Source organism: Heloderma suspectum, chromosome 4, assembly GCF_057233095.1.
Source record: "Heloderma suspectum isolate Gila_16-S chromosome 4, 16-S_ref, whole genome shotgun sequence".
Lineage (NCBI taxonomy): Eukaryota > Metazoa > Chordata > Lepidosauria > Squamata > Helodermatidae > Heloderma > Heloderma suspectum.
The window spans coordinates 207,810,063-208,098,420 of NC_139461.1; positions in this window are offsets into that span (position 1 = coordinate 207,810,063).

The window sequence follows — 288,358 nt, forward strand, 5'->3', positions numbered from 1 at the left end:
CCCTCTGAGCACTTCTCCAAAACTGAATTTGACCCTTGGGCTGAAAGAGGTTCCACACCCCTCCTCTAAATCTATCTGTTCTGCCTGTCACAGGGCCCACCCTATGCCACTGAATTCTTGAGGTCCCCCTGTTGTAATTAGGCACACCATTTCTCTAGCACTATCCCCACTCCTTATTTGGTGAACACAAGTCCACATCTTTGTCTTTGCTGGCTCGATCACTGTTATTAGGAATAGTCTGTCTGGTGCTAAGGGTGGCACACTATCCACCATTTTCTTTCTGTAATCATGTGTGGTAAAATAAAACCTGTAAACTGAATCTTTATCAGTGCTCTTGAGCTAATTACTTTTCCCGCTTTGGTCTAGCACAGTGCGTAGTCTGTTGTGTGTGCACAAAGCCTCCACAAAAGGACCTATTATTTTAGTGACCTTTGAATACACTGTATAGATGCAAGTTCAAATGCACGTATGAATGAAGATACAGGGAGCAGTTATGGTAGCAACAGAGAGCAGGGCAATGCTGAACATGATCACGTAATGTCATTCACTTCTTTCTTGTTACCATGATTTGTGTGGACTTGGGGCAGCCATGCGTCCCCCATAACTTGTTAGACCCCCAATCTATTCATAAACAGTAAAGTATATTTTATGGTTAACTTAAGCAAATTGAAATTTAGGTTAGTTATTTTTCTGGGGAAAAAACATTTGTTTGTTTTATATACATTTCATAATAATAGTCCCTTATGAACATAAGTATATATTGAACAACTACATGCTCACAAGTCACCATTCAAAATAAAATAAATTTATAATTCTAGAATACAAGAGCCAAAGATACAAGCAGAGGAAGACAAAAACAAACAAACGAGCAACAAATAAAATCATCTGATTCAACCATTTTTAATTACTTATGCCCTGATGAAGCAACTCTGGTGTGCAACATGTGGACTCTGTGCACACATGTGGCTTTAGTAGGGATGGACGGAAGTCCCTTTCCTGATCCCGAAGCTTGCTTCGCGGTGGGGGGGAGGCGCTCCGTCCCTCCCCCCGAAATTCTGGCCGGGGGGGAGGGGCTCTGTCCCTCCCCGCCGAAATTCTGGCCAGGGGGTAGGCGTCCCGTCCCTCCCCGCCGAAATTCTGGCCAGGGGGGAGGCGCCCCGTCCCTCCCCGCCGAAATTCTGGCCAGTGGGGAGGCATCCCGTCCCTCCCCGCCGAAATTCTGGCCAGGAGGGAGGCGCCCCGTCCCTCTGGCCGTGAAACTTCCTCTCCTGCCAGGACGCAAATGGCGGCGGCCGTAGCTGCCGCCGTTTGCGTCCCTGCAGTCAGCCGTGATAGGCTACGTAAATGTTTACGTAGCCTATCACAGCTGACTTAAAAAAAAAAAGCGCGTACGCAAATGGCGGCGCCCATGAGCGCCGCCATTTCCGTTCCTTATTTTGGCACGTGTAGTCTACGTAAACATTTACGTAGACTACGATGAAAATAAGGGGAACGCATGTAAATAAGGGGAACGCAAAATAAGGAATGCAAATGGCAGCGCCCATGGGCGCCGCCATTTGCGTACGTGCTTTTTTTTTCCCCCCGAAGTCAGCTGGGGTAGGCTACGTAAACATTTAATTAGCCTATCACGGTGTTTTTTAAAAATCTAGCCATGATAGGCTACGTAAATCTTTACGTAGCCTATCATGTTTGTTTGTTTGTTTGTTTGTTTTACTTGGAAATGGCAGTGGCGGCAGCCGGTCGGAAGACTGGCCGCCGCAGCCGCCGCCGCCGAACCGCCGCCAAACCGGAGCCGCGGCCGCCAGGGACATTCGAACAAGGTAAGTCCCGTCCCGGGGGGTGGCGGGGTGGTGGTGGACCATTTCTCCACCAATTTTGGGGGGCCGAATGCACTGGCATTCGGCCTCCCCGAGATTCGTGGAGAAATTCTCTGACATCCCTAGGCTATAGCTTATTATGCAGATGGTCCCAGATTCAAACCCTGGCATCTTCAGTTAAAAGAATTGCATACAGAGATCTTTGTGGGAACAAGAATCTGTTCCTTTCCCCCCTACTGTCTGGAAAATCTCTGTGTACAATAGGGATGCATGTTTAAAGCATCTCTTCCACTGACCAGAATAAAACTGATTAGATTGGTTAGGGCTGTGTGCATATGAGTGTTCCCTGACAGTTTGACCATAAAGAATGTCCACATTCCTTGTAGTACCAGCAGGTATGGGTGGACATATCTGTCAATCTCATTCTTGCTGAGATGGACAGATTTTTAAGGTCAAGCTCATTCTGTTCCAAATCCTCATTAAAAAGAATAAGTGCAAACAGAAATTCATTTAAAAAATTTGTGTGCATTTCTCCTAGTGTACACATTCTTGTTTGTATTTTTATATGTACACATTTCCCCCCAAGTACTTTCCATTCTTGTAGTGAAGTTTTATATGCACTTTTCTCTAATATGCACATTTCTGTGCATGCTTTGCCCCCAAAACAAGCTGCATCCCAAAGCTCATAAAAATGCAGATTTCAGTACACGACTCTGTCTTCGCTCACATAGAGGCTTGGGAGGTGCACTTGATAAATCTGTTAAAACATTTTTTTTCTACAGAACAAATTTCTCACCCATCCCTACCAGCAGGGTTTCAAGATGGTACAGAAAATAAAAATAAAATAGAATAGAATAAAATAAAATAAAATAAAACTACTTGTCTCTGGCTTTTGCTTGCCGGTGTTTTATTGCTAAGAGACACATTTTTGTTCTTTTGTGCCTTCAACAGGTTCTAGGAAGCTTCACAAATCAGCAGAGTTGCTCAGAAACACAAGCTCCCTTATTACATATTCAAATGTTATCCACTTAACATTTTGTCTTTTCATCTTGTTGTCCATTTTCTTGAATACTCTATTATGAAGTGTGTGTGTGTTTTCTCCAAGTTTTCTCTTTTCGCCTTGTGGTTTGCCTCCAGACATCAGCAGGTATATAGATGTTTAAAGAGGTATGAAGTGCCAATGCATCCCCCCCTCCACCCCAAAACCAGCCTATGAAGAATCCGGGGAACTTGCTGTGTTTTGTAGACTGCCATTGCCTAACATTCATGCCAGAATAAGTTGGCTTAAGAAACTTGTGGTGAGGGCAATACTCCATTTCAGCAGATGGAGACAAGAACAGGAAGCCAAAAGAAGAGAGCATGTAATTCCAGTGTGACTGCTGAAATAAATGTGTCATTTGAGAGTTTGGAAGTATCTTCTTGTCCTCCTTTATCTTAAGTGTCATAGTTAGTTTATCACATTTAATCTCCCCCCCCCCAATTTATCCTCACAAGAACCCTGTGAGGTAGGTTGTGCTCAGAGAGGGTAACTGGCCCAAAGTCACCCCACTTCATGGTTGAGAGGGTGACTTGAGCATGGATCTCCCCAATCTTAGTCAGGCACTCTAACCATCTCACCACACTAGCTCTCATGCTTCTTAGCAAACTCAGGGTGGCTTACAAGTTTCCTCCTGCACCACAGTCTTATCCCCAGAACTCCGTGAGGAAGGCTGGGCTGAGGTATGATAACTTGCCCAAAGACATCCAGTAAGCTTCATGGTCAAGTTAGGATTTAAACCCAAGACCCCTGAGAATATTGCTGTATGTTTTTGTATTTCATAGCTGAACTGCAAAATTTAGCAAACATATAAGCCATGGCTGCAGAGGGCTCAGGAACTGCAATGGACAGGGCCCTCTGTCCACTTGCCTTTTCCACAGAGTCTTGGCTATTCCCACTTCTTGTTCTTTCTGTTTACAAAGCCCTAAACAACTTGGGACCAGGTTACCTTAGGGATCGCCTTAGGCCTTATGTCCCTGCCTGGTCCTTGCAGTCCTTAGGAGGACTTCTGATGGTGCTGCATGCTCCTGAGGTTCACCTCAGGAGTATCTATAACAGAGCATTTAGTGTTGCAGGACCAACCCTCTGGAACACACGCCCCTTTGACATTAGGCAGGCATCTTCAGTGCTGATCTTCCCACAACTGTTCAAGACCTACCACCTCATGCAGGCTTTCCCTGAGGCATGATCCAGCCAGTGTGGTTATAATCAACCGATGACTATTTTATTGTTATATGTTATGTTTTCATTATTCCTGAAAGCCACTTTGAGACTTCACTAGAAAGTAATATATAAATGGATGTGATAAAAATAGATCAAATAAAATAAGCAATCACCACTGTATTCAATGGGGCTTACTTCCTAGTAAGTGTGGTTAGGATCGCAGCCTTCATGCCAGATTTCTAGAGAAGGGGTTTACTTTTTAAAGAAGAGGATATTAGCACATCTGCTCAAAGCTATGGCATTTATTTATTTATTGAATTTCTTAATCGCCCATTTGGACCGTCACCCGGCCATTTCACAAATGTGTCAAGGGGCCAAATTCAGAGGATTAATTAACAGCCCATACATGTGTTTTATCTCATTTGTATCTCCAAGGAGCTCTGGGAATCAAGCACAGGTTTATTTCATTGTAATATTGTGGAAATCATGTTTAGCAGGTTATATGTAGGGAAGTGTCTTGTTCAGCACCATCCGGTGAAAGGGAGCACCTGGCATCCTTGGGCAGCTGCTGAGGCCCAAATGTCCTGGCAGAGACCACTGCCTACCCTTGCCCATCCCCTCTTAAAAACATATCTGGCCAAGCACCTGTATTGGCCCCAGGAGCGTAGCCAAGTCATTTGTAGTGTAAGAGGGGCCTAGCGATCCAGAATGCTTGCTTAAGTTCATTATTGGTGCAGTTCCCTTGCTAGTAGGCCTCTGAGCACGTGACGATGAGTCAAAGGGCCGATAACAGCCTTCTCAGCACATCCCTTGCTAATGAGGAGAATGTCTTATCACTGATGAGCCTGAGAAGCAGAGTTTGTTTACTTTAAAGCTGCAGGTGGCTGTGCTTGGGGACCAAGTGCTGTTGGTTGATGCTGAGAATGAATGCTACGGGCACGTGCTGCTGAAATGCTGCTTATTGCTAACCTGTAGCGCAGTGGTCCCCAACATTTCTGGTGCCAGGGACCAGTCCAATTTTTCCACGGACTGGGTTTTTTTCCCGCTGGCGGACTTCCGGCCGCTGGGAAGCAAATTCTTTGCAGTAATCGGCTACATGAAGATTTACGTAGCCTATTGTAGAACAGGGACGCAAATGCATCCCGGCGGCTGGAAGTCCGCCAGTGGCTGGAGCCCGCCGGTAGTTCTGTGGACTCACTGCGGAGCAGAGCCGGCCAGGGCTGGTGAGGATTCCTGGGGGGGGGAAGGGATCAATTGCCTCCCCCCCCGCGGACCCCCCATGGACCCAAGGTGAGGGGGTTTCACACACCCCTGCAGCCCGGTTGCTGACAGGCCATGGACCGGTACTGGTCCGGGGCCTGGGAGTTGGAGACCGCTGCTGTAGACTATAAGACCCATTGTAACCAGTGGCTCGGGGTTCAGAGAAGCTGTCTGATCCAAGCATTGGGTACACCTGTGTGCTGTAAGTTACCCAATAAAGTACTCCTTGTAAGCAAACCTTTGAGTCTGATGTGTCACTATCTGGGCCCTTATAACATAAGAGTTCAATGTCCACTGCAGGGACTACTAGGGATGTCAGAGAATTCCACCCGAATTTTAAATGGGATCGAATTCTGACAAATCTGGTTAGCGGAATCTTCCTTGGAACAGGGTGGCCCTGTCGACCTTGACCAGAGCTCACACAGACCCCCCCTTTTTTTTTTACGATTTCACGAAAATCTTGATGAAAATAATGACGAAAAGAAATCCATAAATTGGAAATGGAGGAAAAATGCGAACGGCTTTACCCTTTTTATGAGGCATTTTCCCAAGGCTTTCTTTTGCTGGGGCTGAGTTGCAAAGTCCATGGAAATCCTCCATCTTTTCTGTTTATTGTCTGTGGAAGTGAGGTCCGGTGAGGCCAGATGAGGTAAGGTGAGGTGAGGTGAGGTCCAGTGAGGTCAGGTGAGGTGAGGTGTCAGGTGAGTTGAGGTCATGTCTGGTGAGGTCAGGTGAGGTCAGCCAAGCAGAAGTTACATGGGGAATCCCCACGAAGGGCTTTACCCTCACAGAGACCAACGGCGGGTGCGTGAAAAGGATTTTTCGGCGGTACTTATGAAATTATTTACATAAGTTCGGGGAGCTGAAAAAAATGGGGGAATCTGGGGCACACAGATGGCAAAACGGGGGGGGCCCTTGGCTCTGCAGAATCCTTGCGGAGTGGAGCCGCTCCATGAGGATTTGGGGGGGAGGAATGGATCGCCCCCCCCTGCGGATTCCCCACCAGAATGGATGGTGGGGAATCTGTACATCCCTAGGGAAGAACTAGCACTCTGAATAGTGCTGGGTGGCTGTGCCTAGCTGCTGTTTTAATTTCCCACAATGCCCTCTTAATTTAGCTTTGCTCAAGAGCACTGTGGGGAATATAAATAGCAGCTAGGCCCAGCCACCCAGTGCTACCTGGAGTGCTGTTTCTCCCTGTTGCAGCAGACCGTCAACACCCTCAGGTAAGGCCACCAAGGCCCACTTGGTGGAGGGAGGGCCCTAGCAGAGGGCATCTTACCCAGTGTTCCCTCAAACTCTGCCCAGTGAACTTCATGACTAAACAGGGATTTGAGTACTGGTCTCTCCATTACAAGTCCCAAACACATTCCTGTAGCTTAGTGGTAGAGTATATGCTTTGTATTCATAATGGCTGTGTTTCCACAACAGCGGAAGAAGTTAATGGAGGAGTACCAGAGTTTTTAGAAGGATCGGCTTCACTGTGAGCAGGGTTCCATGAGCAGATTCTCTGGACCAGTAAAAATTGCTTCAGAACATACTTCCTGGTGGGGGTGGGGGTTGGAGTGAACATCATCTGACTGGCAGGTGCTGCTCAACCAATAAGAAAGGTTTCCCCCCCTTCCTCCTTTCCCCTGAAAGTCCAGATGCACCTACATTTCAGGAGCAAGCCTCATTCAGCACAATGGGAGTTACTCTGAGTAGACACACATATGCTTGTGCTGGGAAAGGGCAGGGAAGAACACAAAGATGGAAACCAGCCCCCATTTTAACCCATAGGACCTTATTGACCACAAACAATGGGAGTTACTTCTAAGGAGACAGTAATGGGTTTATTGTGGGAAAGAGAGCAGTAAACACAAAGAGAGAAACCAGCCCCCACTGTAACCCCCAGGATATCTATAACCAAGATGTGAAGAACATACTTCCTAAGTATGGAAGATCATACTTAATCACACTGAAGAAATTGGGCTTTAACATGTGCTGTGTCATCTGAGGGGTCTCTCTCTTATTTCTGTGGTCATTGAGAAGGCGAGCCTCATTCAGCACAACAGGAGGAAACACCCCTTGACTGAGGTCATGGTGGAAGGCACACCCCTGGGGAGGGCTAGTATACCTAAGCTGAATGTGGGGGTTGGGGCACACAGCAACTATACTGGGCAGAACCCGATTAAAGAAAAAGAATTGGACTTTAAGCAGTCTCAGGAAATCCAGTTTTTCCCTGATAAACTCTAGGGTGGCTGCTGGATGGCCACAATGTCATGTATCCCTAACAATCTGAACACGCAGTCAGCTTGGAGTAAATCGCTGGTGGAAACACCCCCGATGTTCAATCCTTGGTATCTCTAGGCAGGGCTAGAAAAGATTCTTGCCTGAAATCCTGGCGAGCTGCTGACAGTCAGTGTTGACAGTACTGGGCTAGATGGACCAATGATCCAACTCAGCATAAGGCAGCTTCCTAGGTTCTTATGTACTACCTAACACTGGCTCCCATTTAGCAACTGGCATAATTTTGCAGAAGCAAAACAAAGCATACCCTCGCACACATTTTTCAAGCAGCAAATCATTTTCTTTAACCTAGCAAAATGCTAGTGTACCTCCATTGTTGCTGAAATGACTTACAGTAGCAGTAAGAGGTGAAAGAGAATTCAGATCCAAGGAGCTTTTCAGGAAATGGGCTACTTGCCCAAATGCATGAGTGGAGTTGATGGTTCAGACCAAGACTGTTGAGGGAGAAAATGTTTAGGTTAAAACAGCCCATGCGTTAAATGTAATTTATGGGCTAAGTCAAATTCCAACATTACTCCACCCATTCCAACATTAACTCCTCTGTAGAGATGCAGACTATGTACAGCTCCTCTGGTCACCAAGGAACAAAATGGCTATATAGAAATGGATTAATTTAACATGCAACAATAAGACCGCAAATTATTTGTGAGTGTGTGTGAAAAAAATTACTGTTTCTAAAAGATGCTTCAAAATGTAGTTTTGGAAAAGCTAAATATTAATTATCTTACTCAACACATGTGTTTCCACCACAGAGCTGATTCATACATACATATGTCACTTGATTTTTCATCACTTGATTACTCAACACCTGAGCTATTTACAGACTACAAAGCCTGGGTGAATGAAAGCATGGGTCGATGAACCAGCCTGCCCACTCCCTAAAATCTATGGGAAAGGTCTTTCTTCATGTCCTGCTGTGCATGGCTGAGGTAGGAGTGGCCGAGATGGAAGACAGGGGCATCTGGTGGCTGCACCCAGATTGAGGAATACCTTTCTCAAACCAATCTGTTTGGCCTCATCTCTAACTGGCTAAACATTTCATGTTCTGGCATGTATTTGTCTCCCCAGGCTGGTGATTTAAGTGGTAGACCCTCATTTTAGACCATTTGTATCTTTCAGGCCTGTTTCCATTTTAATGATGTTGTTTTATTTCTTGTAGGGGATTGCTTTATTTTTAATTGTTGTAAGCTGCCCTGAGCAATGCAAATGTATTGGAAGAGCAGGTTATAAGTTTTCTTAATAAATAAAGTTAAATATACAAAGCAGGGTAACCAACTGTGCAGAGGGAGCTCGGGCGATGTGAATATGTAAACTTTCTTCATTGAGAACCATTGTGTTTGAGGTGACTTCTAGTAGTATCAGTGTTCTTATCTGTGTTGATCATTATGTGATGGCTCATGTACCCCTGTGAATCATCACCTAATATTGTGGTTGGCTGGAGATAAAGATTCATGCATCAACCAATCCATTACTGTGATAAATTCTAGAAGAATTGCTATGTTAGTCTGTTGTAACAAAATCAACAAACCATTCTGGGGCATCTTAAATGCATTATAATTGTGGCATAAGCCTGTGTAGCCTAGAGCCACCATCTTCTTAACATTATAATAGCATAGTCTAGTGAATATCAATGGCTACTAGTCCTCATGGCTATATGCTACCTCCAGTATCAGAGGCAGGATGCCTATGTACACCAGTTGCTAGGAAACATGGGCAGGAGGGTGCTGTTGCACTCATGTCCTGCTTGTGGGTTTCCCATGGGCAGCTGGTTGGCCACTGTGTAAATAGAATACTGGACTAGATGGACCCTTGGTCTGATCCAGCATGGCTGTTCTTAAGAAACAGCCCTAGTTTTCACATGGAGGTCCTGTCATTCTCATCAACATTCTCATCAGCAGCTCCCTCAGATTCTCCATTGAAATGAATGGGGAAGCTCTTATGGGAGAGACAACCCTATTTACAAAGTGGAGCATTGCTGTTCTCAAGGGATCCCAGGAATGGAGGAAACAAAATCCTTTGTGATCATATTCCTCTACTCAAACACATATTTATCAGATTATTAAAGAGCATAGAGTTAAAATATCAAGTGAATAGGGTAATTGTAATGATCAGGTTCTAGAATTAGAGTCAAATATTTGCAGTGCAAAAATGCTACAGGAAAGATAAAAGACTGAGTTTGGAGGATTAGAAAAAAAATTCCTCTGAAGTATTATCTCTTAGAGTTTGGAGGGGAAGAAAGACCTTGCAGGAATGAGGGAGGTGTGCTGGTGGTGGTGGGGGGGAGTACTTTGCTTTTAAAATGAGTTCAGGTACAGACAATGACATAGCCTATAGCTCCCAGTTAGAAAAATAACCGAATGTGATGCATATCTGCATTATCAGCAAATAGAATGCCTTTCTTATCACAGTCTACAGCACAATGCTTTGATCTTTTGCTGCTTTTGTTAGCCACACCACTGTGGTCTTGGTTTAAACAGTTCCACTGTTTTGAAAGTCTTTACTGCTTTGGAAGATCGAGTGTAACCATGCAGAAACACCCATACTGACCCAAGCTTCGATTAATGTGGCAATGGGGCCTAATTATGATTAGTATTTAGCTCAGCTGTGGGCAGCAACAATATTGCAGAAAAAGAAATGTGACTGGAATTCATTTGAATAGACTGACAGTGCAGCACTTGCAAATTAAAATGTAGTTCTCAAAATGCCCAAGGGCTTCAATCAGTGCCTTTGACTAAGGAAGTAATGCCAATCTATGGATATCACTGGGAGCATTGCCACTGATTCTAATAGGGCCAGGATTCCTAGAATTATAGCTTCATCCATATGTCACTGAGGTAGCTCTGAACTTACCCAGTGAAGACTGCATGGGGCTAATTTCATGGAGTTTGTATTCACTAATCCTATATCAAGAAAGAAAGCAGGAAATGCCAGATAGCGACAGCGGTGAAATTAGCTTTCTCTATAGCCAGTATGTGAACTATGGGGGGAAAGGCAGGGGAGGGTGTAATGAAACCCACAAGCACTGCCCCTGATTCCCTTTAGTTTTTGCAAAATTATCACACCTTGTAGCACTCTATAAAAGTAAAAGAAAAAGCAAAGCAAAGGGGCCCAGGTATGTATATATATCGCTGCTATAAAATATAGCCAGTTGTGTCACCCATGATTTCTTATAACCTCCTTTCCTCTCCTTTTCCTTATTCTCAAATAAAACCCTTGAACATGCAAACTGAAGTTGAACTTAGGTAAGGACTGTTATCCCAAAATGTTAATGTGTAAATGAACCTCCAGAATAGGGATGGGTGAGAATTGTGTTTGGTTCGTTTTTTAACAACAACTTTCCGAAATTCTCAAATTTCTTCATAAATGGGACAGAAAGAAACTGGTGGTTTAAACAAATGTGGGGGGAAATGAAACTGGCAGATGTCCATTCATGCAGAGGCTTTGAGCTCTCTTAAAAGTCTGGGCTTGTACCGCTGTGTATTCAGCCATGTTTGTGGTGGTGAAATAGGATTGCCATCTCTCTCTCTCTCTCACTCTCACTCTCACTCTCACTCTCACTCTCACTCTGTCTCTCTCAGCAGGCTCTTAATCTTAAACAGCTACATGGCAGGCAGGTACATGGTCCTCTCTTGCTCAGTTTGTTTTTGATCAGAATTAATCCAAATTTGCAAATTTATTTGTAAAGGGGACAGAAAAGAACTTGGGACATTACAAAAATCAAATGTGGGAGACAGCAATACTGATAGATTTGTCCATCCCTGCCTCAGAGACGCTTCCTTCTACACCTGTACCATTATACAAAGATTATGGTTCTAATAATGTTTCTCTTCATCATGGGTAGCTCACTACTACTGGGCATGTGGACACATTTCAACTCTCATTTTATATGAAAAGAAACACTACAAGTTCTGATGAGAATTTTCAAGAAATTCTGTACAAGAAGAGAAAGGTCATACTCCTCATAAAAAAGAGGTATCAATTAATGGCACTGCACCAAAAGAGACATGTAGTCTTAGAACGTATTTTACACTAAATACTCCAGGGCATTCTTGAAAAGATTCCATGGAAATGTAGCAGATTACTCCATGATAACTAGGAATTGTGACCATAAGTATTCTTCAGCAATTTCCATTAATAAAGTCCGCAGGTGCTTTGGTATAGAGCATGGTTGGACAACTTGTGGCTTTCCAGATATTTTGGCCTGCAACTCCCATTAGCCTTAGTCAGCATTGCCAATGGTGAAGGATCATGGGAATTATAGGCCAAGATTATCTGGACGGCCAAAAGTTGCCCACTCTTGGAACTAGTTTAGTGTAAGAGCACTAGTTCAAATACTACATTTGAAATCCCAGATAACTGTGTGAAGAGTTCTATAACCGAGGATGTAATTTCCACTTCCCTTAGGGACATAAACTTTAGCATGGGTGTTTTTGAGGTGAGGAAAATGAACAAAACTCATTTTGCTCTATTCCTAATTATCTTGTTATTAGCAACAGCTTCCAAGGCTCCCCAGCCTGCCAATACTGCTTTCCTTATACTTAATATGATTCTGCTTTCATTTATGTCTTCCTGGTAGATAGGCACTTCAGTTAAAATGAGTGCTTCCCAAGAGTCAAGATGAAAATATTATATTTATGCATACAAATGTTGAAAGAAGACACATCCTAATCTTTAATTATGAATCACTAAGTATGTGTGTGGGGAAGAGAGAGAAGATAGCCTAACAGTGCAATCCTATAGATTCCTATTCAAGAAGAAATTGTGCCTATACCTGGAATAAGATTGAACTAGGGCCATAAGTTTATTAACTTTTAACAAGGGTTTAGGACTGCAGCCTAAGAATGGGAAAATCAGTGGGTGGAGGTAGGACCACCAATAAATCCTCTACTTCCCCCTTAGGGTGAGCTTATCCCAACTTAAGGCCTGAGAAGCAGCTCCTAGTCTGCTTCCAGCTCTTCCAACCACACTGTGCTGAAGGAGGCATACTGACATCACATCCTCCTGAGTCCCAAAGCTCTGAGTGTGTGATAACAATAAGCCACAGAGGAGTTCTGGTCTTCACAACCTGGATCCCCAAAGCCTTGAGCTGTCTGTTTATGGCAGGCTTCCCCAACTTGGTGCCCTCCAGATGTTTTGGGCTACAACTCCCACCAGCCCCAGCCAGTAGGGCCAGTGGTTGGGGCTGATGGAAGTGGTAGTCCAAAAACATCTGGAGGGTAGCAGGTTGGGGAAGGCTGGTCTATGGCAACTAGTTTCACCTTCTTGGTGTATCTGGGTGCTCACCATCAATTTATTTCTCATTTAACATACTGCTTCATCTTGCCCATTGTAGGCCTTACCTAACAGCAATACACCATTACAACCTCACTCCTTTCACAACAGCATGGAGTAGGCAAAAGAACTGCCACCCTGAAAAACCAAAAATGCACTCTCAGAAGAGAAGGGAAAATCCTGCTTACTTGGCCCTGTGTGACTAGCTAACCTTGCCCAGCGTACAGGGTGACTGGGTGCCAAGACTTGAAGAACTGCCAAGGGAAGGAGAAGACACAATGCTTATATAGCCTCTGCCTGTCTCCATCTCTGATTGGCTGGCGCTGCATGTAGAATACTGTCTGATCCTGCACATACACCCTGCTCCTTGTATGGGCAGGCACAAAGCCATTCACCCTGGTACTCTTTCAGAGAAGGAGAGGTGGTCCTTGGATTTCAGTCTTCACCAAACTTACCCAGGAGTAAGTGAGTACCATTGAACTCAATGAGTTTTACTTCTGAATATACCTGTATTTTGCAATGATAACAAAATAAACTCCTGAAATTTAAATATGAGTGTTTGATTACTTTCAATGTCACAGATCAACTACCCAAGCTAATAAAGATGAACAAAGGTTACATTTGTCAAAGGTAAACCATCCTCCTTAAATCCTTTGTTTCAGGCTACAGTGAAACCTAATCCCAGTTGTGTTTTTGCCTGGCCATATATTTATGTAAGTATTGACCACCTTTATGACAATAGTGCTCTGTTTCATGTGCATGGCTTCTGACTACAAGGCATCTGATTTCTGCTAATTAATCAGCTCATAATCATAGATGCTGTATTCTCCTTCAAAGCCAGATCGAGTTAGTGTTCATTCTTAGTGTTCAGAATGAAACCAAAATAAACGGTGCTAACTGAACACAAGATTTTTTTTCTTTCCTTCCAAACCATCCAGTCTATTTTTGCCCTCTATTTTTTCTTTGGCTTTAAGTTTTTCTCCTGGGCATCTTCCATCATGCCCACACAGGATCTATCAGAGTATAATTTCCAGTTTTCACTTTCCACTTTCTATATTTGTTGCCTGCTTGAAATATTAATATTTATTAAAATAAAATGAAAACCTCTTTGCCAGAATGGTTACCATTCCTCTTTGATCATGCGTTCCTTCATGTTTGCCTTGACTACGGAATAACCTGGTTATGGCTCTTTTTATCAGTTGCAACAAGAGAACCTGAGCTTGTGTTTTGTTAATTTTTCACTCCCAGAGAGGTGGCAATTTCGGCCTTTTTTCAATTACTTACCAGTCAGCCTTAAGTGCCATTTGTGAAGTCATTTTTTATTAAAGAGCTGTGAGAGCAGTGGAAATCTTTCCTAAAAGGCAATCTCTGCCTCTTTCTTCTTATTTCACAAAGAAGAAGAGGAGGAAGAGGAAGAGGAGGAACCCCCCCAAAACTATGTGGCATGTTTCAAATGTATCAAGCCTGGCTTGTAAGGGTAACCTCTTCCCTGATCTCTGTCAGTTCTTGTATTTATGGCTGCGCTCATTGTTCTCTTAATGCATTCACATTTGGAGCAGTTGTTTCCTGCAGTGACAAGTCTCCCATCTTGCCAACATTATTCCGAGGCTATGTTTTTTGGCATGAAATGAGCTTTTTAGTCCAATCTCTCTTTTCCCCCAACGGCAAAGGCAACACACCAAAAGGGATTAGTTCACTTAATAGCTCCCCGCCTCACAGGGCTGTTGTGAGAATTAATTAATGTTTGCAAAGTGCTATTGAGAGCTTGGGTGAGAAAGAAAAGAAAAAAGAACATAAACGCAAAAGCACTGTTATTATTGGTTTCCAGTTTATTACAAGACTTATCAATGGAATGAAAAGGTTTCCTCTAGAATTCCATATAAAACTGGTATGGGCATCCTTGCTGCTCCAAATAAACATTTCATAGACCTTTCATTTAGTAATGGAGAGTTTTGTTTTGCTTTATTTAGTGTCAAACTTTCAAGACTGCCATGTCCATGAAAAGAACTACAGTTAGTAAAATAGCTAGCCTAGAAGTTCTGGGCAACATTAATGGAGAATATTGTCTCTCAAGATGTGAAACCTAACTAATGTTATTTTGTGAACAAAAACTGAACATGTATAATTAATGCCAAGTTTCTCAAAAGTAGATTAGATTAAACTTTCATTTATTGGCCACCTTTCTACAAAAATTGTGTTCAACGCAGCTTACAATATACAAATTAAATCAACATCAAAGATAAATTAAAACACATACACATCAGTGGGTGATATATATGATAAAAATGTACTTCAACCCACATTCAGTGGTTGAGTTTTGAACTGTGGGTTTTTTGTTGAACCATGGGTTAGCATGGTGTCTGAACACAACCAGGGTGACTTGTTAACCTTGCAGTGTGGCTTATTTTCTCGAACAAGCCACCTTGAGAACCCAAGATTTGTTGTTGGGTTGTTCAGGGTAGTTAACAACCTATCCTGGCTGTGTTCAGACAACACAATAACCCACCCTGCAGAAAACGTGCTGCATTCAAATACACACTAACCCACAGTTCAGAAAACAACCCACGGTTCAAAACAGCCCACTCTCAACCACTGAGTGTGGGTTAGCATGTTGTCTGTATAGCCCCAACGAGTGCATGGAGCAGTATCCATTGCTGGCAGTTGACCAGTTCTAAGCATGTTGTACTCGGAGGAATAACCACTAGTGCAACGGGAAAGTAGCACTTGCAAGTGCAACCCAAGAAACTATCTCAAACTCCACTTCTAGAATGGGACAAGTCAGCAAAGCTCCCTTTCATGATTCCTGCTGACTTAGCCAGTTCCAGAAGCAGTAGTTTCAGATAGTTTCCAGTTGCGATAGAAAGTGTTACTTTTCCCTTGTGCTTGTGGTCATTTCTACTAGTGCAGTGACAGTATTGGATACTGCCCTTATTTATTTAAGGGGTTTTTAGACCACCTTATAGTTCCTATAATATAGTACAAAGCCTTCTCAAGTCTACTATAGACATAATACAATAACCACAAATAATAGAATAATACAGCTAAAATATGTCACAGGGTTAAAAGTGCATCACAGAAGATAGAAAAACCAGCCAACAATAACTCTCCTAACATACCTTTAAAATATCTTCAGCCCAGCATAAAAAATAACAGCCGAAAATCTAAGACAGCAGTCTAAAACCAAAGATCTAAAATTTACACTATAAAAGCAATAATCTAAAAATCAGCAGCATTCTTACTATAAACAGCTTGATTAAAAGTTATCTGAACGAAAATGGGTCTTCAAAGCTGTCAACTGGATATCCCTTGGAGGGTGGGCCCGCCATTAAAAAGGTCATCTCTGGTGCCCATCAGTCATTCTGTTCTTAGTGGCAGGCCAGCAAGCTGGGTCTCTGATGTCAATCTTAGGGTGTCAGCAGATTCATATGGGTATCAACAGTCCTTCAAATAATCCACCCTCAAACTTTTAAGGCTTTAAAGTTTGAAACCAACACTTTAAATTGGGCACAGGAACACACCAACGAACAGTGCAACTGGTACAGTATCCGTGTAATACGTTCTGACCACCTAACCCCCATAAGCATCTGGCCATCAACATCCTTCACCAGCTGAAGTTTCTGAGTTTTCTTCAAGGTCAGCCCCACAAAGAGGGCATTTCTGTAGTCTACCCTGCATATAACTAGTGCATAGATAACCGAGGAAAGGTTTGACTTGTCTAAACAGAGTTACATCTTGCATACCAGCCTAAGCAGGTAAAAGGTATTCCTAGTCACTGCTGCTACCTGGGCTTCCACAGACAGTGTCCAGTCTAGGAGGACCTCCAAGCTGTGCATTTGCTTCTTCCCATCCAGTACTGTTATAAACCTCTGTTGAGAATGGCCATCTTCCCTCTTAACACTGAACACAGTGTTAAGGAAAGTTACTTTGTTAAATGCCGTATGCTCCTGTTGACATCATTTATTTGCAGCAGCAAAGATTGTGTGTGTGTGTGTGTGTGGGGGGGAGTTATGACAACTAAGCCACTGCAGGTTATGCATGAGTTGGACCCTTGTGGAACTAACACAGCAATAACACCTTTTATTGCCACACTTCTGATAGGGTTGCCTGATCTCCAGAGGCTTAGAAACTGAGACACAGAGGATTGAGTTTAGGGGTGCTTCCTGATGAATTAGAGGGTGGAGAGCTTGGAGACACCTGTCTGAGACCCTATGGGCCAAAACAGACAATACCTTAAAGACATAGCTAGCATCTACATCTATATTTCATTTTTATTCTAGTGTAAGTGCATGGGAGGGCGATACAGATTGGGACCCTAGTGTGATGGGTGAGAGGGTTTTAACCTCCCACACACACTGTCTCTCCCCCCCCCCCCGGCATACTGTAATTTCTATTGCAAAATAGTGATCCATAAAGTCATGTCTTCTTTGGTCATAAGGAGGGTAAAAAAACACCCCAAAACTTCCAGTCAAACCCTAAGACCTGACAAGTCTAACATCAGATAGACTTATGGATCAAGACACTTGGAGAAACTGATCAACTGTAGGGAATCATGAAGAAAATGGGGGGAGAGAATGCAGTATTATTTGAGCATATAAAATTTCCAATATTCCTGCACTGTTTCTAATTTCTCCTACCCTTTCAGTAAGAGGCATACCATCAAGATAAGTAAAACAAACAACCCCGGGCTACAGATTAAGTCAAATATCAAAATCATTGAAAGCTGACCATGAAAGCTCCCTCATGCTGAACATTTGGGGGTTATCAGGATCAAAAAGCCACTGCAATATTTATCAAAAACATAGCCCACCGTGGTTTAGCCTTCATTAACTTGGTATGTATTTGAATAACTCAACAGAGCTAATGCGATCAGATTCTCTGCAGACATTTTTTTTCTTTTGACTTGTGGGGGGGGGAAACCATTTATCCTCTTGGAGAGATATGTATCAGTTGGTAAATGTTGTGAAAGGGAAAAAATAATATAAGGCTCACACATGTGATTGGGTTCTCTGAATGCAATAAGCTCGACAGGGACACGTTATGCCTTGTACATGAAAAGTCAAGAATGAACTTGTAATTTCAGTAATACAGGCAAAGCTTATTTTATATATAATAGTGCATCCTGCTATGTGCTGGATGATACAATTTTTAAGCTCAGATAAAAAAAGTTAAAAAGAACAAAAGAGAGAGAGAGGGGGTAAGACATGTTGTGATACTTTAGGTCAGTCTTCCCCAAACTGATGCCCTCCAGATGTGTCAGATAACAACTCCCTTCATCTCCAGCCTGCACAACCATTGGACATGGTGGCTGGGAATGATGAGACCTGTAGTCCAACCCATCTGGATGGGGCACCAGGTTGTGGAAGAAGGGTTTCGGTAGTGAGAACAGAACATCCCATTAAGAGGTGACTCCCATTTTTGGAACTTCTTATCCTGGCTGAACAAGAATGGCTTATGTATGGATCCTCACCCCATCATAATTCATATTTTGAATGTTTGCTTGGATCATGATCTGCCTAGGCATGACAGTAACTCATACGGAGTTTGGTTCTGTACTTAGGGCCAGCAGTACTATCTCCTTGATATGTACAAGTACCCTTTCCTCCAAGTCCTGCTGTGGACACCTCTCAAAAAACATTGAGAAGGACAACCTGTGATGGCATAATGACTGCTACACTTTTTTCTTCTTTCTCTCATCTTCTGACAAAATATTTGAGTGGGCACCACTGAAAATCTGTTCTGACAGAGATAATAACAGTAACAATGCATCTTAAAGATAGCCTTCTTCACCCCCATATGAGACAAGTGTTTTGTTTACCCACAATGAATGGCTTGGGTTGATTGGGAGCTGTGTTTCATTTGGTTCTACCTATGCCATAAACAAATCCAGTAATCTAGAGATAATCATTTAAGTTTATTTTGAGTGTCAAGTTAGTTACCTCCTGGTTAAATATGGAACTGCCCCACTCTTCTTTCATGATGTCCTGGAGGTACTCAGTAAACACAAAACAACTGTTTGATTGATTCCAGAAGTTGCTGTAATTTTCTAAGAACAACTGTGGGCTGCTCTATGTTTATCAAGCAAAACATATGTCAAAACATCACAGAGTTGGTCCACAGCAGCACTGCATTAGGAAAACACACTTAATTGGGATGCCTTTGTTATATCTAAAACTGCTCCTTTTATGTTCTTGAAAGAAGAATGCATACTCAGAACTAGCATTTTACAATTCTAGAAACTTGGAAGTGCAGGCACATCATATTTTTACTTTTACATGAAAGGTGACATTTTCAGGATTCTTCAGCAATTTCTAGATTATTTGCCAGATCCTGGATTTACTTGGCCGCTATAGCTGATTCATTCTGCAGTAGTGACCATAGCCACACCTTTCAATGGGCCAAACATGGGCAAGGAATTTTCAGACCATCACAGCCATCCTGTCTACTCCTGTACACAAGACTCACCATTATATAAAGCTCTGCACTGTATCCACTGATGACTCTAATGTTGGTATGGTACCCATGCTATCACAACCCATGTTATCACAACCCCATGACTGAGTGGAAACTGAATGGTATTTTATAGTTATAATCATTCCTTAGAGAGAGGGCTTATTCCACACCACGGGAAGCATTGCCCAGCAACAAGGCAGTGGCAACTTTATACTATTAGAACATAAGAGTATAAGAACAGCCATGCGGCATCAGGCCTATCTATTCTTTATTGTATAATCACTTTTACCTTAATTACAGATCATACCACTGGCTGATTCATTATACCTCAGTGATCATAATACCCAGGTTCAACACTGGATGATCTCCCTGCAGTTCTGATGTGATACATGGGGCAGAAAAGCTCCACTGTGATGCAGATTTTCAATCATGATGAGCTGCTGCATAATGGAGCAACTGGGAAGAGGGACAAGAAAAGCAGCAGCTCTGAAGGGAAGGACTGTGTCACATACTGCCTGTTAACAGTTCTGTAGAGACTGAGGTATCAGCAAGTGCCATGTAGAGGTAAGTAAAGCTAACCTATATTCCTCCTTCTACACATATAGAGATACCCCTCCTCCATTGTACCTGGCACTCTACTTTGTTTGCTGGGGGTAAAGATAGGATGATTCTGAACCATAGAAAGGGATTAGACTAGCTTGACTCTTGGTTCCTTCTGGCTATTTGATTCTACAGTCATTCGATACAATTTCAAACCACAATTCTGAGCAGTAAATGACAGCTCTGTAAAACCAACTGGAAGTCCTCCCTGAAAAGGAGAGGAAAATAAAGAGAGCCATAAATATGGAAAGCCAGGTAACCACTGAGCAGAAATCCAAACTATTCAGGACATCAGCATTTATTCAAGTTTTGAAATAAAGTTCAAGCTCCTCATCTATCCCAGAAAGAGGCCTCAGGGACCACAGTTCCTGACATTGTGAAAACAACAAAAACAACCGAAAAACAACTTGTGGTAATAAGGAGGAGGGCCAAGCACAGGTGGCATATTATCGGAGCTTTCCCCCTATCTGTCTTCCACCATATCCTGTCCTGATAATAGGTTTCCAGGAAGCTTAAGGCTCTTCTGTAGGAGAAGGAAGGGATGCCACATGAAATGAAGAACTTGAAAAGCAAGCGACACGGCAAAACTGCCATCTGCTCCACTTTGGAATGGGAGCATTGCAGAGCTCATCCATGCATTAGTATTGTCATTAAATGCAGTTTCTAGCAATAGCAACACAAAAAATAAGTTAATAAAATTCATAGCTGTAGCTTACTAACATAATGTCCTTCTAGAATAACCAAGCTGTCCCCACTCTTTGAGGTTGTGCGTGGAATAGTAATGCACTTTGCAAAGCAAGGGGAAAGGTTTCAAGGCTATAGCACTGCAGACCAAGGATCAGTTACTACAGGTCAGTTAGAAGATAGCAAAATATTGCCACCAACAACAAACCACCAATCTTTGTGAAACATGTATTTAGGTCTAGGTTAATTCTACTTAACAGCTATGCCCCCTCCCCACCAAAAGCCCCATGAAATGTGATGTGACCCCATTATTTACAGCTGGAGGAGGGTAGAAGGTAGATGTCCAGATGTTTTGGACCTCAACTCCCAGAATTCTTGACCATTGGCCATGCCGCCAAGGTCTTGTGGGAGGTGAAGTTCAAAACATCTGGAGATCTACCTTCTGGCCACCCCTGATTTACCGGACCACATTGACCATCAATCATGTGCTCTTACATTAATAGATGTGTGTGTGTGTGTACACACACACACACACACGAAATTGCATAGAAGATAATGGAGCACCTATGCACCTATGTCATATAATATATGACTGTTCTTGATCATATAATGCTTGCCAGTCAAATCTCTCTCTCTCTCTCTCTCTCTCTTCCTTGTGCATAATTAATACAACTGCTGCATTTGTCCTAAAGTTATCATGGGGCATACTGTGAGCACCACAGTGAGGTTAATTACTTGCATGTAGAAAATGAGGGTGTTAATGGTAGCCACTGTGGTATGAGTAGACCAGTTTAGCAATCCACCTTACGAACAACGGCATGGCAGTACTTATTTTAAGCTGTCAGTCCATACTGATATATCCTTTCTCTAGTCTGGTAATAGCTGCAGTGCCTTTCAAATGCGATATTTACTAGTAGATGGGTCATTTCAGCGTCATTTACATTATTTAATCAGGCAACAACAAACATTGTCAGGATAAGAGCTGATTCCCCCCCCCCCCGCGTCAATTGAAAGAGAGAGTGTGGCTATGAATTTTGAATGGGAGTATTGTTGTTTTGCTGATAAAGAAATATTCTGGGACCAAGCAGGTTGGCCGGAGTTGGACCACAATGCAACACAACAGTCATCATGCCTAAGCCCATTGCAACCAATGAGCTTAAAGGCTCACTGAGTTGTGGTCTTTGTCTGTGGCAAAACCTGATCAACTTTAGCTGGCAGGCTGCAATTTACGGCATTCTTGCACACTGTAAAAGCAAAATTAAATAACAGTTGCAAAGGGAGGCTTTTCCAGTAAGCTCCTGGGTGTCTCTAACCCCTGTGGTACAGGGGTTACAGGATAGAATATTGGTATAAGTGAGGGAAACCTGAATTCCAAATTGCTGTCCAGGCATGAGGTCCTTTAGTTGACTTGGTCAAGTCACTACCTCTCTCCCTGGCCTACCACAGTTTATCTAGTGTGTGTGTGTGTGTGATAGTTATGATAAAGATGTGTATATTGCTTTAGCCTAGGTCTAATTCTGCCTATTGGATTAAAATTAGCAATTAGGTTATCTGGACTGTGAGAAATGTTTGCAAATAAGCATAGCGCTTCATATAATTAATTCAAGTCGATCTGGCACATGGGACGAGTCACTGAAAAATGGAACAATACAGACCAACATGAACGTTAATTTAATGTTAAAGTTCTTTCATACTGCGTAAGTAGCAAGCTAATCCGGGAATTAATGCTTGAATCCTTATTGTCACTGGATATTGGAGGAAAAACGTTTTCCAGCTGCTCACCTCTCTGTTTGTCCCATCCAGTTATCCAATGCCATCTTCAGGTCTTGGGAGACCCTTGGGCAAGATGCTCCCAGTGGGCCCCAGCCCTGAGTTCATCCACCTCCTCTGCTTTGCCACTGCTGATTTGTTTGCCCCTCTCCCTGCACAAACTCTGCATCACCTCCAGAGGGAGCAGGCAAGGAACGAGGAGGCTACTGCACCTTTGCTCGTAGATGACAGGTGAATAGACAGCAACAGCAAGAAGGAAGAGGACCAGGGTCAGGAATTGGCAGTGCACCTGTATTGGCCCCAGGAGCGTAGCCAAGTCATTTGTAGTGTTAGAGGGGCCTAGCGATCCATAATGCTTGCTTAAGTTCATTATTGTTGCAATTCCCTTGTTAGTAAGCCTCTGAGCATGTGATGATGATTCAAAGGGCTGATAGTGTAACCTAGCACATTCCATACTAATGAATGCTAGAAGGCCTTATCAGGCCATGCCTGAAAAGCAGAGTTTGTTTACCTTACATCTACAGGTGGCTGTGCTGAGAACCTAGTGATGTTAGTCCATGCTGAGAATGCATGCTAGGGGGTGCTTGCCGCTGTTATGCTGCCTATTGCTAATATGTATGGTATAAGACCTGTTGTACCCCATGGCTCTGGGTTCAGAGAAGCTGTCTGATCCAACCATTGGGTACACCTGTGTGCTGTAAGTTACCCAATAAAGTCTCCTTGTAAGTACACCTTTGAATCTGATTTATCACTATCTTTGCACCTCTAACCTAAGAGTTCAGCTCCCACAGCTGGGGCAATACAGCACCTCCTACTGAAGCCTGGACCTCAGCAAGTGCCCAACAATGTTGAATCCTTGCACCGGCTGTACTATCATCTCAGAGCCAAAGTAGACATGACGTTGAAGACTTAGCTGCTTGCTCTATATTTTGTTCTATTTTTTACTCTAGTGTAAGTGCAGGGGCCTGATCAGGATCCTAGCATGGGGGTGGGGTGCTTTAACCCTTTCCCCTCCATTGTGGCTCCAATCCAGATCAGGCCTGTGCCTGCAATATATATTGCAAAATAGTGATACGTTAAAGTAAATAGTGATCAAATAAAGTAAGTGGCCCTAAGATTCTACACCTCCCACATGTTTGTTTCTATTGGACCTGTTCATTGCATGTGTGAATTCCAGAAACTGAAGCTATAGCTGTGTGAGGTTTCTCATCAGACAACAGAAGAAGCTGCTGGGCAGGATGGCTCTGGGAAGGTCTGGACTGCATCTCAAGAGGCTGGGAAAACTCCAGCATCTTAAGCCTTTCAGTTTTCTGGAGCTCCTAACTGGGATAAGCCTAGCAAGATCTCGAAGTGCTAGCCTTCTCACAGTTGCTCCTGGCAGCTCCATGGAACTGTTTGTGAAAGCCTATAGAGGGTGCTATTATTCGGCTCTCTCTTCAGCCCTAAAATGCGCTCAGAGGACGCTTTCTCCACACCCAGTCTCCCCCTCCACAACTGATTAGCTGTAGGGGAAAACAAGCGTAGGCAAAGACATATTTCTTTATGTATTTATTTGTTACATTTATCTCCCACCTTTCCTCCAAGGACATAAGGTGGCATACACGATCCTCCTCCTCCTCCTGCTCCTCTCTATTTTCTCCTCACAATAACTCTGTGAGGTAAGTTAGACTGAGAGTCAGTGACTGGCCCAAAGTCACCTAGTGAGCTTCATGTCAGAATGGGGACTAGAACCCAGGTCTCCCAAGTCCTAGTCCAGAACTCTAACCACTACACCACACTGGCTGTCTTTGCCTCTCCTTCCCTTCTGACAATTCCTTGCAGGTTCCCACTTTTAGAAGAACAAGGTGATGGGGGTTATTTCATATGATTTTATGGTATTTTGTGGCAGGAGCCGGGGGGGCTTAATCCAGTGACTGTCAATTCTCTCTCTCTCTCTTTTAATAGAAAAATCCAAAACCACATTGTGGTTTAGTCAAAGCTTTTAAATACATCAAAACATGTCTATACATTCTGTCAGCTACACGGATGAGTCACTAAAATATATTAATATTCTTGGCATTTTCCGGTAAGTGATGTGGCTAATATCTTTATTTTCATCTCTGTTTAGATGGCAGCTTTCCCCTTTGGATGCAAACAATGCCACAGTAAACCAAACAGCATTGCCAGGCATGTTTGAATCAAAAGCCATTCCAAGCATGACGGGTAATGGGTACTTCTGCTGGCATTTTTCTATGCAGATAGCACTAACTAAATTTGAATGTTACGCTGAGGATGATGTGCTCGATGCAGTGTCAGTTCAAGCAAAGTATGGTTTTGAAATAAGGAAATATGAAACCATGGAGAAACAACAGTGAATAGGCCATAGCCTTCTTCAGGTATTTGCCAAAGATGGGTTAAGAGTGGAGGAAGCCAGGGATGCACACTTCAGTCCACCCTGTCTGTTCCAGTGGTGTAGCAGTAAATTTGGCAGTGTAGGAACTCATCAGGGACAGTTTCCATGGCCACACTGCCAAGGAGAGTCCCAAAATGCAGGGAGCTGTATTCATCCATAGGAACAAACCAGTCCTAATGGTTTTAATCTCTATCAGGAGCAGATTTTTTGTGAAAGCTGAAGGGTCTTAATTGCCCATTCAAGACCAAGCCACCACAAAATACTTCACATCACAACAGGGAACAATATATTGTTGTTGGCAAAATCCTGCAGCTACTGTGAGAATGGCAGCTAAGCATAGAGGGAACAGGGAATTCTGAGGGTGTGTGTATGTGTGTGTGGGGGCAAACGACATCAGCATCCCTGCTATTAAAATGGGCTGGTGCTGGGTCCCTGAAAGCCCTTACACCACTGCTCCATTCTCGGTTGCTGTAACTAGGGATGGCTGAACTCACCCACTGTTGCCTTGCGCCCTGTTCAACAGACTCCCGCCATCCTGTTTGGTGCTCCAGGTGAGCCACTGGATGGTCTGTGGGCACCAGGCAAGCAGCTTGTGGAATCCCACTGCCCCGTGAGCTACCATTTTGTGGGAATTGTGGGTAAGCTATATAAGTAAGTTCCAATTGTGTGCAAAATGGTGGCTGTAAATTGCACTATTTATGCAACATGGCAGGCATAGACCATTGCAGGTACGTGCTGAGTTCGTCAAGCTCGGAGGTCCGTGGACTGGCATCCAGGGGACCAAGTGGGTGGATATCTTCTGGACTCCAACCCCCCCCCCCCAATTTCCACAACATCCCTAGCTGTAGCTGAATTTGGCTGAGGCAGTTACAGAGCCCCATGTGACTGGGAGCCCTGATAAACCAGGGTTCACAGTTGCATTGGAGCAGTGTAAGCACATTCAGCTGAATGCCATCATAGCACCCTTTGCAGACCTTCCCTGTCAATATGGGGAGGTCAGGGGTGTGGTTGGATCATGCATCCCCAGCTCCCTCCATGCCTACCGTTAACCCGTCTCTGGTGAACACCTGAAGAGGGCTCATATTTGTCCTCTGTTCAGGTGCACAGGATGCTGCTGTGGGTTCTTTTTCTTTAAAATGGGCCACCTTGAGCAGGGCAGGTGAATGAATGGGAAGAAGCAGATTCAGGTTTGCAATGGACATCTGTATGAATGGTTGGGCCTGCATAATCTCCTCAGTGTCCAGCCCTTGGGCCTCGATAATCCAGTAACCAGGGCAATTCTCCATTAAGCTGTATTTGTATTTCCCCTCCAATCCAAGTTTTTCTGCCCTGGGTTTTCCCACTGGGTTGTAATAATAAATACTTGAATTTTTGGAAGATGTTTGTTGAGTGCTAGTGTTGTCTCATATACATAAGTTACCACACACTTTGACTAGGTTCACAAGACACAAGGTTGGTTGGTTAATAAGCCTTGTTACCTGGTTAGCCACCCCCATGTATGCCCGTCGCTTGCTGCCTGATTTACCCAATTACCCTCATTGGGCATAGACTGTTATGACATCCAAACCTGGTGAGGGTGGATGGCTGGGGTGGTTAACAAATCCAAGGGTCCGGATGCCATGACAAGCCATGCCCAGTGAGGGTAATTAAATAAATCAGCAGCATGCAACCGGCATGTGTGGGGGATAATAAGCCACCATGGCTTATTAATCAGCCTTGTGCCCTGCGAACTGGGCCTTTGTTTCTATTAAGGCCGCCTCTTACTACTGCTCAGCTGTAATGGGCTTGATCCAAATGGAGCAGGCCATTAAGGGACTAACTTACATCCCATTGATTTCAATGGGTCTGCTCTAAGTATGACTAAGTCTGGATCCAACCCTATGTCAATAAGTAAGGAATATGCTACTTTAGACATGGCTCTAAACATTCCCACTCCATTTTTGTTTCCCTTGCCACTTATATAGAACAACCAAACTATATCACCCTTGTTGAAAATAAGGATTTAACAAAAAGGCTTAACTTGCTACCCATTCTGTTTCTTCCAGTGGCATGGATCTTCAAGTATATATAGCTATCTTTCATATATAAATGAAAGATAGAAAGACTGACAACAGAGTATTCAAAAATTTATATTTAAGCGAAATGTTTTGGCTTCCACCTTTATTAGTAGCCATGCTTTTACTGTTACAAGCACAGCTACTGATGAGGGCAGAAGCCAAAACATTTCGCTTAAATGTATTTTTTGAATACTCTGTTGTTAATCCTTCTATCTTTCTTATATATTTTACCTTAAGACTGAATGCATCCACAGTGGATCCAGAGCCTCCTTGTTGTTTTGCTGTTGTGCTGCTTTACACTAACCTCTACACCTGATTTGTAATTTTATACTCTTGAGATTTCATGCACTCATTCTTAAAAAACAACAACATAGGATGAAGAAAAAAGACCTAGTAACTTATTATTCATATTGCTCTGAAAGGGGGATTGGGAAATGAAGCTTTATTTGAGGCCTCTCCTAGAGGCAGTGATGAGAAACAGTGAGCTCACATTCATCTTTCCTAGAGACTAATTACTCCATATCTTTTCTCCACCTCTCTCTCTATATCACAGGACATCAGATTCCCCAGGTCTGTCCTGAAGTTAAACCCATGTGATCTTCAATTTTAGAATAACATCTAAATAATTTTACACTAAAAAAACCCCCAAAAACTTGGAATCATTATTGGAGGGGTTTAATAATGAATTAATAATGCCTTGGTGCCATGTGACATATTTCATCCTACTAGATCCCAACGCACCTGGCAATGTTTTAGTAATTACCTGCATAAGGGCATCCATGAGCTATAGAAAACACTGTTTCCAAGAAGCCCCTATTGCATGGCTGTATATAGCTCAGTAGCTGAAGGATATGATTGTTTTAATAATGGACAACAAAACAAGCCCATAACCAGTAGCTTAAAGGTTTTGTTCAAATTCAGCTTTCCCCAACCTGGTGCCCTCCAGATGTATGGGACTACAACTCCCATCATGACCAGCCAGTGCCATGGGACCAAATTGAAGAAGGTTGTAATTGGTCGGAGGGTTGGATTCCATGTACTAGTAAAAGGATCAAGAAATGCTAATTGAACTCAGTAGGACTTACCTTTGAGTAGAGATGTATAGGATTGCAATGTAAGCAATCTTGCAAGAACAAAGCAGACCCAACACTTGAGCAAATTGTTATTAATTCACTCTACACTGCTCTGTCTAGGGATGTATGGATTCCCCACCATCTGTTCTGGTGGTGAATCTGGGGGGGGGGGAGGCGATCAGTTCCTCCCCCCCCCGGAATACACGCAGAGTGTTTCCACTCTGCGAGGATTCTGCAGAGCTGAGGGCTGCCCCGTTCCACCGTCTGCATGCCCTGGATTCCCCCAGTTTTTTTCGCCTCCCCGAACTTACGTAAATAATTCTGTAAGTACCACCGAAAAATCCTTTCCACGCACCCGCCTCCATGAGCCTCGGGTCATAGGGAAAATGCCTATTTATAAGTCGGTCTCCATAAGCCTCGGGTCATAGGGAAAATGCCTATTTATTTTTGTAAAAAGGGTAATGCCTTTCGCGGGGATTCACCACGTAACTTCCGGGCACCTGACCTCACCGGACCTGTCCTGTCCTGACCTGACCTCACCGGACCGGACCTGACCTGATGTCATCTCACCTGACCTCACCTCCACAGACAATAAACAGAAAAGATGGTGGATTTCCGTGGACTTTGCAACTCAGCCCCAGCAAAAGAAAGCCTTGAGAAAATGCCTCGTAAAAAGGGTAAAGCTGTTCATGTTCTTCTTCCTCCATTTCCGATTTACAAATTTCTTTTTGTAATTATTTTCATAAAAAAGGGTCCACGTGAGCTCCGGTCCAGGTCGACCGGGCCGCTCTGTGCTGAGGAGGATTCTGCAGACCGGATTTGTCAGAGTTTAAAATTCGTGCGGAATTCTCTGACATCCCTAGCTCTGTCTCAGTATGGCAGTGGGAGTTAATGAAATCTTTGGGCTGGCCAAACCCACCTGCATTTGGTGGCTCCTCCCAGCAGACTGGGTGGCTACTGGTGCCCAAGATTCATCTACTATGTTTCCTCCTTCTAATTATATCTTTTGCCATAGTTTGAAAAGTTCAGCATGCGGAGTTAACATTTGCATTTTCTGTGGTCTTTTGCTGCCAAACCATGAACATTCTTGCAATATTTTTACTCTTTGTGTAAACCCCCCAAAAATGCATGTATGAGAATTATGGTTCACACAGCCTTATGACTATGATGTTGATGGTGATGATGATGAATATAGCATTTAAAGCTTTATTAAGCATGTCTTTTTTAAAGCCATAATGCAGTGCAACTGTCAATGAAATAAGTATGCAAAAAAAAACATTTGGGATGTTTTTAATTCAAACAAGTAAGTATTGAAAGAATGGACATGGACATATGTATTAGCTGAATTAGCAGAAGGATTTTCTGTGGCAATTTGCTGTATTGGACTTAAGAAAGAGAAATGAGAGTAGAAATTTTCCTGTAGATTCTGCACATGGCTACCATAATTTGTTACTGGTTTGATAGGATTAATGTAAGAACCGGCTGTGGTTCTCAGGGAAGTAAAATGGGGTTTGTTTGACACCCCTGTGGTATGAAGCTCATAAATGTCTAACAGTGCAGTCTTATACATGTCTACTCAGAAATAAGTCCCTTGACTCCATTGAGGCTTACTCCCAGTTAAATGGGCACAGGGTTACAGCCTAAACTAATCTTTAACTCTGGGAAATTAGTTATTCTTAAGTGTTCAGATCATACCTCATTCACTGTTGGTGCTTGATATTAAGAGAGTGACAAGTTATGTGTGCAAGTGTCTGTGATTGTATTATTATATTACAAATATTTAGTATCTATGGCTTAGTGCATCCTTCACTGACCTAGTGTCCTTATAATGTGTTGGACTATAACAACTCCCATCATTCCCACCCAGCATGGGTAATTGTATTCCAACACATCTGCAGCACACCAGGTTGGTGGGGATCAGCTCCAGAGGATTTCCAGCTCCAAAGCCCTTAAACTTTGCTGAGGGAAACCAGGTAGAAGCAGTTATCCCTGGTTCATCCCAGCTCTAGGCCCCAGACTCATAACAAGAGAGCTGAAATTCCCTAGATTCTTATTGAAGCCTCATAAAAGGAGGGAACACAACACTAGAATTCACCTCTTTGTTCTGTTTCATGCAGTCAGGCAAGGGCTGTTTTTAACGGTCATTATATAGATGAAACCAAGTATTCTTAGCATCAGCAAGCATTTATTTACCCATTGTTGACAATTCTAAGCATCTACGGACTACAATAGCAGCACCACAATATGCACCTAAGAAATATGAGTAATCTGAATGGAACTCATTATATGCAAGTAATCACACTGTCATCTAATTATATCAGAGTGCTTCATAATAGCAGATAAGAAGATCATAACAAGCACAGAAAGATCATAACAAACAGCACAGTGAAACATACACATGACGTAGAAAGACAGCATACACTCTACATAGGAAGACATCAAGACAGTGGAGGTACAAGTATAAAGACATTACCACTAAGAACATGAAGTAAGTAACAGAAAACTGGGAAAAGGGATATGGGATCTGAGTACAGACCTTCAATTTCCCATAACATTCAGGCATGTTGATGCATGTGTACTCATTCTGGGCTGACAGGGGAAGGGAGCTAATGTGTGGGCACTGAACCCAAGATGTAGCACTTTCTGCCCTTAATATATTAGTTTTAATAGCAATTCAGACTGAGGAAATATGCATAATCTTAAACTCCAAAATAGAGACGCTGATAAAGTTCTTCCGATCCAGGCATGGAAACCAACTGGGAACTCCCAAAGCCCTTTTCAAATGTGAGGTTGCTTTTAAAGCACTTAAATTCTTCTCTGACTTGGATCAAAAAATGATAAGAATTCCTGGCCTTCCTGTCAGCTATCACCACCAGCCCCCAAATCCCACCTAGCCAGCCTCCAACCCCAAACACACTTCCTTGTTTCCTTCCTTGATTTGCCAGTAGCAGAGGCAGTGGGAGTAGCAGTGGTGGGCGTGTGGGAAGGGGGGAGGAAAGAGATGTGTCCTTTTCAACTCTCCCCTTCATCACCCTCAACAGAAGCATACGGAGGCACAGAGCCCAGGGGAGCATGGAAGATGTACTTCTTCTGAGCTGCAAACTACATCTTCCATGGTCCTCTGGCTTTTGTGCCTAAGCCTACTGAAGCCCATCAGGGTGATGCAGGAATAGAAAGGGAAGGGGAAACCTCCCTCTGATCCTTGTGTGCTGCTACTGCTAGTTCCACCACATCCATTCCTTGCACAGTAAGTGAGAGTAATGGGGAAGTGTGTTTGTTGGGCGGACTTGCTGGGAGGGTTTTATGGGGGCTGCTGGGGATGTCCGATGGCAGTTTTCCAAGCCCTCAGATTGGCTTGGAAAAATAATCAGAGTTTCCCAATGTTCTTTTTCAGGAAACCACAGATAATTTCCAAATTAATCCAAGGAGAACATAGGACAGCTCACCCATCTCCATTTTAAAGTCTCCCAAAGTCTACAGAGCATCTGAAAAAAAAACAAAAACCTCTGAGTTCAGGTTGAAACATTCCTCTTTATTTTATGCTGATTCTTCTGCATGCCATTACCCACTTTGGAAATCATGGTGTAGAGATGGTTTCTTTTCCATTTGAAAGGGGCTAAATGTAGTCTGATTCATTTTGCAAAGTGACTTATTCAGTGGTACATTTTAAAAAGAAGAAGGAGCATACAGCATCTTCCTCATCTCCCTGATGTTTCAGATGGAAGGCAGTAAAGCATCTCTGAGCACTAGAACCAAATCCCTCTTCCCTGTAATAGATCCCTATTTATTTTTAACAGGATCAATAGTTACGTATTTCCAAGGAACCGAAATTGTAACATGAGAGCGAGGTGAGACTGAAAACACAGAAGCTCTTCTGTCTTCGGGTGGCCTCATCTGCAGGAGTCTGGGACTAAATCCCCCCAACAACTACAGTGCCAGCAACTTCTGCTGGGTCAACCAAAGTGACTCTTTTTCCAGCTAGCAAGGCATATTCTGCATGTAAATCCAGCAATACAATACACTTCTTTGGCTACCCAAGCTCTCCCCAACAATTGATTGAAGCTAATGAAGCTAATCACACAAGAACAGTTCAACGTTTCCCATTCAGCCATCTCAAAAATACTTGAATTTCATAATTGGTCTGCAGTCGAGTACATTCCCCTCTCCAGATCAAAAGTGAGTGAAGTATCCCTCTCTAGTCACTATCCACGAGTGAATAATGAAAGATCTCTAGCAGACGGCTGCTAGATTTGTTGTGAAGGGACTGCACATAAAATGGTTCCTTGAGCCTCAGATTTTTCTCCCTTCCCACTCAATTCCTTTATAATGAACATCAGTGAGTCCCATGCAAAATGCTAATTAGTTGCAAAGGAATGCTACAGCTGAATTTGGCGCCTCATCTCTGCGATTTACTATCATCATCCGTGCTGGAACACCCACAAGACAGGGTGGTGTAATATTGCTGGCAACACCTTACAGGCTTTTCTTCCCTTCAGAAGAGCTGTCCAATTATTCATTCCTGTCTTTGTAAGACACTCCCCCGAGAGAGGTTTCATGTGTGTGACCCTAATTAAAATACTGCTTCTGAACGGAACTGCCAGAAGATGTGCAGGTTTCAATTATGGCATATATTTAGATTAAATACTGAGATTTAGAACTCAAAGGAAACAAAAAGAGAAACCACTTCATCTCTGTTAATGGATGTACCATTGCCCTTATTCAGCACCTTACCTCAGTTCTTCAATGTTAAACATTCTCTAGGATTCATTGCATTTACTGGAAGCATCTATTGAGAAAAGAATGATTTCAAGCAAATGGGAAAAGATACTGGACATGTCTGGGATGACCCACTGAAGTCCAGCGCATAGGGTGTTTCTGGGTAGAGCACACTGGAAGACTAAGGGTCAAGTGGAGTCCTTTACTGGGGTATTTTAGACAAGACACTTCCTTTCAGCCCAATCTTACTCATGGGGCTGTTGTGACAACAAGTGAAATAATCATCATAGAATGTTGTGTGAACGTACGCATGTAGCACACACACATGCTATAGAAATGATACATTTCTTCAAGTCTCCTAATGTTATCAGAACTTAAGGATCAGGCTTCTCTCAGTGAAACAGCAATTGAGACTGACACGATATACTTAAAATGGCATTGTCTAATGTCTAGTTCATTTCAATGTGACTATACCACTTTAGATCTAAGTACATTGTCTCAAGTGTCTTAAAGCTATATAAGGGGGAAAATAACCACCTACAAATGACTTACTGTGTACTAGCACTGTTATTGTGATCTAGAGCTTGAAAATGCTTCTGCCTTATAAATTCTCCTATGTAGCAGGCATTAAGTCCTTTAAAAAAAGAAGTTGCACCTGGCCCTTTTTAAAATTGCCTTTTAAGGCTGAGCCCTCACAAGGCAGCTTCCATCATGTAAATAGAGAAGCCCTCTTCGCATGTTCTTCTGAATGTGTGAGGGCTTAAACTGGGCCTGGGGTTATACACACTGGCCAGACCCCAATGTCCCTGTGTGCACTGGCCCCTCCCGCTCAGTTCCCCAACCTTGCCGTGTTGAATGGCAACATCTACAGGGGAGTTGAACTCTCAGCACAGTCAGAAATCCGAATAAAACAGGGTTCCGTTTCATAGTGACAGTTCTACAGTCATGTAACAGCTTGAGACCTTGCCGCTCCATGTGGCAAGGTTGTGGAAAGGGCAGAGCTAATATGCATGGAGACAAAGGGGGCAGGACCCACATGCCCAGTGCAGCTGCCCTGCACATGTTGAGTCCTCACACGTTAGGAAAATGCCTGTCTAGGGCTCAAATAACAATAAAAACAAAACCACCGTAAAATATCAAAAGCCAATATAAACGCAGCATAAATGACAGCAGTAAGAGTTCACAAAATAGCATCAAAACAACAGCAGCAGTAAGTAGCAATCTCCAACTCAGCACAAATAAAATTATTCAGAACCAGATCAATTAAAAGCAACGAACTTGTCAAGGAAAAGCACTTCAGAATAATTGCATCTCTAATGCACATCTGATGACTTGCAGTAATGGACCCATACCAACCTCTCTTGGAAATGAGTTCCATAAATGTGGGGCCACTGCTGTAAAGGATCTCCCCCTGGGCTTACCAACCTAATTGCTCACACTAAAGCACACATAGTAGGGCCTCCAAAGATGATCATAAAGCATGGGCAGGTGTAGACAGACCTTCAAGGAGCCTGGTCTGAAACTGTTTAGGGCTTCAAGGTCAAAACCAGCACTTTGAATTGGAACCAGAAATGCACCAGCAACCAGTGCAATTGGTACAATATTGGTGTTTCATGCTTCACCTGCTCTATCCTGTCCAATATCCAGGTGGCCGAATTATGCGCCAGTTGAACTTTATGAATGGTGTTTATTATGTAAGTATTACATTTCTATACTGCCCAATAGCTGAAGATCTCTGAGTGGTTCAAAAAACAGTTTAAATACATACAATTCTAGCACATAAAAAAGTAAGTTAAAATACTTTTTTGAGCCAAGAAGTGTGTTGGAACATCAAGGAAGTGTGAAAGCCAGTTTATAACTAAGCTGATGAATAACTAAGGTATGGGTCAGATCAGTTCCTCAAGCATCCCTAAATCTAGTTTGGCATTCCTTAACAGTGGCCGGTCAGAAGTTGCTGAAACAATCATAAGCAGGACATGATGAATGTTGGTATCCAATGTTGCTTTCTCCCAGCATCTGGCAAGCTAATGCACTTCAACATGGTAGTGATGAGACTTAAGATTCCATGCTTGTGTAACTATGTTTACCTGCACACAGGATGAATTGTATGGTTGGGACAGAGGGTAGCTAGCAAGGGTAGCTAATCCATATTTTACAAGCCACACAGTAAGATACATCAGTTCAACCTTGTCCACTTGATACATTGTGCGAAGCTCTTACAATGGGATTACAATCTACAGGCAACACGACGGAAAGGCTTGCCCCATACTGAATGCTTCCATAGCAACATCAGCCAAAATCATTGTGTGTGCTGTTGCACTTCCATATATAGGTGCCAGTCTGTCAGAACCCCTAAGCCCCCTCAGATAAAAAAGGATACCTTGAACGTTCTCCATTCCATTCTCCCGACAGTGGCGTACCCAGCAGCTCTTGGGTGTAGCCCAGATGTTTTGCTGTCAACAGCAGCTGCTGCATGCTAGTGCACAGCAAGTATCCCTTCAAGGAGATGCAACATGACATGTGCTTCAGGTTACGCTGCGTCACATGAGACCACAGCCTGATGAAACTCAAAGCATAAAAATGAACACTTTTGCAGGCTTTTGCAAATTTAAAGGAGCTGGATCTTTTTTCCTCAGAAGAAAGGACACCGTTTTGTGCGCACGCATGTGCATGCACACACACACATCTATATTGCAAGCCGCTGCAGTTAAATGAAAATTAACAGCTGTTTATACAGACCATTATTAGTTAGTTGTATGAACTGAAAAGTAATATTGACTGCACTTAGTCAAGAAACAGGAAAAGAACAATTTTATCATCTTTAGAAATGTCTGGCCATTTCAATCCCAATTAAAAGGCAATGAGACAAATTCATGGAGGATAAGGCTATCAGAGGCTAGCAGTCATGATGGTTATATATTGCCTCCAGCATCAGTGGCAGAATGCCTCAGAATACCAGTTGTTAGGACACAAATGGGATGGTGGTATTGCCTTCAGATGATACTGTGGACTTCCTATGGGCATCTGGTTGGCATCACTGGACATCATATGAGCATCACTGTGGGAATCTGGATTGAGTTTTGGTCTGATTTGGCCCTCTAATGTCCTTTATGTTCACTCCCTCCCAACTTCTGAATCAGATAATAGTGCAGCTGTGTGAAGTAGGCTCAAATAAATAAATTTGTGTTCAAGGGTGGATCTTTGTTCATCTTACTTAAACACATCCAACGTAGGCTGATCTGTGTTCACTGAATGGGCAGTATCCAGTTCTGCTGCTAAGCTTTTGCTTGATCTGTTGTGGGACCCACTGCTTGTGCAACAGCTGCAGAACCCACCGCTCATGCAACAGAAAGCTGGAGGTTCAAAAAGCAACTCCAGAAACAAGTGGAAATGCTTGTTTCTGGATCGAGACAGGTCAGTGGCATGTCCTTCTGCAGTCTCAGCTGACCTGTCCTGTTCTGGAAGCAAGCATTTCTGTTCATTTATGGTTGCTTTTTAAACTGCTAGCTACCTGCTGTGTTAGTAGTGGGTCCTGCTGATGTGTGTGCAGGCTTGAATACTATCCAAGGTATATTCAGAGATGAATCTAAAGAAAGCTTTATTTTATTTTAAGTGAATTTTATGGCTCATGAAATGCCATATGTAAACTGCTTCAAAATTAAAAAACATATTGCGATTTGGTTTGGCTTTTTGCTCCTTGTCTCTCTGCTGATGATAGACCCTTAATCATCCCAACTGTGGATAAAAAGCACAACACTTCCCCTTCTGAGTGATTCTGTTTCTTCACCTTTCACTACTTGCAATCAGTTTATTTCAGTTACCTGCCATCTGCCAGCTTCTCACCTTATTTCTTGGCTACAATGTTAGCATAGCATGAGGTCTGGTATATAAGCCTACTAGTGGTAAGTGGTTGCAAAGTACACTATGTACACCTAAAGCATCGAGAAATCACATTTCCTTTGACACTGAGCAATACTTTTAAACTGAGAGTCATTACAGCTCAAGCCTGACCAGAGGCCATACTTCTTTTTTTAATCACAAAACAAAAGACTGGTTGTGGTTACTTAGTAATGTGTCCAAATCTCCTGCACATGGTCAGAGGCACCATCTTTTCCATGACATGTTCCAGGAACAATACCTGGCATTGGAAAAAGCTCTGGCCTAAATGTTTAATAGCCCAGATTAGGTAACAACAACACAAACTTCTTGTTGTAACATGATTCAGGGTTTAAGAAATGATGAGAATGTGTCCAATGCTAATAAAGAAAAAACGAAACAAAATGAAAAAAAAAGATGACCTAGATATTTTGTTTGTTTAAAGGAAAAGTTGAATCTGTCCCAGTCTAAGCAAGATATAAAGAGATAATGAGAGGAAAGAAGAAAACTGAAAGTTGCCGTTTATACTGCTTCTCTAGCTTAGCCAACAGCAAAACATAATTGGATTTGTTCCATACATGCTCTCTATTTAACATCCACTAAACTGAAAACAATGTTGAAATTTATTGAGTATTCAACACTTTCTGAATCCCACTTTCAGTTTCATAAAAAGACCTCTCAGTTCCAAGTAATTTGTATCAATGATAATAGCAGTATGATGATCTGGTAGATTTACATCCCAGTCTTAAACTCTTTACTTGTGATGTTTATCATCACTGATCATTGTGGATAAAGTAACAAGGATGTTACAAGCTATGAATTCAAATACAAAATATCAAAAACAAATAAACCCACTAACAAACCTTTATGGAATTTCATACTTTTCCAGAAGGATGGTTTTTAGAGAACGTAACCTAGATGAGGAAATTCCAGCTACTCCTCCAGCCTGATCCTATATATGTATACTCAGCAGCAAGTCCCAATGAATTAAAAGAAGCTTACTCCTGAGTAAAATATTCAAGGTATAGCAGACTTAGTTACACTGTACTCAGTGAAGCATAATTCTTAATACACACATTTTAGGATTAGGTTTTTAGGTTAGTTCAGCCTTGCCCAACTTGGTGCTATCCAGAGGTTTTGGATCTCAGTTCCCATCATCCCAAGCCAACATGGTTACTGCTCAGGAATCCTAGGAGCTATAGTCCAAAACATCTGGAGAGCACCAGGGCTAGAACATTGTTAGTGCTTTTTATCAGTACCAAAGTGCACTGGTAACTATTGGGACACATTGCACATTCTATATGCTGCTTTTCTAGCATTGTTGTTGTTGTTGTTCAGTCGTTCAGTCGTGTCCGACTCTTCGTGACCCCATGGACCATAGCACGCCAGGTCTTCCTGTCCTGCGCTCTCTCCCGGAGTGTGCTCAAGTCCATATTCATTGCATCAGTGATGCTATCTAGCCATCTCATCCTCTGCCGTCCCCTTCTCCTTTTGCCTTCAGTCTTTCCCAGCATCAGGGTCTTTTCCAGGAAGTTTTCTCTTCGCATTAGGTGGCCAAAATATTTGAGCTTCAGCTTCAGTATCTGTCCTTCCAGTGAGCACTCAGGGTTGATTTCCTTTAGGATTGACTGATTTGGCCCCCTTGCAGTCCAGGGGACTCGTTAAGAGTCTTCTCTAGCATTATTTTCTGCTTTTTATTCGGTATTATCCATATACTGCAACAGATGTCATTGTCTGTGCTACGAGGCATAAATGCTCAAGAGGGATAGTGTCACCATGATGGGACCATATCGATAGGACATGCAATATAGATCTGGCCTAGGTTGGGGAAAGCTGGGTTAGTTAGCAGGAATAAAAATTAAAAAGCAATAGTCATGTTCATGTAACCCTTTTTCAGACAAAGCATGTACAGCAAATAATTGTGGGGGTGGGGGATGGGGAATCAAAGCATACATCCCAGCCCTGACCTACATATATTAATACTAGACTGTATGAACAATCCTTATGTGCATATAAACTGTATGTCTACATCAGCATGATGAGGGCCCTTGATTTTTGCAGGGTTTCCAACTGGGGCTAGATCTATACTACTGTTGTATAGTGCTATTGAAGTGCACTGATAACTGTTGGGGCACATGACATATTCAGTATACCACTATTATAGTGTTATTTCCTGCTTTTTATTCCACATTATCCAAAATACCACAACAAATGTCATTGTATATCCTATGAGGTATAAATGCACAAGAGGGATATAGTGTTACCACGGGATCATAATGATATGAGACAAGGTGTAGATCTGACCGGAATGTAGGCTTTTTCAAACATGCTAAACATGTTTGGGAAGGGGACAGAGCTAATGAGCATAATCCACGTTCCCTTTTGATCACATGAGCATAGTCCTTTAGTCATTGGGGCTTTCCACTCAGCATAAATTCCATACCACATATTTTCCTCCTAGCACAAATTAAATACATAGGATGACATGATGGGAGTTCTTCAGAAGGCTTTCATAGATTTACTGGCATAATTATTTTCCATATTTTCTTTTGAGTAATATTCACAGTACTTTTTTTTTTTTAAGACAAAATAAGATTTATTTATTTTTTCCTTTACATCTGGGCTCACTTGTGTTGGTGACATCTAGTTGCTACCTGCAGGTGAGATCTATTAGCAACAACTTACAAAAGATATATTGATTTAGTTTTTGAGTGAGATGTGAGATTAGAGACAACTCTCTTGAAAAATATGATTACAAGTCAGGAAAATCTTGTGCATGAAAGTAATGGAAAGTGCCAAGTACAAACTATACATGTGCCATTTCAAAAATTAATTAAAGACATTTTCAATATAAAACCAACAGAATGTAGCTGGGGCAGAGCCAACACACCGAAGAATTCCATAATGGACCCAACATCAGTAGAAGCAAAAAGGGGGTGTTACATGGGTGTTTGGGGGGAAAGATCAGGGGAAGGTCTGGATTCACAGAACCAAAGCCTTCCCATTATCCTGACATACCCCTGGAACTGGGGAAAAAGTATGTCAGCCCTTGAGTAGGTTAAATAATTCTGCCCCTGACCCCCCACAAAGCAAACAGTGGGAAGGAGATCATACAAGTTTTTAAAAAGTCAAAAGATGGGGGGGAAGAAAAATGCTGCTCCTATTTCCTTTCTCCTCTGCTGGCATGAGCTTAGCAGGACTTTAGATGAGGCAGTTCCTCCACCTTCTGATCTCTCTATGAGTCTCTCTACATGAGCGATTTATTGTATGCTTGTGATTGGTTACTCACAGAAGTTTGTGGATCCCTTACACAATGTTGTGAACCTCAAGAATGTCTCCCGCACATTTCTCCCTGTATCCTGTTTTCAAAAAGATCAGACATAAGCTAGTGATAAAAGTTAGTGATGCCATATTGGTGGTGTGAATGCTGGCATAGTGCTATGAACTTGTTGAGAAAGGACTTTCCTCAATTCAAACCATGTGTCTGCCATGTAAATGCTTGAAAACACTTTTCAATCGCAGGCTGTTTGGAGGGAGAAGAGGGTAAAATGCCTCCCTGCAATGAATAGAGACAGATCTGATTCTCCCACCCCACTAAGCTCAGAATCAACATCTTCTGTTGATTCAGAGCCCCCCATTAAGTTCAGTGGGGCTGACTCCCAAGTAAGTGTGCCGAGGGTTGCAGACTTACAGCACAACCAGAAGGAAGTGGTAGCTTTTCTGGGGGTGGTGAGGAAACTGTACAGCACAAGTTAAGTGATGAAAACAAGACCCCCTCCCACTCCTTTGCACACATGCCAGGGAGGGAGGGAGGTGCTCCCTTGATTCAAACCATCTTGTAAAGGAACCTTGTCTGCCTTGTAAAGGAACCCATCATAATCCCACAAAGAAATGAAAGGAGAAAGCCACAGTAAGTATGCAGGGTTTTTGCTTAATGTAGAGACACCCTACATCAGTAGGACTGCAAGTATTTGATGCCTCAAATCCCGACTTCATTGCATCTGTGAAATGACTACCATTGAGTTTTGGGAGGCCATAAGATTTTCACTTCTGAGCGGAAATATTTATTTTCCATGCCAGATATATTCTTTATTTCTCCCCCCGCCTTTCCATTTGTGCTATGCATGTAATGAAAAAGGGAAGTATTTATGAAGTGTGTTACAGCTTCAAAATTGACTGCATTTAAATCTAAAGGAAAGCAGCTGATAATTATCCATTAACAAAACTACCCGAGGCTTGTTTCTTTCACTCATGTGGCACCTTTAAAGCCTTGAAAAACCCTTGTTAGAAATTAAAAGAGCAACAGTGTGAAGATGATAATGGAAACTGATCCAGAATTATAGCGTTCTAATGTTATTTTACTGAGGAGAGCATATTAGGAAAAAATAATCTTATCACACTAATAACACAAACTTTAAAACATGATGGATAATAATTTAGAAATTTAAAATGCTACCATGTGGCATTATAAAGTGTTAGTGCTTGAACTAGATACAAGAAGTTGCTATGAAGTATCCCAGTTAGCTACCTAGCTAACTAACAGCTTCACCTTCAGGGCTTATGCTGGCACGGGAAAAGTGAGAAAGTAGAATCACTCACACATTCACTTTCCACACTTCTGGTATAGTGCCTGAAAGAAAAACATATATATCATAATCTTTAAATAGGCACTAAAAACATCTATGTTTTTTCAGGCCTTTGAGTGCTTCCAGGGGAGGCTTTTATCACACCACCGCCCAGCCTAGAGTTGTGTGCAAACAGCCTCTTAAAATTCTCCACCTTACTTGTGGGCAGAGAAATCTGCGAGACAATTTCACTGAATTTATCCAGAGGGAGGAGAAATTTTCCACAGGTTCTCCCAGGAAGGGGTCACCACTGGTAGGGCTCATAGCACAGCTTCTTTCTTTTTTTCCTGAGGGCTTTGGAGGTTTCCGTGCTGCAACAGCATCAACTGTCTTGGCAGGCTGGCCCCCAGTTTGCATCCACCTCAATGTGCGGGGGGCAGAGTTGTATGTAGCTCCAGGGATGAGGTGGAGTTAGTGCTCAGCCAAAATCTGCCCTCCAATTTCCTGAAAGTTTTGTCCCCCCATGAAAGAGGCTTCCATTATTCTGTCTCATTCAGGATGTTTTATAATGTATTTCTGTGGTGTTTTTGGCACACGCATACACACATAGTTTATTGCTTTTTAGCCAACCAGGCCATCCGCATGGAGAAACAAGCACAATTTTCCATAACATCCAGAGGGAAAACCAGGATGCAAATTGTTAATAAATAGCTAATAAAAACAAATTATTTTTTTTTCAACTCCTAAAACTATATTTGCCGGCATGCTGTTACCATATTTACAGATTTTGTTCTTTTATAACAGTTAGTATCTTTCGCCTCTCCAGGGCTTGGCTGACAAACTTAGCGGTCCTGTATGATATATAATGATGATCTGTTCCAGCTAATAATAATTGGGTTATGCTTACACCAGAGGTATCCTCAGGCACAGCTAACAGAGGTTCAAGGTATTGCTTCCTCAAATCAGTTTACAGTGGGCATTCTGTTAGGAAGTGTATCATATCCTCTTTCTTGGGGCAGCCAGCTGGGCAATCTGCACTCATACCATGATGGGTCTTGTAACGTGCCTTCACCTCCATTAATTGGGGTGAGTTCAGTCTGCACCTAGTCATGAACCATCTCAATTCATGTGAGGTGATAGATATTAGATACGGGGGAATCTTCCCCAGAAAGGTCATGATACTTTTATAGATTTTATTTTTCAGCAGCACCAGCCATTGTTATTTGGATATCCACATCTTGTAATCTCTTTAAGATCTCATCCCTAGCTCTATCATATCCCCTTGCAAGCAAATATGATTGTGAAAAGCCCAACTCAGAGATAGATGTAATTATCTTGTTTGCCCACTATCTCCTTCCCATTGCTTCATATGCTAATAGAACTGGGAGGGGGCAGTTGAAACATTATCTTTAACCAGAAGAAGATGGCAGCTTTTTGGACAAGCATTCCCACTGAGTGACAAGCTGTTTCTAGTCGTACAATGGTCTTAGATGTAGATCTAGGAACCCCAAGTACTCTAGAAAGGAATTTATGCTGCACTGACTCCAGTGAAGCTGTATTTGCAGGGGTTCAGGCAGGTGCCCCATATAATATTTGGGGAAGTAATTTACCCTTATATAGCTCTATTAAAGGGGCCACCATCTTACCACCTTGTCCTGCAGCAAACCGAAGTATACCAATACTTGTTACATTAGTTGTCCAAACTGTTTCCTTCAAATGTTCAGACCAAGATCCTGAACTTTGAAATGTCACTCCTAGGTATTTATATTTGTTAACCTGATCAAGCAGGTGATTATCCAACTGCCATCAGTATTTTTTCCTCCAATTGCCAAAGACTAAAATTTTAGTTTTTTCATAATTGACTTGAAGGTCTTCTCTCATGTAATATGAGCTTAAAGGTCTTAAGAGCCTTCACATCCCCACCTGGGTGCATGATAGGAGGACAGCGTCATCTGCATATAGTAACACTGAAGTTATAGGGACTGCGGTGGCTTAGTGGTTAAGATGCTGAACTGCAGACTGGAAGGTCGGCAGGTCAGCAGTTTGAGACCCGAGTGCCGCATGACAGAGTGAGCTCCCGTCTTCAGTCCCAGCTTCTGCCAACCTAGCAGTTCGAAAGCAAGAAATTGCAAGTAGATAAATAGGTACCGCCCCGGCGGGAAAGGTAACAGCGTTCCGAGCACCTCGGTGTTCAGTCATGCCGGCCACATGACCACGGAAGCGTCTTCCGACAGCGCTGGCTCTTCGGCTTAGAAACGGGGATGAGCACCGCACCCTAGAGTCGGACACGACTGGTTGGGGACACCTTTACCTTTACCTTTTAACACTGAAGTACTCCTGTCCTTTAAAAGAGGTGGGAAGACGTCTGGGCTAGATAAGTAGGGAACTATATCATTAAGATATAGATTGAATAAAAGTGGTGCAAGCAAACATCCCTGGCGCACTCCTTTGTTAATGATAATGGGATCTGAAAGATCACCTGAAGACACTTTCACATGCAAGATAGAGTTCTCATACAGCCCTTGTATTCTCCTAAGCAATTTGTGATCAATATTTAAAATTTTAAGCTTCTGCCAAAGACGGGGTCTAGATATAGAATCAAAGGCTGCTCAAAGGTCTACAAATGCAGCAAAGAGTGAGTGGTAAGGGGGAGATGTATATTTCTCAGCCAAAAATTTTAGTATAAAACAATGGTCTACTGTAGATCTGCCACATCGAAAGCCTGCTTGTTCTTCAGCTAGGAGCTTCTCCCCAGACACCCAGCTTTCCAACTTATTTAAAAGATGTCTTGCATACAACTTGCTTATAACATCCAGTAGGCTTATGGGGTGATAATTCTTAGGGTCTGACCAGTTGCCTTTTTTATAGATAGGCACTACAATAGCCACTGTCCAATCTTGGGGAAATGTCCTAGTTCTGTCAATAAATGTAAATAAGGCTGCTAACATTGGAATCCACCATTGAGGATAATCAATCAAGAAGGCTGGTGGAATGCCACTCCTTCCAGGGGCCTTTCCATGCTTCAACTTCCGTATCAGCATTGCTACTTCCTCACAGGTAACTGGGGGCCAACTAGGTGATTCTAGGTCATCCTCCTGCAGTGGGGGAAGACAAGCCCTCTCATCATAGAAAAGGGAATGAAAATGCTGTTCCCATTCACATGCAGCAGTAGCGGAATCTATGTATGGGGTCCTGGAGTATCTTAAATCTGAGGTCAAATGCCAAGATCTGGATCTATCTTTCCTTTTGAGTGCTAGTGCTAATTCCACTAAGGTGTGTTTGACCTTATCTAATCACAGTTAGCCTCCCAGGCTGCCTGCATGTCCTGATCCATAAAAGCCCTATGGGAGGAATTTCCTCATGGTGTCTTAAACTGGGCTTTAATTGAAGTGTAGGAAGTTGAGGATGCTGCAGGCAGCCAGAGAGAGGATCATACAATGAAAAACAGGACACCTGTGCTCACTCCTCGGCTACCTCCTAAGTAAGGTAAGCCCAAGAAACCCAACCCCAACTCATGAGAATTTTTCCAAAATTTCTTCACTATTGAATTTCTTTTAAAAAGCAATTTCTCTTCTATCAAATTGAATGAGAATGGTCAAAAAAATTGTGGGAGAAATTTTCAGCACAGTACTATCTATCTATTTATTATATTTATTTATATCCCGCCTTTTTCCCAATACTGGGACTCAAGGCAGCCACTAGCTTAACCTCATTCACTGAGTTTTACCGGGGATTCAGATTCTTCCACTCATAACCCTCTTGTGCTTTCCCACCACTGCCTCTGTCTCTTTTTCTTATTGGACTTTTCTACATGAGGCATTTATTGTGTGCTCATTATCCCTGCTCATGGTTGTTTATGAGTTCTTTAGACTACGCTGTGGCTCTCCAGTTTCACTTCTGCGTCTAACCAGCACTTTTGACAATTTTTTTTAGAGCAGGGAAAATGGGGCATTTAATTGTGAAAGTGAAAGAAAGTGTGTTTTCCTCTTCTGTGTTTGTGCTATTCTGCTATACCACAGTGCCACTTAGAGGTTATGTAGTGGAAAAGCAGGAAAGGACATGCTCTTCAGATAGTACTCGTTCAATTCCAAGATGAAATAGAAAGCAGATACAGCAGATTAGCAGCCTTGTGTAGAAAAACTCATTGTTAAGGATGAAAAGATGGAATAGCTGCACAATGCCTTCCAATTGGTAGCACCTCCATTTGGGAGCACCATTTGGGAGATTGTGTGATGGAACTTTCCATTTTGTTTCTAGTTGGGTTTTTTTTGGTAGTCATTTTATGTGGTTTAATTCTGTTGTTGTTGTTGTTGTTGTTGTTGTTAATTGTTGCACACTGCCCTGGAAGGGCTTGCCTTGAAAGTTGACAGATAAATAATGTAAATAAAAAATAAAAAATAATACAATGAAATGAACACCTCCCTGGGTTGAAATGTACAAGATCCACTTGCAGGGACAACTTTTGCCAGCTGTCCCCCACATAGTGCCTGCTGGATGTGTTGGGCTACAACTTCCATCATCCACAGCCAGCATGGCCAATGGTCTTGCTGACTGAGGTTGATGGCAGTTGTAGCCCAACTGTCAGGAGTGCCCTAGTGGCCTCTTTCAGTAGACTCCAATAGCCAACTCAAGACACAGACGAAAGGATTCTTTTCAAGGCTTTAATCCTTTTATAACTTAATGACTCTTTCAGATGCTAATCACCAGCAACTAAGCAAGGAACAGCAGAGTAGCCTATGCTCCGAGTAGGCAGTTGATCCCTGTTTGAAGGAGAATCACTTGAAGACCCTGAACTTATGGGCTAGGGAGAGATCCTCCCTCTTTCCCTTGGGTCCACGGGACGCGGCCGTTGCTTGTGCACCAAACGGGTGCTATGCCTCCTTTCTGCGCCCTCCATCGCTTGTCGCTCCCTGCGTCTGCATTGAGCGTCTAGCAAGCCCCCCTCCCGCACTTTCTCACTGCTAGGATCACTATCTATCTCAGGAATGCCAGCAGGAGGAATCTCTGCCAGCTGCTGTGCCTGTGAGGGATGAGCTGGCTCCTCTCCCATAGATTGCTGATCCTCCTCAGAATCAGAACTGCTCTGGGGTTCTATTGGCTCAGTTTCCACCCTGACACCAACACATCTGGAGGGTATCAGGTTGGGACTGGCTGGTTTATGCTTATATAGAGAAGATGTGCAAGTTTCCCCTTTGGACATGACACTGGAATTGTGTGCCTTGATCATGTTCCCTATTAGGAATCAAAATAACAAATCTAATATAGCTAAGGCTAGATGAACTCATTACCTCATTAAGGGCAACAAAGATGATCAGAGTCTGGAAGCTAAGTCCTCCTACAAGAAAAGATTGAAGGAATTAGGTATGTTTAGCCTTGAGGATGGGGGGGGGGGGTTATGATAGCACTTTTTAAGTACCTAAGGGTTGTCACATGGAAGACGGTCACAACCTGTTCTGTATCATTCAAGATGGCAGGACATGAAATAACAGGGTTAAGTTCTAGGAAGGCACATTTTGGCTGAACATCACGAAAAATTTCCTAACTGTCAGAGCAGTCAGAAAATGGAACCAACTGCTTAGAGAAGTGGTGGCTTCTCCTTCGCTGGAGGTATTCAAGCAAAGATTGGACAGTCATCTTCCAGGGATGCTTTGAACTGGATTCCTGCACTGAGCAGGGGGTTGGACTTGATGGACTAAATGGCCCCTTCCGACTCTATGATTCGATGACCTCAGCAAGCAGGTATTCCCAAACCACTGTTACCAGGTTGGGATAATATGATGGCGGGAGGTCATTTATATGGGAGGACTGATGAGGAACATATTGAATGCTTAACTCTTAGACATTTTCAAAGAAATCTATCTAAACAGAAAGAAATGTATCCAGATGGCGTTTGGAACTTAGCTTGTTAATGCTGTTAGAGATGTACTTAAATATCATTCACAATGATATTGTCATGGGATATGGCATCATGGAGAGACGGCCTCATTTTCCATCTTGTTTGGTGCTGTTAATATCAGCATTGGAGAGGATGGTGCCTCAGAGACTTACAAAAAAATCTGTCCAGAGAATAGTTCCATTAATTAGGACACAAACTCCATAATCACAGCAAAACATGCTTTGAATCTCTTTAAACCAGAGTCCAGAAACTCAGCTTTGGTTTTGAAGGAAATGAGAAGGGAAACAAAGTAAAATACTTTGCATTAGCTCAATTAAGATATATTAGATAGCTTCTGAGCTGAGCGTTCCCATTGGGAACATGGACCAATCTATAATATGCCCAGGCCAACTGTCAAACACGCACTCTTTGGAGGCTCTCGTGTGACCATGTCCTTCCAGAATGAGAAAAACCAAACTTGTGTTGACCAAACCTCAATGTGACTTACTGTACCACTCTGTGAGTTGAGAGATAACTAGTCTAGTGACTCACATCTGCCAATGAGGAAACCCCTGCTCAAATTTCATCTTAAGCCATGAACTCACAAACAGTAGAAGGATAGTAGGAAAGGCAGTGGATATCTATTTCCTAATAGATGGATGGATACCAGTGTGATATGACTGGAATTTTTTATTTGAAGAGTTTCTACCGAAACATAATTGGTTTTGCCAGAGGAGCGCTTAACAGTATTTCCCCCCAAAATGTGATCCTGTGTCCTGCTAATCAGATACTGTGCCTTCTGGATTTATCCTGAAGAAGTCTGCCTAATTCTTAAATGTGCCACTGAAGAAGACTGTAGAGTCGAAACATAATTTGACATTCATTCATGTACATCTGTATTAGATTGCAAATACTTTACCTCATCTGAAAGGTAATAACAGATCTTACATTTGCTTGGTAAAATAAAATCATCAACATTCTATGAAACTTTGGGGTGGATCTAGATTGGCCTTTCCATGAACAAAAGAGCTCCTTAAGGCACTGGGATCCAGTGAAACTCCTTGCTGGAGGAAGAAAGTAGGGAGACAATCTTCTCCAATTCCTCCTTCCTTCTGCAGGCCTTGCATTGCCTGTCATGCTACTCTAAAAAACCCCACAGCCCTCCAGAACTGGAGGCCCAGGGTCTGCAGGGAGAAGGAGGAATCAGCAAAGATTGCCTCCCTGCCCCTTTCCTCCAGCATGAGTGTAACTCCACTAAGTTCTAATCTGGATCTAACCCATTGGGTCTAACATTTTGTATATGGATGAAGAGTTCCTTTAAAAAAACAAATTGGCTTTCAAAGTTATGTTCTGTTGTGGTTCTAGACTGTATAAGGAAACTGACTGCCACATTGGTGGTTCTATATTTGTCATGGGCATGCACATACACAAATGCCTTCCAAAAGCAATGGATACATTTCTCAGTATCACATACCCATGGCTGCATGTTAACAAGCTTCAAACGGAATGAATGAATAAACAAAACTTTCCATCCATGTTGTATGGAATGCTGGTATTTCTAAGGCACAGTAAGGCATTTAGCTGGGTACTCAAGGAATTAAAAGGTAAAGGTAAAGGTGTCCCCAACCAGTCGTGTCTGACTCTAGGGTGCGGTGCTCATCCCCGTTTCTAAGCCGAAGAGCCAGCGCTGTCCAAAGACGCTTCCGTGGTCATGTGGCCGGCATGACTGAACACCGAGGTGCACGGAACGCTGTTACCTTTCCCGCCGAGGCAGTACCTATTTATCTACTTGCAATTTCTTGCTTTCGAACTGCTAGGTTGGCAGGAGCTGGGACTGAAGACAGGAGCTCACTCCGTCACGCAGCACTCGGGTCTCGAACTGCTGACCTGCCGACCTTCCAGTCTGCAGTTCAGCATCTTAACCACTAAGCCACCGCGGCACCTACTCAAGGAATTAGGAGTGCTTGATTAATATAGCCCACTTGTATTTTAACGTGTAGCTCTGAAGTATAACCACTTCACACTCTATATTTTGGGTGTCAGAGTGCATGAAACATCTCTGCCTGGATGTGAATGAGTGCCAGCTGGGAGAGAGTGAATTATTAGCACTGGGCATAGATCCAGTGCTTGACATTTCACTCATTAGAAAGTCTATTGTAATTAATGTAATTGAGATCTATTGGGTGTGCCACTGATGGATATGCCTGTCTCTGGAGTGCTTTGTTGTGTTCCAGGAAACTCATTGGTGAGAAAATGATGTATGCTGTGTATTAGCTACATAGAAACTGATCCTCTAGAGGCAAAGATCTTTTGTTGTTTGGACTCTTCTCACAGCAAATGTAGTGAGTGATAGACGATGGCTTTGGAATGTTCTTGATCAGACAGTATGAAGTAGGTTGTAAAAGCTGCTTCTCACTTCACAATTTTGTACTTTGTTGTGGGATATTTGAACAGAAAATACACGTTAGCCCAATCAAAGCCCTGTGCAGTTCTTGTGTCTGCAATAAGAATAGGGCCAACTGTGGACAGGATGCAGATGAGCACACATGCCCTGCCTCCAAACATCTCCATCTGCCTGGCTGCAATAAAGATCTTTGCACATTGAGTGCAACATTGGAAAAGTGGCTTGTAAGTGTGCTCAAAGCTCCTTGATCAGGAACCCTGATAAGGCAAGGGACAAGCCCTTTGTTCTGAAAATGAACAAAACTTTGTTCCTTGGTGTGATGAACGTCCCCAGTGATAACACCTTTCAGAGCTAATGTGGCTTCTTGAGAGCCAAATACCTCTTGGCCTTGCCCTCTTTCCACCCAAGGACCAAATTCCATTTTGAAGAAGCTCTCAGGGATGGTATTCCAGTGGTGGGCAGGGCTAAAGTCCAAAAGGGTGGGGCCAACAATTAAAACAATACAAAAGATACTAGCACATAGTATTACTGCCAGGAACTAAGTCTTGGAAGAGGCATTTCAATCTTTTAGAATGGGGAGAAAACTGAACAAAAGCTGGGAAACCACCAAGTGATCAGTGGCTGGGGGAAATGGAGTGGGACCAGGGGAAAAGGGCGATAGTGGTCTGTGGAATTAGAGCTGTGCACAAACGGCCTCTCAAAATTCTCCAGCCTATTTGTAGGCAGAGAAACAAGGGGCGGGGATTTCACCAAATTTCTCCTAGGGGAGGAGAAATTCTCCAATAGTTTCTCACAGATAGGGCTCACTATCGGCAGGGGCTGTAGCTTACCTAATCCCTGTGAGGTGGCCGAGGGTGCTGTGTGTGTTTTCTCTCTCTATTTCATGTCTTTCCATTGCTCTGCAGCATCCCAGGCCACCACTTTCTGAACTGAAAAAGCCCCATGGGAGGAATTGCCTCAAGACGTCTTCCTCATGGTGGCTATAACTGAAGTGCGGGAAGCCGAGAAGATACAGGCTGCCACAGAGATCACTGTATGATGACAGGCAGGAAACTCAACTCATGCACACTCCTCAGCCACATCACAAGTAAGCTAAGCATGAGGACCCCAAACCCAACCCATGAGAATTTCTCCAAAATTTCTCCTCCTTTGAATTTCTTCTCGAAAGCAATTTCTTTTCTATCAAATTGCATGAGAATGGTTGAAAAAATGTGGGAGAAATTTTCAGCGCAGCACTATGTGGAATCCCAAATGGCTAATTAGGACCCCAGTCCTGAGGTTTCCCACCCCTCAGCTAGGGAGAACCAGCTCACCACAGAGGCCGACACTTTGATTATAGCACTCCCCAGCTCAATCAGTCCCTCCCTTGCTTGGCTTCTTGTCTTCACAAACATAACTTCTTGCCTTTTCTCCTCTCCCTCTTTCTCCTGCCTGTCTCTCCCATACCCTTGAAATCTCATCCTCTGAAGCTTGTATGAGGCATCCTGCCCCACCTCCTTCTGAAACACAGTAATTGTCTTCAGGTGGAGCAAGAAGTCTAGCAGAGTTTCCACCCACACACAATCTCTCACACTTGGCAAATATTCTACAGGAGGCCTTAGAAACAGAGCTGATATTAAACCCAGGGAGCAGTTCTATTACATGAGTTCCATTCTGAGGTTAGAGCACCAGACGTGTCTTGTATTGAACTTTTTCTTTATCTTTTTAAAAAGTAGACTTTGCTTTAAGTGCCACATAGCTATTAAGCAGTTATGGGGCTGTGGGAAGGCAAGCCTACGTATATGGGAAAGGGATACATACAGACATATGTATTAATTTGTTTTTGTTAATAAATTACATACCATCATATCACAAATGAAACACTTGTCCCTAGAGGCATATAAAGAATGCCTGTGAGAAGAAAAATATTATGGGTAACAAATGAAAAATGGCTTTAATAGAACCGCAGCAGATTAATACTTACACATGGGATATTTTGGTTATAAAATATGTGATACAGTTACAATGTGGTTAGGAAGAGCTGCTAAAGGGTATAATACATGCAGAGACACATGCATATATCACAGAATTCTATGAAAGAGCTGGTAGCAAAAAGGTAGAGCATAAGATAAGGATAGCATGAATGGTAAAAACCAAGGGAATATAAGACACATGGGTAGAAGCATTCAGAGTAATGCTGTGCATAGAATTAAGCTTTGTAAATATGAATGTACTACGTACCTGTGGAAGAATCCAGGGTTACCAGGCCTCTTGCAGTTTGAATGATCAAGCACCTCAGCATACCGCCCTTTCCAGTGACACCCTCAAGGCATCAGGGATGGGCACACTTCACATTATTTTATTTTCAAATCTCAGTATCACTGGGTCAGTCTAGTATGTACAGCTTAAAACAAGTACGCTGTCTGTAGAAGACCTCAGCCTTCTGTGTAGAAGGTTGAGGTGGGACAAGGAACATGGTCTTGATCTCTTCCCCCCACCAGGGAATCTTTGGACACAAATGTAGTCACCTAAACAGGTCTTATGTGTATACTTGGTAGCCTGCTCCCCCCCCCCCTTTGACGTATACTTGTTTGAATAAGGTGTTACACAAATTCTAGCACTGGAAATTTGCCTGCTCCATTCAGGAAGTGCATCTCCTCATGGGGCTCTGTAGGCCAACATGAAGAGCTGATAAAGGGGTATCAGTCCAAGTCATATATAAAGAGATGCAATTGTGTCATATCCTTTTACAGTGATTAAAGTATGGTATCCATTTAATGAAGACTGAATAGTATATACAGGTCAATCCAACTTTCTGCATCTTTCACACTGCTAAGTACCAAATGCCTCTCAATACCAGGATCCAGTCCTGAAGCAGGTTTGGAAATGCTTATTCAATGGATGTTGGTCATGGATGCAGCATATCCACCACTATTCCTTTGGTTTTTGTATTCTGGTTCTTGTTGCAAATAGGTAAATTTACCACAAGAATAAGTAAATACCATATTTACGCACACACAATGGGGAAACTGTGGTACATCAGCCAATGAGACCTCCTTTCACCAATGAAGAAAAACATTGCCATAAAACAACAACAACAACATAATGATAATAACACAATTAAAAGCAGCACAAAGCACAGCATGAACAATTTAAAAAACCTGGGAGATTATATATTTTAAAAGGTCTTTATCTGATGCTGAAAAGAAAATAGCATGGGTACCAGACAAGCCCTCCTCAGGAGAGAGTTCCAAAGATGGTGTGTCATGACCAAAAATGCCCCCCCTTCTTCAGGTGGTGGGGACACCAGGAGAAGAGCATTGGCAAATGACCTCCACACATGGGAAGGTTGATGTGAGGAGCAGGCATTCCACCAGGTTCTTTGGTCTCAAGCTCTTTAGGACTTCGTAGGTAATAAGGTCTAGCATGTTGAAATGAACTCAGAGCCAGAAACAAGGGTTGGTCAGGTCCCTTCTCATTCTGTAGAAATGCCTTCTCCAACAAAAAGGAGAATTTGGGGGAATTTTGTGGGTGGAGGATGAAAGTTACATGACTTTTGGTTATAGGCAAGGTACTTTCCTTTGTGGTTGTCTGAAGGATTTTTCCTCCCTCCCCCTTTTTAAACTTTCCTGCTGGAGGATATTTCCACCTGTATAATGAGAATGTATGTTTTTGTATTTTCATTATGTTTAACACATTTAGGGTGCAATCCTATCAGGATAGGTGGCTGCCTCCGAACTCGGAGGTGACCGCCCATCCAATGCAGGGCCAGAGAAGCGCGGAGGGAATCATCCCCTCTGTGCTTCAGGCACCCTACATTTACAGCTAGACAGCTGATTTTGGCTGTCTAGCCATGGGACCTTGGAGTGCAGGAAGTGGCAGCCGGACGACACATAGGCTGTGTCATACTAGCATTTCCAACTTCCCTGCCCTGACATGCCCCCAGGAATGCCCCATTTTTGCCATTCCACACTCCTCTTCCAAGCACGGAGCACGGGGCTGATCCACGCTGCCTACAAGGCAGTGCGGGAGGGGCTGGAGGTTGATTCTCAGGGAACTGACCTCGGACCTCAGGCTCCAAGATCGGTTTCCAGAAACTGATGTATCCTATGGCCATCTAGCCAGTGACTAGTGGCCATAGGATTGCTCCCTCCACTACTTGTCTATTCAGTATTTATTCTGTGTTGTCTGAGCGCTATTGTTGGTTTCTGAATTTATCTGGTGGTTGTTTGTTGTCTGTTGTTTACTGTTAATTAATATGCATTTTTGTTCTATTTATGTGTGGTTTCTGTAGTGTCCAAGGGCAGCCCCTACATATAACACATTACAGTAGTCATATTTATGACTTTATATATCACGCTGTGGCACAGGATTGCCCCTTCGATGTCACCAGATCAAAAACATTCAGATTGTTTTGCAGGTATCTTCCATTTAAGTTCCTGCAGTTCTCTCTTCTGACCACTAGTAGTGCAGGGAGCCAGTACTCGATCCTCAGGGCTCCCAGTTCAAGCTGGGACAGCCAGTGCCATAAGAATGTAGCACTGGTTTACTCAGCAATGCAACTGTGTAACTTCTTTTCATCTGCAACAGGGCTCTTTCAAAGTTATGTTGAGTTTTCAAAACCATATCCATACTGATATCCTGCCAATGAAAACTTGGCACTAGGGTATGTAACTGAGTATTAATTTGTTATTTTAGTTTTTTGTTCCTCTTAATAATGAGAAAAATAATATTGATTTTGGATGTAATCATGAAAGAATGATGATTAAAAATTACAGAAACGTTTGGTCCCAGCAAGGTCCTCATAATGCTCATGAAATCTTGAACCTGTGCATTTTTATTACCTCACAAATCATTACTGTAAGGCAGTGGTAAATTGCGAAACTGGCACTGTGCCCTGCAGAGCACCAAGTTCAAGCTTCTTTTTGCTTGTAAATTGGAACCCAGGTCTTTACATCACAGGTACACAATTTATGGTGGCAAGGCATGTGCAATAATCTTTTATTTGCCCTCTGCTTTTCCACCTGGCTGGCTTTAAAACTAGGTCATGTAAGGGAAGTTATTTGTCGCATAAAAAATGAATGCACTATGCTGACAAGTAACATACAGTCAACAGATATGAAGACTAGCTGTGTTAGCCGAAAAAGGAGCCAAGGCTACTTCTGAATGGTAGCTCCAGTCCAATGACCCATGCTGCAGTCTGACGCAGGTGATGGCACCAGCAATTTTCTTTGAAGCTCCCAGAGTGCATTGCATTTCAGTTACAGCACTTAGCCCATTGACACTGCAAATTGTGTATGGACAGTGCTCAGACTTTTTTTTTTTTTAATTAACTTTTTTATGTGGGGAAAAAAAATCCTCCCTAGTCTGTTCTAGAATCTGGTCTAGATTTCGGCTAGGTATTGATCATTCACACATTTTCCATTTTCTCTCTTCCCATCCTTCAGGAAATAGGGATGCAATGTTTAGTTGATTGATTTAGGGAGCAATCCTATGGCCACTAGACGCTGTCTAGAGGGCCATAGGATATGCTCATTTCCGGGAACCAACCTCGGAGCCTGTGCTCTGAGGTCAGTTCCTGGAACACCGACCTCCCCCCATGTCCGCGCTGCCTCTGAGGCAGCGCGGAGGAGCCCCATCCTCCGCGCTTGGAAAAGGAGCTCAGAGTGACTGAAAAGGGGTGGGGCTGGGGGCTGTTCCAGGGTGGGGAGAGCGCAGCTGTGCGTACGCCACATGCAATGTGTCGTATGGCAGCTTCCTCTCCCGGTTGGCCCTCTCGTGGCTAGACAGCCGGAAACGGCTGTCTAGTGAAAAATAGCAGGGCAGGAGGGGCGCAAAGGGAATGATCCCCCTGGTGCATCTCCTGTCTTGCTTTGGATAGGTGGTTGCTCCAAGTTTGGAGGCGGCTGCCTATCTTGATAGGATTGTGCCCTAATTTACTTACTCCCTTAATGAATTTGACAGACAGAAGACTCCCATGTCATAGGTTCACTGAAGACTTTTCTTCTGAATACCCCAATTCTGTTCCCAACAGTACAGGCTATTTATCTAAGTCAACTAGGCATCAATGTCAGTTGGGTTAGCGATCATCAACATGTTATCTTCCCTGGATTCAGGCTCCATTTGTTTGCTGTAATCCAGCTCATTCCATACTGTTGTATCCATCCATGCAGTAATGGCCAAACAAGATATGATGGCAGGAGTCATGGGGGTTGGACTTGAAGGTCCCCTTACATCCCTACTATTCTTTGACTCTGTGTGGAACAGGTCCCTTGATGGCTTTTGTCTTTACTTTAATGAAGCTCTGGGGACGTTATCAGAGCGACAGGGGAGGTGGTGCTTTATCCTTTGCCTATAGAAGGCAGGCAGGCTTCCATTTGAAGGGCTGCCAGAGTACTGTCTTGTGAAGTCATCCTCTTTTTGAAGGGCTGCCCAGTCCACTGCACTTTGAAGACAAAGGACCATAAGAACTTTTGCCCATCAACAGTTAGTACCTGAACAGCAGGCTGAGCAGGTAGGCGCACAGGTCACCTGGATGTATGATAAATTCATTTCAGTTTGTTTTTGATCAGGATTTTACCCAGTTGCACCTTTCGGATGAAACATGGATTAAGCACAACCTGCGGCAGAAATCTGTACATTTCTGAGCTTGCAGTGTGAGCTGTGGACCGAAAAAAAATGTGTTTGACAGCACACGTACATTTGAACAATGCTTATGAAAAAAATGTGTACTTTTGAAAAATGAGCACAAATATGCTTTACGCGATGGGAGAAGAACGTGTACATTTCAAAAATGTGCACAACTGATATGGACATTTGGGAAAATATGCATTAAGATACAGATGGATTTTCATGTAAAAAGAAAAAAGCCAGGCTTTCAATCCGATATGAACTCAAGTCAGAATGAGCTTTGAGATGGAGTTTGGAGATCTTCAGAAAGCTCAGTTTTGCTGATTCATACATTCCTAATGGTGAGATGCACTGTATTTCTATTTAAATTATAATAATAATTTCTAAATTTGTATCTAGACATATAAATTAGCATATTCAAATTTTATGCAAATTACTGTCCCTTTTGGTCCACTTTTTTTTGGTGATCCATATCCTCTGTTCCGGCAATTCATATGTGGCCACCTTACCTTTTCCTGAGAGTCACCTGCCTTGTCACATGTGGGGGGAAAGATACCAGCTGCATGTATCTTTTTCTGCTCCTATGGGGACAACAGCAGTTTTGTGTGTGTGTGATATTGATTAGAAAAACAGCCCATGGAGAAAGGTTTAAGCACTGCTTCCGAATTTGATTTGTCTAATCAAACTCAGAGCCTACCACAGTGGTATTAAAGACAAAAACAAAGAAACTCAGGGTATCTTCTAAGTTCTACACCATATTGAGTTTGGCTTGGGGGTGGGCTGAAATTTGTCAGGAAAAAATTATCTGATACACGTTCTTCATGTGTGTGGGCTTTTCCAGAGGTATTGGAGAATTTCAGCCCCCCCCCCCAATATTTGGCAACCCTCCCCCCACCCGCAACATTTCACTGTTAATGAATTCGGTGGAGAATTTCAGGAACAACTGTGGATCCAGTTTTACAATAGTTTAATATTTCTTTAATATTGTTGTAGGATGCAATGTTCTTCACTGCTATTCCTTCCAGTCCTCTTCCCTTATAGCCTATTGCTTCCTTAATCTAACTATATAACAATATAGGTCCATTCAGTATTAACTGAGCCAAAATTTTGCAGAGGATAATGTTCTGAGGATTTTCCAACTGTTTAGGAACGCACCACAAAATTAACCTTCCCCATTTTGCCACCCGCAGATAGGATAGAAAATTTTAGGAAGTTGTTTTCACACAGCACCTTCAGGGCTGGCCCTACCATTAGGCAGAGTGAGGCAGCCACCTCAGGTGGCAGATGCTGGGGTTGGGAGGTAGTAGCAACATGCTGGAGGACACAGGTGTGTCAGGTTGTCCTGTGGTCCCTAACCTAGCCTATAGCCTTGTGCTTTCAGGTGCAGTGAAAGACACTGTACCGCTGCCAGTGTTGAAGTAAGATACCATGATTTCTAAAATATCACAGTTTTGATTTCTGTAGAGGATGTAGTGTGTCCAGTCTAGCAGGGTTAATATGTTCCTTTCCATGAGGATTGCTTTGAGAATGGGAGATAGTTCATTTTTTTAGCCTTGTCATGTGTTATAGTTCCTTATAAAACAACGCTCCAAATCTATCAGCGAATATTACATTCATGGTGGTTTATAACTTTTCTCATACAGCAGTATTTCTTAACCAACATATGGTTGCAGATAGTCATTTTTGAAATATAAGTGGTTTCTATACATACAATAATTTCAAAAAAAGATGTAGGAACATTTTGAAATTCTACAGTTCAATCAAACCATCCCATGTATTACTTTCCATACATATATCTTGTGCCTCTGTATCAGCAAAAATGATGGTGTTACCCAGAAGTGGAATTTTAGTGTTGGAATTTCAATCAAATGCACAGATAAAATGTCTTTTGATCTGAATACATCCATCATAAAAACAGAGTTTCTGCTCTGTTGTTTTACTTAGAATTCTGTAAAGCAATCCTATAAAGACAGAGAGAAGAATAAAATGTCTTCCTCCAAGAACTGAAGATGCACTTGCAAACAAAACGTGTCTCCTGTCAAGTAGGATCTGCTGGGCAGGTAGTGCAATCTGGAAACCAGCATTTCACTGTAAGAGTTGGGAGATAATGCTCCTAACCCATTGCATCATATATACTGATTTCCAAGGAGAGGCACATGGCCTCCTCCTTCCAACATAGCTCATGGATACTTTCCCCTAGACTGGGGAAACAAATGCGCATATTTGTGTATGTGCGAAAATGCACATTTTTGCAAAAATGCACATTTTCATGCATAAGCAAATATGTGCATTTTGCGATTGCCATTTTATTTTTCAAAAAATGGTGACCACAAGACTTGACAAGGCCGCTGGGTCTTGTTGAGCATGGGAAGGGCTTGAAGGCAGTCTGGGGAGTGGCAAGCAGGGGCAGATGCTGGGCGGGTGCCTGGAGAACCCAGATGGGGGTAGGTTCGCACATCTCTAATTATCTTTTGTAAGCTTCCTTGAGAGAGAGAGAGCTTTGTTCTGAAAGGCCACAAATAAGCACTTTAAATAAATGAATAATAAGGGTAGGGAGGCAATTTCTGCCAATTTCCCCTTCTCCCTACAGCTCCCTGCATCGCATACCACAATGTTCCAGAGCATGCCCCAACCCTCAAGAGGAGGACACAAGATCCTGTAGAGGTAACAGGGAATTGGTGAATGTCACATGCACCCCTGCATCGGTGGGGGCATCCCTAAAGCAGAGCTCCACATACAGGACCACAGGTTCCAAGACAAAGGGGGTTTCTTTCCTGCCAGTGAGTAAATGTAGTCTGATACCCAAGGTGAACTGCACCATATTTGACTGAATTACATGATGGGAAAGGATTTAGGGCTTCTTTCCGCATCTATGCTATATTGTGTCATTCTTTAATGTAAGATTGGAGATCTTTTACCTTTCTTCAAACAACACACAATTCACTGCTTCTTCAAGCAATGTATACTTCACTTATGGTGTAAGTAATTCTGATCACCACTAGCATAGCTAGGTTTAAACTGGTTCTGTATTGATCCCCCACCTGCCCTTTCACAACCACTTCATTACCCTGCAAAAGAGGTAGTCCTTTTTCTGCCTCTTTCACAGGGATGTTGAGAATTTTGGATTTCCACAATTTTGGGTGCAATTACTTTTCATCCCTCCCCCAAATGAAAAGTCGAAAATAAATTGGTCAAAAAATGCAGTACAGTACTAGTTCAAACAAGGGGTGATTTTGTGCGAAGTTACAGCAATCTGAGGTCATTCGTGACAGATGACATTGTCACCAATCTGCTGCCAACCAGCAGCTTCCCTCTTGAAAAGCTGCATTGTCTAAAACTCCTTTTACTCCAACTTTTTTACTGAATGTGGCTCCCTGGCAGTTTTGCCACAGTGTGCCATGTTCCCCCACATTAAATCCTGGGTGTGCCTCTGTGACATGGCAGTTATGTGGTCAAGGGGGTGGGACACCGCATTCCCTCTTGTTTCACCAGTACATGTAGTTTTTCCCATATCCCTCCCTTCTGTCCATGTTTACTCATAAGTAAGAAATAAATCTCACTCCCCCACAGTGAATCTTTAACGTATTCCAATGCTGGATGAGACTCTCTGTAAAGCAACCCCCTTCTGTGCATGTTTATTCATAAGTAAGAAATGAATCTCACTCTCCCGCAGTGAATCTTTAACAGATCTCAGTGCATATGGAGCCACAGTAAATCGCTAAAGCATTACAGCATTTAAAGGGTTAAAGGCTAACTCTAGTAACTCATCCTAAAGTGCTCTTTTGCTTCTCCATGAAATTGCTATCTTGATGCTGTGCTTCTTTGATGTTCTGTTGTTATGTAAAATCGCAGTAGCGAACATTCAAGATCACGGGAGCTTCTCATTGCATGTGAGCAGAGAGAAGGAGAAAGGGAGTAGAAAGGGGTATGTGTGGAAGCAATAATTCTGCAGCAGAGTGCTGGAATGGGACAAAATTGGGGGGATGAGCTGTTTTCATGGGAAGCCTTCAAATGCTGCACTTCAGAATTGGGTATTTTTGCTTCTCAAGGAAAAGTGCGCACATTGGGGAAAAGGGGGAGGGGAGATAATGTAGTCACAGGAGGGAGCCTTCAGAATTGTGAATTAGTTGCTCTCCATTCATAATAATGTAGTAGCAGGGTGGAGCCTGGGTGAGGGGGGGGAGGGCAAACAATCCTCTCTCATTGGTTGATCAGCCCCTGCCAGTCTGATGACATTCAGGTCTGCTCCCCCACCCCCCTCAGAAGTATGTTCCTTTCAAGCACTGCATGACCCCTGAAAACTGGATTTTAAAGCTACTGTACACTTGGCTTTTCTGGCTTCGTGTGTTCCTGACAGACTAAAGCCAATTCCATGAAAATCTGGGTAATCCTTCAATGCGCTTCTCATTCCATTGTTGTGAAGATACCGCCAAGGATACGAGAATTATGTCAATGACAAGTCTATCGATGACCACAATAATGTTTACCATAATGATACATACACCATGATCAGAAGCAGTGTACGTATACATGCTGTGAACCAATTTTGGATTGATCTGTCAAGTCTATGTGATACCATGATTCTTTGAATCTTCCTTTTATGATTCTTTAAATCTCCAGAAACTCCTCTATAAGTGTAGAAATGACTTGGGCACATTATGCTGGAGATGCAAGAGGCTATTATGAACAACACTCACTGACTGTATAGCTAGGACTATAGTTAGATAATGTAGTTGCACTAAAATGGGCTTATGGTATGCTAACACTATTTATTATTTTATGCCTATCTCGGTGGCAAATGTTGTCAAGTGTAATATCCACTGATGACAGTTAAGCATCTGCAGATTCCAAACATTTTATTCTAGGGACACACCAATTGTCTCTAATGAGGAATCACTGCAAGTCATACAAACCAGGAGTTACCTTCTGTTATTGCTGACCAAAGCAATCTTTCAAGCCTCATTGTTCTTAACATCCTTTGACAGCAACAAGGCAACCCATATGCAAGATTCCTTCAGACCACTGGTGGAACAGCAAATCAACAATTGGGAACCAATGACTTACAAAAGTGAATGTAAAGTGAATACTACTATCTCATATTCCTGCTTTTGTTCTGTATCACATCAAGATTTCCATGATCCCACATATGAAATCTTTTTCACTCTATGACCACATTGCACTCAAGGAATAAAGTTCCCAATTTCCATTGTTACTCCTGCTGAATCAGAATGTATTAAAGTGAGGGTTGTCAGTCCACATACCATAGTTAGACTTCCTGCAGTAATATGTTAGACTTCCTGCAAAAATAACTTGATACATGGATCCTTTTTATAACATGAATAATTTTCTTCTGGCACTGGTGAGGAAACATCTCCATATGATTTGGGAAAACCACATGTCATGCCATGCTAGAATTGCAGTGGCATGAGGAAAGTCACCATGTGGACCACAATGTCATGAGGATATGATAACTTGTCTCCTTTGTGTAGCAACAAATACATAAAAGGAGCTGTAAGAAAGCACAGCCATTTTTACCAAGAAGGGAGGACCCCACAGATAGACTACCCCCAAAAGTAATACCAGATCATGTCAATTAGTCAAATCACAGAGTCAGTCCACATGATCACTGGGCCACTGTGGCACTATATTGAATGGAATTGTGGGAACATGACCTGGCACTTTGTAGTCTGATTCAGTCAAGATATGACTTGGGTGAGAGGTAAAAAAGCAAAAAGAAAAAGAAAAAAAGAAAGTACCTCACTTGGAAACTGCTCACACCACCTGAACCCAGTGGGAAATATATCCAAGTCCTAAAGGATCTGGAGGAAAGATTTAAAATTTATTTCAGGCTTTATATATTCTTAATTTTGTTTACACAACTCCTTGAATTAAAAAGAAGTAAACTCAAATGATTCATGTTCCTTATAATGCATTTCATTACTGAGAAATGACTGCATATCTGGGCTGGCTACAGCTCTAAGAAACTTCACACAAAACTGTAACTTTTCAGAGTTAACCTTGGCAGCCATTTTGGCAGCCTCCTTCTTTGAGCAACCTTTGGTCCCATAACATTTGTATATATTGGATTTTAATTCAATTTAACAAACTGAATTCACCCCTGATTAATTCTTTTCAAGTTAATAGGATTGCACCTGCTTATACAAAGTCTGAAATCAACTAAGTAAAATTATTTCAAATATTATCATAGAATAAGCCTTGAAAATGTGAGCCTAGAAAGGTGATATCAGTTAGTTGGCTTCTTTGAAGTATAGTGGAAGTCATAGCCATTAAAATACACATATTTTCAATGCTTCTTCTGTTTTGTAGATGTAATAATTAATTTTTCAGCCAAAACTCATTGACTCATTAAAATGTTAAGGAGTATTGGGATCTCCCCCCCCCCCTTGTTAAGGAGGCAAGTCTATTTTAAGAATTATTAATTGCTTACCAAAAAATTGACATAGAAAAAAGTACATATGTTATGATAGAATAAAGATTTTTGTACCTTGGAACCAGGTGGTACCACCTTGGAAAACGTGCTAACACTAATGGAAATCTCCCTCCCTCAGCTGTCACCTGGCACCAACCATTCCATCGGACTGCAACAGAGGGAGAAGCAAGACTACTCCCTCAGCTCTGCTGACAGATCGGCTCCATTGGTTCCATTCAAGTGTCACCTGGCAGCAGCCATTCTATTAGACTGAAGCAGAAGGAGAGATGGGAAGTAGAGCCATTCCACTGGCTCTGCTGACCAGCTGGCTCCTCCTGTCCCTGAACTGTTTTCATCCCAGCTGGCCATTCTAAGAACTACTATTTACATTGAAGGACGAGTGCCTGAGTTGCTTTTCTCCTCTCCTCTCCTCTCCTCTCCTCTCCTCTCCTCTCCTCTCCTCTCCCTTTCCCTATTACCTTTTGTGTCATGTCATTTAGATTGTAAGCCTGTGGGAAGGGGCATTATTATTATTACTATTATTATTATTATTATTATTATTATTATTATCCATATGTAAGCTGCCTTAGAGCCTTTTTGTCTGAAGAGCAGGGGTTTATTCTGGTTGTACTTTTATATTGTAGTTTTAAGCTTTCATATCTTATATTGTTTTATATTGTACTTTATGGTTTTAATTTTTGTGAACCACCCAGACAGCTTCAGCTACTGGGAAGTATAGAAATGAAATAAATAATATACAGAGAGAGCAAGAGAGAGAATGGCTGGCAGCTCTAAAAGATCTGAATGGGCTTAGATTTTTGTCGGCTTCAGCTTTATATTCTTCTGTAAGTTTTGAACAATCTTTTGTTTTGTTTTGTTTCAAAAAAAGTCTATTACTGTGTTTTGGCTGATTATGTGTGACTTTTTGACTGTTTCTGTTCGGTGCTTTAAAAACAATTGCCATGGTGTGAAAAAAAGATGACGTGCCTGTTATTACCACCTTTATCTGTCCCTCATGCTAAGGTAGGGGAGGGCAACCTCCAGCCTGTGGGCCCAATCTGGCCTGCACTGGGGCCCAGTAACTATGAGGGTTGAGCACTGTGTCCTGCCTCCTGCACCACTTAGCCAGGGCTTGTAGGAGCTGGCTCCTGCAAGTCCTGGCCAAGTCCCTTCCATACCGCTTGTGCCCCAACTGGGATGCAAGCACTGTGGGAAGGGGCAGTCTGACTTGGCTGGGGCTTGCAGGAATTGGTTTCTGCAAGACCTGGCTGAGCTGGACTCCTTCTTCCTGCCCTGATTGCACCCTGATCAGGACATAAACAGAGGAGGAAGGTCCCATTCAACTCAGCTGGTACTTGCAGAAGCTGGCTCCTGCAAACACGAGCTGATTTGCTTTCCATGACTCTCTGTGCACGGGGGGGGGGGGGTGCGCCACGGCACCAGTGATATCATCCAGCCCACTGGGCTTTGTCTCTGGGCTTGTTCTAAGGAGCAATCTGGTCTCTGGACCCGAAGTGGTTGCCCCCACTGCTTTAAGGGGACCAAAAAAAGGAAAAGACCATACATGACATCCCAGAGTATATTGTGCATTCCAGTGCATACAAGAAGTGATTTCTCATTCATTTTATTGGCCTGTGGGTGGGTGGCTCATATGTACAGCTGCCCCACCCATTACTTCTCATTTTATGAACTTGGATTATGTGATATATAGTTACTATCCTTTTTGTCCTTTTCATACATCTGATATAGCAGGCCACTGCTAGAAAAGTTAATTCCATGGTTAGTCTCAAAAGGCACAGCCAAGAGGCAGTGTGAGTTTCCCTATCCATAGCTTTCCCATAAGAGCGAAGCCATAAACTGCCTACCTAGCAGGAGTCAAGAACCATGAACCTAGAGTGAAGCTAGGAATCAGAACTGGGGTTAGGACCAGGAATAAAGCCAAGGGTCTATGGCCAGCCTGGCTGGCTGCAGTCACTCCAATATCTGGGAATCCACTGATCAAAGTCAGTAGATGGTAGTTCACACCAAGGCAAAATTGTGTACTGTGGGGCCCCTGTTTTAGTCCTGGTAGTTACTAACAACCCAACTGTTACAGGGTCTGCACTAGTGCTGGTAAAAAGCTCATTCATAAAGAGACGAAGACGATTGCAAAATTCTATGCTTTCCTCTTCAATTTGTGTAAAGAGGGAAGGACGCATGGCTTCAGCTGAGTTACTTTCCAGTTAGTCCTTTAACCAACAGAGCTGTGTTGCCAAGCACAATATCAAATAACAACCAAGAAGTTAATGCAGAGTCCAGGGCAACGTTTACTGGCACATGGCTCTGAAACAGTTCCACAAAACAATATAGATAACCCATGGGACTTAGCAGCAGCCCAAATGAAAACATTGGCAAACTCACCATTCTTTACAACTAAAAATATAGAAGATCACTTTTTTCCTTTTCAATCCAGCACTGTGTATCTCTTCACCCACCCAGTGAGAGACTTCAGTACACAGAAAGAATAGTCTGGTTTTCCCAAAGCTGTGAGTTTCAGGATGGTAGCCACTTCTGGACACCAATGTTGGGCCCACCAGGTGGATTGCCAAGGCTTTCTCTTGGCCTGACCTGACTCAGCACCTTCCTCTCTCCACACCACCCCACATTGCTGGGATAAAGTGGTCTTATCCTTTCGGCACATAGCTGTGGATGATTTCTTCCCATTTGACATTTGCTGGCAGCTGCAGCTGTTTATTAATGAACTCAGCTTTTTGCCTTCTGCCTAAGTAAGATCCCAAGAGTGTCTTACAGACATTTTCCCCAGTAGATCGGGTAAGTTGCCAGAACTGGGTTAAAGGGGAAGAAGGAGCTGGTGCTTCTTCCCCACCAATAAACTCCTCCCCAATAATAAACTCAAGAATCAACACTATTCATGTTTTTCGTTCAGATCTAAGGGTAAAAGCCAGAGATGTCTACACAGTGGGCTGTCCTTGTTTTTACAGTTTATCTGCAGCTTCCCCATCAGAATTCCAATCTGCAAGCCATCAACACTCTTCCAATTTTAGCTTTAATAAAGTGGTAATGTAGACAAGTCCTTTGATTGCAGGTTGCATATGCATTCTGAAGCTAGAACTGAATTTGCAACTGCACATCTGAAAAGTAGGATGAGTTTTCTTTGAAATTTCTTTGATAAATATTCAAATGGTTTCATCCCCACTGAATCCAGGAGGGTCTATCAGTTGGCCTATCCCACAAAATGATAGTACTGAATTATACAGAAATGATTTAATTATTTCGAGTCAGCTACTTGTAAAGGTAATGAAAAATATGGCATAAATAAATGAGATTCTCTGAAGAAACAAGGGTATTAAAAGAGAGAATATAATCAAAACTTGAGTTAGAGTCTAAGAAATGAAAAGATGAAGATGTATATATTTCAGAGATGAATTTCAAATCCTTTCGCCAGAAAATGTATGGCTTAAAATACATGTTATCCAGGATGCTGTGAACATTAAGAAGATTTAAAATAGTTCTTCAGGGAAAATGACATAAGATTATTTGGAAGAAGGCTGGGAAGACGTGACCCTATCTAATTCAGTTTTCCTTGAAAGCATGATTAAATGTATACGGCAGATTATATTACCAGATAACCCTATGGCCACTGGAAGTACATGTGGAATACCAAGTGGACAATGAAACTGAGCAGTCATCCTAAACAGTCTACTTATCATCACAGATGTGTCTCCTCAGTTGTAAGGGCCATTTTAATGGTATATGGTATATAGTTATAGCAAGGTTTCCAAACCACCTAAATATATTGGGAAAAGAAACATAATAGACCTTAATAATGGATGGAAAGACATTTTGCAGACTTGGGTGGAGTGGGGGAATCAATTTTTGAAAAGAAAATATTGCATGATTATATGGATTTATTTTATTGTCCAAGTCCCAAAGCCTTGACAAAATACATGTAAAATAATAAATAATAAATTAGACAATAAAAGAATTGTATGTGTGTACAAGACATGATTTGATTGTGTAGGATTCAATTCTAAATACATACCACATTTAAAAGTAATAATGGTAGCAGGTTTTCCAAGTAATAGTGTCAGCAAGAAGTGCTATTTCCTTCCTTCTCAATATTAGATTCTATAGGAGCTTCTTTCAAATTAAATTTAGCCCTCATGAGCTTGAGTGTGTGCAGTTATACACAAGATTAGTAGCTAGAATTTGCAGGAAGTGGGCATTTTGAAACCAATTTAATTACATCAGGGAACTAAACAGGATTGCCACCTTTCTTTTGGCCTTATTGCCATGGCTACTGAAAATTACACAGAAGATTCAAGTGGAAGATACTGCTTCTCGGCACAGGGAAAACAACCCTGGATATTGCAAGCATCAGTGCAATTGTATGCTGATGATATTCTGCCATACATTTTAGAAGCAGGGCAGATTGGACAAAAAGTACTGCCCATGGTTAAAAGGTTTACTTACTTACTGTGATTGTCCCTTAGCAGCCAAACTAGATATTTTCCCTGTTCCAAATCCAAGAAATATTGCAGTACCTTCTAAGTTTGAAAGTTTCCAATGGCCCTATTCAGACTGTTGAAGCTCCTCCATGTAGACTGAGCCCATAGACAAAGTAATGTTTGATCTAGCCATGTTCATTAATGCAGACATCACTTCCTGGCAGTGATTCACACAACCACTGTTTAACTACCTCTTCTGTGCAAGTAGCTGCTAGGAAGCAATGCCTATATTGGTGGACATGCATGGATATATGACCTAGGGATGGGGTGAACAAGTGATTTTTGCAATTGCCCAGATTCTCTGAATACCACCTTGAAGCTCGGCTTCCCAAGCAAACCCAAATGTGCACCCCCCATAAAGCATGAAAACGTGCATTTTTGGCATAAATGCCCTACCCGGCGCCAGCTTGTCTGGCTGAAAGGGGGGGGCATTGCGGGCGGGCAGGATGATAAGACGTATGGGCCTCTGATTGGTGCACCCCAGTCGCACCACCATTCGGGGAGGAGCAGGCCGAGTTGTCTTAAACTCGACCCCCTCCTTATCTCAGCTCTTTGGCGCGACGCAAGTAAAGACACGACGAGGGACTTTGGCCTGCTGGAGAACGGCTTCGTCCTCGTTCCAGCCGCCTGGACCCAATGTGCTTCTGCACACCAAAATCTTCGCTTTACAGCTATTGACTTGCTGCTGGCTGTCGGGAGAGCCAACGTTGCTGCCTCCGGGGCAGTTATTGGTGATATCGTTCCAACTCCCTCCCTCCCTCGCCGGCTCCTTTCCCCTGCCTGTCTGTTCATTCTCCTTGCTCTCCTGCCCGCTCGCCCGCCCGCCCGCTCAACCCGCCTGTTTGCTCAATTGCCCGCCCGCCCGCTCGCTCGCTCGCCCGCCTGCCTGACCGGTCCGCCAGCCACCGGGCCGGCTCACGGCCCGCCTGCCAGCCGGCCTGTCTACCTGGCTGCCGGCCTTGCTGGTCTCTCCCTCGCCTTGCCGGCCTCCCGCCGGTGCCGCCTCGGCCTGAGGTGTTGTCCCGGTGGGAGGCGCCGGTGGGCGGGTGTGCGTGGTGCTGGTGTTTGCCAATGGCAGCGCTTCAAGCGGCGGTCTGCCTGCCCCCCCACTCGTCAGCCGAGTCTGCCTGTTGGGAGGGGCGCCTGGCTGCTGAGCCGAGTAGGAGCGTGTATATCACAGCCCTGATTGGTCGCCTCCCAAGGGCTTGGGACGTCTCCCCCCCACCCCCCAAAATTAAAATAAATAAATAAATAAAAATTAATTACTTAAATCACGATTATTAAATATTTAATTAATAAAATTGAGTAACAGCGGCGGCTGCCTGTTTGGCGCCTCCTGAGACAGGGTGCCCTCGGCTGAGGGCGCCCGTGCTCAAACACAGCTCCATCACCTTGGGCCCCTGGCTGTGCCTCTTGAAATCTGATTTTCTATCTAAACGGTAGTGCAGCGCTCCCATCTTCATCCCCAGGCCTCTCTGTCTTGCTCTGGAACTCGTACCTGCAGATCTTAAGACTGCGGGGTGGTTGCCTATTGTCTGGGGTGCCCAGCGGCTTTCTTAACTCTTTGATAGCAACTAGGTTAATTCATCTCCTGCAGCATGCCTCCCAAGAAGGGCCAGGGTGGTAAGAAAGGGAAGGGGAGGGCCCCCCCTCCCCAAAAGATTGCTGCCAAGGCCTGATTCTGACTCTGATGAGGACGCAGACCCGGTACTGGCATCAATTCTTTCTCGTTTGGAAGCTGCTGAGCGTTCCTTGGGGATCCCTCCTCCTTCCCGGTCCAGGCACAAAAAATCCTCAGTGGTCCAGCACAAGCGAACGCGACAACAGACCCAACGCTCGTTGCTCCTTTCTATTTCAGATCGCCTGGACGCTATTGAGGCATCCACCTCCTCTTCCTCAGCTCTTCCAGAAGGCTCACCACCTTCAGCGGAGCTCCTCCCTTCTGCTGCCTCATCTTCCCTGGGCGCACAAGCAACAACCTCGGTTTTTCCAGCTGGAGATCAGAGCATGTCCACGATTGGTACAGGTGAGACCACTTTGGCACCTCAATTTGCCTGGCCGGGTATGGGGCAAATCAACCCCTTGGGTTGGGTGCCGTGGGTTACCTTTCAAGGCGGCCCAGTCCCCCCTCGTACACTTCCTTCAGTTATTTCAGGCCCCGCAGCTAGTACTCCTCAGCACGTTGCCTCGGCCTCAACTCCTAGTTCAGCTGCTTCATCAGCCAGCCCTCACAGTTCTTTGGGGCCTGGCGCTTCATTCCCCTTACTACTACCGGCAGGAGACGCCACTGCGCCTGCCCCGCCATTAGTCCAGCCTCATCAGCTTAACGTCGCCTCCGCCAGTGTTTGGCAGGGGCCCGCTGGTTCGGTTAGTGACCCCCTAGCTTCCCTACCTCCTTCCCTGCTAGCCCCACAGTTGTCCTCGATTGACCCATGTGCCAACCTAAGTCGTGGATCTATGCCCACTGGTGCGACGTCCTCCCCTATTGGTTTTCACTTAACCATTGCTACTAGAGAAAAGATATTGTGGGGTGAATTTATCGATGTCTTTGTCCTGCTCTTTCGTGAGCCCGAACCCAGCAACAAAGATAGGACCCATGACCGGGATCTTGAGCGGAGCAAAGCTCTCAAGGTGCCTTGCACCTGGGCGAACTGGTTGCCAGGCTTTTTAATTTACGCTGGCATCCTCCAGCAGAGGTTCCCTGAGAGGGCTTGGGTTCTCACCAAGTACCTCGACATACTATTCAGGGCTTACTCCGAATATGAGGGGAGCGCATGGCTGGCTTACGACGAGGCCTTCCGAAGGAGGGCCGCCATCGACCCCTCCATGCGCTGGGATCTGAAGGACCAGGACCTTTGGCTCCAATTCATGACCCCTTCTAGGCCAGGCTTCGGCGACAGGTCCAACAGCAGCCATATCCTGACCAAGCTGTCGCCCGCAATAGCCACCAAGACTATTGCGGGTCCAGGGGTTCAACACCGCTGGCTGTGCTGGGAGTTCAACTCCAAAGGTTCCTGCTCCCATAACCCATGCCACTTCCGGCACGAGTGCTCCCTTTGTGGCGGTCAACACTCCTGCTCCTCTTGCTCGAGAGCCAGAGGTTGGAGAGGTCCCCCAAAGGATGGCCGGGGTGGCAGAAAACAGGGCGGTGGGCATCCTCCCCCTCCCAAAGGGCCCCAGCCCAATTAAGATTGTTCCACTCCTTCAACTTCTAGGTTGTTACCCAAATCGGCGGGCAGCGATCTACTTGGAACGCGGCTTTACATTGGGTTTCGGGATTCCCTTTACGGGCCTGCGCAGGCCGTATTTGACCAGTAACCACTGGTCTGTTCTTAGCATGTGGCGCCTGGTGCAAGATAAGATTAACAAAGAAGTTCAGTCAGGTCGAGTCATCGGCCCCTTTTCTTCGCCCCCGCTACCCAACCTGAGGATTTCCCCTTTGGGAATTATACCCAAGAAATCACCCGGTGAGTTCAGGTTAATTCATGAACTCTCTTTCCCCAAGGGCCAGTCGGTTAATGATGAAATTCCAGATTACCTATGTTCCATGCGTTATACATCCTTTGATGCTGCAGTAGCCATGATAAGAGCTCTGGGCCGCGGGGCATTGATGGGCAAGTGTGATATCAAATCCGCTTTTCGCATTTTGCCTATCAATCCTCTGGATTTTGATTTGCTGGGATTTTCCTTCCAGAACAAATTTTACATCGACCGCGCCCTCCCTATGGGATGCTCCATCTCTTGCGCCATGTTTGAGACATTTAGTTCCTTTCTGGAATGGGCCATACAGGACAAGACGGGCTGCAGCGATGTGGTCCATTATTTGGATGACTTCCTGTTTGCTGGACCTGGGGACGGCAGTCAATGCTCTGACCTGATTAGGGCATTCATATCCCTTTCCTCAGACTTGGGTGTCCCATTGGCACATGAGAAGACAGAGGGCCCAACTGTTACTTTGACGTTCTTGGGGATCGAGCTTGATACCTGCGCACAGTGTTCTCGTCTCCCCCACGATGAATTGGTGATACTTAAAAATAAGCTCCAGTCCATCTTGCACCTTTGTAAAGTCTCCCTTAGAGAACTACAGGAAATCGTTGGCCATCTGAACTTCGCTTGTAGAGTGGTTGCCCCCGGCCACGCATTCCTGCGACGGCTCTGCTGGGCAATGTGGGGTATTCAACTCCCACATCATCGCACCAGAGTCACCTCTGCTATGTGCATGGACCTGCGGGTATGGCTTAAATTCCTGAGGGACTTTAATGGCATCTCCTTTTGGAGACGCGAATTACTTCTACGAGCCGACATGCAGATCCATTCGGACGCGGCTGGCACCTTTGGGTTTGGGCTAATTTGGCGAGACTGGTGGTGCCTGGGCCAGTGGCCGGAGACCTGGGCCACCGGCGGTATCAATCGGGACCTCACCTTTCTGGAATTCTTCCCCATTTACGTGGCTGTACATATTTGGGCAGACTTGATGGCCAACTCTGTCGCCCTTTTTTGGTGCGACAACTTGGCAGTAGTGCATGTCATTAATACATTATCCTCTAGAAACCAAAGGGTCATGGATTTAGTTAGAGCATTTACCCTCCAATGCCTACGCCACAACATATGGTTCTGCGCCCGCCACGTGCCGGGTCTGGGGAACCTTGTAGCCGATGCTTTGTCACGAAACCAGATCGACAGGTTCCGTGTGTTGGCTCCGTGGGCCCGTCCGCTGCCAGACTCCATACCAGACAAACTGTGGGAGATTGGCGCTCTCAAGTCTAACACGCGATCCTGAATTCTATAGCCCCCAGCACTAGAGCTGCCTATGAGAGAGCAGGTAGGGAGTTTGGCACCTTCAGGTGCGGGCTTCAGTTGCAGGATGTGTGGCCCTTACCTGTGGACCACTTGTTACAATTTTGCGTACATCTGCATAACAAGGGACTATCTGCTAGGACCATTTCGGGGAAGCTCGCCTCTTTGGCCTTTTGGGCCAAAGTGCGAGGGGTAGAGGACTCCACCTCAGATTTCTGAATTAGGAGAGCTGTGCAAGGCTGGGCACAGATGTTTCCTGCCCTGCCAGACTCCAGGCACCCTTTGTTGCCAGTTATTCTCACAGGGCTTCAGGCATTGTGGCCCTCCCTTTGCTCTTCTCCATACGAAGCATCCCTCTTTCACGCTGCAGCTTTAACAGCCTTTTTCTGGGCCCTCAGGATTTCAGAACTGGTCTGGGCCTCCAAATCTGACACCTCCAGGAGGGCCTTGAGGTATTCAGATATCCAGATCCAGCTTAGCCTGATTCACCTCCATATTCAACATTCAAAAACCAATCAGGCAGGCAAGGGAGCATTGGTTACCCTTAACCAGGCCCAGGCCGACGAGTTATGCCCGGTCAGGGCCTTGCGGGCTTTCATTGAGCACCGCGGGGCAAGTGAGGGTCCCCTATTTTGCCTTGTGGATGGTTCACCACTGACAAAGTTCCAATTTTGGGCAGTCACTAACGTAGCCTTGACCACACTGGGTCTGGGGCATTACCGTTTTGGGACTCACTCATTTCGTATAGGGGCGGCCTCTACGGCAGCTGCCATAGGTTTTTCATCCAAGCAAGTGAAAGCGGTAGGGAGATGGCGCTCCAGGGCCTTCCACTCTTACATTCGCAAGTTGCCTGATGCTTCTTGATGATTCTCTTCGCCTTCCCCAATGTTTTATTTAGATGGGATTCGACCGACGCCGGTACGGGTGCTCATTTGTGGGCACAGTATGGTTTTGGGGAAAGTAGTGCATTTGTGGGCACAGTATGGTTTGGGGGAAAGTAGTGCATTGGGAAGGCACATTCCCCCGCCCCCCATTGACCTTTTAAAATAGGGTTGGCTGCCATCATTTCTACTAACAATCGCCTCAACATCATTTTTACCCTTCTAATTACTCCATCTTTTTTCTGGAATGATAACATGGGTGATCCCAGACATTCAGGGATCATGTAGAGAACTAGATGATGTCACAGTACATAGCCAATCGGATACAGGCTGAGGATCAAACTAACCATTTTTTAAATCACACATTGCAGAGTAATATGTGATTGGTTTCTTTACTTCAGAGTAAGCATGCACAGAACTGATTCAGATTGGGACTATGGTGCTCTGGGATGTGACATTTCACCATGGTGAAGTTCCATTTCTCCATGAGGGGGGAAGGGGGTTAAAAAAAAAAGAAGTACCTCAATTGGTACCAATTGAAGCATTTTTTTCTTTTTTTAACTCCCCGCCCCATGCGGAGATGGAATTTCAGGATAAAAACAAATGGGGGGGGGAGCTTAAATACCTCCTTCCTGGAGTACCATGTTCCCAATCTGAATCAGGGCTATGCATGCTTACTCTGAAGTAAAAACCTTTAGTTTGGCCCTGAGTCAGCTGAGAGTGAGGGCATTGATTCTTGGATGTTACATGGGCAAAACCAGCCAATGTGGAAATCATCTAGTCACCCTAAGTGTTTCTCTAAAATTGAATTTGGCCCTTGGGCTGAAAGAGGTTCCTCAGCAATGATCTAGTGAATGGGATGATATCATAGCCAATCAGATTTCGTTATATCCTAACAACACTTAATGCAAGCAGAACAAATTCAGAGTGAGGGCTATGAAAAATACCTCCAACCCCTTTCAAAGCAATGACTGAAAAATAACCAAAACACAGACACTTTAATAATGCCATTTTATTTTATTTTTTTACAAAAAGTGTCGCCTTTTGGCTGAGATCCAAGAAGAGTTATTACATCTTTAATAACGGAAGCATCCATTTTGACTGGCTAGCAAGACACATTAGAATTATTGTAACATGGGATAGAAAGTTATGCTTTCATATTCTTTCATAGCATATTTGTACTCTGTGAACTTCGTTTTATTAATTACATTTGCACCTGCAGAGGCACAGTTTCAAATGTTTTCTTGGATCATTGCTAATATTATCTTGTGAAATGATGCAGGTCTGCACGTTTTGTGCTACCCTGTTCCAATTATAATATACACAATACCTTAGCAATTGACATGAAGAAGGGCATAATGTTACCACACAGAGAGTCACTCTTCAGCAAGTAAGCAAATATACGTAGATAGATATAGATGAATCCTGCTCCCTATTTTCAGGATTTTTTCCCCTCTCCCTGCAAAAGAAGCATTGTTTTTTCTGATTCTTATGCGGGGTGGGTGGGGTGGGGAGAATTTTGAACAGTTTTCTCCTTAGGAAGGGGATAGTTTCCACATACCTTTTTAAGTTTAGAGGGTGGATGAGGGATCTTCTATTTATCTATTTTTTAAATTTAGAAATGACACATTCACTTGCAGCAGTACAAGACTCTTTACATACAACCAGGGAGCACTTCTTGGACTCCCATGAGACCATGGGATGTTGCCCTCTCTCACAGGCATTCCGGAAGAGCTCCCAGGCTGCAGAAGCCTCCCTGCAAAGAGTCTTAGGCTGCTGCAGGAAAGAAGAAATGGGACTTTTAGAGCTTTAGAAAAACTCTCATCTTGCTTGCAGCAGGACCTCTTTGCAGAGAGGCTTGCAACCAAGCAGAAATTCCGGAACGCCTCTCTGCAGAAAGCTCAGGAGAAAACTATTTCAGATTCTCCCCTTCCCTGTGTAAGAGGCAGAAAAAACTAGGGATGTCAGAGAATTCCACCACAGATCTCGGTGAGGCTGAATGCCAGTGCATTCGGCTCCCTGAAATCTGTGGCAGAACGGCCTGCCACCCCCCTGCCCCCCTGCGGATCCCCTCCAGGATGAGACTTACCTGGGGCGGATCTTCCGGGTGGCAGCGGATGCAGCGGATGCAGCGGCGGCTGTGGCGGCTGCTGCTGTGGCAGCTGGTCTTCTGACCGGCTGCCGCCGCCGCCATTTGTCTTGTAAAAAAAAACAAAAACAAAAAAACGACACGATAGACTATGTAAAGATTTACGTAGCCTATCATGGCTGGGTTAAAAAAACAACAAAAAAAGACGTGATAGGCTATGTAAAGATTTAGGTAGCCTATCACGGCTGGGTTAAAACAAACAAAAACAAACTGCATACACAAATGGCGGCGGCTATGGCCGCCGCCATTTGCGTTCCTTATTTTTGGCCGTCTTAGTCTATGTAAATATTTATGTAGACTATGATGCTGAAAATAAAGGGGAACGCAAATAGCGTAGTGGGCACTATTTGCGCCCCTTTTTGATTCGCCGTTTTAGAATGGTGAAACTCAAAAAGGGACACAAATAGCACCCACTACGCTATTTGCGTTCCCCTTTATTTTTGGCGTCATAGTCTACGTAAATATTTACGTAGACTAAGATGGCCAAAAATAAGGAACGCAAATGGCGGCGGCTGTAGCCGCCGCCATTTGCGTATGCATTTCCCCCCCCCCCAGAGCCCCCCGTGCCTGGAAATCTGGCTGCGGACAGCTCTGGGCTGGGCTGGGCCTGCCGGCTGCTCCGTGGAGCTGCCGCGGAGCACAGCCGGCCGTGGAGGATTCCGGGGGGAGGGACAGAACGCCTCCCCCCCACCATCAACATAATCCGCGGAAAGGTAAGTGACTTTCGTACATCCCTAGAAAAAACAATGCCTCTTTTTCAGGGAGAGAAAACAAGCCCTAAAATAGGAGGCAGGGCTTGGTACAGCATGAGAGAGAGAGAGAGAGAGAGAGGGAGAGAGAGGTTGGAGGTTCTGTATCCACTGTGGATGCAGTCAGTCTTAAGGTTAAATGTATAAGAAAGATCTTACATTTCATATGTATATGTATATGTGTATATGTACACACACACACACACACACACTTACTTACTTGCTGAATAGTGAATTTCTGCATGGTAACATTATAGCCTTCTTCATGTCAATTGCTAAGGTATTATGTACAGAATACTTTCTGCAGCCCAGGAGGTCCTCCTCAATGTCTATGAGAGAGGGTGAGTTCACATGGTCTCACGGGAGTTCAGGAAGAGTTGCTGGGCTGGAGAAGCCTCTCTATAAAGACTCCCAAACTGCTGCAAGTGCAGGGAGGCATTTTGAAAGTAATAAAAAATAGAAAGAAGATCCCTGAGCCACTACCTACACTGAAAAAAGGTAAGTGGAAATCCTGTCCTCCTCTGCAAAGAGAACATTATTCAAAATTCTCACCCTCCCCAGCCTCTTTTGCCAGAGTTTTTATTCTGCTGCATGCCCCCATGAACTGCTGAAAATGGAAGAGTTGAAATATTTGAGACAGCATGTATGTGTGTGTGTGCACGTGCGTCCATGCGCGCGTGTGTGAAAAACATTATGCAAATTAATTTTTCACGTAGAGCTGCAGTCCGAAAGGTCTACTTAGTAGAAAATGAGGATCAATATTTCTGAGAAAAGGCAAATTGAATCACAGCACTTCTTCAATTTTTAATGGCCCTAATGTTGGAGATAAATAACAAAATTATTTCAGATTGTTTATTGTTGAATTTTCTAATTTTTATGCTCTGTACATTTTTAAACCATTTTTTGCTGACATGAGAATATGTTACAGATACAAAGCAAAAGTAATATGTGTAACAATTCTTTTAACCATCCATTTATCTAACAATTCAGAATGACAGATGCTCCATTGTGCTAATTGTGCCCTGAATTTATATTGGTGCTAGCATCTTCTGTTGCCATACAGATGTCTGGCATGACATACACTTTAATATTCTAATGTAACATTATGCAGGAAAAGGGATTATTGGAAGAACTTAAGTATCACAAGGAATGGGCTAATACTGTAGGATTGGCTAAGGAATTAAGATGCTTGCCTGAAAACTACATATATGACTATAAACTGCAGGGAAATTAATGATACACCTTTTCTGTTACGATGTGATTGATCAGGGACAGGTTCCAAGTTGAAAAGATGGGCGATTACTCCAGAGTGTCAGGTTTTTACTCAACTTATATCATTACTAGTATGATCACACATATCACTACGGGTCTTGAAAACTACCACTGGTGGCAGTAGCTTACTCTGCTGATGGACAAGTACTTTCTGGATAGAGTTGGCATTTCGACAGTAGTTCTTAATCAGCTCCCTGGTTTTCAGATCAGCTGAAATCCTTGAAGACTCTTGGTAGAGAACAGGACGCAATTATAGGCTGGTACGTAGCCTTTTCTTTTAGGAATGTCAATTGGGCTGGCAGTAGCAGAGCAGGATTATACTTTCCTTGGTGAAACATCCTACCTCAACTCATGCCATCTTGCTCTTGGCTTGGATATGGATTGAGATCATTCTAGTGCAGGAGGGGGCAGAACCTCTTTAAGCCCGAGGGCTGAATTCCATTTCAGAGGAGCTCTTGGGGGCCATACTCCAGATGTGGGCTAGGCCTAAGGCAAAAGGGCCTTAGGCCTAGCATATTTTAGCTCAAAGGTCTTACCACCAGCAACTAAGCCTTAGGAGAGGCATCTCAACCTTTTAGAATGGGAGAAAAATTGCACAAAAATCAAGAAACCATGATATGATTGGTGGTTGGGGGAAGGGGGAGTGGCCTTCTAGGGAAACCGAGAGGGCCAGATTGGAACACTGGACCTGATCTTCTAGTGGAACTGATGCATAACCATAATCTCAATATCAACAAGGTTCACTCCTCTCCTTCATTGCTTCTAGATTTCTCAATGGTTTCTAGATCACCCAAACTTATTACATAATTGAGAAACAAGTTGCTATAATAAGGGTTGTTTCTGTTTATTTCCGAAGGGATGTATATTCTATTCCATTCTATAGGAATTACTGTGTGATATCTGTATATTTTCGTCCATGGAGCATATAGCAGTTTTGGGGGTCGTGGATTTAAATCAAGACAATGGCCCATGTGTGTGTGTGTGTGTGTGTGTGTGTGTATGGTAATCCTTACATCCCCAGCCAGTTTGGCATGAAGATTAGGCACGGTCAGGCACCTGCCACGGGCCCACACGCCAGCAGAGGACTACTGACAAGAGCCCCTTAGAGTTGCTCCTCTTCACCATTGCAACTTGCTTGTTCACCTGCCTCTCACTCTGGCAGGTGAACAAGTCAATGGTGATGGTGAGAAGGAGGAGCAGGAGATGCCACTGTCTACTTGCTCCATGGCTCTCTCTACTGTCCAGCAAGCAGTAGCAATAATGAGAAAGAGAATGAGGAGCAATAGAAGCTGGTGATCAAGGTGGTGAAAAAGGACTCACTGAGGGAGGGGGCTTATTGGTGGTGTCTTGCACCAGGGCCCTCAAAAGCCTAAAGCCAGCACTGTCCTGCCCACCCCCCCATACAGTTGTTTACATCTCAAAATCCCCCCTCCTCATAGAACCATAGAACAGAATCATAGAATAGTAGGGTTGGAAGGGGCCTACAAGGCCATTGAGTCCAACCCCCTGCTCAATGCAGGAATCCAAGTCAGAGCATCCCTGACAGATGGCTGTCCAGCCTTGTCTTGAATGCCTCAGTGTGGGAGAGCCCACCACCTCCCTAGGTAATGGGTTCCATTGTCGTTGTGCTCTAACAGTCAGGAGGTTTTTCCTGAAGTTCAGCTGGAATCTGGCTTCCTGTAACTTGGGACCATTATTCCATGTCCTGAATTCTGGGATGATTGAGAAGAGATCCCGGCCTTCCTCTCTGGTGACAACCTTTCAAGTACTTGAAGAGCGCTATCATATCTCCCCTCGGTCTTCTCTTCTCAAGGCTAATCATGCCCAGTTCTTGCAGTCTCTCTTCATAGGGCTTTGTTTCCAGTCCCCTGATCATCTTTGTTGCTGTCCTCTGAACCCTCTCCAGTTTGTCTGCATCCTTCTTAAAGTGTGGTGCCCAGAACTGGAAACAGTACTACAGATGAGGCCTAACCAGTGCGAGTAGAGGGGAACTAGTACTTCATGTGATTTGGAAGCTATACTTCTATTAATGCAGCCCAAAATAGCATTTTCCTTTTTTGCAGCCACATCACATTGTTGGCTCTTATTCAGCTTGTGATCTACAAGAATTCCAAGATCCTTCTCGCTTGTAGTGCTGATGAGCCACGTATCCCCCATCTTGTAACTGTGTATTTGGTTTCTTTTTCCTAGGTGCAGAACTTGGCATTTATCCCTATTAAATTTCATTCTGTTGTTTTCTGCTCAGCACTCCAGTCTATCAAGATCACTTTGAATTTTGTTTCTGTCTTCCAAAGTATTAGCTATCCCACTCAATTTTGTGTCAACTGCAAATTTGATCAGCATTCCCTGCACCTCCTCCTCCTCCAAGTCATTAATAAAAATGTTGAAGAGCACTGGGCCCAGGACTGAGCCCTGCGGTATCCCGCTCATTACCTCTCCCCAGTTTGAGAAGATCCCATTGATAAGCACTCTGTGAGTCCGATCCTGTAGCCAACTGTGGATCCACCTATTAGTTGTTTCATCGAGCCCACTTTTACCTAGTTTGCTCAACAGGATATTGTGGGGCACTTTGCCAAAGCTTCGCTGAAGTCGAGGTATATTACATCCACAGCATTCCCACAGTCTGCAAGGGAGATTACTTGATCAAAAAATGAGATCAGATTCATCTGGCAGGATTTGTTCTTGACAAATCCATGTTGGCTTTGAGTAATCACTGCATTGTTTTCCAGGTGCTTACAGATGGATTGCTTTATCATCTGTTCCAGAATTTTCCCAGGGATTGATGTCAGTCTGACTGGTCTGCAGTTGGTTCCTCCTTTTTGCCTTTTTTGAAGATGGGGACAACATCAGCCCTCCTCCAATCATCTGGTACTTCACCTGTCCTCCATGATTTCTCAAAGATAATAGACAGTGGTTCTGAGAGTTCTTCTGCCAGTTCATTACTTTAGGATGCAGTTCATCTGGCCCTGGAGATTTGAACTCATTAAAAGTAATTAGGTGTTCCATGACCATATGCTTATCAATCTCAAGCTGCAATCCTACCCCTTCAGCCTGTACTTCACATTTGCCAGGGGGGTCATAGACCCTCTTTTGGGAGAAGACTGAGCCAAAGTAGGAATTGAGGACTTCTGCCTTTTCCTTGTCATCTGTTATCATTTTGCCATCCTTATTTAATAGCTGAACCACCATTTATTTCCTCTGTCTTTTACTATGTATGTATCTGATGAAAGCCTTTTTGTTGCTTTTAGCATCCCTCGCTAACCTCAGCTCATTCTCAGCTTTAGTCTTCCAATCCTGACACCATCCCTGCAATGCTGTGCTACCTGCCTGTACTCTTCCTTTGTAGCTTGGCCTTTCTTCCACTTCGTATATGTGTCCTTTTTTGTTTTCAGGTCATCTCTAAACTTTATGTGAAGCAACATTGGCTTCTTCTGTTGTCTTCTGGCTTTTTTTTTCTTGTTGGAATTGTTTGTAATTGTGCCTTGAGAATTTCCTTTTTTAAAAACTCCCATCCATCTTGGACTCCTTTTCTCATTAGAGTCACTTGCCATGGGACCTTACTTTTCATTGTTCTGAGTTTTTTAAAATCGGCTTTCCTAAAATCCAGGGTACATATTTGGCTACACTTGGCTTTTGCTTCTTTTAGAACCAAGAACTCAAGTATAACATGTGGGGGTTAAAAAAAAAAAGGGAGAGAGAAAGTTCTACTGACACCAATTGGGTTTTTTTGTTTTGTTTAAACCGCCGTGTGTGTGTGTGTGTGTGTGTGTGTGTAATTTTGAGGAACATACTACTGGGTGAAAAAGTTATTTACTTCCCCTTTCACTGTGATGTGGTTCCTGATCACACACACACCTCCTCTAGAGTAAAAAGGAAGATAAGGCTGAGCTACATGCAACATAATTATAGTAGTGTGTAGATTGTTCCTGAGAGAGTTGGTGAGGTTGTGCAGGAATTAGAATATTGGATTAGGACCTAGACACCCTAGATTCATTCCAGTTTCCACTCATCATGTAGCTCAGGGGGTAATCTTGGGTCAGTCACTAACTTTCAGCCTAACATACCTTATAGGATTGTTCTGAGAATAAATTGGTGGTGGGGAATGAATGCCACCCTGAAAACTTGGAGGAAGGAAGGTGGAATGAAAATGTAATTAATAACTAAATAGGAGGCACTGTTACAGCACAACAGATCACAGGGTTGCCCCTCCCCCATTAACTGTTGAACAAAATGTCTCAAAACCTGTTTAAATTTTACATTTGATTATTGGGAGGGAACAACGTTTTTAACAACAGCACATTTTCCATTCATTATTTCCAAATTATCTTCTAAATATTTTTTACATCCTTGCTTAATAGCTTGCATGTTAGGGGAAATTAATTCAATCAAATGCTTATTGATTGATTACCACATGGCTTATCCACCAACGTGGAGGTGATGCCAAGCAATGGATCTGATGTTCTTTTGAAACAGTTGCTTGTTTGGGCAAAATTATGATGCCTTATTGATGCAGACACTTCTCCGGCACATTGCACATTATCATCCACAAACTGACATTTGCCTGTCTGTAAACCCACTAGAGCACTCTACAAAACTGTTTAATCATCAGCCTCCAATCTGGAGTGTATGGATAATAAAGAGGTTCAGCTCATTCCAAGTTATGCATATTCTACAGATGGATTGTTTCGATTATTCTTTTTCCATCCACAAACAGCAGTTAACAGTTTATATTGAATCAGGCAGAAACCAAGTCTGCACAGGAAGAGCAGCAGCAGATAAATAAGGGTGCTTTCTTCCTTACCTCTCTTTCATATGTTTGTATGCAATCGGAATCAAATATTTGAGACAAACTTCAAATGGAAGCACCGCGTTTCATGTTTTGTGCCTCATGCCTAGTCTAGGTATTTCAGCACCAGTAGTAATGATTGTATGGCTGTTTGCCCCACCCTCCAATCCTGTAATTACACAAAGTGACATGATCCTACTCATTTCATTCCAAAAGATATCACAAACATTTCTACGCCTTTCATCACTCTTTAGAGAATCTGAGGAGGAAAGAAACAACAACAGTACCCATCTACCATCTCTGTGTAACATGAACTGAGAAAGCTAGAGAAAGGAATTAAGTTTTACAAGAAGGAGAAGAGAAGGAGTAGGAGGGGGAGACAGGATAAATTCAGAAAAAGTACAGGAGCTAATGAAACTAGCAAGGAAATCTGCTACACAAGACTGATACCAGTCTTTTGACTTTAGGACTAAAAGTTCAGACATAAAGTTCAAACTGCATGCATAGGTGAGAGAGCATTATTACTCTGTTACTATTACGTATGTTACATCCACTTTACCCCAACAGAGCGTCAGACTAGACATGGCACTGTGTCATTTCATGCAGTATGTCATTTCACATTATGTCCAAATAAGGCTTATTGTTACACACAAAATCTACAATTGCTGTGTAACTCATTCCATGTCCAGGCCAAATCTCTTCCTCTTAGAACTTTTCTACATGAGGTATTGATTGTGCACTCATCATTCCCCGCTCATGGCTGTTTATGGGTTCTTTAGATGGCATTGTGACCATCCAGTTTTGTTTCTGTTTGTAAACAGCACTTTCAGCGAGTTTTTTTAGAGCAGGGAAAATGGGGTATTATTTCTGATGGTGAAAGAGAACCATGTTTTCTCTATTCCACTATACCACACTGCTACGTAGAGTTTATATAATGGAAAAGCAGGAAAGGAAGTGCTCCTCGTGTAGTGCTTGGATCTCAGTTCTGCAAGGAAACTGAACGTAGATACAATGGATTAACAGCCTCATGTAGAAAAGCCCTTACTTCCTGTTCCCTGTGCTGTTAGACTATAGATAAAAATGTACATTGGTTTAAAGACCTAGCTAGCAGCTACATCTTCTGTTTTATTTTTACTCTAGAGTAGGTGCAAGGGCCCTGATCTGGATCAGGACACTAGTGTGGGGAGTAGGGAGGTCTTTAACCCTTCCCTGCAATGATGGAGCTGATCTGGATTGGGGCCCCCCACATCTGCAATGACTATTGCAAATTAATGATCCATTTGCTTTATGGATCTTCCAGCAAGTAGTGCTTCAATTTTTTGTGTATATGGGCACAGCAGTCTAAGAACACAACACAGTGTGAGCTCACTGTGTTTAGATATAAAACTGTGCCAATCACATAGAATGAGGCAGGGACCAAATTTAATAGCAAAAAGGGCAGTTTACCTCAGCAGAGCTTCTCTCTTCAAGTGCTTATTTCCTCAGTTGGAATACTGGGAGTTACCTTGGCTACTGGTTAGTTGTGTGGGGATGGCCTTGTACTCTTCACGTTCTCACCTTTGTTGTTAAAATTGGGCACCATCCCACTCTTTCTATAAGACTGAGATAATTCTGTCTTTAAAGAGGGAGTGCTTCAAACTCATTAAAACCAGTATCTCTTGTATAAAATTATCCCATAAAGTGCTGCATCAAAAACCTCTCAGTGTTTCTAATGTGTTCTCATTTTCTGGGGATTCTAACACAGCAAATTCAAAGAATAAACCTGAAACCTAGCCCAGTTGGCTTATGTTAAATCATCTCCTTATGCCAAGACATTTGCAGACATTTCACAGTGCTATGGTACATGTATTATACTGCAAGGCAACTTCGCAATGCTGTGACTCAATGAGAAAAGATAAAGTAAGAAACATTTTATTATTGGCTTTACATTTCTATGATTCTGTCACTCTAGACCCTTAGTTAATTGCAGGTTTCCCCCCACCCCTTTCCTTGTACATACATGAGAGATATTCTGCAGTTCTGCAGTGTAATAATTTTTCATCTTCATTTTGGTGTAGCAGAGAACCAGCCAAGAATAACAACTGCCTATTTAACATGTCCAGCTCTTACTTGAACTGGAATGTAATATCTGTTTTGCAAAGGATGGTGACAACATCTTTATTAAAAGTGAAGACCCATTCAACACAAAGGGTCATGGACAACAGCAATAAGTCAACTCACTAACCCATTCCTTTTATTATCAGCTATCAACACTGAGCAAGGAAGGCTCACTCGTGGGAAATATGCTCATTTCGACTCATGAGAGCTGTGCCATGTACAGAGGGGGAAAAAAAAGCTTTTTATAACCCAAAGCCCAAAGAAAATTTATGTCCATGTTTGCTTGTTTTTAAATGACAGACATTAACCATTGCTTTAAAAATGAGACCAAGAAAGCTGCCATTTCTGTAATGTTAAGGCAGAATGGTCCATGTCAGGGATACTTCTCAGCAGTGCATTAGAAACTAGTCCATCAGTGTATGTTACATTGATCGTTGCATTAATATTTTAATCAGATTTACTCTCTTGTGTATTCTAAGCAATAGCTATACTGTACAGCAGTGCAAAAGAGCATGAGCATAATGTAAAATATAATAACAACAATATTAATTAACACTGAAGATATTGATACTGAAGAATTGGTCCGAGATGAAGCAAGACATTTCTCAAAGCACTGATTGGGGTCTGAGTCAAAGCTGGAGGGTCAGCTCACACCTCTAGTTTTTACTAATCAGCAGAATGCCTGCAGTGTAGGCATCTATCGCATCGCCTTCAAGTCACCCTAAACTGCATCTCCACTAAATGCAGCACCACTAGGGCCCCCTGCAGCAACAACATCAGTGAACGGGCTGGTCGAAATGGAAGGAGGCGCTCTCTCAGATAGCCAGGCTCCCAAGCTGTCCAGGGCTGTATACACCAGTGACAAAACCTTAAACTCAGCATTGTAGCAAATAGGCAGCCAGTGCAATTCTTTCAGTAATTCTGGTGTTATATGTGCATGGCAGGATGATCCACTAAGCATCCTAACTGCTGCACCTTCCAAACTGACTGCAAGAGCAGCCCTACATAGCGTGCATTGTGGTAATCCAATCTGGAGGTCAGTAATGCATGCGTTACTAGGGCTGTGCACCACTTTGGCTTGAAGCCCAAGCTCTGAGTCAAAGCGTGGCACTTCGGGCCACTCTGGGCTGCCTCTGAGGTGAAGCAGAGGGCCCCCAAAGCGGCCTGAAGTGAAACGGGTCACTCTGAAGCACTTTGCTGCCTGTCAGGGTGGACACTGAGCCCATAGAATCCCAGAGTAGTTCTGATTCTGAGGAAGAGCAGTCGCTCCTGGGAGAGGAGCACACTCCTCTTTCCCAGGACCAACAGCTGACGGAGATTCCTCCCACCAGCATTCCTAGTTTAGTTAGCAGTCCAGGGAGTGACCAAGCACAGATAGCAGACTTGGTGGATGCGCGTCGCAGATGCAGAGAGCGGCGCCAGATGGAGGGCGCAGAAAGGAGGCGTAATGCCAGGTTGGTGCACAAACAACGGCTGCACCCAGAGGATCCAAGGGAAAAGGGGAGGGACTCTCCCTAGTCCTTAAGTTCAGGGGTCCACCAGTAATTCCCTTGCAAACGGGGACGAACTGTTCCAACTTAGGGCATAGGTACTGTGCTGCTCAGATCTAGTTGCAATCAGTATAGTTGTTAAGTTGTAAAAGAAGAATAAAGCTTTGAAAGGAATTCCTTTGTCTGTGTCTGGACTTGGCTACTGGATTAGACTGAGAGAGGCCTCCAAGGAGCCCTTGACACTGCCACAACACTATTACTGCTGCTGCCCAGCCCCCAGCTCCTTACCTGGCTCCTTTGGACACACGCAGACAGCCATCTTGTTGTTGACAGCTCCCCCATAGAACAAGGTAAGAAGCTGGGGGCTGGGTGGTGTGTTGGGGGGAGCAAAGGCCGAAGTGAATCGGGGGGGGGGGATCAGCCTGAGCCAAATCAGGCCTGCCTCAGAAGCCTCGAAGTGGTCTCCCAGTTGGATCCGGGGGTTCATGCACAGCCCTATGAGTTACTAGGGCCAAGCAGTCTCCATCCAGGAAGGGGCATAGCTTCCCTTTAAGGTGACTGCAACCACATGAAGAACAGGGAAACTACCCAGCTCCCAAACCTGAGAACTGCTCACCCACCAGGTATCCATTTTAGGCCCTCATCCAGGCCACCACAGCATCCAGACATAGGTTCAGGACCTGCATTCAGATGTGACAGTGAAATACAGGATATCATCAATACATTGATGGCACCATGCTCTAACTCCCTTAATGACCTCCCCCAACAGATTAATATAGACTTTTGGCTTATTTCTTAGCCCAATTTTATTTGTGTCTGTGTGTACTTGTGTGTGTGTGGGAGCTCAGGAGATGATAAGGGAGGCACCTTGTTACCCCCATCCCCAAAGCAGTTTTCTTAAAGGGCTGCGGTGGCTTAGTGGTTAAGACGCTGAACTGCAGACCGGAAGGTCGGCAGGACAGCAGTTCGACGTTGGGCTTATTTCTTAGGCCAATTTTCTTTGTGTCTGTGTGTACTTGTGTGTGTGTGTGTGTGTGTGTGTGTGTGTGTAGCTCAGGAGATGATAAGGGAGGCACCTTGTTACCCTCATCCCCAAAGCAGTTTTCTTACCCTCCATTTTTACTTATCTTTGTCTCAAGAAGGTATGGTGGTAGCATCACTGAGGAGAGAGCAGGAGATGAGGATTTTCTCTCTCCTTCCCCATTCTTCTCCATTGCCAGAACACTGGGCTATAAACTCTGAGGGACACTGTTCTGGAAGCCTGAACACACTGCATGGTGTGTAAGGGTGAAGAGAGGGAAGGAAAAAGAGAGAGAGAAATCTTCATTCCCACCATGGTATCACCAGCAGTGCACCATCCTTAATTAAAAGTGCATTGCTTTGGGGATGAGGTGAGGAATTCTTCTAGAGTTCAGATATTGATGTGAGATGGAGTTAGTGTGTGTGTGTGTGAAAGAGAGAGAGAGAGAGAGAGATCTTAAAAGCCTGCTTCTTCTTTGAGATGGGCTTCTAAGAGCCCTTGCGGGTGGACTTTTGAGAGTCCAGCTCGGTTAATTCCCATGGCAACCCTAATTACGGGTCTGGTAATTAAGTTTGCCTTTAGAATAAAATCAGTGTATCAAACATGTTATGGAAAATCGTGGAACTTCTTAAATAAATTATATGATGTTGTAATGAACACCCGACACTGCTTTATACTGAATCAGAAGCTGTTACCAAAGACCCTTTTCAGTCAAGGATGGAACTAGTACCTTCTGCATTTGTTCTGCTCCTGAGCTATGTTCCCTTATAATGCTATATGCAGAGAGCTTTTTGGCAGAAACCAGAACTATGGATTAATCAGTCCCAAATTATCTTACTTCTAATTTATTGCGAAAATTTAAGCATCTTAGGTTGTAATCCTATGCATGTTCAGACAAAAAAAAAATGGCTGGCTGGAGGGATGCTGGGAGTTGTAGGACATTTTTCTGTCTAAACATGCATAGGATTGCACCCTCAGATACTGTTTTGCAGCATGACATAAGTAACAGGAAAAGAAAGGAACAAAATTTATGTAGGATCTTAATTTTCTTTTTGCACTTTTATGAAGGAATGACAATGTTGTCCATTGCTTATTTTTGTACAGTAACAACAATTTAACAATGGCTATTGGCTTAGCATTGTAAGTAAATGTAGATAAACTATGGAATTTGTACCACAAAATGTGGTGGTAACAGCCACCAACTTAGATTGGTTTAGAAGGTGGTTAGACAAATTCATGGAGGAGAAGGCTATCAATGGCTACTAGTGACAATGGCTATATATCATCACCCATTCCGCATATCCTCCAGTTGCTGGGGAACAACAGCAAGAGAGGAGTATTGCCCGCATTTCCATCTTGTGGGTTTCCCATGAGCATCAGGTTGGCCTCTGTAAGAAACAGGATGCTGGACTAGAGAGCCCTTTGGTCTGATCCAGCAGGGCTATTCTTATGTATTTAGTTTGGCACTGTCAGGAATGATTCTGAGCATGTGGAGATAGTTAGCAGTTTAGACTCAGAATGGAACAGGCAGAACTGGGGGAGGTTTCCTCCCTAGTGAGCTCCGACATGGATAGGTGTTCTTCTCAGGAACTTGGCTCACAGTTGGTTTGACCTGAGGGCCACCCCTTTCCTCCCCCATGAGAACCCAGGTCTCAGAGGAGAAGGAGAGTGTGGGGTGTGACCTGAAGGATGCTAGAGTCCGGTGCAGAGTGAAGCAGGAAATGTTAGAGGTGGAGCTCAGACATTACACCTGGTTGGCTATGCGTGATAGCCTATGTACGAGGGCACAACTTTAAGGGAGGGGCATCCCCCCCAAGTTATTCTGGCCAGTAAGTTCTTGTTCAAACTTCTAGCAACGTCTCTGATTCCCACTTGGCTCCTCTATTGATATTTGTAATTGTGTGGAGTAGCTGTTTTCCTTTGTAGCCTGAGAGTCTCTAAGGATTTGCATTTGTAAAGAGCCTCGTAGCTAACTAATAAAGTAGTGATCCTAAAGCCTGGTGCATTGGAGTGTGTGATTGTGAATGGAGAGGATCGAGGAACTTGACAGGCACTATAAGATGAACACTGCTTATAAATAAACCCCAATGAACCCAGTCTAGGGATGTACGAAATTGCCCTTACCTGTCTCCACCGGGTTCCGCTGGGGGGGGGGAGGTGCTCTGTCCCTCCCCCCGGAATCCTGGCCAGCCATCTCCACTCCGCGGGGATTCCGCGGAGCTGCCAGCCAGCTCCGCCAGCAGCCGGACATCCGGCCGCTGGCTAGCAGGGATGCAAATGGCGGGGGCAGTAGCCACCGTCATTTGTGTCCCTGCAGTCAGCTGTGATAGGCTATGTAAATGTTTACGTAGCCTATCACAGCTGAGTGGGAAAAAAACCCCCTGCTATTTGCGTTCCCCTTATTTTTGCTGTAGCCTACATAAATGTTTACGTAGACTACACGTGCCAAAATAAGGAACGCAAATGGCGGCGCCCATGGGCACCGCCATTTGCATACATGCAGTTTTTTTTCTCCCCACTCAGCCGTGATAGGCTATGTAAACATTTACGTAGCCTATCATGGTGTTTTTTAAAAATCTAGCTGTGATAGGCTACATAAATCTTTACATAGCCTATCACTTTTTTTTTTTTTTTACTTGGAAATGGCGGCAGCGGCAGCCGGTCAGAAGACCAGCTGCCGCCGCTGCCGCACCGCCGCTGCACTGCCGCCAGAGCTGCCGCCGCCTGGGACATTTGCACAAGGTAAGTCCCGTCCCAGGGGGGGTGGGGGGGCAGACCGTTTCTCCACCAATTTCAGGGGGCTGAATGCGCTGGCATTCGGCCTCCCCAAGATTCGTGGAGAAATTCTCTGACATTCCTACTTCCAACCAAGTAAATATGCACAGGATTGCACTATTAGTGTTCCAGTCAGACAAGTGGTAATGCACATATATTCCCCAATCCTGCATGGGAGATTTGCTGCCAAACTGATACATGTCACCAGGACCATGCTGGTCTGGGCCTCATGGAACAGGCTGGATCAGATGTGTTTTTTGGATGCGTATGAAGATTTACAGCCACTTCTGAAACCTCCAGTTATTATGGATGACTGTTGTGATGTGGCCCTCAGGCTGTTGTGTTTTGAACCACTTCTGGGTCATCCAGTGCAATTTTTCTGTTCTGATTTTCCTTCTGTTTAGGTAAATCACAGAATGGGGTGCTGATCTTGGTTGCATATTGGGGATTCACCACAGGATGCATTAAGTATGATAATCGTCTTTTTAAAAAGCCATTTTACCTGCTCTCTGTTTATAAATCTACATAAAATATATAAAGAGCCATAAGCAGGTGCTGTTTGGAGTCCTAGAACATTAGTTCCTATACAAGAATAGCAAGCTTAAAATTGTCTTGCTCTGTAGGAACAGAAATGCCTTTATACTACTGGAAATAAAATACATCAACATTTGAACTGTATTCACATTTCTAAGAGATCCTGCTGGAACAGTATGTATTAGCTCTTTAAAACTTTACCAGTTGGTTACATCAAGTACAGGAAATTGTTAGAAATGTCATGGGAGGTCATCTGAACCTTATGATTTAGAAGAACCACCTCAAAATGGGAGATGAGTCTCACAAGCCCTGAACTTTCTTACCCTGCTTGTATCAAAATCTGAGCAGTTGGGAAAGGAAATCCTGCACAGATGTACACACAGACTGCTTCTGAGAAACAGACCATGTATGGTTCTCTGTAGGATCGAAGCTTGCTAGACATTATACTGAGATTGTGTGTGTGCGCACACATGTAGCAGTAGGTAAAATCCCTCATATATATATTTTAATGCATATGGTATAATGTAGCTTTTAAATCAGCACTTGCATAAGTTTTGCATCAGGGGTACAAAATACAAACACCTTTTCTATTTCTGCATATTTTAAAATAAGGTTTCTAGCATTGAAGCAATAAAATTAAGATAATAATTTCATGCTGGGCTGGAAGTACTTTAAACACATTTATCATGAATGTGTGTATGTGTGAGAGAGAAACACATTCATATTCTAAACTAATAATTAAAGTGCCTGCATCTTCTGCAGCAGCTCATTATATAAAACAAAGACAAGTAAGTGAAACATGTCCTCCCATTCTTTCTTTTTAAATGGACTTAAAGAACAGGACTCTCTCAGGACTTAGAGAACAGTCCTGAGAGAGAGTCCCAGGGATCATAGGACTGTTCAGAGACATCCGCCCCCCGCGACCTATGTAGATACTGCTACAACCTCAGGAGGGGGGCTCTGAGTTCTGATCTCCCACCCTCGCCCCTTCACAGGCACAATGGAAAGAACCACACAGGCTGCTTTGCAAGGTCGCAAATGTGGCCTCAGAGAGAGGGAAAAGGAGTCATTCCAGTGGGCAGGGAGGGGAGGAGAGGAGAGGCCAGGATGTGAGAAATCCTATTGCCTCTCCAGCCCTGGCCAAGCCCCTGCCTGTGCATCTTCTGTACTTAGACTCATAAGCCCATCTAGAGGAAAAAAAAAAAACATTTTAAAGGAGGATGGAGATGTGGAAATTGCTTCTGATGCTTATCCTGCCCTGTTGGCAGAAGCCTGGCAGGTTGCTGGATACATGACAGCCTCCGAGATCAGAAGCTTCCTTCTAAGGGGAATTGATGAATTGTGGATGAATGCCATTAAACAACAGTCTAGTGCATGGATTTCAAGAGGAAAATGATTTTTTAAATGAACAAAGCCTACCATAAATATATAATTGCATGTCCATTTGTAGTTTAAAAGAGGGTTGATTATAGCTTGGAAAGAAGATTGAACATTAGATCCCGGGCAGGAACAGTTATTATCATTGCAAATTACTTTAACTATTAAACTGAAAATAATTCAGAAATATCATTAGCAGCCAAATCACTTAAAAAAAAAAAAACTTGGATTCTTTCCTCTTTGTTTAATTTAAACCTAATATCTGTTTATTTCCCATATAAGCAAAAAATGCTGATAAATAATTCTAGCACATGCCTAAACATCTCCCTTCACAGCTAACTCCTAATTTGATCTCTGGAGACCTTTTGTGATAGCTGAATATTTCCATTCATTTCAAGAGTACCTACATCACCATATATTTCTAATCTCATGTTGCTTGGTAATGCTGCTAGATGAGGTCCTCAGCAGATCATTAAACTTGTTCAATAAGAATGTTACAAATCACAAGAGATTCATCATTGTGAGTAAAACAAATGAAGGGTTATTTTTACCAGGAAAATGTAATAGGCTAGCTTCATTTTCTAGGACATTTTCTCTGATTATTTAACATAGTATATTTCCAAGAAAGTCCAATACACAGAGATAGTAACATTTCAGCACACCAATATAGACCACTTCCATAAATGTTCTGTCTGATATATTTACTCAGAGAGTTCTTTAGAATCTTCTGCATTGACCTCAATGGAAGTGGAAGCTCCATTTATGCAAAGGAACACATCCATAGGATTGTTCCTTCCACTGAATAATAATAATAATAATAATTTTATATCCCACTGTTCTAGAAAAGGTATTATTACCAGAACTGTGTTTCAATCTAACAGGTACCCAAATATGCATCTGTACATTTGTACATGATCAACAAGAAAATGCAAGGGTCTTGGGCAGAAGTCTATTGTGCACACTGGGGAAATTAGCTCAAGAATACTGGCAAAGCTTAAGGATAAAGAATACATGTTCTTATTTTACCACAAATATTGACAGAAATATATATATATATATATATATATATTAAAGCACACCACCTCTAGACTTGGACTGGCATGCTATTCCATTATAATTACTAAAAGGAGAGACAGAACAACAAATACAGAGGTGCCAAATAAGGACCCGGGAGGCTTATAGGGTAATACACCTATAAGCCTCTACACCTCATGCCAGATCAATACAATTTCATCATGGTGACGTTATATCCCTCTTGTGCATTTCTACCTCGTAGTGCACATGATGACATCTGTTGTGGTATTTTGGATAATGTGGAATAACGCTAGAGAAATGGTATACAGAATATGTAACATGCCCCAACCATTATCAGTGCACTTCAATACCAATAAAACGCACTAGTGTCGTTCTAGCCCAGTGGGGCAGGATTTGGAGGCCTAAATGCAATGGAAAAAACTGAGGTTTCAGTGGCACAGGATTGGCCAGGACAGGGAAAGTGTGGACAACTATGATAGAGGGATATAAGGAGAAAGAAAGAACGAAAAATAGAGTCAGAGGGGGTAAATTTACCTGTTTTATAGGAAGCGGAAGGCAAAAGGTTTCATGTCCTGGTTGCTCGTGATCACTTAGAAATTCACAGAGGGCTCTGGCTGCCCTTTCCTCAACAGGTCTCTGTTCACAGACTCACTATAGGGTATCCATCCCAGTTTCATTAATAACAGGATGAATCATGTTATCAACAAACATAAAGAAATGCTTTAGGCCAGGGGTGGGGAACCTCAGGCACAAATCCAGCCCTCTGTGGTTCCTGAGAGGGCCACACTACCTTTCTGTGACCCCATCCCCTTTCCCTCAACCAGCAATCATTTGGTGGCTTCTCAGCATTTGTGCAGTTTTCCCCTACCCTAAAAGGTTGAGATGCCTGTCCCAAGGCTTACTTACTAGCAGGAAGAGCTTCAGCTACAATATATTGGTTTGGTTTGTATTCTGGGCCCCACCCCTTTGCCTTTGGCCCTGCCCAGCACTGGAATGTGGCCCCCGAGAGCTTCTCTGAAATGGAATTCAGCCCTAGAGTTGAAAGAAGTTCCCACCCCTGCTTTAGGCAATAATAGGGGATGATGGCAGGCTAAGCAATTACTAGAACCCCTGAGCTCTGCACAGTGAGGAACATGGGTACAAAAACAGAACTGGAGATGTAGGGCAGTGATGCAGTAACTCTCCTGAGATCCTGGCTAACCCAACGAAAATAACAAGCATGTAAAAGAGGCCAAGGGATAAGAAATAGGGAGGGAAGCCAGCTAGGAGGTGGGTGCCTCCGGCTTGAACCCCATGAAGCCTCGACAAAATATCTCTTGCTCTTAGCTTGGCCACAGGCAAGTGCTGCCTTTACATTAAAGTAAAAACAGTCCTCCTCTTGTGGATCCTTTCCACTTTTACAGCAGGCTCCCAGACAGTGACCATGTGATTGCTGAGAAGGGAAGCTTTTAATTTTTAAGGTTCCATAGAACTCAATGACCCTGATGCTGGGAAAGACTGAAGGCAAAAGGAGAAGGGGACGGCAGAGGATGAGATGGCTAGATAGCATCACGGATGCAATGAATATGAACTTGAGCACACTCCGGGAGAGAGCGCAGGACAGGAAGGCCTGGCGTGCTATGGTCTATGGGGTCACGAAGAGTCGGACACGACTGAACGACTGAACAACAACAAGAACTCAATGAAACAGCACCATGATTAAAGGCAGCCACTGGCATGATCACATCACTCCGGTCCTGAAGGAGTTGCATGGGTTACTAGCTGTTTTCCAGGCCAAATTCAAGGTGTTGGTTTTGACCTTAAAAACCCTATATGGTTCCGGCCCAGCCTATCTCAAGGACCACCTCCAGCAACACCAGATAGGCAGGTCAACAAGATCAGCCTCGGATGGCCTTCTCTCTGTTCTATCAGCCAGGACAGCTAGGCTGCTGAGGGTAAGGGAGAGGGCCTTCTCTGTGGTGGCCCCCACTCTGTGGAACTCCCTCTCTAGGGAACTCCACCATGCCCCCTCTTTAATGAGCTTCCGACACGCACTGAAAACTTGGTTATTCAGGCAGTCATTTGGGGTGGGTTAGGGTATTTTTAAGGTGATGGACTTGACCTTGGGGGAGCTGGGGGTGGCAACGGCTGACAGGAAGCTCTGGTGTGGGCTGGTCCATGAAGTCATGAAGAGTCAGAAGCGACTGAACGAATAAACAACAACAAAAAGGGTATTTTTAAATAATGTTTTAATGCATAATTTTACTGTTTTAAATTGTACTGTTGTACGTCACCCAGAGTGGCCGGGTGACTGGCCAGATGGGCGATTAAGAAATGAAAGAAAGAAAGAAAGAAAGAAAGAAAGAAAGAAAGAAAGAAAGAAAGAAATCTAGTGGCTGTTTTAATAGCATAACAATTGGACTTAAACAGTTCATTATTTCTGGATCTTTTTGAGATGGATTAACCAGGAAATACCTCTGGATGTGCCCTGGAGGTTGACAATGTCAGGAAAAGGACCTGCAAACTTCCGTGAGTGAGCAATCTCAATAGCAGGATAAAAGCTCCATGTGAAGGAGCCCAAGGTGAATCACTGAGTTTAATGTGCACGCATGCTTAGCTCTTTTCTTGCATACACTTAACCCTTTTCTTTCTTTCTGTGGGGTGCCAAACATATTCGGAAAGGCAAATATATGTTTTGAATATGGGGGTTTTTTTGGCCTGAAGCAAAGAAAGCAGGCTTCTACCAGATCAGATCATTGGTCCCATCTAGCTCAATGTTGTCTACATCAGCCTTTCCCTACTTGGTTCCCTCCAGATATTTTGGATTACATAGCTAGGGCTGACTGGGGATGAACAAGGCTGGTCTATACTGGTTGGCCATGGCTCTCTGGGATTTCAGACAGGAGTCTGTCTCAGCCCTACCTGAAGAGGGACTGAACATGGGACTTTCTGCATTCAAATCATGTGCCCTTTCTCTACCACTGCAGCTCTACTTTGAACAGCTTGAGGTAAGTTAGAACAGAGGAGGGGAAGACAGAGAAAGGGGTAAGCACATCACCATTGCTTCTAGGAAAAACCATTTTTGAGCTTTTGGTTAATGTGCATTTATGTACTTCATGTAGTTAGGCTCCAAGATTCATGGATCAACATCAGTTTAAGCAATCTTTCTTCTTAGTACAAGATAACATGTATATGGCAGATACTTATGGATGTGGACATGGTTATGCCTAAATAATCTGGTATTAGATTTTAATTAAATCCAGTGTCACCACACCTAATCAATCAACATGCTCAATTCAGTTGCCAGATCCAACATGGGTGAGTAACTGTTGAAAGAGACTTTTTGATGACCTGTTCACAGATATTTGAAGTTTTATAGCTCGTGCTCTCTCTCTCTCTCTCTCTCTCTCTTGCTTACAAGCAGTTTACAATCTGAAGGAAACTCACAGGGTCAAAGCTGTATCAGCTGTAAGGCCCCATTCACAGAACCAGTTCTGGCCTATTTTCTATGATTTAGAAAACAACAATGTGTTGTTACATGCACACAAGAATTTACCTTATGAAAATTCAGGGTCAAGATCAAAAACTCATGAATCATTGTGTGAAATGGGACTTTTATCTACCAATGTAAAAATGTTATGACATTCAATAAAATATTTGAGACCAGCAGGATTCAATGGACAACAGATTCAAGACTTGATGGCTGCCTTTTGTTTTTATGTTAGCCTATATTGCAGACTATCATTTGATGACTTCACAATCTATCGATATCAGCTGTCCTAACCAACCCCAAGCTGGGCACTTCACACAATTCTTCATTCCAGGCAGCCTGCAAATCCTAAAGAACTTTAAGAATGGTGAATATGGAAGTGGTTATTAGCAAAGATGGATTCAAAGGTGATGCTATTAATAGTCTGCTACCATCTCAAAAGATAAGCTGCTGGAAAATACATTCAGTGAGTTTCTGAATTTCCCAGCGAATGGGCAATGCAGCATTTGGGCTATTTTTAGACCCAGCTTAGCTAGTCTTTTTTATATGTATACAGTTATATATAGCAAACAGGAAAATCAATTGAATAATTCATGTGCCGTTTATAAAGTGCTCAACCATTTTATATAAACATATGTATGAATAAAACCAAGCTGAATACTTTATAAAAATATGAATAATTCAAATTAATTTTGCCATTGTTTGCTAAACAGTACATTCAGTGAATAATATGGAAACGGCTTATGCGTGCGTGCAATTAAATTGAAATAAGCAGGTATCCATGCACCCTCTGCCTCCAAATGCAAATGTAAGCACAGGGCTTCAGCATCTGAATTCTCAAGTTTAATTGAAATCCTGATTCTAGACAGAATTTCAACCCAGTCCTAATAATGTACATTTTATTGAATACATCAGTTCTTTTGCCAGACGAAGTTGCCAGGTGGTGGTTGCCATGAATGAGGACTGTATTATTTACCATTATTTTCAAGATTTCCCAGCATCTTTCTTTCTTTCTTTCTTTCTTTCTTTCTTTCTTTCTTTCTTTCTTTCTTTCTTAAAAATCCCAACCTTGGAATCAACAAAGTTATTTTGTGTAACCTCCCTTTTGTGTCCCATAAATGATCCAGAGGAATTTCCTAATTTTTGTTAGACTTTTCCAGGAAGTGTGAAGTAGTCACTCTATCTTTCCTGGTTCTACCTATTTATTTGGCACTTGAATGTTAGTTCAAATTAACCTTCATTTCCATGAACCATTGGAAACCCTTTTAGCTTTAAGCTGTCGTGATTGCCTTCACAACACCTCCTTTCTGCCCATGTGTGAAGTGACTGGTTCACATCACTTAAACTTTGGACTTTGTCAGATCAATTCCTGTTGTCCCTGGGTGCTCTCCCTGGTCCTGTAATAAATCAGCTGTCTGTTACTGGTTGCTGGTTGCAAGCAAGACTTTTTAAGACTCTATTTTTCAAACTTTCTGCTGCTGGTTGTCCTCTGCAGACTGTGCATGCCACCCTTACCAACTGTTCCTATTAGCTCATAAATATGTTCCAGTATATTCAACAGAACCTACCCTCTAGAATGTATGCATTGCATTGCAGCTTTAGGTTCAGAATCAACAACGAACTGTAGCTAGGGATGTATTTATTTTAATGTAAAGTTTATTGGATTTCCTTTTAACAATAACACCCCCTACCCCAACCATGCCCTGCATCCCCAACTATCCCACCCACTTCCCTACCACATACTCATCATAGTAATTAACCCACTAATCCACATATGATAACCCCACAGAAACACAGTACATGACTCAGGAGTGAGAAAGAAGGAGAAGAAAAAGGTTTCATTCTTGGAACTTAAAGGTCAAGGGTGTGTGTCAAGATGAGATCCAAAGTTACATGTGATAACAGGATGTAACAAATATAGTGGTACAATATTGTGACTCAAGCAGCACAAGAAACAAAGCTCAAATATGTGGGTATTTCTTAGAGGCGTCTCTCCTATAAATGCATCTTTTCTTTCACTCCGAAGTCTAGGAGCTCCTCTGTCCAGTTTTTAACATGAGGCGGAGTCATGGCCTTCCAGTCCAGAAGATAATTCATTTGGCTTTCACAGCATCCACCTAAACCCAGCTTTGCCCATTAGCAGAGGTATAAGTCCCAGGATTAAATTAAAAACTGTGAAGTTAAAAGCAGAGTCTAATAAAGTTCATGGATTGGATCCAGACTTAGTCATGTTTAGACCTAAGTCAGTCATGACTAGCAAGTCCCATTGATTTTGATGGGTCTACTCTAAGCCTGTCTAAGCCTGGATCCAAACTAATATGTTTCATTACTTCACTCCAGAACAATTGATTTATCAGACAGGATCATAACATGTGTGATTGGGTTGCTTCTTCTGAGCATTTCCACCATCTGAGGTTATCCAAAATCCCCAGTGATAAAACCGTCTGGGTCCAGTGCATTTGTAGAATGAGTCCAGTGCACATTGTGTTGTATATGTTCCAATCTTAAATCAATGCTGTACTAGAAGGAGAAAACTGGGGTGTCCTCTTCTTCCCTGACCTGTGCAGCAGCACAAAATCTCCAGTGAGCTAGGGCCCAGTATCTCAATAGTATATAGAGTTTGAAGTTCTGTTGGATTTAGCTTGAGGATCTGTTGGATTAGCTTGAAATGGCTTGAGGATTTCCAAACTGAGGGAGTGGGGTTTTTTTTCTGAATCTGCTCCCATTTCCAAAATCCTTCTCCAGGTCTAGCTCTAAATATAATTTGGTGGCACTATTGCATGCACATGTGTGTCTGTTTATGTGCAATAAATTTGGGGGGCAATTTTTGCTGGCCAGCGTATGAACATTTTGGTCTTTCTTTACATTTGGTAGAGCCCTTTTTTTTCTTTGTTAAAAGAAGTACAAGAGTCAAGATAATGGAAGATAGCTGGAATGAGTGGTAGTCTAAGCCTGTAACGATATATGTGAATGTTATTTCTAAGCAACACTTACTGAGCTGCCAACCTCACCTTTTTCTTTGTGAACTAATTAGCTGTGTTCTTTCTGGTTTGTTTTTAATGTAAAGAGTAATTATCTGAAATTGCTTTGCAGCGATTTTGTCCTTTGCATAGTCGTTATCATGTGCAATTGAAACTGAAACTGGCTAGTTAAGCTTTAGTTCATACTCACCATTCTTTCTTTTAATTTAAAGTGAACCCTGAAAACTACCATGATGAAGGCTTATGGACTGAGATTCCCTGTAGTCAGAACTGGCAGTTTTGCTGAGCTCTGGATACCAGGTACATACAGATCCTTGGAGTTTATTGTATCTTTTAAAATTTATTATTACATTGCCTATACCAGTGTCTGCCAAATGAGATTCTTAGACACAAAGCTGGGCACCTAATAACATTTGTCTTGGAGGTGGAAATGCAGAAGCTGCTAATTAGGCTGTTTGCATCCACTGTGCATAGGTTCCAAATCTTGCAGTTGGAAAACTGTACATTTTGCCTTTATGCCAAATTGGACTCCATATGAGCATCTAATTAATGTCAAACAGCCTAGTAAAGCAAGATGTGATTAAATCTGGTCTTCTTTTCAAGCAAAGTTTAAGTAGGGCTACAGTAACCAATGCAACACACTTCAACTAAAGTGAGAAATGACCTCTAGTCCAGACCAGAGCTGTAAGACTGAAGGAGTAGGAATGAGAGAGGAAGGGAAGATTAGGCTAGGTTACAGATGAAAACATTACAATTGCTTGCAAGGATGGAATAAGGAAGCTATCACCAATCTGGAGAGAACAGCATTGGCAGGTGGTTTTATTAGTCACTGCCTACCCTGTATGTAGCGTATGATAATGCTTAAGAGAATGAGGGATAAACTCCTGGGTAGTCTCCTGGGCTGGATCTACACTTACTGCCTTTTCCCGCTTCCAATGAAGTTTCACCACCTGCCTTTCACACTACGCAGTAGCCACCTCGAATTGGAACTGGAATTTCCCACTTCCGTGCTCCCACTTTCAATACCCTAATATCCTGGTATTTCCCCTTAATATGCTCTAATTTTCTGCCTTCGCTACCATATCTAGTCATAGTCCCCTCCCCTGCCTGTCCATATGCAGTGGTGTTTGTATTTCCCTCCTGTCCAATCACAGCTCTCGATGGCCCCATGTCTTCTTCCGGCTAACGATCACATAGCTTCCTCAGCAGCCCCTGTTTCCTCAGCACCAAAAAGGGGCTGGATGTGTGCGCGCTTGTCTGATCTCGGAAGCTAAGCAGGGTTGGTCCCGGTCAGTGCTTGGATGGGAGACTGCCTGGGAATCAGGCTTCCTGCACTGAGTAGGGGGTTGTTCTATCCCTTCAAATGAGATTAAGTTTTACCCCCTCCTATCCCGCACTCTGGATGTTTGTTTTTTTTTAAAAATCAGGCATTATCCTCGCAGAATCGGGGCTTCTCTGCTGTGTTTTTTTTTTCTAATTCAGGCATGATCTTCAAAGATTCGAAAACGTGAAGCTTCACAACTTCGAAGCTTCGAAGATCATGCCTCAATTAGAAAAAAAAAACATCACAGAGAAGCCCCGATTCTGCGAGGATAACGCCTGAATTTTTTAAAAAACATCCTAAGCGGGGGATAGGAGGGGGTAAAACTTAGTCTCATTTGAGGGGATACAACAACCCCTTGCTCAATGCAGGAAGCCTGATTCCCAGGCGGTTGCCCATCCAACTACTGACTGGGGCCAACCCCACTTAGCATCCGAGATCAGACAAGCGCGTGCAGGAAAACAGCAGGAAAATAGCACAGCGCTTGAGTGTGAACCGAGCTTGTGCATTCGATGAAGCACTGCAATGGGGAAAATGGGTGGGTGTGAATAATCACGTTTTAATGCAAGAGCGTTTAACCCAACGGGACACCAAATTCATTGCAATGGTGGGCACAATGTAGATCGGCCCCTGGTTCAGGTCTCAGCCTCACTGGGTAGTCATAATCATGCTTCTCTCTCTCTCCATCTTAGCCCTCCACCAGTAATAAGGAGACAATAATACTACCCTATCTTACAGAGGTTTAAGGTTTTCTAAAATAACTGTATGTGAAGTGAACATTAAACTAAAGTGAACATAAATACTAAGAGGTAATAGTATCTAAAAGGTTAGTCAAGCCCTAACAGGAAAGAAGCTAAACATGTTTATGTCCTGAACATAATGACCAAACCTGTTATTTTACCTTTGCTTTCCATTCAATCCATGGCATCTCCAGGTAGGGCTGGGAAAGTCCACTGTCGGAAAACTTAGAAAGCTGCTGCCAGGCAGCACGATCAATACTGACCAATGATCTGAGTCGGTATTAGAGCTGTGTGCAGATGGCCTCTCAAAATTCTCCACCCTATTTGTGGGCAGAGAAATTTGGGAGATAATTTCACCAAATTTCTGCAGGGGAAGGAGAAATTCTCAACAGTTTCTCACAGGTACGGCTCCCCATTGGCAGGGCTTGTAGCACAGCTTCTTTCTTTTTTGGTAAGGGCTTTTGGTTTTTTTGTGCTGCAACAGCATCAACTGTGTTGGCAGGCTGGCCTCCATTTTTCATCCACCACAATGCAGGTGTGTGTGTATGTGTGTGTGGGGCAGTGTTGTGTCAAGCTCCAGGGATGAGGTGGAGTTAGTGCTTTGCCAAAATCTGTCCTCCAATTTCCAGAAAGTTTTCTTCCCCCCTGAAAGAGACTTCCATTGTTCTGCCTCATTCTCAGGACAGTCTGTAATTTATTTATGCTGAATTTCTTTTGGTGGTGGTTTTGAGCTTACCTCATCACAGCTGGCCTTCCGGGCTGCCTGCACTTCCTGATCTGAAGAAGCCCTATGGGAGGAATTACCTCATGGTGCCGTAATTGTGCTTCAGTTGAAGTGTAGGGAGCTGAGGAGGCTACAGCCTGCCAGAGAGATGATGGTACAATGAAAGACAGGACACTTGTGATCATTTCTTGGCCTCTTGCTAAGTAAGGTAAGCGGAGGAAACTCAAACCCAGCCCTTGAGAATTTCTCTGAAATTTCTTCAGTACTGAATTTCTTTTTGAAAGTAATTTCTCTTCTATCAAATTGAATGAGAATGGTAAAAAAATGTAGGAGAAATTTTTGGCACAGCACTACTCCACATATTATAACACAACTTCCTACAGTTCCACTTACATGATATTTCTTCTCATAACATTATACATATCAATTTGTATACTAAAAACGCCTAGAACCCAGATTTTGAAATCTGATTTCTAAAGGATGGCTGTGTAATACAACAAATAACTTACAATATGTATGATAATAAAGCGTAAGAGGAGGAAGCCACCTCCATCCTGAGACTGCCACCAGAGACCCATTGCCAGCCTTGCACAGTTGCTGTTCCTAGGGACTTCTGACTTAACTCTATATTTCTTTATGGTGTCTAGAGGCACAATATTTTAAAAGGCCACTACATGAAAACAAATGTGGTGGCTCCCATCGATATATGATGGCTAAGGAGAAGGAAGCCAATGGTGAATTGCATGTGGAAGCAATCAGGATGGGAACGAGGAAGTAGTGGAGTAAAAGGAAGAGGCAAAGGCCCAGCAGGCCAGTGGGACAGGTTTGGTTACTCTGTTCTAGGCATTGGCCTATTGTGAATTAGAATTTAATTCCAAATGTATTATATACCAGAAGTAGCATATATGTGATATGTATGTAGGCAGGTGCTTCCTGCTTCAGTCTAAATGGAGACAGAGGATGGGATTGCTCACCTGTTCCTGGGGAAAAAGGATTTGATAGTAGGTTAGGGGGGCTGCCACACAAATGCAATCACCAGTGGTGGGGAAAATGAGAGCCAGACAAGATGGTGGAGTGAAATCAGTTTGGGGAGGATGTCTGTATAAGAGGCACTTCTTCCTGCAGGAAGGGGTAGGAGGCACCAGAGATGGAGTCTGTTGGATGTAGGAAGGAACATGTCCTAAATTAGTTTATATAAATAGACCAGAGAGGGGACCACTTATATTGCTTGCTTTCTGTTACCTCTGCTATATTTCTGTTTTCATTGTCAAAGGAGAGCTAGAGAAATTGAACTAGTAAAAGTTACAGTAAACATCAGGGTGCTCTCAGTTGCCTCAGAGAGTGAGTGTTGAAGCAAGGGCCTCTGAGACAGCCTCAATCCAACAATGATGCGCTTCAATGAAACCCCTAGGGAAAATAAGGCAAACAAGCAACACTGAGAAAGGTATTATGTATGACAGACTTAAACAACTTGTGCCTCACCAAACCATGAGCTCTTGTATTATGGCTTGCCAGGTGCCCTGTTTTGTAGTCCCAGGCAGGCAGAGGAAGCAGGAAGTTTATCAAGCCTCTGGTAAGCCAAGATATATGGCTGATAGGATGCTTTACTGCAGGGGTGGGCAGAAAGTAGACCTCCAGATGTCTTAGACTTCAACTACCAGAATTTCTGACCATTGGCCATGCTGACAGGAGCTTCTGGGAACTGAGGTCCAAAACATCTGGAGATCAACTTTTTGCCCACCCCTGGTTTAAGGGGTCAGACTGAAGCAGCATTGATATATATTGAATATTATGGGGAAAGTCTTCTATCAGAGGTTTTAAATAATAATCTGGAAAGGCAAACATAGGATAGATGACTTTGATGCAGGGAGTTTCACTAAATAGCCTCTATTCAGTGACATGCTTTTGTATTTTTCAGAGTTTAAGCATGCATATAAATATATCTTCTGATCTCATCTGACACAGAAGTTTGTGCCTTTGTTTTTTGTTTTCTGTTTAGAAGTGATTCTTGTTTGCCCAAAGAATAAATAACATGAGTGAGACATTATTTTATTGGAGAAACTTTTGGTGAAAAAAACAGCATGCGTCCTGCAAAGCCATTCTTACTGTGCTTTCATATCCCTGGCCTTCACCATTGTTGTCATGTTGCACAGTAACACCCTGGGCTATTTAATTTTGTACCTCACCTGATAGCTTTCACATTCAAGTCACGTGTGTGTTGTGCGCTGATGTGATATCATGATTTCAGTGATACAGAGCATGGAAATGTCATTGCACAGCACAACTTTTGAAAAGAGTCAAAATTTCAATGAATCCACATGGTTCCAAATATTGAGATAAAACACATCAAACTGTTGAGTGAAATTTTGCCTAGCTTTATGAACTTCTGTAGCAGGTTCTTAGGAACAGCAGAGGACTTTCACCTCAAAACAGTTTGCCTAACTGTACTATGCTCACCTCCACATCATTCCCCAAAGGAAAGCATACGAAATATATCTGGCAGAGAACAAGGCACAGAAACCAGTATCATGTGAGTGGAAGTTCACTTGCACAGTGGGACTTTCTCCCTCTTGCTTCCCACTGCACCCCCCGTGAGCCCTGAAATTCTGCTCGGTGGGATTCCCCAACCCTTTGGTGCAGATGTTGAGAGGATCAGATTTTGAGAGCATTGGATTTCACCCATGGATTTTTAACCATGCTTAACAAATGATCAATTTGGACATCACATCAAACTATGGTTAAGTAAGCTTAGCTTTCATCTGGCATGAAGTCTGAATGGACAGATCTTGGTTTGCCATCAACTGGCAGATTAGAAATATTGGTGTTGTGCTCACTGTGATTTGATATCATGCTGGAATTGACAAACCACAGTTATGGTCCTTGCTGGGAGATAACTGCATCTAGAGATGGCAGTGCTGAAAAGATGGAAAGTTAAAATGGACAAGCATCCCTAAAAGATGGTTTGCCCAATTGTTTCTCGAAGCTTAACTCACAGTTTGGCTTTTAAACTATGGTTTGTGAAAACCACAGTATCTTTTTCTGAAATAAGCCTCTCAGCTGGATGTGCTAAAGATATATTATAGTCATAGGGTTGTATCTAGTGTTAGTCTAAAAAGTTCCATTCATTTCAGTAGGTTTTTTCTAAGCAGGCTAACATTGGATATAACTCATAGACATTTTATTTGTATATCACTTTCCTGTATATATTGCACTCAAAGCGGTTCACAACAAAAGCATGATCAAAACAACAACACATCATCCAAAAATATCCATATAAGACAATTCAAAACAGTTTCATCATAACAAAGATGTACATCTTTGTTTGTATTGATGTACAATAACATCAATATCAAAACTAACGTATCAAAAAAATCACAATTCATGCATTATTCAGTTACCAGGAATAGGGATGTACGAAAGTCACTTACCTTTTCGAAGGGCGACATTTGCGGTGGGGGGGAGGCGCTCCGTCCCTCCCCCCGAAATTCTGGCCGGGGGGGAGGTGCTCCGTCCCTCCCCCCTGAAATTCTGGCTGGGGGGGGAGGTACTCCGTCCCCCCCCCCGAATCCTGGCCGGCCGGCTCCGCAAATAGCGGCAGCCATAGCCGCCGCCATTTGCGTCCCTGCAGTCAGCCGTGATAGGCTACATAAATGTTTACGTAGCCTATCATGGCTGATTTAAAAGAAAAAAACACCACGCGTACGCAAATGGCGGCACCCATGGGCGCTGCCACTTGCGTTCCTTATTTTGGCACGTCTTAGTCTACGTAAACGTAAAATAAGGGGAACGTAAATAGTGTAGCGTCTACGCTATTTGCATTCCCCTTATTTTCGCCGTCTTAGTCTACGTAAATGTTTATGTAGACTAAGATGTGCCAAAATAAGGAACACAAATGGCGGCGCCCATTAGCGCCGCCATTTGTGTACGCGCGGTTTTTTTTTCCCTTTTAAATCAGCCATGATAGGCTACGTAAACATTTACGTAGCCTATCATGGTGTTTTTTAAAAATCTAGGCGTGATAGGCTACGTAAATCTTTACGTAGCCTATCACATTTTTTTTTTTACTGGAAATGGCGGCGGCGGCAGCTGGTCAGAAGACTGGCCGCCGGAACCGCCGCTGCCGCACCGCTGCCACACCGCCATCGCACCGCCGCTGAACCGCCGCTGGAGCCGCCGCCGCCGCCAGGAAGATTCGCCGAAGGTAAGTCCCGTCCCGGGGGGGGGTGGCAGACCGTTCCACCACCAATTTCGGGGGGCCGAATGCGCTGGCATTCGGCCTCCCCGAGATTCGTGGCAAAATTCTCTGACATCCCTAAGTCTAGGAAGCAGAAAATGAAACTGTATCTGGCCTACGTGGTCTCAGTTTCAGCAAGTAGCTCTTTTCAAGAGATCCGAAGGCAGACAAGCCAGTCCTGTGTCCCACTATTGGCAGTAATATCCTCTTGCCCAGGTGATAAGCAGCAGATAGAAAAACTCTCATCTTTGGTGATGATGGTCAAAGCACTAGCAGAATGAAGTCTCCTCTCACCTAAGGAAGCTCTCTCAAATCCTGGTTTCAAATCTTGGTTAAGAGAAAACAATGGTTAAGGATGGCATGAGAAATGTGAGCTGCAGAGGCATGTGTGTGTGGAATCATGCAATGCCATGGCGCCAAAGCCTTTGATTTTTTTAAAACAGGTGTTGGTTTTGTTTGTTTGTTTTCTTTTAAAGTTGGGTTTTGTTTTGTTTTCAGGCTGTATTTTTATCTTTCTTTTGGTACTGTGTTGATTTTGTGTAAGCCATCTTGTGTACTTTTGTAGAAAGGTGAGGATAAATTCAACAATGAATACTACTTCTACTAATACACCAGTGTTAGTCTTTTAGGTGCCTGAAAAATCCTTGTTGTTTTTGCTGTAGCTCAGATGAATACAGCTCCTCCCCTCCCGGCCCAGAAAGCAATAGCAATAGTAATTGTTGTAATTATTTACTATTTTGAAGCACTGCAGAGGGAGGGAGGGTCAGTCCCAGATGTTAGCAGGAAGAAGGTGAACTCCCTTGTTGAGATATGAACTATCTATTTAGTTCGAAGTTAAACAATACAACTATTTATTTACTTTTGCTAATGAACTTTTGTTTGGTGTTTGAGCTTCTTTAATTAATTGCAATTTCTGCCTTACATTTCTGTTTAAAGACTTTTAGAGATTAGAAATTTTGCATTATGAAACAATAGAGATAGGCCCAAGAAATAGCTCTAAACCTGGCTGTATGCCAACATACTGTACCACCAGTATGAGGACAACTAGAATGGGAGGTTTGGCTTTCAAATTAAGAGCAATAATTAGCTTATTGGTTCTCTCATTAATATTGGTCAGCTTTGCGGACTAGCTGTTGGCCTTTTGAGCTTTTGGCAGCAATTAGTCGCTCTATAAGTTGAATTCATTTGTGGCAGTGCTAAGGGTTTTGTTAGAACTGTCTGAAGATAACAGTGATAAGTCACCAAGGACTCTAGAATACTTAATAGACTTCCCTGCAACCTGAAATCTATGCTAAAGTTCATATCATTTTTGTTCATTACACAAGATAAGAAAATCAAATATATAATCAAACTCCAAGTCCCTCATGAGTCATAATACATGTTCTTACTCAACCCCTTTAATTCTGCAGCTACACGTTTCATACCACTCAGTTATAAACAGGGCTTTTTGTATTCCACATTTCCATGAGAATGTAGAAAAACCACAGAATATGTTACTCACCACAGAATTCATATTCCGAAGAATCTCAGCTTTATAGACCTTTTCTTTTTTTATTTCAGGATGTAGCAAATATTTATATTTCTGCAATGCCTAGACACATTGTATTATGTACCAAAAGATGGTTATGGATTGGGGATTAAATTCAGAACAAATAGTGTTTATGTTTTAGGGGAAATATATACATTTAAGTTTAGTTTTTGTTTTGTCTTGGAAAGTATATTGCTTGCGAAAGATAACCAGATCCATGCTTAGTGCCTTTGAGGACCAAAACAGGCTTTATTGTAAATCTGTATGTAGCAGCTACATCTCCCACACTCCCATTTTTACTCTAGAGTAGCCAAGCAGCCCCTTGATCTGGACCTTAAAAGTCCTGATACTCCCTAAGATAGGGTTCTGATCTGGATTGAGGCTCCTGCACTTACTCTAGAGTAAAAATGGGGGGAAAAGACATAGCTGCTAGATACAGATTTAATGTAAGTCTGTTTTGGTCCTAAGGTCATGCTCTCAAAACATATTAGGTTATGGTTAGACAAGAAGATCGTGGTAGTAGTTCTGGTTCTCCAAGATAATCACACAATATAGTCAGATGTGGCTAGTTGTACCATGGCTTTTATTCTTTTATCTGATGTCACACCTTCGAGGTTGTGTGGGGATTCATATAAGGATAGAAACATTCTCAGTGACTAGTACATTACCAGTAGATTAAAAGACTCTGAAAAGTTGCCATCAGTATGGTGAGGCATCATTGAAACAGAATGGGTTATGTTCACTTTACTTTGCATTAAATGTGTCTTCAGGATGCACCCTTAAGCAGCAATCCTACGCACATTTACCTGGGAATAAACACCACCTGTGGGACTTACTTCTATGTAAACATGTATAACTTTGTGCTGTTAAATTTTGTCATTTGACCATTGGAAGTAGCAAAGTAGAAAACACCATCAACTGATCAAATATGACCAATGTCAAAAGTGGAATAAGCACTGATAAATATTTCATCTGTTTAAATTTGTGAAGAGTCTTGGACATTGTCTTTGATTACATTAAGATTAGACATTTTTCACAAATATTCAGAGATAAGTGTGATGAATGGCTTCTTTCAGCAGCACTCTCCTTAACTGAATGTTCAGCTTAAAGGTGATCAACCTGACAAAAAGAAAGTGTGTGGCACAATTTCAATTCATTCATTGTGTGGTACTCCTGTTGTTTGTTTCCATTATTCTAATAGAAGTATTAGCCAAAACTTGAAAATAAACATATGCTTATGTTATGTTCTGTATTATGATTATGATTTAGTTTTAGTTTTATTTTATTCTGTCTGGATGTGTTATTCTATTGGGACATGTCATTTGTCCATTTTGATACCATGCTGCTCTTTTCATATTTCAGTACGGGAGGATAGCTGGACCATGCAGAGAAGTGCACTTTGTGGACCAGCATTTTCAGGTCAGGCTTCCCCAACTTGGGTGGCCTCCAGATCTTTTGGGCTACAGCTCCCATCAGCCCCAGACAGGGATGCTGGAAGTTGTAGTCCAAAACATCTGGAGGGTACCAGGTTGGGGAAGGCTGCGCTAGATTTTCATAATCACAGTGACACTTTGTGGATGGAAACTGCAGCATGGAATGCCAGACTTCTCATCCAGCAGCTGGAGAGCAATTGCCTAGAGACCATCTGATTATGTGCACTAGCCGTTCCAGCAGCTTCGCACAAACATGCAGCCTCGGTTTGGTCCATGCACCTAATCACATGAGGAAAATAAACCTGATTTGCTTGTGTAAACTGGATCTCAGAGTTACTGACTTTACATTTACAGGACATAGCATCATGTTACAAGCAAAGAATATCTTTTACTAAATTATCTTTTACCAAAGATTTTAGAGGATCAGTGAATTAGGGATGTTATTCCCCCGCCCCACTTCAGCACACTATAGCAGGTTGACTGACTTAAAACTTAAATTAAAGCATGATTTCATATGACAGATGCTTAAGATCATTTGCAACTGTATCCTAAACGCATCTTCACTTGGAAGTAAGTCCTTCTGTGTCACCTGGGCTTACTCCTAGGCCACTGAGTGTAGGATTAGTGCATTAGGCCACATGGGTTACATCCAAGGATGCTTCCAGTTCTCAGCTGCTCACTTAAAAAAAGAAGAAAAAATACTGAAGTACCCATCTTCCATCCTTCCTATGTTTGGCTGAATGTAAACTTGGCCTGGTTTGGGATGTGGTCCATTACGTATTAAAAATGAGGAAACTAAATTGATTTCAACACTAAAGAGTGTAGCCTTGCCAGAAATAGTAAAAGCAAAAGGCTTGCTGGGTACATATCTAGGTTCAGTTTTGGCAGTGGGAAGGCCAGAGGGTAGCCATTAAAAATGAATGGTAACTTGAGGGTATTTTAATAACAGCTGCTTCTGTTTTCTTCCTTACAGCAGTTTTAGTTTCCACTTCTGTACTTTCTTCTTGATGACATGGCTATTATTTTATAGCAGTTTCAAGCAGTTAATTAATGAACTGCACACAAGTGACATGACACCACCTTGCCCAATTATCTCTGGCATCTATTTTTATGGTATGAAGCGCTGCCGCTTTGTGAATTGCCTCGATTCACAAATTGGCTCTGGAAATAGTTATTTTAACAGCCAAAACAGTGCTATGGCAGGGCTTTAGGGGTGACGTGCTGCAAATGCAAATTACTTCCCTTGACTCCAGGAAATTCACCAAAGTGCTTTGAGCTGTTTCATGACAATCTCCCTTTGCTCTATTCAAGTGAACGCTTCTCTTCATCTTCTGTGGAACCTTGAGAATTGTCATAATAAGTGATGGCTGTGATAATGATCATCGCCAAACATGTCCTGAGTGTGGAGAAACATAAAGTACAAGAGGGGGGTGGGGGGGAAAGGAAGCCTATTTCACAGAATAACTAGCAAAATAACTATGTTTAATACACATGTAACCCAACGTGATTCTAATCTTAGAACTTGATATATCCATTGCTTTGAATGATTGCAAGAGTGATGGAAACTTAGAGTTAGTAACAGCAATGACTTGTTCATCATAGCCCTCTTTAGTTGAAAATATGGACTTGTACTGTACAAGGGTTTCCAAACAATGGGTTTCTTTCTCTAAATGGTAGATAGTATTATCAATCTTTTTTCATTTCTTCTTCTTTGCTTATAATAAGTAACCAGAAATAATCTCAAAAACATTCTAAAGACTAATGCTTCTGGTATGGCACCAAAATTTCCAGGACAGTATTGCAATAGGAATATAACCACACGATCCTCCCTCACACATTGAAAGCACGTGTGAGGAGGTTGGAGGGTCACCCAGGGGGTGTTTCCATGACAACGGAAGGAGAAGTGAATGGAGGAGTACTGGATTTTTTAAAAAATGAATCAGCTTTGCTACGCTTTGGTCCATGCAGGATTCCATGAGTAGGTTCTCTGCACCAGTAAAAATTGCTTCACAGAACATATTTCCGGGTGGGGGTGGGGGTTGGTGTGGACATCACTTGAATGGTGGGGGCTGCTCAACCAGTAAGAGAGGCTTCCCCCCTTCCCCCTGAAAGTCCAGATGCACATGCATTTCAGGAGCAAGCCTCATTGAGCAGAATGGGAGTTAATTCCGATTGGACACACATATGCTTGTGCTGAGAAAGACAGGGGCTGGGGAGAACACAGAGATTGGAAACCAGACCTCTTTCTAACCTGATGCTGCTCAGGATCTCTATAATGATGGTGTGAAGTAGTTAATTCCTAAGGCAATAAATCAAACAGTGGAGAATCAGAGCCTCAAGATCACACTTTACAGCATTTAGGGAATTTGTGCTTTAAACTGTGCCATTTCAATTGAGGGAGATCTCTGTAAATTCTGATGTGGGCATTCAGGGGACAAGCCTCATTGAGCACAATGGGAGTTATTTCTGAGTAGACACTAAGTGGTTTGTGCAGGGATGGGAAGCACACAGGAAACACCCCTTCCCTGGGGGCAGGATAAAATGCACACCCCTGGGCAGGGCTAGCATACCCAAGGTCAATGCAGGGATTGGGGCACACTATGCCAGGGAGAACCAGACTTAAGGAAAAGAATTCGACTTTAAGCAGTCTCAGGAAATCCAGTTTTTACCTGATAAGCTCTGGGGTGGCTGCTGGATGGCCACAATGTCACGTATCTTCAGCGACCTCCAAATGCAGCCAGCTCAGAGTAAATTGCTCATGGAGACCCCCCCCCGGTCACTCCATGGGAATTTTAGCCCAAACACATCTTGAGGGCCACAAGTTGCCCACTTCTGATTTAGGTAGACCAGTAAGCTATTTTCTTTTCTTTTACTGCACATTGTTTCTGCTTTTCTTTTCCCGCTACTTTATATTCTTCTTTAATAAACTTGATTAATTTGGAAACCTGGGGTTGACTAGATTCCTGTGTTGGTTTGGGTCTGTTAGGCCCAAGGGACCATTAGATTCTGCAGGTTCTAGAGCAGCCATGATGGATTACAATGAATGCCTGCTATGGAAAAATTGATGTCTGTGTAAAGTAGTGCTGTGCCAAAATTTTTGTGTCTTCCATTTTCTGTGGTCTGTTGGTTGTAAATAAAGATAGAAAGAGAGAGATTGAGATGGAGAGATTTCTGCATCTCATGGGGTGGTGAGTGGGGGAGATACAAAAACTTTGGCCAAAGAGGCTGGGGAGGTGAGAATTTTGTGTAACTTTCTCCTTGGGAAAAAGGACAGGATTTCCACTTAGCTTTTTAAGTGTAGGTGGTGGCTGAGGAACTTCTTTTTACTTTTTAAAACTTTTTCACTTTACCCCCCCCCTGCAGCTGCCCAGAATTATTTAGAGAGAAACTTCTCCAGCCCCCCGCTCTTTCTGAACTCTCATGAGACCACATGACCGCACCCTCTTCATTAGACATTCAGGAAGCACTCCCGGGCTGCAGATGCTCTGAAAAGCAAGAACCAATGGGGCTTTTAGAGCTTCAGAAACATTCTCTTCTTGCTTGCAGCAAGAAGAGTTTTTTTCCCCCCTAAAGATCCAAAAATCCCATTTGTTCTTGTTTGCAACAACCCGGGACTCTTTGCAAAGCTTCTGCAACCTGGGAATTCTTCCTGAATGCCTATTGGAGAGGATGAGGTCACATGGTCTCATGGGAGTTCAAGAACTGCTGCTGTGTTGGAGAAGACTGTCTGTAAAAAGTCTCATGCTGGGGGCATTTTTCAAGGAAATAAAATAGAAAGAAGATCCTTCAGCCACCTCACAAACTTAAAAAGGTATGTGGAAACCCTGTCCCCCTCCCCAAGCAGAAAATTCTCTGAAATTCTTCCCCTCCCTGTGAAAGACGCAGGAAAAACAATGCCTCTTTGGAAGGGAGAGAGAAAAAAATCCCAAAAATAAGGGGCAGAATTTGGCACAGCACTAGTGTAAATTCACAGAAAATGCAGGATCCTAAAAACATTATGGAATGTCTGGAAGAATGTATGTATGTGCTGATGTGTCATACGTCCAACTGACCTGTGCAAAAATCTGCAGAAAAGCAGGATCCTAGTTACACTTCCCATATGCTTTGCATATGTTTATGCAAGTGAGGGAATTGTTGTAAAAGATGGGGAGTGGGGAGGGGAATCTGTTCCTGTCTCTGATCTATACAAAAAAGTTGTTCTGGGCACATACAATAGTTATTTCTTCTGCTACTACTTCACCTATCTTCTCTGGGATACTTTTGGAGACAATTGAAACCTTTGCCTCACTTCACTGACTGGCTCTGATGGAGTGGGAATGATCTATACCTACTGAGCTGGATTGGTAGATATGAATTCAGAAGGATAATCTAATAATAGCCAGTTTCTAGGGTGGAGGTAAATGTAGATCTAGGATTACTATTCTAATTGCTTTCATGGCTTTGTTAATTACATTTCCATACTGTTCTTATGCTATTCTTAAACCATTTCTATTGTTTTATTGGTTTGTTGATTGCTTTTTTATGACCTTCTCTGAGCATGTATAATATTTTTTAAGGACTAACGTTGCTGTGTCTGTCTTTGAGTTAATGATATTATTTTCTATATGATGATAATATCATTTTTAGGCATTCTGTGTCAATAAACCAATTGATTTTTTTCCCATTAAACTCTTGGGTCTGTGGTTTTTACACTGTTTATGCTTTACCCCTGAAACACTGGGTTGCACAAGTGCAAATTCTAACTCAGGTTAGATCACTGAATTAACATCCTCTATTGCCAAAAGGTTAAAGTTATTTATAGAAAAAGATGAACATTCAAAATTTCAAAGCTAAATGGTTAAATCCGAGCAAATACTCCAATTCAGGTGTTTTACTGTATGAATGGTGACATTAATATCGAGGGAAGCCTGGTTTCTTTTACTGAGCACATATTTACCTTCTTGACATTCAGCAACATTTTTGGGTGAACCTTATTTCACAGGGGACAAAAATGTACAGTAGGATGAGCAAAATGAAAAAGAAAGAACAGAAGTAAATTTGGAAGACAGGATAAAATGTAATGTGTATGTCCTTAAATTCTCTTCTAAATTTCATCCCACACGGCTAAGGATGTGCGAACCCATCCCTGTCTGGGTTCTCTGGATGCGCGCCCAACCCGTGTCCCCACTTGCCAGTCCTCAGGCCATGCTCAAGCCCCTCCCACACTTGGAGAGTGGCCCGCACTCACCCTGGCAGCCTCATCGAGCTCCATGGTATGCATGAATATGCACATTTGTGGAAAGGCACACATTTGCACATGCGTCAATATGTGCATTTGTGAAAAAGCACATTTTCACGCATGCTCAAATATGTGCATTCTCAAACATGTGCATTTGCAAAAATGTGCATTTTCATGCATATGCAAATATGCACATTTTTGCGATTGACATTTTATTTTTCAAAAAATTGCGACCTCAGACCTTGATGAGGGTACTGGGGTGAGTGTGGGCCACTTGCTGAGCATGGGCAGGGGGCGAGTAGGGGCAGGGGCTTGGCAAGCAGGGCTCAGGGGTGTGGGATCAGGTCCCTGTGCCATCCCTACACATGGCAGCCTGTTGACTTTGACACTGTTAAATGGAAGTATCACACCAGATTTCCAATCATTTTGAAGAATAGTTGCTAATACCAGAAGAGCATGCATCCATATATACTATTCTTGCTCCTCCTTTCATAGTCCCTAAATATGATGGCTTGGATTGTAATATACTTAAGTTTATTTAAGGAAGGAAGGAAAGCTTCTCATTCCCATCTCTCCATGCAACCACATGTGCCCCGCACAAGGCTGTCTGGGAACTAAGGGAGACATAAATAATAATGTGGGATGAGGTGAAGAGGGAGACAGAAAACATTCCTTCTGTGAAGCCCCTAGTGCAGGGGTATTGAACTTCTTTCAGCCTGAGGGTCAAATTCTGTCTTGGAGAACCTCTCAGCATCTGCATTCTAGTGATGGGTGGGGCCAAAGGCAGAAAGGGCAAAGCCAATGGCAAAAGGGGCAGGGCCGACATGCCAAAAAATAGTAACATTTTAGATTAAAGTTTCTACTGCCAGTAAGAAAGCCCTCAAGAGAGACATTTCAGTCTTCTAGAAGGGGGGGAGGACTGCACAAAAGCCAGGAAACCACGAAATGATCAGTGGTGGAGAAAAGGGGATGTAGCTCTCTGGGAAAACCTAGAGGGCCAGATTCCCCCCCCCCAATCTGAAATTTACAGTCCTGCCCAATTTCAAGCAATTCTCACTTCCACAATTCTCTGCACCTCACTCTCCGTTGTTCAGGAGGCCCCTTTACCTTCCAGAGACTCGTGGGGTAGGGGTCCACAGGTGGCTACAGACAGAGGAGGGAGTGGGAAACTGAAGGACAGGTGGCTACAGACAGAGGAGGGAGTGGGAAACTGAAGGAATTTCCTTTGGTTAACTTACCTTAGGATCCTGGCCATTATATGGGCAATGTTTACACATGGCGTCAAGGTTCTCCTTATGACCTGGACCCCCTGAGCAACTCCTTAAGGATCTCTTGCCTTTAAGAGTCTCACCTTCCATCTTTTACCCTTCTCCTTTCCAATAGTGTGGGGTTTAGGCTGTAGATGTGGGGTAACTGACACTCCAGACACTTGGGGTTTTAACCACAACGGTTTACTGGTAAATTAAAGCAAGCAAGTCACAACCAAAGGTATTTACCCAATAGAGCTGAGTGATACAAAAGGCATTAAAAGAAAATAAAAGTTGCAAAATGCAAGTTCCTTTACCCTAGCTGGACTTAGACTTCTCCAGGCTGTTTCTTCCTGCTCCCTCTTCAGGATCTGGTCTCCCTGGCTCTGATCTTGCTGGCTCTCTCACTCCCTTTATATACCCTACTCCCACAAAACCAAAAGTACTGCTTCAAACCTGAAGAAAGGAACCGTAACTGGAGAAATGAAACTGAAACTTAACCAGGAAAATGAAACTACTCCTCTCAGGGATACCCCTTCCCAACAGAAAAACCCAAGCCTCTAAAGCCTGACCTTTTATCCCTTTGCCTCTGTAGGTCTCAAACTTTCACACATAGGGATGGCAGAGAATTTCTCCACGAATCTCAGGGAGGCCGAATGCCAACGCATTCGGCCCCCCGAAATTGGCGGTGAAATTCTCCGCACCCCCCCAGGATGGGACTTACCTCATGCGAATGTCCCTCTTGGCGGTGGGTCCCGGCGGCGTTTTGGCAGTGTTTCGGCAGGGGCGGGGGCGGGGGCGGCGGCCGGTCTTCTGACCGGCTGCCACCGCCGCCATTACAAAGTAAATGTAAAAAAACAACAACACACACACGTGATAGGCTACGTAACGATTTACGTAGCCTATCATGGCTACATTTCCAAAGTCAGCCGTGATAGGCTACGTAAATCGTTATGTAGCCTATCACGGGTGACTTTGAAAAAAAAAAGCGCGTACGGAAATGGCGGCGCCCATGGGCGCCACCATTTGCGTTCCTTATTTGGGCCCAGGTAGTCTACGTAACGATTTACGTAGACTACGGCAAAAATAAGGGCAACGCTATTTGCGTTGCCCTTATTTTCGCCGTAATCTACGTAAATCTTTATGTAGACTACCTGGGCCCAAATAAGGAATGCAAATGGCGGTGCTCATGGGCACCGCCATTTGCATACGCGCTTTGTTTTTTTTTCAAAGTCACCCGTGATAGGCTACGTAATGATTTACATAGCCTATCACGGCTGACTTTGGAAATCTAGTCGTGATAGGCTACGTAAATCATTACGTAGCCTATCACGTGTGTGTGTGGTTTTTTTACATTTACTTTTTTATTTCGCGGCCGGGGAGACGGGGCGCTCCTCCCCGGCCTGAATTTCGGCGGCGAGGGATGGGGCGCCTCCCCCCCGGCCTGAATTTCGGCTGGGCGGGGCGGGGCGCCTTCCCCCCTGGCTTGAACTTCGGGGGGAGAACTGAAGCGCTTCCCTCCCACCACGAAGCAAGCTGCGGGACCAGGTATGGGACTTTCGTCCATCCTTATCATCGTTTTGAAAAAGTAACTTAATGGAAAAAGGAGCTTGTATGAAATACAAGTTTACATTTTCTATTGCTTCATTTGAATGTATCTGTTGGTATTACTAATGTGTAAGTAAATAACTGGATAGTAACGTATGGCTGTGAGAGCTGGACTATAAGGAAGGCTGAGTGCCGAAGAATCGATGCTTTCGAACTGTGGTGCTGGAGAAGACTCTTACGAGTCCCCTGGACTGCAAGGAGGTCCAATCAGTCCATCCTAAAGGAAATCAACCCTGAGTGCTCATTGGAAGGACACATACTGAAGCTGAAGCTCAAATATTTTGGCCACCTAATGCGAAGAGAAAACTCACTGGAAAAGACCCTGATGTTGGGAAAGACTGAAGGCAAAAGGAGAAGGGGACGGCAGAGGATGAGATGGCTAGATAGCATCACTGATGCAATGAATATGGACTTGAGCACGCTCTGGGAGAGAGTGCAGGACAGGAAGGCCTGGCGTGCTATGGTCCATGGGGTCATGAAGAGTCGGACACGACTGAATGACTGAACAACAACAATAAATAACTGGAAGATGTAAGCAAAGGGACTGTCTCTATAATACTACAAGCTTTCATTTCTATCTGTCTAGCTGCATTGGCAGAGAAGGTGAGAAATAGTCTGTTTTCTGAAAAGATTCAGTAAGTATATGTATACTTACTCGAAATCCAGCTCTTCAAAACCTTGAAAGATGTAAAAAGTCACTGTTTCAAACTACTCAAGTTCATCCACTGAACTGCTTAGATAAGATCAACCGGATAAAAACTGTGATATTTGTCATTTCTAATTCTAGTAATTAAGTGCTGTTCTAATTCTACTTGAGATGGCCTCGGTGGGATTATATAAATGGTATAATGATGGAAACAAAGACAAAGAAAGGATCGGAACAGTTAGAAAAAGGCAGGATGCTGAAAAATTCATGAGAGGCAGTTGCCTTTAAGAGGTTAGCTATTGCCAAAAATAATAATATTGCACAGTGTCGCCAGAGGATCTCTCTCTCTCTCTCTCTCTCTCTGTTTCCAAAAAGGATTTAGTATAATGCCTGGATACTGTTTTGCAGTCATATGTTGACAGTGATTGACACAAAATTAAGATCTACTAGGGAGGCTCTCCTGTCTTACCTGCAAACATTTCAGGTGTAATTAGGGATGTACGAAAGTTCCGTCATGGATCTCGGGGAGGCCGAATGCCAGCACATTCGGCCCCCTGAAATCGGTGGCGGAACGGCCCGCCACCCCCCTGCCACCCCCCCGGGACGGGACTTACCTGGGGCGGATCTTCCTGGCGGCAGCGGCGGCTCCGGCGGCAGTTTGGCAGCAGCGCCTGCGGTGGCTGGTCTTCCAACCGGCTGCCGCCACCGCCATTTCCAGTTTTTTTTTTTTAAACGTAATAGGCTACGTAAAGATTTACGTAGCCTATCACGGCTAGATTTTAAAAAAACAAACACGTGTACGCAAATGGCGGCGCCCATGGCCGCTGCCATTTGCTTTCCTTATTTTGGCACGTCTTAGTCTACGTAAACATTTACGTAGACTAAGATGGCAAAAATAAGGGGAACGCAAATAGCATAGATGCGACGCTATTTGCGTTCCCCTTATTTTTGCCGTCTTAGTCTATGTAAATGTTTACGTAGACTAAGACGTGCCAAAATAAGGAACTCAAATGGCGGCGCCCATGGGCGCCGCCATTTGCATATGCGCGTTTTTGTTTTTGTTTTAATCAGCTGTGATAGGCTATGTAAAGATTTATGTAGCCTATCACGGCTGACTGCAGGGACGCAAACGGCAGCAGCTACGGCCACCGCCATTTGCGTCCCTGCTAGCCAGTGGCCGGATGTCTGGCTGCTGGCAGAGCCGGCCGGCAGCTCTGCAGAATCGCTGCGGAGCACAGCTGGCTGGCCAGGATTACAGGGGAGGAGGAACGGAGTGCCTCCCCCCCGACGAGGATTCCGGGGGGAGGGACAGAACGCCTCCCCCCGCACCATCAGCATAATCCCCGAAAGATAAGTAATTTTCGTACATCCCTAGTAGGGATGGGGGAGAATTTCTCCCCGAAACTTCAGGGGGCCGAGTGGCAACACATTCAGTCCTCCGAAGGTTCAGGGAGAAATTCTCCGCCCCCCGCCCCCCTGCCCCCCCGGGATGGGACTTACCTTTTACGAATGTCACTCCTGGCGGGGGGTCCCGGCGGCGGTTCGGCAGGTCTTCGTCAGGGGCGGGGGCGGCAGCCGGTCTTTTGACCAGCTGCTGCCGCCGCCATTACAAGAAAAGTAAAAAAAAACCAAAACGCTCCTGTGATAGGCTACATAACGATTAACGTAGCCTATCACGGCTAGATTTGCAAAGTCAGCCGTGATAGGCTACGTTAATCATCACGTAGCTACGTAAATCTTTACGTAGACTACAGCGACCAAATAAGGAACGCGAATGGCGGCTCCCTATGGGGGCCGCCATTTGCGTACGCGCTTTTTTTTTTAAAGTCACCCATGATAGGCTACGTGACGATTAACGTAGCCTATCACGGCTGACTTTGCAGATCTAGCCATGATAGGCTATGTAAATCGTTACGTAGCCTATCACGGGGCTTTTTTTTTTTTTTTTTTTACTTTTCTTTTGAAGTTCGCGGCCGGGGAGACGGGGTGCTTCTCCCCGGCCTGAATTTCGGCTGGGCGAGGCAGGAAGTCTCCCCCCCAGCCTGAATTTCGGCCAGACGAGGCCGGAAGACACCCCCCCCTTGCATGAACTTCGGGGGGAGAAGCGAAGCGCCTCCACCCCACCGTGAAAAAAGCTGCGGGACAAGGTAAGTCCCTTTCGCACATCCCTAAATTCCCTAGGTGTAATTGGCTAGGATGTGTGCATTTCAAAATAGTTGTAAGCTGCCTTTGTCAGTGGATATTTTACACAGACAGGTATGGGACAAACATTTCAATAACAAACAAAATCATGGCTTTGAGAAAATTATTCAGAAATAGGGTCTGATCTGCAATACCAGTGTTTTGCCAGTTTCTGTTTGGTTGAGTTTGGTTCATAACACAGGCAAAAAAGTGACATGAAGAAAGCATGGGGCGCAGACCACTTCATGGATCACTGCCTTGTGGTGAAGGGGCTTGCGTAACTCAGTGAAGCCATAAGCTATGCCATGCAGGGACACCCAAGATGGACAGGTCATGGCGGAGAGTTCTGACAAAATGTGGTCCACTGGAGAAGGAAATGGCAACCCACTCCAGTATTCTGGCCAAGAAAATCCCATGGACTTTTCACAAGGCTAAAAGATATGATGCTGGAAGATGAGCCCCTCAGGTCAGAAGGTGTCCAATATGCTACTGGGGAAGAACAGAGGGAATTTCCAAGTAGCGCCAGAAAGAGTGAAGCGGCTGGGCCAAAGCCGAAAGGACATTCAGCTGTTGATGTGTCTGGTGGTGAAAAGAAAGTCCGATGCTGTAAAGAACAATATTGTTTAGGAACCTGGAATGTAAGATCAATGAATCAAGGTAAGCTGGAGGTGGTCAAACATGAGATGGCAAGATTGAATTTCGACATCTTGGGAATCAGTGAACTAAAATGGACAGGCATGGGCAAATTTAATTCAGGTGACCATTATATCTACTACTGTGGGCAAGAATCCCTTAGAAGAACTGGAGTAGCACCCATAGTCAACAAAAGGGTGGGAAAAGCAGTACTGGGGTACAATCGCAAAAACAATAGAATGATGTCAGTACAAATCCAAGGCAAACCATTCAACAGCACAGTAATTCAAGTCTATGCCCCAACCACGGAGGCCGAAGAAGCTGAGGTTGATCAGTTCTATGAAGACCTACAACACCTTCTAGAACTAACACCAAAAAAAGATGTCTTCTTCATCATAGGGGATTGGAATGCTAAAGTAGGAAGTCAAGAAATCACCGGGATAACAGGCAAGCATGGCCTTGGTGTACAAAATGAAGCAGGACAAAGGCTAATAGAGTTTTGCCAAGAGAACACGCTGATCATAGCAAACACTCTTTTCCAACAGCACAAAAGGCAACTCTACACATGGACATCACCAGATGGTCAAAATCAAAATCAGATTGATTATGTCCTTTGCAGCCAAAGATGGAGAAGCTCTATACAGTCAGTCAAAACAAGACCTGGAGCTGACTGTGGCTCAGATCATGAGCTGGTTCTTGCAAAATTTCGGCTTAAATTGAAGAATGTAGGGAAAAGCACTAAACCATTCAGGTATGACCTCAATCATATCCCTTATGAATATACAGTGGAGGTGAGGAATAGATTTAAGGGATTAGACCTGATAGACAGAGTGCCTGAGGAACTATGGATGGAGGTCTGTAACATTGTTCAGGAGGCAGCAACTCTATCCATCCCAAAGAAAAAGAAATGCAAGAAAGCCAAGTGGCTGTCTGATGAGGCTTTACAAGTAGCTGAGGAAAGGAGGGAAGCGAAAAGCAAGGGAGAAAGGGGAAGATATATCCAACTGAATGCAGAGTTCCCGAGAATAGCAAGGAGAGACAAGAAGGCCTTCTTAAATGAACAATGCAAAGAAATCGAGGAAAACAACAGAATGGGAAACACTAGAGATCTTTTCAAGAAAATCGGAGATATCAAGAGAACGTTTTGTGCAAAGATGGGCATGATAAAGGACAAAGAAGGCAGGGACCTAACAGAAGCAGATGAGATTAAGAAGAGGTGGAAAGAATACACAGACAAATTATACAGGAAAGATCTTAATGTCCCTGATGGCCATGATAGTGTGGTCACTGAACTTCAGCCCGACATCTTCAAGAGTGAAGTCAAGTGGGTCTTAGGAAGCATTAGTAACAACAAAACTAGCAGAGATGACAGTATTCCAGCGGAGCTATTTAAAATCCTAAAAGATGATGCTGTTAAAGTGCTGCACTCAATACGCCAACAAATTTGGAACACTCAACAGTGGCCACAGGACTGGAAAAGGTCAGTTTACATTCCAGTTCCAAAGAAGGGAAATGTCAAAGAGTGTTCAAACTACTGCACAATTGCACTCATTTCACATGCCAGCAAGGTGATGCTCAAAATCCTACAAGCTAGGCTTCAGCAGCATGTGAACCGAGAACTACTGGAAGTACAAGCAGGGTTTCGAAGAGGCAAAGGAACTAGAGATCAAATCGCCAACATTCGCTGGATCATGGAGAAAGCAGAAAAACGTCTATTTCTGCTTCATTGACTATGCTAAAGCCTTTGATTATGTGGATCACAACAAACTGTGGCAAATTCTTAAAGAGATGGGAGTACTAGACCACTTACCTGTCTCCTGAGAAACCTGTATGAGGGTCAAGAAGCAACAGTAAGAACCGGACATGGAACAACCGATTGGTTCAAAATTGGGAAAGGAGTACGACAAGGCTGTATATTGTCGCCCTGCTTATTTAATGTATATACAGAGTACATCATGAGAAAAGCCGGGTTGGATAAATCACAGGTTGGAATTAAGATTGCTAGGAGAATTATCAACAACCTCCGATATGCAGACAATACCACCCTAATGGCAGAAAGCGAAGAGGATCTAATGAGCCTCTTGTTGAGGGTGAAAGTGGAGAGTGCAAAAGCTGGTTTGAAACTCAACATTAAAAAAACTAAGATCATGGCATCTGGCCCCATCCCTTCCTGGCATATAAAAGGGGAAGAAATGGAAGCAGTGACAGATTTTACTTTCTTGGGCTCCAAGATCAGTGCAGATGGTGACTGTAGCCATGAAATTAAAAGACGCTTGCTCCTTGGGAGGAAAACTATGGCAAACCTAGACAGCATAGTAAGAAGCAGAGACATCACCTTGCCGACAAAGCTATAGTTTTCCCATTAGTAATGTATGGCTGTGAGAGCTGGACTATAAGGAAGGTTGATTGCCGAAGAATTGATGCTTTCGAACTGTGTTGCTGGAGAAGACTCTTACAAGTTCCCTGGACTGCAAGGAGGTCAAATCAGTCAATCCTAAAGGAAATCAACCCTGAGTGCTCATTGGAAGGACCCATACTGAAGCTGAAGCTCAAATATTTTGGTCACCTAATGCGAAGAGAAAACTCGCTGGAAAAGACCCTGATGCTGGGAAAGACTGAAGGCAAAAGGAGAAGGGGACGGCAGAGGATGAGATGGCTCGATAGCATCACCAGTGCAATTAATATGAACCTGAGCACACTCCAGGAGAGAGCGGAGGATAGGAAGGCCTGGCATGCCTTATAGTCCATGGGGTCACGAAGAGTCGGACACGACTTAATGACTGAACAACAAGGGGTGCAGAGCATCAGCCCCAGGGGCTAAATCCAGCCCAACTCGGCGAGCAGCTCATGGCCTCATTGAGCTCCGCATTTGGAATTTTTTGAAAAATAAAATGGTGATTCCAAAAATGGGCTTATTTGCAAAAATGCGCATTTTGTGAATGCGCATATTTGTGTATGTTTGGAAATGTGCATTTTTGCGGATACGCAAAATGTGTAGGGGTGTGTGAAATACTTACCCTGTTCCGGTGGGGGAGGCGATCCGTCCCTCCCCGCAGAATCCTCCCTGGTTGGCTCTGCTCCATGGCAAGGCTGCAGAGCTGCCGGCCAGAGCTGGCTGCAGCCAGACATCTGGCTGCTTCCAGGCTGCGGCCGCAAATAGCAGCCGCTACACTGGCCGCCATTTGTATCCCTGCCTTTTGCCATGATAGACTACGTAGATACTTACATAGCCTATCACAACTTGCCACAACTGGCAGCGACTGGAAGATGATCCAGAGCTGCCACCGGAGCCGCCACAGCCAGCTGGGTCCGTTCTGGGAGGGATTTCAGGGGGTGGGGGGGTAGTCCGTTCCGCCACAGACTCCGGGGGGGGCGAATTCTAAAGAATCCGGCCTCACTGGTGTCCGTGGCGGAATTCTCCAACATCCCTAAAAAGGTGCATTCATAAAATGCACATTTTTGCAGATGGGTGTATTTTTGCGATCGCCATTTTATTTTTCAAAAAATGGTGACTGCGGAGCTCAATGAGACTGCCGGGGTGAGTGCAGGCCACTTGCCGAGTGTGGGAGGGACTCAAGAGCAGTCCAGGCACTGGCAAGTGGGAGCAGGGGCTGGGCAGGCGCCTGGAGAACCCAGATGGGGGTGGGTTCGCATATCCCTAATCCAGCCCTGTGAGGTTCCACAGATGGCCACATCCCTTCCCTTAGCGCCACCTCCTTTACCCAAACCCCCAATTGTTCAGTAGTTTCCTGGCTCCCCCCATGCCCCCCGCATTCAAAACAGTCGAAATAGGGATGAATGTATTCCCCATCATCCAGTCTGGTGGGGAATCCGCAGGTGGGGGGAGGTCATCCGTTCCTCCCCCTGGAATCTGCACGGAGCAGTTCCACTCAGTGACGATTCCACAGAGCTGTGGGCCATCCCATTCCGCCATCCGCATGCCCCAGATTCCCCCTTTTTCCCCCAGCTCCCCGAACTTACATAAATAATTCCGTAAGTACCACTGAAAAATCCTTTTTGCGCACCTGCCATCAGTCTCTGTAAGAGTAAAGCCCTTCGTGGGGATTTCCCACGTAACTTCCGGTCACCTGACCTCACCTGACCTGACCTGACCTGTCCTCACCTCACCTCACCTGACCTCACCTCACCTGACCTCACCAGAGCTGTCCTGGCCTCACCTCCACAGACAATAAACAGAAAAGATGGAAGATTTCCATGGATTTCGCGACTCAGCCCCATTGAAAGAAAGCCTCGGGAAAATGCCTCATAAAAAGGGTAAAGCCGTTCACGTTCTTCTTCCTCCATTTCCAATTTACGGATTTCTTTTCATTATTATTTTAGTAAAATCCGCTGTTCAGCAGACAAAAAAAAATGGGTCCGCGTGAGCTCCGGTCTGTGTCAACTGGGCCGCCCCGTTCCGAGGAGGATTCCACAGACCGGATTTGTCAGAATTCGATCCCATTGAAAATTCAGGCAGAATTCTCTGGCATCCCTAGATTGAAATCCCTCTCCTCAAACTTCAGCACTAAGAGCTTTAAGCTAAAATATGCTGGTATTTTTGGTAACTTTGGCCCTGCCCCTTTACCTCTTCGCTCTGGCCCTTTGCCTTTAGCCCCACTCTCCACTGCAATGTGGCCTCCAAGACCTTCTCTAAAATGGAATTTAGCCCTTGGGCTCAAAAAAGTTGTATATCCCTGTCACAAAGTGTATCATCTTAAAAGCAGTATTGTTTTACATTTGATTAATATTGAAGCAAGCAAAGCTTCAATCTCTCTCCAGTCCCAACACAAGCACTGAGTCATGACAATTCCCAGGCATACCTGGAAGCTGGATAATGCATGGCCCAGTGGCCTTGTATCATCTACAAATGCTGCTCAAAAAGGCCAGGGCAGTTTCAACAAATCTTGTCCTGGAGGCACAATTGCATGGGACTCCTCCTGCAACTAAGAATGAGTCTGGCCAGTAAGTGCTAACCATGTCTTCCAGTGCTAAACCATTTCTCCTGGCACAGGAGGGGAGTGTTTGCATCAGTGTAGGGAAGTTGTGCACCATATCTTTACCCTGTGCATGCATGCATGCATGCATATATATATATATATATATATATTTGCAAAAAGCCATTTTCATGTCATCTATCACTCTGTTGCAGGAGAACCCATGCACAAATGGGACAGCCACCCATGAATGGTGGCTGTCCCATCCATATCAACTTTTGTAAACTACCCAAAGAGCTTTGTCTATGGGGCAGTATAGAAATGTTCATCATCATCATCATCTACAGAAGAAGCAGATTCATAGTCACATTCCTGTGCAGATTTTATGCCTCCTTCAAAATTACTTAGTGGTAAAATGAACTTTCCTTTTGCCCAAATTCATTGCTTTGAATTTGGGAAGCGGCATTTCAGCAATGTCAAGGGCAGAATGGGACAGAATTCACTTAAGGTTCTGGAACGCTTACCTTGCTTCACTTCTCCTCCCCGCTTCCCCTCCAGGCTACCATCTATATTTGGTCATTAGGGCTGGACAAATCTATCAATTCAGTTTCTCATTTTTCCAGTCTTTAATTCGGTTTGTCCCAAATATTGAGATTTTTTTTTAATGTTCGCATGAAAATTCAGAAACATTTTTGTGCACATTCCTCCTAATACATGCATTTTTGTATGCATTTTGCCTAATATACACATTTTTGCAAGCGGTTTTCTTAATATCGTGCATTTTAAACATTATTTCCCCTAACACAGGAATTTTTGAGTATATTTTTAGACTGGAGAACTCCATTGCAAAATCGGGAGAAGTGTAAATTTTGAAGGAGAACAGAGCCTTAGTTTGCATAGTGGTTTGAAAGTGCAAATTAGATAAGATCAGATTGAATGAATTATTCCTCCATCCCTGATTACTATTTATGTTGCCAAAATATCACAGAGAACAATGCTACACTATGAGGTAAGCGTCATTCTGAGGGAAGTCTGGGAAATAAAATGGATGGACACCAGTGGGGCAGTTCTGCTGCAAAGAAAAAAGAAAACTGCTGCAGGGTAACCAGACCCAAATCATGAAGCAAATTTCATCTAAATCTCTGACATCACGTTGATTCATTAGAGAACTTTTGGTTCTGTGCTAAGATGAATGGAGGAATGTTACATCTTCTACAAGTTAATTTCTTTATTTTCCTATCTTTTCTGTGGCATTTTAAACATAACTAGACTTAAGTCTAACATCAAGGGTGTATATTTTGTTATGAAGCCAAGGAATATAGATAAAAGTGTGTTGCATTGTGCATTACTACCAGAAAACTGAGATGACTTGTCCTAACAATATGTTGTTAGGAATGAGAATGTCTTGGATGAGAGATATAAATGACCAAAATTTCAGAGAAAATGGATGAAAGATAACTGAGCCACATAGCTTAAAATTTGGAGGTAGAAGTATTTTTTTTCCTGGTTGTTTCTCACCATTTCTTCTTGAATGAGGAAACATCATTTAAATGTATCTGCCTGGAGGTGTATGTGTTTTCAGAAATTCAGCAGTGCTGTTGTAATGTGCCTTTCATTTAGTTTTTCAAAACTTGCTCTTTACTTTACTATGATGTTTTCTAGTTCTCCTCATGCTATTCAGTGGAGAGAGATGGTACTTATTATTATACATCACAGATGCATAGTTGTAGCTGCCACTAAGGACAGCACCCACTGTGTTCTCATCTAAGTCACCCTGGCATTGCTGAAGTCCTGTGACCTCTTCCCAGTGCTCCTGAACTCCATAATTCCATCTATGCTTTTTAGTATCTACATAACTAACATAACTACATAACTACATAAACCACTGGGAGAAATTATCCAGAGGTTTGGGCTGAGATGATACACTGATGACACACAACTCTACCTCTCGTTGTCTAATCCTAAGGATGTGGTGAATACCCTGAATCAATGTTTGGAGTCTGTTCTGCTCTGGGTGGGAGCAAACAAGCTGAAACTTAATCTAGACAAGGTGGAGATGCTGTTGGGCAGGGGCAATGTTGATCTAAATACTGGTATAGCACTTGCCCTTGGTGGGGTTGCACTCCCCTTGAAGGGAAGAGTGTACTGTCTGAGTATCTTCCTGGATCCAGAACAATTATTTCTTTATTTTCCAAATTTATATTTTGCTTAGCATAAAAAATTACAAAGCGGTGTACAGCAGGAAACACAATAATCCATAAAATGATATAAAAGGCCAATATATAATGCACATTGATCAAAAAGTATGGAGCTTGAATCATACTTCAAGGAAAGCCTGTCTGAAAAAATAGGTCTTAAGCAAGACAAGTGTCTAAAGGTCAATGCTGTAGGTGCTTGTCTGTTGTTAGTAGGGAGGGGATTCACAGAACAGGTGTTACAACACTAAATACCCTATATCCCAGGTAACCACAGAGTAGACAGAGGGAGCCCCTGATGACCACAGTGACTGGGCAGGGGCATACAAGGCAAGGCAGTCTCTGGGGTATCCAGGTTTCATGTTGTTTAAGGCTTTGTATGTCAACAACAAAACCTTGAATTTGGCCTAGCAGTATATTGGTAGCCAGTGCAGTTGCTTCATCGAAAAACTGTTCCACTCAACAGCGTGGCAAATGCATGGCCATATCACTGCATCCTTAGGGTAGCAGCACTACCTGCTCCCACAGTGATGCATTCATCACACCCTAGACACACACACCCTGCCCCAGTCATACCACTTGGACCAATTTAATTAGGCAGGAAGGACACAGATCGGGAGGACACATGGTTGGTTACTGCAAACTATAGTTACTGCAAACTGTATTTGGATGCTCAAGTGACATTCGTGGCAAGGAGTGCCTTTTGTGAACTTTGGATGGCTCTCAGCTGCTTGGGAAAGCCTCAGTAACACCTCGAGAAAGCCTCAGTAACATGTACCTTTGTTACATACAGACAAGAGCATTGCAAAGCTCTGAATGTGGGGCTGCTTTAAAGATGGTTCAGAAACTGCAACTGTATAAAAGCAGTGGCAAAAATGTTGGTTGGTGCTGGCTGATCAGATCACATTATGCCTAACTTATTTCTATTACACTGGTTGCCTGTTGGTTTATCAGTCCAATCTGAACTGTGGTTTTGACTCTTAAGGTTTTTAATTGCCTGAGGATTTGACCCATATGAACCCACTTAAACCCTTTGGTTGGTTATAGAGGACCTGCTCTTCGGCCTACCTTTGTTGGTTACATGGTTGTGAGTTCCAAGGTCTTCTCAGTGGTGAGATTTCCTCCCTGGGGAAATCTGGTAGGCTCCTTCTTTACCTGTGTTTAGGTGAACTGTTTTTGTTCAAACAGATGTTTGGACTTCACCAATTTTTGTCTTGCCTTATTGTTCATTTTTCATGTTGCTAGGGTACAATAGCCTATACCAGGTCAGATTATTTTTCAAACTAGCCCAATATAGTGGCAAATAGTGGTGACAAAAGATGAAGTTCTCAGCCTTATTGACAAACCGAAAGTTAATGAATCTCCAGGCTCAGATGGTATCCATCCTAGAGTTCTTAAAGTACTAAATACTTTAATAAGTATTTGGAATAAGAGGAGTGGTTCTCTGCTTAAAGAACAGAAAGCAGAGAGTAGGAATAAATGGTAAATTCTCTCAATGGACGGATGTAAACAGTAGGGTCCGACATTAGTATTGGGACTAATGCTTTTCAACTTGTTCATAAATGATCTGGAATTAGGAGTGAGCAGTGAGGTGGCCAAGTTTGCTGATGAGACCAAATTATTTTGGGTGGTTGAAACAAAAAGGGACTGTGAAGAGCTTCAAAAAGTTCTCTCCAAACTGAGAGAATGGACATGTGGTTCAATGTAATGGCAAATGTTCAACGTAATGGCAAATAGCAAATATGGTTCAACGTGAGCAAGTGTAAAGTAATGCATGTTGGAGTGAAACATCCCAGCTTCATGTACATGCTGATGGGAACTGAGCTAGTGGTGGCTGACTAAGAAATAGATCTTGAGGTTGTGGTGGATGGCTTGATAAAAATGTCGATCCAGTGTGCAGCTGCCATGAAAAAGACAAAGGTGATGTTACACTTATATCCTGCTTGTGGGTTTCCCACCGACAGCTGGTTGGCCACTGTGTGGACAGAATGCTGGTAGAGATGTCAGAGAAATCCTCCACAGACCCCAATGAGGCTGGATTCAATAGAATCCAGCCCCCCGAAGTCTGTGGAGGATCGGATCTCCTACCTCTGCCTCCCCAGAGAAGTCCTTGCTGGCGGATCCTGCCTGCTGCTGGCTCTGAAGCCCCAGCGATATGGCCACCATTGCCGTATCACTTGGTGGACTGATGAACTGCGGATGCAAATGGCATTTGCGTCCCTGCTCTTTGACATGATAGGCTATGTAAATCTTTACATAGCCTATTGCGTGAAGGAACAGGGACACAAATGGCGTATTTGCATCCCTGTTCCTTGGCGCGATAGGCTACCATGTCAAAGAGCAGGGATGCAAATGGCGTAAATCTTTACGTAGCCTATCATGTCAAAGAGCAAGGACGCAAATGGTGTCCACTATGCCGGACGCCATTTGCGTCTGCAGTTCGTTAGTCCAGCCAGCGATACAGCAATGGCGGCCATATCGCTGGGGCGTCGGAGCTGGCTGGCAGCTCTGCAGAATTGCTGCAGAGCAGAGCTGGCCAGCGAGGATTCTGGGGGGAGGGATGGATTGCCTCCCCCCTGCGGACACCCCCCCCACCGGAACGGCAGGTGAGTAATTTGTACATCCCTAAATGCTGGACTAGATGAACCTTGGTTTGACCCAGCATGTCTCCTCTTATGTTCTTAATAGTATCTATTTATATTGTTTGGTAGCAGCTCTCTGAAACAAAGTGTGGGCACATGGAGTCTACGTTATAAGCAAGTACAATATGTGAGAATGTAGAAAGTTTTACGGCCTAAAAAGCAAAGAAGCTAAGGCAAGAGCTTTCACTTATAGTGTGTGCGTGTGTGTGTGTGTTTGGAGCATAGGCGAATTTTTAAGTCTAAACTCTTCTTTGAAACAAACAACTATGTAAAATCCTAGAATTTCCAACATGTGCCTAGATGTTACATTCCTAGAAGCACACAGATCTAGTTTAAAAAGAATAAACCTATGCTGTGAGCTTCTGTGAACATTCAGAAATTATGGAGCAAACACTGGGCTTGTAATTGCATTTTAATTGAGCAATACCCAGCATAAAAGATAGCTGCATATGGACTGTCAACCTGAATAATCTTCCCAGGTTCTTCTTTTAATTTTACTCCTTTTATTGTTACTGTTACAGTTTCAGGAAATTTCCCCACAGCTGTTTTTATTTTGCAAAAATCATTCATCCCAAGAGCATGTCTGTAGCTGTAAGCAGTCTACAATAAATCCTGATGATCATTAAACACATGTAGTTAAGGACTGTTGTGTATCCATACATGTTTCATTTTCTTGGCTGCCCCCCCCCGTTTCATTTTTCAGTGTATCTGCTTATTAGTGCTATATATCAACTGTTAACACAAAAGCATGATAAAGAACTCAACACATGGCATGTTCACCCCCACCCCCACTCTGCTGTTTGTTGTTCTTGCACAAACTTAGCAATGCTCCATGAAACTAACCTTCAGTTATCACCCCACCATGAAACTAAGCTTCACATCAGTGGACCCTATACCAGGCTGTCAGGCATAAGGCATGGGGACCTTTATCTCCCTTTACATTTCCCAGTGTGGCCTGCAGTACCTCTGCCATGTTCCATACAACTGTCTTCAGGCCTGGGAACCTAATGTCCCTGGCACTAACCTGATCACCTCAGAAAGTATGATTATCCTCTTTTATGCAGAGTTCAGAAATGTCCTCCATTGCCCTTTCCCATGGAGTTAATGTGCTGCCACTGGATGGCAATACAAAGTGGGGATCACCTTTGACAAGAGTCCTCAGGTTAGAGGTGTTGAGCTACTTTCACCCTGAGGGCCAAATTCATAAGAACCTAAGAAGAGCCATGCCGGATCAGGTCAAGGGTCCATCTAGTCCAGACCAGCATTCCATTCACACAGTGGACAACCAGCTGTTGACCAGGAACCCACAAGCAGGGCATGAGTGCAACAGCACCCTCCCACCCTGTTCCCCAGCAACTGGTGTACATAGGCTCGCTGCCTCTGGTACTGGAGGTCGTACATAGCTATCAAGTCTAGTAGCCCTTGATAGCCTTCTCCTCCAGGGATTTGCGCAGCCCCCTTTTAAAGCCATCCAAATTGGTGGCCATCACTACATCCTGTGGAAGCGAGTTCCATAGCTTGACTATGCGTTGTGTGAAGAAGCCCTTCCTTTTATCTGTCCTGAATCTCCCATCAATCAGCTTCATGGGATGACCTCAGGTTCTAGTATTTTAAGAGAGGCTCTTGGGGGCCACATTCCAGGAGTGGGTGGGGCTGAAGACAAAATGGGATAGGGCTCAAAATATCAGTATATTGTAGCTTAAAGCTCTTACTGACAGTAACTAACCCTCAGGAAAGGCATTTCACCTTTTTAGAAGGGGGAAAAACTGCACAAAAGCGGAGAAGCCACCAAATGAAGAGTAGTCAGGGAAAAGGGGTGTGTGACCAGGGAAGGGGCATGACCATCTGGGGAGAGTCAAATTGTGTTGTGGTCTAGCTCCAGCATTGCAGTAGGCCCTATAGTTTAAAGTCAGAATCTGATCAGAACTGGTCTGGGAGGATTTGGATCTGTTCAGTCTGTGGAATATCAGAATCAATGTGAACTTATCTCTGCTGGTGTTCTCAGAGGAAAGCAGGCTACTCCTGTCCAGCTGTGAGCTTTGACCTTGGTGGGGAAGGACTATGCCAGGAATCTTCTGAGTCCCCTGCCCTGTATTTGGAAACCCTTGTCTTGGATTGCCTGCAATGAATTACAGGAATCTTCTGAGTCCCTTGCCCTGTATTCTGAGCCATTAGCCATACAGATTGCAATGGGGAAACTAAATTGTCTGGATCTCTCTGACACAGTTATAGTTATTAGCTTTTGACTGTTCTGGAATTACTTACAGAGCCTAGAGCTAATTGTCACCAGCTATATGATTTCTTAAGAATGTAACTATTAAGCTTTTACCATGGCATTTGCTACAATAAAAGTTTATCGCTGATTTGGGGTGGTCAGAATGCCAGAGTGTGTGCTTGAACGATCAGGACCATGACAGATTGAGACCTAAGTGGGCCAGTTCTGGGCCACAGGCCGGAGTTCTGCACCCCTCCCTTAGGTGCAGGTGTGTGACTCACATTGTCTGTATGGGGCATTTCTACAGTAGGGATGTCTTCAGAGTCTGAGAGCGGGGTGTAGTCTGGTGGACTCCATTTGCCGAGCCATCGTACTCATTGTACCCCACTTGCCAAGCCACCGCACGGTCCACGAATGCGCAGTGGCCACCCAACCCTTCAGCGAGCCACCATTTCATGAAAAAATGGTGGCTCAGTGTTTTCCATAAAAATAATGTTACATAAATGGTGGCTGTAAAGGGGCCATTTTCATAACATTACAGGTGTAAATGGCTCATTTACGCCTGTAATGTTGTGTAAATGGTCTCTTTATGGCGGTCATTTATGCAACATTACTTTTACAGAAAACTCCAAGCCATCATTTTTTTGCAAAATGGTGGCTTGTTGGGGGATCAGCGGCCATGTGCTGCTTGCTGAGTGCCCATGGACCACTAGGCAGCACAGGCCCTGGCATGAGCAGGGTCAAGCAGCTGGCAGGAAAACAATGAGCGGCATGCAGGCCGTGTAGTGGTAAGTCTGTCCACCCCTATTCCAGACTCATCCATTATCCTCTCCTCTTCAGACTAGGGATGGATGAACTCATACCAGTCTGCCTCGTGTGCTTTTCACCACACCCTTACTGGCTGCCCACCCCTGTTCATCACATGAGCCACTGGATGGTAGGGATGTCAGAGAATTCCACCATGGATCTCGGTGAGGCTGAATTAGGGATGGGGGAGAATTTCTCCCCGAAACTTCGGGGGGCCGAGTGCCAACGTGTTTGGCCCCCCGAAGTAGTTTGGGGGAGAAATTCTCCACACCCCCCCTGGGACGGGACTTACCTTTCCCGAATGTCCCTCCCGGCGGCAGGCCATCAGGTCTTCGACAGGGGCAGAGGTGGCAGCCGGTCTTTTGACCGGCTGCCGCCGCCACCATTCCAATAAAAGTAAAAATAAAAGAAAAACGCCCCCGTGATAGGCTATGTGACGATTAACGTAGCCTATCACGGCTAGATTTGCAAAGTCAGCCATGATAGGCTACGTAAATCATCACGTAGCCTATCACGGGTGACTTAAAAAAAAAAAAGCACGTACGGCTAATAGCGGCCCCCATAGGGAGCCGCCATTCGCGTTCCTTATTTGGTCGCTGTAGTCTACGTAAAGATTTACGTAGACTACAGCGACCAAATAAGGAACGTGAATGGCGGCTCCCTATGGGGGCTGCCATTTGCGTACGCACTTTTTTTTTTTTTTTAAGTCACCAGTGATAGGCTACGTGATGGTACTTTGCAAATCTAGCCATGATAGGCTACGTTAATCGTCACGTAGCCTATCATGGGGGCGTTTTTTATTTTTTTTAACTTTTTATTTCGCGGGCGAGGCGAGGCGCCTCCTCCCCGGCCTGAATTTCGGCCGGGCGAGGCGGGAAGCCTCCCCCCCCAGCCTGAACTTCGGGGGGAGCAGCGAAGCGCCTCCCCCCCACCGCGAAGCAAGCTGCGAGACCAGGTAAGTGGCTTTCGTGCACCCCTAGGCTGAATGCCAGTGCATTCGGCCCCCCGAAATCTGTGGTGGAACGGCCTGCCCCCCGCCTCCCCCGTGGATCCCCCCCGGGACAAGACTCACCTGGGGCAGATCTTCCGAGCGGCAGCGGCTGCGGCGGCTGGTCTTCCGACCGGCTGCCGCCGCTGCCATTTCCACTCTTGTTGTTGTAAAAAAAAAGAAAGAAAAAAAGACGTGATAGGCTACGTAAAGATTTATGTAGCCTATCATGGCTAGGTTTTTTTAAAAAAACACACACAAGGTGATAGGCTACGTAAATCTTTATGTAGCCTATCATGGCTGGGTGGGTTAAAAAAAAATGTGTATGCAAATGGCGGCAGCTATGGCCGCCGCCATTTGCGTTCCTTATTTTTGCCCTCTTAATCTATGTAAATATTTACGTAGACTATGACAGCGAAAATAAAGGGGAACACAAATAGCGTAGCAGGCGCTATTTGCGTCCCTTTTTGATTCCCCATTTTAGCCTACGTAAATATTTATGTAGGCTAAAACGGGGAATCAAAAAGGGACGCAAATAGCGCCCACTACGCTATTTGCATTCCCCTTTATTTTCGCTGTCGTAGTCTACGTAAATATTTACATAGATTAAGAGGGCAAAAATAAGGAATGTAAATGGCGGCGGCCGTAGCCACCGCCATTTGCTTATGCGGTTCCGCCCCCCCGAGCCCTCCATGGCCGGAAATCCGGCTGCAGACGGCTCTGGCCTGGCTGGGGCTTGCTGGCTGCTCCGTGGAGCTGCCGCAGAGCACAACCGGCTGTGGAAGATTCCGGGGGGAGGAACAGAGCGCCTCTCCCCCGTCCAGGATTCCGGGGGGAGGGACGGAACACCTCCCCCCATCATAAACATAATCCGCGAACAGGTAAGTGAGCTTTGTACATCCCTACTGGATGGTCCACGAGCACCCAGTGAGTGGCATGCAGCCACCCATTCCTTCAGCGAGCCACCATGTTGCGTAAAACTGGCAGCTCGTTCTTTTACATAAAGGGCCTTTTATGCAAATGGCAGCTGTAAAGCAGGCAATTATGCAAGATTACAGGTAAAAATGGCCCAGTCACACCTCTAATCTTGCGTAAATGGCTGCTTTACACCTGCCATTTGTGTAAAAGGCCCTTTTCTAGGGATGTATGAAAGTGACTTAACTTTTGCAGATTATATTGATGGTGGCGGGGGAGGCGTTCCGTCCCTCCCCCTGGAATCCTGGCTGTGGGGGAGGCGCTCCGTTCCTCCCCCCAGAATCCTCGAACGGCCAGCTGTGCTCCACAGCAGCTCTGTGGAGCAGCCAGCCCGGCCAGAGCCGTCTGCAGCCGGATTTCTGGCCGCGGAGGGCTCTGGGTAAAAAAACAAACAAACCACGTACGCAAATGGCGGCAGCTACGGCCGCTGCCATTTGCGTTCCTTCTTTTTGGCCATCTTAATCTACGTAAATATTTACGTAGACTATGACAGCGAAAATAAAGGGGAACGCAAATAGCGTAGCGGGCGCTATTTGCATCCCTGTTTGATTCCCCGTTTTAGCCTATGTAAATCTTTACCAGATTTACGCGTCTTTTTTTTTTTTACCCACCCAGCCGTGATAGGCTACATAAAGATTTACGTAGCCTACCACGTTTTTTTTTTTTTTAAACCTAGCCATGATAGGCTACGTAAATCTTTACGTAAGTCTGTTTTTTTATATACAAGGCAAGCCTGGAAATGGCGGTGGCTGCAGCTGGTCGGAAGATCTGCTGCCACCGCAGCTGCCGCCGAAGCTGCCACCGGAGCCGCCGCCAGAGCCACCGCCGCCCAGAAGATCCGCCCTAGGTGAGTCTTGTCCCGGGGGGGATACGCGGGGGGCGGGGGGGTGGCAGGCCGTTCTGCCATGGAGTTCGGGGGGCCGAATGCACTGGCATTCAGCCTCACCGAGATCCGTGGCGGAATTCTCTGACATCCCTACCCTTTACATAAAAGAACAAGCTGCCAGTTTTAAGGAAAATAGTGGCTTGGCAGACCAGCAAGGACCGCCATGCTCCCTCGACTCAGTGCTCACCAAGTCTGGCAAGCATGGTGGTCCGTGGACTGGAGTCCAGGAGGCTAAGTGGGGAGAGGAGTCCTCCAGACCCCACCCCCCTCTTGGACTCCCACAACATCCCTACTTCAGACCAATAGCCTTACTCAAGTGTTTAGGCATGTGGGGATGTTATTTAAATACATACATATTCCATCTTTCTTTGAAGGAGCTGAAAGCACTCTACATAGCCCTCCCACATTCTTTTTTATTTCTCATAACAACCCTGCAAGGTAGGTCTGGCATTACTATAGTGACTGGCCTAGGGTTACCCCAGTAAGCTTCATGCTGAGTGGGGATTTGAACCTCCAGTCCTAATTCAGTACTTTAACATCTACACCGCACAAAGATTTATTTTATTTTATTCTTTTTTCTGCTAAATGCAAAGAAATAAAGCCATAAAAGTACAGGTCATTTACAAACTGTCATCGATATGAAAATAATTATGTGTTTTTTGGCTCTACATTGATGGTAGTTTGATAAGCTGGAACAAAGATTTACTTACTAAGCTAAAAGTACCAATCAATATACATTTGGATTGGAACCATGAAGAGTAGATATTTCCTCTGGATGGACAATTTCTACTCCCCACCCCTCCAGGAAAAGAACACTTTTGGAGGCAGACTCATACTGTGGAATTCTTGGGCAATGATGTCTGTAGGCTAGGGCTTAGTGTCACTTGCAAGTTCAGCACTTTCTCCATTCCATTTAAATTAGCAGAGTCAAGCAGTGTGGAGTTTAAAGTAGCTCAGCATAGTGCATTGGATTGGAGCAGAGTAGAGTGTGGAATGGATGATGGTGGCCAGTGTGCAAGTGTCCTGTTCCATGGCATCAACCTTACAAGGAGACATGAGGGTGGTGGCTGAAGTGGTTCTGGAGTACAGCATGTGCAGAACCCCAGACAGAACTGCAGGTGCTGAATATGAGGGAGCTCATATTCAGGACCATGGAGAGCAACCCTACAGCTAGGTAAGAGAAGATACCCCAGTATTGATTTAAAGCAACTGGCAGGGTCTTATAAGCAGGCCAGGGACATCCTTCTGGAAGCTCCACCTCCTCAAGTACTGTGCCTGATGTTGTAAAGGGCCAGTGCCCTTTCCCACAGTCAATGGGCTTCTTCTGGGTGTTGAGGGTCTAGGGAGTGAGGAACTGGTTGGGGAGTGCTCCCAAGGACATCTCTGCTTACTGGAGGAACCTGAGCCCCACTCCTTGGAGTTAGAGGGCAGCAGTGCCTTCTGGTGATTGAGAGGACAGGATGCAGGATCTAAGATAGGGGACTCCACTAGGGATGTTGCAGAAATCAACAGTAGATTAGAATGAGATCAGATACACAGAAATCCAATCTGTGGATTCTGCAGTGGACCAGCTTTTTCCAAGTTGTGTGGATTCCATGGACTTTCAGACCCTTTAAAAAACTTGGGGGGGGGGATTCACGAATGCCTATGCAAATGAACAAAAGTCTCACACAAAAAGTCTGGCTCCATCAATGAGCAGACAAATGAAAGACACCTAATAATCCACGTTACACAGATGGAATGGATTTAACAAAATTCCTACATCCCTAGACTTCCGAGAGTTTGGAAACTGGCTCTGACACCTCCTTGGAGCCAGTGCCATTAGCAACCTCACATTCAGAGGGCTCTCATTCCTGGGCCACGAAAGAAGGAGACTTAGATTACAGAAGCCTTCTTCAGGCGGTCAGTCTGAACAAGTGAAGGTGCAAGCAGAAATGCACAGGGCCAGCCCTTTCCCCTTGACAACAATGTGTAGGCTGGCCATGCTTCCTGGCTGTCACAGGATTGGCTCAGTTGAAGGGGGGCACTTCTGGGATTGACCAGGATTCTGGAAACCCTGTATACATAGGAAGCAACTCCCTTCAGACTGAGCAGATCATTCATTGGTTGGGGCCGTGGCCAGTACTAACATTGTTCTGCCTTGGGACAGAGAAGCTGGTATTAGTGCTGGTGAAGGAATTAGGGGGAGAAGACATGGAATGGTGGTACCTTGGGATTAGATGAGGACAATTATTAGAAGTTAAATATTTGTCTGACTTCTGCCCCCATTAAAATGATGATTGGTGAATTTTTCCATGTATGTACTGCTAGGCATCTGCTGCACGGGTTTTCTGTCCATTCAACTCATCTGAGCTATATTAATGGTTGTCTCTAGCATACCAGCAAACTGAACATTGGTATGTCATTTTTGCTCACTCAGTTGCTTAGCGGTTACTGCTTTCTCCTGCTCCTCGTCTGGCAGGGGGGAAAAAGTGCCCTGAAACTAGGTCCCAGGGATGGCACCACTTCCTTCTCAAGGCTTAAATTAGATGTGACAACATGTTTCTTTGCATTTAACCTGCAGATTTTAAAAATGTAAATCACATCAGCAGGGAAGGTTGTATTATTATTGGGATCACAGCAGGGAATTTAACTCTTTCCCTCAACAAGGAATTTCTCCCCAAAGCAAATATCAGGTTCAGAAAGGAGATTTTCCTCAGGATCACAGCAGGGGAGGAAAGGGTTACATTCCTCCTCCATGCCTGCAGCAATCCAGTAATTATCAACACCCTGCCCCCAGCTGATGCTATTTTCATTTTTAAAAACTAAGTTAAATCCAAAGATGCATTTAATATCAGGTTGTGTTTGGCCCTCAGGCTCCATGTTCTAGGGTGCTTTGCTTTCCAGATGGTGAAGAGGAGAAGCAGGGAGAGGCAGAAATGGCCTATAAAGGGAGAGGGAGATAGAGAGAGTTGACATGCTTTTATATTATGTTTGTCTTCAGCTCATGCCACCTTCATTCCTGGCAGGCTTCCCCAATTGTTCGATTTTAGCTGCTAACACCCAGATATATATTACTTCTGTATTCCTTTCTGTATCACTCTGATAATTATAGGTTTTATTCCTTTGCACCTGCAACCCCCAGAGTAAAGAGACAAGACACAAGCTTTTTGATGCCTGCCGTCAGTCTCCGTAAGGGTAAAGTCCTTCGCAGGGATTCCCCATGTAACTTCCAGTCACCTGACCTCACCGGACCTGACCGGACCTCACCTCACCAGACCTCACCTCCACAGACAATAAACAGAAAAGATGGAGGATTTCTGTGGACTTCGCGACTCAGCCCCAGCAAAAGAAAGCCTTGGGTCACAGGGAAAATGCCTCATAAAAAGGGTAAATCCGTTCGCATTCTTCTTCCTCTATTTCTGATTTATGGATTTATTTTCATGATTATTTTCGTAAAATCCACTGTTCGGTGGACAAAAAAAAAGGGGTCTGCGTGAGCTCCGGTCTGGGTCGACCGGGCCACCCTGTTCCGACGAGGATTCCATGGATCGGATTTGTCAGAATTCGATCCCATTTAAAATTTGGGTGGAATTCTCTGACATCCCTAATCACCACTCCACAAGCCTCATGACTTTGCATGGGTAAGTCAGATCCTGTTCCTGTCCCTCACAGCCTTGAAAAGGGCAGGTCTGAGGAAGCCTTCCTCTATCCTAACAGATGCTTCAAGGGCTCACTGAATAGCTAATTTAGATGCTCTTCTCCTAAACTAGGGGTGCAGAATCTCAGGTCTGGGGGCTAAATCCAGCCCCCTGGGGTTTCCCACATGGCCCCCTTTCCCCTCCCACCAATCATTTGGTAGTTTCCCAGATTTTGTGCTGTTTTTCCCCATTCTAGAAAGTAGAAATGCCTCTCCTAAGGCTCCCTTACTGGCAGTAAGAGTTTTAAGCTAGAAGATGCTGGCATTTTTGGGATTTTGGCCCTGCCCCTTTTTGTCTTCATCCCCTCCCACCACTGGAATGCCCCCCTCCCTCAGCTTCTCCAAAATGGAATTTGGCCTTCGGGCTGAAAGAAGTTCCACAGCCCTGCCCTAAACTCTTACTGCACCTGCCAATCTGTCCTATGCTGATATATGCCCTGTAAGCAGCCTCACTATCAGATCAATGTGGCATAAACCACACAGTCTGCCAGCCTGTCAGTGTTCTACTTATGACCTGAACCTCCTGAGAAGCAACTTAAGGATCTCTGGCCTCCTTAAGAGTCCCACCTCCCTTCTGTTACCTGCCCTTTTCCAATAGCATGGGGTTTGGCTGTAGATGTGGGGTGAATGACACTCCAGACACAGGGTTTAACCACAGTAGTTTACTGGTAAATTAAAGCAAGCAAATCACAATGGAAGGTATTTACACAATAGAGGTGAGTGATACAAAAAGGCCTTAAGAGAGAGAAAAAAGCTGCAAAACACAAGTTCCTTTATCCTAGCTTCACTTAGACTTGTCCAGGCTGCTTCTACCTGCTCCCTTTTCAGGCTCTGGTCTGCCCAACTCTGCTTTTGCTGGCTCACTCTATATACCCTCCTCCCTCAAAACTGAAAGTACTGTTTCAAACCTGAAGAAATAAAATTTAACTGGGGAAATGAAACTGAAACCTAACTGGGGAAATGAAACTACCCCTCACAGCGATACCCGCTTCCAAAAGAAGAACCTCCAGGCCTCTAGGCCTGACCTTTTTCCTTCCTCTGTAGGCCTCAGACCTTTGCACAGCCACACAGCCAATCTGGAACAGCAGGGTAAAAAAAAGTCCTATGCAGGTCCAAAACCCAGCCACCCATAATACCCACACTATAACCTGGATGGGTGGGCCAGTGCCAAGAGGAGAGGAGGCACCAGGTTTTGAACTATGCCTCTCCTAGGGATGCCGGAGAATTCCGCCACGTATTTCAGTGAGGCCAAATGCACTGGCATTTGGCCCCCTGAAATCCTTGATGGAATGGCCTCCCACCCCCCACCCCCCACGAATTCCCCCCCAGGACAAAGCTTACCTGGGGCAGATGTTGTGGTGGCAGCGGCTGGTCTTTCGACCGGCTGCTGTGGCCACCATTTGCATCTGCTGTTTGCTGTGATAGGCTACATAAGTATATGTAGCCTATCACAGCAAGCAAAACAAACAAACAAACAAACAAAAACAGCGTACGCAAATGGCGGCGGCTACGGCGGCCGCCATTTGCGTTCCCTATTTTTAGCCATTTTAGCCTATGTAAATATTTACGTAGGCTATTACGGCAAAAAAAAAAAAGGGGGGGGAACGCAAATAGCATAGTGGGCGCTATTTGCGTTCCTTTTTTTTTGCCGTAATAGCTTACGTAAATATTTACGTAGGCTAAAACGGCAAAAAATAGGGAATGCAAATGGCGGCCACCGTAGTCGCCGCCATTTGCGTACGCTGTTGTTGTTTTTTTTGCCTGCCATGATAGGCTACATAAATACTTATATAGCCTATCATGGCAGCCTGGCTGGACACAAATGGCGGCCGCTATGGCAGCAGCCATTTGCATCCGCAGCAGCCATTTGCATCCGCAGCAGCCAGTTCGCGGCCAGAACTCCGGCTCCAGACGGCCCTGGGTGGCTGCTCCATGGAGCCGCTGTGGAGCAGAGCCAGCCGGGCAGGATCTGGGGGGGGGAGGACTGGATCGCCTCCCCCCCGTTGAGGATTCCGGGGGGAGGGACAGAGCACCTCCCCCCCACCGCAAATCACATCTGCGAAAAGGTAGGTGACTTTCGTACATCCCTAGCCTCTCCACCCCTCCACCTGATATGTCAGCTTTTGCAGCTGACTTTCTATCTCATTTCTCCAGGTGTTGGGTGCAAAAAGCATCCACCTGCCCTTGAATGAAACTGTGGGCAGGGAAATTACCAGCATTTTTGTAGGTCCATGACTGGCATATCTACATTACCAACTTACTTCAGTTCAAATGGCATGCCTTACTCCAGAGAATAATAGAAGCTATAGTTTTTGGTGAGATGCTTGCATTGTCTCTTAGAAATCCTCAGCCCCACTTCAGAGAACTAATATTCCCAGGAGTCCCTGGGAAGAGGAAATAATGGTTACACCAACTTAATTCTGTAATAGCCATATGCCCAAAGGGATTGTTCATATAGACATTTTATTGCACAATAAGTATGCCTTGTTCCTTGTCTCCCCCGCCCCCCGCCCTGCCATACAATCCTCATATCTTCCCTAAAGGCTGCACTTCTGTTGCAGATATACCAGATTTTTCAAGAACTCAGAGTTGTTGTTTTTTTAATGCTGGTAAAATGAAATTCTTCTTCCAGATGGCAAATTAATTGCAGTTATGATTGTTTGTGGGGATGTGTTGCATGTCATCGAACTGTGTGTGTGTGTGTGAGAGAGAGAAAGAGAGAGAGAAAGAGAGACAGACAGACAGACAGACAGACAGAGAATTTTCTCATCCCTGTGTGCCACACCATTAAAAACAAGAGGGCGGCTCTAGGATCTGTGAAGTTCCCACTGTGGTATCACCTGACAAGCATGTAGAAGACTCAGATAATGTGGAAATGGAATCATAATGTATTTCCGAATGTTCATGCACAAACTGGCTGGAACTCATTTTATATTGGGATACGTAATGACCACTTACAATGTTACTTATCGGTTCTTATGTTTTCAAATCATATGTGGGGTTGTGGCTGCATCTTTGTGCCACATCTTTGCATAAATTGTGCAAGGTTTGTTTCAGACTCACATCTGGCAAAGCTTCCAGAATTTTTTTTCAGCTATCCACACATTTTGGTTTAGCCATCATTTGATATTTCATTTTGGGGGGCATGTTTGTTCTTACAGAATTCTATTATTCCTTCTAATGAAATTCCCTTCAGTAGATGGGATAGTTCTGCGCATGCATTCTTCACATTCACAACATGTCTATTGCCACTGAAGTGAATGGAGAAGTTCACTTATGCAAGAGCTTTGTGATTCCTGCACATCTGAATTTGTGCAGGAATCTAGACTGGTGAGCATGAGATCAATAGCTCTATTTGGATGAGATTCATCCAATATTGAGCACCTTGAAGTCCCATTTCATTGTGAGAGGTAAGCACATTCTTAACTCTCTCTCGCTTAAGTTCAGTGGAACTGAAGTTGCTTAACTTTCACTGGATTGTGCTTTACATTTCTAACTGATCATATGGGTACAGATATGGATAAAAAATAATAAGCCTAGTAGAGATTCAAATATATGATATGCTATTTTGACTGTTGTATGGGAAGAGGAGCTACTTTACAGGTGGAGCTTTATTTATTGTTTATTAACACTGTTGAAGAGAAAAGCTGCTTTCTAAACTGCACCATGGCTTATCTATTTGGCAGAAAGAGGTGCTCCAGCAAAAGCAAAACATCAAGTGTGCAATGGGTTGTCCCCCATACAAACCTATCATATCATTAGATCTCAGAAGATCATTAGATCTTCTTGCACACTTTGCCTAAACCCTGCAAAAGTTGAAGGTTACAAATGATGGTAAACAACAGTGAATGACAATTATCCTCTTCTGCCATCCTAAACTCAACAGAAACAGGATGGGTGGACTGCGCCTCTTTTCCTAGCATAGTGCTGATTTTTTGTTAGTATCCAAAGGCGAAACTCCCATATATACTGATTATTTTATATTAGTTGGAAGAAATTCAGGTTGCTTCCCTGGTGTTCAGTACCTATTTATTCCCCTGGCTGCTGCTATTTCCCCCATACACTCTACCCTGGTCTCTGCATTCTCAGCGGGAGGCCTTGCTCACCACACTGAGGCCTACTGATGTTCATTTGGCCATGGTGCAGAGGAGGGCTTTCTCTATTGTGGCACCCACCATGTGGAATAATCTCCCCACTGAGATCAGGCGGGCTTCTATTGTGGACTGTTTCTGCCAACAACACATTTGTTTGCCAAGGCATTCTTGACTGCCAGCATTGCCAGCCACCCCTGGTTACTTTACTGAGATGTTAGCATTTTATTTCTGTTTTCTTGATTAGTTTAATGGTATTTTATCATGATTTTATCTTGTGAACTGCTTGGATATATCTATCTATCTATCTATCTATCTCCAAATAAATAAGTGCCTCAGTGTCCTCCTTTTTCTTCTCCTCTTTCTCTCCCCCCACCTCTCATTTTCAGCTTCATTGCCATCACCGCTCTTCAGTCTTTGATTTTGTTGATTTTCCCACAGATGGCCATAAAATGATGAGAGTTGTGACTGCCAATCAGGTGAAATGGTAGTGAGGGCAAATGTGCCCAGAGTCAGCGAGGAAGAAGAGGAACAGGAAGAAGAAGAAGAATGGCATCAGGAACAGCGGCAACTGGAAGACAACAACAGTGCTCCTGACAGCATAAAAACAATCCACCTTCTTATCAGAGCAATCATCCCCTCCTCCCCTGGAATTAGTTTGGCTGCATCAAATATACTATTTTTGAAGCTAGTATTACAGATTGATAAATTTTCCAGAAATTGGAAGTTTTGGAAATGAAGACCCCCAGGTTGATAGGCCATTGCATACAGAACCCACATTGCCTCTGAAATTCACCTCAGCATGTAACAGTTAAGTGCCAGTCCTCTCATCTGTCAATTTCTTTCCTAGCATCCAACAAAATACGAAACCCACAAAGGATGCCAACAAGCAAAACACAATGGGGTAAGCAAGAGAGGTGTTTTATACCACAAAAATGAACCGTTCCAATGTGTTTTCAACCATGTGTAGGTCCTTCTTCAAAGAAATCTTCACAACAATGTACACAATTTATATTATAGACTTTAAACATGTCCCTTTGTTTATTTTTAATTTTTTTAAATATATGCATAGCCGGTAAATATGTATGGTCCAATAGCAGAAGAGACTGGAGTTTAAAGACCAAATTATTGAATTTGGTAACACTGAGTAAGTTTGGTTATTCCTTAGATACATTAACTTTGAGCTTCTCTTTCATCATATATTTTTTAGGTTTTATAAACAATTCCATCACTACTGTTGTAATTACGTTTGATATACAAATTTTTAAAATACAGGCACACGTTTAAAGGCAAATTCTCTCCCCACTTTTCACAAATGTAGAACTTGTGGGGAAGTGGAGGGGAAATGGCAGCCAAAGTTAGTGCCAGCACCTTTTCAAAGCTCCTATGCTGCTGATTAGAACTCTGGGAAGTGTAGCCTGTTATTTTACTTTACTCATTTAGCAGGAACAATAAACAAGTATGATTCCCAGAGAATAATAACAATAAACGATGATTTCCATATCCCCATGGAGGATTTAAGTATGCATGGTATACCTTTCCCCCATCCCCAAACTCCAACCCTTGGTAAGTTTGGGAAACTGGGGAGCAGGGGAAATGGCAGACAAGGTAGCTAGCAACAGTAAAGGACCTTTCTAGGCTAGGTCTGAGCCTTGGAGAATTCTGAGATGGAAAAAAATAAACCTTGTATAGTCTCCAAAAAGGGTTGAAAGTAAGGATGTATGAAATGACTCACCTGTTTCATTTCGTGACATCCGCGGTGGGGGGGAGGCGCTCCGTCCCTCCCCCCGGAATCCTTGCTGGCTGGCTCTGTTTCGTGGCAACTCCGCGGAGCCGCTGGCCAGCCGGGGCTACCCATAGCGACATCCGGACGCTGCTGGGCTGTGGAGGGATGCAAATGGTGGCCGACGTAGCCGCTGCCATTTGCGTCCCTTTTTTTCTGCTGTGATAGGCTACGTAAATATTTACGTAGCCTATCATGTCCTCTGCAGGGACACAAATGGCGTCCCTGCATTAGCCGTGATAGGCTACGTAAGTATTTACATAGCCTATCATGGCAAAAATTGCATCTGCGGCCGCCATTCGCAAAGCAGCGCGAACAGCACCAGGTAGGTGCTCCGTTTCGCGTGACTTGTGCAGGGTGGTGGGGCGGGGGGGTTCATTCCGCCACGGATTTTGGGGGGCCAAATGCACTGGCATTCGACTTCACTGAGATCCGTGGCGGAATTCTCTGCTATCCCTAGTTGAAAGGCCCAGCCCATTCTGAATCAAGATGGACAGATTTTACTAATCTCTAGCAAATACTGGAATTAGTGAATACATATTAGAAGGGCTCCTGTTCAGGGTTACAGTTACTGTTATCCATAATATTCCATTCCCCTCTTGGGTTTCCAGAGTCCCCCCCCATTACAGAAATTTAGCATTCTGTGGCCCTTGAAAATGCTTAGTCCTTATAGGGGTTTTTCCCCATATTTTTTTGTTCCCTTTGTCCCCCTCCCATTATATTTTTCTACTACCTTGGGGTTCTCCTTGGGGTTTTCCTGAGCATGCTCATCTCTCTCTCTCTCTCTCTCTCTGTCTTATTTCTCAGTGGCCCCATTTGGCTACAGTCCTGTTGGCACTCATCAGCTGAGCTAACTATTAGAAGGAGTGATTCATCGCACTCCTATAACAGAATGAGAAGACATTCTAACATTTATTACAATCCTAAAACTCGTCAAACTTTTTTAATTTTATTTTTCATTTCTGCTGAGGCAAGTCAGTCATAACTATACTGCAAGTGGGCGGAGGGTGAGGGGAGAAAGAAAAGATGAGCCTTTTCTTCTTTGACAACATTTATTGTGCAGTAATTTGTTCTAAGACAATAGGGGAGATGCTAATTCTAGAGAGGCATATTAATCTGTAGGTCAAACAATAACAAAATATTGAAAAAGTGTCTTAATGATTTTTTTACCTTGCGGTTGAAAGGCTTTGCAATTCCATGGAGGATCCTGGTGATCCCATAAAGCAAGAGAATAAAGTAAAGTGGTTTATTAAATGCCACCAAGGTACTGAAATTGAATTTGCTTTATATCATGCACAAGTGTGGATGGGGTTGATTATTTACAACATGTTCATTTTAAAAAGGTCCCTGTTCTGATGTTCCACATTTTGCTTTTCCTCCCACATTTCCCCTTCCCCCTCAATTGGATGTGCATTACAGCTGCAGCTCCCTGGGCAGCTGTGTTAGCTATTACCATCCATTCACAACTCTTACTCTGTTGTAAGTGCTTTTTAATTAAAACCAGAAGCATAATGCCGTTGAGTTGAATGAAAAGTAAGGACACACTGCATGCCTGTTAGGTAACATTCCATAGGTTCAAGTGCTAGGTATCTCTGAAATATATCACTTTATCTCTCACTGAGAGAAAATGCATGTGGGTACTAATGTTTGAAACCTCTTCTGCCTTCCTTGATTTATCAAAGCCCTTCCAGCTCACGTCTCTTCAAGATGTGGAGCCAAGGAAAAGCTTTTCCCAAGCTGGATGCATTTCTAGGGATGTCAGAGAAATCTGCAGTGGAACTAAACGAGTTCAGATTTTCATGAATCTGACCCATGGATTCTGCAGTAGATCGGCTTTTCCCCTTGTCGGGCAGATTCTACAGACTTATGGATCATTCTTCCAACTTTCCCAAATTTTGCACAAATTTTGTCATAGAAAACCAAACCAACCAACCAACCAAACAAACAAAAACAGCTAAAAAAATGTGCATTCTCTCCATAGGGCAAAATATGAAAATGCATATTTGGGGGGAACGTGTGCATGTTCATGTGTGCAGATTTGCACAAATGTGAATTTGTGCAGATTTGGAAAAGGAAAAAATCAGATTCCAGTGATGAGTGGATGACAGAACAAAAGGTGCGCAACAATCTGCAAAACACAGACAGAACAGACTTTACACAGTACTTACACCCCTATAGTATTTCACAGTGATGGATATTTGAGAGAGATGCTACTGTCATGGGGAGCTTTATATATGTTAATACTCATTCAGTGCTGTGTCTGTATTCTAATGTAGCATAACTGTACTAGGAACACAGGGAGAAGGCTTATACCAGGTGGTACCATTCATCCACCTAGCTCAATATTGTCTGATTGGCAGCAGCAGTTTCAAAGTTTCAACAGCCCTACCTGGAGAAGTCAAGGATACAATGCTATTATTAGCAACTACAACATTATTGCTGATGTATCTGTTTTAGTCCAGGGAGAAGTAGGGACGGAAGAAGCTGCCTTGTACTGCGTCAGACTCATTGGTCCTAGCTCAGTATGATCTAAAGTAAACCAACCTTCCCCAACCGAATTCCTTCCAGTTGTTTTGAACTACAACTCCCAGGATTCCTGACCATTGGCCATGTTGTCTGGGGCTCTTGGGAATTGATGTCCAAAACATTTGGTGGGCACCAGGTTGGGGAATGTTGGTCTATTCTGATTGGCAGCAGTTCTTGAGAGTTTTCATATTTGCAAAGTGAAGATGGGGCAAAGAGATGGAAGTCTGCTGCTTTCAATGATGGCCACACCTCACTATAATGTAGTACCAGGTGGAGCAGGGGTGAAGAACCTGTGACCCTCCACACATTGTCAGACTAAACTTCCCATCATATCTCACCATTGGGCATGTTGGCTGGGGCTGATGGGAACTGGAGTCTAAACACACCAGGAGGACCATAGGAACCCCACCCCTGAGCTAGAGTTTCCTTTGCACACATTACTGTGAAACTATGTGGCTTCCTTTTTCCTTGCCTCTAAAGTCAAGGCTGGTGACCCAGAAAAAAAAGATGCCTCCATACGTATCTTATTAATAACCCCCAAAGTGCTCCATTACCCCTGGGAGAAAATGTGTTGTGTTAACCTTTTAAAAATGTAACCTTACAGGCCTCTTAGAGAAGTGTTGACATTTTCAAAATTATTTACAAAGGTGAGGTTTTCTTCTAATTGACTTGTACCTTTTAAAAATTAATTAAGCAATGATAGTTTAATGAAATGCAACATCTGGCAGCTTAGGTATGCCCAATATTGTTGTTGACACTTAATGGGTAGTGTGTTTTGTGCAAAGGATTTTTCAACAACCACAATAAAAGAATCGAATTCACTGCAAGTTTAGACTAAAAGTGGATAGAATCATAGAATAGTAGGGTTGGAAAGGGCCTACAAGACCATCGAGTCCAACCTCCTGCTCAATGCAGGAATCCAAGTCAGACCATTCCTGACAGATGGCTGTCCAGCCTCATCTTGAATACCTCCAGTGTGGGAGAGCCCACTACCTCCTTAGGTAATTGGTTCCATTGTCGTATTGCTCTAACAGTCCGGTAGTTTTTCCTGATGTTCAGACGGAGTCTGGCTTCCTGTAACTTGAGCCCATTATTCCATGTCCTGCACTCTGGGATGATCGAGAAGAGATCCTGGCCTTTCCCTCTGTGACAACCTTTCAAGTACTTGAACAGCGCTATCATATCTCCCCTCAGTCTTCTCTTCTCAAGGCTAAACATGCCCAGTTCTTTCAGTCTCACATCATAGAGCTTTGTTTCCAATCCCCTGATTATCTTTGTTGCCCTCCTCTGAACCCTCTCCAGTTTGTCTGCATCCTTCTTAAAGTGTGGTGCCAAGAACTGGACACAGTACTCCAGATGAGGCCTAACCAGTGCTGAGTAGGAACTAGTTGTTGTTGTTGTTCAGTCGTTCAGTCGTGTCCGACTCTTCGTGACCCCATGGACCATAGCACGCCAGGCCTTCCTGTCCTGCGCTCTCTCCCGGAGTATGCTCAAGTTCATATTCATTGCATCGGTGATGCTATCTAGCCATCTCATCCTCTGCCATCCCCTTCTCCTTTTGTCTTCAGTCTTTCCCAGCATCAGGGTCTTTTCCAGAGAGTTTTCTCTTCGCATTAGGTGGCCAAAGTATTTGAGCTTCAGCTTCAGTATCTGTCCTTCCAATGAGCACTCAGGGTTGATTTCCTTTAGGATTGACTGACTGGACCTCCTTGCAGTCCAGGGGACTAGTAAGAGTCTTCTCCAGCACCACAGTTCGAAAGCATCAATTCTTCGGCGCTCAGCCTTCCTAATAGTCCAGCTCTCACAGCCATACATTACTACTGGGAAAACCATAGCTTTGATTAGACGGACCTTTGTCGGCAAGGTGATGTCTCTGATTCTTACTATGCTGTCTAGGTTTGCCATAGCTTTCCTCCCAAGGAGCAAGCGTCTTTTAATTTCATCGCTACAGTCACCGTCTGCGGTGATCTTGGAGCCCAAGAAAATAAAATCCGTCACTGCTTCCATTTCTTCCCCTTCTATACGCCAGGAAGTGATGGGGCCAGATGCCATGATCTTAGTTTTTTTAATGTTGAGTTTCAAACCAGCTTTTGCACTCTCCTCTTTCACCCTTAACAAGCGACTCTTTAGATCTTCTTTGCTTTCTGCCATTAGGGTGGTGTCATCTGCATATCGGAGGTTGTTGATAATTCTCCTGGCAATCTTAATTCCGACCTGTGATTCATCCAACCCGGCGTTTCTCATGATGTACTCTGCATATAAATTAAATAAGCAGGGTGACAATATGCAGCCTTGTCGTACTCCTTTCCCAATTTTGAACCAATCGGTTGTTCCATGTCTGGTTCTTACTGTTGCTTCTTGACCCTCGTACAGGTTTCTCAGGAGACAGGTAAGTGGTCTGGTACTCCCATCTCTTTAAGAATTTGCCACAGTTTGTTGTGATCCACACAACCAAAGGCTTTAGTGTAGTCAATGAAGCAGAAATAGATGTTTTTCCGGAATTCTCTTGCTTTCTCCATGATCCAGCGAACATTGGCGATTTGATCTCTAGTTCCTCTGCCTCTTCGAAACCCAGCTTGTACTTCCGGTAGTTCTCAGTTTGCATACTGCTGAAGCCTAGCTTGTAGGATTTTGAGCATCACCTTGCTGGCATGTGAAATGACCGCAATTGTGCGGTAGTTTGAACACTCTTTGGCGTTGCCCTTCTTTGGAATTGGAATGTAAACTGACCTTTTCCAGACTTGCGGCCACTGTTGAGTGTTCCAAATTTGTTGGCGTATAGAGTGCAGCACTTTAACAGCATCATCTTTTAGGATTGTAAATAGCTCAGCTGGAAGACTGTCATCTCCGCTAGCTTTGTTGTTACTAATGCTTCCTAAGGCCCACTTGACTTCACTCTCGAGGATGTCCGGCTCAAGTTCAGTGACCGCACTATCATGGCTATCAGGGACATTCAGATCTTTCCTGTATAGTTCTTCTGTGTATTCTTTCCACCTCTTCTTAATCTCATCTGCTTCTGTGAGGTCCCTGCCTTCTTTGTCCTTTATCATGCCCGTCTTTGCACAAAACTTTCCCTTGAGATCTCCGATTTTCTCGAAGAGATCTCTAGTCTTTCCCATTCTGTTGTTTTCCTCGATTTCTTTGCATTGTTCATTTAAGAAGGCCTTCTTGTCTCTCCTTGCTATTCTCGGGAACTCTGCATTCAGTTGGATATATCTTCCCCTTTCTCCCTTGCTTTTCGCTTCCCTTCTTTCCTCAGCTTCTTGTAAAAGCCGCCTCAGACAGCCACTTGGCTTTCTTGCATTTCTTTTTCTTTGGGATGGATGGAGGTGCTGCCTCCTGAACAATGTTACGGACCTCCGTCCATAGTTCCTCAGGCACTCTTGTCTATCAGGTCTAATCCCTGAAATCTATTCCTCACCTCCACTGTATATTCATAAGGGATATGATTTAGGTCATACCTGAATGGTTTAGTGCTTTTCCCTACATTCTTCAATTTAAGCCGAAATTTTGCAACAAGAAGCTCATGATCTGAGCCACAGTCAGCTCCAGGTCTTGTTTTGACTGACTGTATAGAGCTTCTCCATCTTTGGCTGCAAAGGACATAATCAATCTGATTTCGATATTGACCATCTGGTGATGTCCATGTGTAGAGTCGCCTCTTGTGCTGTTGGAAAAGAGTGTTTGCTATGATCAGCATGTTCTCTTGGCAAAACTCTATTAGCTTTTGTCCTGCTTCATTTTGTACACCAAGGCCATGCTTGCCTGTTATCCCAGTGATTTCTTGACTTCCTGCTTTAGCATTCCAATCCCCTATGATGAAGAGGACATCTTTTTTTGGTGTTAGTTCTAGAAGGTGTTGTAGGTCTTCAGAGAACTGATCAACCTCAGCTTCTTCAGCATCAGTGGTTGGGGCATAGACTTGAATTACTGTGCTGTTGAATGGTTTGCCTTGGATTCGTACTGAGATCATTCTAGTGTTTTTGAGATTGTACCCCAGTACTGCTTTTCCCACCCTTTTTTTGACTATGAGTGCTACTCCATTTCTTCTAAGGGATTCTTGCCCACAATAGTAGATATGATGGTCACCTGATTTAAATTCGCCCATGCCTGTCCATTTTAGTTCACTGATTCCCAAGATGTCGATGTTCAATCAACTAGTACTTCCCAGGATATGGAAGCTATGCTTCTATCAATGCAGCCCAAAATAGCATTTGCCTTTTTTACAGCCACATCACATTGTTGGCTCTTATTCAGCTTGTGATCTATAAGAATTCCAAGATCCTTCTCGCTTGTAGTGCTGTTGAGCCATGTATCCCCCATCTTGTAACTGTGCATTTGGTTTCTTTTTGCTAGGTGCAGAACTTGGCATTTATCCCTATTAAATTTCATTCTGTTGTTTTCTGCCCAATGCTACAGTCTATTGAGATCACTTTGAATTTTGTTTCTGTCTTCTGAAGTATTAGCTATCCTGCCCAATTTTGTGTCATCTGCAAATTTGATCCGCATTCCCTGCACCTCTTCCTCCAAGTCATTAATAAAAATGTTGAAGAGCACTGGGCCCAGGACTGAGCCCTGCGGTACCCTGCTCATTACCTTTCCCCAGATTGAGAAGATCCCATTGATAAGCACTCTTTGAGTCCGATTCTGTAGCCAACTGTGGTCCACGTCCACCTGATGGCTGTTTCATCGAGCCCACTTTTAGCTAGTTTGCTCATTAGGATATCATGGGGCACTTTGTCGAAAGCAGTGCTGAAGTCGAGGTATATGATGTCTGCAGCATTCCCACAGTTCACAAGGGAGGTTACTTGATCAAAAAATGAGATCAGATTCATCTGGCAGGATTTGTTCTTGACAAATCCATGTTGGCTTCGAGTAATCACTGCATTGTTTTCCAGGTGCTTACAGATGGATTGCTATATAATCTGCTCCAGAATGTTCCCAGGGATTGATGTCAGACTGACTGGTCTGTAGTTCCCAGGTTCCTCCTAGTTTTTACCCTTTTTGAACATAGGGACAACACTAGCCCTCCTCCAGTCGTCTGGCACTTCACCTGTCCTCCATGAATTCTCAAAGATAATAGACAGTGGTTCTGAGAGTTCTTCTGCCAGTTCCTTTATTACTCTAGGATGCAGTTCATCTGGCCCTGGAGATTTGAACTCATTCGAAGTAAATAGGTGTTCCTTGACCCTATGCCTATCGATCCCAAGCTGCAATCCTGCCCCTTCAGCCTGTACTTCGCCTTTGCCAGGGGGGTCATAGACCCTCTTTTGGGAGAAGACTGAGCCAAAGTAGGAATTGAGCACTTCTGCCTTTTCTTTGTCATCTGTTATCATTTTGCCATCCTTATTTAATAGCTGAACCACCATTTCTTTCCTCTGTCTTTTACTATGCATGTAGCTGAAGAAAGCTTTTTTGTTGCTTTTATCATCCCTCCCTAACCTCAGCTCATTCTCAGCTTTAGCCTTCCTGACACCATCCCTGCAATTCTGTGCTACCTGCCTGTACTCTTCCTTTGTTGCTTGGCCTTCCTTCCACTTCCTATATGTGCATTTTTGTTTTTGTTTTCAGGTCATCCCTAAGCTTTTTGTAAAGCCACACTGGTTTCCTCTGTTGTCTTCCACCTTTTTTTCTTGTTGGAATTGTTTGTAATTGTGCCTTTAGAATTTCCTTTTTTAAAAACTCCCACCCCATCTTGGACTCCTTTTCTCGTTAGAGTCACTTGCCATGGGACCTTACTTATCATTGTTCTGAATTTATTAAAATTGGCTTTCCTAAAATCCAGGGTACAATTTTGGCTACACTCGGCTCTTGCTCCCCTTAGAACCAAGAACTCAAGTATAACATGGTCGCTTTCCCCCAGAGTTCCTGTAACTGCTGCTTTATTCACTAAGTAATCTCTGCTGGATCAAGTCAAGGATAGCCAATCCTCTAGTTCCTACCTCTATGTCCTGTAAGGGGAAGTTATCTGCTACACAAGTTAGGAATATCCTAGAGGGGCCATGTTTTGCAGAATTTGTCTCCCAACAAATATCAGGGAAATTGAAGTCCCCCATTACTTCCTTGAAACATTGGCTATTTGCTTTTCAAAAGTTTCATCCTTGTCTTCTCCTTGATTGGGTGGCCGGTAGTAGACTCTGACCACCAGGTTCCTTTTATTCTTTGCTCCATTTATTTTGATCCAGATGCTCTCGATGAGGCTACCAAGCTCATCCTCCTGGATTTCTGTACAGAAATACGTATTTTTCACATATAGTGCAGCCCCACCTCCCTTTCTGTTCCTCCTGTTCTTTTTGAACAAGTTAAAATTGCTGTATTCCAGTCATGAGAGTCATCCCACCAAGTCTCAACACCTATCAAGTCATAATTTCCCTCCTGTATTAAGAATTCAAGTTCGTTCTGTTTCCCATACTCTGGGCATTAGTATATAGACATCAAAGACCATGTGCTTCATAGTCTGGCTTTCTTCTACATATTTCTGAAGACTATTATTGGGTACTATTAGAGCTGTTCTCTCCGTTGTGGTGCATGAGCCTTTATCCATTGTTACCCCCAACTTTACATCTGCCTTCCCTGTAGGATTCAGCTTAAAGCCCTCCTGATGAAGTTCTTCATGCTGTGGCCAAACACATTCTTCCCAGTCTTTGTGAAGTGCAACCCATCCCTTTCCAACAGCCTGTCTTCCAGGAAGTATAGCCTGTGGTCCCAGAATCCAAATCTCTCGCGCTGGCACCACCTTCATAGCCAGTCATTCACCCGGAGCATTTTTCTTTCCCTTTCTGTCCCTCTTCTAAGTACTGGAAGGATGGATGAGAAAACTATCTGGGCCCCAAAGTTCTTGAGTTTCCTTCCCAAAGCTTCGAAGTCTGACGTGATTTCTTCGTAGCTCTGCTTGGCGGTATCATTTGTTCCCACATGGATGAGAAGAAAGGGATACCTGTCAGTGGACAGGCAACCCTTCAGTCACATCTCTGATCCATCCTCCTGGGAGACAACATGCCTGGCGAGTCTACGGGTCTTTGCAACATGCTTGGGTTTTGATCCCACGCGGCAAGGAGTCTCCCACTATTACTACTCATCTCTTCTTGTTGTAGGCCTGGGTTTCATTGCCTCTGCTTGTCTGACCTTCAGCCTCTTGCTCATGTCAAACTCCAAGCCAGAGAAGAATGCCAGACTTCTCCCAGCCTGTCCTCACAAGCTGTCAGCCTCCAAAACAAATTCCCCTTTCCCTTGACTTACCTGTCAGGTGTGCTGGCACAAACAGCAGTAGAAGCATGTATAGAGGGGAGAGGCTTTTTCCTCCCTTCTCTCCTTTTCCATGCCCCTGACATGCTGGACCCCAGGGCAAGGCAAAGCTCAGATGACTATGAGAGAATGATGTATGTTATGGCCTCCTAGGCTTTTCACCCCAGCACACTTCCCATCAGGAAAATAAAGAGGGAAGAAAGACAGGGGGGGAAATACCTTTTGTCCAGTCTATTCCCCATGGTCCTGGCACTGCTAAAGCTCCCAGAGAGGCCCAACACCAAGGAGCCACCTATGGCAAGAAACCTCGGGGAGCCTGGCCTTCCGGGGAGAGGACCATGGCTCCATCCCCACAGGAGGAGGGGAGTTCCACCTCAGAGGGAGAGATTGGGCAACCACCTAGCCCTGACAACATCATTGCTTCAAGACGTAGGCCTGTAATGAACTACAGCTGAGCCCTGGGAGAGGTTCAGGGAGCTCTGGCAATATGAGCCTGCACTATCTGTCTAGCCATTGCTGGGAACAATGTTTTCTACCAGCTCCAGTGCCTTGTACTGCTGACCTTGGACTGTAATTGAATCTTTGTGTTACTGACCTTGGACTGTGTATTGTATCTGACTGCTTATCTGTGTTTTGACCTTGGCTGCCCTTCAGAACTCTCTTTTGGAACTCTCATATGGGTGTGAGTCAGGATAAGCTTCTGGATGGAAATCAGAGAATTTCAGCAAGCTCCAGTTTTACAGATTTTCACATCCCTACTTCATGTACAGTGGGAAAAGATCACCCACAGTGTTATCTGATATCACACCTGCCCACCTCCTTCACCCCCAAGGGGACAAGTTGGTAGGTAGTCGAAAGTTATATATCCAGGCCTTAAGCAGCTGTCATTATGTAAGCGACGGGAGTAGGTCTCTTGCCAATGAACAGTTTATATGATCTATACCTCTGTTTTAGAGAAATTGCCATTGCCTCCTGAACAGCGCTGATTCCAGTAGGCCCTCCAAATTCATGTAAACGGGGCCAAGATATCTCTCTATACATAAATGTGTTAACATTTAATGGAATAGCATTGCATGGTAAAGGTTTTCTCTTTTATGACACATGCATATGTGTTTCTGAGAAGCAATGGCCCAACAGTGCCTTCTTAAAATGAAAGATTGCCCATTCATATAATTACAAGCAACAGAAGATCTGGTGGTGCCTCTGTGTGTGTGTGTGTGTGTGTGTGTGTATGTGTGTGTGTGGCTAAATTTCATTGAACTTGTGGAAGAAAATGTAGAAAAACTAATAATTTTTATTGCATCGAGAGAGAAGGGCCATGGTCTCAGTGCATATGTCAGTCATTTATTTTCTTTTTCATTGGTTTAGCTGCAGAGAACTAATAATTAAATGCCTAAACTCTGATGGACAATCCCCTTTAGGCTTTTTTTTTTTTTTTTAAGAAATTGATAATAAGTATTGCCATCCTCCTGTTGAATATCATTCTGTATTGCTTCATAAAACAACAAAGAGTTGCTTCAGTGTGATTTTCCAAGGAGATGCTCTACAAGTCCAGCACCTTAGATCAATGGCTTCTTAAAAGAGAAAGATTTAGAAGCATGACTAGAAAATAACACTTTAGATTATTAAGGCTTCTTGTGACAATATTAATATCCTATATCACATACTTATATACTCACTCTCATGCCTCTGATACAATATGAGGTCTTATTGGAGTAAATATTTAACTTGCCCAAATGGAAGGATCAGCTGACTTCAAGAACACGGAAAAATCCAGCCAAAGTTAGACATGCCTGGTTCACATCACTTGCAGTGCAACCCTATGCCTGTCTACTCAGAAATAAATCCCATTGAACTCAATGAGACTTACTCCCGGGTAAGTGTACATAAGGTTCTAACATTGTATTCTCAATGTTTGGTTATTCAGAACTGAATGTTCTAATAAGCGTTTTGGTGTCTTTGACCCTATTTCCTTCCATTTTGTAGGGTTGTGTCATCAGCTAGAAAAGCTGGGGAAAGAACATAAAATTTAGACACTGGGAAGGAGCGCTGGAGCTAATCCCAACATCCCTGCAAGGTAAGACTGACCAAACATGACCTCAAGCCCCAAAATGTACCCAGTAACTCCCTCTCCTGCCAAGAGGTACTACATTTAGCACAGAGGCTGAACAAAAAGGATCACACCAACTCAGAGTTGGATAACTCTTTATTATAGGGAAAGGGATAGAGGGGAGAATTAGAGGTCGTAGGTTGTACAGAGGATTACAAAGCTGAAAACTTGCAAGGAAAACCAAAGCATGCACAGAGAGCCTTTATACCACACCCCCAAGCAAAATAACCAAACTGGCTAGCTTATCTTTTCACATACTTAGGTAGGGGCCTCCCAGGATTGCATCTAGCTGACAGCAGGTCCAACACCACCATGACAAAGGGAGACACCATCTCCCTTGACCTCCTTTTAAGGCCCAGCCCCACCAACTCAGGGCAGATTTCTGATAGCCAATCACCATCTCAGCCCCCAAAGGGACCACCCTCATCCAGAAGAGATAGGATCTTCTTACCAGACCCAGCTGTTACCTATTTCCCAATTAGCAGGGACTGAGCATGGCCTTGAGCAACAGGGCCAAGGAGCTGGCAGAGAACACACTATTCCAGGTGGATGCCTAGGACATGAAACCCAGGCCTGGTCTCATGATGGGAAAGAGGCCATTGTTCTTGACAGATACTAAAATAAATTATTTGTTTTAAATATTTATTTAAAATTAAGCATTATTTAAGAATACCCAAATGTTCACAAACAACCTCAACAACCATAGTAACTGTACTATTCATAGGCTCACAAATTATAAAGAAATGTTTAAATTCAAAAAACTCTAAACAAAAAACTCTAAACAAAAAACACACACACAGCATCAGCTGCAACACCAACAACACCATGATTTTACATAGTCATCAAATTTGAATTTGTACATTTGAATTTGTACATTTGTACATTTTCCAAGATGGTTCTATATCTGACAGTGGTTTAAACAGTATGGCTTTCTGGTTATAGCTGGCTATAGTGATCACATGTCCTCAATACTAACATAACTGTATTGGCTTCCATTTTGTTTCCAGGCACAATTCAAAGTGATGCTGCTAAATATTAAGTCCTAAATGATCTGGGACCCTGGTATCTGAAAGACCATATTCTCTCACAGAAACCTACTTGCCACATAAGATAATATTTAGATTTTCTAGATGCCCCCACCTTCAGAATTAAGGTGGGTGGATATACCACACAGAGTCTTTTCTGTGGTGGAACCCAACTTTAACATGATCTAACTTGTGCTGTTCACCTGGTACTATCTTAGGCTTGGATAAAAATTCATGCAAATGGAAGTTTGCTTTCACGATGGGACTTCTGCTTATGCAGGGGGGCTTCAGAGCAGATTTGGGGTGTGCAGAGGGAGGAGAACTCCCTTGTGTCAGTGGTTTCCCTTCTGCTGGTGGACAAACACCATTGGATCCAACCCATAGTCATTAATATCATTTAGATGCCAAGAGAAGTTTGGCCTATTCACCTGACATTTTAAGGATTTATTGACCAATTCAATAGTTTTATTATGCACTGCTGGGCTTTATAAAATGGCACTGCTGTTTTATTTTTCAACACTTATAGTTTTGATATTTTATTTTTTATGATAGTTATTTTTTTATTATAAGCTGCCTTGAGAACTTTTAATAGTGGAAGACTGGGTTAGAAACATTTCAAATAAAACAATTAGTGCTGTGCCGAAAATTTTGATTCTTCCATTTGGGGCATTTTATGGGGCATTGGGGGTGAAATGAAAACTCCTGTGAAAGAGTTTTGCAAGAGGTGAGAATTCTGAATAACCTCCCCCTTGAGGGGGAGGAGGACAGGATTTCTGCTTAACTTTTTAAGTGTAGGCAGTGGCTGAGGAGTCTTCTTTCTATTTTTAAGTTTAAAAATACCCCCTGCACTTTGAGTGGCCTAGGACTCTATAGAGAAGCTTCTCTAGCCCGGAAGCTCTTTCTCAACTCCCATTAGACCATGTGACCTCACCCTCTCCTGTAGGCATTCAGGAAGCACTTCTGGGCTTGAGAAGCTTTTCTGCAAAGCAAGATTAAATAGGGTTATTAGACCTATAGAAAAGCTCTGTTCTTCCTTGCAACAACACAGAGCAAGCAAGATAAAAGTTTTTCTAAAGCTCCAAAAGACCCATTTGTTCTTATTTGCCCAGGATTCTTTGCAAAGAAGCTTCTGCAAGCCAGAAGCTCTTCCTGAATGTCTACTGGAGATGGAAAGGTCACATGGTCTCATAGAAGTTCAAGAAGTGCTGCAGAGCTGGAGAACCCTGTCTGGAAAGAGTCTTACATTGAGGGCATTTTTCAAGTTAAAAAAAGAGAAAGACGATCCTTCAGCCACCTCTCAAACTTAAGGATGGTGGAGAATTCCGCCACGGATTTCAGTGAGGCTGAATGCACTGGCATTCGGCCCCCCGAAATCTGTGGTGGAATGGCCTCCCCCCCACCCCCCCATGGATTCCCCCCAGGATGAAGCTTACCTGGGGTGGATGTTCTGGCGGCAGCTCCGGCGGCGGCTTCGGCAGCAGCTGGTCTTTCGACCGCTGCCGCGGCCGCCATTTGCATCTGCAGCAGCCAGTCTGCGGCTGGAACTCCGGCTGTGGACGGCCCTGGCCGGCTGCTCCGCGGAGCTGCCGCGGAGCGGAACCAGCCGGGCAGGATTCTGGGAGGGAGGATTGGATCACCTCCCCCCCGTCGAGGATTCTGGGGGGAGGGACGGAGTGCCTCCCCCACACTGCGAATCAATCCACGAAAAGGTAAGTGACTTTCGTACATCCCTACCCAAACTTAAAAAGGTATGCAAAAACTCAGTCCCCGTTCCCAAGGCAAAAATTATTCAGGATTCTCTCCTTCCTTGCAAAAGAGGCAGAAAAAACAATGCCTCTTCCACAGGGAGAAAAAAAAAAATCCTGAAAAGAAGGGGCAGTATTTGAAACTAAAAAAAAGGTTATCTACAATCCTGAAAAGTGCATTCTTTATCTCAACAGTTTTGCAAGGCTTTTAAAAACCACCTATAACCCCAACTATTCAAGAACCTCTTTCTAGGAAAATACATTGTAATGACTCAAATGATGCAGTTTTTAAAGTGTAATGGATCCTCTCCTCATCTCCATCTGTCTCTTTGCCTCTCTCTCTCCCTCCCTCTCCCCTCTCCCTCCCTCTCTCTCATGCGCACGTGCACACCCCCACCCATCAAAATCAATTATTTTATACAAGCTCTGTGTGAGAAAAATCTGAACAAATTCTATTTATATCCCATGAAAGGATGGCATCATGCTCCAAAATATACTAACATAAAATTCTCATTTCTAGGATTTAAGCAGAGTGTACAACCGGCTGTCCAACACTCTTGGCTCCCATTTGTTTAAAACACTTTTGAGCTTTGGGAGATACGTGTGCGGGTGGGTAGGTGGGTGCGTGTGTGTGTGTGTGTGTGTGTGTGTGTAATCCTTCTAATTCTAATGGAATACTTCTACTTCCATTAGCTTCCCTCTGATAAATTGTCATTCATACCACAAGCAATCTTTTCCTTTAAGTCAACCAGTGCATCCTCATGGGTGCTTGTTGCTAATGGAGACAGAAATACCATTCTAGCCAGGATTTAGCACATTTTGCCCAGAGATCCATCAAATGCACTATTTTCTCAGCAAATATAGAATTGTGACTCTCTCTTTTTTCGCGCAACTCTTGACACATCATCACTCATAATGGGACTTGGCTTCCAGGGAACATGAGCATACTCATGTGCAGAGAACGGTGGTGCCTTGTTTACAAATCAATAAACAGATACTATTTATAACTTTCAAGAAGCAAAAACCCAAATAGAATCATGTGAGCAAAAGTGCTGTTGTTGATTCTCTGCACACCAGTTGTGCTTCTTGTGGCTTCAGAGCCTGGCACTGAAACAATGTTTCTTCTCCCCTTGCAGCCAATAAATATGGACAGGAGCGTGCACGTGCGCGTGCATGCACACACACACACTTATAAGTAAGGGCATTTGCTTAAAAGCAAAATATTTTGAACAGAAATGTGCATGCTCAAGAAGAACAGATATGTCATTTATATTTATTAATTTATTTAAAACATTTCTTGCCCCACCCTTGAGGTTTATATCCCATGGTGGCTTACAAACCAAGATTAAAAACAATTACACATCTGAAATGATAAAACCATTACTAAAAACTGCAGGTAAGAGAAAATAATAGTGATTACTAAAAGATCTAGCAATATTATTTGTATATAATGCTTCTACATTGTTTCTGTGGTTGTAATTGCTGCCTCTTATTATGCTACTGTGATATTGATGTAAGTAGTTTACTGTGGACAACCCTGAAATCTGAATTTGATGAAAGGCAGTATAAAAATGTTTTAAATAAATAACACAGACAGACAATTTTTAAAGCCAGGGTGAATAAAAGAAGTTTTCGTCACTAGCCAAGCCTCCCTGGAAAAGCTGTCCAGAGATGGGACACCACAACAGAGAAAGACCTTTCCCCATTCACTTCCTGCCAGATCTCTGAAGCTATATAGAGCAGGGGTGGGCATCACACAGGCTGTGGACTACATGCTCCCCCAGGCCTTTTTTGCACCCCCTCCCCAAGAATGTGCAAATCAGCAAAACTCAAGCTCATCAAAGTTCTCCCATTAAAACAAACAAACAAACAAAAAACATCACCCGAAAATGTGCATGAAAATGTGCATTTTGTGGGGGATTTGTGCATTTGGGGGGGATTTGTGCATTTGCACAAGTACAAATTCATGCAAATTCAGGAAACTGTATAACCCCCACTTCCATCAATGAGTAGATGATGGAACGGAAGGTACCTGGCAATCCATGAAACGCAGGTGGAACAGAAATTACAAAATCTGTACATCCTTAGGAGTCTTAGACCACATGGTAGGATCCCAGATTGTGGCTCCTCACTGCATCATCTTTTCCACAGTTTTGTCTTATATGGTGCAGGGCTCTCTGTAATCTCTCCCCCCAGCCCACAAGAGGAAAAGAAATAAAGAAACAGAGCAAGAATCTGCATGAGCAGACTAGAGATAGGTGAAATTTTTGTCTGTTTTCTGGTAAGGATTTACCAAAAAATGTGCAAATTTTATCATAAACAGGATGGAAAGAACTTGAAACTAAAACATTCATCCAACCAGGCAGGGGTTTTTGAGTGCTTAACTCTTCAAAGTCTGGCTTTGGCTCCCTCTTTATTCAGCCATATTTGTGGTGCTGAATTGGGATTGCCACCCCCACCCCCTTCTTTAAGGATCCTCTGCTTTAACAGCTACATGGCAGGCAGATATAATATGGTCCTGTCCATGCTGGGATTAGCTGTACCTATTGAACTTAGCCAATTCAGAGGGGTGAGAATTTTGTGTGGTTCGATTTTGATAAAAACGTACCCAAATGCACACATTTCTTCATAAATGAAATGGGAAACCCCACCCCACCCCACCCCAACTACAAACACTTGAGATTTTAAAAATTTGAGTATGGGAGAAAGTGAAATGGACAGATTTGTCCATCCCTAGACCAGAGATTCATGTGGAAAATCTAGTTCACACAGTACTTTATGAGCTTTTCTACATGAGGCATTTATTGTGTGCTTATCATTCCTGTCCCACAGTTATGGGTTCTTTAGGGGCATTTCTACACCAGCCTAAAATCCTGCATTTAAAACAGGGCTTTCCGCTTCCATTTTAAATGCAGGATCACAACTGACTCCCTTTTTCATGTGCTTCCTTTTCCCTTCCCCTTTTCCCCTCCACCCCCATCTGAGTCTTCCATTTTCTGTCATTGATCACACACCTCTTCTTGCTGCTTTAACTCTTTTCACGGAGGAAACTGAAGCGGAACACAATGGGGTAATTTGATAAGTCATTATCTGCGATCTATTTAAAAATGGAACAAGGGGCATTTAGTGCAGGAGGGTCATGGCAGGGTCACAGATTCAGGTAAAGAGCCCGCAAACTTCCATGAAGGAGCAATCTCAATCACAGGATAAAAGCCTGGTGTGAAGGAGCCCTAGATGATGTCATGACTAGGGTTGCTGGAGAAATTCAAGATGGACTAAAATGACCTCAGATTTCTAAGAATCTGACCTGCAGAATCTACTGCGGACCGGCCTCCTCAGGCCATGTGGAGTCCATGGACTTTCAGATCTCTCTCTTTTTTCCTTTTCTGAAATTTATGCAAATATATTAATAGGAAAATAGTAGGGATGTCAGAGAATTCCGCCACGGATCTCGATGAGGCCGAATGCCAGTGCATTCAGCCCCCTGAAATCCGTGGCAGAACAGCCTGCCCCCCGCCCCCCTGCGGATCCCCCCCGGGACGAGACTTACCTGGGGCGGATGTTCTGGGCAGCGGCGGCTCTGGTGGCAGCTCTGGCGGCGGCTCTGGCGGCTCCAGCGGCTGGTCTTCCGACCGGCTGCTGCCGCTGCCATTTGCAGTCTGGTCGTTTGTTTTTTTTTTTTGTTTTTTTTTTACAGAGACGTGATAGGCTACGTAAAGACTTATGTAGCCTATTATGTCCCGGTAAAAAAAACCCAACAACAACGGCGTACGCAAATGGCGGTGGCTACAGCTGCCGCCATTTGCGTTCCTTATTTTTCGTCGTCTTAGTCTACGTAAATATTTACGAAGACTATTACAGTGAAAAGAAAGGGGAACGCAAATAATGTAGTGGGCGCCGCGCTATTTGCGTCCCTTTTTGATTCGCCGTTTTAGCCTACGTAAATATTATGTAGGCTAAAACGGCGAATCAAAAAGGGACGCAAATAGCTCCCACTACGCTATTTGTGTTCCCCTTTATTTTTGCCGTAATAGTCTATGTAAATATTTAGGCAGACTAAGACGACGAAAAATAAGGAACAAAAAATAAGGAATGCAAATGGTGGCGGCCATAGCCGCTGTCATTTACGTACGCCTTTTTTTTTTTTTACCCAGCAACCACCGTGGCTGGAAATCTGGCTGCAGATGGCCCTGGCCTGGCCGGCTGCTCTGCGGAGCCGCCGTGGAGCAGAGCCGGCCATTGAGGATTCTGGGGGTGAGGACCGGATCGCCTCCCCTCCGTCAAGGATTCCGGGGGGAGGGATGGAGCGCCTCCCCCCTTCCAGCGGATGCCGCCACCGGAACCAGGTAAGGGATTCGTACATCCCTAGAAAACAGACATGTTTCTACTGATACTTGTAAATATACATGGGGAAAAGCTGAATGGAATGGGAGACAATACACTAAATGTTATGTACCTATTTAACATAAATAGGGATGGCGGAGAATTCCGCCATGGATTCCGGTGAGGCCGGATTCTGTAGAATCCGCCCCCCTGGAATCTGTGGCAGAACGGCCTCCTGTCCTGCCGCCCCCCCACGGAATCCCCTGGGACAGCACTTACCTGGGGTGGATGTGGCGGATTCAGTGGTGGCAGCAACGGCTCTGGCGGCGGCAGGTGCGGTGGAGGCGGGTGCGGCGGTGGCAGGTGCGGCAGCGGGTGTGGCAGCGGGTGCAGCGGCTGGTCTCCTGGCTGGCCACGGCTGGGTGCAGCGTACGCAAATGGCGGCAGCTACGGCGGCTGCCATTTGCGTTCGCTATTTTTAGCCATTCTAGCCTACGTAAATATTTATGTAGGCTGGAACGGTGAAAAATAATGGAACGCAAATAGCGTCCACTACGCCATTTGCTTTCTCCTTTTTTTCGCCGTTCTAGCCTACATAAATATTTACGTAGGCTAGAACGGTGAAAAATAGCGAATGCAAATGGCGGCCGCCGTAGCTGCCGCCATTTGCGTATGCTGCGTGGTTTTTTTGGGGGGGTTAGTTGTGATAGGCTATGTAAATTTTTACGTAGCCTATCATGGCTGCCTGGCTGGATGCAAATGGCGGCCACTATGGCAGCTGCCATTTGCGTCCACACCAGCCAGTCCGCGGCCAGAAATCTGGCTGCGGACAGCCCTGGCTGCCTGGCCGGCTGCTCTGCTGAGCCGCCGCAGAGCAGAACCGGCCATTGAGGATTCTGGGGGGGAGGACCGGATCTCCTTCCCCCCCCCATCGAGGATTCTTGGGGGAGGGATGGAGCACCTCCCCCCCCACGAACACAATTCGCAAAAAGGTAAGTGACTTTCGTACATCCTTGAACATAAATTATGTAAATTGTGGTGAATTCTCTTATGGAATTATTTGTCTATTTTTCCACATAATTAAAAAAATTGAATCTGTGGATGGGCGTCAGAACAAATGACACTGCACAATCCACAAAACACAAATGGGATGGATTTCACAAAATCTGGACATCCCTAGTTGTGACCCTCCAGTTTCACTTCTGTTTTTAAATATCACTTTCCCAGTTGTTGTTGTTGTTGTTGTTGTTTTTAGAGCAGGGAAAATGGAGTATTATTTCTGAAAGCAAAAGAAAATGTATTTTCCCACTTGTATAATTGCATTATTCTGGTATAGCACAATACCACCTAGAGGTTATGAAGCAGAAAAGCAAGAAAGGAAAAGCTCTTTATGCATTGCTCAGAGATCAATTTTGTGACAAAACCAAAAGTAGAGATGGTGGATTATCAGACTGATGTAGAAAAGCTTTATATGCATATCGGAGAAGGAGAAATCTTGCCCCTGCTTCCATCATGCTTTGTTCACATTGCCCCCACCTGAATATAGGAGCCAGATCCTTGTTTTAAATATGAAAGAGTACATATTTGCAAAGCGTAAGTCACTGATGGATGGACTCACCTGCACCCAGCTTTGTTGGGCACTTGCCAGGCTGCCACACCACCTGCCTCTGCTTGTAGTGCCATGCAAGCTTCTGAATGGCCCGGTGAGTGCCCAATGAAGCTACGGGGCTGTCTGCCTTCAAACCGCTATTATGCACAATAATGGTGGCTCGGGCAGGCTCTTCCCAGAAGGTAATGCATGCTCCCGCCTCCTTGCAAAGAGGGGAGAGCACACGGTCTGGAGGATGACTCCTGCCTTCATTGCCAATCAAGACTTCACATGGTCCTTCCTTGCAAGGAGCCCGTGAAGGCTTGAGTCAGGCTGCAGATTCAGGAGTCACCTGCCAATTGTGCTCTCTCCCCATGCAAGGAGGAGACAGCAAGTGGTTGGTGCACAGCAAATGGGTCTCTGGGGATCACTACTGTGTGCACAATTGCAGCTTGCCCTCTTCCCGGAAGAGGCTGAGCCACCATTTTGCACCCAATGGCAGCAGCTCACAACAAGGGCAGGCTGCTCCCGGATGCTCACTGAGCCCCGGGGTGCTTGTCGACTGGATCCATCAGTGCGTGCCTAGGGATGTTGGAGAAATCTTCCACAGACCCCAATGAGGCCGGATTCTATTGAATCCCCCCCCCGAAGTCTGTGGAGGATCGGATCTCCTACCTTGTTTTCCAGAGCAAAGTCCTCGCCAGCGGATCCTCCCCACCATGGCCGTATCGCTGGACTGTGGATGCAAATGGTGTCCGCTACACCATTTGTGTCCCTGCTCTTTAACTGAAATCTTTATGTAGCCTATCACGGTAAAGTGCAGGATGCAAATGGTGTCTGCTATGCCAGACACCATTTGCGGACGAAGACCAGCCGCAGCTGGAAGTCTGGCAGTGGCCGGTCCCGGCCGGCGGCTCCACGGACTTGCCGCGGAGCAGAGCTGGCCAGGGAGGATTCCGGGGGGAGGACCGGATTGCCTCCCTCCCTGAGGACTTTGTAGTGGACCCAGGTAAGTGGGGTTCATGCACCCCTATCAGTGCCCCTTGGCTCAGCAAGCAGCAGTCTGGGGGGCAGATGAGGAGGAGTCTCTTGGACTCCTGGACCCTGCTGAGCATTCGTGACATCCCTACTGATGAAATCCATTTGGCAGTATAAAGACTACATCAAGATGTATGCTTTTACGTAGAACAATGACAAAAGAGGACAGTAAAAATTGTCTGTGTCTCATCTTCTATTGTTCTCTTTACCCATAACATACATGACAATATCATTAGTAAAGTTCTTTTTTTCCTTTTAATATTTTTATTGTTGTTCTGCGAATACAATCATCCTAACCTTTCCCCTGCCATACAATACATATTACAATACATATTATATAGATCAGTCAATAAGACATCCCTTCTCTGAATCACTTGCATAAATTATGTACACTTTCACAATCACTCATATATGCATTATGTGTTCCTTGTGCATAATCCAAAGTTACCAATAAACAATTATCTCTTCTTTATACATCTGCAAATTTCATAAATAACTAAGGGTGCAATCCTATGGGGATAGGCGGCCGCCTCCGAAGTTGGAGGCAACTGCCTATCCAATGCAGAGCAGGAGAAGCACGGAGGGGATCATTCCCTCCGTGCTTCTCCTGCCCTGCATTTGCAGCTAGACAGCCGATTTCGACTGTCTAGCCATGGGAAGGCGGAGCAGGGGAGGAGGCTGCCGGACAATGCATAGGATGTGTTGTACCAGCATTTCCACCTTCCCTGCCCTGGAATGCCCCCAGAACGCCCATTTGGGTCGCTCCAAGCTCCTCTTTGGAGTGCAGAGCACGGGGCTGTCCATGAGGCAGCGCAGAAGGGGGAGAAGGTCAGTTCCTGGAAACCCACATATCCTATGGCCATCTAGCCACTGACTAGTGGCCATAGGATTGCTCTCTAAATCAAGTTATGAAAAACCAAATTGAATATTTGGATATGTTGCTTTACATCTACAAAATTCATAAAGAATGCCCCCCTTTTCCCAAGTGTACCCCTCTTTGTCTTTTTTCTGCAATTCTAATATAATGTGTTATTTTTGCCATAATAGCAAAATTCCATGTTTTCTCCAACCACTCCTCCCTAGAAGGTGTTATTTGTCCTCTCCGCTCCTTTGCATAGAATATCCTTGCTGCAGCCAACATAAAAGCTGTTGCATTCACCCAAATTTCTTATTACAGCTGATTCACAAATTGAGCTTTAAGGATATTTCCTCAAACACACACACACACACACACACACACCTTTTTGAATTATAGGTTCTGAACATCCGTGTCTTCCCAACAAAATCTGACAGTTAGGGAGCTACAGTTTCTCTGTAGTTGCAGAGAAAACAATGCTAACTCACGCCAAGAATCAATTAAGCCAAGGAGACAGTTCCATCTCTGTGTTTCCTGAGAAGAGAACAGGTGTTTAATAATTTACATAAATTATGCAAAATCTAGAGCATTTACAGTAACTAAACACTTAGGAACAGACATGAATTGGGAGGTATGTCGCTGATGATGTTCTGCATTACAGTGGCGCCTGCTACCATTTCCACAGTTATGAGTCTGTCGGGCTTTCCATTATGCGCCTTATTTTTTCATTGAGAATTATAATTCAGTCATAATTGAATTTTCTGTTTTGCATCTGATGAGCCAGGTTCATTGGCCACAACTTGCTTTTTAAACAATGACAATGTCAAGAAGAAGAAATTTAGGTTTCAGGAGGCAACTGGCTCAATTGCTCTACAGTCCTGCACAACACAACGCACCAGGGCGGTGGTTATCACGCGTCGCTTCGATTGAAAAATGCTGCATTCATATGGGAAAAACACTTTTGGTGCTTTATGCAATTTGCCCCATTCTTCAAAGAGTTGTCAGTGTTTGGCTATTTAAATCCTGGGGATTCTCACATCTCATAAATGAAGGACTATGGGTTTTTTTGAACATTCAAGAAAATGAAGGGGAATTATAAGACAGGGAAGCCCCACTGCCCACCTCTGGAAATCTTATTCAGCTACTCTGCCAGACATCAGTCATACACTTTAATTATAGCAATTCCCCAACTGCCAGTCCTTATGCAGCCAAAATGGCACTACTCGCATACAAAAGAGAGGCATCAGCATGCTTGGGTAAAGCCCGAGCTTTGAAGAAGCACAAAATCCTGAACAGAATCACACTAAACATTCTGTTGCATGTTCTACTTATACACTTTAAAGCAGAGGTAAGCAACTACTGGCCCTCCAGATTTTTTGGCCTACAACTCCCATGATCCTTCGCTGTTGGTTATGTTGGCTAATTCTGATGGAAGCTGTAGGCTAAAACATCTGGAGGGCCACAGGTTGCTCACCTCTGCTTACAGTCAGGGAGGCCATTTCCAGAGCAGAGTTCTCTGGAAGGTGTCCTCTATTTTAAATGCTATATAACCCATGTTCAGTTTAAAGGTAGACCCATAAGGGAGAGCAGAGACCTTGAAGTTTCCTATCAGTAGTTATCACCCGGAGAGCCAATTGAGCAAGGCACTCAGGTCACAGGACTTTTCTACATGAGGCTGTGCTCACAGTCTCCTCTACTATGGTGCTTGTTCAGTCGTTAAGTTGTGTCCAACTCTTCGTGACCCCATGGACCATAGCATGCCAGGCCTTCCTGTCCTCCACTCTCTCCTGGAGTGTGCTCAAGTCCATATTCATTGCATTGGTGATGCTATCTAGCCATCTCATCCTCTGCCATCCTCTTCTCCTTTTGCCTTCAGTCTTTCCCAGAATCAGGGTCTTCTCCAGTGACTTTTCTCTTCGCATTAGGTGGCCAAAATATTTGAGCTTCAGTTTCAGTATCTGTCCTTCCAATGAGCACTCAGGGTTGATTTCCTTTAGGATGGACTGATTTGACCTCCTTGCAGTCCAGGGGACTCGTAAGAGTCTTCACCAGCACCACAGTATGAAAGCATCAATTCTTCGGCGCTCAGCCTTCCTTATAGTCCAGCTCTCACAGCCATACGTTGCTACTGGGAAAACCATAGTTTGATGATACGAACCTTTGTCGGCAAGGTGATGTCTCTGCTTCTTACTATGCTGTCTAGGTTGGCCATAGCTTTCCTCCCAAGGAGCAAGCATCTTTTAATTTCATGGCTACAGTCACCGTCTGCGGTGATCTTGGAGCCCAAGAAAACAAAATCCGTCACTGCTTCCATTTCTTCCCCTTCTATATGCCAGGAAGTGATGGGGCCAGATGCCATGATCTTAGTTTTTTTAATGTTGAGTTTCAAACCAGCTTTTGCACTCTCCTCTTTTACCCTCAACAAGAGGCTCTTTAGATCCTCTTCACTTTCTGCCATTAGGGTGGTATCATCTGCGTATCTGAGGTTGTTGATAATTCTCCCAGCAATCTTAATTCCGACCTTGATTCATCCAACCCGGCATTTCTCATGATGTACTCTGCATATATATTAAATAAGCAGGGTGACAATATACAGCCTTGTTGCACTCCTTTCCCAATTTTGAACCAATCGGTTGTTCCATGTCTGGTTCTTACTGTTGCTTCTTGACCCTCATACAGGTTTCTCAGGAGACAGGTAAGGTGGTCTGGTACTCCCATCTCTTTCAGAATTTGCCACAGTTGTGATCCACACAATCAAAGGCTTTAGTGTAATCAATGAAGCAGAAATAGACAGTTTTCTGCTTTCTCCATGATCCAGCGAATGTTGGTGATTTGATCTCTAGTTCCTCTGCCTCTTCGAAACCTAGCTTGTACTTCCGGTAGTTCTTGGTTTACATACTGCTGAAGCCTAGCTTGTAGGATTTTGAGCATCACCTTGCTGGTATGTGAAATGAGCGCAATTGTATGGTAGTTTGAACACTCTTTGGCGTTGCCCTTCTTTGGAATGGAATGTAAACTGACCTTTTCCAGTCTTGTGGCCACTGTTGAGTGTTCCAAATTTGTTGGCATATTGAGTTAGGGATGTCAGAGAATTCTGCCACCGATTCCATCATGGAATGTACGAATCCCTTACCTGGCTCTGTGCCAGGGCATCCTCAGTGGAGGGGAGGCACTCTGTCCCAGCCCCTGGAATCCTCCCCTCCCTACAGTTTTTGCTGACTGTATAGAACTTCTCCATCTTTGGCTGCCAAGTACATAATCAGTCTGATTTCGATATTGACCATCTCACTGGAATCCATGGCGGAATGGCCTCCCGCCCCCTGCCATCCTGCAGAATCCCCCTGGTACGGAACGTACCTGGGGCGGATGCGGTGGCAGCTCCGGCTGGTCTCCTGGCCGGCTGCGGCCAGGCTGTTGCAGCTGCCATTTGCGTTCTTGCAGCTGTGATAGGCTACGTAAATACTTACATAGCCTATCATGGCTGCTTGCAAGGACGCAAATGGCGGCCACTACGACAGCCGCCATTTGCAGCCACAGCAGCCTAGCCAAAGCCAGAACTCCGGCTGTGGCCGGCCCTGGCCGGTGGCTCCGCAGAGCCAGCTGGGGAGGATTCCAGGGGGAGGGACAGAGAGCCTGCCCCCCACTGTGGATGCCCCAGCACGGAGCCAGGTAAGGGATTCGTACATCCCGGTATTGAGTGCAGCACTTTAACAGCATCATCTTTTAGGATTTTAAATAGCTCAGCTGGAAGACTGTCATCTCCGCTAGCTTAGTTGTTACTAATGCTTCCTAAGGCCCATTTGACTTCACTCTCTAGGATGTCTGGCTTAAGTTCAGTGACCGCACTATCATGGCTATCAGGGACATTCAGATCTTTCCTTTATAGTTCTTCTGTGTATTCTTTCCATCTCTTCTTAATCTCATCTGCTTCTGTTAGGTCCCTGCCTTCTTTGTCCTTTATCATGCCCGTCTTTGCACAAAACGATCCCTTGAGATCTCCGATTTTCTTGAAAAGATCTCTACTCTTTCCCATTCTATTGTTTTCCTCGATTTCTTTGCATTGCTCGTTTAAGAAGGCCTTCTTGTTTCTCCTTGCTATTCTCTGGAAATCTGCATTCTGCTGGATATATCTTCCCCTTTCTCCTTTGCTTTTTGCTTCCCTTCTTTCCTCAGCTACTTGTAAAGCCTCATCAGACAGCCACTTTGCTTTCTTGCATTTCTTTTTCTTTGGGATGGATTGAGTTTTTGCCTTCTGAACTATGTTACGGACCTCCGTCCATAGTTCCTCAGGCACTCTGTCTATCAAGTCTAATCCCTTAAATCTATTCCTCACCTCCACTGTATATTCATAAGGGATATGATTTAGGTCATATCTGAACGGCTTAGTGGTTTTCCCTACGTTCTTCAATTTAAGCCGAAATTTTGCAAGAACCAGCTCATGATCTGAGCCACAGTCAGCTCCAGGTAGGGGTGGACAAAAGTCACTTACCTGTCGTCGAAGGCCGTTCGCGGTGGGGGGGAGGCGCTTCGCTGCTCCCCCCGCGAAGTTCAGGCCGGGGGGGGAGGCTTCCCGCCTCGCCCGGCCGAAATTCAGGCCGGGGGGGAGGCTTCCCGCCTCGCCTGGCCGAAATTCAGGCCGGGGAGGAGGCGCCTCGCCTCGCCCGGCCGCGAACGCGAAAGTAAATAAAAAAACTTCCCCTGATAGGCTACGCGACGATTCACGTAGCCTATCACAGCTAGATCTGCAAAGTCAGCCGTGATAGGCTACGTGAATCGTCTCGTAGCCTATCACGGGTGACTTAAAAAAAAAAAAAAAAAGCGCGTACGCGAATGGCGGCCCCCATAGGGAGCCGCCATTCGCGTTCCTTATTTAGTCGCTGTAGTCTACGTAAATGTTTACGTAGGCTACGGCGAAAATAAGGAACGGGAATGGCGGCTTCCTATGGGGGCCGCCATTATCCGTACAAACTTTTTTTTTTTAAAGTCACCCGTGATAGGCTACGTGACGATTCACGTAGCCTATCACGGCTGACTTTGCAAATCTAGCCGTGATAGGCTACATGAATCGTCACATAGCCTATCAGGGGAAGGTTTGTTTTTTCTTTCTTTCATTGCAATGGTGGCGGCGGCAGCCGGTCAAAAGACCGGCTGCCGCTCCCGCCTCGCTCTAACATCCGCCGAACCGCCGGCCGGACCAGCCACTGGGAGGGACATTCGGTGAAGGTAAGTCCCGTCCCGTGGGGGTGCGGGGTGCGGGGGGTGCGGAGGATTTCTCCCTGAAACTTGTTCGGGGGGCCGAACACGTTGGCGCTCGGCCCCCCGAAGTTTCGGGGAGAAATTGTCCGCCATCCCTAGCTTCAGGTCTTTTTTTGACTGACTGTATAGAGCTTCTCCATCTTTGGCTGCAAAGGACATAATCAATCTGATTTCGATATTGACCATCTGGTGATGTCCATGTGTAGAGTCGCCTCTTGTGCTGTTGGAAAAGAGTGTTTGCTATGATCAGCGTGTTCTCTTGGCAAAACTCTATTAGCCTTTGTCCTGCTTCATTTTGTACACCAAGGCCATGCTTGCCTGTTATCCCGGTGATTTCTTGACTTTCTACTTTGGCATTCCAATCCCCTATGATGAAGAGGACATCTTTTTTTGGTGTTAGTTCTAGAAGGTGTTGTAGGTCTTCATAGAACCGATCAACCTCAGCTTCTTCGGCCTCCGTGGTTGGGGCATAGACTTGAATTACTGTGATGTTGAGTGGTTTGCCTTGGATTCGTACTGAGATCATTCTATCGTTTTTGAGATTGTACCCCAGTACTGCTTTTCCCACCCTTTTGTTGACTATGAGTGCTACTCCATTTCTTCTAAGGGATTCTTGCCCACAGTAGTAGATATTATTGTATTTCTATTTAAATTATAGGAATTATTCCCAAATATGCATCTTTACATATAAATTAGCATATGCAAATTATATCTTTCATCCTTTGTTTTAGGGATATATTTCCTCCTTTTTGCCCAAGGCCACCCTATTTAAAGCCTACCTGTACAATCAGAAGGTGTAGAATCTCATTATAGTATAGACTTGACTGGTTGCGCTTGGCAGGCCTCACACAGTTACCTCCTCAACTTAGGAAGATTCACAATGCCAGTATTTGAGAATTTGTTATCTAGGATAGGGATGTACGGAAGTCACTTACCTGAACCCGAAAGTTGATTCGCGGTGGGGGAAAGGCGCTCCGTCCCTCCCCCCTGAAATTCTGGCCAGGGGGAGGCACCCCGTCCTTCCCGCCGTGAATCCTGTCCTGCCGGGACGCAAACGGCGGTGGCCGTAGTCGCCGCTGTTTGCGTCCCTGCAGTCAGCCGTGATAGGCTACGTAAATGTTTACGTAGCCTATCATGGCTGAGTGGAAAAAAAAACCCCCACGTGTACGCAAATGGCGGTGCCCATGGGCGCCGCCATTTGCTTTCCTTATTTTGGCACGTGTAGTCTACGTAAACATTTACATAGACTACAGCGAAAATAAGGGGAACGCTATTTGTGTTCCCCTTATTTTCGCCATAGTCTACGTAAATGTTTACGTAGACTACACATGCCAAAATAAGGAATGCAAATGGCGGCGCCCATGGGCGCCGCCATTTGCATATGCGCATTGTTTTTTTTTCTCACTCAGCCGTGATAGGCTATGTAAACATTTACGTAGCCTATCACGGTGTTATTTAAAAATCTAGCTGTGATAGGCTACGTAAATCTTTACGTAGCCTATCACGTTTTTTGTGTTTTTTTTAACTTGGAAATGGCGGCGGCGGCAGCCGGTCGGAATACCTGCTGCCGTCGCACCGCCGCCGGAGCCTCCGCCGCCGCCGCCAGGGTCATTCGCACAAGGTAAGTCCCGTCCCGGGGGGGCCAGAGGGGCAGACCGTTTCTCCACCAATTTCGGGGGGCCGAATGCACTGGCATTTAGCCTCCCCGAGATTTGTGGAGAAATTCTCTGACATCCCTAGATCAGACGGAGGTTCAGCTGAATGTTGGTTACCTCAGCAATTCTGTGCAAACTGTTTATTAGATATATCGGCTGTCGCCCAACATGCCAAGGAAAGTCTGCGAGGCCCACAGGCCTGAGTAGCTAAAGCTACATTCAGTGGGATATATGAAGGACATTTACTCTCATCTAAACAAACCTGAAAAGGCCAATGATAATATTAAGAGAGTGGAGAAATGTTTCTTAAAAAAAAATTAAAAATCTTTCCAATCATAATAGAATGTGTATATAAGGAGGAAAGCAGATAATCTCCACAGGTCCTAATGGCATTCTAATGGAGATTTCCTTGATTCCCCTGCAGCATGTTGCTGACTTGGCAAAAGCCTAATTGCAGGCCCTCCAGGCAAATGGTACATTTTAGCTTTCTCTACTACAGATATATGAGCATGTATAATTCAGTTTTCCCACCCAAGATTTTAAAAAGGGGCAGCAATAAATATCATATGAATACCAACAGCAGAAAAGAAATCTCTAGCTGCAACTGATGACATTCAATGAATGTATCCTAAGCTCCAATTCTGATATAGAGAAATTCACTACATCTTCAAATAAGTGCTATATAACAACAGTATTTGTTGTTATATAACAACAACTCATCCAAAGTACTTATAAGCGATAAATATTGAGAAAATGTGTGTTGCTTCACATTGTTGAATCACACAGGCAAAATGGATCTGATAGATAATGTAAACCAAGGGCGCAAAACCTCTTTCACCCCAAGGACTGCATGCCATTTCAGAGAAGCTGTCCTGGGATCAGTTTTAATGGTGGGCAGGGCCGAAGGCAAAAATGGGCGGGGCAAAAAATACCACCATATTTTAGCTTAAAGCGCTTACTGCCAGTAATGAAGCCTTATGAGCAGCATTTCAGTTGTGGGGAGGGGGAAGCTGTATGAAAGCCAGGGAATCACCAAATGATTGGTGGTTGGGGGAAAAGGGGCATGTCCACTAGGCTCCCAGGTCTGAGATTTTGCACCCCTGTACTAAATCTGTATCAAGGGCTTATTTGTAAAACCTAAACTATGGTACCTGTATATTGCTATAATGTAAGCGATAATACCTATATTCTACCCTCCCTCATTCATTCATTTCTATATTTGTCATACTCCTGAATATAATAAAATCCCTCAGTGACTCACATTAAGCATTAAAACCACATTAAAAAGCCAACATTAAATCACTTCCAAATACAACAAAAACAACACAAGGTGCAGTAAAATGGAGCAGAGTAACTGATTTACTCAGCCCAGGGAAAGCCTGGGTGAACAAGTGTGTTTTCAGGAGGTGTTTAAAAGATGTCACATTTTCTGTTTCCAGATTGCACAAGGGAGGGTTTTCCAGAGGGTGGGTGCCACCATTGAGAAGGCCTGCTGTTGGGGTATTGCATGGCAACATTTCGGAATGGCCAGCAAGGCCTCCTCTGATGATCAAAGTTCCCCTAAGTATGAATAAGGGAAGGCAGTCTGCTCATGAGGCAAACAGAAGTTTCAAGGGAGATTTGAAGTGGGGAACGTGCATGGGCAGAAAGGATTAACCTGCATTTCCCAGCACTGTAGTCCCAATCTGAATTGATCACATACCTACCACATGGGTGCTTTGAAGGGAGGGGAAAAAAAACCCTGGAGGATATCCGATTCATGGATCTCCCAGAATCATGTTGCATTTGGCCATATGACTGCCAATCCATTATGCAGCCTCTTAATAGGAAAATGATTCTTCAACTCCATCTTCTTTGTGGTAAGCTTTCAAATAGACAGAAACTGTTATAAATTTATCCCTTAATCTTGTTCTCTTTAGGCCAGGGGTGAGAAACCTGTGGCCCTCCAGCTGCTTTTTGGACTATAACTCCTTTCATAGCCATGGTAGCGGGGCTGATGAGAGTTGAAGTCCAATAGCATCTGGATGGCTACAGGTTCTCTATCCTGGTTTAAACTAACAGTTCATGAAGGTGTGCCTCAGGGAGTTGTGATAATTTTACGTTCATCTCTGATCCCTTCCTGTGTGTGCCTTGATTGGTCCAGATGTTCTAGATACAGATGCCCCCTCCTCAGTCAACACCCCGTCCAGGAGTTCACCTGCTCATGTATATGGCAAAAGTGGGGAGAGGGACATTTGTGTGCATCTAAGCTCCACCCCCAATGACCCTGTGCATGCAACTTCTGGTCTGCAAAGGGCTTTGTAAATGCATTCAGCTGAACAAGTTTACAGAGTCCCTGTGATTGTGCAACCTGCCTTATCAGGCATAAGGCTTTAGTGTCCAGGAGTATATATGCTCTGTCCTTAATATTGATGATCAATGCTGAGAATCAGCAGGATGACCAGATCCAAAATAGATAAGAAGGCTACTGCACTTTCCCTTGTAGAATTTGGTAGTGACCCTTAATAGGTATGAACCAGAGAGGTAAATTATCCTTGAAACTGAATTTCTTTCTTTTTCTTTTTTAAACTATCCTTTGCTCACAAAAGCCAAAAGCATGGATGACTGAACAGCAGCAGTCCTTTCATGTCTTGGGGGTAAGAGATTGTTAGATCTATCCACCATGAGTTTGCCTATTCCACTTTTAAATTACTGCCCATTACCACATCTTAGGACAATGAATCCAGTAGATTCATTTGCTACAAAATCTAGAAGGGAAAGTACATTGGCACATTAATTATGAATTCTGTGGGGAAAAAATATTCCTTTTGTACTTTTCTTGCATTTACTGCAAATTAATGTTCTGTGTTGTAGCATTATGAAGGGGGGAGGGATCTCTCTATCTAGTTTCTCCACATCATTCACAATTTTATAAAATTCTATCATGCCTTCTTTTTTAGGGTTTCTTTTTTTGCCTGACTGTCTTCAGTAGCACTTCAACTGAAACCAAAACAAATATTTAAGAGCTTGCTATAATTTTTCTCTCAAGTGATTATTCTGCCAATAGAAGAATCAGTGAAACTTGAAAGCATGTTTACCATGTGTGGGTGTTGTTGTTGTTGTTGTTGTTTTACACTATTGCTTTTGAAATATTATTTTATCTCTAGACCTATTAGCATGACAAACATATATGGAGATATGAAAGTGTGGATAGCAAGAGAAGGACTGTGTCTGTTGGCCCTGCCTTTGACCTGCACATGTTGATGCAAAACATCATCTCTACACAGCTCACATGGGTGCTGAGATCTCAAATGTGTGTGCAGCACCTACATGCATACAAGTTGTGTGTGTGTGTGTGTGTGTGTGTGCGCATGCACACATGCAGGTTTTGTTCAGAGCATCATATCAACATGCAAAGATTGATGGTGAGGCCATTGGTTGAGCTCCCCCTTCCATGCGTTCATGTCTCCACATAAGTCACATGAACAGGATTCTGTCAGAAAAACCCTGGACACATTGCTGAGCTTTATAAGTCTACACTGCATTCCCCACCTTCTCAGGAGCTCTGAACAGGCATGATGAGATGTTGTCATTATAGAGCCCAGGAACGTAACTGTAACGAGACCCCTGCAGACTATATGGCTAAAGATGATATTGAAGCTTTTCCCCAAAAAAGGAATCAATTAATGGCATACGAAGAAAGACATAAAAGTAAAAAGGGTAATAAAAGCACCCTGTATATATTAAATAAATATATAGTCTCAAAATAATACCGTTTAGGAGAACAGTATTGGATGACTTGGTCTGTCCTTTTGATGATATAATGCCAAACCTGGAAAGCATTTTTGTCTGCCCTTGTAAACCATAAATCATGCAGTTACATCAAACATAGAGCATTAGGGAACTACAGAACTCATCTTTCACATGAGTAATAACCTAGGCTAACTACGGCTTTCTCTTCACTTCCTTAGTGCATGTGTTTCTGATACTTAGGGCCACCACGGAATGAGGAGAGGAAAAAGCAAAGGGCCTGACAATACATGGAACTAAGGACTATGTGCTATGTAGACAGTCTAGCATCCTTGGAAGATAGTGGATAAGGAGTAAACTGGATCTAGGATTAGGGATGGAGAAAAATTTTGTTAAATTGAGACTTTGATACACTTACCAAATTTGCACTGCCTGAATCAATATGTGAACTGGAGTACAGTTGTCCTTTGGTATTCATACTTCTCCAGATCTTGTGATACTATTCTCCAAACAAAAATCCATAAATTAGGAGAAAGTGTGTACAAAACTATGTACATTAGTGAAAGAAACATACAAAAAGGGGAAACTTTGGAAAAATGTGTATATTACAAAAAAGTGCATACAAAAATGCATATATTAACAGTAATACGTACAAAAATGCACATGGATTCCCATGCAACTTTAAAAAAATCAAATCAAATCAAAAACTGATGCAGAAATGGGACAGAATGGATTGAAGGTTGGAAAAATGAGAAACGGAGATAAACCAAAATTGACACAAGTACCCATCCTTATCTAGGATAGAGCATCAGGAATGGAAAAATGGGTAGCAGTTGCTCAAGGGACTGGAAGTCATGCCAGAAACATACTGAGAGACAAGGAATGGAAGGTCAGTAAAGGAGCCCAGCAGGGTCACAAATGCTTCACATATATTGGCCCAATTCAGATGTCACAATCTCAATCTGAGAAACCATGGTTTATTGGACACTTGGACAGGGAATGACATCTGCATCCCTCCTCTTACACAGCTGGCTTCCTGGTCCAAACTAAGAAACTGTAGTTTTGGGGCTCCTGCCAAACCAAGATATGAAGCAAGGAGGGAGCACTTCACCGATGGTCTCCCAATTTTGATGCCATAGGAAATTGCATTTTAAGAAATGAAGGTATCTACACTGAAGCTGAACTTACAAGGTTTCGAGGGAAGGGGAGGGGTGAGGAGGCCATCTTCAGAAGATAGGAAGCTGCTTTATACAGGGTCAGACCATTGGGCCTTTAGCTTGGTATTGTCTACACCGATTTGAAGTGGTTCTCCATGTTTCCCAGCCCTACCTAGAGTTGCCAGGGATTGAACCTGTTACCATTTGCACATGACTCATTCCTAGTCCATGGTTGATCATAGTTTATTGGACTAAGATTATGATGTTTGAACCAGACCCTTATTTCAGTAATTAGATTTACTGCAAACTCTTGGGATCAAAAATTCTGATATCTAGTTGGGGCTCAGAGTTTTGGTGAGTCTAAACAGGGGAGAAGCCCAGCCTGTAATCTTGCATAAATGGCCACTTTACGGATGCCATTTGGGTAAAAGGCTCTTTATGTAATACATTGAGCCACCATTTTTATGAAAAATGGCAGCTCATTGCTGGATTGGGTGCCCATTCGCCAGGTGTCTGCGGACCACCCAACAGCTCATCCATGGAGCTGAACAGGGGCAGGTAAGTGGCAGCGGTATGCAAACTGGAGTCCGGGAGGCTGAGCCGGGGGGGGGGGGAGGATCCGCCAGACGCCACCTCCCTCTCAGACTCCTGCAGCATCCTTAATTATAGTGATATCCCACAGTTCATTACAATTTTATGAAGGGGGTAACAATTTTAAAATATAGATCAAGTTTGGTAACCCAGAATGCATTCATTATGCAATATGTGAAAATGAACTGATTTCATATCTTGCAAAGGTGTCATATACAATTATCAGATTATTGAATATGTTTAATATATATCATTTAATATCTGTCTTATTTTATGCCTTTATTTAATTTTTATAAACAGCTTTTTGGTCAATGGCCCCCAAGGCAAAACAAACAAACAAACAAACCTGTCTCTGCCGTTTTGTTTTTGTTTCTAATCAGTTGGCAACCCTAGCAGTAATCCTTCGGATAACCCTGCATTATTATGCCCATATGACAGACAGGATGGCCAAACTGAAGTACAATGATTTGCTTAGGTCTGCTCAGTCAAATGATGTCAGAACTGAGATCTGATTTGCAGCTCATAATTCAACCTTGTAATCACTACATCTGAGTTTTCAAAGCCATCTCCCCGGTCTGGCAATTTTGTGGAGGCTTCTGGGGTGGAGGGTTCTTCATGTGAAACTGTGAGGGTATAGTATTTGAACAAAAGTTCCTAGGCCACATGAATTACAGTCTGAGTACAAGCAGCACACCAATTTGCACCTCCCAGAAATGAACACAGACCTGAACATAATCTGTGGTCGAGAGTCTGTACATTTCTGAGGTTGTGATGTGATTTGTGTGACAAAAGAAATGCATCTGAAAAATGTGTAGACTTGTACAACCTGCACAATAAAATGTGTACATTTGAAAAATGTGTACAAATACACTTTAGTCAATGGAAGGAAAATGTATACATTTAAAAATGTGCACAATTGATGTGTACATTTGGGAAAATGAGCACAAAAATACACATGGATGTTGGTGTGAAAAGAAAAGAAAAAAGCTTATAATCCAAACACAAGTTGAAATGTGCTTCAAGGTGGAAATTGGAGAACCTCGCCAAGCTGATTCATGCATCTCTAACTAGCACAGAGAGGGAAGGTCTAAATCACATGAAATCTTCTTTCTTTGAGATTGTATTTCTTTTCCTACAAAAACAAAATCTAAAGTCATGCTGGCTGCAGAATGCTGGGAGTTGCACGGCTTTTTCCATCCAAACATGCATAGGATTGTGCCCTTATTCATCCATCTCCATTTCACGGAGATGTAGTAATGATGGGACATCTGTAATGCTTTGTCATTCACATTGCTTTTTGTGTTGCATATATGACAAAAAAGAATTATGATGAATGGCATGCCTAAGAGAGAGCCAAGTCTAAAGCAATATTTTGACTAATTCATGTTAATGTGTTGCTTTGATCACTTCTCTGTACTCCTGTTGAGAGAAGTAACATAAAATTGACATGCCAGATGTCGCATTGGGCTGTCCTCTACTTAAAAAACACAAAAAACCAAAAATCCCCCTTTAACATTGCACGTTCACATAATCTGCTTCCCACATGTGAGCCATTGGGGACAGCCAATGCATAGTGTGTTGCTCTGTAACGACAGGAGACATACTGCCGACATGACCAGCCATACCATTGAAGGATTTATAAGAATGTCTACTCCATTATATTTCAGCGCTACAGCCAACAAAGTCCAGGTGAACTTTATGTAACAACACATACACTACTAGCTCTTTAATTCCCTCCCCGCAGAACTGTTCTCTATCAAATTTCATTTCAGCGGGAGCTACAATGTGGAGAGATTATGGTGTCAAACTCTCCGCTTCAGTTGGGAAACTGCACACAGGTTTGGGAGCATGCACCATAAAGTTCCTGAAAATAACGTCAGATACGATCAGGGATTTACAATAAAGTAGAATTTAGTTTTGTATGTCTCTTAGATTCCAGATAATGGCTCAAATCAACAGACTCACTACCGAGCAAGTTGCAGAGAACTGCATTCATGTAATACTGGTTATATTTTGTTTGTCATGTCACTAGCATCTGGAGGCCTAGAAAGAGGAGGTATCAACAGTTACTTTTTGCCACCTTTCCTGCCCAAGAGTTCATAATCCAAAAGTATTCTAGTAATTTAGAATAGGCTAAAGCTAAACTGACTACTGTAGTATCTTCATTATCTGAATCTTGTTTTTCTGAATCCTTTGTCTTCCCCTGCTAGTTTCATGTCATTGTAAAAGCTTCTAAAATTGGATACACTAAAAAAAAGTTTTCCTATGGGTGGTAGGTGTGCAGCACTCAAAAGCTGGTGGTGTAATGGCTAAGAGATGTGAATATTTGGTTCAGATATGACATCTCTGTGAATTCACTAGATTTGCAAAGGACTCAGCTCCCCCAATTGTGCAATATGGGGATGGTAATAATAAACTTGACTGACATTACAAGACTGTTGTAAGCATTCCTGAGCTTATCGTACATGTTCTGTGAAACACTTACAAGGTAGGGGCATAGTTTCAGTGCTAAAACAAACACTTTGCATGTATAAAGTTGAAGGTTCAGTCTCAGCATTTCTAGTTAAAAAGGACCGAACCTAGCAGAGTTGAGAAAAAACTCCACTTGAGGCCTTGCAGAAACACTGTTCAAACTACACATTATATTAATTATATAGCTGAGGATAATATGTTTTTGTACTCTAGAGTAAGTGCATACAGCCCCAATTCTGACTGGGATCACTGCACACTGGGAGGGAAAGATTAACCCCCACCCCTAAATCCCACCTCCCATGGGGAGGTTAAAAAAAGAAAAAAGAAAACCCTGTCTCCACTGGTGTCAATCGATAGGGTTTTAAAAAATCTCCCTGCAGGCAGGTAGGGGGATTTGGGGGAAAATATGGTGGGGTGGGAGGTTTCATCCTCCCCTGCTGGTGCATAGTAGTTGTGTCTGAACTGGGGCCAGGCACACTTACTCTAGAGTAAAAAAGAAAAAGAAAAAAAGATCTTCTGCTACAAGTTACCCAATTAGCGTAACATGTAGTTTGACCCTATGTTCCAAATTTGGGCATCTTTCCTCCACAGACTAAAGCAAGGCTTTCAGTCTGCATGGGGACATTTGTGCAAAACCAAACTGAGAAACCTGTGCAAATCAAATTTGAGCACATGTCTGGCAATTTGAAAACATTTTCGGTGGGCACGTTGCTTGCATTCATGATCGCATTTGGGTCTTCGAATGGGGCACGCTCAAGTGTTTTGCAAGCAAAATTGAAATTCTCATACATTTCTAGCTAGTAATGGCCCAAGACATTTTGCCGCCCGATGCGAAGGACAAGATGGCAGCCCTTTCCCATTCCATGTACAGTTGGAGTGGCAGTTGAATCTTACATCAGCACTGGTGATCTGCCTGCCTGCCTGCCTGCCTGCCTGCCTGCCTGCCTGCAGCATTTGTATATCACATTATATCAGATTCCAGAGTGGTGAGCATAAGAAGTAAAAAAGTAAAAAGATTAAAAGAATTAAAACACTATTATTACAATTGTTCTTTTAGAAATAGAATACAAATAAAAACTGTGGCTGGTTAGTTAAGGAATGCTTCCTGGAAAAGAGCTGTTTACAGGAGGCGCCAAAAGCAGCAGTGTTGGCATATGCCCGACTTCTGAAGGCAGGGGATTCCAAAGGAAGGGGGACACCACACTGAAGGCTCTTTTCCTGGTGGACTCCAGCTGGGCCATAGGTCCATGTGGAACCACCAGGGACATGCCCTTTGATGACCTAAGTGACTGGGCAGGTTGGTAAAGAAGAAGGCGCTCTCTCAGGTATCTGGATCCCAAGTTGTTTAAGGCTTTGTACACTAGAACCAAAACCGTAAACATGGCCTGGTAGTGAATAGGTAGCCAGTGCAGTTCCCTAAGCAAAAAAACTTGTATGCTGAAAAGGGGCAGCTCCTGACAGGACAGTGATGGGATAGTGTCTGCCACAGCTGAGACAGCAAGCTCAATAGTGGGCCCAGGACAGATTGTGTGGCATATGGAGCTCTGTCCTCCAACACAGGAGAGCAGCCAGGAAGTTCAGGAGGAACAGCCATGAGGTTGTCACCACTGCCCCCGCAGCATCTGCCACCTAAGGTGATCATGCTACTCTGCCTAATGGTAGGGCTGGCCTTGTGCCAAGCACAGAGAGGGATATCACTTCACCATTTTAGTTGTCAAGGCTCAAAGCAGTATTTGCACCATAGCAACAAAAGCAACCCCTTCATGGATCACTGCCTTGTTGTGGCGAAGGGGCTTGCGTAACTCAGTGAAGCCATAAGCTATGCCATGCAGGGCCACCCAAGACGGACAGGTCATGGCAGAGAGTTCTGACAAAATGTGGTCCACTGGAGAAGGAAATGGCAACCCACTCCAGTATTCTTGCCAAGAAAACCCCATGGAACGTATCACAAGGCTAAAAGAGATGACGCCGGAAGATGAGCCCCTCAGGTCGGAAGGTGTCCAATATGCTACTGGGGAAGAGCAGAGGGTATTTCCAAGTAGCACCAGAAAGAGTGAAGCGGCTGGGCCAAACCCGAAAGGACACTCAGCTGTGGATGTGTCTGGTGGTGAAAAGAAAATCCGATGCTGTAAAGAACAATATTGTTTAGGAACCTGGAATGTCAGATCAATGAATCAAGGTAAGCTGGAGGTGGTCAAACATGAGATGGCAAGATTGAACATCGACATCTTGGGAATCAGCGAACTAAAATGGACAGGCATGGGCGAATTTAATTCAGGTGACCATCATATCTACTATTGTGGGCAAGAATCCCTTAGAAGAAATGGAGTAGCACTCATAGTCAACAAAAGGGTGGGAAAAGCAGTACTGGGGTACAATCTTAAAAATGATAGAATGATCTCAGTACGAATCCAAGGCAAACCATTCAACAGCACAGTAATTCAAGTCTATGCCCCAACCACTGAGGCCGAAGAAGCTGAGGTTGATCGGTTCTATGAAGACCTACAACACCTTCTAGAACTAACACCAAAAAAAGATGTCCTCTTCATCATAGGGGATTGGAATGCTAAAGTAGGAAGTCAAGAAATCACCGGGATAACAGGCAGGCATGGCCTTGGTGTACAAAATGAAGCAGGACAAAAGCTAATAGAGTTTTGCCAAGAGAACATGCTGATCATAGCAAACACTCTTTTCCAACAGCACAAGAGGCGACTCTACACATGGACATCACCAGATGGTCAATATCGAAATCAGATTGATTATATCCTTTGCAGCCAAAGATGGAGAAGCTCCATACAGTCAGTAAAAACAAGACCTGGAGCTGACTGTGGCTCAGATCATGAGCTGCTTCTTGCAAAATTTCAGCTTAAATTGAAGAACGTCGGGAAAACCACTAAACAGTTCAGGTATGACCTAAATCATATCCCTGATGAATATACAGTGGAGGTGAGGAATAGATTTAAGGGATTAGACCTGATACACAGAGTGCCTGAGGAACTATGGATGGAGGTCTGTAACATTGTTCAGGAGGCAGCAACTCTATCCATCCCAAAGAAAAAGAAATGCAAGAAAGCCAAGTGGCTGTCTGATGAGGCTTTACAAGTAGCTGTGGAAAGGAGGAAAGCGAAAAGCAAGGGAGAAAGGGGAAGATATACCCAACTGAATGCAGAGTTCCAGAGAATAGCAAGGAGAGACAAGAAGGCCTTCTTAAATGAACAATGCAAAGAAATCGAGGAAAACAACAGAATGGGAAAGACTAGAGATCTCTTCAAGAAGATTGGAGATCTCAAGGGAACGTTTTGTGCAAAGACGGGCATGATAAAGGACAAAGAAGGCAGGGACCTAACAGAAGCAGATGAGATTAAGAAGAGGTGGCAAGAATACACAGAAGAACTATACAGGAAAGATCTGAATGTCCCTGATAGCCATGATAGTGCGGTCACTGAACTTGAGCCGGACATCCTCGAGAGTGAAGTCAAGTGGGCCTTAGGAAGCATTAGTAACAACAAAGCTAGCGGAGATGACAGTATTCCAGCCGAGCTATTTAAAATCCTAAAAGATGATGCTGTTAAAGTGCTGCATTCAATATGCCAACAAATCTGGAACACTCAACAGTGGCCACAAGACTGGAAAAGGTCAGTTTACATTCCAATTCCAAAGAAGGGCAACGCCAAAGAGTGTTCAAACTACCGCACAATTGTGCTCATTTCACATGCCAGCAAGGTGATGCTCAAAATCCTACAAGCTAGGCTTCAGCAGTATGCGAACCGAGAACTACCGGAAGTACAAGCTGGGTTTAGAAGAGGCAGAGGAACTAGAGATCAAATCGCCAACATTCGCTGCATCATGGAGAAAGCAAGAGAATTCCAGAAAAACGTCTATTTCTGCTTCATTGACTACGCTAAAGCCTTTGATTGTGTGGATCACAACAAACTGTGGCAAATTCTTAAAGTGATGGGAGTACCAGACCACCTTACCTGTCTCCTGAGAAACCTGTACGAGGGTCAAGAAGCAACAGTAAGAACCAGACATGGAACAACCAAGTGGTTCAAAATTGGGAAAGGAGTACGACAAGGCTGCATATTGTCACCCTGCTTATTTAACTTATATGCAGAGTACATCATGAGAAATGCCGGGTTGGATGAATCAAGGTCGGAATTAAGATTGCTGGGAGAATTATCAACAACCTCCAATATGCAGACGATACCACCCTAATGGCAGAAAGCGAAGAGGATCTCAAGAGCCTCTTGTTGAGGGTGAAAGAGGAGAGTGCAAAAGCTGGTTTGAAACTCAACATTAAAAAAACTAAGATCATGGCATCTGGCCCCATCACTTCCTGGCATATAGAAGGGGAAGAAATGGAAGCAGTGACAGATTTTACTTTCTTGGGCTCCAAGATCACCGCAGACGGTGACTGTAGCCATGAAATTAAAAGACGCTTGCTCCTTGGGAGGAAAGCTATGGCCAACCTAGACAGCATAGTAAGAAGCAGAGACATCACCTTGCCGACAAAGGTCCGTCTAATCAAAGCTATGGTTTTCCCAGTAGTAATGTATGGCTGTGAGAGCTGGACTATAAGGAAGGCTGAGCGCCGAAGAATTGATGCTTTCGAACTGTGGTGTTGGAGAAGACTCTTACGAGTCCCCTGGACTGCAAGGAGGTCCAATCAGTCCATCCTAAAGGAAATCAACCCTGAGTGCTCATTGGAAGGACAGATAATGAAGCTGAAGCTCCAATATTTTGGCCACCTAATGCGAAGAGAAAACTCCCTGGAAAAGACCCTGATGCTGGGAAAGACTGAAGGCAAAAGGAAAAGGGGATGGCAGAGGATGAGATGGCTAGATAGCATCACCGATGCAATGAATATGAACTTGAGCATGCTCCGGGAGAGAGCGCAGGACAGGAAGGCCTGGCGTGCTATGGTCCATGGGGTCACGAAGAGTCGGACACGACTGAACGACTGAACAACAACAACAACAACAACAAAAGCAAGTGTATAGGTCAGGCTTCCAAAAGGTGGTTTGATTACAGCATTTTGTAACCTTCTGAAGCAATCTCATTTTGAGATAAAAATTTCTCAGGCTTGCTTCTTTCCCCAAAGGTGAATTGCTTGGGAAAGTTTATATAAAGAACTTTTTTTCTATTGTTGAAAAATGTCTAAAACTGGAAGGAGAGAGAGAAAGGTAGGTTTCTCCAGCTACTGCCTTTGTAATTTATGTCGTAAGCTCTTTTGGAGGAGGATTTGGGTTTATGCTTAGCATATCTCACTGCTCTAGAGTGCACTGTGCAGTCCCAACACTATATAAATAATAATAATAGTTTAGTTTTCCACAGGCTTTCCTCCCCCACCTTAAAATTTGATGACTTGGCAGCAGGGACGTATTAAATGTCATTCTTGTTGTGGGCTAGCGTCTTTTGGGAAGTGTTAAAAGTTCATTTGCAACAGCCTAGTTAATATGCATTTGGAATGAATGGTTCCCATGAGCCAAGCATCAGTTATCCAGTGTTAATCATGACTTCCCCATTTATCTGTGCTTCTGAACATTTTGTAAGCATTCCCCCATACCCCAGCAGCCATTTCAGTAAATGAGGCTGTATGTTACATGTCTGGCATCTATCAAGCTGATCAGTTTTAAAGTCGCTTTAATTTGTCCCAGTGATGAGCCATTCTGTCTAAGGAGGCTAAGCAAATGCTTAACAACAGTCACATATTCATTGCTGCATAATGGCATCCTATCGTAAAAAAGTATTATGGGCCCCCACATCTTATATGTGTAACTATTCTTTTTATTATGGTAGTGTTCATACACAAAGGGAGATAACTTTCCTGTGGTCTGTTAATTTCACACCTGATATAAGCCAAGGCATGTGAAAGCCAAGGATAGGGGCTCTGGATAGGGGCGAATGCTCCTTCCTTGTTCTCCTCGGCCTCTCAGCGGCTTTTGATACAGTTGACCACGGTATCCTCCTGGACCGTCTGGAGGGGTTGGGCATTGGAGACACCATATTGTGGTGGTTCCGGTCCTTCCTCTCCTGCAGGTACCAGAGGGTAGCACTGGGAGAGGAGGTTTCGGACCTGTGGCCACTCACTTGTGGGGTGCCACAAGGTGCCATCCTCTCCCTGATGCTATTTAACATCTATGTGAAGCCTCTGGGGGCTATCAGGAGGTTTGGGGTGTGGTGTCATCAATATGCAGATGACACGCAGCTCTATCTCCCATTCAAATCTTCACCAAGGTTGGCCGTAGAATCCCTGTCCAAATGTCTGTAGATTGTGAATGGCTGGATGGGGAGGAATAAGCTGAAGCTGAACCCTGACAAGACTGAGGTACTTTTGGTGGGTTACAAGAGGAGGTTGAGGGATGTTGACCCGGTGTTGAATGGGGTATGACTACCCTTGAAAGACCAGGTCTGCGGCCTGGGGGTCATTTTAGACTCCCATCTGTCCATGGAGGCTCAGGTGTCAGCTGTGAGCTGGACTGTACCAACTCCATCTGATATGGCGGCTGCACCCCTACCTTCCCGACCATCTGCTCCCATTGGTAGTACATGCCCTGGCCTGGTCTCCTCTCGTCTAGACTACTGTAATGCGCTGTACGTGGGGTTACCCTTGAAGATGGTTCGGAAGTTGCAGCTGGTGCAGAACGCGGCAGCTCACCTGATTAAAGGCAGCCGCTGGCGAGAACACATCACTCCAGTGCTGAAGGAGTTGCACTGGTTACCAGTTGTTTTCCAGGCCAAATTCAAGGTGTTGGTTTTGTCCTTTAAATCTCTATGGTTCCGGCCCAGCCTATCTCAAGGAGTGCCTCCAGCAACACCAGACAGGTCGCTTAACAAGATCAGCCTCGGATGGCCTTCTCTCTGTCCCATCAGCCAGGACAGCTAGAGTGGTGCAGACGAGGGAGAGGGCCTTCTCTGTGGTGACCCGCACTCTGTGGAACTCCCTCCCTAGGCAACTCCGCCATGCCCCCTCTTTAATGAGCTTCCTCCACGCATAGAAAACGTGGTTGTTCAGGCAGGCATTTGGGGTGGGTTAGGGTATTTTTAGAAATCTGATGTTTTTAATGTAGAATTTTATTGTTTTAAACTGTTTCTATTATTGTACATCACCCAGAGTGGCTGGGTGACCAGCCAGATGGGTGATCAATAAAGGAAATAAATAAATAAATAAATGTTTTATGAATAGGCAACTAGCCTCCACTAGAGTGGCCACATGAATCACCATGAAGAAGACATGCATCATCCCAAGAAAGGATAAAAGAGGATGGTGATTTGCATAAAATACGCAAAGATAGATGATAGATAGATAGATAGATAGATAGATAGAAGCAAATTTAGAAAATGTTATTATAATTTAAATAGAAACACACTATATCTCACCATAGAAGGCTGTGACCAGGCTGTATGTTCAGCCTGCAGTTCAGGCACTAAAGTGTTGATGGGCAATAGCTCTTATGCTTCTTTAGACTGGGCAGTCCTTTAAACAGCAGACACATTCAAAAACAGGACAGACACCTTAAGTACGGTATTCCTAAGAACATAAGAAGAGCCATGCTGGATCAGACCAAGGTCCATCTAGCCCAGCATTCTGTTCACACACTGGTCGACCAGTTGACGATGGGAGACCCACAAGCAGGGCATGAGTGCAACAGTACCTTCCCACCCCTGTTCCCCAGCAACTGATGTACATAGGCTTACTGCCTCTGATTACTGGAGGTAGCATAGAGGCAACAAGACTAGGAGCCATTGATACCTTTTTCCTCCAGGAATTTGTCCAACCGCCTATTTATTTATTTATTTATTGCATTTATACACCACCTTTTTTCCTCTTGCAAGGAACCCAAGGTGGCTTACATTATCCTCCTCCTCTCCATTTTATCCTCACAACAACCCTGTGAGGTGGGTTGGGCAGAGAGTCTGTGACTGGCCCAAAGTCACCCAGTGGGCTTCCATGGCTGAGTGGGGGCTAGAACCCGGATCTCCTGGCTCCTAGTCCAACACTCTTTCCAAGTTGGTGGCCATCACTACATCCTGTGGTGGCGAATTCCATAGTTTAACCATGCACTGCGTGAAGAAGCCCTTCTGTTTATCTGTCCTGAATCTCCCACCAATCAGCTTCATGGGATGACCCCGGGGCCTAGTATTATGAGAAAGGGGAAAAAATGTCAAAAACTTCAAAAACAGGAAGTTCTTCTCTGGCAGCTCTTCAAATAGAGGACTGTCCTCTGTAAAAGAGGTCACAGGGCCACCCTAGGACTCCACAAATAGGGGCCAAACTACTTTTGGCCATGTGATAAAGAAATAGCCAGGGAAGGAATTACGATTATGCAATTTATGAAAGCACACAGTTTCCATTAAGATTGCCAGATCTTCATCCAGAATCTGTGACAGTAGCTTTACATTCTCTGAGACAGTGGAAGATGATGCAGCTACTTTTGTCCATTCATTTATTCTGCTTTCTCTGAGACAGAATTAGAAGCCTGCTTGCTGGGCCAAGCAGGAGAGGAGGTGAGATGAAGGGACCAATGGGAATCTCAGCTGTTGCAGAGTCTCTAGCCAGCCTGGAGCATTTAAAGTACAGGGCCCAGCCTGTAAGTTGTTGCAACCCATTATCTTTTTACTGAAGTACTATCATGAAGAGGATACCCAGGACCAGGAGCCGTTGAGAAAAATGTGGAGCTGTAAGGAAAACAACAACAACATGCTCATATTCCCTCTATCCCTCCTCACCTCTCACACAAATTTCTTGTGAAGAATGTGATGGATACCAAATCTCTTCTCACTCTCCTCCCCAACCCAATCTTGCTGATTAAAAGAGACTGGCAGTGAAAGAAAGCATTATCAGATGCCCCCTATTTTATCTATTCCATTTTGGTGCCTTTAAAGTGGCATACTATGCCAAAATCAGCTGGGGAAGCTGATTTAGTGATGAAAAAGCTTCATTGGTTGATTTGTCTGTTATGCTGCTGTGCAGAACTTCTGCCCATCAAAATAAATGGCAAACCTAATTCCAAAGTGTCCTTTTATATCTCTAAAATTTAGAAGGGAGCTGGAAAACCTGTAGCCCTTCAGAGGTTGTTGGAATGTAACATCTTTCATAGTTAGCTGTTCTGGCTATGGCTAATGGGAGCTGCACCAACAAGCTCTGGAGGACCACAGGTTGCCCAGCTCTGATTTAGAAGATAAGGAGAAACAGAATAAGAACTGGACTGTAGGAATTCTCCCTGCCTCATACGAGACCTAATATTTAAGCCCTATTCAGCCTTTCTGTACCTGAACAGAGCAAACATGTGAGGAGATGGAGTACTGCTGCTCTGCCTTGTTCTTCATGCATTTCCATCACCCTGTACTCATGGAGGCAAATTGTCCAAAGTGGAAAGCTTCCTGTATTCATAGAGACTCTCCACATGAGCCAGAATGCTTAAAAATCCATGTTCTGGCTCAAAGCTGCCTCCAGTATCAGAGGCAGTATACCTATGTATCCCAGTTGCTGGGGAACATAAGTAGGAGGGTGATGTTGCACTCGTGTCCTGCTTGTGGGTTCCTGGTTGACAGCTGTTTGGCCACTGTGTGAACAGAATGCTGGACTAGATGGACCCTTGGTCTCTGATCCAGCAGGGCTTGTCTTATGTTCTTATGTTTTCCTCTTCAGACTGTCACCTTCCAATGGTCTTATAGGCCTCCTCCAACCCTACTATTCTATGATTCTATGAGTATAGGGTGATGGAAATGTGTGAGGAGAGGGAAGGTGGGGCTGGAGTACTCCTAATCCTTATGTGTTTGCACCATTCAGGTACAGAACACCTGAATAGGGCTTTTGCCTACTGGTTAATCCAGCCCATGCAATATTAGAGCTACATTTCATGTAAGTGGCCACTGTCTTTGTGTAATCATCAGTACAACACCCATCCATCAAAGTTGGATGTAATGTAAGTCATGTAAGCTAGCATGTAACAGTCATGTCAGCTAGCATAACTGCACAACTCCTGTGTTTCAAATCAAGAACATGGATGTATATTTTAATTAATGGCATTTTCTTCACTGAAGCTTTATTTTTACCAAAGTGAATTTCTCCTTTTACATTATGGCTTGAAATCAAAGTAGTTTTTCATATATTTTATACTCTGCAATACACTTTTCTATTTCCAAGACAACAATTGAGCATTGGCTCCCCCCACCCCAAAGCTGCACCTGGCATGCCTTGGTCTCCTCTGCCTCCTGCTACCACCTGACCAAAATGTTTTTCTTGGTGATTGAAACACCTGCCTCCCCTTGCAACTATTTCTGTAGTGCCTAGAAGTAATTAGTTACAAATAATTGCTAGGTAAGAAAGGTTCTATTAACAAGAGTCATATTACTCATTACTTTGAATCCCTTATGGCTATGTTGTATTTTTGTTTGTGTTTCTACCTATGGTTTGTCAACTGCATTTTGCATCTTTGAAGGAATTCTGGCAAGCACCTTTGTTTGTTAACTGCCATGGCAGACTCAGGGCTAAACTACATTCTATGTTAAACATGTAGTGTTCAGCTGATCCTTACCATTTTGTTGATTTTTGTGTAAGTGTGCAGGGGCCTGATCCAGACTGGGACCACCATCCAGAGGTAGGGAAGATGTAAACCTACAGCCACATTTTCCCTTCCCCAAATTCACCCCCCGCATACACACTGTGGGGACTTAAACAACAAAAACAAAACTCCATTGGTGCGAACAGATTCCCTTCTGGTTTTTTTTGTCTCTGTGGTGGAATGTTTCTTTGTTGGATGGGTGGGTGGGGGGAGTGGCTGGGTGGGAAGGTTAAACTTCCCCTACCCATACTGGTGGTCTCAATCTGGATTAGGCCCCTGTGCACTTGCACTAAGGTAAACAAACTGGCAAGAACCAGCTTCATGCTACATATTTAATGTAGGTGGTGGCAGTGACAAGGAGTACGTTTACACTATTATGTTTGGTTCACCAAGTTCCTTGGTGAACAAACCCTTCCAGAGTCAGTCTGACTGGGCAACAGTTATCCATGCCTTGGTCAAATCACATTGAGACTACTGCAAATGCACTCTACATTGGGCTACCTCTGAAGAGTGTGCAGAAGCTTCAACTGGTGCAAAATGTAGCAGCTAGATATCAGGACCTTAGTATGTCTGTCTTTCATTGGTTGCACTGGTTGCCATTTACTTTCTGGGTTCAATTCAAGGTGTTAGTCTTAACCTTTAAAGCCCTAAATGGCTCGGGACCTGGCTATATAACGGACTACCTGTCTCATTATGAACCAACCTTTTTACTAAGATCAGGAGGCACCTTCTTGAGGACAGTAGTGCCTGCAGAGACCCATTTGTCAGCCCCCCGTGAAAGGGTGTTCTCCTGTGTTGATCCCATTGCAGGTGCATAGGGGGGAGAAATGACAAGATGACACCAATAGAGTTGTGATAAAACTGGGCCACATTTATCGAGCCACGGAACCCAAGTGGGTGAGGAGGGTCGGCCTCAGAGGTAAGCCGTATCTCCCAACTCGGGGCCATGAAACCCGGAGCCGAAAGCCTCGGGCCTTACCAGTCACCTGAAACGGTGACCACGAATGCTCACCTGTCTTCTCCCCCAGTGGAGTGTCCTCCCAGAACCGCCAGTACAGCTATGTGACCGGATGAGAATAGCAATCAGATGATACCAATCAGCCTACATTACTCCCTATCCCACCTGCAGTATGAAGTAGGCAAAAAACCCATTGCCCGGCCAATCTGGCTAAGAGCAAAAATTCCTACTTGGCCCCCAATCGGGCAACCAGTACAACCCACACTGCATGTTAGGCAGGAGGGAGGGAGCCAGAAAACCCAGAATGAAAGAGGAGAGGGGGCGGTGCGGCCTAAATATCGGCAGGCTCACCCCCGCCCCACTGGGACATTGAGAGAGAGGGCCAATGGCTCATCCCACCGTTCCCCCCGGCAACACCCCCCCCTGTGGCCAGGCAAGCCGGACGCGGGGTGAGGGGACATGCGGGTGCATAGGGGGGAGAAATGACGAGATGACACCAATAGAGTTGGGATAAAACTGGGCCACATTTTTTGACATATTACAATCTGCCAAGGAAGCACCAGCGGGCACATAGAAACAAGTAATCATGACAGGTATCGAGTGAGGCATTCGTCGTCTGAGGCATGGCGTCCACCGTAGCCTAGGCATGGCGGAGAATTCCGCCACGGATCTCGGTGAGGCCAAATGCCAGCGCATTCAGCCCCCCAAAATCCATGGTGGAATGAAGCCCCCCGCCCCCCCACCCCGTGAAATGGGCCTGGAATGGAGCCTACCTTTGTCGGCCATTCCGGTGCTCCTCGAATGGCAGCCGCATCTGCAGCTGCCATTCGCGTCTTTCGAATGGCCGTGATAGGCTACGTAAATACTTACGTAGCCTATCACGGCTAACACAGGGACGTCATTTGCATCCCTGCAGAGGCTGTGATAGGCTGCGTAAATATTTACGTAGCCTATCATGGCTAAAGCGGAAACGCAAATGGCATAGGGGACGCCATTTGCGCCCCTGCTTTAGCTGTGATAGGCTACGTAAATATTTACGTAGCCTATCACGGGCCAACGTAGGGACGCAAATGGCGTAAATATTTACGTAGGCTAAAACGGCGAATAAAAAAGGAACGCAAATAGCACCCACTATGATATTTGCGTTCCCCTTTTTTTCCCGCCATAATAGTCTGCGTAAATATTTACGTAGACTAAAATGGCGAAAAATAAGGAACGCAATGGCGGCCGCCATAGGTGCCGCCATTTGCATATGCTTTTTTTTTTTTTTTTTACCCAGACATGATAGGCTATGTAAAGACTTATGTAGCCTATCACGGGTCCCTGGCTGGACACAAATGTAGGCCGCTACAGCGGCCGCCATTTGCGTCCACACCAGCCAGTCCGCAGCCGGAAATCTGGTTGCGGATGGCCCTGGCCTGGCCGGCTGCTCTGCGGAGCCACCGCGGAGCAGAGCCGGTCATCAAGGATTCCGGGGGGGAGGACCGGATCGCCTCCCCCCTGTCAAGGATTCCAGGGGGAGGGACGGAGCGCCTCCCCCCCTCCAGCAGACACCGCCACCAGAACAAGGTAAGGGATTCATACATCCCTACCAACCACTGAACGGTGGCATACCAGCTAAGCCCGAGCTGGGATCCGCGGCTTGAGGAGGCACTCCGACCAGCACCGAAAACCATGCTGCGCCCACAGACGAGCATCTGCACTGGTTCACACACACTTCAGCCATCTAACAAAGCACTTTCCTCCCGTTAAGTTGAGGAAGCAAGCTGGACCGCTGATCGTTATCAGCGCATGACCTGAGAAAGGTCCTTGCTTTTCCTGCCCACAGGTTGTTCCTTCCTAGATGCAGCACCGGAACCTACGGGGGAACATGCACCAACCCATAATGGAATGGAGTGGGAAGAAGGTGCTCTCGCTACAAGCTGCGTCTGTCCATCTGCGAACACGTGCGCACTGGAACAGGCTGCTCAGGGAGCTGCCACCTGACCTGTATGCGCTGCAACCAGCTCGTAACACCATGCTGTGTCCGGACATGAGCACACATGCGCACGAGTTGCTGTCCAATCCATTGGTCTAAAGGAAGAAATAACTGTAAAGACAAGAGATGCCGAGCAGTAGAGTCCACACTTTAGGAATGGAAACAAGACCATAACTGTAAACTACCGCAAGAGCTACAACTGCTGCAGCTGAATGAGAGAGCAACACCCCAGGGCTCCCTATCAACCCAGGTATGGAAGGCCCTTGTCATGTGAGTCATGAAATGCAGTGTGGCTTACACTACTTAAATACACAACACTCAGTGAGAGCCTCTTAGCATGGTCTCTGGAATATCTGACATCTGGGTATCAGAGGAAACGTTGGCACTGGCGTTCAACCTGCCGTTTGTATGCCTCGTGAGAAAACAGGTGTTGTGCAGGGGGTGTTGCAAATTCAATACTACTACCTGATCCGTAAGGATCGGATTGTGGGAGGACTGTGTTTTACTGACCTGAATGGAGGCCTGCCCTTCACACACAGGGAATTTAAGAATGGACATAATGCCTTGAATCAGCCTGCATAGGCAATACTGTGTATAACAGAATTTCGAAAAACAGGAACTCATGAGATCATAGGGCAGCCCTTGGGCATGGCACTATGCATCAGATGATCCTATACATTGACCCTAACAGGGTACTGTTTCTTACCTCCCTTGTTACTGCACAGTTGTAACCTTAATAAATTTAACCAGTTGGCTGAATTGGCAAAACTCCTGCCACTGACTGTGTGGAGTAAGAAGCAGATGCCGCCTGTCCCTCAAGACCATGTCCTTGGAGCAAATGCTAAAGCCGCTGCCCCACAATATGAACGAAGAACAACCCTTACAATAAATCCAGTGAGGTGGGTTAGGCAGAGGACCAGGGATTGGCCTAAAGTCACACAGTGAGCTTTACGGCCGAGTGGGAACTAGAACACATATCTCCAAGTCAGAACCCCAAACCCACATAGCTACCAGTCTCCCCGCATGGGGTTAGCAACGGCTCTACCGGGGCGTGAGTCAAGATTTTCGTCGCGCCCTACCCTGGGAAGCTGGGTATCGAGGCTCAGACCAGGTTTAACAACAAGGGGGCTCTGCAAGATGCTCAAAGGCCAGACTCTGAAACTTAAGCAAGGCGTGGGGCCTGCCCCCCTTTCCCCCTCCCCTTTTCCAGTTCTTTTCTTCTCATTGGACCCCTACCGCATTCACAATGGACAAAGGGGGGGCAAACACAATCCCTTAGTCTTTTTACACCGTATTAATCTAACCCAATTTAAGGTAAGTCAGCTGGGAAGAAACAAACGGGGGGGGTGGTGGTGTCACAGTGCAGCCTAGTGACCTGAAACGCTTACAAATCCAAGAGGAAAATAATTAAGTATGTGTATATATGTATGTGATTCTCCCATACAATTAGAGACCAGGCCTGACCCTCCTTAGCTTTGGCAGAGCGGAAGACTCATGCTCCTTCAGACCATGCCCTTAGAGCAAATGTTAAAGCTGCTGCCCCACAAAATGAATGAGGAACAACCCCTTACAACAACCCGATGAAGAAAGTTAGGGAGAGGGGCGAGGGATTGGCCCAAAGTCACCCAGTGAACTCCATGGCCTATTGGGGACTAGAACCCATACCTCTCAGTCCCAATACCATGCTCTAATCACTGCAACAAGCTGGCACTCAAAGGTGCCCAGGAGGTATGTAAACAATAGAGCCTCAAACCCACAGGGCTACTGCACAGGGGTCAGCAATGGCTCTACCAGGGTGTCCCACCAGATTCTTGACACGCCCTACCCGGGTAAGCTGGGGATTGAGCCACAGACATTCTTTAACAAAACAGGGGCTCTATGAAGTGCTCAAAGACTCCCTGTCTGTAATTTAAGCAAGGCGGGGGGGCTTCCACAGGATGCTAGGTAAGAAAGGGGGTGTCCTGATTTCGGGAAGCAGACAGTCTTACCCCTTGATGCAAAAGCACCTCTTCTTCCTGCGGTACACCCAGGGAATGCAGGGCCCCGAAGGGCCGGACAGCCCCCGCCCCCCGGAGAGACTACCGTCCAGGATTGCACTGCTCCCGCAGGCCCTTTCAGCTAAACCTTGGGCCAGATGGCCCAAGAAGGGTCGAAGATGCATGTTGCCATGTCTGCGGCAATTCCTTCAAGCTGCCCGGCCGCTGGGCCAGCTAAATATGTTGCTGCAGGCGTGGCAAAAACTCAGGCCATCCCCTGCCCTGAAGAAAAAAAAAAACGGCGTAGGAGACACGATTGTGTCCCTGCCGGCAGCCGCCACATGCCCTGCTGGATAGGGCAGGCGGCCTAGCCACCAATAGCAGGCCAACCACTTTGGCCTCCTCCACTCCTCTCCCGCGAGTGCCAAGGCCCGAGGGAGAAGAAAGGTGTCGTTTCTGCCGCCGCTCCACTGGAATCCCCTCCTCAAGGGGCTGCGCGCTGCTGGGGAAAGATGGCAGCCTACCTGCATCCCAGCAGGCTGGCCATAGCCGCCTCATCCGCCGCTTAGGCCGAGGCCCGGGGGAGAAGGGACGCGCCATTCACGGCGCCGCCACCTTGCTCCCCCACCCGCAAATGCCGAGGCCCGTGGGAGAAGAAGTGTGCCATTTACAGCGCCGCAGCCTCATCCACCCCTACCCCGCGAAGGCCCAGGGGAGAAGGAGCAAGCTTGTGCCACGAGGGGGGCGAACTGCCGCCGCTGCGCCGCCAAACGAGCCAGAAAACCCGGAATGGAAGAGGAGAGGGGGCGGCGTGGCCTAAATATTGGCCGGCTAACCCCCCGCCCCACCAGGACGTCGAGAGCAAGGGCCAATGGCCTTTGACCTCGTCCCGCCCTTCCCCCCCACAACACCCCCCCCCCCGCGGCCAGGCAAGCCAGACGCGGGGTACGGGGACATCTGTGCAAAGCACTCTCTCAAGAATTATGATTGTCCCCTACCACTCTGTTGGCTTTTAGAAAGGTTATAAAGACACATCTTTCCAATTTAGACTTTTAAATTATGTAGTTGTTTTAATGTTTTAATATTTCACTGTTTAAGATTTAAGGGTCTTTTAAAAATTGTGTTAGAATCATAGAATCATAGAATAGTAGGGTTGGAAGGGGCCTACAAGGCCATCGAGTCCAACCCCCTGCTCAGTGCAGGAATCCAATTCAGATTTTATTTTTTATTTTTTTACATTGCCTTGATGGTGGGCTTTTGTGTTGTTGTTTTAGCAAAGAGGTGGTATATAAATGTTAATAATAAATTAAAAAAATATGCTATAGCCCTGTCCAAGCATTCCTGTCCAAGTGAGAGGTGGACAGGGAGAGATGGGTTGGATCCACTGGCTTTGCCCTGTTCGTCATGCAGTCATGTGTATGTTGCCTACAAGGGTGCAAACAATCCCTACCCTAGAAAATCAAAGTGTGGGAGCCTATGTGTGTTGACTTTGCATACATGGAGTCCATGGATACATGGAGGTCAGGAGGGCCAGTGGTTGTGACCCCAATCCATATGCTCATTTTTAATGCCTGAACTTGACTTCTGGCTCATAGCATACCACATGCGTACAACTGGTTCCCTGCCATCTCCTGCATTACAAGAAGGGAAGATAAAGATCTTTGCCTGAGGTCACAGAAAGCTGCTGCCCTTGGGAGCTGGGAGTACTAGGCTCGATGGATCCAATGAATAGACATGGGATGGGGAGAAATTTGTTTGGTTCACATAGAATAGAATCATAGAATAGTAGGGTTGGAAGGGGCCTCTAAGACCATCAAGTCCAACTCCCTGCTCAATGCAGGAATCTACACATTTTAATGTGAGCTTAACTAATTTCACACATTTGAATCAATATGCAAAGCAAAACTCAGTTATCAGTCCAAGTTCACTCGTCTCTGAATTTTGCATGGAGTTATTAATTTTTAAATTTTTTTGCACAGAAATATGCATATATTCATGACAATATTGGTCAAAATTGCATTATATTAGGGAAATGGCTTGCAAAAATGTGCATTTCAGGCAAAATGGCATTTTTATTTTTATTTTAAAAGCAGTTATTAGGAGAAATGGACAAACTGAATTTCAGGTTGGGAAAATTCTCAAAGTCTGAGATGAACTGAATTTAAGACTGGAAAAATGAGAAACTGAGAGAAACTGACACTGACAAATTTGTCCAGGGTTGGTATCAAAGGTAGGAATGATCAGGCACCTCCCAAGGGCCCACACCCTGGCAGGGACTCACGGACAAAAGCCCCCCGGACTTGCTTCAACTCCACCATTTGATGCCCAGACAAATGGTGGTTTCCCTCTTGCTCTGGCCCAGACAATGATAGTGGTGCAAAGGAGGAGCAGTAGATGCCACTGCCTGGTTGCTTACTGACTCTCTGCCTGTCAAGCAAGCAAGTGGTGGTAATGATGAAAAAATGGAGAAGGAAGAGGAGGGGGCTCATTCAGGGCGTCTTGGCCAAGGACCCTAAAAATCCTGGAGCAGGCGCTAGATTTGCCCGTCCCACGGTCTGACTGAGTATAAGGCAGTTTCATAGATTCAGCTATGGGAGTAGGGATTTGAAAGGAGGCTTTGTTAAGTGACAGAATAATGAAGAATGGATGACAAGAGGCTGCTTAATATAGGTGTTTTAACCTCTGATGTAATGAAGGAGGGGGAACATTTTGATATTTTGCTGCGGGAGCTAAACCGCTTAATCCTAGGTTTGTAATTTACAACTTGTTGATAAATGTGTGTGTGTGTGTATGTGTGTGTGTGTGCATGTGTGTGTGCACGCGCGCCAGTACTCAGGGCGAATCTGTTTCACTCCCTTGCCCAAACTTTAATGATCTTGTTAAGTTGCCAAGCACATTCTCCCATTGACTTCCTCAGGGAAAAAAGTCAGGCTGTTCAGACACACAGCAGTTCACAGCACGGGGCCCAATATGCAATGTTTGACTTCGCCACATTGACTCACGGGAAGGGGTGAATGCATTATGTATATTTGTCTCGAGATCTTAGCCTCTGCATAAGCCTCTCTTTGCAAGCATACTCTACAATAGGAGATTTTGGGGGGATTCAATTACTTGTAATACATATTACATTCCCTCTTGTTACAACACCTGCTAATAACAGAGAAATGGTTTTGCTCTCAAGAACAGTGATACATTTGGGGTGGCAGGTATGTTTGTTTATGAGGTGTAGCCCTCAGTTTGTGTGACATTGTTCCATAAGTGTTATGTCTGTCTTTATTAGCTGTGAAGGCTTAGTCAGTAGTAATATTTTCACAGCATTATGATTAATCCACCGGAAACAGCCACTGAGATTTTCCAGTGCTCAATGCTTAATGCTATAAGGGGCTCAACAAGTCTGAACATTCAGGAAGGACTGTTATTGAACTCTTCAGTTTATAAATATATCTTCATCTTAAAGCAAGAATTTAAACATTTAAGCAGAAAATTCAATTTGCCAAGCTGAATCACTGGCAAGTTTCCTATCAATGTTGCCTTTAATCCATTATCTGGAACCATAGGTTGACACTTAATCATGGTTCAACTTTTTCATAGCAATTACTTGTTGCTATTAAAAACAATTTGCAGTGTTGTGACAGTGGCACAGCTAACTTTGTTGCTTAATTAATTCAAGCGTTAATCCATAAGGTGCTATAACTGTGTGAGCCACACTGAAACAATGTGGGAACTGTTTCAGTGGAAATTGGGATGGGATGGGGAACAATAGGAACCGTGCAAAAGATGTGTTCCTCATTGATTCAAACAGGCATTAATCAGTGCTTAATATCTCAGGAAGAAGTTCTAGAGAAGGTGCATATGAAGCCTTCTTTCCAGATATGGGAGTTCCATAGTGCAGTTGTTCAATACTGAAGGAAATCTACCTTGCATAGGTCCCCTCTTATTACTTGTTCCAGAATATAGACCAGGCATTATAGTTTCCAGGACTGGGCCATGGCTTAGATTAAGCCATGAGTGTTCCCAGCATGTTCTGTAGTAGGTTTTTGAATGGGTTTTAAATGGAAAATATAGAATGGATTAGGACAAGGACTAACTGGAAATTAAGTATAGAACCCTGTGAAAAGATTGCATAGTTGAATTTTTCTTGCTTGGAGGCTATGGTCTACTTTTTTCTTACAGTCTGTGTGCAACTCAAGATTCAGAAGTTGTAATCTTTGTTATGTTATTTCATGTTATATATATTTTGAATATGGTAAGTGGTCTATAAATCTATTAAATAAATGTTTCATATGGCATGAGAGCCTGTGCCCTTTCCTTCCTTCCTTCCTTCCTTCCTTCCTTCCTTCCTTCCTTCCTTCTCTTTCTAAAATTTGGTGTATACACTGTAGTCAGCTTCCTGCAGTGTATACAGTTATAGCACAGCCCTACAAATATCTACTGAAATGTGAGTCCAGTTGAGTTCAGTGGGGCTTACTTCTGGGCAAATGGGAATAGGATTACAGTCTTAATGTACATGCAAATGGATGAGAACAGTGTATTGGCATACGCTATTTGCATACCATGCAAAGTTGCCCTAAACTCCTTTTCTGATCCTGCCTGTTGGATCCAGGTTCCTGTTTGAGCCCTTGATTTTTGCTTGGCCTATGTTTTTGGAAACCTGGTTTTGTTTGTTCCCAGTCTGGTTATAAATTTAATTTCCAGGTGTACTCTTTCGATCCCAGAGGAAGCTCTAGACCTGAATCTAAATAAAAACCTTTTGATGATTTTTGGCTTGTAATGTCTATTTGCTGCTGTTGTTCTTATGGGAGCGAACTCAACCAGTCTTTTGTTGATAGTTCAGCATCACATGCAATCCATGTTTCTCTGTCTTATAGACATAGCTAATTCCCTTTCTGTAATCTGTTTTTAGAATTAAGAACTCAGAATTAACAGGAAACAGTTAAAAAAAAATAGTATGGTCAACAGAATTGGGTTAACTGGACCATAGAACATTATAAAAAAAGAAGTTTGAACAGAGGGTTCAAAATCATTAGATTTGGTGCCATTAGATTTGGTGTAACTACCTTTCTTAAACTAATCTATGCCATGACTGACAAGAGTTATTCCCTACAAACAATACTTTCTGAAATAAACAAAAATGTTATATGATTTGCTTTATAAGGAATACCAGCAATAGGAATAAAACTTTACTTGATGAAAATAGGGAAAAATCCACTGCTATTTTAGTGCTTTTTTGATTTACAGAATGCTGGTGTCTAATCTAGGTACCAATAATTCTCTAAAAAAAATCCATCTGGTCTATAGGACGTGGGTCTCTGCATCCCCCTTTCTCATTCTCTTTTTGTTTTTTCACTTAAACTGTTGACCTTCCTTCCACCAATCGTTTGCTATGTCCAGTTTTTTTTTTAATTGCAAGAGAACTATAACCTCACTGTTTTCTGATTACCTGAAACTGAGATCATGGTTGGTACCTAATAAATCTTCGTTCTCGGTGCCAGTATTGTGTGGCCATGTGGTGACTATGAAAATGTTAGTCAAAACATATAAAAGATAAAAATGTACAGACCTTTCAACAAGAAAAAGCTTTGACTTGTTACTGCTTTCTGATGCCATACAATCCAAGTCTGGATTCAAACTACAAGCACCTATGTGGTGGATTTGTTAAACCCAACCATACTGGGGATGGCTGTACATGGGGACCATTCATACAGAACCCAGAATTTTCAACATGGTGCTAGAAACCATCCCTTCTGTAGGTATGAGTCAGTGGTGAAGATTTCTAATGGTGATCTACTATACATGACAAACTAGCTAGCTCATATCAATGCATAAGTCTTTATTAATGGTTTGAGTTTTTATCACTACTGGATTCATAAGTTGAGAAGGCTGAAGGCAGTGGAGACTGATTGAGAGAGATTAATATTTTATTAATTTGTTCCACACTGCATCTTGCTTATTGGAGATGTTTCCCCATTGACATCTACCTTTCTTAGATGTCAATGTTTTCTTGCAGCTACCTACCTGCCCTATATTTTGGGTTATCCACCTGAGTTGTTTGTGTTTTGTTTTTGGTTTATTTATTTAGTTGGTCCATTGTGCTCCCCCCCCCTTTGCATTAACTGTACTTCTGGTACATGCATCCTGAATATGCATTCAAGACATGCACCTTGATTAAAACTCAATAAATACAATTTTTTAAAAAACTAGCTCTTCAGGTGGAGCAGACTCCATGCAGTAAGTTTTCAATCATCTACAGTGAGCTTGCTTAGTTCTGTAAAGCTATCACAAATGGCTTGGGGCTAGGATAGCTGAAAGACTGCCTCATCCCATATGAACCTGCCCATAAGACCTTCTTCAGATGCCCTTCTGAATGTCCCACCACCAAGAGAGGTTAACCTGGTGGGAATATCGGATAGAGCCTTCTTTGCGGCAGCACCCCAGCTGCAAAACTCTCTTAAGGAAGTTAAGCTGTCCTTGTTCTTTGTTCAGTTTTAAGTAGGCTATTAACACCTTTTTGTTCCGTATGGCTTTTTAGTATTTTAAAACTCTTAGCCCTGCGCTCTGTTTTTCAGATTGTCTCGTGTTCTCAATTTCTGCTGTTGGTGCTATTTTAAAGTTTTCACATTGTTTTAATTGAATTTTTTTAAAAAAAATGTTGCATGTTTAATTGTATGTCACCTTGGGGGCCTTATTTGGGCTGAAATATGACTCAGATGTATAAAAATAAAAAGCATCTGTTTTGTGTTGTTGTTCTAGACACACAAATAAGTATAGATGCCCCATTCCACAGATAGTTAGTTGTACTTAAATCCAAGTGAGTTAATCTCAACCAATTTACATGCTATTAATTTCAATAAGACTTAAGTGAAGCAAAGCAAACTCTTTTTGGATCAGGACTAGAGAAAAAGACATAAGGGAATGAAAAGCACATGGATGAACATTTAGCTGGAAAGTCAAAGAAAGCACAGGAGAATGTGAGAAGGTAGAACCAGTGGGAGGAAAAGAGAATGAGTTATCACAGAAAACAGGAAAGCAGAAGACTTTAAAATAGATTAAGTAGATGCCCAGTATATTCCTCTGAGATGTTATGCTGGCACATAATTTTTCAGGTTGGAAAACACAGTGCTACTGCTGGTACGGCACAGATCATGGGCATGGAATGGCAAATCCACCCACCCAAGATAAGTGTTTCTGCAGACATCACTGCAGACAAAAGACCAAGCTGAAGCACAAGCAGAACTAATGATTATTTGATATTATACTGGCAAGGAATATTCGCAGGAGAACCATATTTATACAATGAACAACCAACTGTTACTGGCTAGTGTGTTACAGTACACTCCGTTCAGCTGGAAAAAAGGAAAACTAAGACAGTCTGAGGAAAAACCTCGATTGCATGTAAGGGTGGTTCTTCATGCCAGGCCCTGGACCCAAATACAGCAGACTCAGGTTTCATCATGAATACATGAAACATCTTAATTGATCATTTTGTACTAGTCAATCATCCAAGGACTAAACAGAGATGTCTTCAATTGTCCTTTTGTTGCTATCTGATACATAATGATGTGTTTATTGTAACAGCCTACAGAACATATAATTAGAAAATTAGCTTTTCTGTTCATTATAATTGAATTATAATAATCATTATAATGACAAAGAGACATTTTTGTTGTCCTGCATATGAGAGTATTTTCTAGCATTTCTCTCTCTCCTATGCTGTCTCCTTGTCCCAAGTAGTTCCTGGCTCAATTTAGACCTAATGGTGCCTGCTTGATCACCAAACTCTGGATTTGGTGATGAGGACTCCCCTGTGGGCTATCCCTTTATGTGCTAATTGCCTACTTCCTCCTCTGATTTTTCTCTGCCTATAGCGTGTAATGATGGGCAAGGTATAGTTAGAACTATGAGCAGGAATTACCGCCAAACCATGGGTTTCAAATCCATTCTTAGAACTTGGTTGTGAAGCAGTTCCTGGTTAAGGCTAATTGCCTGAGATGTCATGGTTAACTGACAAAGCCAGGAAATAGGGCGGAGTGGGGAATCAGTGCATAAAAAGAGAAGAAGGAGGTGAAAATGTGTGAGTCTGCAGTGTTATGTCTGAACTGAGCCTGCACTATCTTGTTCATTAGTAATTAGAGCCTGTGTGGTGTAGTGGTTAAAGTGTTCATTATGGGCTGGGGCAATGCATGTTACAATTTCTGCTATTTATGACGCTTTTTGGGTGACCATAAGCCAATAACTCTCTGTCAGCCCACCTTGCCTCACAGGGTTGTTGTGAGGCTAAAACAGGAGAAGAACATGCATGTCTCCCTAAGCTCCTTGGAGAAGTTTGGAATAATAATGTAATAAACATAAACATCTAATGATTATAGTTAATATTAATTACCGAAATGCCACATTCCATACTTCGGAACAAATATGCACGTGATTTCAAATTAAATCGGGGAACTCCAACTGCTGCGAATAGGATAGAGAATGTGTCATAGCCTGTAATTTGATAATATGTTTTCTAGCTACAAAATGCACCACTGAGATTATTTTTCTGGTGCCTTTCCAGAGCCAAACAAGCTCAAACTGATCTCCTGATGCATACAACAAAGGGGACCAAGCATGTCTCCATCTAGTAACCCTGTCTAAAAATCTTGGATTTGCAACCAAAGCTTGGCAATAAATGTTCAGGACCACATACAATGGGAAACCACCCACGTGTGCTGTGACATTTATTATACGTGGGAGAATATGCAACCCCTGCTTGAACCCAGCTGAATGGTAACAAAGACTTTGTGCAATAATGTGAGTCGAGTTTCTCTGGGATCAGTCCACAGAGAGATAAAGCCAAAGCCAGAAAAACATCTCTTGCATAAAATCCCTGCAATATTGCAGTTCACATCTCCTTTTACCCATTTCTGTCTGGGTCTTGCCACGAGAAAATTAATGTAGAGAACTTACACACCAATGTTCCCAACAGATACATAGATATGGATATATTTAATTAAGAATCTATGCTGGCAAATGTAAAATAGGATTCTATTCCAATATTTTAAAAATACTATTTGAACTTTAACTGAGAAATTATTGCAATCCCAGGCAAGCAGGAAAAAGCAGCTGGCATATTATCTCCCTAGCATGCTGCTAATACATGGCTGGGTGGTTGTGTTTGGTTTGGCAGGTCACACATTTTTGTAGGACTGGATTAGACCTGAAAGGTCACGATACACAGAGGTCTCCTTATTTAATTGTGTCAACATGTAAGAAGAAGCTCAGAGATTGGTTGATGTATTTTTCACAAACCAACCGCACCACACTTCCAACATTACAATTGTTCCCCTGCATTATATGTTGCCCATAGTTTGCTTCCAATGAAAACAGCTTTCAGGGGCAAGCTCTTCATTCCATGTTCTCAGGAATATGAGCTGCCCCACCTGACCCCTGCCTTCCAGCTAGAGAACATGCATGCACAAAAGCAGGCTCCATGCACTTGTCCCTAGCTGGATAGGGAATCATATGTCCATAGTCTGCTGTCAGACACAAGCTGAACTTGCAGTAATCAGCTGTTGAGAAGAGGTGGTGGGATGATGGGTTTAGCCTCCTCCTCGCTGCTGCTTCTCCCTGCCAAACAGCTGATCAAAGATTGCAGCGTATTCGGCAGGCTTTGTATCTTTAATAATGAAAACACTCCCCATCTCTTTTTCTTTATGTGTAACCTTATTTTCTTAATGACCAATTTGTAGCCTTAACAGATTGTAACACTGGCTCTGGAAACCATCTGAGGGTCACTTCGGAGCTGATTTAATGAAGTATAAAACTACCTAAAAATGTACTTATGAGTAATCCTATTCTCATATAAACAATCCCACTTAGTTCTCTTCATTTGTTTAAACTAGAAGGCCAGATTGGAGTCTGCAAAATATCATTTCTTAAATTTATCCATGTAATTCTAACATGTCAAAATGAAATGAAATGAAGATGATATAAAAACAATGGAGTTGGAAGCCACTATTTCCTAACTACCCTCTCCTCTTTTAATACCACTGTAAGAAATTACAGTAGCACTCTATCAGTTCATAGCACTTAACTGAGAAATTTCAGACCAAGCACAAATTTAAAAGGGACAATTCATCCTCACCATCATTTGTGTGCTATTAAGTTTATGGGAGAAAACAGAATTGACCCCAACTTATAATAACACAGATCTGTGTTGCTGGGAACATGCAACTTAGATATGTTATTTACACAGCGCTACAAAATCAAATGAGTTTACAGAATTTGGAACTCCCCACAAACATCTGTATATATGTGCAATGATATTGTCCTGAAACCTTCATGACTACTTCTTGGCCTATTCTCAGTCCTGGCTGTAACTCTATAAACAGCATTTACAAAGTAGTGGTGATATCATTTTATATTGAACAATGTAATGTATTTTCCCCAGACACTGACATCATATTGCTTTTCTTCACATCCTCATACTATTTTATAGTGTTTTGATGAGTTATTGCTGAGGTCCTGGCATCTATAATGTTTTAAGTAAAGTGATGATTGTAGAAGGCAACAGACCAGCAGTGGTATTAATATGAAGAGAACTGCCACTTGGGAGAAAGGCTAAATAGGCATGTCTCACCAGCCATGTGCTTATGGACCATGGCATAAGACCATGAACATAGGACTTCAGCTTCTTGGCTTAATTTTGCCTTCCTCTCTCTGCTGCTACTTCTTCAGTTTGCTGTTTCTACTAATGCCACTTCAGTTACCACAATACCCCACAATCAACCCTGAAGGAAACAGGACTTTCATCCGTTCTCTTTCAGCCTTACACACAATCTTAAGAGCCTCTGATCTATGGAAGGGTTCAGAACAGGATAGGCAGGAATAGACTTCAAGCTACCATCTTGAATTACTGCTCACTCCCCAACAGATACATACACATGGCTCTCCAGCCTACTTTCTCATGGGGGACTTGTGCTTGGGTTCTAGTTGCTGCACATGCCACACGAAGGCTTCTTTGAAAAGCTGCTGTCAGGTTATTTCAGAGAAGAAGCCAGGACAAAATGGATGCCTAACAGAACAACAACTTTATTGCCCAGAACAATCTAGAACAGCGACAAAGCTAACTGCCTCAGTTTGGATACAGTGCCACCTATAGTTAGAATAGAAATATAACAGTTAATAGGTTGTCAGCCATCATATGTAAGAGTATGGTTTAAAGTGGCCTATCCATGGAAGCCCATAATATGTGTGTTAGTACAAATCCCCTTACCTGCTGTCCGCAGGGGGCCCGCTGGGGGGGGGGGGAGGCGATCCGTTCCTCCTCTCTGGAATCCATCCAGGCTGGCTCCGCATTGAACCTGCGGAGCCGACCACCAGCTCTGCAGGGCTGGAGAAAGTCGATATGGCCGGCAGCCATTGCCGTGTTGTATCTCTGTCTAAGTCAGTCCCCTGGATGCAAATGGCATAGTGGGCACCATTTGCGGCCGTAAAGTTGGTTGATTAGCCTAAATGCAGCCATTTACGGCTGCATTTAGGCTAATCGATCAGCTTTACAGCTGCAAATGGTGTGCGCTATGCCATTTGTGTCCCTGTTCATGTGATAGGCTACGCAAAGATTTGCGTAGCCTATCACATCCAAAAACAGGGACGCAAATGGCGTAGCGGATGCCATTTGCGGCTGTGAAGCTGGTTGATTAGCCTAAATGCAGCCATAAATGGCTGCATTATGGCTAATCAACCAGCTTTATGGCTGCAAATGGCGCCCACTACGCCATTTGCGTCCGGGGGACTGACTTAGACAGAGATATGGTACGGCAATGGCTGCCAGCCATATCAACTTTCTCCAGCCCTGTGGAGAAGCCCTGGCGGCCGGTTCTGCAGGTTCAACGTGGACAGGGATCCAACCCGGACGGGTCCTGCGGGGAGGCGGAGGTGAGTGGTCCGTTCCGCCACGGACTCCGGGGGGCTGGATTCTAAAGAATTGGAGTCCGTGGTGGAATTCTCCGCCATCACTAGGTGGTGTGACTGGGAACTCTACAAGGCTCCAGACAATGGTCTGGGGCTGTTCATTTCCTGTTATTACCCAACTTCAGTCTGTGAATATATATGACTTTGCAAAACCAGTGAAAAAAGATAATGAACTTTAAACATGGATTCAGTGTGGCATGACTTTCACAAGAGAGGTGTCTGTTGTAAGATATGATTGAGAAGCTCTTTTTTAATTCAAAAAACATTTTTGGTTCAGTGTCATATTTTAATACAAATAGGAAAAAACAACAACCCTATCTTGTAGGCACAGGCTCTCCTATAAGGATAGTCTAAACAACTTACAGCAACAGCAGATGGAGGAAAAAGATATTTTCTCCCATGGTTCACTGAGAAAATGTCCTGCTTTAAGTGAAACAGTGATCATACTTATTGGACAAATGTGGTACCAAGAATTTTCAACTGACTTAAATTATTCCCATAAACCGAGTGTGTAGTTCTGCAGTTGCAATCTAGTTATTAGTGCCAGACCTCTTCATCATTTAAACACTCTTCCTCATTAACACATTTAAATTATATTCTCCCTCTGCTGAGAACCAGAGGTCATCACAGGTCAAATCTCACAGCAATAACCACTAAGTAAGTAACCAGTGAGACTTATAGTAACCTTATTGGCTATGAGTCCAGAGACAGAAAGGAAGCGGAAGTGAACATGAGATCTGGATTTATTCAATTCTGCTGCTTACTACAGCTTTTCTACTGGTGCTTTTTCCAATCTTTTACCAAAATACAATAGTTACCTAAGTGAAGTATTTTTAATCAACATTTAAACTTCGGATTGTTTATTTCCTTGCCCCATCCAGCTTCATTTTTTCTCTCCAGCTCTGCCATAGTGAGGTTATTAAAATCTGCCCCCCCCGCCACAGCTTGCTATTTCAAGAACAACAAAATCATTAGCAAGTTTTCATAACAAGAACGTGCTTTGTGCTCCTGTCATTACTGCTGATGATGTATGAAGCAATTGCAATGTACTTTAAATGCCAACGGCAAAAATCATCTCCGCTGGATCTCCTCCCACCCCATACACAGGCTCGACTACTGTAATTTTCTCTGAACAGGTCCCCCCCATGGCCAAATGTAACACCTTCTGATTGTGCAATATTGTACTGGTTGCTTTGTCACAAAGCCTTACAGCAGAATATCTCACTTGTGTAGCTAAATTTATTTTGGCTTTGGCTTGGGAGTTTTGCAGATTTCATAATTTTTATACACCGGCTGCATGGTTGCATCTGTCTTTGAGACAGGAGAGAAAGTGAAGTTTTCTTACCATGAATTCCTGTTCTCTCCTGTTCCATTCTCCAGAAGGGAATCCACATCATCAGGATAGCATCTCCCTCTGGTTGGCAGGTGGGGTCCAATCCAGATGATCCCCTCCAGGAGGACGGGCTACCCTATCCTCCCAGGCCAAAACTGGAAAAGCCAAGGTATTCCCCTAAGAACTTTAAACTTGGAACCAATTCACATTAAGATTAAACAATAAAAGGCAAACAATATGAGGAAGAATTAACCCAGGAAACTCTAACTACCTCCTCAGAAGTAGGACCTTCTTAGGGCAAAATCCCTAAGAGAGGAACACAAAGAACTGCCGGAGGAAGAGTGATGGGAGAAATGCTCTCCAGAAGAGACTGAGAAGAGAACCAGAATTCATGGTAAGAAAACTTCCCTTTCTCCTGTATCTTCTGGAAAGCATTCCAGATCATTGGGTTGTAAAAGAGCAGTCCCAAGAAAGGACAGGCCTGCAGTGATCACACAGCTATTCTACCAGAAACATCTGCAGCAAAGGCTGCATCTAGCAAAGGCTGCATCCACAGAAGAAAGACATGGATCTTATAGGGCCTGGAAAATGTAGGCAGGGAAGTCCGCATGGCAGCCCTGCCTGTCCCTTCCATAGAAGCCTTAGTCCAAAAAGCTACCATATCAGCAGCATGTCTAAGAGAATGTGCCATAATCGCTGGAGGAGGTGACTTTCCCAGGGACTGGTAGGCCAAGGCAATGCTGACCCTCAGCCATCTGGAATTAGTGGAGAGAGACATTTTCTTCCCTAGAGAAGTCACTTGACAAAACACAAACAAGACATCAGTCTTCCTAATGTTAGCTGTCCTATCCAAATAGAATCTAAGAGCTGTCCAAATGTTTAATTTATGCCAAGCCTTTTCCTGTGGATGGACAGGCTTAGGGCAGAAGGAAGGCAACCCAGTCTCTAGGGACCTATGGAATACTGAACTGACCTTCAGTAGAAAGGCTAGAAAAGCCTATCTAAAAAGCCTTTCAGTAGAAAGCCTATCATGGCAAAAAAAAAAAAGGGAATGCAAATGGCGGCCACTGTAGCCGCTGCCATTTGCATTCGCTGTTTTTTGTTTGCCGTGATAGTCTACGTAAATATTTACATAGCCTATGATGGCAAAATTCAGGGATGCAAATGGTGGCGGCTATGGCAGCCGCCATTTGCGTCCCTGTGCAGGCTGCCCAGCGGCCGGATGTCCAGCTGCAGGCAGCCCTGGCTGGCGGCTCCACAGAATCTCCATGGAGCGGAGCCGGCCGGAGAGAATTTCGGGGGGAGGGACAGAGCGCTTCTCCCCCACTACGAATGTCACCCTTTGAAAAGGTAAGTGACTTTCGTACATCCCTATAGGCCATGTAAATATTTACGTAGCCTATCATGGCCTACGCAGGGACGCAAATGGTGTCCCTGAGTAAGCCTTGATAGGCTATGTAAATATTTACGTAGCCTATCATGGCAAAAATGGGGAAGCGAATGGCGGCCGCAGATGCAGACGCCATTTGCAAAGCAGCACGAACGGCACCAGGTAAGTGCTCTGTTTCGCGTGCCTTTCGCGGGGTGGTGGGGTGAGGGGCTTCGTTCTGCCACAGATTTCGGGGGGCCGAATGCACTGGCATTTGGCCTCACTGAGATCCGTGGCAGAATTCTCTGACATCCCTAGTCATCAAGGGCTTCAAAACCAATTGAGGTTCCAGGAAGGGAAGCTATGGATAGCAGGAAGATTTAATAATATTTCCTCTGTAAGGAATTGTTTTCTGTGAGCATGTTGAGCAAGAGAGCCCTTCCCTTCACAACCCAAAATGCTGTTCAATGTTCACTTGATGTTTGAGGGTACTAGTAAAAGGCTCTTGTTGAGTCCAGTCTATAAGAACACAAGAATACCCAAGATGTCCTTCCTCCTGAGAATACAATCTGTGCTGTGTCACCATGAAAGGTAAGCTCTCCAGGTGTTATCGTATGCTATATTTGTGAAAGCCTTGCAAGAAGATAACAGAGTTTTTACTAGGACCTCTTCAGAGTACTCCAGCTGTTGAAGCCATTGCCCTCAGCTGCCAGGCTGTCAACCAGAATAGCTCTGGCTGTGGATGCACCAGAGAAGCCTGATTCAACAGGTCCTTGAATCACAGTAGAACCCTGAACCTCTGATTTAAGAGCATGAGCAGGTCTGGAAATAATGGGCATTGAAGCCAATGAGGATCCACCAGAACTAACTCCACCCACAGATTCTGAACTTGCTGAAGGTTCAGGGATCAGGAGAAGGGCAGGAATGCCTAAGGAAGGCCTGCCAGCCATGGGCAGAGAAGAATGTCTGTGTCCATTGTCCCATGACAAGGATGTCTTGATATGATCACTGTGACATGAGTGTTTTCTACAGTGGCAAAGAGTTCTACGACTGGAGTCGGGAGGTTGGAGGCATCCGTCCAGGGGGTCAGGTCTGCTGAGCTCTTAGCGGCTGTGCTAAAAGTTGTGCAGAGTTGTGCAGAGCGGCTGGTGGGCAATAGCGGTGGCAGTGGCAGGAAGGGGAGGAGCTGTGGCATTGCCCTTCCTGCTGCTGCACTGCAGCTATGCACAAGTCTCTCTTTCTCTCTGCTGGGGCTTGGAAGGGAGAATGAGAGACTTGTGCACAGGGAGCAACTGCAGCAGCAGCTGTGTGCAAGTCTGCTGTTCTCACTGCTGGGGCCTGACAAGGAAAATGAAAGACTTGTGCACAGTGGCCAGTGGAAATAGCATCCAGTGAGCATCAGCAGTGGCAGGGAGGGAAGGAGCTACGGGGTCGCCCTTCCTGCTGCCACCCTGCTGCTGCTGTGTCCAACTCTCCTGCTCTTCCTGCTGGACACCAGCAGGGGCAGTGGGAGAGTTGCCCACAGCAGCAGCAATCTGTGCATTCCAGCGGGGAGCCTGCAGCTTGGCTCGTGAACACAAGCCGGAGAAATCCGTCGAGCCCCAAGAGGGCCAGATTTCCCTGCGCCAGGCACCCCTAGACTGGAGATCTGGAGCATTGGGAACCTGCAGTTTTCCGTGCCTTTTTCATTTTCCTCTTCTTTTTCTTGGCAGCTGGGTGCACTGAAGAGAGGAAAGAGCTGGTCTGCAGCTGTCTGCTATCTTCATTTCCTAAGAATGTCTCCAAGCTCCACATGTGACCCAGAGGCATTAATGGGAAATGAAGGTGGCAGCAGCTGGAGGCCCTCACTTGACTCTGAAGCAATCCCAGCTGCCTGCCACAGCAAGTTAAAAAGTGCTGAAAATGGACACATGGACCATTTTTTCCCTCCAAGCTGTGGCATGGCATATCATATATTTCTTTCAAATTTTGGTGAAAACTGCTAATGTACTTTGTTCAAGCTTGTCAAGGAGGCATTTCTTTCATAGGATTGGTAAAGTTATGAGCAGCGGTTCAGAAGTTATGAAGGGTTTCTGTCTAATTATGGCAGCAACTGCTGACAAAGTCCTGTCATGCATGCTCAGAATGCTGCCAGTACTCCAATGTTTTTGGAGGGATTCTGTGTCAAAATCTACTGTATTTTATGCTCAATGCCTATTCTTTTAGTTATGGAATGTGACCTCACAAGGTCAGACTAAATATTACCACACCGATTGGGAACCTAGCATGGGTGTGGGGATGATAAGGGGGACTTTAACCCTTTTCCCCCTAGTGTGGTCCCAATCTGGATCAAGCCCCCTGATACCTCCATTTCAGATTGCCCAAAATGCATCCAATTGCAGTGTAAATTGCAGACATAGTGCAAAGTATTAAAGCTCCCACTCTAGGATCCTGATCCATATTAGTCCCATGCACATATATTTGAATAAAAATGTGAAAAAAGATCTAGCTAAATCTTTAAAGTTTGATCCTCAGTGAATCTGGGGGAGAGGATAGAATGCAGATAAGGGAAGCAGATGTATCAGGGCCTCACACCACCTTTCTAAAAGCAGAAATGCAGCAGAAATGTCTCCTATCTCAGATCTTCCTTTCCACATGGTATGTAAAGGAAAGGTGGGGATCAGGGCTCACATTCTGATGTTTTGAAGGCAGAAATCCAGTGTGAGGACTCCAGTCCCTCTTGTCCCTTTCTGTGTGATGGGAAAAGGATGTGCTAGGATCATGTCCAATGCTAGGGGTATTCACACATTGCAATGAACGTACATTCACACTCTATGTACACTTATAGGGATGGTTGTGAGAATCCAGCTCTATTCAGTCATTCCCATGTGTAAGCCCTATGCAGAAGGATGGGGAGCAGGTAGGGGTATTTTAACCCTTTGACCCCTGCTGCGGACCCAGTTAGGCCAGCATGGATTTTGTTCTGTCTGTGTTTCAGGGATTATCAGGCATCTTTAATTCCATTGTCCACTCATTAATGGAATCAGATTTTGTTTTAGGGATGTACGAGAATTTCATTCCTGTTTTCAAATGTGCATTAGTGCAAGTGCATATTTGCGCTAATGCACATTTGTGCAAATCCTCCCCCCAAAGTTAAAAAACCTAGTCCATAAATCTGCAGAATCCACATGACTTGGAAAGAGCTGGACCACTGTGGAATCTGCGGTCCATATTCATAGAAATCCAAATTCATTTGAATCCATTGCAGAATTCTCCAGCATCCCTAGTTCCAGGCTGGATCTGTTCCCATGCCTCCAATTTACATTGTCAAAAAGGTATCCAGTTGTAAATTGCAGGCAAAGGGTTAAAGCCCCCTCCCCTCTCCATTTTTTTGTGTCCTGATCCATATCAGTTGCCCTGTGCTTACTTTTGATTTAAAAAGAACAATGCTAGAATCCTGTACAGGTATATCTAGAAGTAAACCTTCTAAACATAGAGCTATCTTATCTATGCATTTTTACACATGTATTCAGCACACACACACACACACACGTGTGTTTGTGTGTGTCTGTATGAGTGTTTCAATGTCGGGCATCTTTGCTGGTCCCAGGCAGTCCATCCCTCCCATCTAGATTTTGGTCTGGAAGACCAAGGAAAAGTATGGGCGCATGGATGGTGAGTTATAAGCAAACACAATTTGTGATATACACAACATCATTACTGAACCTGAGGCATGTATGTTAAGGCATCAGCCTTAGCTTCCAGTTTCCTGGAATTGTGAAGCTTACGTCAACATGAAGTAACCTTAACTCGGATCTTAAACTGGCAGGTGTTCTTTAATCATTGAATGTTAATGTTATTTATGTGGAGTACTGTGTTTTGTATAGGTTGTTAGTTGCTCTGGGCTCTTGTGAGTAAGAGTGGGATATAAATAAAATAAATGTACTCACATTTATGTGCACTTTCCCCTAATATTTTTATTTTTGTATGCATTTTTTTTATCAAAGGGCTGGATGTGCCCAATCTCATTGGATCTTGGAAATTAAGCAGGGTCAACCCTGGTTAGTACTTCGATGGGAGACCACCTGGGAATCAGGCTTCCTGCATTGAGCAGGGGGTTGGACTTGATGGTCTTGTAGGCCCCTTCCAACCCTATGATTCTATGAAATCCATTGGAAATTTTGGCAAAGTATGAATTTTATAGCTGAATTTTGGTTTGTATATTGGTTCAAAAGTGAGAAATTCTGTAAGGTTGCATTAAAATGTGAACTGAATGCACCCCCCCCCCCATCCCTACAACTGGAACCAGTCCTGTTATTGAATTAAACAAATCTTCTATTGATAACCTGTATTCTGTTCAAAATCAATCATTATCAAGATTCAATTCCAAGGCATCTTTTATTTGGAGTCATGTGTCCTCACATAAAGTTAGGCTTGGACTACCCCATTTAATACAGATATGTCTGATTTAGAAAGACATGGGATGTGTGAGTGGTGCCTTGGTCCAGAATGTGGGGTTTGCCAAATATTTTAAATACATATGTGTCCAAAGTTTCAAAGTTATCTGATTGCTGTTGAAACAGCACAGGTTAGTAATTAATAGGCACTTCCAACATAGGTGTAATTACCTCTGATTTATACTGCTGTGAGAAGGTACAATAATTAGGGCTGACAGAGTGAAATTCCAAAAATAAGTGACACAATTGAGTTGTGCAATAAAGATGGCATGATCTGACACAAGGAACATCTGTTACGTTTGATAGATTAATGGACATTCCTTTAAAATAAGAAATGCTCTTGAAAGTATGGGAATCAGGCAACCTTTAAGTGTAATAAAACTTTGTGTTCAGACCTGCTCTCAAAGGGAATTCACTCATGGTTTAAGTTTCTTTGCATTTATTTAGCAAATACTCATGCCATGTAGTATATTAAGTTATGCAGCTCAGTTTTGTAGTCTAAGTATAAGGTTCGTCTGGGGACATGAGCTCTAGAACAAACCTTATTTAGTTCCATGAAGTTTGCTTTAGAACATCTGAAGCTTCAAAATACTCAGGCATTTGTCATTGTTGGTAATTGGCATGATCATATTCCAATGCAAAGAAAACAGATTTTGTGTATATCTATAACAAAAAGTACTTGAAGTTATTTTTTATTCAATTTATATTTTATTATTTATTCAATTTATAACCTGCCTATATACAAAATACTCTAGGCAGAGTACAAAGTTAAAAATAATTTAACAAGAAACCCAACAATAAAAACAATGCAGCACAGAAACAGTATATAACAATCAACAAAGAGGAACAAGAGTTCTAAAAAGGGAAGGCCTGCTGGAATAATAGAATCTTTAATTCCCACTTAAAAATATTTGAAGAGGTCAGCAGGTGCATTTCAACCAGCAGGTCATTCTAGAACTGAGGGGTGGCAAAGGAAAAGGCCCTCTTGTGTGTGGCTGCCAGTCTCACATTAGGCAGCCGCAGCAGAGAGCCCTCAGAGGACCTTAGGTGGCAGACTGGGACGTAGGGGAGAAGGCGCTCCCTAAGGTATCTTGGACTTAGGCCATGAAAGGCCTTAAAGGTAAGAATCAGCACTTTATCTTTTGATTTACAAAATAATATTATTTTGTACATCAAATGCCTTTCTCTCTCTCTCTCTCTCTCTCTCTCTCTCTCTCTGTGTGTGTGTGTGTTTTAACTTTCTTGATATTCCTGCCAGTGTAGTATACTGTGGTTTTACACATCGGGTTTAACGCTACAGCTTACTGGATTTGATCATGGCTCCCCTGTCATTTTAATCTTTAAAAAACATTGGCAAAGTAGATACAGTAGTATATTATGAAGTCTAGTTTTATATTCTGTAGCCAATCCTCTTTTCTTAAGTTATCTCTGAGCTTCAAAAAGTTGAACAGATACATATCAAAACTTGAAAAAAGGATATTATTTTGGTGGTGTTTGTGATTTGTAATGTCCAGCTTAGGACATGATAAACAAGAGAATTCTGCCCCTCCAAACTGATCCAGCCACAAGGCACACTCTAATTTTCAACAGAGATGTTAAATATCTCTTCTTCTTCATCAAAGCATCACTGTGGCAGCTTCCAGCAAAGGCTGGAATGTGGGCACTCATCCAGAAACAAAAAGAGGATGTTGGAATCGAGTCACTGTTGCACTTCCTGGGCCTTGACAATGTCAGGGCCAGGATACGAGTGATTTTTTATCGAAGAGGATCTAAAGAGCCTCTTGGTGAGGGTGAAAGAGAAGAGTGCAAAAGCTGGTTTGAAACTCAACATTAAGAAAACTAAGATCATGGCATCTGGCCCTATCACTTCCTGGCATATAGAAGGGGAAGAAATGGAAGCAGTGACAGATTTTACTTTCTTGGGCTCCAAGATCACCACAGACGGTGACTGTAGCCATGAAATTAAAAGACGCTTGCTCCTTGGGAGGAATGCTATGGCAAACCTAGACAGCCTAGTAAGAAGCAGAGACATCACCTTGCCGACAAAGGTCCGTCTAATCAAAGCTATGGTTTTCCCAGTAGTAATGTATGGCTGTGAGAGCTGGACTATAAGGAAGGCTGAGCGCCGAAGAATTGATGCTTTCGAACTGTGGTGCTGGAGAAGACTCTTACGAGTTCCCTGGACTGCAAGGAGGTCAAATCAGTCCATCCTAAAGGAAATCAACCCTGAGTGCTCATTGGAAGGACAGATACTGAAGCTGAAGCTGAAATATTTTGGCCACCTAATGCGAAGAGAAAACTCCCTGGAAAAGACCCTGATGCTGGGAAAGACTGAAGGCAAAAGGAGAAGGGGACGGCAGAGGATGAGATGGCTAGATAGCATCACTGATGCAATGAATATGAACTTGAGCACGCTCCGGGAGAGAGCGCAAGACAGGAAGGCCTGGCGTGCTATGGTCCATGGGGTCACGAAGAGTCGGACATGACTGAACGACTGAACAACAACAACAACAATGATATTTGATGTCTCTTAAATGAGGAGCTGCTAGTGATATATTTGTAAGACTTTTAACTCAAGCACAGGGAATGTGGAGGACTGCTTGATGATAAGTGGAAAGAAAGCATTTGATCTGAACAGCTTAATGCAATGGGAAACCACAACTTCTTAAGCTGCCATTATAATTTAAATTAAGAGGAAGCCTGGTTTATGCTTCACATTATTACCCCATAGAGTGTAGCCTGTTTTTTATATCTCTTGAGCCATGTTAACAGTGGAGCATGATAATGTAATGTATACAAGCTGGAGCCACATAAGGAAGCTCCCCCCCTCAACAGTTCATGAAAATACATGGCTGAAAATAGGATGCTAATCTAGACATTATAACATATAGCTGAATCTCAGTTTGTACAACCAGAAGCTGAAAAAAAAATCTGTCTGCCCACATATCTTGCTTTTTCCACATATCTTGCTTTTTTCCATGTAGTAAGCCCTTCTGCATTGAACAAATGAATTGTGTTTTGCTTTATCTTATTAAAATGTCACCCCATAGATACTGTTTTTTTTCCTGTGACTTGTGCACAACAGATGCCCCATTACTCTAGCTTTGTGTGATAATACTATCTGTTCATAACTAACAACAGTACATAGTGACTCTGGTTGAGAACAGATCACAGCAAGAAGCACGGTTTCCAGGTTCCAAGTCCTTTGCAAAAATCTCAACGGAAAAAGTGTTACCAATTTCCAGTAATTTTAGTATTGAAAACACATGCAAAACAGAAGAGCATTAGTAAGAATGTTAGGAAGTTTTCAAAGTTTGACACCAGTTAGGAAACCATGGGGCCCTCACAATATGTACGCGTTTACCTTAGGCAAGTGTGAAGGAATAATTCCACTCATTCATTCAGAGATATCACTCTCCAGTTGAGTTCATACAATCATTTTTTTCACCACAATGAATGATCAGTTTAACAAATCTTCAGTGTTAACTAGACCTGTGTGCAAATAGCCTATCAAAATTCTGCACCCTATTTGTGGGCAGAGAAATTGGGGGACAATTTCACCAAATTTCTCTAGGGGAGGAGAAATTCTCAACAGTTTCTCACAGGTAGGGCTGTGTTTCCACCAGCGATTTACTCCAGCCTGGTTGTGCATTCAGGTCTCTGTGTTTCCATGACATCGTGGCCATTCAGCACCAGCCCTGCATTTTGATGCAGAAAAAATACTTCTTCTGAGACTAGTTATAGTCTGACTTTTCCAGCTTGCTTGGGCTCCATTACTGACCTGTTTCACAACCTGTATCATAGTCCTGCCCATGGGGCATGTAGCCCGGACTTTGTGGGTGTCTTGCTCTGACCTCAGTGACCCAACCCTTTCCCTCCTTGTTTTCCAGAAATTTCATCGCCATTTTGGAGCAGGATGCCGACGGACCAACTTTTAAAACAACATTGAAAATAAGCACCAGAACACAGCCCATGACCCCAGTCAAGGGGTGTTTTCTCCCATTGTGCTTGCCCTCTCAGTGACCACTAGGGATGGCGTAGAATTTCTCCCCGAAACTTCGGGGGGCTGAGCACCAACGTGTTCGGCCCCCCAAAGAAGTTTCGAGGAGAAATTCTCTGCCCCCCCCCCCCAGGACGGGACTTACCTTTCCCGAATGTCCCTCCCGGCAGCGGGTCCCAGCGGTGGTTCGTCGGGTCTTCGTCAGGGGCGGGAGCGGCAGCCGGTCTTTCGACTGGCTGCCGCCGCCGCCATTCCAATAAAAGAAAAAAAAAACCAAACGCCCCCGTGATAGGCTACGTGACGATTAACGTAGCCTATCACGGCTAGATTTGCAAAGTCAGCCGTGATAGGCTACGTAAATCGTCACGTAGCCTATCATGGGTGACTTAAAAAAAAAAAAAAGCGCGTACAGCTAATGGCGGCCCCCATAGGGAGCCGCCATTCACGTTCCTTATTTGGTCGCTGTAGTCTACGTAAAGATTACGTAGACTACGGCGAAAATAAGGGCAACGCTATTTTCGTTGCCCTTATTTTCGCCGTAGTCTACGTAAAGATTTACGTAGACTACAGCGACCAAATAAGGAACGCGAATGGCGGCTCCCTATGGGGGCCGCCATTTGCGTACGTGCTTTTTTTTTTTTTAAGTCACCCGTGATAGGCTACGTGATGATTTACGTAGCCTATCATGGCTGACTTTGCAGATCTAGCCGTGATAGGCTACGTTAATCGTCACGTAGCCTATCACGGGGGCGTTTTTTTAAAAAAACTTTTTATTTCGCGGCCGGGCGAGGCGAGGCGCCTCCTCCCCGGCCTGAATTTCGGCCGGGCGAGGTGGGAAGCCTCCCCTCTGGCCTGAATTTCGGCCGGGCGAGGCGGGAAGCCTCCCCCCCCGGCCTGAACTTCACGGGGAGAGCAGCGAAGCGCCTCCCCCCCACCGCGAAAAGCTGCGAGACCAGGTAAGTGGCTTTCAAGCATTCCTAGTGACCACACAGAAATAACAGAGAAGACCCTCAGTTGACATGGCACATATCAAAGCCCAATTCCTTAAATGTGATTAAGCATGATCTTGAGGCTCTGGGCCATTTCCTTAGGACTAGGGATGTACAAATCCCTTACCTGGCTCCGCGCCGGGGCATCCGTGGTGGGGGGCAGGCACCCCGTCCCTCCCCCCGGAATTCTCCCTGGCTGGCTCCGCTCCGCGGCGGCTCCGTGGAGCCGCTGGCTGGGGCCAGCTGCAGCTGGAGTTCCAGCCGCGGCCGGGCTCTGCGGCCGCAAATGGCAGCCGTTGTAGCGGCCGCCATTTGTGTCCTTGCAAGCAGCCATGATAGAGTAGGCCATTTGCGCCCATGCTCTTTGCCGTGATAGGCTACGTAAGTATTTATGTAGCTTATCACAGTAAAGGCAGCCACGTAAATGGCGGCCACTACTCCATTTGCGTGGCTGCCTTTACCGTGATAGGCTATGTAAATATTTATGTAGCCTATCACGGCAAAGAGCAGGGGCACAAATAGCGTAGCGGCCGCCCCAGGTAAGTTCTGTCCCGGGGGGATTTCGCAGGGTGGCAGGGGGCCGTTCCGCCACGGATTCCAGGGGGCTGGATTCTAAAGAATCTGGCCTTATTGGAATCCGTGGCAGAATTCTCTGACATCCCTACTTAGGACATAACTCCTTCACAGCTTCCATATAGAGATCCTGTGCATTAAAATGGGGGCTGGTTTCCATCTCTTTCCCACAAGAAACCCATTAGTGCCTCCTCAGAAGTAACTCCCATTGCAGTCGATGAGGCTTGCCTTTGAATGCCCACATCAGAATTTACAGAGATTCCCCCTCAATTGAAATGGCACACTTTTAAGCCCGATTCCTTAAGTGCGATTAAACGACCAAGCAGGATAATGAGCCTGCGATGAATTGCCTTAGGAAGAAAGTACTTCACAGATTCATTATAGATATCCTGCAGCTTACAATGGGGGGTGGTTTCTGTCTTTGTGTTTACTGCTGTCTTGACCCCCACAAACCCATTTCTGTCTCATCAGAAGTAACTCTCCTTGTGGTCAATGAAGTCCTCTTGATTAAAATGGGGGCTGGTTTCCCTCTTTGTGTCCCCCCCTTTCCCAGCACAAGCATATGTGCATCTACTCAGAAGTAACTCCCATTGTGCTCAATGAGGCTTGGTCCTGAAATACAGGTGCACCAGGACTTTCAGGGGAAAAGAGAAAGGGGGAGGGAAAGAAGGGAAGCCTCTCTTCACAGCAAAGCTGATATCCTTCCTAATAGCTTACGTAAATATTTACATAGACTAAAATGGTGAGAAAAAAAGGAACGCAAATGGCACCCACTACGCTATTTGCGTTCCCCTTTTTTTCACCGTAATAGCCTACGTAAATATTTACATAATAGCCTATGTAAATACCCCATGTACAGCCGTAGCTGCCGCCATTTGCGTACGCTGTTTTTTTTTTTTTGGCTTGCTGTGATAGGCTACATAAGTATTTAATACTTACATAGCCTGTCACTAAATACTTACATAGCCTATCATGGCTATGATGAGGAAATGAATGGCGGCTGCAGGGCGGCCGCCATTCGCAAGTCAGCGTGGATGGCAGCAGGTAAGTGCTCCGTTTCACACGCCTTTCATGGGGGGGAGGCTTTGTTCTGCCATGGATTTTGGGGGGCTGAATGCACTGGCATTTGGCCTCACCGAGATCTGTGGCAGAATTCTCTGACATCCCTATCAGCCATCAAGAAAATAATTCAGTTAGAGCTCAGTGGAAACAGCACAGAGCCCCGGGCTACTGTGATGATAAGCCGGGTCTTCAAGGACTATGGAAACAGGAAAAGGAGAAGATGCGACTGGGGAAACATTGTAACAAAGTTGCAAACAAAGTGAAGCCAATAGCATGGAAACACACCCAGGGCTCACCATTGGCAGGGTCTGTAGCTCTGGGTAGGTTCCAAGGTGCCCCACCGCTGGCGGTGAGCACTGCTGGTTCCTGGTGTGTGAGCAGCCATCCTCAATGGTGGCAATATAGCACTTCTTCAGGCAAGGCCCAAATTGACTGGAAACAAATGTTTTTGGAAGGTGCCACCTGAGATATTGGGTTTCATGCAAACTGTGTGCTCTACCACATAGCTATAGGCTCTCCCCTGTTTAATCTAAAATGTGTTATCAAATACAGCTTCACTAATGATAGTGATGTAGAAGGAATGAGACTTCCTTTCAGTAGGAAGAGAGTGCTCAGGTCTCTGGTTTGCCTCTTCTGGCATCTTCAGACAAGTACCAGTTGTTGTAGGTCCTTATGGCTGTTACCCAACTCATGAAGACAGGATCCAGACCCAGACAGTCTATTCTTCTGTGTTTCTCTGCATAGTTGTTAGTAGTAAGTAGAGCTACTCATGAACAGAAAATTGTGCATTTTTGCTTTTCTATCTTCAGGAAAATGCTTAGTGTATGGATTTCTTCCTTGGCTTCAGCAGCCCTACAAGAGACATGGTGAATAGTGGAGCAGCTGCTTTCTTTAAGCTGATCCCATCACAAATTCCCAAAGTAAAATAAAATGTTGGAGAAATTTATAATAGGGAATGAAACTATCTTCAAAATTTAAACTATGGGAAGTTTTATTTCTACAAGGTTATTTGCAAATGTTTAAATTTAAGTACAGTACTTAGAGTCTGTAGGAGTGGATACGTTTGTGACATTTGTCAGGCAGCATTCAAGAGAAAAGAACTCATTAAGTACCACAACAAATTTTTTGACAGTGTGGTACTGTGAGAGGAGATAAAAATATATCCTGGAATGTAAGAATCTCATGTAAAAAGAAAGCCATTTTAGGGCATATCTTCTTGCTGATGGTATCCCCAAGGTTTAGTCTATTGTAAGTACAGATGATCATCATGGCCTGCTCTGCAGTAATCCATGAATGATTCTTCATGGATTATTTATTTATTTATTTATTTAATTTATGAATCACCCATCTGGCTGGTCACCCAGCCACTCTGGGACGATGTACAATAATAGAAACAGTTTAAAACAATAAAATTCTACATTAAAAACATCATATTTCTAAAATACCTTAACCCACCCCAAATGCCTGCCTGAACAACCACATTTTTAATGCATGGCAGAAGCTCATTAAAGAGGGGGCATGGCAGAGTTCCCTAGGGAGGGAGTTCCACAGAGTGGCGGCCACCACAGAGAAGGCCCTCTCCCTCGTCCTCACCAGCCTAGCTGTCCTGGCTGATGGGACAGAGAGAAGGCCATCCGAGGCTGATCTTGTTAAGCAGCTTGTCTGGTGTTGCTGGAGGTGCTCCTTAAGATAGGCTGGGCCAGAACCATATAGGGTTTTAAATGTCAAAACCAACACCTTGAATTTGGCCTGGAAAACAACTGGTAACCAGTGCAACTCCTTCAGCACTGGAGTGATGTGATCTCGCCGGCGGCTGCCTTTAATCAGGCGAGCCACCACGTTCTGTACCAGCTGCAGCTGCCGAACCGTCTTCAAGGGTAACCCCACGTAGAGCGCATTACAGTAGTCTAAACGAGAGGAGACCAGGGCATGTACTACCGATCGGAGCAGATGGTTGTGAAGAAGGAAGGGGTGCAGCCGCTGTATCCGTTGGAGTTGGTGCAGCGCTGTCCAGCTCACAGCTGACATATGAGCCTCCATGGACAGATGGGAGTCTAAAAATGACCCCCAGGCTGCGGACCTGGTCTTTCAAGGGTAGCCGTACCCCATTCAACACCAGGTCAACATCCCTCAACCTCCTCTTGTCTCCCACCAAAAGTACCTTGGTCTTGTCAGAGTTCAGCTTATTCATCCCTATCCAACCACTCACCGTCTCCAGACATTTGGACAGGGATTCTACGGTGAACCTTGGTGAAGATTTGAATGAGAGGTAGAGCTGCGTGTTGTCCACATATTGATGACACCACACCCCAAACCTCCTGATGATAGCCCTCAGTGGCTTCACATAGATGTTAAATAGCATCGGGGAGAGGATGGAACCCTGTGGGACCCCACAAGTGAGCAGCCATGGGTCCAAAACCTCCTCTCCCAGTGCTACCCTCTGGTACCTGCCAGAGAGGAAGGATCAGAACCAGCATAATACGGTGTCTCCAATACCCAACCCCTCCAAGCAGTCCAGGAGGATACCATGGTCAACGGTATCAAAAGCTGCTGAGAGGTCAAGGAGAACAAGTAAGGAGCATTCGCCCCTATCCAGAGCCATAAAGTTTGCAGTAATGACAGCCAAATCACACATTACTTGTAATACGTATATGCAGCTACATTTCTTCTTTTTCTTTACTCAAAAATAGTAAAGGAGGGGGCTCAATCTGAATCAGGACCTCGTGTGGGGGGTACAGGGATTAAACCCTTTGACTTCTTCTGCAGTCCCAATCCAGACTGAGGTCCCTGCAACAAATAAAGGTTTCAATTTGCTTCAATTTGGGCTCTGTTCCTGTGTAAATTGAAGATGCAGGGTGTTCAATCCAGTCTGAGACCACTGGGTTAGGGTGGGGTGGGGACAAAGGATCATATCTCCCTACTCCCATGCTAGGGTCCCAATCCAGATCAGTTTCCCCATGCTTACTTTTATTAAAAGTAACATCTAGTTTGGATGTCAGACATGACTGTGAACAAATTAATCTGATGTTAACTGAGGCAGATCAGTGAGGCAGATCATCCAGCCCATTACTATTGTTGTTGTTGTTATTAGTTGTTGTTGTTATTATTATTCAAGTTATAGACTGCATAACCATATCTAAAAAGACATCTTGAAACAGTTAACAACATTAAAAAGTACGGTCTAAACTAAGTGGCAGCAACGATCCAACATCTGAGGTAGAGGCTTTCCCTACTCTACTCTACCCTACCTACTCTCCTCTGTTATGCCTTTGTTTGGGACAGAGGGTGACACAGAACGCCTCAGCCTGAGAGTGTTTGGGGAGGGGCCTGCCCACGTGCTGGGCCCCTCCCCAAACACTCTCAGGCTGAGGCGTTCGGTGTCTTCCTCCATCCCAAATGGAGGCACAACACCTTCCTACCAAAGATCCTTTTAAACTGGATATGCTGGCAATTGAACTTGGACATTCTGCATGTAAAACATGTGCTCTTCCACTGATCTATCACCCTCCCTTATGGCATCTGAAGGAGGATCACTATTTCCTGGGAGGTTTTTCCATCCAACCCAATTTTTGTAAGTGTTCAGACAAGGAAGTAACGGGTGAATTGTCTATGTTTTCTTCTTGCTCTTGCTGTGGAGATTGATGATAATAAGTGCCAGTGGCAGTGGGACAAATTCCTTTGTGGACCTTAAGCATTTGGTAACCCAGGCGCTCCTGTTCCTTCCTTCTGGCGGATGAAGGTGATGCAAGGCAAGAGGGATGCCCTTGTTGAAACAGAAGGTTCTGAAATTCAATGAGATTATGGGATCAGCAACAGGCTCTGTTGTGGGTAAATTGAAGGCACAGCAAGCACCAAAAGGAATAAATTGTGCAAGTGGCATGGCCAACAAACTGCAGACAAAGGTGAAGAATGCAAGCAATCTGATGGAGGCAAGGTTACAGGCATTGGCAGTTTCACAGGGACAGAAACAAAGTGGTTGAACCAATCAGCAGTTTGATGAACGCTATCTCCTTGTGACCCTGCATAGCTTTGAGCAGAATTATCTCTGATGCTAGACTTGGGAAGGCAGGGGTCGAGAGATGTTCCTATCTTTCCATAACTATCGGAAGGTATCATTAATATCTTGATTCAAGTGACTAGATGAAAACATTAAATATATTTGCCATTGGTGAAAAGCACCTATGAAAACTTAACAGTTTTTTGAGTTAGGCTTGGTGGATTAAACATTAAGAGCCCCTGCTCTGAAGCCTGCAGAAGTGGCCACTGGAAGAAAGAGGAAACTGGGTTGATGAACCATTGGTCTGTGTCTTCTAAGCTACTTTTATCTTCTGTTAAATAAAACGTTAAAATAGATGACAAATGTTTGGATCACATAAAAGCTGAAAGCACAAAGTGAGACACTTACTTTGTACTTCAAATGAAATTAATGGCAACACAAACAAGAGGAAAATACCCAAAGGTGTTGTAAGAGATTATTTTTATTCTTAAGAATGACCTGATGCATTTCGAGCTCTCTCAACTCTTTTTTTTTTCCCCAAGCGCATTTTCTTTTTGCAACTCCTTCAAAAGAGGGTGGGTTTTTCTTCTTTTCAATAACTTTCTATCTCTCTCTACCAACGAAATTAATGGACCTTGCATTCAAGTAAATGTATTTAACATTGGGGTGCTACATTCCTAAGGCATATGTTTGCCATGTCGAAGATGATGTTTAGATGTCTATTTTTTCCATTGAAAATCAATAGCCATTAGGAATCATATATATCATTTTTGGCCTTTGACAGAATATTTCCTTAGGCTGTTTTAGAAATTCCATGGACTAGGTTTAGTGATAAGTAACTGTGCAACATTTTGGGCAGCTGCGTTACTGGGTTGTTGTTTTTTTTCTCATTTAGACCTTGTTATATAATAATGTAGCTTTATGAAAAAATACAAAAAACTGTGAGGTCAGTGGAATTGTGTTCTCTTGATTCACACATGTACTTTTAAAAGTTTGAATACAGCATTTCTATAATAATGCCCTACCCTGCATCTGGCTTGCCTGGACGTGGGGCAAGGGGGCATTGCAGGTGACTGGGGAAGGAAGAGATATGGGAGACTACCATTGGCAGTCCAATGTGGTGCCACTGGGGTTGGGAGGGGCTTGAGAGGCATTCTTAGCTCTCTGGGCCACTCCTTACTGGCTCTTTGAAGCATGGCTCCATCCCTCCCTTTATGCAGTGTGGGTTCTGCTGGTCACCGTTTTGGGGGCTGAGTAGGGATTTTTGGCTCACAGTCTGATTGGCTGGGGCTGTGGGTCTTTTTGCCTACTTCACACTTTAAGTGAGGAGGGTGTGTCTACTAGGTGAATTTGGCTTTATTTGATGGTCAGGTTATTTGGTCACATTTTCTCCAGGTAAGCTGCTAGGGACAGGCAGTGCTGATGAGAACAGGGATGGTGAGCATTCAGAGGCACTGTTTTGGTGACAGGTGATGCTTGAGGCCTCCTGCTCTGGGTTTTGTGGCCCCAGTGGGGGGGTAAGGGTTACCTGTGAGGCCAACTCACCTCACCCACCCGGTGTTTTGTGACCCAGGAGGGGGTGACAGGGGAATGCCTACCTCCCCCCAAAGGGGTAGTCCTCGGGGTGGCAATTTCTTAGATGCCACTCAGCAGGCTTTGAATGTTTCACCCATTACAGTGCCTAGCTAGTGGCTGGCACAGATTAGTTGCCTGTCCAGGTTTTTTTCCCCTTTGCAGGTTGATCAATAAACGTGGCCCAATTTGATACCAATCACTTGTGTCTCATCTCTTTATTTTCCACCCTTTACACCCGCAAAATGAAAACACGTTTACAAAAGAACAAAAAAGAAGAAAGAAAGAGAAAGAAAGAAAGGGAAAGAAAGAGGCATTTAGATCCTGATGCCATGTATGTAGTCCTCCCTCTTCTTGTAAATGCACATTACAAGCACATTGTCAATGTAGTTAACATTTTTTAATCTGTTTTGTCTGTTCAGTATTTACAGTTGAGCCTGTGGCTCTAAATAATCTCCTAGGTTTCAGACAGCCTGCAGATTCCTTTCCTTTTAGAGTAGGTGGTTTTGCACTGAGATGAGACTTTGCTATACCTTGGAGTCTTTGGTTCAAATGCATTACTCTTTGTTCAGTTAATGAGGTCAAAACACCTCCATCAGTAATAAAATAATTCTCTTGTGTACCATGCCTCTGAGACAATGCACCATCTATGATGAAGTCAAAGAGAATGATAATTATAGCACTGATTATCACTAACCATACAGCTGAGAAAATGTGAGCTAAAATTTAAACACTAGAAATGCTGTCAAGATGTAGGTCATGCTGTTGATATGCAACAATTAGACAAAGGCTTCTAAATAACGTATCTTTTAATTGAGCCCCAGTACCCACAATGCAGGCTTTGCTGATTTAATAGCAGGTAACACGTGGCCCCTATTCCCTGGGCTTGGCCTGTAAGCAATAGAAATGGGTAAACTATTGGTTCTGTAACATTTTCATTTCAGTTAAGGGGAAGTTGTGTGGGAGCTTCAAATGTTCCTACCTTGCCTTTTAGTACTAGGAGCAGGAGCAAAAACATTGATTCTGTAATAGCACGAACGATCTATAATGGGATAACTCCATAGTGACATCATTTCAGGTATAAAAAAATCTGCACAAAGAAAAGCTAAATTCTGCACCTTACAGCAATTAATCAAGTGTGTGCATACATATATATTTGAATCTGCTTCAAATGGTCAATAGTTGAAGTAAAGCCTCCTCAACCTCTTGAGGGTTTCTAGCATTTCCCACATGCCTTAAGCTTATCTTTGCAGCCATAGGCAAATATGACAGAAGTTTTTGCCATAGGCAAATATGACGGAAATTTTTGCCATAGGCAAATATGACGGAAGTTTTTGCCATAGGCAAATATGACGGAAATCTTTCTTGGAATCACAGCAAGACATGGTACCTCGACTAGCATGAAACTCTTGCAGAAACCAAAGGTCCGGTTTTGCAACATCCGAAATAGAATTGATAGCCACTTTTACCAAGGCTAATCTAGCATTTCACAGAGCCAGAATGGAATCCACTTTTCTCCCAAGACCACACACATTGTGAACTTGTTGGGAAAACCTATGCATTTAATCTGGCTGACAGCTAAATGGGTTAAAAGTGCATTTAATCAACTTAAATAGCTTCCATTAATCGGGAAGTCCCACACTGAATAACTAGAGTTCCAAGGGGAATGTATAACCTGTATACTTCCCCCCGCCCCTAGAATTTCTCACCTAGATGCTATTTTTGTTTGTTGTTTTTAAGCACTGAAGCAACTGGTAAATAAAATGAGGTTGGAAAATTTGGAAAAATACATAACATTAGGGATCTCTTTGTTTGACACCATTGCAAAATGAGTTTTGTACTTGATCTCACTGAAAATGTATGTCTAGGTGTATTGTGTGCTCATTTTGGGATAGCATTATCTGCTGAATACAAGAGTTCACAGAGACCTCATGGGTCAACTTTGGTCCTGCATCAGAATAATTTATATCTCTAGTATTTTAGTTTTTCAGTTTCTGTTGTTTTAAATCTGTTACTGTATTTTAAATATTTGTACTTCTGCTAGGTTTTATGTGGTTATTTTTATTTTATACTGTAGTTTTAAACTTTTAAAATTTTATATTGGATTTTATCATGTTGTATTTTATGGTTTTAATTGTTGTGAACCACCCAGAGAGCTTCAACTTTTGGGTGGTATAGAAATGTAATAAATAAATAAAATAATTATTAAGTGGTGCCTGTTACGGACCAGCATAGCAATGCCTTGTTCTGTGGGTGGAATGGAAAATAGACAAAATAGAGCCCACACTGTTTTGCACCCTTTCTTTTCTGTCACCTTTTTTGATGCCATCAGATGCAAATCTTTTGCTCTCTGTCTGCTTCCACTAACCCAGCCTTAAAACTCTCTAGGCCTCCATTATCTACGTTAGGTAGTGTGGGGTTGGGTGTTAGATGCATACGCGTTTTTGTTTTTTTTTACCCAGAGCCCTCTGTGGCCGGAAATCCAGCTGCGGATGGCCCTGGCCTGGGCCTGGCTGGCTGCTCCACGGAGCACAGTCCCCTACACCATTTGCATTCCCGCTTTAGCTGTCATAGGCTACGTAAGGATTTCCGGCCGCAGAGGGCTCTGGGTAAAACAAAAACAAAAACGCATATGCAAATGGTGGCGGCTACAACGGAGAGAGGCTGGCTGGGCCACTGAGCTGGCTGCTGCTGGGCCACCGCCGAGGCCGTCTGGCCTCTGAGAAGCTGCCAGGCCGCTGCCAAGGCCACCCACAAGGCCAGCGAGCTGCTGGGGGTGCCAAGAGCCGCTGCCGGGCCGCCGGAGGCACCGCTGCGCTGCCCCTGCCAGGGCCACTACTGGGCCACTGGAGATGCCGCTGGGCCACCGAAGATGCCGTCGCCGCCGCTGGGCCACAGGCGCTGGGAGCCACCGCCACCACCGAGGCTGCCATCGAGTTGGTGGGGCCGCCGCTGAGGCTGCTGCTGGCGTGTGCTGCGAGGCGCTGGTAGCTCCGCAGCCATCAGCAGTGTCAGAAGAGACTGAGGGGAGAAGGGCACGGGATGGAGACAAAGGCCCCTCCAGCCCCTCTTTCCCCAAATGGCGGGAAGGACTGCCCAATAGCAGTCTGAGTCATCTTCTTCCCACCCACCCGCAACGTCCCCCCCCACAGCCAGGCAAGCCAGATGTGGGGTTAGGGCATAACTATTAACCTTTTGGCTGAAACTGACTCTCTCTCTCTCTCTCTCTCACAGACACACACACATGCACGCATGCACACACGCACGCACAAGATGTAATCCTATAAAAGCAAACTAAATACAAACATGGAGGACAGTTCCATTCCTTCACAGCATCTATCAAGCTTTTTCTTGAAAACATCCAAGAAATGCATCATTTCTATAATTGTGCATTCTATTACTTCCTACTCAGCTGGTGATATCATGCCGCTCTAGTTTTGGGGGATATCCTCTAAAATATAGTGTACTCCTATATTTGAGTGTATGCCCCACTCAAGGACAGCCAATGCTTTATGTTGATGGCAGTGGTGGGCTAGCCACATGAACTAGGACAGCCCCATTGATGATGTATGTCATGGCCACATCTGCCAATATCTGCAATGGAAAGTGTTCCCTATATTTGGCCAGCATGGGAAAAGTCTCTTAACAAGTTCTGACATACAATTTCTCCATGTGAGGGGGAAATTGGTGGGGAAATGTTTCTGGCAGGGGTATGGGGGGGCATGATTGCAGCGTGTGCCAGCAGTGGAGGGGACTAGTCCTCATGGACCCACAATCCCCCTCACACAGTCTTTCAATGTGTGGGGTAGTCATGTGAACTTGTGGACATTGTGTTTCCTGTTCCAATCAAGACACATGCAAGGCGTGATTAGGGAGAACAGGATATTTTAAGACTCTTGATCTAAAATGATTTATAATCAGGGTACCTCATGCCCTAGTTCAATCAAGCCAAACACTGGGAGTAATCAGTGAGAAGGTGGCACCATGTTGAAGAATAATTGGTCTAAAGAACTTTAGGGTCAGTGGAGAAATTCAGTTGACTTCCTGGCATTATAGACCAAGACTGTGGTGATGAAAACATCTGGACAATTTCTCTGCAGTTCACTTTGGCTCCCTTGTACTGTCTTCTAGGTTTGAATAGTTTTTGTGTTTTATACTTGCTAGTATTTAATTCATTTCTATGAAAGCAAATTCTTAAAAGCTGGTAGCATAATAGCAATAAGAAGAGCACCGAGCTGTTTTACAAGCCAATAATCTGGCACTCTTATTGAAATACTCTAAGCAGCCATCAGCCTTATAGTTTATCCACCCGGGAACCAAATTATTGCCTCATAAAACAGCTCGGCACTTCTATTATGGCTTAAATATAATTGTATTTAAAGACCTTGTTGGTTCCATTTAGGAAAAATTAGCTTTTATCTTATTAAATAAAAAGGAGCTCCTAATAACTTTAATGATTTTATATGAATTAATGTGATGTTTAGAACTTCATGTGGAAATATCCTCAAGCATGGCAACCCAAAAAAGGCATGAATTGTCTTTCAAAATTATTTTTCAATTGCCAGAGTAACTTCACCAAACCCTATGTATGAAAACAAAGATATTTGGCCCTGAGCCAGCAGCTTAGATGCATGCACAGAGTTCACAGGTTTGGAGGCTTCCGTGTTCTCTCATATGAGACATCCACCTTAATTGAAGAAAAAGTGAACATCTGTCATAGTCAGGGCTTTGGGATGATATGGACACAATGCACTGGAATTTCACCTGTGTAAGTCCTGTTCTTTTTAGATATATGCATTCTTTCAGTTCAGAATCCCTTAGAAGAAATGGAGTCGCACTCATAGTCAACAAAAGGGTGGGAAAAAGCAGTACTGGGGTACAATCTTAAAAACAATAGAATGATCTCAGTACGAATCCAAGGCAAACCATTCAACATCACAGTAATTCAAGTCTATGCTCCAACCACTAAGGCCGAAGAAGCTGAGGTTGATCGGTTCTATGAAGACCTACAACACCTTCTAGAACTAACACCAAAAAAAGATGTCCTCTTCATCATAGAGGATTGGAATGCTAAAGTAGGAAGTCAAGAAATCACCGGGATAACAGACAAGCATGGTCTTGGTGTACAAAATGAAGCAGGACAAAGGCTAATAGAGTTTTGCCAAGAGAACACGCTGATCATAGCAAACACTATTTTCCAACAGCACAAGAGGCGACTCTATACATGGACATCACCAGATGAACAATATTGAAATCAGATTGATTATGTCCTTTGCAGCCAAAGATGGAGAAGCTCTATACAGTCAGTAAAAACAAGACCTGGAGCTGACTGTGGCTCAGATCATGAGCTGGTTCTTGCAAAATTTTGGCTTAAATGGAAGAATGTAGGGAAAACCACTAAACCATTCAGGTATGACCTAAATCATATCCCTTATGAATATACAGTGGAGGTGAGGAATAGATTTAAGGGATTAGACCTCATAGACAGAGTGCCTGAGGAACTATGGATGGAGGTCCGTAACATTGTTCAGGAGGCAGCAACTCAATCCATTCTGAAGAAAAAGAAATGCAAGAAAGCAAAGTGGCTGTGTGATGAGGCTTTACAAGTAGCTGAGGAAAGAAGGGAAGCGAAAAGTAAGGGAGAAAGGGGAAGATATATCCAACTGAATGCAGAGTTCCAGAGAATAGCAAGGAGAGACAAGAAGGCCTTCTTAAATGAACAATGCAAAGAAATCGAGGGAAACAACAGAATGGGAAAGACTAGAGATCTCTTCAAGAAAATCGGAGATCTCAAGGGATCGTTTTGTGCAAAGATGGGCATGATAAAGGACAAAGAAGGCAGGGACCTAACAGAAGCAGATGAGATTAAGAAGGGGTGAAAAGAATACACAGATGAACTATAAGGAAAGATCTGAATGTCCCTGATAGCCATGATAGTGCGGTCACTGAACTTGAGCTGGACATCCTCGAGAGTGAAGTCAAGTGGGCCTTAGGAAGCATTAGTAACAACAAAGCTAGCGGAGATGACAGTCTTCCAGCTGAGTTATTTAAAATCCTAAAAGATGATGCTGTTAAAGTGCTGCACTCAATATGCCAACAAATTTGGAACACTCAACAGTGGCCACAAGACTGGAAAAGGTCAGTTTACATTCGAATTCCAAAGACAGGCAACGCCAAAGAGTGTTCAAACTACAGTACAATTGCGCTCATTTGCTAGGGATGTACGAAAGTCACTTACCTGTGACGAAATTTGATTCGCGGTGGGGGGGAGGCGCTCCGTCCCTCCCCCCAAAATTCTGGCTGGGGGAGAGGCACCCCGTCCCTCCCCCCAAAATTCTGGCCGGGGGGGAGGCGCCCCGTCCATCCCGCCGTGAATCCTGTCCTGCCGGGACTGCAAATGGAGGCGGCCGTAGCCGCCGCTGTTTGCATCCCTGCACTCAGCCATGATAGGCTACGTAAATGTTTACATAGCCTATCACGGCTGAGTGAAAAAAACCAACAACTGCGCGTACGCAAATGGCGGCGCCCATGGGCGCCACCATTTGCGTTCCTTATTTTGGCATGTCTAGTCTACGTAAACATTTACGTAGACTACTGCGAAAATAAGGGGAACGCAAATAGCATAGACGCTACATTATTTGCGTTCCCCTTATTTTCGCCGTAGTCTACATAAATGTTTACGTAGACTAGATGTGCCAAAATAAGGAATGCAAATGGCAGCGCCCATGGGCGCGGCCATTTGTGTAAGCGCATCTCCCTCCCCCCCACTCAGCCGTGATAGGCTACGTAAACATTTACGTAGCCTATCAAGGTATTTTTTTAAAATCTAGCCATGATAGGCTACGTAAATCTTTACGTAGCCTATCACTTTTTTTTTTTTTAACTTGGAAATGGCGGCGGCGGCAGCCGGTCGGAAGACCGGCTGCCGCAGCCGCCACCGCTGAACCGCCGCCACAGCCAATGCCGCCAGAGAGATTCGCCAAGGTAAGTCCCATCCCGGGGGGGGGCGGGGGGGCAGACCGTTTCGCCACCAATTTCTGTGGCGAAATTCTCTGACATCCCTACCACATGCCAGCAAGGTTATGCTCAAAATCCTACAAGCTAGGCTTCAGCAGTATGCGAACTGAGAACTACCAGAAGTACAAGCTGGGTTTCGAAGAGGCAGAGGAACTAGAGATCAAATCGCCAACTTTCACTGGATCATGGAGAAAGCAAGAGAATTCCAGAAAAATTTCTATTTCTGCTTCATTGACTACACTAAAGCCTTTGATTGTATGGATCACACCAAACTGTGGCAAATTCTGAAAGAGATGGGGGTACCAGACCACCTTACCTGTCTCCTGAGAAACCTGTACGAGGGTCAAGAAGCAACAGTAAGAACCAGACATGGAACAAGCAATTGGTTCAAAATTGGGAAAGGAGTATGACAAGGCTGCATATTGTTGCCCTGCTTATTTAATTTATATGCAGAGGACATCATAAGAAATGCCGGGTTGGATGAATCACAGGTCGGAATTAAGATTGCTGGGAGAATTATCAACAACCTCAGATATGCAGATGATACCACCCTAATGTTCAGAAAGCAAAGAGGATCTAAAGAGCCTCTTGTTGAGGGTGAACGAGGAGAGTGCAAAAGCTGGTTTGAAACTCAACATTAAAAAAATGAAGATCATGGCATCTGGCCCCATCACTTCCTGGCATATGGAAGGGGAAGAAATGGAAGCAGTGACAGATTGTATTTTCTTGGGCTCCAAGATCACCGCAGACGGTGACTGTAGCCATGAAATTAAAAGATGCTTGCTCCTTGGGAGGAAAGCTATGGCCAACCTAGACAGCATAGTAAGAAGCAGAGACATCACCTTGCCGACAAAGGTCCGTCTAATCAAAGCTATGGTTTTCCCAGTAGTAATGTATGGCTGTGATAGCTGGACTATAAGGAAGGCTGAGCACCGAAGAATTGATGCTTTCAAACTGTGGTGCTGGAGAAGACTCTTAGGAGTCCCCTGGACTGCAAGGAGGTCAAATCAGTCCATCCTAAAGGAAATCAACCCTGAGTGCTCATTGGAAGGACAGATACTGAAGCTGAAGCTGAAATATTTTGGCCACCTAATGTGAAGAGAAAACTCTCTGGAAAAGACCCTGATGCTGGGAAAGAGTGAAGGCAAAAGGAGAAGGGGATGGCAGAGGATGAGATGGCTAGATAGCATCACTGATGCAATGAATATGGACTTGAGCACGCTCTGGGATAGAGCGCAGGACAGGAAGGCCTGGTATGCTATGGTCCATGGGGTCACGAAGAGTCAGACACGACTGAACGACTGATCAACAACATTCTTTCAGTTCACTCTTTTGTATGCCAATAAAAAAGGGTTTTGTTTAACTGTGGGAAGTAGATTGTGTCCATTCTTATCTATTATATGTCTATCTATCTAGTCCTATTCAGGCTTTCTCAAACTGTATACGCTAAACATATGTGTTTGCGGGGGGCATGCTAGCCCTGTCCTTCTCATTTCCATCATTTCATTTACCAGATCTGGCTCTGTATCATATATTGTGGTCTGTGCACCCCCGAGCCTGTTTCCATACATTGAGTCTCTAGCTTGGTGGGAATTATTGATGGCTCTGCATGTATAAAGTTGGCTTCCATGACTACTGCATCATGAAAAATGCATCCTTATATGATAGATATATGATAACATTCATTCCATTGAAAACTACCATATTTTTATACTACTGCGTTTTATGTTACCATTTTGAGGATACATGAATAATAACTCTTATAATGTTCAGAGTTTATTTTCATGCTTTTCTGCCTCAGAAAGTCTCTAGTTACTACAGTCTCTGATAGTTAAAATTTTCTGGGTAGTTTTTAATACAAAAAATTAAAAAAAATAAACGTGGCAAAATCTAACAAATAATTGATTTTTAAAAAACTAAGCACAGTTTTCCTCAGAACTGGCATCCTGTTTGTTTGCTACACTTGGGTGAAGTTGAAATGCTCTTCAGGGAACATTTTTCTTGTGATGAAGCAAAATAAAATTTTATGTTCCTTATGAATTCCAGCCTGAACTAAGAAATAAGGTACTGTCTGCTTTTCTCAGCTGTTATAGTAGCCTACGCAACACTAGTTTTAGACGTATACATATAAATTGAATTCTCACCTTTGACCATTTTATGGCTAAAAACTGCTGAATAAAACTGGTGATCTCTGATGACCCTGTTGTGAAATTGCAGACATTACAACAATATGACCACTTCATAAAACAAATTTATTTTTTTTAGTCTGAGACTGGTAACCTTTTGTTCATTTCTGTTCTGTAATGTCAAATTTCTAACTTCTTCCTTTTAAAAAAATCTATGAGTTCTCTGTCATTTAGAACAAATAAATGTGGGCTGCAGCAAAGCACACAATTCTAAGGAGCCATCGACTCAGAATTATTATTTCACAATTTTATTTCAGCCATCTGCACTGTATGCATTTTAACTGAAGAAGAGCAATAATATTTATTCATTTTTAAACCAAAAATGCTAATCACTTTAAGGAAAGTCTTTGGCTTTTGATTCTACCTGTATTCCAGCTATGTAGAAGTTCTGCTTTATAGGAGGCTGTATAGGAAACAGGAAAGATGAAAAGCACAATCAGTACAAATTTTATTGGAATTTCCTTCATGTCATTTATTATATTTCTATACTGCCCCATAGCTGAAGCTCTCTGGGCGGTTCACAAAAACTACATGTAAACATGCACAGAATTGCACTACATAACATGTCATGTTAAAAGGACAGTCTATGAGTGGAGCACACTAGTAACAGACTGGAGGAAGAAAAGCACACTAACAGCCACATTAGGGACAGTATTTTGACATCCAGTAAGGATAACCCATTGTTACATAAACACAAGATTCATATCTAATTTGGCAGAGATTAACAAAATAGACAAGCACCAACTCTGGAAATCAACGTTGTGTAACTTTGAGCTACATTAAGTTGCAATGTAAGAATTATGAAGTAAGCTACTGGTATGCTAGATGTGGCCCTCAAAGCACATGCTTTCCTCTCATAGACATGAAACAAACTTGGATTAAGAATAAACTGGGAATAAGAAAGGAGAGGTGAGATAAAAGGAGACTTAATCCTCAATGGAACGGTACAGTACTGAACATCTTTCACGGCTGCAAAATTCTTAATTCCCAATCCCTGCATCTGACTTCTTTCTCCAGCTCCAAATTAGTTGCTTCTGCCACTTTCAATGATTCTGCCACTTTCATCCCAGCTTCTTTTAAAGCCTCCAGTTCCTTGGTCAACAACTTAACTTTAAACTCATGAGATAGAACTATATTATATAATCAATGGTATTGCTAATCTACTCAGAGCTGGGACTGGTGTCAAGGATAGGCATGGTCAGGCACCTGCTGAGGGCCCACACCCCAGCAGGGGCCCATGGACAAGAGCTCCCTAGAGTTGTTCCTTCTCTTCACCATTGTAACCTGCTTGTTCACCTGCCTCTTGCTCTAGCCAAGACAATGGGGGTGACAAAGTTAGGGGCAGGGCTCAGATGCTCTGCCGGGTTGGCCACTCATGAAAGCCAATGTAGAAGGGAGCCATCCTAGGGGAGGGGCATCCATGTGAACCAAGTCTGGCTGTGAAGTTCATGCCCAGACTGCTGGCAGCTTCTCTTTTGTATCCTCTATTGATATTCGTAGATGTGTGGATTAGATGGTTCTATGCTGTCTGAGAGTTTCCTAGAATCTGCATTTGTAAAGAAGCTAGTTGTTTACTAATAAAGTAGTGTTGGCCTGAATATTTGTTTCCTGGAGTGTGTTGATTGTGAAGGGAGAGGATGAAGGAACGTGACAGACTGTGAGCAGGATGGCACCATTTTTTCTTCATGGCAGTGTCTTTGACTTCAGCTGAAACATTGAGCTAATCTGGGATGAAATCCTCCTATCTCGTCTGCATACTATATTCCAGGGATACAGAATCTCTGGCCCAGTGCCCACATCAGGCCTTCCTGGGGCCCCAATCTGGCTCTCTAGAGTTTCAAAGATGGCCACCCCCTTCCAATGGTCCCACCCCTTTCCCATTGATTGTTTGGTAGTTTCCCAGTTTTTGTGCAGTTTTTCCCCCACTCTAAAAGGTTGAACTGGCTCTCCTAAGGTGTAGCTACTGCCAATAGGCGCTTACAGCTAAAATGTTCTGGTGTTTTCTTCTTGTGGTGCCTGTGTGTGTGTAGTATTTTTGGTATTTTGATCCCATCTCTGTTGCCTTTGGCCCAGCCCACCTCTGAAATGCAGCCCCCAAGAGCTTCTCCAAAATGGAATTCAGCCTGCAGGCTGAATGGGGATCGATGCCCCTGCTGCATTCCAGCATTACCAGTGGGGCATAATGTGCGGCATCACTGGTGTGTGGTTCTGACACAGCAAGAGCAGAATTGCTATTATTTATTATTTAATAGATTTATATACCACTTGGCCCATTTCACAAAATATCTCCAAACAGGTAGAGAATCAGCCTGTGGTAAATGAGAGTTATTATATATGAAAACCATCCTGTGTCTGCTGCACTGAGTGATCAATTCACAGGGATCAGCATGGTCCACATTCTCAACTAACCAAGCTGGTTGTGTGAACTGGCACTTAGGCCACTGGACATTAGACCAGGGCTGGCCAACCTTTTTTTTTTCTGCAAGTGCCGCATTCTCTTGGGTCTAATCTGTCAGGGGCTGCATGATGTTTGGAGGAGGGGCCAGAGCCAAATTAACCTGCCACTTTACTGTGACTTCTGTTTCCAGATTTTATTTTTGCAGGATTAAGATCGGTTCCTTCACATGTGTTTTTCCCCCCAGTGTTTTTTTCTTTCTCTTCCATTCCTTATGTTCCATTATACAAGCACTAGGTGGTAGACTAGCACAACAGTTCCTTGTTAGAGAGGGGGGAAAATGGTTTGCTGAAATGGTTGCAAAGCCTGGGAGAGGCTCCAGGGGATGGTGATGTCATGTAAAGGACCCACAAACTACTGTAAGTGAGGAGTCACAAGCGCACAGTAAATGCCTCATGTAGAAAGGCTTTTCCTCTCCACTCAGAGGGGCAGACCACACTTGGCAGAGGTCTGAACTAATCACTTGTAGAGGACTTTTGAAATTAGGCTAGGGCTGCATACATCCCATCGCCATGATAGACGTTTTAGGCAGCAGAATCCTAAGCATGTTTACTCAACAGTAAGCTTCTAAGTAAACAGGCATAGGACTGCAGTGCAAGACCTCTATCCCAGTCTGAAAGTGGTGAGGCAAGTGAGAAACATGTAGCATAAGTGTGACATTAAACCTGGCAGCTATCCCAGTCTGTCCATTTCCCAATTGTTTAGGAAATGTTTCTCATATCTCTGTTGCAAATTATCAATGATTATAATTTTACAGTCTGGGCAAGCAGATGGAAGATGTGAACTGAGAAGAGGGAAGATCACCCCCCCCCCCCGACAAATTATTGCAACGTGCTTTCAGGACAGAAGTTAAATCTCAAGACTGTGGCTTGTAATAAAAGATGCTGGTGTATTCAAGTCAATTCATTATATTAAAACTACCCATTTCTGAAAGTTCTGACAGTATAATAAATAACCATTTTTGTTTATGTGAAAAAGCAAAAAAAGCAAAACCCTCAACAAAAGAGAGAAAAAGAAATATTCCATGCTGGCAAAGATCCAGGGCTTTCTCTGTCTACCCTACTCACTACAAATCACAAAGAACAACAGGAGATCTCTGTCAAAATGTATGATTCTGAATATGGGCTAGCCATTGTGGTAATTATTCATCCAAAAACATATTTGATATGTTTCCCTCCCTATATCACGGAATGAAATTATTCATTTACTGTTCATTTGTCCATGTATATTTCACAAAGCAAGTTATACTGTAGTTCCTTTACACCAGCGAGGAGCCTGTGCCGTTTTCCCTTTTTATTCCCGCTGTGTTCTCTCTCAAATAAGCATTGTATTGAATAAATATGAGATTATTGTATTTATTTATGTATGGTATTTTTAATCAACCTAATTGTCTGGGTGGATTTCAAACAGTTAAAAGAATTAAATACAATATGAAGAGTTAAAAGAGTAAAATACAATACAATTAAATGTATAAAATACAATAGCAAATGATGAACAGCAGAGAAATAGATGACTAAACAGATATATGAAACAGCCATAAAATCTAAAAACTAAGACTCTAAAATATCTGGGAGAATCATAGAATCATAGAATAGTAGGATTGGAAGGGGCCTACAAGGCCATCGAGTCCAATCCCTTGCTCAATGCAGGAATCCAAGTCAGAGCATCCCTGACAGATGGCTGTCCAGCCTCGTCTTGAATGCCTCCAGTGTGGGAGAGCCCACCACCTCCCTAGGTCATTGGTTCCATTGTCGTATTGCTCTAACAGTCAGGAAGTTTTTCCTGATGTTCAGCCGGAATCTGGCTTCCTGTAACTTGAGTCCATTATTCCGTGTCCTGCACTCTGGGATGATCGAGAAGAGATCCTGGCCTTTCTCTCTGTGACTACCTTTCAGGTACTTGAAGAGCACTATCATATCTCCCCTCAGTCTTCTCTTCTCAAGGCTAAACATGCCCACTTCTTTCAGGCTCTCTTAGGGCTTTGTTTCCAGTCATCTTTGTTGTCCTCCTCTGAACCCTCTCCAGTTTGTCTGCATCCCATTCCTTCTTAAAGTGTGGTGCCCAGTCATCTGGCACTTCCCCCATCCTCCATGGTTTCTCAAAGAGAATAGACAGCGGTTCTGAGAGTTCTTCTGCCAGTTCCTTTATTACTCTAGGATGTAGTTCATATGGCCTTGGAGATTTGAACTCATTCAAAGTAATTAGGTGTTCCTTGACCATATGCCTATCGATCTCAAGCTGCAATCCTGCCCCTTCAGCCTGTACTTCACCTTTGCCGGGGGGGTCATAGACCCTCTTTCGGGAGAAGACTGAGCCAAAGTAGGAAGGCCTCTGCCTAGTGCTGAAAAGATAACAATGTAGGTGCCAGCCGAGCCTCTTTGGGGAAGAGCATTCCACACACAGGATGCCACAACTGATAAGGCCCTCTCTCTTGTAGCTAGGGATGTCGTGAGCATCCAGTTGGGGCTCGAAGCCCGGTGAGAAGCTGCCAGTTTGGCCCCCCGAATGCCAGTTCGTGGACCTCAGCTCTTGCCTGACTCGTGGTGCACTGAGTCGGGCAAGAGCTCAGGCACCCACTCCCTCAGCAAGGGGAGGAGAAGAAGGCAGCGTCTCTCTCCTCCTTCCCCCATCCTTGCTACAGCGGCAGTGGCATGGGAAAGGCTGGTCATTTTCCGTAAGTTTTCCTGGGAAAACAACCAGCTTGTCCCAATCTGCCGCTGCTTTTGCAGGTGGGGATGGAGGGAAGAAGGAGGCACCTATCCTCTTCTCTCCCCCCCACCTGCTGGATGTCAGGGCAAGAGGCTGGGGGTGGCTGCGCCAAGGCCCCTCTTCCCCACACTGGCCTTTGACAGCTGGTGCATGGAAGACGGGCGACGGTGTCTCCCCAGCACTCTCTCCCTGGCCTCCTCTAGAGCAGGCCAGTGCGAGATGCTGGGGGTGGCTGCACCAAGGGCCTCCTTCCCCGTGCCGGCCTTTGGCAGCCGGCGAGTGAAAGAGGGGCAGCTCACGCAGCTCGCAGGCAGCCAGGGCAAGCAGGGAAGCTCAGCAAGCAGGCCCGTTCCCAGACGGAGATGGGCTCGTCCATCCCTGCTTGTAGCCACCTGCCTTCAGTGATGGGGATGGTGACAGGTGTGCAAAGGAGGACTTTCTCCTCCCACCATCATCCAAATCTTCCTTCATCACCTTTTGCCATCCCCACTGGATTGACAAGCCATCTGTATAGCCAGGGCCTCAGCTGGTGCTGGGAGGAGCAGCTTTTCCCTGTGCCAGCTGAGCTGAGTCATCCTTCATGTGCCTCTTGGGTCCATGAAGGAGGTGCCCAATCTGGCTGGTGATGGGAGGAGCTGCTCCTTCCAGTTCCTGCCGAGTCCCTTTCTCCACGTTGAGAGAGGCATGGAGACCTGTGCCTCTCTTAGCATGGAGAAAGGCAAAACGGGTCATGATGGGTGTGGTCTGCCCTGCAGAGGACCAGGTGGGCAGGCAATGCAGTCTCCCATCTTGAAGTAGCTTCTTGGCCCTGTTGAATATAGCCTTGGCCTAAGCTATTTAGGGCCTCATAGGTCAATACCAACATTTTGAATTGGACTAGAAGTCAGTGTAGCTGATGATGCTCTTGTGTTATATGATCATATTGACCCATCACACTTAGAAGCTTAGCAGCTCTATTTTGAACTAAGTGAACTTTCTAGGCCATCTTCAAGGGTACCCCCATGTACAATGTATTTAAGTAAGCCAACCAGGAGATTACCAGACCACAGATAACTGTAATTAGGCTGCCTCTGCTCAGATAGGGTCACAGCTGGTATATCAGCCTAAACTGATAAAAGGTACCCCTATCCACCAAAGCCACCTGTGCCTCAAGTGACAATGATGGATCCAGGAGCACATACAAGCTGCACTCCTGATCTTTCAGAGGGAGTCCCCCCCCCCAGCCCAGACCAGGTTGAACTTCCCTCAGCTGTGCAGATGAACCCCCTGCCAACAGTACCTCTGTCTTGTATGGAATGATTTTATTGGCCCTCATCCAGTTATATAAGCTTCAGAAAACTACACAAATGTAGTTTTTTCTTGATATTCTTTCCCATTTTTTTCATCTGAGATTTTTGATCTGCTCTTGATTTATTTAAAGTCTCTCTATATCTATCTATCTATCTATCTATCTATCTATCTATCTATCCATCTATCCACACCTTTACGCTTATTGGTCTAAATCAAAACACACACACCAGCAAAAAAGTTATTTTGGTTATGTAGGGACGAAGGAGCACTATTTCCTTCAGATGGCAGCCCCTCAGACACCATCATCTTGGGAGGGGGCTTCTTGGCCAGGCAGGGAACTGCTGCTTGTAGGGGGAGTTCAAAAATCCCAAATGTGCAAGTGATGCACCCATAAGTGGTAGGCCCTTAACAGAAACTGCTCGATTTTCTGACAACATTCTCTACAGGTAGGATAGATATTGAAAATGACTATTGTGAAAACATCAGTGTGCTCTTTGTGGATACTTCCCTGGCAAAGGTTGCCTCAGAGCTTCCAGAATCCAGAAAGTGGGAGTGTAAAACAGCATGATAAAACATGCAAAAGTCTCTTTGTACAATCCATTTAAATTTTAATGTTAGCTTTTTGTTTACTTCATTAGTCTTTGTCAAGGTAATTTATACAGAAACAAGTATAAATATACATTCACACATCCAGTCACAAATATGTTATTTGCAAGGATACACATCTACCTGCGTGTTGATTCACCATATGGCTTTAGTAAATCCCAACCTCCTCCTCAGTTTTTAAATTGATGGCTGTGTTATACAGTGAAGTATCTTTTTTAGTACCACAATTAATGGGATTTCATTCTACCTGTTTTTTTTTGTCTGGACAATCTTCTTTAATTAAGTGCTCAAAAAACAAATCAGCTTTCTTAAGTTGATCTCTTTACTGTAGGAATAGCATGTGTCCACTGTATGCAAATGAGATCAGAAGGATAAAGTAGATTGAATAAATATTACAGATTCTGTACATGGTAGATTTAAAGAGGCAAACTACAAGCCAGTGAATTCAGAGCTTTGTTGCAAACATTCTGAGCACTTAAAAGACACCCCCCAAAAAACAACAACAACAACAACAACAACAACCAAATCATAACTGTCAGAGGGGAAGGATGATGTTTTTCCCACACACAGAAGACTACAAATCACTTTGGCTGTGCAAGCATTGCTCTTTTATTTTCTGAGATGCAGACACATCATCAACCTTAATGATAAAAAACTTCCCCCCAAAATCATTCTTAAGCCTTAGGAACAAACACCTCTCTGGCACCCAGAGCAAATATTTCACAAACATCATCAATCTCTTTCTGAGCATGATTTACAACCTCTCCTTTTGGCCGACTTGGGACATCCACGTGCATGCCCTGGCGGCGGCACACTAGGATTCTCCCCCACTTTGCCCTCACAAACACATCCTAGCATTGTGGCATGAGCACTCCAGTGCAGAGAAACACCAAGAATTTGGATGGTGGAAGAATCTAGGACAAAGTTCTCACAATGGAGATATCTGCCCAGTACCTGGGAAATAATACAATTTTAGGCTAGTTACATTGAGAATGTAATGGATGGAACATGGAAACCATGTCCAGATACACAGGATTCATGACAGGAGGGTTTACATATGATTTTGATACATGATCTAGACTACAGTGTGTGTGTGTGTGTGTGTGTGTAGTCAAGTAGCTTTTTATATGGTGTACACAAGGATTCTAAAAAAATCCCAATTCTCAACTCATGAAGAGCCATGAGGCAGTCATAAGGCTTTGCATGGTTAACAGTTTTGGAGAACTACCACCCCCATTCTTGTATTCTATAGCTGTGTCACAAAACATTAGAAAAGTTACTCACAAGATGGTGTGACAGTGACCCAGTTAATATGTTCTCTTTGTAGCAATGTTAACAATAAATGAAACTCCTAGGACACTGCTCCAGGTAGGATGTTGCTTGAGCCTTCAACTAGAATAAAAACCTGAGACATATGTGTTAGATTAACTTAGGGCCACAGCTTGATTTATATTAACAAAAGGAAATCTGCAGTTCAAATTATTATCTATGCAGGAACTGGCTGGAGCAGGAGCCAACTCACATGACTTCCTCCAGCATGCCTAGATAAGGACAAGCCTGGCTCTTCTCTGAGCCAGAAGCACTCTACTGCCTGATCTCAGTACTGTCTGCCCTCCCCTCACCATCAGGCCACTAGGAAGACTCTTGAACTACTATCCTCCAAGACTCTGGTCTGTCATCCAGGAAAGCCCCAAAGGGATTTGTTTTTCTTTCCTCCTGCTTATAAGCCCTGAGTGGCAAGTCTAGGGAATCCTCTTCCACATCCCTAGTGCCTCAGGCCATTCACCAGTGACTCTGTAATCTACTTCTCCGCATTGCCCTGCCATGTGACCAGCCTACAGAATTATTGGGCAACACTCTGTATAAACCTCCTTTCCCATAGGATCAGGGCAGGGCAGACAAAACCGCATTTCCCTTGGCCAATCTGGACCACACGTAAAGAATTCTTACTTGGTTCCAAAGTAACCAGATGTTCCTTACTCGGCAGGTGAAGGGTGCTGAGACATTCCAGAAGATGGCCTGCCAAGCCCCTGCCCCCCTAGACCGCTATCCCGCACTCACCAAGCCACTGGCACTCATCCGGGAACTGTTACTGAGCACCACAATTGCCATTTTGCAACAACAACAACAACGAGTGATCACAATATGTGCATATCTAGTTGTATGCAAAATGGTGCCATGAATGGCCCATATACGCAAGATTATAGGTGTAAATGGGCCATTTACGCCTGTAATCTTGTGTATATGGGCCATTCACGGTGCCATTTTGCGTACAACTAGAAGTGCGCGATCGCCATTTTTTTTTGCAAAATGGTGGTCGCAGTGCTCAAGGATGGATCCCAGGTGAGTGCAGATGGCTTGGCAAGCAGCAGGGAGCTTGAGGGAAGGTCCAGGGTCATGGGTGGGGGGGCAGGGGCTGGGTGGACACCCAAAGAACCCAGATGGAGGGTTGCCATCCATCTCTACCTGCCACTCACCCAGGCCCACTTTGGGATGCTGGGAAAGGGAGTGGGTTTCTGTTAAATAAATACGTATCTGTCTCCAGAGATTCCTACAATGGTAATGTGTTTGTTTGTTTATTTATTTAATTTGTACCCCACCTTTCTACCAAGAAAAATTGCACCCAAGGCAGCTTACAATCATAAATAAAACTTGATTAAAACAGAAATAAAACAAATGCATTAAAACACAATTAAAAACAGAATAATAGAATAAAAACTGGGTTTGACATTATTGCTGTCACTGGATACTTGGGAAAGACCAGGCCATAGCATAGTTGTTGAATGCACGAATTAGTCTTCCTCAGAATGGATTACATCCCATCATCATTATCAACCCATATCGATGCTGCGTCCATCTATTCCGGAGGACATGTAGAACAAAACTGTTTCCCACTGGTCAGGTGAGAAAATTTTGGCTCATGAATTTACTTCAGAGCAGTATAAGACTTTCAATAGCCATGTTTTAATTTACTGCATGAAGCTATACTAACAACAAATTAAAATAACTTGTTAGCATACTCACACATTTTAATATATCTGAAACATACTTACAGTTCAGTTATTTAAAACAAATTATATACAGCAATCACATATTTTTCTGTATAGCTGAGGCACATCCCCTTCTGAATGAGTTCCTTCATCAATATTACCTGACATGTAAGTATCTACTATTTCACTCAATATAGACATTTTAAAGATTTGTCTGTGTTTCCAGCTAATCATAATGTTTGTATGCTTTCTTGATCTGTCCTTGATCATGACTGCAGGTTAGGTACAATTAATAATGTATGCATATCTGTTTTAGTAAGGGCATGGAATAAGACTTTCTGGAGTACATTAAATGACTTCAGCTGCAGTTTACACATTCTTTTCCTGAATGTCAGGGAAGGCATCTGGTAAGAGTTCATTCATCAGACAACCAGGGACCATAGTGAGGCATCAAAATAGGTTGTACTCTACCAAAATTATGCAAAGGGGACTCGATCGCTTGTACATAATTTCACCTGTACAGTGTTGTTGTGCTGCAATTTTTTTAAAGCCCCCTTGCGGACATGCGTGTGAGTGTGTGTGTGTTATAGATAGGTCTGTTCTCAAATTCTGAAGGTGCAAAGCAGTGGTGGGGAAATGAATTCAGCCCGATGGCTGAATTCATTTCTGGAGAGTTTTCAGGGGCTATATTCCAGTGGTGGGTAGGGCTAAAGGCAATGGGGGTGGGGCCAAAATACAATAAATAAATACATACATACATACATACATACATACATACCAGCATACTGTAGTTTAAAGCTCTTACGGCCAGTAACCAAGATTTGGGAGAGGCATTTCAACTAGTGCTGTGCTGCAAATTTCTCCCACATTTTTTTCAGCCATTCTCATTCAATTTGATAGAAAAGAAATTGCTTTCGAAAAGAAATTCAAAGGAGGAGAAAATTTTCATTGTTTGGATTTGGGGTCCTTGTGTTTACGTTACTTATGAGGTGGCTGAGGATTGTGCATGAGTGTCCTGTCTGTATTGTACAGTCATCTCTGTGGCAGACTGTATCTCCTCAGCTTCCCGCACTTCAGTTAAAACCATTGCGAGGAAGACGTCATGATGCAATTCCTCCCATGGGGCTTTTTCAGTTCAGAAAGTGCAGGTGGCCTGGGAAGCTGCAGATCAATGGAAATATGTATAATAGAGAGAGAAAACACACATAGCACCCTCGGCCACTTCACAGTGATTAGGTAAGCTCAAAAGTACCACCAAAAGAAATTCAAAATTCTGCCTCAAGTGGAAGCCTCAACACAGTTGATGCTGTTGTCACCTACAGAAGCAGTGCAGTAAACCAAAAACCCTGAGGAAAAAAGAAAGAACATGTGCTACAGCCCCTGCCCATAGTGAGCCCTATCTGTGAGAAACCGTTGGAGAATTTCTCCTCCCCTAGGGAGAAATTCGGTGAAAGTGTCCCCCCTGCATTTCTTTGCCCACAAATAGGGTGCAGAATTTTGAGAGGCCATTTGTGCCCAGCTCTAATTTAAAACTTTTAGAATGCAGAACAACCTGCACAACAGCTGTGAAATAACTGAATGATTGGTGGTTGAGGGAAAGGAGTGGGGCCAGGAGAAGGTGGTGTGGCCATCTGGGAAACCCTGAAAGGCCAGACTGGGATCTCGGGCAGGCCAGATTTGGCCCTCAAGGATGAGATTTTCCACCCCTGGTGTAAATGTAATAAACCTCATGCAGCAGGGGGAAGGCATGAACCCCATTTTGAGCTCACCCCAATTTGAGTTGGGTTAACAAGGAGAGTTTGCATTCCAAGTCCCTGCCTGCAAAAATGTCACTGGCGTCACTAATTAAAATTGGAGGCCGACTTTGGTCTTATACTGATGTCTTTTTAACCAAGGCTACCAGGGATTGAATCTAGGACTTTCTCCATGCAACTAGAGATGTATGAGAAATGTGTTTCAGTTTGCTTTTGATCAGGATTTACTGTTTGCATCTTCTGGACTGAACACAGACTCAGACGCAATCTGAGCTCGCAATGTGATTTGCAGACCCTCCAAAATGCATGTAACAGCATGCATGCTAGAGCTGTGCACAAATGGTCTCTCAAAATTTCCAGCCTATTTGTGGGCAGAGAAATGGAGGAGGGGGGCAATTTCACTGAATTTCTCCTAGGGGAGGAGAAATTCTCCAACAGTTTCTCACGGATAGGGCTCACTAGCACAGGCAGGTTCTTTCTTTTTTCTTGAGGGTTTTTGCTCTATTACACTGCTTCTGTAAGTGGCAACAGTATTAACAGTATTGAGGCTTCCACTTTTCTGAGGCAGAATTTTGAATTTCTTTTGGTGATCTTTTTGAGCTTACCTCATCACCATGAGGTGGCCAAGGCTGCTGTGTGTGTTTTCTCTATTACACATCTTTCTCTTGCTCTGCAGCCTCCCAAGCCACCTGCACTGAAAATGCCCCAATGGGGGAAATTGCCTCATGACGTCTTCCTCATGATGGCATTAGCTGAAGTGTGGGAAGCTGAGGAGGCTACGGGCTGCCACAAAGATTTCTGTTTGCTGACACACAGGACACTCATGCATACCCCTCAGCCACATCATAAGTAAGATAAGCACAAGAACCCTAAATCCAACCATGAGAATTCCTCTGAAATTTATTCTCCCTTGAAAGCAATTTGTTTTCTGTAAATTGAATGAGAATGGTAAAAAAAAATGTGGGGGAAATTTTCAGCACAGCACTAATGTGTACATTCGAAAAATGTGTGTAAAAATGTGTACTTTTGAAAAATGCACACAACTATGCTTTATTCACTGGGAGAAGAATGCGTACATTTCAAAGGTGCACACATCTGATGCATACATTTGGGAAAGTATGCATGGAAATCCACACAGATTTTGATGTGACCCGACCCCCCCCCCCAGCTTGCAATCTGATACAGACTTGAATCAGAACAAGCTTTGCAATGGAATTCAGAGAACTTTGCTGAGCTCAAGTTTTGCTGATTTGCACAGCCCTGCATGCAACACATGCTCGACTACTGAGTTACAGTCTCCTCTACAAAACACATACCTACTCTATAACAGTTCCCATGGCATGGAAAATAAGGAGCTGCCTTATATCAGGTCAGACTCTTTGTCCTAATGGCCCATTATTGTCTACCCTGACTGGCAAGGGCTCTCTGGGATCTTAGGCAGAAGTGTTTCACATGGCCTTGTCCCTGATCCTTTTAACTGGAGACATCAGGGACCTTCGGTATACCAAGTGTATGTTCTAAAACAGAGCAACACTCCCTCCCTTATTTGTGCCATGACAGCTTAAATTGGTCATTGGTCAGATGTAGCTGCAAGTAGCAACTGGAAGAGTTAAGTGATGGGTTTGGGGGGAAGAACATTAGTTGCATCTACAGCATAGTTCTGGCACCAGTGCTTGAATTATGGAGGGAAAGATTGGGGCTTTTAAGGAGTCTACAAGCTTCCTAGCTGCCCCCTCTTTTAGAAAAATCATGTCCCTGTAGTATACTAAAAAATGATAGATTAAGGGAGGGGAGCATAAGTGAAGGTATTCCCCTATCCTCAATGAAACTGAAGCATTGAGTTATGCCCTGCTACTCCGTAACACTTTGCCATGTTCATATGAAAGCTAATTCTTTTCTCATCTGGTTGGAGCCACAAATAGTACAGCCTGTGCAATGTTCAGCTGATGGCATGATTGGAACCACAAATAGTCAGTCATAAAAAGCTGGTTCTGGGAAGCAGGTCATAGGCATCTATAGAGCTGCCTTATCCTGAGTCAGGCTGTCGGCCTGTCTGTTGGCTACTCTGACTAGTGGCACCTCTCCCAGGTTCAAGGAGAGAGCATTCATTCACCAAACATTCTAGCCTGAGGTTGTGTTACTGGAGATACTGGGGATGAACCATGGGATAATGTACTGAGATAATGCACATGAAATGTTTTGTGCACTCAAAAGCACTAGACCAATGTGAAGAATGTACTCTGCCACTGTGTGGTGCCTCCTTTATCCTCCATTTTATCCTCCACCGCAAGCCATGCAATGGAATTTAAAATGGCTGGTTCTGCACATGGCCAATGAGCTGGGTGGCTCTGTTGGCAGGGAGCAGGGAGCTGCCACAAGCTGATAACAGAAGCATTGTGCAGTAATGAAAAGGGGGCCACCCTGATTAACACAGATGGACACTGGCCTAGAGGTTACTTGGAAAGAGGAAGATACAAATGCAGTACTCTGTACTTATTTTTCTTTCCTGAAATATGGCATACAAGGCTTCTCTTGAGATATGCATAAACTGGGATGTGTGCCAGCTCTTGAGAGCTGCCATGGGATGACCCAGTCACTAGAAACAGCAGTCACGTCTTGCTGGAGAATTCAGCCATAGCCATCAGGAGGCACATTATCCATGACTTCTTGCTGCACTCCATTAAAGTTAATTCACATTGTGTTAATGAGGACACATTAACACTTAACTCCTCATTACTACCTTAAGCCCATTTTTATCAGCCGGAGCAGGGACTTTGCATATTGCTGAATGCTCAGGGGCCTGATTCTGGTTCCATTATTCATGATGAGCAATTCAGAAGTATTCTCTTTGAAATCATCACTGCTGCAAATTTGGGAAAGGACTGAAAAATGCGAGAAAGGATAATAGGAAAACGATCCATCATTTTCACAGAAAATTTGGCTTAGATGGTGCATTAAGGCCTACAGAGACTGTATTCCATTCACATTAGTAATCGATCTGTCAGCCTAAACGGATAAGAGGTCACCCATGCAAGGTCCAGAGACTAGCCTTAATTCAAAGTTCCAGATGTGGGGATGTCCAGCCTAATCCCATGCCTAATGGAGGATTAGAGGGAACAGCCACGTCTCCCAGGTTTAAATAAAGGCAAGTTTACAAAACAACAACAACAACAACAACACATTTCAATGACCTAGATCAGGGGTAGGCAACATGGTGCCTATGGGCACCAATGCATCCCTGGACACTTTCTTGGAATCCACCCCTCCCACTTTTTAAAATTAATACATTTTTCTTACCAGCAGTTGGGATTGCTGTGAAATAAATTTCTATTGGTGCTGAAAACTGTGGGTTCAAAGGAGATATTTAGTGTGTTGGGGCTCAGATCCCACCTCTGCCTTCTACTCAGTATTTTGAATGGGTTACTTGTCCTTTGCCACACTTCTCCTGGCAGCCATTTTGTGGTGGTGCCCAGGACAGTTGCTGAAATTGCCAGATGTACCCATGGCCCAAAGACATTGCTTACCCCTGACATAGATATATGCCTGTTTTTTTTGCTTTCCTACCACATGTTTATGGAATTTCAGGTACTATGGGGGGGGGAATGTTTGGTGATGCTGTAGTGCTACCATTCCAGGCTGCCCAGCCACCCTAATGGACTCCAACTACCCCACTCCCAGGTAAAGGGAAGCATTTTGACCATATCACTCCAAGGATTTGTAGAAGCAAGATTCCTGACCAAATTAATGGACCCTTTTTGCAACCAAGAGATCTGCTATAGGCATGTGAAGCAACCAAAAGGAAAAGATAACATTGGGCAGGCACAGACACAGATCAAAGAAGGATAGACTGCAAACAGTTTAGTACTATAACCTATGGTAGAACAGAGTAAGTTTGGTTAAGGAATGGTGGTAACCATACAACACGGTGGTATGATGAGTCCAGATATTGATCTGGTTATCCCCCATGCTTGACATCAACCAGGCAGCACCTTGTCTCTTTCATTGTACCTAAGAAGGCAAGCTTGGTTGGAACACCCAATTTTGTTATATTAAGCTGGTTTTTCATCAATACCTTTTATCTGTCCACTGTTCTAACTCAAAAATATCATGGGTACTATCATATAGACAGCTCCTCGCCCTATCAATCAAAAGGCATCATGCAGCTATTCCATGCTTCCCTCCTTTTTTTTTTTGTAGTAACAGATTCTTCTGTAGTAAGGAAAAAAGACAGAAGAAGTAATGAGGGGAAAAATGGAATGGTTACATATGGAAGACAACATTGTCTGGACTGCTCATAAAATTTCATGTTTGAGGAAGGGTTATTGTACAATACAAGCTTTGTCTGGATGCAATCCTGGTTATCAAGTTGCAGGCAGCTTTTTTTTGGTTCACTATGTCTGAATAATCTGGGGCAAAATGAAGACTATGTTAAGCAAAAGAAACCAATGAAACATATAACCGAGGCATGACTGAAAAAAGAGAGAGATAGCATTATCATTGTTATGCTGCGTCACTTTTCATATTACAGACTATAGCAGAATACTAGAAACACAGGAATTACAAACATTCTTAGTTCATTGTGGTATTATTTAACATTTACTTGGCATTAAAATGTGATCCTAAATGAAAAGGTTGGTTGATGTTGTCACCCCCCCCCCTTCATTGCTATCAAACAGTTAAAGATGTAGGAGGCTTAAGATAGATGATTTTGAATTTTTTTTAATGCAACATTATTTAACATAGTTAAAGGTCTGCAAAATATAGGACATTTACACATATATGTGCTTTAAAAAAAACTCTTGCATTTGTTATTTTAGCTATGTGGCAAACCTGTTAACAGCCCAGGTTGTCACATCAGGATCTTATTCTTGGGTACAATTCACCAGGATATCTTCCAGGGCAAGCCCAATCAAAGTGAGTGGAAGCTATGCCAGAGTACAGTATTCTGGTAGATTTTGCCCCAGTCTTCATAAAGGCAATTGCCATCAAATGTAGTAGAAGTAGGGATGTATGGATTGTGTAAAATCCATTCCGTCTGAATTCCATGGATTGCCAGGCACCTTTCATTCCATTGCCTGCCCATTGACGGAATTGGATTTTGTTTTGTTTCCATATTTGTGCAAATACGCATTATGAAAATGCACAGTTGTGCAAATTTGCATGTGCAAAAATGAGAAATTCCCACAAAATGTGCATTTTTAGACTTTAGCTTATGGGGGAAATGTACTTTTTTGCCAGTTTTTTTTCATATTTTTCTATGACAAAATTTGTGCAAAAGTTAGAGAACTGGTCTGCAACTCTGCAGAATCCACCTGACAGGAGAAGCCAGTCCACTGCCAAATCCACAGGCCAGATTCATGAAAATCTGAACTTACTGGTTCCGTCCGTTGCAGATTTCTCCAACATCCCTAAGTAGAAGCACAAGGTCTAAAATCAATGAGTGCAAGGGACTTAATGTTTAAAGAACAGCTTCATTCGCTAAATCATTGACACTTGAAGATTTTATAGGGCAATGTTCTTTCAAGTTACATTATTCATGTCTCTTAGGATTCCTTAATTTCATTATCCTATTTTTTTTTTTTTTTTTGGCAGGAGGAGGGTTGAAACACCAAAGAAACACAAAACTGTCTGAAGGTTTTTGTGTGTGAAGCATGCCAAAAACGTGATACACATTTATTAATTTTATGAGGCATAATCATCTTTAATAGTACAGGAAACCAAAAATTTGCAGCGTTGTCATGGAGCCAAAGAAACTTCCATTCGTGACAGCAGCCGTTAAGAGCCTATTTTGGCCATAATTGAGTTGCTATGCCTTTCTTTTAATTTCACTACCTGATGATACCTGAGAGCAGTAGGCTTTGCTTCAGAATCCCATTAGGTACCATTATGAGATCCTATTTCCTAGGTTTTAAAAATCTAATTGTCAGTCAATGTGTTACAGCAAACCTAGCTTTTGTTTGACTCTCCTGGCTATACACTGTGGGAAAAAAACAAAAGAAGTATGCTTCATCATCCTGTCAAGGAGGTTTCTTAACAAATTACCTTTACCCTCAAAAGAAAACACAGAGAGACTTTTCTGTAGCTTTAACAATTCTCATAGTTCATATCTTCTTTTCCAAGCTATTCAAAACAACAAAAATACAATCCCAGAGCACACAGAGATAGTGAAACTGGTATCTTTAAAGACTTACAAAAAAATCTAGATGTTTAATAAAAAATAAGTCACGTTTCTTAATAAATCCTTAGTTAACCTCCATATCACTTTTTAAAACTCTTGTATTAAAGTCCATTGTCTGTCTATGTAGATTGTTCTTTTGCAGAACAAACTGACAATGGTAAAGTTCACTTGTTAGTTCATATTTGCTGAAGAATGATCTGGTTAAACAGATTCTAAGTTTGCACGATTAGCTGTAAAATTGGTGTTGTGCCAAAAGCAGACATGGAATTACAAAATCCAGCACATGCCTTGGATACTATCCAAACTTTTCATAACATTCATTTTGAAAAAGTTTGCGAAACTTCTTCTACCTTCCAAAAGTTGGCTTAATTCAACCAAAGAGTCATACAGTATATCTGTTTCAATGGAATTCATATACATGCAAAGTGTGAGCATCAGGACTGAGGAACGACATCTTTTTTCAACCAACACACTCTATAGTATCAAAGCATACATTCTGTAGAGCAGCCATTTTTAGAGTTTTGCTTCTATTATAATAAAAAAGCAGCCGAAACCAAGATTCATGCACACTCTCAAACTCACATTCCCACCAGAATCCTGCTCCCCCAACCTGCTTATCAGCTGGCCAGTAGGCTTGTGGGGGGAGGGGAAAGAAACTTTAGAGGAGTTGGGCCACACTCCAGGCCTCTGAGGGCTACATGCAGCCTATTGGCTGGAGGCTGCCTACCTGTGATTTAAATAAATACAAGTTATGTAAGAGCACTGACAAACTCTTACATAACCCCCAAGCATGCAAGAAGACATCCTTGTAGTTTGTGCCCTTAAACTGCTGATTTCAAAGATACGGAAGAAGGAGCCTGTTCACCTGTTCAGTTTTAAATTGGTCTGATTGCGCCTCCATTTCTTCTTTATCTGTTGTTTGCCTTAATTAAAAGCAGAACTGGATTTACCAATAAGCAGATTTAGCCTTTTCCCAGGACTTCAGATTTTTATGGCCCAATAGTTTAAGAAAGGAAATCTGATATATATTTTAAGAAATGAATCCTATATATGTCTACTCATAAGTAAGTTTATTGGGTTCAGCAGGGCTTATTCCCTTACAGATAATGGGTAGGGTAGCCACTTGGAAATTGCCCCCAAAGAGGAAATACACCACCAAAAAAGAGGACAAAAGATGACACCGAGTTGCATAAAATTTTCATATGATAATTTGTATGTATAGTTGCTAATTTAGACATAATTATTTTAGTACATCTCACCATAGTGTGGAAGACTATGACCAGGTGATCTGAGTGCCTACCTGTTCAGCCTGCTCTTCAAGTGCTAACTGTTGATGGGAAAGAATTCTTATGCTTCTTCATTTTGAAACCGGTATTGGACAGGGAAGTCCTTCAAATAGAGGACTGTCCCCTGGCAGCCCTTTAATTAGAGGGCAGCCCTTTGTAAAAGAGGACACATGGCCACCCTATGACTGCATCCTAAACATAGCTTTAAAGATGGACTAAAGCTGAGGAGACGGATGAGTGTCAGCCTCCAATGTTTCCTCCCAGTTGGTTTTGTCACCCCTTTCTTTCCCTTGCACTAGCTTCCTCCCTTTGTCTGCTGTATCATGCCTCCTTCCCTTCACACCTTTAGTTCTATTCTTCTGTATCATGCCATCTCTGTGTTGGTAAGAGAATGATGACACTTTAGTCCAAATCCTTGGATCACCTCTTCCAGTGGCTTCATGTCGAATGCTTCTCCTGAATGCCTTCTTCAAAATGTTAGTAATTTGATGCTGGATTTATCCTTTCAAATCCCACTCCCCCCCGCCACCCCCATGTGCAGATAATAAGGTTATTTAAGAAAATCCAGATACATGCAAAGATTTCAGCATTATGTGAACATTTTGCCAGTGAAAGCAGACAATTTGGTTACCAACCACTGCTGAACATTATGGGTACATAAAATGAGAGAGGCATACATATAGAGAGCAGACTGGCTGAACTCATTCTGGTCATATGACCCAGCCTGATCCAGATTCCATCACATTTAACAGGACCTTCTCCACTGACATCATGGGGCTTTACATAACATTTATAGATCACAGTATCAGCCTTTGAAAACCTTGTGAAAAAGGTGCTGATATGCATAATTGTTCAATGTGTTATATATGGAGGTGATCACACCTACTCATAGTTCTTGTCGCAGAAATAGCTGAAGGACATTTCTTTTGTACTTCATAACAGTGTTGAAGGCAAGTGTTAGTGCCAGCCCTACTGTTAGGTAGAGTGAGATGGCCACCTCAGGTGGCAGGTGCTGCTAGCCTCCTAGACCCAGGTGCAATGGAGGATGCTGTCCTCTCACCTGTCTTGGAGAAAAATTCAGCTGGCAATCTGGTTGGCTTCTGTATGTGGAATGGGTAGGGGGGCACCATCTTGTCCTCTGCCTCAGACTGCAAAATGTCTTGGACCAGCTGTGCCTAGGGTTCATGATTGCCTGATTCAGAAGAGGAACTGTGGCAACTCTCTGAACCAGGCAAGAACTCTTTCCCTCCCTGCCTCCATTCCTCTTAGGAAAGAGTGAACTTTTGATTTAACCACGGGAACCATTGCAAAATGAAGTGCAAGGACCTGTACAGAACCCTTGCATGTATAGATGGCCAAATCCACAGAGCCTGGTCTAAAATGCAGGTGTTTTGCATGTATAAACAAACAATGTTGCTGTAAAATAGTGGACTTCTATATGTGCAAAAACAGCAATTGTCCTACTGTGGGAAGCCAGTTGTTACAGTATATATTGGTATGTAACACCTCTGAGCATGTATGAGAAATTTGTTTCAGTTTGTTTGTGATCAAGATTTACCCAGTTTGCACTAGGGATGGTGTGGGTGTCTGACTGGGTCTGGGAATCTGCCCAATCCTCCCCTGCCCATGCCCCCAAACTTGGCAAACCCCCACCCCTCATGAGAGGCCAGGGTTCACTGCAGCTGCCTGGCATCCATGCGAGTGTCCATTTTTGCGCAAGATGGGGCTCTGTACTTTCATAGATCTACTGTTTGCAAAGTAGATCCATACAACAGTAGCCATAAAGGTTCATTTCAGCCATAGAAATAAACCTTTACAGCCACTGTTGTGTAGATCTACTGTGCAAACAATAGATCTATGAAAATACAGAGCCCCATCTTGTGCAAAATGGCAGCTTGTTGAAAAAATGAGAGACCCTGGATGTCCCAGCGGCTCACTCCATGCTGCTCACTGTGTGGGGAAAGTAGCAGGGGTTCAGCAAGCAACATGCAGGGCAGGCAGGGGAGGTTTCATCCATCCCTAGTTTGCACCTTCTGGACTGAACACGGACTCAGATGCAGTCTGGGGTTGACGTCTGTACATTTCTGAGCTTGCAATGGGATTTGCAGACCTCCTCCACCCCAAATGCATTTGACAGCATGCATACATTTGAAAAATGTGCATGAAAAAAATCCATAGTTCTGAAAACTGCACACAAAGACACCTCAATCAACGAGAGAAGAAGGCGTACATTTCAAACATGCATACAATTGATGCATACATTTGAAAAAATATGCACAAAAATGTGCACAGGTTTCCAGGTGAAAAGGAAGAAAGCAAGCTTGCAATCTGATACGGTCTCGAGTTGGAATGAGCTTCAAGGTGGGATTTGGAGAACTTCGGCGACCTTGAGTGTCAGTGATTTGCACACCGACTTCTGACAATGGCGACTTCCTCTACTGTATATTTTCACACAGCCATTCATAGTTTTGGTACTAGTTTCATCTTTGATGTATTGTGGTCGCAATATGATCAGAACTGTGGCAACTCCATTTGAAAAGATATGCCATAGCGTTGGCTTGAATGAGCCTTTGGCTTTCCATCTGGAAGACAGTGGCATCATGTTAGCTGTTCTTTGTTAGCTGTGAGTTCATAAATGTAGAGCATTTAAGATAAAAATCTATGTCTTTTCCCTCTCTGGCCCATTGCTACACAATTGCAATCCCTTTTTTTGAGTGATAATTAAATGCATATGTTTGAGGTTCTCTGATCTCACTTTTCCTCTCCGTTTTGATTCATAGCTTCTCTCTCTCTCTCTCTCTCTCTCTGTGTGTGTGTGTGTGTGTGTGTGAGAGAGAGAGAGAGAGAGAGAGAGAAAGAGTAATAAGAGCATTGTCTTGGGGCTGACCTCGTGAATTAGCACCAGTGCTGTAGATGCCAGCTCAGAGCAGGGCTTCTGCTCTCTCTCATTTCTTACAGAGACTGTTGCCAGCTGAACACATTTTGTGGGGATAGATTTGCTGGCCCATCCAGTCCAGAGAACAGGGTTGTTGTTTCTTTGCCTGGGGAAAGGACTATTAGCTCACTTATTCGTTGGGCAGAAAAGCAAGATACGTGGTTGTTTAAGGGCAAAACCATCCATTCAATACATGTATCGATCTAGCCAGAGGGACGCAACCATTGGTTGCACTGTTTCAGTTGCACTAGGATCCCTAAGGCCTGCTGATGCTGTGTCAGGGTCAGTAGTAAATATATCCCTTTGGCAAATACTCTATCCATTTCCCCCCAGAAATCTAAGGCTGCATTTCCCTGACACGATGACCTCCACCAACAGGACAAACGCAGTATCATTCCATTGCTGCACGTATGGGGAGCGCTGTCACGTAAAAACAACTGACTTCGAGCATCGCAACATGTTTATGAACCCCAGCCCCTGGAAAGTTGTTCAGGGAAAGAGGTGCTTCGAAACAGTTTTTCTTTGCTTCTAAGCCCACAGTTCCAGGTTGATCACATAGATCAGCCTTCCCCAACCTGGTGCCCTCCATATATTTTAGCCTGCAATTCTCATCCTACCTGACCATTGGCCATGCTGGATGGGATTGATGGGAGTTGTAGTCCAAAACATCGTGGGGGGGGGATCAAATTGGGCAAGACATAGATCATCCCAGGAATCCAGGTCCGTGTTGTAAGACCGTGTTGTAATAACAGCTAGGGTGACCATAATTTTTATAGGCTTAGGAATTGAAGAGGAGTTGCTTGTATTATTCAGATTTGTGGTTGAAAAAACAGAACCTAGGAATATAAAAAAGGGAAGGTAGTTTTCTTCTCTTCACACAGCCATCATGCCTGAAGGGACTTGAGTCTCAATTAGCTAGAGCTTTTATAAGGAGGCTGTTTTGCCACAACTATAGAATATGCTTCAAGGCTAATCTAGGTGAGTTGCCTAGAGAGATGGATGTCCTCTTCTGGTGTCATTGTCATTGTGTGTGTATGTGCATGAGTGTGTGTATGTGTGTGTGTGTGCACGCATGCAAAATGCAGCTGTGGAGGGCTGTGAGTCAGGGAAAGGACTGTTGCTCTCTGGCAGAGCATGTGCTTTGCATGCAGAAGGTTTGAGGTTCAATCCCCCAACATCTCCAGGTAGGGCTGGGAAAGATTCATATATGAAACCCTGGAGAGCTGCTGCTAGGAATGCTGTGAGCACCTGGTTGAGTCCAGGAGGCCTGCAGACTCCCCTGCGCTCAGCCCCCTGGCCTCCACTCACCAAGCCATGGGGCATTGACAGACCTGGTCATCATGTGCCCCGGGGCTCAGCGAGCAGCTGCAAGCAGCCAGAGTGTCGTCACCATGTGCAGTCCAACCACTGTCACCATAGCAAAAGCAGTTGATGCTTGTGTAGCAATGAGGACTCCAGCTGTCAAGCCCTTGTGTGCACAAAGCCTTTGTGCACACAAGTTATTTATGGGCACAATGGCTTGACTGCTGGAGTCCTCATTGCACAGAGGAGGGATGGCTGCAGGTGCTCGGCTCAGCAGGGGGATGATCCTTTCTCCCCCTCCCATTCTGGCTACCATGATGGTAGCACCTTGATGGAAGGAGGACAAGAAGGAAGCCCTTCTCATCTTCCTCCTGTCAAAGCACTGCCTTGCAGCTAGGGATGTTGGAGAAATCTGTGACAGACTCCAGTGAGGCTGGATACTTTGGAATCCAGCCCCCTGGAGTCCGTGGAAGAATGGCCTCCCCCCCTGCCATCTCCCAAAATGGCCTCCCCTGGGATGGACCTACCTGGTGGCGGATGTGGTGGTGGATGCAGCGGTGGTGGTGGATGCGGCAGCGGATGCGGCAGCAGCGTCTCTGGCTTGTCTTCCAGCCACTGCCAGGCTGCTGCAGTCGCAAATGGCGGCCGTCATTGCAGCCACCATTTGCGTGGCTGCCTTTTGCCATGATAGGCTACGTAAATATTTACGTAGTCTATCACGGCAAAAGGCAGACACGCAAATGGCATTGTGGCTGCCATGTGAGTCCCTGCCTTTTGCCATGATAGGCTACATAAATTCTTACATAGCCTATCATGGCTTGGCAGGGATGCAAATGGCGGCCGGCGTAGTGGTCATATTTGTGGCCACAGCAGCCTGGCAGCGGAGGATTCCTGGGGGAGGGATGGAGCACCTCCCCCCCACTGCGGATGCCCCGGATTGTAATAGTAAGTACATTTTGTACATCCCTACTTGCAGCTAGGGATGTGCAAACCCACCCCTGTCCAGGTTTTCGGGATGCCTGCCTAGCCCCTGCCCCTGCTCACTGGTCCCCGGACCATGCTCAAGTCCCTCCCACACTCAGTGAGCCACCTACACTCACCCCAGCAGCCTTGTCGAGCTCTGCAGTTGCCATTTTTGAAAAATGAAATGGTGATCACAAAATGTACATCTTTGCATATGCGCAAAGATACACATTTTTGCAAATGTGCATATTTGCATATGCGTGAAATACACATTTTTGCATAAATGCACTTTTTTGCATACGCAAATATGTGCATTCACAAAAAAGCACATTTTGGGGGATACACAAATATGTGCATTTTGCGGTTGCCATTTTAATTTTTTTTTTAAAGTGACTGCGGAGCTTGAGGAGGCCACCGGGATGAGTGAAAGCTGCCCGCCGAGTGCAGGCTCAGTGAGCAGGGCTCAGGGGTGCAGGCAGTGGGGCTTCCACTGGATTCCCAGATGTAACCAGGTGCCTACGCCTTCCCTATTTGCAGCCACCCCTCCTGTATATGTAGAAATGGTGACTTACTATTTTCCATAAATTGAATCTTGCACACAATGGCCAGCCGTAAAGTGCTGGCCATTGTGTGCAAGATTTAATTTATGGATAATAGCTAGTTGCCGTTTCTACGTATAACGACGACTGGCACAGAGGGTGGGTGGCTCGCGCGGCTTGGTCGGTGAGGTGAGCATGGATGGAGGCTTGATGAGTGGGTCGGGGCTGTACAAGTGGGAGTTGCAGCTTGTCAAACGCTCAGCCAACTGTGACAGAGGTGAGTCCGTCCATCCTTGTTGCTGCCAGTCAGTGTAGACAGTACTGAGCTAGATGGACTCACTTGGCATAAGGCAGCTTCCTATATTCATATTCTTTGTAAGTGATGCAGGAGGCAGATATGAAAACTCTTTCCACTTGTCTTATCAAAATAAGGCATCCCAGATTCTTTGGTACTCATGTGGCACCCTTCCTTCAGATGCCTGGCTGGTTTCATTTTGGTTCCAAGTTAAGACCTGGCTACTGACCCAAGCTTTAGGGTCTGATTCATGCTGATTTTATATTGCTATGGTTTTAAATGGTTGTGGTTCCAGTATCACTTGAGGAGCACATTGGCCACACACAGCCATGGAACATTTCTTCTGCACAACTATGTGTATTCCAAAGAGCCAGTTTAAGAAATCCCTGAAAATATTTTTACAAATTTTGGTCTGACGGATGCTATTTGGAGAAGCAACCCTTGGTTAGAAGCATTGCAGCAAGCTTAGTTGCCATGTTATGAAAAAAACTAGAAAAAGGAGCATACATTTAACAGCACAGAATACAGAATGTAATTGGACATGTTGAGCATACCCTTAGATGCTCAGACAAGCTGTCCCTTAATGAATCTGGCAGTTCAAGCTGGGAGGTCTCGGACTGCGAATCACCTGAGTAATCCCATTAACGCCAAGTACAAATGATCTCAGGATTGCAGTCAATGGCTTATTGACACTGCTGTGGCAATGCAAATGGGCTTTAAAGTGGGTGTTAAGAGTCATGAGTCACTGAGATTTAAAAGGTCATTGGTGTTAATGAAATTGGTTTAGGTTGCTTTTGCATTAAGTCAGTATAGGCAGAATATGGCCCTATGTGCCACAATGGAACACGTTGATTTTTCTGTTTCAGTTTTACACTTCTTCTTCTTTTAGATTTCCTTAGTTTGCATGCAGTTACTGATAAAATACTGGGCTTGGGTCTTAGGGTCATACAGACTATGCTTCTGAAGCATGGTCATAAAAAAAAAGCATTGCTCTGTAAAGGCACAGGAGGGATCTTTGCGAGAAGTATGAAAATGCAAGCGATGGGCAAATTTTATGAGTGGCGTTCTGGATGGGTTTACCAGCAATGAAAGCAGCATTTGATCAGCTTCGCTGTCATCGGCAGATGTCACTGCAGCCATTAGTAACTAATGAATTGCTCAAGAGAACAGAATGGCTAATTTGTCTGGTCAAAAAGGCAGAGGCACAACCTCTGAAAACTGTGTTCTTATTTAAGTTGTGAGAAAAAGGACTCCCTTATCATTTAATTTTGAAATGGGCTGGGTTCCAAGTCAATTAAAGACCTTGGACAAATTTTCCTGTGAATTTGTAGCAACTAAAGGTTCTCCCAAGTTGCTGATGGGAGAAGATAGGCACAGCAGAAGAGCAGGTAGACCAATGAATCAGATAAAGGAACCAGAAAAGAGATTTATATCCTCTTATTATGAATACATTGGCTCCCAAAAGGCCATTAAATAAGATGTGTTTGTCTTCTTCCAAAAGCTCCCAGTGGTTTTTAATAATGAACACTTATATTTAAAGGCTCGTCTTTTCAACACTTCTGTGAGTGGCTAGAAAGTATTCATGCTGCTGTGTTGTTAGTTTGGATTTCCATTATGGATTTTTTTTTTCACTCAGAGTCAGTCTATGACTGCACTCTTAAAAAGAAACTCAGATGGTTGCTAGGAATTTTCCCTTACATATTTTGGGTGATATCCCCCCTGCCCTGTACACACTATAGAATTAAAGGCAAGATCAGAAGGAGACTTCCTAGTCCAATCCAGTCTGCAAGAGCAGGGCTGCACAATCATTTTGGTGCAGAAGGCCACATGTAATGCTGGTTTGGGGGCTGGGTGCATGCACGTGCACACATGCACACAGGCACCACACACACACACACACATAACATACACACACCCCTCAATCATTCTGATACAGATTGTATTTTCTTTACTACTAGCATCAGTGGGGGAAGAGTGTGCATGTGCAATTCAAGATATCTGGGGCAGGGAATACAGCAGGTCATGGCACCTGTGGGTGCTGCAATTAAGCCTTGGGCACAGCAGGTAGCTGCTGGGCTGTAGGTTGTGTACCCCTGCCCTAGAGCAAGGCCATGTTTGCTGTAACATTCTCAATTGCTTTGTCTCATGTGTCCTACAAATAAAATTCCTGGATGGCGGAGTATCATGCACAGAGAACACTAGGGATCAAGAACCGGATGAGGACAAGATGAAGGTCACACAAGCATGTGTTCGTACATGCCTTTGGGAAATGGTAAATAAATGCTGACTTGGTTATGCAACATAATGGACCTCCTAAAGAGTTACAATGGGGTGTTGGACTACTGAGCACCAACATAGTTCCTGAGGCAGAGAAGTCATTGAGCCACAATCATAACTGTAGCAGGGAAGAGTAAAGTAGAGCATCCCTCTCACCTGGGGCTCCTTACCATCAGGACTGTGGGCTTCTGGGTGGAGCTGGGCTGCATTTTCCCCATGGAGGCCAACTTTCCAGTTCTTTAGCCATAACCAATGGCAATGACGATGCAACATACGTTTATTATTGCACGTTCCCCACTTATTACCTGAGCACTGAGAAGCTCCCAGTGCAGTGCTATTTGGGCTCAGCTTCTGATGCTGTCTTTGTGCAGTGCCAGCTCCAGCTTTGGGGGGGCTCTTGGACAAGACATCCTCAATGATCCCCCAGCTGCTATTGCTCCTCCTTCTGTCTTCGTCATTGCTACTCCTTGCTCGCTTGATGGGCAAAGAGCCGGTGAGCAAGTAGGGAGTGGCATCTACTGCTCCTCCTTCTCGCCATCACTGTTGTCTGGGTCAGAACAAGAGGGAGGTGGATGAGCAGGTTACAGTGGTGAAGAGGAACGGCAACTCCAGGGGGATCTCTTCAGTGGGCCCCAGCAGGGCTGTGTGAGCCCTTGGCAGATGCCTGACCATGCCTACCCTTGACACCAGCCCTCCATTTATAATATTTGGGTTATTTACAGATATACAAGTTGAGCATAAATCAAGACAAGCGAGACACACACTCCTTTCAGGCAGAAGATCCACTATCTCCTACCAGATCCCTAGAAAGAGGCACCTTGCTCCCCACTAGCTGACTTTAGTGTTCCACTCACAGTTCAGCTTTCCCTCAGCTTGTGCCTCTCTCTGCCATACCCAAACTGCTTATTTTGTAACTTCATACACACAGAGAGGTTCAGTTGGCTCCAGACCTCTGGGCAGAAGTCCAAATGGCCCCGCAGCCCCAGGGCCCCCAAGTGACCCAGAGAGACAGGTGGCAGGTGTCAGTATCCCTTTTTGAAAAAACAACAGTTTAGCCACCGCAGGCATGCTATTTCCATTTCCCACATGTATGACAGAGGCACTGTGGGAAATGAAAGTGGAAGTGAGTGCATACAGCTGCAGTCTGCAGCCACATGGCACCGAGCAGCAAGCTGGGTGCCGCCAAATTGCTGTGTTTTGAACAGGAACAGGAACTTTTCCCCATCTGGCTGTTGGTTGCCTGGTGAGGGGATTGAGTTCTCAGTTCAAGGGCTTAGCCCTTGCCAGTGGTTCAGCTAGGGCTTCACCTTGGAGCCAAAATCCAGGGTCCACACAACCCAGGGGATCCCCAAATGACCATCCAGAAAGCGGCAGGTGAACAAGGCACCAGATATGAATTTATTTCTGCAGTCAGGATGGTGCTATGATTTAAGTGAGTTTAAAATACAAAACTGCACATATTCAGAGTATTGTTATTGTTTAAGATCAGGGTTGGCTGGCAAACAGTTTTGTCGCTGCTGTAGTAACTTGTGCTGTGCCGAAACTTCCTCCCACATTTTTTCCAACCATTCACATTCAATTTGATAGAAGAGAAATTGCTTTCAAAAAGGAATTCCATACTTAAGAAATTTTGGAGAAATTCTCAAAGGTTGGGTTTGGGTTTCTTGGGCTTACCTTACTTAGATAGGAGGCCAGGGAATGAGCACAAGTGTTCTCTCTTCCATTGTACAATCATCTCTTTGGCAGCCTGGAGCCTCTTCAGCTCCCTACACTTCAACTGAAGCCCAGTGGAAGGCATCATGAGCTAATTCCTCCCTTAGGGCTTTTTCAGATCAGGAGGTGCAGGAAGCCTGGGAGGCTAGCTGTGATTAGGTAAGCTCAAAAACACCACCAAAAGAAATACAGCATAAATTATAGACTGTTCTGAGAATGAGGCAGAACAATGGAAGCCCCTTTCATGGAGGAAGACAACTTTCTGGAAATTGGGGGACAGATTTTGGCAAGGCACTAACTCCACCTCATCCCTGGAGCTTGACACAACACTTCCCCCCCCCCTCACACTCACACACCTGCATTGTGGTGGATGCAAAATCTGGGCCAGCCTGCCAACATAGTTGATGCTGTTGCAGCACAACCCCCCCCCCCAAACCCTTACCAAAAAAGAAAGAACCTGTGCTACAAGCCCTGCCAATGGGGAGCCGTACCTGTGAGAAACTGTTGAGAATTTCTCCTTCCCCTGTAGAAATATGGTGAACTTATCTTCCAGATTTCTCTGCCCACAAATAAGGTGGAGAATTTTGAGAGGCCATTTATGCACAACTTTAGTAGTAACATATCAGGAATGTAGAAGCTGTTGTAAAGCATGGAATGGCAGTTGGATGGCGGCAGGGCAGATAAATGTTGGTTGTATGTAGGGATGGACGAAAGTCACTTACCTGTCCTCGAAGCTTTTCGTGGTGGTGGGGAGGCACTTCGCTGCTCCCCCCACGAAGTTCAGGCTGGGGGGGGAGGCTTCCCGCCTCGCCCGGCCGAAATTCAGGCCGGGGGGGAGGCTTCCCGCCTCGCCCGGCCGAAATTCAGGCCGGGGAGGAGGCGCCTCGCCTTGCCCGGCCGCGAACTAAAAAGTTTAAAAAAAAAAAAAAAAACGCCCCCGTGATAGGCTACGTGACGATTAACGTAGCCTATCACGGCTAGATCTGCAAAGTCAGCCATGACAGGCTACGTTAATCATCACGTAGCCTATCACGGGTGACTTTAAAAAAAAAAAAGCGCGTACGCAAATGGCGGCCCCCATAGGGAGCCGCCATTCGCGTTCCTTATTTGGTCGCTGTAGTCTACGTAAATCTTTATGTAAACTACGGCGAAAATAAGGGCAACGCAAATAGTGTTGCCCTTATTTTCGCCGTAGTCTATGTAAATCTTTACGTAGACTACAGCGACCAAATAAGGAACGGGAATGGCGGCTCCCAATGGGGGCCGCCATTTGCGTACGCGCTTTTTTTTTTTTTTAAGTCACTCGTGATAGGCTACATGACAATTTACGTAGCCTATCACAGCTGACTTTGCAAATCTAGCCATGATAGGCTACGTTAATCGTCACGTAGCCTATCACAGGGGCGTTTTTTTTTCTTTGATTGGAATGGCGGTGGCGGCAGCCGGTCGAAAGATCGGCTGCCACCCCTGATGAAGACCCGACGAACCGCCGGCCGGACCCGCCGCCGGGAGGGACATTCGCCAAAGGTAAGTCCCATCCCGGGGGGGGGGGTGCGGGGGCGGGGGGGTGCGGAGAATTTCTCCCCGAAACTTGTTCGGGGGTCTGAACACGTTGGCGCTCAGCCCCCCGATGTTTCGGGGAGAAATTCTCCGCCAACCCTAGTTGTATGCTTCCCAACTGAAGTGATACAGATGGCCATCTAAAGCCCCCACATCCCCAAATAAGACCATTAAGTTCAGGGTCTAAAATTACCTAGCTCCACCGCTTCATGCTTTGATGGCTTTTTCATTCTGAACATCCAAGAAAAATCTCAGTATCAAAAAACCATCTCCTAAGCCTTTACTTCCACAACGAGATCCTGACCATCCTCGACCCTTAAGAAACGGCAACATTCTTTTATGAAATCCAAGACTGTCATGAGGCTTTGCTTTAAGGCAAATCCACAACGATGGTTCCACCAGCAGTAATCAGTCAGCAATCTTGCAACATTATTTTACATTGGGCTTTTGTGTTTTCCTTATACAGTTTTCCCTTTCCACCTCCTAGTGCAAAAAATCCATTTCATATTGTGCATTTGCTATGACGGGCGGTACAAATGCGCTGTTTTGCTGTCTTTGTGTCAATAGTAAAAAAAAAGAAAAGAAGGAGTAATCCTCTTGTTCTGCTTTTAGTTTGAATACATTTCAATTGATTGGTTTGTCTGGCTTATCTTTAAAAGGTCTGGTTGGTCATGAGGCAATGTTTCCTTGCTCTGAACGGCCTGACGTTTGGTTTTCCCAATAGCTAGATCGGTGCAATTTGTTTTTGTGAAGGGCAAAAGATTCATACGACCTCAAGATAAATATTTCTTGCTTGGGGACCATGCTAATTGTTTTTGTGTAGGCCATCTTTACACGATGCAGGCCCTATCCTTGGCATATAAGTGATCCATATGGCATTCTGTAAATTACATACTCACTCAAAAAAATCTAAGGTCAATTTTAGCAATGAACAAAAATGTGTCAACTGCCAATCCAGCAGCTTCCTTTTTGATTGCCTAGTCTGAGGAATACATACCACGCAGGTGCAAAGCTTGCATTATTTTCCATTCAAACTGCAAGCCGGTGACCATTTTTCAGGGGCAAGGACCTTTAATGCCTTTAATATATTTGTGTGTTACAAGTTAGGTAAATTTGCATTGCAAGCAGGGGCTTGGACTCGATGGTCTTATAGGCCCCTTCCAACCCTACTATTCTATGATTCTATGATTGTATGATTCTAATTGAACTTTAACAGCATCGTTAAGTAGTTCTGCAAACCAGATTTGTGGCACAGGGCAGACTGCGCAATATAGTGATGCATTAGCATGTTTTCAATGTGAAATTCACTCATGGATTCCTAGGCAGAATGATGCTATGGAGTCATTTTAGCTTTGCCAAACCTTGATCCTCATGCATTAAAAGGTCTGGAAATCCCAAGGACAAACCCTGTGTAACAGGACCAGCCAGAATAACACCAACCATATTCATTTCCCCATGGAAATCAGTTACTCTGGAAAAGGTAAATGGACTTCTCAGAGGAATTAGAACAATCTGTTCCTAAGTATGGATAGGTGAACATTCTTCTGCTCACCCCAAAAAGCCCTTAAGGGGCCCAATTAAACATCAAAACCCTTTAGGGGGGCTCAATTAATGATTGTCCAGTACATACAAGGGGTCCAATTCCCCACCTCAGCAGCTTATCCTTGCCCAAAGGGACCAGGATAGAGGAGCAGCCTTTGACATTTCCCCCCGTAGATTATGGGAGTTGAATGCAGCCCCTGAGGACTCCTGGTGCAGGATATGCTGCAGGATCAAGATGGTGCAAGCGTCACCTTTTATTTTGAAAGAAGCACAGAAAAATGAAGGTGGGGTGGGGCTGTCCCATCCAAGAAGAAATAGCCATGCCAGCAGAGCTGTCACCACCTGTCCTGGCCTCAACATAAGCATTTCTGTCTTTGGGTTTGAAACAGGCTAGGGAGGGACACCCTTACTCAATTCTGCAAAATACATCTAATCCTAACAGGCCACTGTGGCAGTGGAAACAGTGGTTGTACTGCTGAAGCCAAAAGTCATCCCAAGGTAGCAAATGGAGCTGAGCCAAGGAGCTTTGGGCCACCGACCTGCAATTGGGGGTTGGGGTGGGAGCTCTTGCAAGGGGCCCTGATATGGCCCTTTGGATTGGACGCAAAGTAGCTTTGTTGATTCCATTCTGCTCTGCATATACATGTTGTGTGCTGTATGATTAGGAATCGTAATATGAGACGCTCCTGCTACGCCAATGCTTGGCAAAGATTGAGTCTCACTGATGCTGCAAGTCAATGGACTTTTGCTTGATCAAACTTTGTATATGATCAAACTTTACGACCCTTCAAGGGCTTAAAGTATGCTAGTCTATATATATATAAAATCTGTTACTGGAATTTACTCACTGGTAAGTACATTCAGGATTGAGGCCCATAACACTTCTGCAACATTTTCTGTTGGTCCATATTGACAGTAAACAGCAAAACATTTATTGTAAAAAAAAAAAAAGATTCTCAGATGGGGCAGACTGATTACACTGCTCTATCTAAAACGGCATGTTACAACTACTAACTGAGCTTCACACCTGTATTATTACATGCTCTGCTTAGATAAAACATAAAGAAATTAACTCCCAATAGATTCCATAATAGAAAACAATATTTTCTCTCCTTAATACAAAATACAGGAATGTTGGTATGTTGCAGCCATATGAAAGACACTGAGATTTTCATATTGATCTCAACAGATCTGTTTAACAGGACTAAAATGTTCATGCTAATTTGAGGAGATTGTATTATGATAATGATCATCATGTCAGCCATGAAAGCTCCCCTAAGTAGACATTATTCATTTCAGTCTCATCTGGTATGCAAAACAGGAAGACCAATCAATTAGCTGCTTGTCATGGATAGAGATGTCGAAGAAATCTGCAATGGAACCAGATGAGTTTGGATTTTCATGAATGCAACCAGCGGATTCTGCAGCAGACTGGCTTTTCCCCTGTTGGGGAGATTCCATGGACTTGTGGTCCGATTTTCTAACTTTCCCAAATTTTGCACAAATTTTGTCATAGAAAAATATGCAAAATAACCCCCCCCCCCAGCCAAAACACACATATTCCCCATAGGCTAAAGCATGAAAATGTGCATTTTGGGGAATTTGAGAATTTACACACGCGTGAAATTGTGCAGTTGTATAGGGATGTACAAAAGTCACTTACCTGAACCCGAAAGTTGATTCGCGGTGGGGGGGAGGCGCTCCATCCCTCCCCCTGAAATTCTGGCTGGGGGGGAGGCACCCCGTCCCTCCGGCCACGAATCCTGTCCTGCCGGGACGCAAATGACGGCGGCTGTAGCCGCTGCCGTTTGCGTCCCTGCAGTCAGCCGTGATAGGCTACGTAAATGTTTACATAGCCTATCACAGCTGAGTGAAAAAAACACACAAAAACCCACGTGCACGCAAATAGCGGCTCCCATTGGTGCCACCATTTGCGTTCCGTATTTTGGCACGTGTAGTCTATGTAAACATTTATTTGCGTTCCCCTTATTTTCGCTGTAGTCTACGTAAATGTTTACGTAGACTACATGTGCCAAAATAAGGAACGCAAATGGGGGTGCCCATGGGCGCCTCCATTTGCGTACGTGCGGGTTTTTTTTTCTCACTCAGCCGTGATAGGCTACGTAAACATTTACATAGCCTATCACGGTGTTTTTTTTAAAATCTAGCCATGATAGGCTATGTAAATCTTTACATAGCCTGTCATGTTTTGTTTTTTTTTTTAACTTGGAAATGGCGGTGGCGACAGCCGGTCAGAAGACCGGCCACCGCCGCACCGCTGCCGCACTGCCGCCAGAGCCGCCACCGCTGCCAGGGACATTCGCACAAGGTAAGTCCCATCCCGGGGGGGGGGCGGGGGGGCAGACCGTTTCTCCACCAATTTCAGAGGACCGAATGTGCTGGCATTCAGCCTCCCGAGATTCGTGGAGAAATTCTCTGACATCCCTAGTTGTGTATTTGTGCAAATGCAGATTTGTGGAAATTCAGAAACAAAAAAATTCTGATCCCATTGCTGGGCAGACAATGGAACAAAAGGCTCCTGACAATCCCCGAAACACAGACAGATCCAGTCCATACATCTCTAGTCATGGATCACTGTGTCAACACAAGGATTTAGGAGTTTATGTTGGCAATCAGACATTCCAAAAGCTTTGCATATTAAATCTCAAAGTCAAGGCCCAAACATGGGGTGGGGTGGAGGATAGAGAGGATCACTTTACCAGGGCTCAGAGATTCAGGGCCCCCCAGTCTTGGTTGAAATCCTTTTACCAGGAGGAAAAAAAACTGAGACTAAATTGTAGATCATGCTTGAGGATATTTGTGGAAACCTATTTCTCTGTATTCATTGTATTTATGTACCTATGTGTGATTTTCTAGAACCAATCAGAAACAGTGTTAGAGCAGAACAAGCAATATTCTGAACACTGATTTGCTGCCCCAGGCTCTTTTCTAGAACAGAGAATGTGTGCTTATGCAGTTAAAATGATACTTGTATTTTGAGAGACAGAGAGTTGTGCTTTCTGGTGTGGTATGTGCTCTCTCAAAACTACCAGGCCTGGTGTTTTTTGTGCATAGGCAGGAAGTCAATGTTCATACATTTCTGAGCTTGCAATATGATTCCCCCCCCCCAATGTTTTTGTTAGCATGTGTACATTTGAAACATGTGCATGAAAAAAATACGTACTTTTGAGAAATGCACACAAATATGCTCTAATCAATGGGAGAAGAATCCATGCATTTCAAAGATGTGCACAATTGAAGAGTTCATTTGGAAAAAATACACATGAAGATATGGATGGATTTTAACATGAAAAGAAAAAAAAGAAGCTTGCAATCTGATATGATCTGATAAACTCCAGCTGACTCAAAATGGAATCTGGAGAACTTCAGTGAGCTCAAGTTTTGCTGATTCACACATCCCTGCTTGTTTTTGTGGTGAAGCTTACATATTACTGAGATCTGGACTTTGTATTGTGGGGAAAATGCCACATCAAAATAAATTGGAGCAGTTCAAGTTTATGCTAACTCCTATTCATTTCAATAGGCTTGTAGGGAAGAATTTCCTGGTGGTATATCCTGTGGTGGTTTCTTTTTACAAAGAAAGCATGACTATTATTCCACAAATATAAAAGTACATTCCAAAAAACAAACAAACAAAAATTCCCTCCACACTTACATATATATTTAACTGATTACTACAGAGGGTCATCTAATATGTGTCATCAGTTTTAATATGATGTCCTGAAGGGACCAGGCCAATGTGATGGTGCTTAAAGAATGGGGTGTTATGAGTTAGACTATCTGGAGCACTTAAGGTGAATTGGTTTATCTCATGTAAGAACTGACTGATGAGGTTTAAATATTCCAGGTTTTTTTAATCTGAAGGCATAGTCAGCACATATTTCATTCCCCCTGCTTCCAAAAGCTACCTTTCTAACCCAGACACGATTGCTCCAAAACAACAAGCTATCAATACACCCTTGTCATTTCAATTTTTCACACATTTTCTCAGCTTGTGTGTTCTCCGTCTTAGCAAACTCTTATCTCTCCAGTCCACTGCCACAGGCTTGTGGTATATAACAAAGCTTCATCTCTGCGATGTCAGAAATAATGAAATAAAGGGAAAGCACAGAAGAGAAATTGGCCACAGCCACTCCTGCAGATCTAAAGCCTGTAGTCCTTGATTCATTGGGAAAAAAATCTGAGTCAGATGGTTCTTCTATCACTTCAGTTGCTGCTGAGCTGTCCATTGTCACTGAGCTACTGTCCAGCAGTGAACATGTCTTGAAGAATGGCTTAGTTTCTGGGCTGTCTGGCAGACAGAGCAGGGAACAAAATCACACTGCACAATGACAAAGAAATCTTTCTTTCTTTATTTCTTCACCTGCCAAACAGACTTTTCAAATGTCAAGACATATGTTGAAGGGATAAGAAGAACTAAAGACACATACTGATTGGTGAATATATTTATGGACTGGAAAAGGAACTTTCTATTCATCTGAAAAAGAATCTGGAAGGAGGGAAAGGAAGAGAGGAGAAAGATCAGCTTCACAAAATTCCATCTCCTATTGAGTGAACGTTGAAACCTTTTCATAAAAAAAACAAACCCCCAAAACTATATGTTTATTTTAAAAGAAAAGACACAAGGACAACTCACACAACCTCCTCAGATGCACTGAAATGTAGTTTGCGCATTAGGATGTGGCACAAGCTGAAAAATGTCAGCCTCTGCTCAAGCTTCATTTTTTCAACGTATTTATGAATTGAGCCACTGAGCCAACACCAATCAACCTAAATCGGGCTTTGTCATGGCATTGTTTTTCATTTATTTTAATCTCCCCAAACAGCTGTTGCTGCTTTCTTTTAACACTATGTTATCAAACAATAGGTGGATCCTGATCATAATGTCTAGGACATTTTTTGTGTTCTTGTACAATTTCAAACATACCTGCTGGGTCCAGTAAATGAGAACTTAGCTCAAAAAGGGTTTCAAAGCAACTACTGGGATTTTGAAGTCTTTTCTCCTCCAACCCTCAAAATTGCAAGGCACCACAAATGTTGGGATGGCATCACAGGTGAGCACAACTGTAGAATTAAAGCACACTGAGCAAAACATTTTGAGTTTCAAAAGAAAATGGTGGAGAAATGATGAAACCCAATATTAATAGAAATGATGTAACTCTCTAGAGCAGCTTTCCCAAGTCTGGCACCCTCCAGATATGTTGGACTACAAGCCACATCACCCCCAGCCTGCATGGCCACTGACTATGCTAGTTGGGGTGATGGGAGTTATAGTCCAACATAAATGGAGGGCGCCAGTTTATGGTAGGATGCTGAAGAGACTCTTCTCATAAAGTATGGCCTGGAATAGCCAATATGTTTGCCATGTGAAGCTTCCGGGGACCTGATTCGGACTGGGAGCATGGTGCAAGGGATGTGACCCTTCCTGCTGAAAATTACCACCAAGCTGCTATTTCCTTCCAAATGTGCCACTGGAGCTAATGAAAGGTCAAACCTTGCACTTCCCGTGTGCTGTGGTTCTTCTGATCTGGATGGGGCTTCCCTGTGGCTGCATTGTCTTTTCTACTTTAAAAAACAATGCAACGGGGATGATCATGTCATAAATGTACTGTCTAATCCTGGCATAGCTAACACATCATGCAGGCAAAGCTGGTAGCCATAGATTTGCTGTGCCAGACAAACACGCCAGCAATGTCAGAATCTTAATCTACACTATTCAGTGTATTGGCATAGGGATTCCCCCCACCCCACATCCCAACAATGTTTTAAGAGCTAGAAAGTGAACACCAAGTGGAAATACTGTCAGGCATACCAAAAATGAAAACATGGTTGATTCAGAACAGAAGGGCAATTGTCCTTTAAAAGCCCATGGAAACATCATAATTAAAGAGAGAATTCAGAAAACAATTGCTGGAACAATAAAGCAAATGACACCATATTAAATTGCCATCTGGTGAGAGTGGTCTGAATTGCCATTTTACAGTATGACATTTCATAGAAAATAAACAAACAATAAAAAGAAAGAAATTTGGTAAGTTATTTCAGAAAACGATACATTAAACAAAATGATTGTCTACTATCTTCTGGTCCAAGAAAAATACCACTACATTATCAGTTTTGTATGCTCTTTTATGTTTCCCCATCATGTTACATAACATAGTTTAGAAATAGGTTCATCATGAATATTTTTATCTATGAAATATTTTACTACTGGAGTTTTGAGTATTAGGCTCCTAAAAACTCGTTTTCTCTTCTGTTGTATGTACTGCATTGTCATTTATCTTCATGCAAAGGTAAGTGTTCTGAATACTTAAAGAAATGCCAAGACAGAATTTAGAGCATATTTCTATGACTAAACCCTATGAGGACTAGCCTTTCTATGACAATGTCATAAGGTAAAGGAACACATGGCCTAGCTTATAGACTGGGGGGGGGGGAGAGACTTGTGGCCCTCCAGATGTTTTGGCCTACAACTCCCATCATGCCTCATTAGTCATTACTGGCTTTGCTGGCTAGGCTGGTGGGACTTGTAGCCCAAAATATCTGAAGGGCCTCAACATGCCCACCTCTGCTATATATGAATAGCAAACTCATTATTCAAGTGTGGATCTAACTATATCCCTGCACACAAGGAGGAGTTATCAGAAGGCTTGGGGAAAACAGAAGGTTTGCAGAAGTATAAGAAATGTGAGGATCAATTCTTCCCATCAGCCCCCTGCCCTACCTTCCTTCTAATTCATAAAGGACTAAAGGTTTTGGACCCAGGATGAGGTAGCAGGTGGTGGTAACTCTGGTGGGACAGGCATTTCCTCTTGGACAGGAGATGCTAACCTACACCTCTCTCTAATTCACCCATATGCTTCTTTGACAATAGAAAGGAACTCTTGCAGTGTGTTGACACTGTAGCTTCTTCTTCCGTCTAGGATCATGGGGGTTGAACTACAACTCCTGTCAATCCCAGCAGATCTATTGTTATTGATTAGATGAAGGACCTTGGAAGGAACAGGTGGAAGGGGCCATGCTTCTCATTTCAATGGGAGATTTAAAGGACTGTGTCAGAGGTGTGGGTGGGTTCAAGATGGCAATCCTATCTGAGGGAGGAATTGTGTATTGCAGCAATTCCTAAGGCTGCAATGTCTCTCTGTGTGGTCTGTGCACAGAGACACATTTCTCCCTGTTAGTGGAGTCTGGGACATACATTATTAGAGTGAATGGAGCAGGTTTTGACCCCCCACTGCAATAGTATTCCCAAATGTGTCACTACATAGTTCCATGGAATTGAATCTATTCTCCTGCTCATGTTCTGCTTGGGGACTTCCAATAGGCATCTGGTTGGCCACTGTAGGAACAGAATGCTGGACTAGATAGGCCTTTGCTCTGGTCCAGTGCAGCTTTTGTTCTTATGTCACTCTAGGTTTCTGTTGGTACTGAAAACTGTGGTTCTGAGGAATTGCTTAGAGTGTTGGAGCTCAGACACTTCTACTCAGTCTTTTGGGCAGGTTACTTGCCCTTTGCCATGCCTTCCATGGCACCCGTTTTGTGGTGTTGCACAGAACAGTTTCTCAAATTGCCAAGTGTACTGATGGTCCAGAATGTTTGTCTGCCCCTGCCCCCCTGTGACACAGACTGCAGCCAGTTTGCTTTGAAACCTGTCAAACTCAATGGCCAAGCCTGCCCTCATTTGCCTAGTCCTGCTATTTTATCTACCTTGGTTCTGTTTCTTGGTCATGAGCCGGAATTCAGGAACTAAAAGTAGATATAGATATACATGATGCATCTTGAATTCACTTAAATTTTTTATAATTGAGATGGAAAAGTCACTTTGAAATGAATAGGTCAGTGCTTTCTAGGGGGTCAGGAACTGCTGCAACTATGGCAACTGTTGCTCATTAGTGGATAGGTTTCTAAGACTTCCTCTTTCTTCTCAAGACTGAAGTGCACACTATAAATAGCACTATTTGAATCAATGCATTTTGTATTATCCCCTTCATGGATCACTGCCTTGTTGTGGCAAAGGGGCTTGTGTAAATCAGTGAAGCCATAAGCTATGCTGTGCAGGGCCACCCAGGATGGACAGGTCATGGTGGAGAGTTCTGAAAAATGTGGTCCACTGGAGAAGGAAATGGCAACCCACTCCAGTATTCTTGCATCGAGACAAGTGCACTCACCTAGGACAGTTGGCATGTAAGGAAAATGCTGCAGTGCTTCAGATTAATTGGGACCCACACCGGTGGGAAGGAGTTTAAGTTAGCATTTATCCTATTTTGAAACCCAAACCAATAACTCATTTCTTCATTGTTGGTTTTTGGTAGGGCTATGCAAGGACCCCCCACTTTGCTTTGGATGCTGCTTTGGACCATCATAGAATCATAGAATAGTAGGGTTGGAAGGGGCCTACAAGGCCATCGAGTCCAACCCCCTTGTTAATGCAGGAATACAAGTCAGAGCATCCCTGACAGGTGGCTGTCCAGCCTCGTCTTGAATGCCTCCACTGTGGGAGAGCCCACCACCTCCCCAGGTAATTGGTTCCATTGTCATATTGCTCTAACAGTCAGGAAGTTTTTCCTGATGTTCAGCCAGAATCTGGCTTCCTGTAACTAGGGATGTACGAAAGGGACTTACCTGGTCCCGCAGCTTACTTTGCGGTGGGGGGGAGGTGCTTCAGTTCTCCCCCCAAAGTTCAGGCCAGGGAGAAGCGCCCCGTCTCCCCGGCCGCGAAAGAAAAAGTGAAAAAAAACAAAACAAAACACCCATGATAGGCTACGTAACGATTAACGTAGCCTATCACGGCTAGATTTCCAAAGTCAGCCGTGATAGGCTACGTTAATCGTTACGTAGCCTATCACGGGTGTTTTTTTTTTTCCACTTAATTTTGTAATGGCGGTGGCGGCAGCCGGTCGGAAGACCGGCCGCCGTCCCTGCCCCCGCCGAAACACCGCCGAAATGCCCCCGGGACCTGCCGCTGGGAGGGACATTCGCAGGAGGTAAGTCCCATCCCGGGGGGGGGGGGGTGGTGGAGAATTTAACCAACAATTTCTCCCCGAATCTCCGGGAGGCCGAATGCGTTAGCATTTGGCCTCCCGGAGATTTGGGGAGAAATTCTCCGCCATCCCTACCTGTAACTTGAACCCATCATTCCGTGTCCTGCATCCCACCTGCCAAATCTCAGACAGTTTGGCTCATTAGTTTTTGTGCCAGGTGCAGGTGAAATTTGTTTTTTTCATGGAAATCTCTCAAAGAAAAGAGCTATAACTTTTCACTTCTTGCACAGAAGTGCATGAAAGTTGGGGAACTTTCATTGCCCCCCTGGAGAGCATCTGACTGATCTGCCAAACCTCAGACAGTTTGGCCCAGGAGTTTTTGTGCTAGGCACAGGTAAAATGTGCTATTCTTAGAAACTCAAACCAAAGTTCATAAAGGGATAACCAAGTCAGATGTTGAAGTGGTGAGGAGGTCACTGTCCCTAAACTCTGCTGTAGGTTTTTTTGGAGTGCAAATTGTAGGGATGTCAGAGAATTCCACGACGGATCTCGGTGAGGCTGAATACCAGTGCATTCGGCCCCCCGAAATCCGTCGTGGAACGAAGCCCCTGCCCCCCCAACCTACTAAAGGTGCATAGGACGAAGTCCCTACTGCCCCTAACCCACAAAAGGTGCATGAAACGGAGTACTTACCTGCTCCCATCTGGGCTGCTTTGCGAATGGCAGCAGTCCTGCGGCTGCCATTCGCTTCCTCCTCTTCATAGCCGTCATAGGCTACGTAAATACTTACGTAGCCTATCACGGCTAACGCAGGGACACCATTTGCATCCCTGCAGAAGCCATGATAGGCTACATAAGTATTTACGTAGCCTATCATGGCGGGGGGGGAACCCAGCGTACACAAATGGCGGTGGCTACTGCCATTTGCGTATGCTGGGGTTTTTCCCCCTGCCGTGATAGGCTACGTAAATATTTACGCAGCCTATCATGGCTCAATACAGGGACGCAAATGGCAACGGCTACGACAGCCACCATTTGTGTCCCTGCAGGGCTGCCCAGCGGCTGGATGTCCGGCTGCGGGTGGCCGGAGCTGGCTGGCGGCTCTGCAGCTTGGCCGTGGAGCGGAGCCGGCCAGGCAGGATTCCGGGGGGGGGGAGGACCGGATTGCCTCCTCCCCCTGTTGAGAATTCCGGGAGGAGGGATGGAGTGCCTCCCCCCCACCATGGATTGCCCGGTGCGGAGCCAGGTAGGTGTTTTGTACATCCCTAGCAAATTGTACTACTTTCCCATTCACAGTCAATAACCTCAGGGTCTCTTTGGCTGAATTGCCTGGGAAAACGCTGACTGGTAGGCAGGAAGCAAACAAAAACAGCAACCCTGCCAGGTGGGCACATTGACTTGAATGAAGAGCAATGACTGTTGTCTGCTGGACTGACAAAGGCAGGAAGCAAGCAACACAGCAACCCTGCCAGGAGCACCTCGCCCATCTCTCTCCCTGCCAAGACCGCAAAGATGTCTCATGTTGGGCTTGCTTGCTTTGCAACACACAGTGTAGTATTATATTATTTAAATAATAGCTGTTAATTTAGTGCTTTGTCTACTGTTTTTGGAAATGTGGACTGTGTGTAGTTGTTTGACACACACTGTTTGCTTGTCCACACAGTACAAACACACACACATACACACAAGCAAAAGAAAAGCAAACACTAAACTACAAGCAGAGGGATGGAGGAGAGTATCTATAATCCTAACGGAACAGAAAGGGGATTAAGTGATTGATTGATTTTTAGGGAAAAGAGATGAAAAATGGGAAGGGAAGAAATACAGGAATTGAGAAGGGGAGGGGGAGGGGACCCAAGAACAAGGGAAGTACTATATACAGTTATAAAAAAAAATCTAGACAGAATCAAGGTAAGGGCAAACTAATGGTTGAGAGAGAACTGAAAAGATGTGTGTGGGGAGGGGCGGGGGGAGAGAAGCAACTACAGATAAATTCTCTGGATTGTTAAATGAACAAACAATAAGAATGAATGGTAAACCTATTACAGAAGGGTGGGGTGGGGAGGGGAGACACCAACATAGCTGTCATAGCTCACATTTTCTTCTTGGCTTCATTCTGCCAAGGAAGAGCGGGAAGGGTTAAGGCTTCCTCTGCCATGCCTGGCAGAGACTGGCGCAGTTGCTCTCAGTGGCAGCAGCAGAGGCAGGATAGGACTGGAGCCAAGACAGAAATGCCATGGAGCTTCCCTCTTGGCTCCTGTCCCATCCTGCTGCTGCCGTCAACATCATTGCACACAATGGCAGCTCGTCAGGGCAGTGGGAAGCTGCTCAATTATCAGGCGGCTTGCACACCCCAATGGATCATCTTGCATGTACCTCACTTTGGGGACCACTGCTCTAGCTTCTAGTCCTCTCCTCTCCAGTAACACCACCTCTCTCACAATAAGCAAACAGAGGCTGACTCACAGCAAAGCTCACTGCTTCCTCCTCCTCCTCCTCCTCCTCTCCTCTCCCCTTCCCCCACCCCTCCTGGTGGCCGAATCTCTCTCAAACTGATACATTTGATGTCTCCCCCCTCCCCCTCCCCTCCCCCCATCATCTGCCCCTCCCGGTGGCTGGATCTGTCTCAAATTGATATATTTGGTTCCTCCAGTGTAACCTTCCACAAGTTGATACATTTTGGAGACAACCTGTCTGGGCTGCTCAGAAGGCATAAGAAGAGCTCTGAATACATGAGGCAAACTGAGGTGCCTTGTAGGTGACCCACTCTGGTTTGAGGTGCCTCGGTGCTGTTCTGATCTGCTTCATAGCAAGACGAAGCACCTCTGAATCAGCCTGCTTCACCTCATTATTCAGGCTTTGGACTGAAGCGGTGCACAGCCCTAGTTTTTGGTTTCACTGGGTGAAATCAAAAACCTAGAATGATGTAAGAATAAAGATTGGAAAGGGCTGACCACTTTCGAGGTGTTTTTTCTCTGACAGAGATTCTGTTCCTTAACTGTTAGGCTGAAATTCAATAGATACTGATTTCCCCAGTCTGATAATATAGTGATGAGGGGGTGCTGCTCCTGTTGAATTTCTGACAATTTTGAAGTTGTCAAAGGCACATAAAAATAAATAAATCATGGCCCTATGTCTGGAACTTTTATTAAGGAATGCATAGTGTAACAGGAAAAAAAATCTCTTACATACAGGGGCTGCATTGTGGAGGTACTCCATGCAATCACATCAGTGTATGTGAGGAAGCTTTGCAAATGTTATGGGTCCTGCATGGAGTACTTTCAGATGTATGAAGTAACCATACATCCCATCTCTTCACTAACTCACCATCTAGACAGCCTTCTTGTTGACAATAAATAATCTATCCCAGCTTCCCTGGGCCCTGTCTTTACTTTTATGAGAGATGGTCTCATAGATGTAATCAAGTGACACCATTTCACAAACAGTTCCAGACCTTCATGCCTTCAAAACCCAGTGAGGCCTATTTCCTGAGTGAGCATGAGAACGATTACAGCCAAAATGAAAAAGAAAGAAAAACCTGAACGTTCTAGCCAATGCCAACATGCCAAGCTAAACACTCAACAAATTCTTGAGCTGTTAGGCAATCTGCCCAAATCCTAAGTTGGCAAAATGAGAAGAATTAATTTTCCTTCAAATAAACATTTCATAATATATTTAATCTTTCAGCACTGTAAAAGGAATATGATTCAATGTGGAGCTGAAATAAGCTTCAGCAGATTATTTTGAGGTTGAAATATTGGCATGGTTCATCTGCTTCAGCTTTGTAACAGTGAAAGAAAGACGTGCTAAATGCTGCTGAGGGTATTCCTTTAATTTTTATAGTTTATTATTTCTGTAGGAACTGCGACTGGAGCTTCCCCTATGACACAAAGATTCAATAGCCTGGGTGGTAAACCAGGGTCCTACCACATTCCTTAATGCCAATTTTAATAATCTCACAGCTGCTGATGCTGTAGCCTGTAATGGAAGGGAGAGACCAAATTGTGCAGAGGTTAGAGCCTCCAACTTGGGACCCGGAGACTAACAATGCAGTCATATGAAGGCCTGCTCAGAAATACATTCTATGAAGTTCAACGGAACTTACTCCCAGATAAGTGATGGTGTGGAGCAAGGGTGGGAAATTTCTGGTCCTCCAGATGTTGATGGACTGCAGCTCAGATCAATCTTCACCATTGGCAATGCTGGCTAGTGCTGTTGGGAGTTGCAGTCCAAAAACACCTTGAGGGCCACAAGTTGCCCACCCCTGGTTGCATTCTTAGGATGCAATCCCATACACACTTAAGTTACCTGGGACCAAGCCATATTAAATACAGCATGGCTTATTTCTGAGTAAACATGCATAGGCTTGCACATATGATTCAAGATATGCCTTGGCCTTGGCCAACCCAGTACCACTCAGGATTTCATTGTGCAAACTTGGTATTAACATAACAATCAATCTCACAGAATCATGGAGAGATACAGAAAATAGTATAAGAATTCATCATTCTCATATATATATATATATATATATATATATATATATATATATATAATATTAGAATTAATATAATATAACTTTAGCAAATTTTGAACTAGTATATTCATCATTATCAATATCATATATTCTAAGGAATTGGGGGATAATTACATTGGCATGAACCTGAAAGTATGCACAACTCCAAAGTACAGTACGTAATATGGAAAAGTATGCCTTTGTCACTAGAATAAAAGGGAAATCCAGAGAAGTCTTATTAGACTGTTTTAGTATGGAAGTTGTACCTCATACACAGCTCAGTTGCAGTTCCCATGCTTCCCATGTCCTTATTTGGCAAAATAATCATATACACTAAGAGGAAACTCAATTCTCTGAGTGTGGATCCTTATGTAGCCCAGATGGTACCATCCACATAAACCCTATGAGGACTGAGTATGTCAGTGGCTACAGAATGCTAGCTAAGTGTTGGGGGTGGAAATGGATAACTGGGGGGGGGCATGAGTGGCTAGCATGTGGGCAGATGGGGTTTAAAGTGAAATGGGTGCACAGCTATTCCGCTTCAGATACATACGTTATTTTCAAGTTGCAGAGCAATCAGTCTATCCTTCATTATCAGTCTACCCTACATTATACCAAGAAATCATAGCCAGTTCGAGCTTGCTGAGGTTCTCCAAATTGTTCCTTAAAGCTCATTTCCTGAATGCAAGTGTCTTTTTTTTTCAGGATGGAAAAAATACACATTTTCCCAATTAAAAATGTGCACCTTCTCCTATATACTAAAGCATGAAAATGCGGATTTGGGGGGATTTGCAAAAGTGTACATTTGCATAAGTGCATACTTTTGAACATCAACACAAGTTCAGGAATTGCAAAACTTTCCAGAGAACTGTGTTCCTGCTTGGGTTCAGGGTTGCAAACAGGATATATTCACATGATTTGTGAACAGGAACGAAATTCTCCTACATGTCTAGCAGAAAGTTGAAAGCCAAGGAACACCAGCTTCTTATCTGAACCACATGTACAGCTGGCAGTAAGAAGGAATTGTAAGCAATTATGGTCAGTTCGAAAACTCTGAGCAGCTTCTCTCTGAGCCAGGTGACCCTGAGAGACCAACCACATTCCACTTTCACTGCATCAGCTCTTGGGCCTTCAGCTATTCTTTAGTCTTGCCAGCTTGTTACTAGGGGAAAGCACCACTCCACTTCTACCAAGTTCTCACTGATGCAGTAGACGGCACCATTTCAGCCCCTCCATCTGTTTTTTAGATTCTACAAAATCCCTGCATATAGAAAATTAGGATGTAAAAAAGGAAGCCTCCTTACTGATCTGCTAGTTTTCTATGTGGAGGATTTTTTGTTGTTGTATAGGGCAATAGCCAAGCATATGATTCTCATGGACAAGCTGAAGTGGTAGAGCCCATATTTAACTTTACCTCCTGAGTGAGAAGAACTAGGCCTTCATCACTAGGAATGTATGAGGAATTTGCTCGGTCAAAATGGATTTACCCCATTCACACCTCCTGGACCTCAATGCAGTTGTTGTTGTTGTTGTTCAGTCGTTCAGTCATGTCTGACTCTTCGTGACCCCATGGACCATAGCACGCCAGGCCTTCCTGTCCTGCGCTCTCTCCCGGAGCGTGCTCAAGTTCATATTCATTGCATCGGTGATGCTATCTAGCCATCTCATCCTCTGCCGTCCCCTTCTCCTTTTGCCTTCAGTCTTTCCCAGCATCAGGGTCTTTTCCAGAGAGTTTTCTCTTCTCATTAGGTGGCCAAAATACTGGAGCTTCAGCTTCATTATCTGTCCTTCCAATGAGCAGTCAGGGTTGATTTCCTTTAGGATTGACTGATTTGACCTCCTTGCAGTCCAGGGGACTCGTAAGAGTCTTCTCCAGCACCACAGTTCGAAAGCATCAATTCTTCGGCGCTTAGCCTTCCTTATAGTCCAGCTCTCACAGCCATACATTACTACTGGGAAAACCATAGCTTGGATTAGACGGACCTTTGTTGGCAAGGTGATGTCTCTGCTTCTTACTATGACCTGGATGTAATTTATGGTTGGAAATCTGTACATAGCTTGTGCATACATTAATGAAAAAATATGTTAAAATTACATATGCATTTTAAAAATAAATCAAGCTCAAGCGGAAACAGGACAGAACAAACTTCACCAAAGCACGCCCTGCTGACAGTTTCAGTGAGACCAAGATTGACAAATCCATCCATCCCTACCCATTTATATCCCTTTCTGCCTGCTAGCTACTGTGTCCACTCACCTACCTACTCCTTGCTTTCCCCCCTCATCCTTTTACCCATGGGCCCTAGTTTTATCCTTTTCCCTGGCCATGGGCTTAGTAACAGTTTGCCTCATCTATCACAGTCACCTCCGGCCTTCTACTACTGCCAGAGCTAAGGCTTAGAGGACTGCACCTGATGTCGCTGATGATTTGTTAGTTCTACCTTCTGCATGTAGCACATGAATATCTGGGTGGTCCTTCATATTCAGCGAAATGATTAGAACTTCTTAAAAAATTGTTAAGGAACACTGTTACTGCAATAATCTTTTCAAGGAATCATTTATGTTCTGAAAGTCTTTAGAAATGGGCTGTAATCTGAGTTAGCAAAGCTGATTTTCCAGGCATGCCAATATCTCTTGAGACATTCTCCGAAGGGGCAAAGATCATATGCAGCTGCTGTGTCAAATTCCTCACAAGGAAACATTTACAGCATATTTGTCACTATTTTGGCTCAGGCCAGCCCTAGGCAAAAATCCTTCATGCATTTCTTAAGAGAAAACCTAATCTGTACAGAACCTGCACATAAAAGCCATTGCTAGGTCAGGGAATCGATTCAGAAACAAAAGGACTATAAACTTGAACGTGTTAGTGCAATGTTTAAAATTAACTGTTGGGTTCTGCTTAAGCAAAGGAATTCTTGCCTTATGTTGAGAGAGAGAGAGAGAGATGTTGGAACAATGAAAACCTATGAATGTAAGCCAATTGGATATAATGTTCTTATCAATCATAGTGGTTAGTATGAAGAACAAAACACAGAGCTCTGCAACAGTATAAACCTGCATCTCTTTGCATCCATTGAACTACAGCTATATACATTCTTTGTAAGGATATTGATTCATCCAAATATGTTGAAATTTCTGGTCCCAAAATTAACTTTGGCTCTGTTTACACACACATGTTATCATTTGATCATGGCAACATCATGGCAACATCATGGCAACAGAAAAGCCACCACAGATAGTGGTTTCATATCACCAGAAACACAATATATTTAAATGAAAGCAGTTCTTTGGGAGCCATACAGTTGGGAGCCAACAAGAGTTGAGTAATCAACGGGTGAAAGGGTGGATGATATACATGCATGTGTGAAATGGTCTTATTATACTCGCTTCCTACCACATAAACAATGCAGAAGGCATCAGGCTGGTAAAGAGTAGATTGCCAAGACCAGCATGGAGAGGGCCATACAGCTGTTAAAGATGAGGAGCCTATCAGAAAAAAAGAGATGTCAACCTTAATTCTGCACCACAAACATGGCTGAGTCCACAGGGATTCAAAGCCAGACTTTTAAGAGCTAAGCACTCAAATCCTCTGCCTGGGTGGACGAATCTGTCAGTTTCGCTTTCTCCAATGGCTACAAGTCCTGATGGTTATGTGCTACCTCCAGTATCAGAGGCAGTATGCTTATGTACACCGGTTCCTGGGGAACATGGGTGGGAGGGTGCTGTTGCACTCGTGTCTTGCTTGTGGTTTCTGGTCGACAACTGGTTGGCCACTGTGTGAACAGAATGCTAGATTTGATGGACCCTTGGTCGGATCCAGCATGGTTTTTCTTAGTTTCTTATGTTCATGTTTGAATTTTTTGAATTTTTTTCTGCTTTATTAATGAAGAAAGGTGGGAATTTTTATAAGTTCTTATAAAAAAACGAACAAAACAAAATTCTGATTCATCCCTACTGCACTGAGCAGGGGGTTGAATTTGATGGCCTAAATGGTCCCTTCCAGTTCTATGATTCTATGATACTTGGAGCTGTAGTTGTTTGTATATGGGAAGTAGCAGGAGACACGGTTTCATAGCTCTCACCTTGGGAGCAAGTTTTCCCATACTGAGGCTGGAGAAACTGCTTTAAATGGTTCTTAAATTGGAGATCAAATCAGATTATTATATAGTGAAGTTGTAGCCCATAGTTCATTCCATTTGC